Source organism: Phaseolus vulgaris, chromosome 11 (genome assembly GCF_000499845.2).
Source record: "Phaseolus vulgaris cultivar G19833 chromosome 11, P. vulgaris v2.0, whole genome shotgun sequence".
Lineage (NCBI taxonomy): Eukaryota > Viridiplantae > Streptophyta > Magnoliopsida > Fabales > Fabaceae > Phaseolus > Phaseolus vulgaris.
This window is the reverse complement of record NC_023749.2, coordinates 2,834,685-3,111,178: the sequence shown is the minus strand read 5'-3', so window position 1 is coordinate 3,111,178 and position 276,494 is coordinate 2,834,685. Positions and strand designations below refer to the sequence as shown.

General features: G+C 31.7%; 30 protein-coding genes across 60 annotated transcripts; 17 read left to right on the top strand and 13 right to left on the bottom strand.

Moving 5' to 3' along the window:
* Positions 1-3,435: 3,435 nt before the first annotated feature.
* LOC137822268 (chaperone protein dnaJ 11, chloroplastic-like) lies at positions 3,436-3,881 on the bottom strand. Its single transcript, XM_068627157.1, has 2 exons — positions 3,572-3,881; positions 3,436-3,464 (listed from the first exon to the last, which is right to left on the bottom strand). The coding sequence occupies exons 1-2, from the start codon at positions 3,879-3,881 to the stop codon at positions 3,436-3,438; spliced, it is 339 nt and encodes a 112-aa protein (XP_068483258.1).
* A 9,503-nt stretch (positions 3,882-13,384) lies between these two features.
* On the bottom strand, positions 13,385-15,497 carry LOC137825610 (uncharacterized). Its single transcript, XM_068631324.1, has 2 exons — positions 14,737-15,497; positions 13,385-14,476 (listed from the first exon to the last, which is right to left on the bottom strand). The coding sequence occupies exons 1-2, from the start codon at positions 15,160-15,162 to the stop codon at positions 13,949-13,951; spliced, it is 954 nt and encodes a 317-aa protein (XP_068487425.1). The 5' UTR covers positions 15,163-15,497; the 3' UTR covers positions 13,385-13,948.
* Positions 15,498-16,473: 976 nt separating this feature from the next.
* Positions 16,474-18,815, bottom strand: LOC137825602 (pentatricopeptide repeat-containing protein At2g21090-like). The gene is given in 2 exon segments (XM_068631314.1): positions 16,474-16,908; positions 16,911-18,815. Coding segments are annotated over 2 exon segments (1,773 nt in total). The 5' UTR covers positions 18,574-18,815; the 3' UTR covers positions 16,474-16,798.
* A 9,480-nt stretch (positions 18,816-28,295) lies between these two features.
* On the top strand, positions 28,296-32,991 carry LOC137818947 (translocase of chloroplast 120, chloroplastic-like). The gene is made up of 2 exons (XM_068622615.1): positions 28,296-28,457; positions 28,795-32,991. The coding sequence occupies exon 2, from the start codon at positions 28,823-28,825 to the stop codon at positions 32,642-32,644; it is 3,822 nt and encodes a 1,273-aa protein (XP_068478716.1). The 5' UTR covers positions 28,296-28,457; positions 28,795-28,822; the 3' UTR covers positions 32,645-32,991.
* Positions 32,992-36,004: 3,013 nt separating this feature from the next.
* On the bottom strand, positions 36,005-38,337 carry LOC137818938 (eukaryotic translation initiation factor 4B3). The gene is made up of 2 exons (XM_068622603.1): positions 37,136-38,337; positions 36,005-36,319 (listed from the first exon to the last, which is right to left on the bottom strand). The coding sequence occupies exons 1-2, from the start codon at positions 38,209-38,211 to the stop codon at positions 36,280-36,282; spliced, it is 1,116 nt and encodes a 371-aa protein (XP_068478704.1). The 5' UTR covers positions 38,212-38,337; the 3' UTR covers positions 36,005-36,279.
* A 2,619-nt stretch (positions 38,338-40,956) lies between these two features.
* Positions 40,957-44,581, bottom strand: LOC137821515 (probable magnesium transporter NIPA6). Its single transcript, XM_068626145.1, has 9 exons — positions 44,215-44,581; positions 43,984-44,040; positions 43,791-43,881; positions 43,542-43,702; positions 43,315-43,442; positions 43,081-43,218; positions 41,956-42,048; positions 41,736-41,853; positions 40,957-41,586 (listed from the first exon to the last, which is right to left on the bottom strand). Exons 1-9 carry the CDS (start codon positions 44,345-44,347, stop codon positions 41,492-41,494), a joined length of 1,014 nt encoding a protein of 337 aa, XP_068482246.1. The 5' UTR covers positions 44,348-44,581; the 3' UTR covers positions 40,957-41,491.
* A 6,018-nt stretch (positions 44,582-50,599) lies between these two features.
* LOC137825186 (endo-1,4-beta-xylanase 5-like) lies at positions 50,600-56,922 on the top strand. Its single transcript, XM_068630862.1, has 7 exons — positions 50,600-50,727; positions 52,531-52,577; positions 52,677-52,896; positions 52,978-53,141; positions 54,159-54,257; positions 54,821-55,609; positions 56,335-56,922. Exons 1-7 carry the CDS (start codon positions 50,637-50,639, stop codon positions 56,692-56,694), a joined length of 1,770 nt encoding a protein of 589 aa, XP_068486963.1. The 5' UTR covers positions 50,600-50,636; the 3' UTR covers positions 56,695-56,922.
* An 8,077-nt stretch (positions 56,923-64,999) lies between these two features.
* LOC137818497 (inactive leucine-rich repeat receptor-like serine/threonine-protein kinase At1g60630) lies at positions 65,000-70,153 on the top strand. 4 transcript variants are annotated; one of them, XM_068621978.1, is made up of 4 exons: positions 65,122-65,541; positions 65,699-65,856; positions 66,398-67,662; positions 69,314-70,153. In XM_068621978.1, exons 3-4 carry the CDS (start codon positions 67,155-67,157, stop codon positions 69,970-69,972), a joined length of 1,167 nt encoding a protein of 388 aa, XP_068478079.1. In that variant the 5' UTR covers positions 65,122-65,541; positions 65,699-65,856; positions 66,398-67,154; the 3' UTR covers positions 69,973-70,153. The 4 variants fall into 4 exon arrangements, with proteins under 4 accessions (XP_068478061.1, XP_068478069.1, XP_068478079.1 ...); XM_068621986.1 differs by having other exon boundaries at positions 65,123-65,541; positions 65,702-65,856; XM_068621960.1 differs by having other exon boundaries at positions 65,000-65,541; positions 65,699-67,662.
* A 6,138-nt stretch (positions 70,154-76,291) lies between these two features.
* On the top strand, positions 76,292-84,777 carry LOC137823206 (uncharacterized). Of its 4 annotated transcripts, none has more exons than XM_068628497.1 (9): positions 76,292-76,839; positions 77,022-77,691; positions 78,432-78,531; positions 79,242-79,298; positions 81,141-81,258; positions 82,124-82,206; positions 82,625-82,686; positions 82,795-82,891; positions 84,592-84,777. In XM_068628497.1, exons 2-8 carry the CDS (start codon positions 77,363-77,365, stop codon positions 82,889-82,891), a joined length of 846 nt encoding a protein of 281 aa, XP_068484598.1. In that variant the 5' UTR covers positions 76,292-76,839; positions 77,022-77,362; the 3' UTR covers positions 84,592-84,777. The 4 variants fall into 4 exon arrangements, with proteins under 4 accessions (XP_068484598.1, XP_068484525.1, XP_068484487.1 ...); XM_068628424.1 differs by having other exon boundaries at positions 84,581-84,777; XM_068628386.1 differs by lacking the exon at positions 84,592-84,777 and adding an exon at positions 83,051-83,313.
* Positions 84,778-88,613: 3,836 nt separating this feature from the next.
* Positions 88,614-91,915, top strand: LOC137829186 (gibberellin 2-beta-dioxygenase 6-like). The gene is made up of 3 exons (XM_068635984.1): positions 88,614-89,098; positions 90,448-90,772; positions 91,530-91,915. Exons 1-3 carry the CDS (start codon positions 88,641-88,643, stop codon positions 91,758-91,760), a joined length of 1,014 nt encoding a protein of 337 aa, XP_068492085.1. The 5' UTR covers positions 88,614-88,640; the 3' UTR covers positions 91,761-91,915.
* Positions 91,916-92,696: 781 nt separating this feature from the next.
* Positions 92,697-94,564, bottom strand: LOC137829194 (uncharacterized). The gene is made up of 3 exons (XM_068635992.1): positions 94,333-94,564; positions 93,658-94,070; positions 92,697-93,480 (listed from the first exon to the last, which is right to left on the bottom strand). Exons 2-3 carry the CDS (start codon positions 94,066-94,068, stop codon positions 93,052-93,054), a joined length of 840 nt encoding a protein of 279 aa, XP_068492093.1. The 5' UTR covers positions 94,069-94,070; positions 94,333-94,564; the 3' UTR covers positions 92,697-93,051.
* A 1,132-nt stretch (positions 94,565-95,696) lies between these two features.
* On the bottom strand, positions 95,697-106,323 carry LOC137817577 (ADP-ribosylation factor GTPase-activating protein AGD4-like). Of its 3 annotated transcripts, none has more exons than XM_068620883.1 (19): positions 106,129-106,323; positions 105,394-105,470; positions 104,605-104,705; positions 104,247-104,317; positions 103,368-103,430; positions 103,224-103,268; positions 102,456-102,521; positions 101,489-101,536; positions 101,302-101,397; positions 101,172-101,213; positions 100,059-100,277; positions 99,789-99,920; positions 99,501-99,719; positions 99,131-99,217; positions 98,763-99,038; positions 98,052-98,173; positions 97,669-97,747; positions 96,489-96,910; positions 95,697-96,045 (listed from the first exon to the last, which is right to left on the bottom strand). In XM_068620883.1, the coding sequence occupies exons 1-19, from the start codon at positions 106,177-106,179 to the stop codon at positions 95,934-95,936; spliced, it is 2,328 nt and encodes a 775-aa protein (XP_068476984.1). In that variant the 5' UTR covers positions 106,180-106,323; the 3' UTR covers positions 95,697-95,933. The 3 variants fall into 3 exon arrangements, with proteins under 3 accessions (XP_068476984.1, XP_068477024.1, XP_068477062.1); XM_068620923.1 differs by having other exon boundaries at positions 104,605-104,700; positions 106,129-106,312; XM_068620961.1 differs by lacking the exon at positions 96,489-96,910.
* An 8,219-nt stretch (positions 106,324-114,542) lies between these two features.
* Positions 114,543-117,865, top strand: LOC137830968 (BTB/POZ domain-containing protein At1g50280-like). Of its 2 annotated transcripts, XM_068638518.1 has the most exons (4): positions 114,543-114,698; positions 114,864-114,934; positions 115,028-116,194; positions 117,237-117,865. In XM_068638518.1, exons 2-4 carry the CDS (start codon positions 114,872-114,874, stop codon positions 117,621-117,623), a joined length of 1,617 nt encoding a protein of 538 aa, XP_068494619.1. In that variant the 5' UTR covers positions 114,543-114,698; positions 114,864-114,871; the 3' UTR covers positions 117,624-117,865. The 2 variants fall into 2 exon arrangements, with proteins under 2 accessions (XP_068494619.1, XP_068494551.1); XM_068638450.1 differs by having other exon boundaries at positions 114,593-114,934.
* On the bottom strand, positions 117,229-123,633 carry LOC137831077 (DNA repair protein XRCC2 homolog). 13 transcript variants are annotated; one of them, XM_068639540.1, is made up of 10 exons: positions 123,022-123,633; positions 121,999-122,069; positions 121,719-121,781; positions 121,361-121,504; positions 120,327-120,411; positions 119,606-119,685; positions 119,425-119,525; positions 119,246-119,321; positions 118,006-118,035; positions 117,284-117,675 (listed from the first exon to the last, which is right to left on the bottom strand). In XM_068639540.1, exons 1-6 carry the CDS (start codon positions 123,448-123,450, stop codon positions 119,680-119,682), a joined length of 798 nt encoding a protein of 265 aa, XP_068495641.1. In that variant the 5' UTR covers positions 123,451-123,633; the 3' UTR covers positions 117,284-117,675; positions 118,006-118,035; positions 119,246-119,321; positions 119,425-119,525; positions 119,606-119,679. The 13 variants fall into 13 exon arrangements, with proteins under 13 accessions (XP_068495408.1, XP_068495641.1, XP_068494958.1 ...); XM_068638857.1 differs by having other exon boundaries at positions 119,606-119,642; XM_068639307.1 differs by lacking the exon at positions 120,327-120,411 and having other exon boundaries at positions 117,229-117,675; positions 119,606-119,642.
* Positions 123,634-125,168: 1,535 nt separating this feature from the next.
* LOC137830892 (uncharacterized) lies at positions 125,169-128,932 on the top strand. Its single transcript, XM_068638330.1, has 6 exons — positions 125,169-125,474; positions 126,368-126,631; positions 127,026-127,160; positions 127,553-127,609; positions 128,078-128,212; positions 128,528-128,932. Exons 2-6 carry the CDS (start codon positions 126,383-126,385, stop codon positions 128,591-128,593), a joined length of 642 nt encoding a protein of 213 aa, XP_068494431.1. The 5' UTR covers positions 125,169-125,474; positions 126,368-126,382; the 3' UTR covers positions 128,594-128,932.
* Positions 128,933-129,368: 436 nt separating this feature from the next.
* Positions 129,369-139,464, bottom strand: LOC137830746 (uncharacterized). Its single transcript, XM_068638285.1, has 12 exons — positions 138,704-139,464; positions 137,913-138,029; positions 137,603-137,795; positions 137,207-137,373; positions 136,936-137,107; positions 134,296-134,360; positions 132,976-133,057; positions 131,700-131,757; positions 131,422-131,546; positions 130,650-130,733; positions 130,492-130,562; positions 129,369-129,811 (listed from the first exon to the last, which is right to left on the bottom strand). The coding sequence occupies exons 1-12, from the start codon at positions 139,210-139,212 to the stop codon at positions 129,688-129,690; spliced, it is 1,767 nt and encodes a 588-aa protein (XP_068494386.1). The 5' UTR covers positions 139,213-139,464; the 3' UTR covers positions 129,369-129,687.
* Positions 139,465-144,410: 4,946 nt separating this feature from the next.
* On the top strand, positions 144,411-149,901 carry LOC137830610 (transcription initiation factor TFIID subunit 15). Of its 2 annotated transcripts, none has more exons than XM_068638173.1 (8): positions 144,411-144,549; positions 145,046-145,216; positions 145,605-145,963; positions 146,071-146,262; positions 147,379-147,462; positions 148,631-148,709; positions 148,795-148,921; positions 149,486-149,901. In XM_068638173.1, exons 2-8 carry the CDS (start codon positions 145,097-145,099, stop codon positions 149,692-149,694), a joined length of 1,170 nt encoding a protein of 389 aa, XP_068494274.1. In that variant the 5' UTR covers positions 144,411-144,549; positions 145,046-145,096; the 3' UTR covers positions 149,695-149,901. The 2 variants fall into 2 exon arrangements, with proteins under 2 accessions (XP_068494274.1, XP_068494198.1); XM_068638097.1 differs by having other exon boundaries at positions 146,068-146,262.
* Positions 149,902-151,803: 1,902 nt separating this feature from the next.
* On the top strand, positions 151,804-155,743 carry LOC137819804 (uncharacterized). Of its 2 annotated transcripts, none has more exons than XM_068623762.1 (6): positions 151,804-152,111; positions 152,538-152,810; positions 152,914-152,968; positions 153,694-153,794; positions 154,124-154,347; positions 155,262-155,743. In XM_068623762.1, the coding sequence occupies exons 2-5, from the start codon at positions 152,568-152,570 to the stop codon at positions 154,343-154,345; spliced, it is 621 nt and encodes a 206-aa protein (XP_068479863.1). In that variant the 5' UTR covers positions 151,804-152,111; positions 152,538-152,567; the 3' UTR covers positions 154,346-154,347; positions 155,262-155,743. The 2 variants fall into 2 exon arrangements, with proteins under 2 accessions (XP_068479863.1, XP_068479864.1); XM_068623763.1 differs by having other exon boundaries at positions 151,809-152,135.
* Positions 155,744-160,410: 4,667 nt separating this feature from the next.
* Positions 160,411-162,480, top strand: LOC137830529 (large ribosomal subunit protein eL8y). Its single transcript, XM_068637979.1, has 7 exons — positions 160,411-160,539; positions 160,711-160,761; positions 160,860-161,061; positions 161,429-161,598; positions 161,706-161,834; positions 161,934-162,026; positions 162,117-162,480. Exons 1-7 carry the CDS (start codon positions 160,537-160,539, stop codon positions 162,246-162,248), a joined length of 780 nt encoding a protein of 259 aa, XP_068494080.1. The 5' UTR covers positions 160,411-160,536; the 3' UTR covers positions 162,249-162,480.
* A 1,480-nt stretch (positions 162,481-163,960) lies between these two features.
* Positions 163,961-167,632, top strand: LOC137830132 (uracil-DNA glycosylase, mitochondrial). Of its 2 annotated transcripts, none has more exons than XM_068637303.1 (7): positions 163,961-164,233; positions 164,314-164,525; positions 165,007-165,165; positions 166,069-166,099; positions 166,209-166,344; positions 166,628-166,711; positions 167,329-167,632. In XM_068637303.1, the coding sequence occupies exons 1-7, from the start codon at positions 164,032-164,034 to the stop codon at positions 167,393-167,395; spliced, it is 891 nt and encodes a 296-aa protein (XP_068493404.1). In that variant the 5' UTR covers positions 163,961-164,031; the 3' UTR covers positions 167,396-167,632. The 2 variants fall into 2 exon arrangements, with proteins under 2 accessions (XP_068493404.1, XP_068493395.1); XM_068637294.1 differs by having other exon boundaries at positions 163,962-164,233; positions 164,308-164,525.
* Positions 167,633-173,761: 6,129 nt separating this feature from the next.
* On the top strand, positions 173,762-176,814 carry LOC137810379 (delta(24)-sterol reductase). The gene is made up of 3 exons (XM_068611613.1): positions 173,762-173,915; positions 174,620-175,885; positions 176,090-176,814. Exons 2-3 carry the CDS (start codon positions 174,638-174,640, stop codon positions 176,543-176,545), a joined length of 1,704 nt encoding a protein of 567 aa, XP_068467714.1. The 5' UTR covers positions 173,762-173,915; positions 174,620-174,637; the 3' UTR covers positions 176,546-176,814.
* Positions 176,815-179,899: 3,085 nt separating this feature from the next.
* On the top strand, positions 179,900-188,611 carry LOC137834649 (synaptotagmin-3). Of its 2 annotated transcripts, none has more exons than XM_068642867.1 (9): positions 179,900-181,080; positions 181,993-182,234; positions 183,091-183,109; positions 183,554-183,756; positions 184,501-184,610; positions 184,700-184,798; positions 187,240-187,690; positions 187,813-187,943; positions 188,363-188,611. In XM_068642867.1, exons 1-8 carry the CDS (start codon positions 180,224-180,226, stop codon positions 187,899-187,901), a joined length of 2,070 nt encoding a protein of 689 aa, XP_068498968.1. In that variant the 5' UTR covers positions 179,900-180,223; the 3' UTR covers positions 187,902-187,943; positions 188,363-188,611. The 2 variants fall into 2 exon arrangements, with proteins under 2 accessions (XP_068498968.1, XP_068498890.1); XM_068642789.1 differs by having other exon boundaries at positions 179,929-181,080; positions 187,813-187,902.
* Positions 188,612-192,077: 3,466 nt separating this feature from the next.
* Positions 192,078-205,760, top strand: LOC137832000 (pre-mRNA-processing protein 40C). 2 transcript variants are annotated; one of them, XM_068639988.1, is made up of 17 exons: positions 192,078-192,273; positions 192,466-192,587; positions 192,694-192,785; positions 192,914-193,063; positions 193,883-194,513; positions 194,617-194,783; positions 195,414-195,451; positions 196,406-196,484; positions 196,703-197,173; positions 199,173-199,256; positions 199,975-200,115; positions 200,235-200,341; positions 202,582-202,705; positions 203,679-203,822; positions 204,506-204,652; positions 205,070-205,192; positions 205,287-205,760. In XM_068639988.1, the coding sequence occupies exons 2-17, from the start codon at positions 192,476-192,478 to the stop codon at positions 205,608-205,610; spliced, it is 2,934 nt and encodes a 977-aa protein (XP_068496089.1). In that variant the 5' UTR covers positions 192,078-192,273; positions 192,466-192,475; the 3' UTR covers positions 205,611-205,760. The 2 variants fall into 2 exon arrangements, with proteins under 2 accessions (XP_068496089.1, XP_068496163.1); XM_068640062.1 differs by having other exon boundaries at positions 192,165-192,273; positions 192,914-193,524.
* On the top strand, positions 205,751-208,566 carry LOC137832361 (uncharacterized). Its single transcript, XM_068640535.1, has 2 exons — positions 205,751-206,902; positions 207,864-208,566. The coding sequence occupies exons 1-2, from the start codon at positions 206,813-206,815 to the stop codon at positions 208,452-208,454; spliced, it is 681 nt and encodes a 226-aa protein (XP_068496636.1). The 5' UTR covers positions 205,751-206,812; the 3' UTR covers positions 208,455-208,566.
* Positions 208,567-209,143: 577 nt separating this feature from the next.
* On the bottom strand, positions 209,144-211,974 carry LOC137832130 (large ribosomal RNA subunit accumulation protein YCED homolog 2, chloroplastic). 4 transcript variants are annotated; one of them, XM_068640183.1, is made up of 7 exons: positions 211,699-211,964; positions 211,283-211,504; positions 211,051-211,140; positions 210,388-210,474; positions 209,678-209,758; positions 209,554-209,599; positions 209,144-209,397 (listed from the first exon to the last, which is right to left on the bottom strand). In XM_068640183.1, exons 1-7 carry the CDS (start codon positions 211,873-211,875, stop codon positions 209,321-209,323), a joined length of 780 nt encoding a protein of 259 aa, XP_068496284.1. In that variant the 5' UTR covers positions 211,876-211,964; the 3' UTR covers positions 209,144-209,320. The 4 variants fall into 4 exon arrangements, with proteins under 4 accessions (XP_068496284.1, XP_068496364.1, XP_068496440.1 ...); XM_068640263.1 differs by having other exon boundaries at positions 211,310-211,504; positions 211,699-211,958; XM_068640339.1 differs by lacking the exon at positions 210,388-210,474 and having other exon boundaries at positions 211,699-211,974.
* Positions 211,975-212,372: 398 nt separating this feature from the next.
* LOC137831870 (uncharacterized) lies at positions 212,373-220,571 on the bottom strand. Of its 2 annotated transcripts, none has more exons than XM_068639784.1 (8): positions 220,113-220,571; positions 219,590-220,000; positions 219,057-219,137; positions 218,559-218,956; positions 217,031-218,348; positions 216,479-216,573; positions 213,659-213,800; positions 212,373-213,323 (listed from the first exon to the last, which is right to left on the bottom strand). In XM_068639784.1, the coding sequence occupies exons 1-8, from the start codon at positions 220,288-220,290 to the stop codon at positions 212,647-212,649; spliced, it is 3,300 nt and encodes a 1,099-aa protein (XP_068495885.1). In that variant the 5' UTR covers positions 220,291-220,571; the 3' UTR covers positions 212,373-212,646. The 2 variants fall into 2 exon arrangements, with proteins under 2 accessions (XP_068495885.1, XP_068495966.1); XM_068639865.1 differs by having other exon boundaries at positions 217,046-218,348; positions 220,113-220,562.
* Positions 220,572-224,723: 4,152 nt separating this feature from the next.
* LOC137831800 (alanine--tRNA ligase) lies at positions 224,724-235,997 on the top strand. The gene is made up of 23 exons (XM_068639658.1): positions 224,724-225,086; positions 225,469-225,707; positions 226,329-226,469; positions 226,833-226,979; positions 227,136-227,288; positions 228,154-228,283; positions 228,549-228,645; positions 230,308-230,428; positions 230,625-230,684; positions 231,081-231,131; positions 231,226-231,321; positions 231,486-231,587; positions 231,868-231,990; positions 232,353-232,484; positions 232,647-232,718; positions 232,804-232,879; positions 232,955-233,097; positions 233,171-233,279; positions 233,362-233,549; positions 234,277-234,366; positions 234,498-234,680; positions 234,826-235,002; positions 235,662-235,997. Exons 1-23 carry the CDS (start codon positions 224,798-224,800, stop codon positions 235,731-235,733), a joined length of 2,991 nt encoding a protein of 996 aa, XP_068495759.1. The 5' UTR covers positions 224,724-224,797; the 3' UTR covers positions 235,734-235,997.
* Positions 235,998-248,524: 12,527 nt separating this feature from the next.
* Positions 248,525-260,146, top strand: LOC137822888 (uncharacterized). Its single transcript, XM_068627909.1, has 18 exons — positions 248,525-248,922; positions 249,540-249,648; positions 250,353-250,460; positions 251,144-251,325; positions 251,672-251,867; positions 252,250-252,504; positions 253,190-253,336; positions 254,483-254,561; positions 255,702-255,815; positions 255,888-256,054; positions 256,573-256,691; positions 258,136-258,259; positions 258,356-258,424; positions 258,503-258,629; positions 258,906-259,020; positions 259,145-259,335; positions 259,426-259,538; positions 259,647-260,146. The coding sequence occupies exons 1-18, from the start codon at positions 248,651-248,653 to the stop codon at positions 259,911-259,913; spliced, it is 2,754 nt and encodes a 917-aa protein (XP_068484010.1). The 5' UTR covers positions 248,525-248,650; the 3' UTR covers positions 259,914-260,146.
* Positions 260,147-262,242: 2,096 nt separating this feature from the next.
* Positions 262,243-263,046, bottom strand: LOC137822262 (alanine--tRNA ligase-like). The gene is made up of 2 exons (XM_068627152.1): positions 262,957-263,046; positions 262,243-262,542 (listed from the first exon to the last, which is right to left on the bottom strand). Exons 1-2 carry the CDS (start codon positions 263,044-263,046, stop codon positions 262,243-262,245), a joined length of 390 nt encoding a protein of 129 aa, XP_068483253.1.
* Positions 263,047-265,971: 2,925 nt separating this feature from the next.
* On the bottom strand, positions 265,972-269,072 carry LOC137825047 (alanine--tRNA ligase-like). Its single transcript, XM_068630723.1, has 5 exons — positions 268,967-269,072; positions 267,364-268,893; positions 266,850-266,939; positions 266,405-266,716; positions 265,972-266,257 (listed from the first exon to the last, which is right to left on the bottom strand). The coding sequence occupies exons 2-5, from the start codon at positions 267,457-267,459 to the stop codon at positions 266,150-266,152; spliced, it is 606 nt and encodes a 201-aa protein (XP_068486824.1). The 5' UTR covers positions 267,460-268,893; positions 268,967-269,072; the 3' UTR covers positions 265,972-266,149.
* Positions 269,073-276,494: the final 7,422 nt, after the last annotated feature.

The following is a 276,494-nucleotide window of genomic DNA, read 5'->3' as shown; positions in this document are numbered from 1 at the left end:
AATTGTGTATAAAGAAATTTATGTAAATAAATTTTTATATAAAATTGACCATTACCAATTTTAATTTTCAAAACATGAGATTTCTCTTTAATACTTATCTTAGTCATATATATATATAAAAACTTGTTGAAATAGGTATAGTTGTAAAATTTTACTTTTCTCTTTAATTATGCAAAATTTTCATAAATTAGTGATGCAATGATTTTTTGTCTTAGTATATTGATATTTTTGTTCCTATTAGGGAGATGAGACCTAGAGAACTATTGAAGTCTTCTTCTCCTTCCTTCGGTCAGTCAGGTAGCTGAGTGATGAGTTGGGGTTCTTCTCGTCCTCCGGCTTCTCCTTCAACACTCAGTCTCGGGTGAACACCGGATGGGGGTACCTACGAAGGCACTCTGACGCTCAAGTCAGTAAGGTGGGTGGTCAGCTTTCAGGTAGGTGAACAGTAATAAATGACGTACCTTACTCCTTGGAATGCGTGCTATTTATATTATTCTAATGGGCCTACCTTGTTGGGTCCGTTTATCGAGGTGGATACCGCTTAAGGTTGCATTACCTAATTTTTGATGATGGATTAACTTCACTAATATTGGTTTGAGCGTTAACTATAGTAGGGGTCGACCGTCGGCCAAGTTCCCATGGTATGGGTCGGCCATCAGTCAAATCCCAGTGGTCTCGGCCAAGTCTTCTAAGGTCTCGGCCGGGTGGGTCATCGACTTCGTCATCTCGGCCACATCTCTTAAGTTTCAGCCAGGTCCCCCTAGTTTCGGTCAAGTAGGCTCGACCTCGGGCAGTCAGGTGGACCTCGGCCTCGCCCATACCGATACAATTTCTTATAACATATAATCCAATTTCACTTAGTAAATTCATAAAAAAATGAAATGTTATTATTTACTTTTATTGTTTAAATTACTTTAATATGCATACTTCTAACTTAATCTAATAGATTTATGTATATAATTTGAATGTTTTTTCTCTAATGCTTATCAAGAATTTGAGCTTTATGATTGAATGTTGTAGATTGACTTGAATGATAATTAATTACGCGGGTCCATTCAAAATTCAGTGAATAAAGTATTATAAAAATAAGTGTCCAAATATCATTAACTTTTAAAAGTCTTACATGGATATTGCTTGGGTGCATGTAACAAATTATTCTTAACGTTGTAGAGATAAATCTTGAATAAGCTGTTAGTAATTGGGAACGTGGTCAATACGTATCTTATCTAAATTAAACTTTTATTGAAATTGAGGGTTATTCATAAAATGATTATGAGTGTATGCTTGGTTGTAAAATGAAAGATGATAAAATTGATTTTGATGTATATTTTAATACGTGAAAATTTAAATTCTTAATATGTTTTTTTATCAAATAGTAACTTATTTTCTTTATTTTTTTATTAAGCTTTTTTATATGGTACAGGACACTGAATACTGATAAGTATAATTACATGTAAGTGGGCCTAGTACATCTGGGCCCATCAAGAACCTATCCAATAAATTTCATGTGATCAACAATGACTCCAAACATGACCTATGCATAGGTTTATAAGTTTATTAAATATATCATATTTGATGAAGATAAAACTTATCAACAATTATAATTACAATAGGTTGTAAATCTCACATATATATAGATTATGAAATTTCTAATATATAAATGATTATAATTTTATTTTTAAGTTAATGTTATAAGATCGAGTTAACTTAAAGTTATTTTTTAATATATCAAAATTATTTTGAACATAAATATTTATTGAATTTATCAAATCATCTACTATAAAAATCGAACAAATTGACAATCAACGGAACGAAAAATTAAAAATTGAAATTATAAATTGAAATAAGGATTACTAGAAAACATGTAAAAACAAAGATGGAATAGAAAACTATGATGGTGATGATATAAAAAGTATGTATGAGTTACGTGAGGAAGTGTTATGTGAAATGAAGATTTGCCCCAAGAGTTGAGCTTGGCCTACCCACCTGAAACAAGAACTGTTGATGTTTTGTCTTGTTTTTGGTGGAGAGGCTAACCCTAATTTGAGTTTTTCAGAAAATAGTATATGATGAGGATGCCCCCACTCACTTCAAAAGAAAACTGTACAACTGTGTTTGTCGGTATCATTTTATAATATAATTCACAACTCTGCTTCAATTCTCACCTTTCACAAATTCCAATTCAGGTGTCTTCTTCATGTAACATACAATTTTCCAATATCTTAGATTAATTATTGTATTTGAGACAGTGTCTCTGTTTTAAATTTGATACCTTATTTCGATTTTATCCTTAAAAATGTTTTGGTAAGTTAAAAAAAAATATATAAATTGTTTTTTATCTCAACTCCAAGTAATATAAAACTATATTAACAATACCACAATACCGGAATGCATGTCAAAAATAACCATTGATTTAGTATCTAATATGATATCATACTAATATAATTAAATTTTAATTGAAATGATGTAAAAATAATATAAATTACTTATTTTTTTAAAATATTTATTTATGTACCGGTTGGGACTAAAAGATCGAATGGAAGTCTAATGTCTAACCGCCATTGTATCCTAAGAAGATTAACAACATTAATTAATAATTAAACACTAAAAAGATTAACAATATTAATTAATAATTAAATATTAGGTAATGCATTCTTAATTACGGTTCATATTCTTAATCTTGTCCAATAATAAAAGATCTATGATAATTATATAAATAGACACGAATTTCAAAAATTATCAATATCTTACTTGAACATCTTTGCGGATATCATTCGCGTTCAGAGTTTACAAAGACAAAAAATAGAGAGGGGAACGCAAAAAATTCATTCAAAGAGAAAAAGAAAAGACCAACGAAAAAAAAAAGACAATCGTTCTTTTAATTTCAATTACTATCGAAAACAATCTATTTTAATAATTAAAAAAAATATATATAAGAAAAAATCTCAGTTTTGGTTTGAAGAGAGGGAGGTCTAATAGCCTGTAGCTTGTTCATTTTTATTTTGACTTCAAAATTTGCAGGTCATACAGTATAGAACTATTGTATTTAATACTTGGCCTTTATGTATTATTAATCATTCTAATTGTTCAAAAAATTTCAGCAACTTAAAATAAAAAACTAATTCTTTAGTTTTAGCTATTTAAGTTTCTTTCTTATATATTTAAGAAAATAATCTTATTTAAAATACAAACAATAAATATAAACACTCAAAATAAAGCATATCTTTTCAGATCTCTTTCTGACCGCTGAAACAGATGCGTGAGAGAAAGGATGTTGTCGCTTCCTACCCTTTCTTAGGAACACGTTGATTAGACCGAACATTTCTTTTAACATGTCACAAAATTATATTTTCATGTTACAAAATGAATATTTTAGAATATGCTTTCAACAAGTCACAGATTTTCATAGACGAAGACAAACTATTAACAAATGGATCAACTTCCAGTGTCCAAAATCATCAACACTGCAAAAAAAGAAGAAGGAAGTGTTCCTAAATGCCACTACTTTGAAGAAGAAGAAGAAGAAAGAAGGAGAAAATGGTCAATAAAAATCTTGTACATAACTACCAACATTGATCCGTTTCCCATTTCCTCCCACTTCCTCCAGCGCAGGAAAATGTGTGATTTCTTCCTGCCATGGAAGCCATGTTTGCTGATCTTCTGTATCTGTAGATTTCTGTGTCATATTGAGCTCTCTTTTCTGGGTCAGACAACGTTGAGTAAGCTGAATGGATTATCATGAATTGGTGAGCTGAGCTTTCCTTCTGATTCATGGCCACAACATCAGGATGGTATGTTCTTGCTAGCTTTCTGTAAGCAGCCTTTATTTCCACGCAGCTTGCACCGATTGAAATTCCAAGCACATCATAGAGGGAAGCCATTTCTGTGGTACAAGAACAGTGTCCTCTGTTCTCAGTTGTTAAGTGGTACAAGAACAGGGTTCTCTGTTTTCAGTTGTTAACTGGTACAAGAACAGGGTCCTCTGTTCTCAGTTGTTAAGTGGGAACAAATTTTCTAGAAAAATTCGCACTTTCACTTTTGGAGGATTAGATATCAGTGGACAAAAACTGGGGTTGGATCAAGGGTTCAAAAGAAAAAATGTGGAAGTGTTGGGTAGGAAGGAGATTGAAGATTGTTGGGGCTTGAGTTGAGAAGACTGATATGGTTAGTCTGTTTATATAGAACACATGAAGAGCACTAGTGTTGTGTATCCAAATGAAAATTGAAAATTTATGTGATAACAAAAGTGTACGTATACATGTGAATACGGAACATGGATGAGGTTGTAGGAGTCAATGTTCTGAAAAGTTTGTTTATCCGTTGGATCATGTTCTTTGCTGAGTCATCAAACTGTTCAAAGGGATAGACTTACCATTTTGTTGTGTGGTCCTAACTTTCTTTACTCACTTACAGTATGCGTTTGATTTTACATTGTTTTTAGCTTGGTGTTGAATATTTGCAGTTGATGAGGTCACACTATGCTTCAAATCTACAAGGCTTGATACCAAAGTGAGGAAAGCTATGTGACCTATAGAGGGAAAAAAGGGTTAACAGATCAACTGTCTGGTGAATATTTGTTAAACATTCAGTGAATGGAGATAGTGTGTTCAATGACAGGTCCAATTCTATGGTGCCAAGGTACATGTGCTTATTTTCTTTTCAATAGATGCTTCATAACACCTACACTCCTATAGGGAAAGAGGTACAAGCAAAATCATCTTTTTGAGCATTACAACTAGTATACGGAGTATATATTGTTACTCAAGTGGTCCATCAAACCTCGTCACACACAGTTCGACCACACAAAGAGCATTTGGTTGATGAGATTAAAGTGCTAACAAGTATCTTCCATATAATATGTTACAAAAATGTTAACCTATTAAAGGATATAGAAGGATTTAATATTAATTGTGACTTTTATAATTATTAATTGTTTTTTTATTGAGTGAATAATTTTTTTTGTTTTTGTTTATTATGATTCTAGTATTTCTTTGATTGATTATTTCATTCTTTAGTTAGACCTAAAATGCTGGTATATATTCAGACTATTTGTTTTAATCTCAATAGAATAATATAAGAGATATTCATTCTCATATTATTTATCTTTTTTTTTACTCTTTTGTTTGTTAATCTCTGTTCTATTTTATATCATAACCTAATATTAATTTAATGTTGAGATTAGTCTATCGTTCTAATAAACATCTTCCATATATTTCATATAATATGACTAAATGTTAATATAATGTCGAGATTAATCTGGTTCAAAATTAGAAACTCACTACAATGTTATAAATATATATTCAGTCAAGTTATTAATATTTTAATCATCAAATATCGAATTCTAACTTGAACGTTACATTGTCTTTGTCTTTTGTAAGTGCTATACCTCTCATCAAGATCAAGACTGAAACTGTCAGTATTATTTTGGAGAACAACTTCTTTCTAACCTAATCCATGAAAAAAACTTCACCTCTTATCAAGATCAAGACCAAAACCACTAGTAGTTATTTTAGAGAACAATCCGATAAAAAATAATAAGTAAAAAAAAATAAAGATAATATTCTTTATTGAATAAATAAAGAAAGAGAAATTGAAACCCTAAAAAAATAATAAGTAGAAAAAAATAAAGATAATATTCTTTATTGAATAAATAAAGAAAGAGGAATTGAAACCCTAGTTTTGAATTAAATTAAAGTTTCTCAAATATACACATAAAAACATTCATAATTTTCAGCTATACTGTCTAAAGACTTTGTCCGGTTTAACTTTTTAATAGATTGTTTCGTATTCAAAGTGCCATCATATGAATTTAAACTTTATATCACTTGATTACAAAGTTTATTATTTTAATTTTATAATTCATGTCATTTATATATTATGATGAACGCCTTACTAAACCAGTGACATCACCTTCAAATTATAGTCCAAAAATTATGAAAACGTGCCTATTTTCCTTTTCATCCCATCGCGTAATAAGGATTCGTGTTCATCTATGCGTATCAGACTAGATAAAAATGATTTTAAATGTAATTTATAAATATTTTATTATGCTTAGAATTAATTAAAACTTTAAATATAGGTTTCACCAAAAACATTAAATAAGGTTTAATGGTCACACAGTATTTATAATACATAAAATTCGAATTGGATAAAAAAATTTAACAAGGATGTATTTTTCTCTCTAAATATTGATTAAATAAACTGAAAAATAAACTCATATTTCAATTGATAAATAGGACAAAAAATCATTAATTTAATTTGATGTAAAAGCTCAGAAAACATGTGTCGTAAAATAAAAATACATAGATAAAATAGCATGTGAAAATGATCATATTCTAAAAAATGAAAATTTGAATTTTTATAGAGGTAGATTAAATTATTTTTTTATGATATTTATATTTATTCATAAATTTATGGAATTTTCTTGTAAATTACTTTTTATATTTCACAAATTATAAAATATTTTTTCAAAACAAGAAACAGAAAAATAATTTATGTTGACATAAGAATTCATAAAACATATGTTAAAAGATAAAGGATATATAAATTAAACAGTCTGTGGACATTTTTCATTTTTAAAAATTAAAAATTTTGATTGCTTATAGAGGTTGATTAAATTATGTTTTAATTATTATGTATACAACTTATATTTTACTCGTATAATATCTGAGCTTTCTCATAATTTACTTCGGAAAATATTTCTTTAAAACCGGAAACAATCCAATCATAAACCTCATTATTTTGTGTATTTTAAAATAAGTTATTTTTAGTAAAATAAGTAAATTTTATATTTTAAATTATTTATATAATTTCTGTGTTTGATAATTTTGCTTAAATTTTATTAATGATTGAGATAATTTAGTGTTTGATTTTTAGTAATTGTTGGATATGTTTATTAAAAAAAATTAATATATAATTAACGTGCTAATTTAAGTTCTATCCACATATATCTTAATTTTGCACTTTTGATTGTATATTAACAAAAATTTAATTACGTATTAATGATAATTTTTTGACTAAATACAGTAACAAAAATGAAATATATATTAAATTATCTCAAATATTAATAAAATTAAAATAAATAAATTAAATTATTATTTTTTAATATAATTTTTCAATATATTAAAATTAAAATTAAATTATGTGAACATGTATTATTCTTAACAAAGTATTTATCTTCCATGAATTATTTTAGCTGCAGATGCAGTGACGTTATCCGAGTAACGACACGAAGGGAAGAGACGCAAAAGAAACAGTAACGTGTTCGTAATCCCGTGAGTGATGCACGTTTCAGTGAAATTTCACGTCAAAATGACGGAAATTGTAGAATCTCTTTGGACTCACGTTTTCTGCAGTGGTCCTCTCTGCATTTACGCTGTTCTTGAATGCCCCAATCTATGGGCCCCAATTTCTTTAATCTGCCTAATATCACCACCACTTGCATCTCATCACCACTTTTTATCAAGACACCTCATAAATTGAGAATAACACGTGTCCATCAAATAAAAAAGTGCTTTTGGAAGTTATTTCGTTTTTAAAAGTAATGTTTTGATTTCTAATATAAACACAACATTTTTATATGTGATCATTTTGGTAAAATGTGTAATTTCTTTTGTCAATTTGTTTTTATTTACATGTAGTTATTTATGAGAAGGTTTTATAAACAAGTATAATTAATAATATATTTTTAGTTACAATATTTTGTATTATGTGTTTTTCAATTTAAATAAGGAATAAATAGATGCATCTGTCTAACTATGAGATGCGCAACACTTTAGTATTATATGAGATTTAACATCATACAAATTACAAATTATATAAGTAACTTTTTTATGTTACAAAATTATGTAATTATAAATTCTTCATACATTACTTAGTTTGTTAATATAGGATTAATTGCTAGTGAATCATGAATCAAGGACAATTGTATGATCCATCGAGTAACAAAACTTATAAATACTACCCGAATGACAAAACTTATAAATATTATGCATAAAAATAATAATATTAGTTGTTTAGAAAAGTAATACATTATTTATCATGCTAAGAATTCTCATAGACATAAATATAATATATAAAAGATGGCATTTCTATGATGTATCTCAAGTAACTTTTTAAAAAAAAAATAAAATATCACTTTAAAATCATGTTTTTTTTTCTATCATTCTGATACAAAATTGAGTATTCTTTCGCTTTTGAATAGGTTATCTTTAATCCATTTACTTCATATAAATAAGGACTGACAAATCTTTCCACTCTTCAAATATAATATCTTAATATAATATTTACGTAATAATTTTTTATCTTTGCAAAACATTTGTTTACATAGAAAAAACTATGAAATAGAAATTTATGAACAAAGTTTAACTAAAAAAAATCAACATTGTATAGCTGGTAATAAGATTAAAACATTAAAACACCATTCATATTATATATTAGAAGGTAAACAAACTTACATTATGCTTGTGAGAATCACTTAACTTAACCAAAGCAGAAGCAAGCTATTTTGAATGCACTCTACAAAACAACAGATAAATAAATAATCCTCAATAATGAAATAGTTCTACAAATGAACAATCACAAGAAAAATGGTTTCATAGTCATGGATTGTCATAACATCAATTAACACCGAATTTGATTAACTATTTTTCATAAATTGAAAATTTCTGTAAAAAAATTCAAAATATTTCGCACTCTCTTAAAATATAAAAAAAAAACAAAATAATATAAGTTTTCTTACCATTCATTTAAAAATCGTCAATAATACTTAACCTGAGTTGGAATATACAAGTATACGAGTGTCTTAACATATTCTTGATAGAATTAAAAAAATTGTAGTGAAATTATGTTTGAATACTTTAACAATAAAATAAAATACTCGATAACGTTATTAATTTGTTTTAATTTGCTAGATATATTTTGAACTAAATAAAATTAAAATCCACTAAAAAAATTGTTAACTTATTGATTATTTGATGAACTGATCACAATAATTATAACTTTAGTTTGGAGGAAGTGAACCTTCAAACACATCCATGGAAGAATGGATTACGTTTAACTCTAAGTGCTTTGTTTTTTTTAACGAGTCAGCAAATCAACGTTTATCCTTATCCCTTGGCTTGCAAATCTTCATATTTTCTTTATTAATTACTCTCTTTTTTAAACCGTCCAACTTTAAAAAATATATTTATTTAATTACTACTTTAAAATTTTAAGATAATATTAATTATTTTACTATTATCTTTTTAATTTTTAATTACTTTACATGTACACATTTATTAAAACTGAAAATCTTATAAATAGTTTATTAAAAAAAAATTGTATCTCTTGGGTTCTTAAAAAAAATCTACAGGACTAACTCAATGTTCAGGTTTCAACCGCATAAATTCTATTATAGCAACTCTCTTAAGTTAATTTCCCTCAACTATTTATGATTTGTTTGGTCTGAACAATTTAAGTTTGTTTTTGTTGAAACAATATATTCTTAAAATAATTAATTTTCAACTTCTTCTTGCTTAAAAAAGACTACAGCACTCTTAAAGGGAAATAAGTGATATTTTGGAAAGTTGAGTTTCAATATATGAGGATGCATCACGGAGTTACTAATAAAATCGAGAAAAAAATTACTTGCAGAATATTTTTTTTAATGTTCAATTAGTAACAACTAGAAAAAATATATAAAGTGTGTGAGTATATATATATATGAAGTGTGTGAGTGTTAACTAAGTACTCCTCGTGAATTTTTTTGTATTTATAGGATTTAGTTCAAAGGTTTTTGTAAGTAAAAATATAATTAGTTATTTAGTAGTGATGTATTTAATTTGCACGTCATTTTGAATTGTTCGAATTTTACATGAATATTATTACGTTGTTAAATACATTTTTATATATGTTAAGGATGAAGATGTATATAAACCTCCAATGCTCAATGTTCGAAATTCATAAATAAGGTGTGAGAGGATAAATTGTTGGATGGACGAATTTGAGAGTTTGTCGTGTATCAACTCGAATAATTAGTTTTGAGATTATGTTTTTATAATCATGTTTTGATATTGATGTTTTGTGGACTTTCGTGACATCAAGTTCGTTTGACTTTTTCTAGATAGTATGACGCGTCTTCTAACAATGTGATTTTCAATATAAATTAATGTGGTGTTACCATACTTTTACAATGCTTTATATTAAAAAATCACTCTTTTTGTTACATTACTTTTTTCATCATTCTGCCTTCCCATTTTCATAGTTGTCATTTGGAGCTTTTGTGAGAGAACTTAGCATTTTTCGTCATAGTTCATTATCATGAAAATATTATTTTAGTAAGTAAATAGGTTGTTGCGATTAGAGAGGAATAGTCTTTGAGTCACATTGATTGTTTTTTGTCTAGAGGGGATGCTTTAGAGGACACTTCTTAACTTACCCCATTCGTCGTGAACAGAATGTTAACCACAGAGTCCCTAGCTAGAATGGTTATGGTTGATTCCTCTACAACGACCAAATGGGAGGCTTCCTCTCACGAGGTTTTAGATATCACTAAAGCAAATGTAGCCAAGAGGAAATGGAAAGATAAATTTCCTTTAATCCTTGACTCCAAGTACAATTGGATTCTCAGGTAAGTTGCCATTTACCATTACAATTTTACTTTTAAAAAGTCCATAAAATGGTTTTTTCGTCTTTTATTATATGCTTTGATAATATGGTCGAGTTCATTATAATCAAGGCATGTGATGTCGAGGATATGATTTGCATGAAGCCTAAACAAGCAGTGATAATTTTATTTTTTGTGTATATTTTATTATTTTAAAAACTCAACATTTTTTTTCTTTTTCTACATTTAAGTGTAGGATGTTATCCGCCATAAATGTGGCTCTCTGTCAACTCCATCATAATAGTTAGGTCTTCCTATAAGAGCTTTTCATGTCATCACCTTCAAATTTCTATGACCATAAACATTTTTATGTATTTTTATACCTTAAAACACGACTCAGCGGTCAACTAAGTATCTTATAAATTATGCTCAATATGGTTCTTTTTTTCTCAATTTATACTCTTATTTAAAAAAACTTCAATAATATTTTTTTTTTAAATTAAAGTATTTTCCTTAAGATTCTAACAAGAGAACTTGTTTACCATGAATCATACTCATTTGTAAGTATTGTGGTTCAAAAATGGTTTTATTTAGGTCTCACGTTAGATGTCAAATGTTCTTACCAAAAAACAAGTGTAACTATTCCATTGTGAAACAAGTGATATTCATAGGAAGACGAACTTGAACCTCTTATAACTCTTATGACGGATCATCTAATAAAGATTGAGTAAATATTCATTTGCCACTTGTAAAAAATTCTCTAATATACAAGTAAGTATAAATTAATTTTTTTATAAAATATATGAGTATTAAGTGAGTATGTATTTATAGATTTTTAGAATTTGAATAAATATCAATTTGAATTATTCAAATTTTACTCAATATATTATTATTATTAAATATATGTGTTTATATATCTCAAACACAAGTAGTTACACAACTAATCATTTTATTATCCGTTTATCATTTTATTTTGAGTATTCATTAGGAGAATATTTTGTATTGATGTTTCTTCTCACTAAATAAATAAATCATAGTTATTAGAGAGTCAATAAGTAATATTTATAGTGGTAATCTTTTATTGGAAACATATTTTTTATCCATAATTCGATGGTATCCTTCTAATATGTTATATTTTGATTTCTCAAGTAGTGTTATTATTTATATTATTAGCAGGATTTTTAATTAGTTGTCAAGAAAAAAAATATATTATTATTTAACAGCTAACGACTTTATTCTTAGAGTAATGATACATTAACATTATTTTTAAAAAATCATCATTTTTCTTTATTTTTCCTATCACATCATAATAGGTATAAAATTTATATTTTCTCTCGCTGTCATGTAGGCGTCATTAAAATATTTTAGGTATCTATGTATCATTTTTCTTAATATTAAAAATATTGCCAGTAATTGAGCATTAATAATTAAAGAATAAACATGCACTTTAATCAGCAAAAATAGAACTGATATTAATAATTAAAAAAATTATTTAAATTTCACAAATCTTTATATATATATATATATGTATTTGTTTATTGTTGTATACTAAACATATAAACTCCTTTTTGGCTGGAGATTTAAACTTTTGTGTAGTTTGTCGTTTTTGCTAATCTTAATCCTTAAGGCTAATAAAGGCTTACGTTTTGTAGGCCCGGCATCTTAAATTCGGCCCAAATTTTATGGAAAAGGTCCTTTTCCATTACCTTTGATATTATTATTTTGAAGAAAATAAAAAAGTAAATGAAACCCTGTACCACGTTCTATGCACTTTCATTTCATTTTATTCTGATTTTAGTAATAGAAGAAATGGAGAGAGTTAGACCCAAATTTCATTGGTAAAATTTTAGTTCAATATTATAAATTTATTTTCAATCTCATATAATGATTTGTAAAATGTTGAAGGATTAAAAAATAAAGATAAAAAATAATTTCATTTAAAAAAGTAGTCGTAAAGCGATACAATATGAGATTAAATGTAGAGGATGTACTCAGTTCCTCTTCATATTTCTCTACTATATAATTTATTAATTTATTTTTTATTTGTTCATATTTTGTAAATTTCTCTTATTTTCACCTATGATCGTACAATTAGTTTTACATTAACATTTTTTAAAATATAGGATATGGTTTGGCATTACAAATACACATAAGAATGTATATGAAAAGTTTTTTTTTTTTTAATTATATGTATAATGATGAATATGTATGTATTTATCTTCTCATTATCTCTATATATTTTAGTTTATTTAGTATTTTAATATGAGAAGGGAATTAAGACTATATATATTAAATATCAGTCAAAGTGTGTATATATTTTTATTCCCAAGATAAAAACTAGTCAAATCCACATTTTTTTTCTCATGATTCATTTTTCTCACATGCATCATTGTTACAGAGAAAAAAAAATCTAAATTCAGAAGATAAAATAAAAAATACTTAATTTTTTCGATTTGTTTTAAAAAAATAGAAGAAAATAAGTTTTTTCTTAACCACTAGAAACGTTTTCCCAGATTGGAACGAAATAATAGGGAAACAATGCTTTCTTTAAAAAAAATTATATAGTTTTAATTCCTAATATAAATTTTAAATATAAATAATTAAAACTAAATTAAAAAATATTTTTTAATTTTTTTTTAATTTCTTTTCACTTTCATATTTGCTCAATAAAAAAAAAGCAAAAATGAGGCATGTTCATTTATTCTTGATCATATCGATTTAAACAACATGTTTTGTTTATTTTATTTATCTTAATTTCAATCTTCTTTCTCCATTTCAGTGTGAATGCAAAAAAACATCTAAAAGTGAATCAGACACAATTCATATTATTTCACCCACAGAATAAACAAAAATTATTGATGATCATTCCTAAATTTGATCGAAGAACAGTTCCAAGCTGTAACTTGTGAGCCCTTGAATCCTTGATCCATCTAACAGCTTACAATGGTGGGACTAAACTAATTTGTCTTGTGGAACAAGGCATTGCATTCGTGGACCAAAACAAACCAAACAAGACACTGAGGTCGCAAAGGATTTGAGTGCACGTTTGTGAAGGACAAAATCCACTGGAACAAACTTTGCATCTTGTAATTTAACTGTAATTTCCTTCACTGTTACCTTAATTTGGGTTTCGGTTGGTACGAACCACAAAAAAATGAGGTACAGATTGAAAACAATTCCACAGCTGAAGCCATTGCTTCTTTCCATATCAGAAATTTCCACCAAACACACACTCAGTTGAAGAAAAGCAAAAAAAATCTAACTTTAAGTGACCCATCAAACCATATGATCCAGCTAAAAACCATGAACAAGGAAACAGCAAAATGAGTTATAATCACAATGGAGAGTGATAATTTCAGTTTTTCATGCTTGACCCTCTACCCTGGCACGTGTGAGTCCAACGCATGCATCAACAAAATCATGGTCAATGAAATCCGTGGAAAATACCTGCAATCTATCTGCATACCCTTTGGAAAAGCACTGGCTAATGAAGAGTCTTGCAAAGCCATGAATGCGTTCCGTGACAGGCTTCACACACACAATGGGGTTGTCCGCCACAGGAGTAACGGTGTTCTCCACTCTGTAGAAGTATTTTCTGGACGTAACAGGTTGCTGTTCGCTGAGATGCTTCATGTTGCTCTCGAACTTGGTTGATGGCAAATCAGTGTTGATCCAGTTATCCCTCAAATACCCTGCACTCCACAGAGGACTTCCTGATGGAGGCTGAGGCAATTTTCTTGGCTTCCAAACGCATATAACTCTCTTTGGTAACACCTCTGCCATGGTCTTTCCAAAAACATTGTCATCCTGGGGAACTAGGTAATCCCCGAGTTGTTCCTGAAGGTACTTGTCGAATTCGGGAGGATCCTCGTGCCCAAACTCGGTTCGAACCTATGATGGTGCAAAGATACGATATGCATGTCAGATACAACGTCTATGATGTATTCAAATGATCAAATCCAATACATGTTATACGGTTATTCTACAAATACATAGAATATGATGTATAATTTACATATCTAAATATGCTGTACATGTTTCTGTATCATTTAGTGTATTAGAGTTTTTGTAAATTTTGTTTAAGGCCTTATATACTTCGTATCCAACAATACCAATGTTGGATCAGATGCATATCAAGGATAGGTTCTAACCTCAAGAATGATGATTTCAGATTGGGTTTCTGATAAGAATTTCTTGATATCTTTGATGACAACGTCCATGCTGTACGTAAGGAGGACTCCGTGGCACACTCTGCGATCCTCTTGCACCCGAATGTCAACGAGCCTTGTCCCCATCACAAGCTGCTTGTAGATGGACAAGGATTGGCATTGAGCAAAAGGGCGAGTGATGCCTGGGATGCCAATCTTGTTGGTTGCAGAATCATGGGTTCCAGGCCAAACAATTTGTTTTATCGCAACTTTCTCTGGGTTGAGTTGGGACATCCAGTTTTTTCTGTCAGATGGATGGTAATCTGAGCCAGGGTAGTCTTCCCCAGAGTTTCTGAGATCAGACAGAGTTTTTCCCTCTCTTTCGATTGCCTTTCGTTTCTCAACCTGTTTGGAGACCTGGGAACCCATCAAAGATTAGGAGAGGAACAACAACAGCAAAAGGAGGAATTCCAAGTTCTTCCTCTTTTTTTGCTGTTGCTGGAGTCAGCTGTTGCAGGTTATGACTTTGTTTGTGGTGATTGAATTTAATATAATAAGGCATGGTGGCGTCAGAATCGATTTTTTTTAAATCAATGGGAATGGAGTTGCTGAATTGGACAAAGGTTGAGAAATATGAAATGATTCTTGTGCTTTCTTCCCTCAATTGTTTTTGGTTATCTCTAAGAATTTTGGCTTTGGATTAGGAAGGAGTCCTCCATTAGTATTATTAGCCTATTGTTGTCTTTAACGTCGTTGGAACCTTCGCTCTAATTATTGGAAAGGAGTTATAATCGAGATATATTCTGGACCTGTGGTGTGGTCCACTTGGGTGGCTATTGAAGCTTCTCTGACTAAGTATTTGCTTTTTATTCATTTAGAAGAAGTATTTTAATTCGCTTAGAATGACCAATTTTAATTCTTGATCAGCCATTAATAAACAAATGAATCAGACATTATTGTAATCAGACACATGGGTATTAGTAATAGGCTATAGGGAATGAGAATCTCTTCCACTTTTACTCGTAATTCACAACATCAAACTTCGTATCAGAACCAGAAATCAATTGTTTATGTTCTCCCTGGTTTTGCTGTGATGATGCAATTTGGCATGAAATCCATCGGTCTAGTTCACTAAGTTTTCTTTTTTGCTTATGTTAGTCCACTGTGATGTTTTGTTATATATTTAATAAGAAAATATAATTAAACATAAAGCAAATAGTCTTCAGTCGTTTAACTACATGAATCAAATTGAAAGTTTATAACAGAAAATAAAATAAAAGCAACTGTAAAAAACTCGATGCCTTTATTTGAAATCGTGCATATTATTGGCATGATACGCAGGGGCACGATCCAATCTTTCTTTTCTATAACATTGATAGTGATGCTTGTTAAGCTCTTACTCCTATGGGTGGAAAAAATAGATCTTATATATCCATATCAATTCCCTGAACGTTGCAAAATATATTAAACTGTCAAAACAACGCTATAAGTTTACTAGCGTAGATTGCTTTAACACCCCCTACGCGATTCAAAATGAAGGATTTCAGAGATTGAGCATTGAGACCGCAAATGGAAAATATTTGTGAACAAGAAGAACATGAAATTAGCCTCCATTACCTCACACAGGAATCTCTGGACTCTCGAGTGATCTGCAAATTGACATCCTACAGTATTCACCTATCAATGACTGCTGGGATTTTGATTTCACAATTAGCTTCGAAAAAAAAGAAGGAACATCAATGACGGGGGAATTTTGTTTTCTTTATTTTATTCAGTTGGGGAAAAAATACAAATAAAACAATGGGCGAAAAAAAAAACAATAAATCTTTATAAAAATTTCTTCTGTTCTTCCCATCCACCAGTGTTCTCATTCCTCCTCAGTATTTATGGAGGAAACATCTAATAAGTATAACACCGTGGAGGTTCAACTCGGCAGAATCTGGTGTTAGCAAAAATAGAAAGTGAAAAGGAAAAAGAATAGTGACTTAGTCAGTGGAATATATATTCCTGCTCTCTGGAAAAAAATGATCCACTGGCAAAAATCTCTAACTTTCACATCCCACAGTTAGGCACTGGGACATGGTCTTCCATGCTGATATTTAATTAAGTGCCACAAAGGTGAGCACATTGATTCCTTCAGAGGGTGTGACACATCTAATACAGTGAAGTGCAGCATTTTTCAATGTCGATTCAAGTAATGGCCTGCTCGTTTCCTCCCTGTCTCGCATACAAAATATGTCTTATTTTCCCAACCAATTCCCATTTCCCAAGTGCAGCATAAATACTTGAAAGTAATTCGTAGGCAGCAGAGGATTGTGGCTGCAATTTGATAAGGAGTACAGCAACTTCTCTCCCATGATCTATATTCCCACGCAATCTACATACAATATGGTCACCTGGCTTAGAATCCATCATCTGCAGATCCTTCACCGATTCATTAGAACATCCAGCTTCACCCAAAAGATTAGTTAAGCATGCGTAGTGTTCTTGGTCAGGGACGACACCATGCTCACTAGTCATGGACTTGAATAACTGAAGCCCTTCCTGTACAAGACCTGAATGACTACAAGCATTTAAAATGCTGACAAAAGTGGTCCCATTTGGCTTCACTCCTGATTTTAGCATGTTATATAGCATCATAATTGCTTCTATGCCATAGCCATAGTGAGCCAGTGCTGATAAAATCGTGTTCCACAGCACTACATCCTGCTTATTTCCAGTGAAATTAAAGACTCGCCTGGCAGTTTCCAACCTTCCACATTTCAAATACATGTCAACAATAGCACTAGTTACAACAGTATTAGGTTTGATGCTATTTCGCACCAAAAACGCATGTATTTGTTTACCATGCTTCAATGAAGCAATAGTGGCACAAGCTAATAGACAAGTACTGAACGTAAATTGATCAGGTCTAACTTGATGCTTGATCATCTCTCTAAACACTCCAAGTGCTTCATGTCCCATGCCATTTCTAGAGTAACCTCTAATCAAAGATGTCCACGAACAGGATTGGCTTTTAGGCATCTGACTAAACAACTCAGCGCCTGATTCCATGTCGCCGCAAGCGGCATAAGCCGAAACTAGTGTTGTCCACGCACGAACATCCCTCACAGCCATGTAATCAAATAATCTCCTAGCATCTTCCATCTTTCCACACTTTGCATAAGCATCAATAATTAAGCTGGATATAACCACATTGGACAAAAACCCAACAGCCAAAACCTGCCCATGGATCTGCCTACAAAGTTCAAATTCCTTCAATTTTACAGAAACAATCAAGACACTGGCAAAACTAAACTCGTTATACCCCACAGACAATCTCCTAAACTGTCGATAAAATCTCAAAGCCTCGTCAAATGTGCCATGGTGCGCATACCCAGCCACCATTGAATTCCAAGATACATAATCCTTGTGAGGCATTCGGTAGAAGAAGCTCCTAGCCTGCTTCATCATTCCCAATTTAGCATACCCAGAAAGCATATTGTTCCAAGTGTACAAATTTCTATCGTCCATTTTGTCGAACACCTGGCGTGCCTGAACGAAATCGCCGCAGCTGAAGTACATAGAGATCAAGTGGTTGGCTAGAAGCGCTGGGGGGCGTTTGAAACCGGTGAGCTTCAAGTGGAGGTGAATCAACTTGCCCTCTCGGAAAGACCTGGTTTTGGAGCAGCGGCGCAATAGGGTGGCGAAAATGTGAGATGGTAAGCGGATGCCCTTGAGGCGCAATAGGTCGAGAGAAGAAACGGCGTCGGAGAGGGAAGATTTGGAGAAAAGGGGTTTGACGATGCAGAGGTTGCGGGGGGATTTGCGGGTTGGGAACGAGGGAGATGGCATTGGCATTGCAGAGAAAGACCATGTGAATGTGAAGGGTGCAAGTTTGACTTGAACAACTTCATCATCTATGTCAGCGACGATGAATGGGAATATGAGAAGAAATTGGAGGTAGACTTCGATGGCGTATTCGTTGAACCAGCTCCGGCCACCATGGACGGCGGATCTTGTCCAAACCAATATGGCTCAGCAGCACATTGGCCTGAACCCTGCTATAACACAACCTCTTTTACTTTGATTTTCGCTTTTTCTTTCTTAATTAATTACCCAGTTATCGCTTTATTTCTTATTTTTAAATATTAGGGTATAAATTAAAAATTTGTCTATGTTTCTAGGTAAATTTTCTTAAAACAAAAAATAAATTGAAAATAAAGTGAAATGTTTATAATTATGATAAAAAGAAGAAAAAACAACATGTGCTTAAATTTTAAAACTTCATTTCACGGTAAAATCTTTATATGTCAATAATTTATTTTATAGAGAAATTAAATTACTTTGCTATAATATTTTTCTGTGAAATTATTTTTAGGTTATGTTTGGTTCATTTCTTTTTATTTAAAAACTACTTTTAAAATATAACTCAAGATAAGAACTTAATAAATGAAATACAAGTTAGTTGATAATTTTCTTTTTTTTTAGTTTTAAAAAAAAAATTAGACTTATTTGAAACCAAACTCTTCACTGAATATAATTAATATTTTGATGAAATAAAAGTTATGTCAAAACACTTTCGTTTACAATTGTGCGATAAGTAATTCAGTCAACACAATTTTATTTCAATCATAAAAATATACATAAAAGTAATAAATATTTACCTTTAAAAAATATTTTGAAATTCCAAAAATTATTTTAATTGATAAAAATCAATTACTTATAGAATTTATTGAATTGTCCAGGTTTTTCTCTTTAGCTTTTATACTTAAAAATAATCCATTTTGGTCTTTACACATACAATTTTAATCACTTATACTTATTTCACGCTGTTTATTTAGTTTTTAATACCTAAACTCATATGAACTAAAAAAAGGTAATGTTAATATTTATAAGATTTAAAATATATTATTTTAAATATATATAGTTAAGGATAGAAAAATCATGAGGAATAAATTAAATCTAAATATGACATGTAAATATTTTATTACATATAATATCAATTATAAAAGATAGAATGTTTAAAATCTTTTACATTATTTTCAATAATAATGAGACAAGAATAAACAAAATATTTAAAAATAATTCAACAATTGAATATATATGAGATAGTATCTGATAAAACTTTAAAATGTATTTAATGAATGCTATAACTTAAAGCTTAAAAATTATCTGCAAATTAAGAATGAAAATAAATAATAATAATTCAAATTAATTTTCAAAAAATTCTAAATGTGAATAAATAGTTTAATTAAAAATTAAAATAAGACTTTATTTTTTTTTTGTATATGACATTAATTAATCAAATTTAAGTAATGATTTCAGAATATAAATATTTTAAAATTTCTATCGTTGTTCAATATTATTCTTATAATATATAAATAATTTATTAAAACACAATTTAATAATATAAACATATCTAAAAACTTATTTAGCAAACAATCCAAAATGTTTTTTTTTAATAAATATGTTGTTGTAGTTGAGATTCAAGAACTAATCAGAAATAAAATATCAAAAAATAAAAATTTAAATTTAAAGAACAAAAATTATAAATACTTTAAATAAAAAAAGTCATTGTTTATTTACTCATTTTAGTATTTTTAATTTTTTAAATAAATAGAAAAATATTTAGTAAATAATCACAATTGACTTTAATAAATATATTGTTGTGATTAAGAATTAAAAAACTTAACTACAACTAAAATATTAAGAACATAACTATAGAGCATGCATGGTTTACAATTAGAAATTAGATATAGTTAATGGTCTTATAAATCTTTAGGTTTAATGATTTCTTCCATTAAATTCTTCTTATTAAAATAAATTTACTTCAATCTTTATTTTTATCACGTTGAATTATTTTAAAATAAGTTGAGAAACCATATTAAATTGTTTTAAAAAAAAATACGATAACATTGAATTTTTTTAAAAAAGGTGGGACTAATTTAAAATTTAAAAAAAAAAATCTAAGTCACATTTAACTTTTTAAAATTTGAATGAAGAAATTGTTTTTTATCCTTAATGTATAGGTAAAAGGGTAATTAAACCAAATTTTGAAAGAAGATTAGAAATATTACTTATAAGTTACGGAATATATATATATAAAGAAAGTATCGTGTATATATATAATATAAGAAACTATTTAAAATATGATATAAGAAAATGTTATATGTGAAAGTAAAATAAAACAAAGTAATGGACAAATGTGTGTATATATATATTATAAGTACATGAAAAATAGTTTTAGAGTACAAGTGATATAATTAAAATGATACTTGTATATTTTATTGTTAAAATGTAAAAAAATCATATAAATAGACAAATTAGTTATTTATGTTTATTTTCTATGTATTCCTCTCACATTTATGATCTCATCATTCATCGGATTGACGATGAAATGTCACATTTGGACTCCTCACAATTGATAAAACAAAGTTGTCCAATCATTTTTTTTTAAAGTAGGTTCAATTATGATGTTTTTCATTGAACCAAATTTGAGTTTTTTCATGTGTTGTGAGGTATTTGATCTAAGATTAGTCTTTGTTAGTTGAAGATCCCACTAACATGTTCAAATCGTTGATAAAAACTCTCTAGTGCAAGTTAGGTAATATTTGTGTCTTTAGGTGTTGAAGCTCTTTGGGAGTACCCAATCATTTAATCAAGTAATATAAGCTAGTTTTTATTTTTTTCAACATAGTATCCTAAGCTAAAGGATCTGGGTGTGTGATGTGATTCCACTAGCACAATTAGAATGATTCTTGACATTCTTAGGAATCATCTTGAGTTGGTTATGAGATAGGCACTTTATCATAGAATTGGATTAAGGTTCTATGAACAAGAACTCACCAAAACTAGTGCCAAAACACAAACTCATATGGAAGTTCCAATTATTGTCAAATTGAACCGATTAAAATGAGAGGAAAAGTAAATGAACCGATTGAAACTCTAAAGAAAGCAATTGAACCGAACAAAACATGAAAAGGAGCTACTGAACTGAAATAAAACAGTAAGAAATTGAAAAGAATCGAACAAAAGTGCAAGAAAAGGAAGATGAACCGAATAAAATAAACTACACTTGTTTTTAGAGTTCATATGGACATGGAAATGGAAGAACTAAATGGAGAAGAGAGGAAACTTATGTGGATGAAGAACTTGATTGATGAACACGCCACTTGAAGTGTGATTGCTCCAAGATAAGTGTGAATTGCCGCCACTTGAAGGAACCAAGGCTCTCAAGATGAGACTAGGAAGAGGAGAAATCAAATCTCACTCACTCAATCACCAATTTGGGAGAGTTTCTTTACTACAAATTCCAAATCTGAATTGTGAATGACCTAAGCCCTCATTTTATAGGAGCAAGGGTTGGTCATGAAGCTTACAACATAAGCTAACCAAAAGACTCTTCATATGCTACTTACTAATAGCGCCTAAATGAAGCATGAAGAGTACTCTTCTAGAAAATTCTAAACTAATGCCTAAAGATGCTTTTACAAAAGAGGTATCTAAGGTTTCCCTCTAAGCACCTTTCCTAAAAACTATGTATTTAAACATTCTATATTATTTACAAATTTATAAAAGAAACTATAAAGAGAGATATTTAAATGAAGCCTATTCTTGAAAACATGTAGACTTCTTTGGCTTTAGGCTTGATCCTCTCTTTATTTTATGTCTTCTTTTAATTTTGAAAAAACTAGAAGGAAGAACTTCAAATGTGTAGGTGAATGACCTCTCCCTTCATTAATAAAAGCCTCCTTTATTTGATTCTCATCAATGTGAATGTGACTTTGTCAGAAATTTTAAATTTCTCTTACATGGATGTTATTTGATGAAAAATGTTTTAATATATATGTTTTGGAAGTGTAGATATATTAAAGTTTGATAGTTTAGTAACTAAATATTGTTTTTGATGTTGAAGGAATCTTGAATATTCTTGAGTTGTGTTATGAATTGTTTGAAGTTTAAAGAATAATGAAAGTTCCTTGTTATACATGTGTGTGTAGTTGACATGTGATTTCAATGAGAATAGTCAAATTCTAAGCAAGGTAGTATCATATTGATATTGTAGGTTTATAATTAAAGTATTGATTTTAGATGAATATTTGAAATTAAGTTAGTTATTATATTTTCACTCCTGCGACAATTTTTTGCTTAAGTCAAAATAAAATAAAAAACACATCTTACTCTCATGTTCATTTTCACTAAAGCGAAAATGAGTATAGAATGTCTCTCTTTTTTACCTTGTTTTGCTCAAACAAAGGAATTTTGGCATAAACTAAAAAAAACTTATGATTTTTGTTTGCTTGCTTATTTTGTAATGATTTTAGCTGATTTAGAAGAATATTTATTTATACATGTAAATTGAATATTGTTTTTCAAATATGATATGATGTGTGATAAGAATTATAAGTCATGTGAAAGTGTGATTGAAACATATTATTTTTAGGAAAGAAATTTTTTTTGAAACTTTGTGAAAGAGATGAGTATGACTTTCCTAATACACTTAAATTATATAGGATTTTATACACACGAATATTATATATTTTATAGTTATAGTTTAATGTTTTTTATTTTATATTCAAGTAAACAAAAAAGTATATTCGATTAAAATTAATAAACATAGATTAAAATTGTTTTAAATTTTGGAGGAATTATCTGTATTAGTTATATTTAATTTATTTATATGATATTTTTATAATTTGAATTTACATTTATTATAGATTAATAGTTGCGTTAGTTTTTAAAATTTTGTATTATTATATATGTAATAATTATACTTGGATTGAATATAAAGTGAGCAATAATCTAAAACTAATTTTGAAACATTTTTTCATAAAAATATTCAATTATATAATTATTTTATTAATTTAAACTATAATCAATCAAGTATTATATTAAGATATGACAATTATTAATGACAGAGAAAATGATGAAAGTAATAAGAAAAGTATTGAATATAGCCTTGTTACTTAAGATTTTATATTTAAATCTTATAGATGAATTTTTTTTGTAATATAACATAAACTCTGTTGTGTGCAAAAGATACACCACACAACACTGACTAGAAAATGGAGTAATTATTTTTATAATTTTTTAAGTAATGTTAAAAGACTAAAATAGTGTGTCAAAATATAACAAAATTGAGATTCGGTGTGCACAAAAAACAATTCCATTACTAAAAGAAAACCAACATGTGACTTATTTTCATGCCAGGGATTTAATATAAAATTGTAAACAAAAATTAAAAAATGATATATCTAATAATACAAGTAATATTTTATAGTCAAATAATTAATTAGGTGTGCTATTTGGGGATGTGTAACATATAAATAAGAACACTAACGAAAAAAAATAACAACATTGGTTTTATATAACTAACTTTTACGAAATAAATTTTCAAGCTAGATAAACACATTTGCGTTTTGGGAGGATGCATTTCTACCATTTATGTAAGGGAATATGAAAACAAATGTGGATACAAAATGTATTTATGTTTTAGTTTTTTGAAAATACTATAACTATTTAATTCAATTTTTACAAAATTAAGTTGGAAGGTGAGAACTACCCCTCATTTATATGTTGTAATTCGATTTTATTGTTAACTAGTGTAAATTTCGAACATACTTATTTATGTTGATAAATGAACATATCGATAAATGAACATATCATACGTGAGATTCAATATTTGTTGATAATTTGATAAAAGTACAACAATGGTGAAACAAAATTTTAGTAGGTTGAGTTTTATATGGATCAAATATTATTTTATATGATTAGATTGTGTTTTTAATTAATTTTACAGTGTTTTTGTAGATAGTGAAGATGATTATTCAAACGATAATTTTGCATGTCAAAAAACAATTAGACATAGATTTTAGTGTTTAATAAAGTGTTTAATAAAGTGTAATAAACACAAATTTGTAAACTAATTGATTTTCTTGGTTAAATATTTTTCGAACATATTCTCACAATAGTTCTCTTTGTCGAGTTAATACAAACTGTAATAAAATAAAATGTAAGGTAGTTAAGGGAAAAGAAAAATTACACAAGATATTTCCATTATAGTTTTTGTCTGTCGTCTCTCGACTACATAAAATTCTCAATAATTTTGATGTGATTGTGATGTGGTCACACGTTTCAGATTTTCTTGCAAAATTTGTTGTTGAGTAAATTATAATGTTTTCGTTGAGATTGATTTTAAATGTATAGATACAATAGACTTTGATAATTTGGAAATATGTTAATTGTGATGTTGAAGAAGTTATTGAATGTATTTAAATTGTGTTATGAATCATGTACCGATCAGGTCATCAGGTGTGATGACGTGGACAAGAGAAAGGCGGGTGGTCGAGAAGTCAAAATAGTCGTCGTTTGTAGAAGTGGCGCTTTGCAGTATACATAATCGGTTGTCGCCGAGTTGGTGTCATCGCCGTGTTAGATAACGGAAGATCAGGTGGTCTGGCATCGCCGCAAGAGGAACATCGCCGGATATCCCAGTAAACTCAGTTGAAGCTGTTGGGGGTTCAGGCGAGGAAGTTCAAGCGTGTGAGTTCAGTAAAGACAAGAATGCCACGTGGGTAATGGGCGAGGCCTTAGTCTTTTCGCTGAAACAAGTGTCAGCTCAAGACTGGGGGGCTTGTGTACCGTCCCGTACCCGGACGTTGACCATAAGTCAAAGTCAACACATGGTGGGACCCCTCAAGGGACCCAAGGAAGGAAAGTCAATAGGTCTACCGCTCGTGATGTCGCCAAAGTAAGACGTCGCCCTAAAGTAAGACGTCGCCAAGTAAGACATCGCCCAAGTAAGACGTCGGGCCTCGACAGTCCAGAGCAGTAGCAAAGAGAAGAGAAAGGTGGCTTCAAGGCCACAAGTTCTAGGACTAGTAGGGAATACCCTGAGTCGTGAAGTATTCACGCCACCGCTGGGAGACCCTGGAACAGATACGACCCATGAGAGGGCCATAACCAGGGGAGAACCACGTGCATGGTACGAGAGAAAGGAAGATACACCCCCAGGGCAAGTGATCAGTGATTGGGGGCATGAGTTGGCACCCAAAAAGTCAACCCACGTGACAGAAGCACTTCGTAGAAAAGAGAGCTCACACGATGGAATAACCCTAAGTTGGGTGGCGGCGCTGTGGGACCCTCTGCACAGAATAACAATCAAGTCAGAGGGGCACGTGGCAATGCCCACGTGCTCATTAAAGGTTTCAGGGAAAGTTTGCCAAAGTACGCGTTAAGTAAGTTAAGATTCGTATATTCCAATGAATGCTTTTATACGCTTTCAATGCGCTTTAATGATGATAGATGTATAAAAAGGGACCTTGGGAGCATTTGAAAGGATCGAAGTTTTAACCTAATTCTCGCAAGTCTTACAGAGAACACAACCCTAGTTGCTTTTGCTGCACACCCACTGTGAGCACAAGACAATTAGGGCAACACAGTTCTAGCCCTTCAGTACAGTTATTTCTGACCACCCTCAGAGCATTCTTTACGGTGTTCCGATACTGGGGTGCGTCACCTTTTAATGTTTCTCGCTAGCTGACTTGATCGTCGAAGTGCAAACGGCCGCGAGGGCGCCCCTTTATTCACTTCTTTCAGGTACTCACAGACGGAGCAAAACGAAGGTGCCCTAGCTCGCGAGAACAAGCCACGCGCGAAGACGATCCCGATCAACCGGCGGGAACAAATCATTTTAAGTGAACACACTCATGAGTGTTGATTGTTCGAATTGAAATTTAAAGGAATGAATTTGAATATTGATTTTAGGTGAAAGCATGAAAAATAGTAAATTTTATAAATAAAACAAAATTATTTTAAAATAAAAGTTCTTAACAACATAAATTGTGATAATTGACTTTTTTTTTATAAATTTATATAATTTAAACAATAAAATATTCAGATTTTATCATATTTTAACCATTTAATAGATCGTTAAATTGATTGTTACAATTATAATAGTATCAACAATAATAAATAATTAAGAATTACATTTTAACCATTTTTAATAGACCGTTAAATTGATTGTTACAATTAATAAATAATTAAAATTTACAAAAAAAAATATCAGCAACAAAATAATTAACTTTTTTTTACTTTATCCCGTTTAATCCAACTAATCTAATTTGTCCACATATATATTTTTTCATTTGGTATCCACTACTTTTCTTTTATACCTTTCAAACAATACATTAACAAAACACGATTTACAAAGAGGTTTTCAAATGTATATGCATGTAAAATCAAATTAAGAAAACATTTTTTAAAAATGAATTATTCTATCACTTATGATGCAACAATTTCTTAAAAGTGTTAATATTGATCCATCAACTAGTTTACTTCAACTCCATATAATTAATAATTATATCATTTACTTTTGTTATATACAAATTATTTAATCTGAATCACAATATATATTAGTGAAAAAATAACAAGTAATATGATTATACATTTTTACCAATAAAAATAAGTAATGACCAGATCACTTAAAACATGTTTCTTCGACTTAGTTAATTGAGTTCAATATACTCTATTTAACCCAAATAAGAGCAGATCCAATGATCTTAAAAGAGGTAGATTTTTACTCAACATAAGTATTTAAAATATAAACTCAATCGATTAAATTTATATTTTTTCTTAACACAAACTCAACAAAAGTAAATAATTAGAGTCTGTATATCACCATCTCTAAAATGAAGGGAATATATTAACAAATTATTATTTAGTTACTATACTGAAGAAGATCTACAAGTGTTATCAAGGACTTTACAACCCAAACAAAATGTAATCATTATTGCATGTAATATACACTACATTCATATTTTTTAATGTTCTTAATGACTTTATTGTCAGAGTTTTATATTAACAAATTATTATTTAGTTACTAACCTAAAGAAGATCTACAAGTATTATGAAAGACTTTACAACCCAAACAAAATGTAATTATTATTCCCTCTAATTGACACTAGACTCATATTTTTTAATGCTCTCAATGATTTTATTGTCAGAGTTTTATCTAACTCAATGATCTTCAAACATCTTAAAACGACGAAGTTGAAAGATTGATCTGAAAGTCACCTCCAAAAAGACCTGACCAAATTTATTGACAAGAAAATAATTAAATTTAACCAAAAGTTATTTTAAATATTAATTGCAAACAATGCCTACTTTAATTACATTGGTGAGAACATATATTTAATAAGTATTAGTACATAAAATAGTTTGAAGTGAGTAATAAAAAAAGACAGCAGCAGTAGTTAAAAATAAGAGATTAATTGAAATGATTAAATAATAATAATAATAATAATAATAATGCGTTGGGATGTTGAGTGTGCATAATCAAAGTTGGGAGCGTCGACATCGAGGGATGGTAAAGGTCCGAGATCAGCCACGTGAAACGCGAGCCACATGATCAAATCAAATCTATAACAGGAAACCCCTATTCCTCTTTTCATCCACGTCACCGTGATTTGCGTATTTGACGACGATTCCTATGCGCCCTTCTCCACCCTCCGATCCATATTCCTCACTCCAATCTCCCACCGTTCATCTATCCTTATCTCTACATTTCACTCCACCTCTTTACTACTACTGCTGTTGCTATTGCAAACAACTCTCTCTCATCTCATTTTATGAAATACTCAAACACTTTCTTCTCTCCGTTTCACTCACCCCAACTCATCAAAAACTCACTCTCTCTCTTTCTCTTTCTCTCGCCCTCTCTCCAATCCACCCCTCACACGCAGGTTAGCGTTTCTCCTTCTCTGTTCCTTCTTCTTCTTTCCTCTGTTTGCTTTATTTTATGCTAAACCCTAATCCAATCCTTTCTGTGAACCTGCTTCTCATTTCCCCATTCAATCCGTTTTTCCATCACTCTCCATTCTCATCATTCTTCCTTTTTATTCTAACGTTTTACTTCCTTTAATTCGTTATTATTGTTGTGGAAACCTGTAATTTGTAACTTGAATTAGAAATGTTAACGTTTCCGTGCTTGGTTCGTTGCTTCCGCCGCCGCCTCTATATTTTCGTACCGGTTATGTCGGTTATGTGCCTTTCTGATTCCGCTATTTTTCATGAATCTAGGGTTTCTGAGTGACGTCGAGGATTTGTTATGGATTATGAGGCTGGTGGTTTTGGTGCCAATGGCGAGGGAGAGAGCAAGAGAGTTGGTGAGGGGGTTTCTGAGGAGAGTGTGGTGGGGTCTGATAGTTTGAAGAGTTTAGATGTAGAGGGGGATTTTCAGGAGGCAATGGAGCCACGGGAGCAGGCTCATGATCAAGGATCCGAACTCCTTTCGGAGGAGGCTGTGGTTGATAAACAGGATGATGCCAACACTGCTGGTGCATTGACTTCGGCTTTGGTGGATGAAAAAGGTCCAGATGTCGTTCAGGAGCATGATTCCTCTGAGGAGGCTGATTCTGAGAATGGGAAGCTGGGGGAAACCGATGCAATTGCTTATCAGGATTTGGAAAGGGATGGGCCGGGAACTCATAGTGTTCATCTGGATGGTGTTGCTTCTGGAGTGTCTGGGGATGGAGGTTTTTGTGATGGTTCTAATGGTGTGGTGGATGATAATTTGGAGCGCAGTGATGGGGGTGGTGGGAAGGAAGATTCTGGGTTAAATTCTGATGTAGAGGTGGTAGTTAAGGAGAATGGTGTTGTGGAGGATGAAAACTCTGGTTTGATGAGTGAGAAAGCTGAAGAAGTTGATGATTCTGAATTCATGACTCCTAGACAAAATGGTGTTAGAACATTGGATGATGTAAGCACAGACAAGGAGGACGATGTTGACGGTGTCGCCACTGAGGTTATTATCAAATCTGAATCCAGTGAGGTGATTCCAGCTGAAGGTACTGATGCTGGGGATTTGAAGGAGTGCGACGCAGATCCTGAACTTGGAGATGACAATATAGAGGTAAACTTAAATGCTTCAGCCGATTCCTCTGGTGAGATTCAAGATGATACATGTGAAGAAGTACATGGCAATTCAGCTCACATTACTTTAGAACAACAGGATGAAGTAACTAGGGATGTGAAGGATGTTACTCTGGGCACTGATATAAGCCATGAGGATATAATTGGTGAAGAAATGAGTACCCCTGGCATTCAGAATGCTGAAGTAACTAGTTATGAAAATGGTGATGGCGAACATGAAAACTCATCCTTTTTGGATAATCCCTCAACTAAGGAGACATTGCCTATTCAGGAGGCTAGTGCAGCTGATCCAAAGGAAGGAAGTAATAAGGATGATCAATCTCAGATTTCAGATGAAAATCAGAGAGATGATGACAACTCTTTTGTGGTTGAAGAGCCTGAAAGGACACAAGAAAAGATTATTCAAGAGACAGAAACCACACAAGAGACTGGAGAGCAACCTGTTCAACCTTCAGCAGATATTTCTTCTTCAACTGAAAATTCTTCTGCTGCTGGGCCTCGACCTCTTCTTCCTTCATCGGAAAATTCAACTGGTGCTGGGCCTCGACCTGTTTTTCCTTCATCTGAAAATTCTGCTGGGCCTCGACCTGTTCTTCCTTCATCTGAAAATTCTGCTGTTGCTGGGCCTCGACCTGTTCTTCCTTCATTTAAAAATTCTGCTGCTGCAGGGCCTCGACCTATTCTTCCTTCATCTGAAAATTCTGCTGCTGCTGGGCCCACTCCTGTTCTTCCAGCCGGCCTTGGTCGTGCAGCCCCATTGCTGGAACCTGCCTCTCGGCTCGTGCAGCAGCCTCGTGCTAATGGTACTGTGTCTAACACTCAGTCCCAGCAAATGGAAGACTCCTCGAGTGGGGAGGCTGAGGAGTATGATGAGACGCGTGAGAAACTTCAGATGATCAGGGTGAAGTTTTTACGGTTGGCTCACAGGCTTGGGCAAACTCCCCATAATGTTGTTGTAGCTCAAGTTTTATATAGATTAGGACTAGCTGAGCAACTAAGAGGAAGGAATGGGGGCCGTGTTGGTGCTTTTAGCTTTGACCGTGCAAGTGCAATGGCTGAGCAGCTTGAAGCTGCAGGTCAGGAGCCACTTGATTTCTCTTGTACAATAATGGTCCTTGGAAAGACTGGAGTTGGTAAAAGTGCTACCATCAATTCTATTTTTGATGAGGTTAAGTTTAATACTAGTGCTTTTAATATGGGAACCAAGAAGGTTCAGGATGTTGTGGGAACAGTGCAGGGTATTAAGGTACGGGTCATTGATACGCCAGGACTTCTACCTTCCTGGTCAGACCAGCGAAGCAATGAGAAGATCCTCCTCTCTGTGAAGAACTTCATTAAGAAAACTCCTCCTGATATTGTGTTATATCTTGATAGGTTAGATATGCAAAGCAGGGATTTTAGTGACATGCCACTCTTACGCACAATTACAGAAATTTTTGGGCCATCCATTTGGTTCAATGCTATTGTGGTTCTGACTCATGCAGCATCTGCTCCCCCTGAAGGCCCCAATGGCACTGCTTCCAGTTATGACATGTTTGTTACTCAGCGTTCTCATGTTGTGCAGCAAGCCATTCGCCAAGCAGCTGGTGACATGCGTCTCATGAATCCTGTATCCTTGGTAGAGAACCACTCTGCTTGCCGAATAAACAGGGCTGGCCAGAGAGTATTGCCAAATGGCCAGGTTTGGAAGCCTCATTTGTTACTTTTATCTTTTGCCTCTAAAATTCTGGCTGAAGCAAATGCTCTTCTAAAGTTACAAGATAGTCCACCTGGGAAGCCTTATATAGCTCGACGAGCACCTCCTTTACCTTTTCTTTTGTCAACCCTTCTTCAGTCAAGACCACAGTTAAAGTTGCCGCAGGAGCAGTTTGGTGATGAGGACAGTCTTGATGATGACCTTGATGAGGCATCGGAATCTGATGATGAGAATGAACATGATGACTTGCCGCCATTTAAACCTTTAACAAAGGCCCAGGTGGAAAAGCTGTCTAAAGCTCATAAGAAAGCATATTTTGACGAGTTAGAGTATAGGGAAAAGCTTTTGATGAAGAAACAATTGAAAGAAGAAAAAAAGCGACGGAAATTCATGAAGAAAATGGCAGAAGCAGCTAAAGATCTACCTAGTGATTACAGTGAAAATGTGGAAGAAGAAGGTGGTGGTGCAGCTTCTGTTCCTGTTCCGATGCCAGATTTGGCCCTGCCTGCATCTTTTGATTCTGATAACCCCACTCACCGATATCGTTATCTTGATTCATCAAACCAGTGGCTTGTTAGACCTGTTCTAGAAACTCATGGATGGGATCATGATGTGGGTTATGAAGGTCTGAATGTTGAAAGATTGTTCGTTGTCAAGGACAGGGTACCTTTGTCTTTCACGGGTCAGGTTACTAAAGATAAAAAGGATGCTAATGTTCAGATGGAAATAGCCGGCTCAGTTAAGCATGGGGAAGGGAAAGCAACTTCATTAGGTTTCGATATGCAGACTGTGGGGAAGGACTTGGCTTATACATTACGCAGTGAGACAAGATTTACTAATTTTAGAAGAAATAAGGCAACCGCTGGTCTCTCATTCACTTTACTTGGTGATGCCTTATCAGGTGGAGTTAAGATTGAAGACAAATTGGTTGCTAGTAAGCGATTCAGGGTGGTTATCAGTGGTGGTGCAATGGCAGGGCGCAATGACATTGCTTATGGTGGCAGTTTGGAGGCTCAGTTGAGAGATAAGGATTACCCTTTAGGTCGTTTCTTATCCACTCTCGGGCTCTCTGTTATGGATTGGCATGGAGATCTTGCTGTTGGGTGCAATGTGCAATCTCAAATCCCAGTTGGACGACATACAAACCTGGTTGCCCGGGCCAATTTGAACAATCGAGGGGCAGGACAAATAAGTATTCGATTAAACAGTTCAGAACAGCTTCAAATTGCGTTGGTTGCTCTCATCCCTCTCGTAAAGAAGCTAGTTGGTTATCCTCCACAATTGCAGTATGGACAATATTAACGATGATAGTGTTTGTTTTCTTCAGCTGCCACACTTTGCATGGTAATAGGGAATGACTTCAAGTTGGCATCTTTCATGAAATGAGTGATACTGAATTTCGCTATGCTTTTTTATACTGAAGTTGTCTTATTTGATCATATAGTACTTTTCTTCGTTAGCTATTCTCTTTCGGTGCTTTTGTTATATTATGCTGCTGAACTCCAAGAATTACATCATTTTTATTCTTGTCTTCTGCGGATATACTTGATGCCTTGTAAATTCTTCTCTTATTTCTTTCTTAGAATGTTAGTCACTTGTACTTTTTCGGTTTCTCCATACTCTAATAGCAGTTAGCAGTTTGTGCTCTCGATGCTATTCCTTTAAATTTTGCTTGTTGGTTTTTGCCCCATTGCAGTACCTTTTTAAGTATGTGTCTATCATCCATCCAGATCAACATAACTTCTATTTAAATTATTAGAAAGTGTCATTGGGACTCTGCCAAGTTCCAAAAGAGGTCATACCTTTTTTCCCCTTCAACATGATATAATGCTTAAGTTATGTTTTGTTTTTCTTGAATTATTGATTGTGTTGGGCCATGTTTTTTCTCGGCCTTTTGTTGCTGCAAAATAGTTGAAAACTGTGATACAAGAACTACATGACAAGTTGGACAGCAAAAAGCCCTAGACGACAAGGGCAATTCCATTGATTTCTGAACTGTTCACTTTTCCACAGTTTAAGTTAAACTATGGGCAGGTGCTTGTAGTTAATGAACGGACTATCTTATATTTCATTTGTCACCAGGGGCGGCGCCAAGTCAGGTAATGTTGCTTTTATTTTGTTTTCTAAATATTCATGTAACATGCAATTCTCCCTGAATAAAGCACATGTAGTGATATCACTTGGGGAAAAGTGTCGTGTACCCTTTTAATTTTACTCATCAGCTCCACATATGCCATGGGATTTGTGAAGCATGTCGATGTGAGATTTCAATACTCTAAAAGGACCAGTCATCGCCCCAACGAGGGTGACATTGTAGCCGATGATGAAATCTCTTGTGGTAGGAGCAAACCAAAGAGTCTTGGCGATGACATTCCATCCAATCGTTTGGTAATTTTAATGTGTTATAAGCTTTTAATTTATATGAAACCACGCATTCTTAATATAAATATTATTTTTTAAATACTTGTTTGCTTCCATTCATTGTAAAGATTCCAATTGAAATTCCAGTTGCTACCCTTAGAAACCTGAACTCACCAATGCATCCAATTCTTTATCCTTCTCAAACCCTTTCTGTGATAATTGCTCCATCACTGCAATTTCATCCTCCCCAAAGTCTCTGCCCGTTTCAATTTACTCAGTTTTTAAAAAATAAACTAAGAAAATGTAAACATGTATAATTATTTCAGAGAAATAAAAAAATATATCAAGATACGAATATTTAAATATCAATAGAATTAAAATTTAAAAGTAATGTGCCTAAATTCATTTTTAAAAGTGACTTCAATACATAGAGATAAAATACTTGAAATTTTTTTGACATTTGATACAATTAGTATGTTTAGAATCTAATTTATGTAAAAGTGATACATGAGGAGAAAAATGCATGAATATGAAACTATTTAATAAGTAGGTTATAGCTGTAAGTAATAAGGAGAACAATTAAGGTAGATGAAAGTAAGCCCGAGAATTGAATGCAAAAAGCAAATTGGAGATACACAGCAATTTTCAGGTCCCTACAAAGACAATTTTTCCCTTTTTTCGTTGACATCCTTTTTTTCAGATTCTAAAATTTCAAACTCTAAAACTCGTCCTAGAGTTCACAAGTTATTTTTAAACTAAAATATACATTTTAAACTTTAAAATTTAAAATATAATTTTGTATTTTAAATTTTAGAGTTTGAAAGTTATATTATGGTTTAATACAGAATCTAAAATTTGAAATTAATTTTTATTTTGAATTCTAAAGTTTTGAAAGTCTATGATGTATAATTCAGAAATGAAAAAAAAAATCTCCTTTTGTCCCAAGAGTAATTTTGGAATTAAGAGATTTATGGAAGGGAGGAAGAAACACCCTAATTTTCAACCAAGAAACGTGTTTGACTTAAAAAAAATCATTGAAAGAAAGAATAAAAATAGGTTAAGCAATTCATAACTTACCTCTTTTTTAATTAATAAAGTTATGTTGTGTAAATGGCCTATGTGAATAAAGTAAAGTAAATATGTGATGAAGTGGAGGTAAGGTTCATACTACTTTTAATCTAAAAGCGACAATGTAATACTTAATAATACTAAATGAGGGTGATTGATGTGAATTCTATTTTTACTTAACACATTAAGATGGGCCTTAAAGATGGAAATGGCATTGGATCCAATATAAGAATTTTAGGCAATTGCTTCCTGCACCATATCACTGCACTCGATCTTAGCGAAAAGACGAAACTGTCCTTAAATTTTTTTTTCGAAATATGTGTTCCAGATATTTTTTTCCGGAACGAAATTTTATATTATGGATTTTTTTATCCAGAATTGATTTTTTATTTTTGTTTCCAGATTTTTATTTCCGAAACACAATTATTTATTTTCTGGATTTTTTTTTCTGGAATGTATTATTTTTCAATTCTGGATTTTTTTTCCGAAATAGAATTTTAATTTTGGTTTCCGGATTTTTTTTTCCAGAATATATTATTTTCAATTCCGGATTTTTATTTCCGGAATTAAGGGTATTTTTGGAAATTAAAAAAATATGTTGGGTGCAGGTTAAAAATGAATGGGTGCAGGAGCATTTGCCAGAATTTTAAAATGGATTCCTCACAACACCCAACTTCTTTACCTTCTCTCTGAAGCCCACTACTAATATATCCATTTCCAATTTTTTAACAAATAATTCTATAACAAGACAACAGCTTCTTGTTAACTTCAACTTTTCTTTTGTTAAAAAATTCACTGCCTACATCTAAATATATTCCAAACAATGTAGTTTTGAAAAAGTGATAAAAAATGTTCTTCAACTAAAACTAAAGTTTCACTCCTATTCATAACGATAATTAAAACAACCTTTGTTATGCAAATAATTGGATATTCCAATTAGAGTTATTATCAAAAGAGAACTAAAAGTTCAATTTTTAGTAAACTTAACCTCGTTAAACTACTTTCTGGCTAAGACATACGTTGAATTTTAGGTGACGCTAGTATTTTACATTTTACACCAGCTTAGCACTACCTCATCTTCAAGTACTATATATTTGTTCATTTGCTGTGTTGAATAAAAACCTACGTAACATGCCATCTCTACTATCCAAGTCGCAACGTATACATAGATTATTGAGTTGAACAATAATATGATTCATAAAAGAATGTTTTAACGCAATGCAAAATCCGAAATTCACCAACAAGCTAATATAGATTACGAATGATATAGAGGGTTATTACGCCAACATTTTCCAACAAACATATTCATAAAAACCACTGCCTAAGCTACCAACACTTCTACCAAAAATGTCACTTGACTGTTTCAGTATTAATTTCACAATAAAACATAAAAAGATAGGACGGACAAAACTTCAATGGGAAACAAAAAATAAGTTTTTGATATCCAATGTTCATTTCCAACTCTCCTGTCTGTCAATCTGCAGAGACCATAAGTAAATGGTAGATCTTCAATTTTCTTCAACGTGTTCATCTTCAACTTTTTCAGCACTGCGTTCAACAACAAACAGCTCAACAGCAGTAGCAGTATAAATAGAACAAAATAAAAACACATGTAACAAACAGACTCCACAATTTGCATAGGAGAAAATATAAATTATGGCATGCTCTAAGCACCATACAGGATTATGCTCACTTTCCATTCAAATAATGACATTTCAAGCTTGATTTACCAGTTTATCGTCTTTTTAATTAAAATAATGCTTAGCTGACAAGTACACAAGGAAAATGACTCAGATGCCATCATAAATTAAGAACATGTAACAATTTCTGCTTGCAGATCTTCCAACAATCAAGAATCAGGCCAGCTAAATGACTCAAAAGCCTAATAAAATTCTTGAAATCCAGGAGAGACAGCACCACTATATGCTTCAAATCATATTGGCATGGAGAATACAGAAAAGTCAGTGATCAAAAGTGTTACCTAAGAGGTATGATACATGATGAGTCGTTAAGAAACTGTTTAAAAAGATCCCAAAAGACAAAACTACAAATTTACTTGAATAGACAACAAAAAAAGTACATCGCATTAGACATGTGAAGGTTATGAGCATCTCACAATTAGATAGAGTAACACAGTACACACAAATGAACTCGTGGGAACAGATTGAAATGGCTAATTAACAATTCTGAGCCCTTGGTTCATTACATTTTCCCATTTTGGCATCAGCTAGGAATACACATTGAATCAATCAGTAACCAAAGAAGCTAATACCAGCAAGAAACACCCCAATATGATAAAAGACACACAGCACAATCTTAAGCACAAAAAAAAGTAACTAAGAAGAAATAGTATCAATGACAAACCTTTTAGGACTTTCATCATCAGATTGAGGCTTCCTCCAACTCCTCTCAGTGCGACTTTCAGGCAAAGCAGGTCGTCCTCCTCCATTGGAAGACCCAAAACTCCTCTTCCCAAAGGAATCACCTCCAGCTGTCTCCTTAATCTTCATGCTATCAAGCTGTTCATCAATCTTTTTCCAATCTTGCCCTTTCTCCGCCAAAACCTGCTCCCTTGGCCTTGCTTCTCCGAACGGATTAACCCCTTTAGGCTTCCCCACATTCCCATCCGGGCCTTCATTGCTCACCGACAGAGACCGAGGTTGCAAAACAAGCCTAGGTCTCCCTCCACCAACACCCACACCAACACTCACAGTCTCAGTACCAACGTTGGACTCGCCCTTCTTCTTGTTCCAGTCCTCGGAATCAGCGCCGCCGCTGGAGCCAAACCCAACAACCCTCCTCTCTCTCTCAAACCCTCCACCGTTGGAGCCGAATCGCCGCTCCGACGGCCCAGACGACTTATTGGAAACCCAGCTCTCCGATTCGTCAGCGCGCGACTGCGAATCGAAGAACCCTCCTCTGTCCCTCTCCTTCCTCTCAAACCCTCCCGAAGGTTTCTTCGCCGCCGCCCAATTATCAGTCTCGTCAGCGCGAGAAGGGGCAAGCTCGCGATTCGAATCCCTAGCCCCAAATGAACCGTTCCGCCTCGGCTCGTCAGAAACCCTAGATGAACCCCAACGCGAATTCGACGAGTCGTCTCCCGAGGAATTCCTGTTGGGGCGGTCGCCGTAGGAGCGGAACCCGCCGCCTAGACGGGTGCGGTCGAGCTCCTCCGCCGTGCGCTGGCGCGGGCCGGTCGGGAGGACGACGGGATCTTGGTCGGCGAAGGAGGTGTCGGGCTTGGCAGTGAACTCAGCGAGGGAGATGGTCTGCGCCTTCTTCTTCTTGGGCTTGGTGGCGGCGGCGACGGCGAGGGAGGGAAAGTCGGCGAGAGGTTTGGTGTCGTGGATGGTACTCTGTTGAAGGAGTTCTGCCTCGTGCTCCTCTGAATCGATGGCCCACGCGCCGGGCTTTGACCACGCAGACACTGTAGCCGCCATTCTCTGATTCGCTTCACCACCGCAGTTTCTTTCCTTTCTTTTTTTCTCTCTCTTTTCTTTGTTCTGTGGCGACCTTGCGTTTTTCTTCAGCCAACCACTGTTACACGCTCAACACTTATATAGCCACCATCGTCTTTCGCCAAACGTTCCTCATTACCTTAATCTTTTCATAATTTCGTTATTATCTTTTAATCAAAACTAACTTTTTCAAATTAAATTCTAATATCTACCAATCAAATTTTTTTCTTTCTTCTAATTCTTCTCAATCTTTAGTTCCTCCTATTTATTTCAAACCACTGTGAAGTGTTAAAATAAGAATAATTTTTACTTGTAGGTTTAAACGTAAATCAAAATTAAATTTGATGATAGAAAATAAATAAAAAATACATGTAAGAATAAAACAGGAATAAATTCTTAATTTAGTAGATACATTATTGACTCTCTAAATGATTAATAATTATTAAATTATTTGAATAAAGTTTTTTCTTCTGCGAAATAAGTTTAATGTGGCCAATTTTGTTTTATACAAAGTAAAAATAATAATGTCTTATATTTTCTAGTTATTATGTTACATAATGATATTCTTTTTATCCTTAAACGTAAATTAGTTTTTTTTAAATCATTAAATTGTGACTAGTTTTCTTCGATTTGTATTCTTGTTAAAATACATACTTTTAAAATTTAAATATTTTCAAGAGATTTTTGATAAATTCAAAATATTACAAAATATACTATATCTTACTTTATCTTTGACATAAATAGAAAATATTACATAACAATCTAAAAAATGTTATTGAAAACATTTTAAAAGTGTTGGTGAACATCTCAATCAATATACAAATAAGAATAATGATATATAATGTTAATCATAAATTAATTAATTTAATAGATATATAAGATTAATACAAGGTTAATATACGTATTAACTAAAAACTTATCCGTGTTGAGGTTCACTACATACCTATAAATAGGTTTGCTTTATGTAAATATAATCTTACATTTTTAATAACATTTGTCACTTTCAACTAATCAAGGAGATTGACTTGAGTATCAGAACACCTCTTTTAGGTACACATCTTCACTCTACACAGAAGGAGATTATCAACATTGTGAAGAGGACATCTTAAAAGAAAATACATACTACTAGGCAAGAGTGGAGACTTTTTCTGTTCACAAAGTAATAAAAAACAAGATAATAAACTTAAGAAAAGTTATCATTGAAATCTTGTCACTTACGGTGTTTTAGTGGGTTTCCATTATCCTTATCTTGACCTACAAGTTTGACATGTTCGAGATACTCTTTTTTCTATAAAATAATTGTACCTATTAGACGATAATAATTCATTTATGGTGTTGAATGGAATGATGGTGGTGTGGTGGAAGATCTATAAGACATTTTTTATTACCTAAATTTTTTTTATAAGTGTAAGAAATTGATTGAAAAGAAAGTTTTCCAATAAATTGTTGATGATGGTTCATATTTATCAAAAGGGAAAATGATTAAAAACTTCACTAAGTAATTTTAAGTTTTTTTTAAGTGGAAAAACGCAGTAGCCGCTTTTGCTTATGGTAAATCTGTATCCGCAGCTGTCTCCCCAGATACTACTTATGGTGGGTTTCAATAGATCTATTTTCCACCTATCAAGGTGATTCAATACGAATAAGTCATAAACATTTCATATAAGAAAGTCAATATATCACTTTCAACCCAAAACCTTAAGAAAATGATTTTTTTTTTCTGAAATATTGCTCGTTCTTACTCAATGTGAGACAAACTCACGTGTTATTTATCAGTGTACTGGTTTGTTAGATTTTTTATATTAAAAAATGCTAAAATGATTTGATACCAATAAATCATGAATATTTTTTATATAAAAAAATCAAGACAACTTTCTTAAAAATAATGAGTATATGAGTTTTTTTTTCTTTTACTCATCATACAAATTCCTTAGAAGTAATATGTTGAGAGATATTTTTAAAGAGTTGAGGTGTTAATAAGTACATGGGTATAATATGGGTTGTGTTTTATGGGAGTGAACAAAAATGCACTAGTAAAAATGAACTAAAGTTTTGCATCCAATGCAGTTGCAGTGTGTTATCTGTTAGGTGAAGTCCTGTTTTCAAACACAATTTTAATATATAAAAAATTATGCAATACTATTCTATTTTTCAACTAACAAAACGGTTGATTCTATCATGAGTTTTTTTTTTTAATTTTAAAAAATATTCCGACGAAATAATATTTTTTGACATTACTTTAGCTTTTGTTTAAAAGAATAAGTCGTGCTATAAAATATGACCTTTACTTATAAAAGTCATCCAGCTTGTCCATTTATTAAAACTCACCAGTTTTCTCCAATTCGTAAATTGGTCCACAAAATTGTACTTCATAAGAAAGCTTATTTTTCTACCTTATCCATTAATTTCATGTCCCACTTTTTTTCACCAAAATTTATTGAAAAGTGGAAATTCTAATTCCGGTCTAAAGAAACTGGAGAAAAGGTGCAAGTTGATCAACATTAAGATTGACACCAAGTTCGCGTGGAATTGAAGCAACAATTTAATGAGTTATTATATGTAATCCACAATAAGTGAGGAATGGGGATAGAACAAAGTTTTCCAAGATAGATGCCAAGCAAAAGCAGGTGCTTTGATGCGAATAACTGTATTCAAAATTCTCTATATTTGATAGTGCCCTCAAGTATTGAGAAAGAAAATCAGGATAAGAAAAAGGTAAAATAAAAATGAACAAAATAATAGACTTTTGCTGGTAAAATAAAAATGGTTCAATGAACAAATAATCGACTTTTGCTGCAGAAGATCATAAGAATAAATATCTTCACCATCAACAAACCAATAGATCTGTCATTTACCTAATTCAATAATTAAATGAGAAAATACAGACAGAACTATATGAACAATTACTCACTTCCTACAACATATCAATATGTGTGTGTGCGAAGAAAAATTACACTGGCTAAGACGCAGATAGAACATGACATGATCGCTCCAAAAATTTTGTTGTAATGAGACAGCAGCAATCCCATTTCAGTTTGGAAATGGTTTCAGCATTTGAATCACGATTATAGTATGTCGCAAGTTCTGAGATGGCTCTAGTCAACAGCATGCAAAGCAATGGTTAGAGAACTATAGCACCATTGATGCTTGAATCTATTAAACTCCAGGACAAGATATCCACACTGCAGAAGCAACACATCATATGACCATGGGCAGCTCATGTCGTTGTATTGGCTCCATCAACCTAACCTCGTAGGAAAACTCAACGGTCAAGATAGTCTGACTCGTGTATAAGGATGAGGTGTTCATCCTCCACATCCTTCATCGAATCCTCACTAATGAACCATCTTGAGGGCTCTGCATCAGATAGAGAACATACCATCACTTACTTAAGTTTAATTGCAATAACGAAATCCCTACGAGTTGTAAAAGTCTATCAATGCATCCACAAACAAATGGAAACTGGCATGAATAAGACAGAAAGGAGTATGTTATTATGTATGTACTTTGCATATTAGATTCTTCCTGTTCTCTAGTCATGTGCAATATGATTGTTCCTGAAAGAACGGTGATGAATCCGCATATCTCAGAGGTTATGCTGCTAATATCCTGACCAGACCAATCCTGAAAGTAAATAATCAAGCCTATCACATCATATTGTTCAACAAAAAAGAAAAGTTGAGATATAACCAAAGGAATCAAAGAAAAATGAACCAATTATCATACCTTAAACATTATTGCACTGGCAATTATTGTAAGAGTTGTGAACATTACATAATATACAGGAGAAACAATTGTAGCATTGAATGTATCCAGAGCCTGAAATAGTTTAATAGTGAAATGAGGTCAGGATTTGATAAAAGCATTTGGGCTATACTTGTATAGATATATCATACATTGATGATAAGAAAAGTTTATATCAATGGGAACCTAAAGAACCGTATCAATTGAGAAAGGATTAGTGGAATTCTGTTGCAAGTCAGCATAAAAAAAAAATGTTCAGATCAGCATGTAGAAAGAAAACCTCCCCAGACTAAGTATAATTACTTATGTAGAGGATAAAACTGTTCACAACATCGTGTTTTACACTTCTATGTATAAATTTCAGTGGGTCGTATTTCAAGATCTGTATGCAGTTCAAACTTCAATTTTTTTCCCAGTTCATACTTAAATGTGAAATTTCAGAATGCGTGATTACCAACTAAATCAATTCTTTCCTGGACTCCTAACAATTAGAATGCATCAATTAGCAATATCAATTACTTCACATCACACTTAGCTGAAATGTATGAAAACATGAAGTAGGGGCTTGTCTTGCTATCTACATGACCAGCTGTTTATAGTATGCATGAAGGAAGGGCACGTCACTTGCAAGCCATCGCCTTATAGACAGTATGAGTTATATATTGATTTTAATTTAGGATTGTTTTGATAAACTTCTCTATAAGTACTTACGAAAATAGAAAATAAGAAAAGAAATTGATAAGTTCTTCCATGTACTAAAACTATTTTTTAGAAGTCCTTATCTGTTAGCCTCTTCAAACGAAGATTTTTAATTTGTACATAAACTAAGTTTAGCATGCAGAAAAACTTATTTCATTTTTTCTTCTAATTTTACTTTTTTTAGAAGCGTTTATTGAGAAGTTTATCTAAATATACCTTTAATCTAATTCAAAAAGCTCTCAACTTTTACTCTAATTACCAAAACTAGAAGATCGGCCTTTTGATCTGTTTTCCTCTTCCAAGTAAAAAACCATAATCATGCATCAAATGCAGGCCAAAGAAGCAAATTTTCCCTTCAATATATGTAAACAAGAGCCTATAGTCTCAGTCGTAAGTTCCATCACTCACCCTATTAAGGTAATTCAACTGTGTAATAACACAGATTGTTGCCACACTAAGAAAAAACCAAGTCTGAGGATAAGCTATTTGACTTATTCCATCAAGTGTAAGCTTTATTGCTATTCCAATGGCTTTTATGCTCACAACCTGAAAAATGTAATAAAATTCACGTATAAAGTAGCACACAGTTAGCTAAGCATTGCAATATCGCTATGAAACTCCATCACATAGAGACTTAATTACCGTAAGTGAGCCAACTAATGAACAAATTCCTAAGTAAACCAGCATATTATTCTGTCCATAGCGAGGTTCAAAGTGTATGATCAAGACCAAAACTCCTGAAACTGTTGCCATCACGTAAATCAGAAATGCTGCAGGAAAGAAAGGAGGGAGAGAGAACAACGGTTAGGATACCAGAATATAGTTATGCAATAAAGAGAAATTTAAAACGGGATAAAATAAAATCCAACCTGGTTGAGTGGCCAGATCCCATATTTCTTGGACAGAACTTGGAGTCTGCTCCAGTGGCGCATGGATGACAATAACAATTGAACCCACAATGCAGGATACACATCCCAACACCCCCATCTTAGGAAGCCGCTCCTTCAACAAGAAGTGGGACAAAACAGCGCTACCCACGGATACTTCATATGTTAGTTCCACCATACAAATACAAAATCCACCAAAACTATCAAAATTTTATTCAAAGCTAAGAGTACCTAACTATAATACTAAGTGCACCAAGGGGAGTAACCAGAACTGCCGGAGCATAGATATAGGCCACAAAATTTGCAATCTCCCCAATAATCACTGCAAGCACACAGTTCAAGATCCAATTAAGTTTAATTTCAAAACACAAGATAATCCGAGTACAAGAAAGAGTGAGAAAGGAAATAAAGTTGCCACTCTTACTCGTTACCATGCCAGCCCACCAAAGCGGCTCTAGCAGATAAGTATAACCGCCAACTCCTGAAATTTTCAAAAATCAAAACCTGGATCACAAGCTAACAAGTATACATAGGATCTGATCTAAAACACCATACACTATACAATCTGAAATGTTGATCACACACGGAAGAACATCGTAAAACGGTAATTTGGTAAACAGAGTTGAGTGATTGGCAATGAAGAAAGAGAATTGACCTGCACGAGTACCGCGTGCAGCAGCACGCTTAAGACCCTTCTTCTTCAAGATGAAGCTTGAACCGATGAATGCACTGGAACTCATCGCCAGTACTAACCCCTTGCAGTTATCCGAAACCCCCATCTCTGTCATTCCCTCAATTGCTGCAACGTAACGATTCACCGTAGAAGAACAAACGCTTCGATTTCCCCGCCAAAGAAGAAGCAATGAAATTTGATCAAACGTTGTGTTTTGTGTTTCGTGTTGTGTTGTGCTGCTTCTGTTTTCAGAGGAGTAAACTTGCTTAACGCGGTATCCTTGAAGACTAAAGATGCGAATGCGAATGCAATATCAAAATCGCGAGACCCTTTAATTTTAATTCATAATAATAAATAATAATAATAATAATATTATTATTATAGTCCTTCACTTAGCAGAAGTTTCCGCGCGGAGTAATCCCGTGCTTCGTGAGAAACTAGCCCTTACATGCACCCGCTGCTGATGGGATATTTGTGTTGATCCGTGTTGCAACGTGTAAGACAGGTATTGGTTCTACTATTTTGCTTACATCAGTGATGATGACGTGGCTGATTCCTTCACACGCTACACGGATTCAGGAAGTGGGATATTTTCGCTCTTTCTCTTTCACTCTTCTGTCATTAGTTTTCGTTTTTTTTTTTCTTTTTGGTTTTATCTGCTATTGGAATTGTGGTATTCTATTCTTGTCCTTTATCCGTTGAAGATATTGGATAATTATCTAATGAATGTAAAACAAAACCACTCACTCATACTACATATTCAAAAATATCTCTCATACCTAAATTAGGATATTATTTTGAAATTATTAATTTTCATTATTTTCAGTATTATTTTTTGTGTTCTTATGTTATGAATATTTTCCTTAAACAACGATGAAACAATAACTTTCTATGTGATCTCATTTTCTTTAATATAAAATTGTATAAGTATGAGTATGGTTGGTATTTTATTATGTTTTGGATTATATAATTTACGTCAATGAATAAGCATTTTATAATATCATGAAAAGTAATAATGAATAAACCTAAGATTAATAATGACGATATAAAACTATTAAATGATTGGTGTGAAATAATTATTATCAAGATGTTGTTAGGATTAATAAATTATAGTATTATATATCATGATCAAGTGCTGTAATCATTAGTGAGTAATTAATATTAAAATGGTGGGTTAAAATTGAATCAGGAAACTAATTAAAGTTAAACAGTTATATTTTAGAAAAACTAAAAAATTATAACAAAGTAAAATACTTAGAATAGTGTAATAAGAAAGACGAAGATTTATAAAACTATAACTGTGAAGTAATTAAAATCATATATTTTATTATTATTTTATCAAAATATTGAGTACACATGTTCTAATATAGTTGAAGTAACATCATGATTCAATTTTTACATCATTTGATTATGATACAAACTGATACTGAGTACCTGAAATTATAATCTAAAAGTAGATAGCACATGCATAAAATATTTTAACTATTTTTTTTATTGAATTTATATAAATAGTTATAAATTTAAAATATTATTATAGTTGAATGTTTATATCTGAGATATTACTCAATTTTTATTAATAGTGAACTTTGTCGACTTGCTGATTGTTATTTAAAATTAATCATGATATTAGAATCCTCCTCCAATCTATAATTTGTTAAGTAAATTTTTATAAATTATTTTATAGGATAAATTTTGAAGGACTGAATTATGAGGCTCGGATAAGACTCTTAAATGGTATGTCCGTGTCGAAGATACATATCAGATACCGATATTTTTACGACACTCGTAAGACATATATCAATGAAATGTTCAATTCAAAAAATATTTATTGGGTTTCTGATAATTCTAACACGATTCTAACACAAATTTAAAACGAAGAAGTACATTAATTTTATAAAAACTCAAATTTATTGTATAAATTTTTATTATGATTATAAAAATAAGAAACAAATCCTTTTAAACTAACCATGAAAAAACATCTTTCTGCTTAAAAGAAAAAAAATTGAAACATGCACAATGTAAATCTTTATTATCAATTTATATAATATTATAATTATATAATATATATATATCCGTATCCTAATTTTAAAAATTAAAAATTATACGTATTTTTGTAGTCATATTATATATTAGTATCCATATGTTAGTATTTATACTGTACTTGAAAAAGAAGAAAATACTCAAGTATCGTTGGTGACACATAAATTAAACTTTTAATAATTAATTAATGTAATTTAACTTAAAACAGTGCTTTTGATGATAAGTAAACACTATTTTTTTAAACTTTCAGAGTACTAGAATTCCAATAAAAATATTAATTTAAAATATCTAATCAAAGTTTATAAACTTGTCGAATAATTTAGTGAACAAAATCTTATATTACATTACAGTTTTTGGTGTCAAAGGAAGTTTCCCTGTGTTTCTTTCTCGTACGTGGCATGCACGTTTAACATCGTGTACGCTTAAACAGAAATATTATTTACTTAATGATTTTTTTTTCGGTTCCATTTTATCAGGGCTGAAATAAAGCAGAAACAAAAGGCCCAAGGCCCAACCTAGATTCAGCAATCTCCAATGGCCCACTATATAAAACCCTGACAACCTGGCTGACAATAAAATTTAATTTAATTTTTAAATAACAATATTAAAATGGTTAATTAATCTTTATTTTATTCTTTAAAATAAATCTACCGTTTTATTACTTGGTAGACTATACTTCTTAATCTGTTTAAATTTTTTAATATGTTTTAATTTTAATTTTCAATAAATAAATTTTTAACTAGGTGTAACCTTAAATCCTTTTCTCTTTTAAAAAAAACCATAAAATGATTATGATTAGGAGTGTTCAGAACTAAATCCAAAAAAACTGAAAATTAATCTAAAAATCGAAGGCGTTTGTTTCATTTTGCCGTTTAATCCAAATTGAATCAAATCAAAATTAATTATTTAAATATCATATTACATATTACTTCACTTATATACTATGCAGAGTTTTTTTTTTAATGTACCCAACTTAGTTGACACTTATAAAATTATTGTAAAAAAGTAATAAAATATAAAATATATTTCAAAATATGAATGAGGTGAAACAAAAATTATCTTGGTAGTTTGAATGTTTTATAATTAGTCTCGAGAGAGAAAACTATTAAAAAAAATACATAACGATTGATTTTCATAATTATGTTTTAATTTCAAACAATATTATATTATATGGGCACGAGATTTTGTAAAATTTATGAGAAATAGATCTTGAGTGTTATTTAATATTTATATCACAGTATATATAGATATAATTTGTTTTGTTTGATTTGAATTGTTAACATGTGTAAGTAAATTATTTCATATTATAAAAAAAATATTTAAAAATAAAAATATTTAATTATTATAAAATATACAAAATTATACATTAAAATAGCAAAATCCATCCAAATCAAATTGTAAAATTTTTGATTTTTTGTTTATGTTCGAATGTATATGAAGTAAAAACCAAATCAAATCGCTTCACGAAAATCTTAATTGTAAACATAGGTTTCAAGGAGAGACATATAATGCAATTTGCTATAAAAAAAAAGTGGAAAGCAAGACAAACATTTAAAATTTACAAATGTAGATTTTATTTTATAATTTATTTTAATATATTTCCTTATTTACTTATAATAAATAAGAAACTATTAATAATTTTTCCTTTAATGGTCATATACTTGCAGTATTTTTTTACTAAATATTCAAATTTAAAATTTTATTGATTTTTCTTAATTTATACAGATAGATCTGTAAATGGCATGTATATATAATTTTGTAGAACAAATCAGACATATTAGTCAAAAACCAACTGACATTATCTCTCACAGATTTATATATTTTTTTATATTTCTTATATATTTTACGTAATAGAGTATTTATTCTCTTTAAATATATCATATTTATGGTTTGTTTTCCATTTAAATGTATTTTTACTTCTAAACATGTTATTATTCTCATTAGTTCGGATAAATTTACCTTTGGTATTCCAAATTTAAAATATATCTTTTTTATTTTTAACATGCACTTAAAAATTACAAATAATTTACATCACATTATACTTTTATTTTATTTTTTACATTGCTAACACTAGTGCAAAATGTATAAACAAGTGCGGTTTATTTGCGGTTTTGCGTTCAAACGTTTTTGTAAAAAACGCGGTGACATTTTTGTAATTAAGTTCATTTACAAGGGCGGTTATTTATATAGTCGTCCTTGTAAATCAAAACGCGCTTGATTTACGAATGCGGCTTTACAAATAACCGCCTTCTTAAAACTTTTTTAACCCTAATTCAGAAATGCGCCACTTACGTTTTGATACTCTTATTTCTCTCGCGCTTCGTTTCTCTTATGTGCTTCCTCCATTAATATTAATTGTGCTCCCATTTTTCTTTATCTCTCTTCTTTGCATTGTCTTCATGCCATCGGTAAGCATTGTCTTTCTCTTTTCTTCTTCACCATTGATTTTTGTATGTTTTGCATTTGTGTTTTCCTTGTCGCGGTTGTTGCCTTCATTGGAGAATTTTTATTTGCGTTTTTTGGACTTCCATTGGATGAAATACGAAGATGTATAATATGGATGCACTAGAGATCAAAAGAAATGCTAAAATAATGATCATGTTCTTTGAAAAAAAGATCAAAGTGAAACCCTAAACGCCTCTCGTAAATGTGATTTATAAATGTTTTACATAACCGCATTTATAAATCGAATTTACGAATGCAGCTATATATAGTCGTCTTCTTATGTCTTCCATTTACAAATACGGTTATATATAGCTGCCTTCTTATCTTTTCCATTTATCAATGCATGCTCATCAAATGCGGTTATATAATCATCCTTATAAATGTAAAATAGTCGAACTCATTTTGCTTTTATGCACCAGTGTAAAATGAACACTTGCCTAAATTGAACACTCATGATAACTAGCAACATCAAAAAAATGTTACTAAATCAAAGAAAATGTTACTAATAGAAACTTGAGATAGGTTGAGTATGAGTGATTGAGAGAAAAGCTTATTTGTCTTTGAGAGAGAGAACGAGACACAATGAGAGTGATCAATCACGTAGAAATGAAAGAAGAAGATGGAGATGGAGCACGACAAGACGGAGACCGAGCATGGAGAATGAAACGAGATTCAGAGTGAGAAGGAGGAATGAAACTGAGATTGAGAGAGTAAGGAGAGTAAAACGAGATTGAGAAGCGAAAGAAGAAGACTGAAACAAGAATGTGAGAGAGTTACAAGAATGGGATTGAGATTCAGGAAGAGGTTGTGATAGTTTTTTAATTTTTTTTAAAAAACATTATATTTAGATTTAGGTGATATTTAAAAGATAGTTTAAATTTATTTATTGCAAAAATTATTTATAAAAATATGTTACTGTGTTATTTTGTTTATGATGACATTTATGTAAAAATTGTTACTATAATAATTAAAATTTATGTTTATTTTGTTTATAGTAACATTTGTGAAAAAAAATTGTTACTATAGTTATTAAAATTGTTTTATTGTAACATTTTAAATAAATATAACTATGAAAATGTTACTATAGATAATAAATGGTGTAGTATATATTTGTTTTTTTTTTTAAATATTTTTTACAATTTTAATATATTTGAGTCACACAAACTATATTTTGCCAATAAAAATGATGGCTTTCTTCGTTTAATAAGTTTATAATATTTAAAAATGGATTTTATCTAATCAAATAAATTATAACTTAAATTAAGTTAATAGGTTAAATCTAATTATAGTAATTGTAACCTAAATTCAATTAGATGATTTTTTGTTTAATTTATTTAGTCTATAATCTAATTGAGATTCAATGACTAATAATTTTATTGAGTATATCTATTTTAAAAAATAAGAATCATCACTATCACAAATATATTAAGATAAATAAATGATTAACTTTAAATAAAAGTTATACAGAATATTATGTATTACAATCCTTAATCCTTAATCATGATATGTATATTTTAACACTGACCCAACAGGAAAGGAAAATATCCATGAAGACTTTATAAATAGACAGAACAATCAAGACAGGGATCACCATTACAAGACCTTATAAATAGACAGAACAATCAAGACAAAGGTCACCATTACCAGAGTACGACTAAAGAGAAGAAAACAATTGTTCATCCGGTAAGAGTTCCTATCACACTCCCTTTAAAAAAAATTAAATTTATTTTAGTTTTTATCATAATTTTTTTCTAATTTTATTTTTTTTACATCCTACCAATTACCAATCACATAGGATCATGATAATGCTGAATAAGAAAATATAACCTATTTAAAGTACAAGTTAAATCATACCAACATAAGTGGATCTTTTAAGCAAATGTTCTCATTTTGTCAGCTTTAAATAAGAGCAATCCTTAATGCATCAAATGAAACAGGTTCCAAGAATTTTGCAGGTTGGAACCAAAACTATGAGTCTCATTCTTCTGCTGTGTCTCATCCTTTTGAGAGGTTTATCTTCTTCTTCTTCTTCTTCTTCTTTATGCATTTCTATGCTCACACTTTTGCTATATACCAAAAATTTATGTAACCAGAAAGTAATTTCTCAATAATATTTTAGCACCCTACAGTGATTTTGCCATGCAAGCAGGGCCAGAATTTGGCCCTACCAAATTTGTTTTTGTAAAAAGTAGTTTGATACTAATTAAGCTATTCATTTTATTTGAAGGATTTGATTGTAGAAATAATATATTTGAGTGTTATTATCACTTTTTTTATTATATATTTTAATAGCATTATGTTCCCCACTTTAAGAAAAATAATATCATGCTTTTAATAAGAGTTATTGTGAAGAAAATAAAAAATAAGTCTTTGTTTTTTTAGATTTTTTTATACTGTATGAAATATTTGTATTTCTTGTTCTTGATTTGAACAAGAAAACTATCTTGCTTTGCTGAAAGACATAGTTATATATTTGATTTTAGTCGTTTGAGTATTTTAAATGTTACAAACCTATAAAAGTGTTCGTTGTTTTTGGATTTTTGATGGCATTAATTAAGACGATATTATATTTTTAAATTTGTACTTTATATGCTATTTAATAATTCTGATTTTATTGATACATATTACATCACAATTCTAGAATCTTGAAATGCCAATCTGATTTTTAGAATATTGATATTCTTTATAATCTAATATTTTGTTATTGTATAGGTTAATTGCATTTGTAACCACGATAATTTATGGAAATTTTTATACTAATTTAATTATAATTAATTTGAGAATCACGGATTTGTTTTTGATGATTAATCTTTATCGATCGGTGATTCATAAATGTTTTTCTATCAGTATTTCAGTTTATATTTAATTTGTTTGGTTTTTCTTGTTTTTGTTGGTACACCTTTCTCGAAATAACCTGGTAACTAAAGTTATTCATTTTCATTTAACAAATTTTTATAATATAATTATGAGGCGTAATATTTGGCCACTAAAAGTCACAATGTATTTAATTGCAATAAATATAGTTGTTCATAGATTTATTTGCAATTATGAAATTAAGTCACTTCTCTTACTATATAAATTGAAAAGTTTGTTTTCTAGTAGTTAATAGGTGTGGTTATGATGTACATGTGTATCAATATTTGACAATACTCATCCTCATGAAATGATTAGGATGATATTTAATAAAGACTATGGAAAGGAATAAGTTTATATTTTTATATTAAGAGTATATTTGGAAGTGTTGAATTAAGAATTTTTTTAGTCTTTTTTTAATGCTATCTCAACCTTCTCATTTGTATGAGGTTGGTTTCTTGATATATTTTTTTCAAATATTTGTTTTTTAAGTGGTTTTTCTTTTCTATTTATAGGGATCTGGTGGAACATTTTTTTGTGGAAGAGACTTAGGATTATTATTTTGTATATGGATTGAACTACCTCTAAAATGGTTCATATTTATTCATTTTTTTATTACTGATAAAATTTTTTTTTTTCTAATTTATAATTTTTAATGAAATTAAATTAAATATATTTATAAAAAATAATAAATTATCATTTTTTAAAATTTGATTTTGTTGTTCGATATTCTAATTATAGATAAAATCACCTTATAAATTAATTTCATAAGGTTGAAGTTGACTTAAAATTTATTTTTTCACACATCTTATTTATAGAACTAATATATATTTCATTTGTTAGTACTATAAATTTTGATGTTTTTAGAAGATTTAATTAAAGTTAAAGTTTTTCATTCATGTTATTATTGAATCATGTATGATAAGATGAATTTATTTGTCTCATTTGTTTGTACCACAGGTTTTGAAGTTGATGCATTAGAATACGATTATTCTGCAAGTATTGAGGTAAATATTTATATTTTCAAGTGTGTTTGTTATTACATATATTAACATTGTTTTATTTTAAAAATTCTGATAATGAGTTAGATATGATTTGAATCTCAGTGTCTTACACATCCATTAAAGCCTCAATATAAAGGAGGAATCATTAAAAACCCAGAACTAAATAATGGAGTTGAAGGATGGACTTCATTTGGGGATGCAAAAATAGAACATAGAGAATCATCAGGCAACAAATATGTGGTGGCACATAGCAGAAAAAAAGCTTATGATAGTGTCTCTCAAAATATTCAAATAGAAAAGGACAAACATTATACTTTATCTGGTAAAATTTGTACTCAAAGTTTATAAATTATTCATTGTTTTTGTCATTTTTAAGGTTTTGATACATGAAAGATTTATACAGCTTGGATACAAGTGAGTAAGGGGAATGTCCTTGTAACTGCATTTGTGAAAACAAGAACAGGATCAAAATTTGGTGGTGCCATTTTTGCTGAGACTAATTGCTGGTCTATGCTCAAGGGTGGTTTCACAGCTGAAGAATCAGGACCAGCAGAGCTCTATTTTGAGGTACACTTTTTTTCATCAAATTTTATAACAATTTACTTAGAATTTGACTTTAAGAAGTTAACATAGATTTTTCAATAGACTCGTATTAAGATTGTCACTACAAGAAAATCATCAAATAGTTACACTATAAGAAAAATAATTAGTTGTTATAATAACTAAATTAAAGATCATTTTAGAAACTTAAAAAAAAATTGGTTTCTAAATTAGTTTCTATTATTGTTAAATGATTTCTAAATTGGTATCTAATTAACAACTAAGGTTTTAACTACCAATTATTTAGTTTCTAAATTTGGTGGCAAAAACCTTGGTTGCAATTAGATACCAATTTAGAAACCATTTAACAATAATATAAACTAATTTAGAAACCAAAAAATTTGTAGTCTCTAAAATGGTTTCTAATTTAGTCACTATAACAACTAGTTATTTTTTGTCACTAAAAATTAGTTTCTATTTCATTATTTTCTTGTAGTGTTATTAAATTTAGAGACAAAAAATAATTAATCACTATATTAGTTAAATTATATACTAATTTAGGTACTAAAAATTATTAATATATAATATGATTTCTATTATTAATAAAATATAATAAAAGAATTTATAAATTTGTATATAAATTTGCCACCAAAATTTTAACTACCAAAATTTTAGATTTAGAGTCTAATTTAAAACACAAGTAGTTAATAGCTAAAACCTTGGTAGCTACTAGTTAAATACCAATTTAGAAACTACTTTAAATTTTTTTTATTAATAATAAAACTATTTTAAATACGAATAATTTTTGTGTTTACAAAATGATTTCTAATTTAATCGATATAATGACTAATTATTATAGTGTCTAAAATTAATTTTTATTTAATGATTTTTTTAATGTATTTATTATTAATCAAATGGAACGCAGGGATATATATATATATATATATATATATATTTATTTTTATTTTTTTTATTTTTTTTATGAAACTAACTTGTTTGTAATTTATACAATTTTTGTACTTATCAATATCATGAACTATGTAGGGAAACGATACTTCCGTCGATATATGGATAGACAGCGTTTCCTTACAACCATTTACAGAGAAAGAATGGAGTTCTCATCAAGATCAAAGCATTGAGAAGGTAAACATTAATTATTAATAAAAACATCAATATTTTAATTAAAAAAAAAATAGACTTTTCTAATATTTTCTATATTAACTATAAGTAAAATAGTTATTCATGGATGAAAATGTTGCATGTCTATATTCTCTATATTAACTACATGAGACTCAGACACTTTTCTTAAATGACGTATCTGTGTCGGACACACGTATTGGTATCGATACTCGTACGACACTCGTATGATACGTATCGGTATTCTACATTTTAGATATTATACGTACGTATCTCTATATCCGTGTCGTGTCAGTGTCCGTATTCGCATATGTGCTACATATCTTGCTATTATCTCATATCACAATGGGTGTCTTTAACATTCAAACACTATGATTTGGATTATGAAGAATAGCAAATAAAATTCAACAACACACTTCTTTATATGGGAGTTTGTTAGTTGAGATATGTTTTTTTTTTATGGTTTGTATAAGAGTTGGGTCATTCCTAAAGTGATTCTATCTATCCGTTTTTTCTTGTTGATATTAGAAAAAACATGAACATGCTTATATGTGATTTGAAATTGGCAGATTCGCAAGAGGAAGGTATTGATCCAAGCACTGAATGAAGAAGGAAAACCTTTAGCAAATGCAAATGTATCTTTTGCATTGAAGAAGTTAGGTTTTCCTTTTGGGAGTTCCATGAACAAATACATCCTAAACAACAAATTATACCAAAATTGGTTCACCTCTAGATTCACAGTGACCACGTTTGAGAATGAAATGAAGTGGTACAGCACTGAAGCTGTGAAAGGTAAGGTAGACTACACAACTGCAGATGCTATGTTGCAGTTTGCTAAGCAGCACAACATAGAAGTTCGAGGCCATAACGTGTTTTGGGATGATCCTCATTACCAACCTAGTTGGGTTCCTTCACTATCCCCAACCCAACTTTCCTCTGCAGTGGAAGAAAGGGTCAAATCTGTTGTGTCAAAATACAAGGGCAAGCTTATTTCATGGGATGTTGTCAATGAGAATATGCACTTTTCATTCTACGAAAGCAAACTTGGAAAAACCTTTTCAGGCAAAATCTTCAATGAGGTTCACAAAATTGATGGACAAACCACTTTGTTCCTGAATGACTATAACACCATTGAGGAAATTAGTGATGGTGAATCAAGCCCAGCAAGGTACTTGCAGAAGATTAAACAAATTCAGAGTTATGCTGGGAATAGAGGAATCCCAATGGGAATTGGGCTTGAGTCCCACTTTTCTCATGCTATTAATTTTCCCTACATGAGATCATCTTTGGATTATCTTGGTGCCACTCGTTTGCCCATTTGGATTACAGAATTAGATGTTGCAAGTCAACCTAGGCAGGTAAAGTTCAACTCTACCAACTTGGTACTTTATTTCAATGGAATTCTTATTTTCATGCTGCAAATTGGTGTTGTTAGCATAATAGGATTTGGTTTCCAAGAAATTATTAGATGGTCTTTAATCGTCACACACATGTATATAATCTCAATTAATTTTTTAAGTAATCAATGTGCATAAAAGAATTAGTAAAACTCGTTTATAACATGCGGAAATCAATTGACGTTGGAGATCGCACATCGACAACATCGGTTAGGTTTATTGTATATAAAGACATTTTATAGTATATAAGTAAATGCAAACCTGGTCTTAGGAGTCAGTTTTATAAGGTTGAGTTAGACTTATTCACTTCTTAGTATAGTATCAAAGTCATTTAGAGTTTATTTTAGCGAAAGTTTGTTGTAACAATCAGACCACCCATTGTATAGTTCTACGAGTTGATAGCCTTGACAAGAGGATGTGTTAGAGATCTCACATCTACTAGAGATAAAAGACATTTCGTATGATATTTCATAAGATATTTTATAAGATATATAAGTGAGTACAAATCTTTCCTTACGAAGTGTTTTTGTAATGTTGAGTTAGACCTAAAATTCACATTGAAATTATAATAATTTGTTTCTTTTGTCTTACATCCATGATTATGAATATTATTTTTTTTTGTCTCCTTTATCCATTTATTTGCATAATAAATACTTATTAGAGTTTTTGACTTATGATTTGTGTAGTTACAATACTTTGAACTTGCTCTTAAAGAGGCACACAGTCACCCTATGGTGAGAGGCATTGTGATGTGGACAGCATGGTCACCACAGGGTTGCTACAAGCTTTGCTTAGTTGATAACAATTTCAAGAACTTGCCTGCAGGGAACGTTGTGGACAAATTCATTTCTCAGTGGAAATCAAACAAATTATCAGGAGTTACAGATAAAAATGGATTCCTTGAGATCACTCTTTTTCATGGTGATTATGAAATGGAGATTCTTCATCCTAATCAAAAGAACAACACTTTTACACAGATCCTAAAAGTAACTCCCTCAGATAAATCCAATCAAACACAACCACTTGTAAAACTTCAAATAAAGTAACTACTCTTACATATTAAATTTCTAGTTTAGATAATAAAATGTATAATCAAAACGTGAAAAGTTCTCTTGTTAGTTATCTAACAAATCAAAATCGTAATAACATAACATTACCATCAAGAAATAAATAAAAAATAGTATTTTAAAAATCTCTAAGATTTCATAACTTATAACACATATTTTGTTTTATTTTCTTAGTTTCAACTATTTTTCTTATAAAATTATCTTTAAGAAAACCCTTTTTTATTGTGTATTCTGAATACTAGTTTCTTTATGATGTGTATTATAGATTTACATTCCCTTGAGTTAATTCGAAATGCAAGTTATAGTTTTTAAACTATGATACAATAATTTTTTTAATTAAAATTAAATCAGTCACGATAGAAATGATATTTTTAATTGCCCAAGGCCCACTTCTAGATTGATTAGTCCGAAGTGCAGAAAACAAAAGGCCCAAGGCCCACTGATAGATTCAGCAATCAGAAATGGCCCACTACATGAAGCCTTGACAACCTGGCACGCTCAGGATCACACACAACATGACAAATTTCAATATAATTTTTTAAAGCAAACTCATAAAGTGATTGGGTAATACTGTAATAATTAATGTTATAATTAAATATAAATTAAGTGACTATTCAAATCTTAATTATTAATTAGAAATTTTATTTCATTATTCAAACAAAACCATAGTTTATCACTTATTGAAATATACTTCTTAATTTCTATAGCAGTTATTTAATGTATTCACTACTCCCTTGCTACTTTTTATTTTGTTTGGTGATAAGGTGTCAATAGTTATAGCGGTTTTTTTTATACAATTTGTGTGATTTTTATAATTTTTTTTAAAAAATTATATAATTGAATAAGTCTTACTTGTAAAGCTTTAAAATAAAGAAGCCAAGCACGATTTCAGTTTAGATAATTTTTCTTTTGTCTCATTTGAAAGTCGTGCAAGAAAATATATTTTATGAATTTTTTTTAAAGTCCAGCTACCAATCTGCTTTTCAATTTTATTTATTTTAATTATGCATGCTTGGTATTTTTGCTTTTTTTTAAATCATGCTTGTTAGCATGTTTTATGATTTTAAAAATTGTGCTAGTATTTTTTTTAAAAAAAATGTTTTTTAACTCGTGTTTCTTATGATGTTTTTGTGTTTGTTTTTATTATGTAGTGTTTTTGTTTGTTTTTATTTTGTAGTTTTTTTTTTCAAAATCTAAAGGAGTGAAGATGTGATTACGAGAAATTTCAAATTTTTTTTACTAAGTTATCCTTATATCATTGTCATTTGTTCCATTTATCACTTGTAACTATTGGTATATGTTAACAGAGATTTATTGTTTATACAATATCTACCATGTTTATAAATCTCAATTTCATTCAATCTAAAAATAAAAATTATTGTTCAATATATTCAGGTTCAAACTTCATTTAAGAAAAACAAATTATTACTTATATACATAATAAAATAAATCAACTAAATCAAATAATAAAAAAATATTTTTAATGTCAAAGTAAAAAAAATTGGACAGATAATGCCTTAAATATTTTCTTCTCCTTACATTTCAATGTTAACATATATTTTAGTGATATTATTCTAAATTTTTTGAAATTAGTAATCAACATAAGTAATCTCATTAAATAATTAAATTAACGAAATATTTAATTATTTTTAAAAATATTTTAATATATTTGATTAGATTATTGTTTTAAATTATCTAAAATACAATTAATTAACATATAAATAAATGATTAATTATACTATCTAAATTTATAAAAATTAAAAACACAAAAAAAACTACTTCTAAAAAAAAAAGCAATTACTAAATAAAAAAAAAAAAAAAAAAATCACAACGTACAAAGAGAGCACAACTTAAAAAAAAAACTAAAAAAAAAAAGTGCTACATTTTATGTTGGTGATCCATCGACTAGAAACGAGGACAATTTATGGTATATAAGTGGGTGCAAACTTCACCTCATGAGCCGGTTTTATGAGGTTGAGTTAGGCTTAAAGTCTATTTCCTAATATGGTATCAGAGTCATTTCGAGCATATACTCATAAAACATACTAAGAGAGACAACTTCCACAAAAATCAGAAAAAAAAAATCAAAAACATTTGAATGATTTCAAAATAAATAAATAAAAGTGATTGATAGCACGACTTTAAAAAAAATATAAAAAATTTACAAAACATATTTATTTGCATACTTGTCCAATTGCATCATTTCTTTTAAAATTATGTAACTTTAAGAAGAAATTGCACTAGTAATGTAAAAGAACCTAGTTAATGCAGTGATAGAAAAACTGTTTTTTATTATAATGTAAGTAACTTTGATGGTAATAATAATAATAATAATAATAATAATAATAATAATAATAATAATAATAATAATAATAATATTGGTAAAAAATGTTTTTATTTTCACTTTTAGAGGTAAGAAATTTTTATCCTCACTTTTTAATAATCTGGCCTTCCTTAACATATTATTTGATTTTCAGAATTTTATTTCATTCTCTGCAATTAATTGTAGAAAACTTCTATTTTCATGTATATTGCATCAAATGTGACCATAAGGTCCTTCAAAATTAAATGCTCTTAACTCATAAGTCATGGTTTTGTCTACTAACATATTAAATCAAAGCTTTATTTCAGTTACCATTTCCAAAAAAATAAAAAATAAAAAATGCAAATAATAATCAAGCTTTAACAACTAAAAGTATTTTTTAATTCATATCATTTTGAAAAATAAAATTATGTAATCATTTTATCCCAAATACCATTAAAGATGTTGAAAAAATGAAATATGAATCTCATATTTTTGGTTGTGCCTTCCTTTTCGCAGGTTTGTTCAACACTGATGTTAATTACAACCAATAATCTCATAATATGTATAATAACATTTTAATCAGTAATTATATTTTCACAATCCTTATTTTATAGACAACTTCAACTTTATTATAATATAAATGTTTAAATTAAAATAATATTTTAAAAAGCTTATATTAATACACTATTATAATAAATTTGTGAACTAGTTCTTTATAAAATAAGGTCATTGAAATATCATTACTCAAAAATAATATTTGTTCCTTTCTTATAATAATTTTGTGAAAAAAATAATTTAGACCTTTTTTAATACATTTTAAAACGAAATATTTGAGTTTTATATTTTTTCCATAAAAATTGGATCAGTCAATTCAATTATAAAGTCAGTAAACTAATAATGTATTCGATTACTTGTTGTTAAAATGGGAGTCACTAAAAAAAATTCAGATCATAACATATCAATCAATTTTTACAAAATATTATTTATAAAAAAACGTTATTATGTTTTTAAACTTAAACATAAGTCTTATGATATATCAATGATTAATCTTTGTAATATTCAAAACATGATTTTTTTAAAAAAATTATTCATAGTATAATAGACTTTCATCTAGTGTGTTTTTAAAATTATTATATATCATTTTTGTTAACATATGAATTTTTGTTGTAGTCTCCCTATATTTTTGTACTTTTTATTTATTTTATTTTTAATAATATTTTTTTTTATGTGATAACAAATGATTGTCAAATAATTATTATTATTTAAGATATCAGTCTAACATAAAAAAATTTATTTTAAAAAAAAAATCTATATACTTCATATCTTGAGTAACACATAATTATATAATACTCTCATGCTATTTTATTTTTAAGATTCATAGAATCAAATTTAATTTTTATAATCAGTCTCTCCTATAATTTAGGATTAACTTAGTGTCTGCATGAAGAAAAAAAAAAAAAGATACAGGGACACCACCATTTTTTTAAAAAAATTATTTTATTTTTAATTTATGAAGTTTAATTGGAGGACACAATGTAGTTAGCACGTTGTTAAGATGACATTTAAGGGGAGTAGTATAATTAAATAAGTTGTGGTCGAAATATTAATTTGCAATTTTCATATAGAAAAGTATATGTCTAATTTATTGTGTAATTTGATTCTAATATCTAAAATCCCATTATTTTTAATGTGGTGAAGGAACAAAAGAAATATAATTAAATTAATAGGTTTTTTAAAGTTGACTCATTATCATATGATTAGAGTGAGTTGTGTGTCACTTTCATATGTTTCAAAGGTGATTGTAACATATATTTTGATTATGTTCATGAGTGCTACGTGTTCTCAATTTTAGTGTGAAGCACCCAAAAAAGCCTCAGCATAACCCTGAATTGAACAATGGACTTTCATTTGAGATGCAAAAATAGAACATAGAGAATCATTAAACAACAAATACGTGGCAAATCATAGCTGTCTCATAAGGTTTATCAGGCAAATCATAGCTGTCTCACAAGGTTTATCTATAAACATTCTTATACTTTATCTCGTATACTTTATGGTGATATATTTTATTTTTAATATAATTAAAAAGTTACAATTTTAATATAAAAACTTTAATTTCATTAACACTCGTTAATAATTGAAGTAATTGAATACAAATATGGCTTTTAGTAATTTTCTACTACAAAGAGAAAATAAAAGTTAATATGTTTCTTCTGGCTGTTTTTTTGCTTTGTAAATTTAAAAGTATTAGCAATTATTTCAAGATTAATTATATATTTTATTATTTTTAATAAATATATTATTGGATATCTCACATTAACTATAAATTATAATATTTAATAATATATAAATTGATATAAATTTAATTTTATTATGTTTAGTTAGATTTAAAGTTAATTTTTTTAATATGATATTAGAGTTATTTACTGATTTTATTAGACCACCCATAAATATATTAGAGTTAGTTTGCATCCACTTATATACAATAAATTGTTTTCATCCCTCTCCAACAAACACACAAATTAACAATTTCAAGATATTGAAAATGATGTCATAAATCACCTAATAAAAATTTTAAACTTTTATAAATATATAATTTTAATTCACAATATTAAAAAATATTAAGAATATGCCTAACTAGAATTTCAAACTGTTATTAAATTAAAATAATATTTTATTTTTATTTTCATATATGAGTTAAACCATTTTTTCTAGTAGTTAGAAATCCTTCTAAAGCATTTTTAAAAACTCCCCAATCAACCAAAATTCCTCATAAATGTCAGGGGTCATATGCTTATATGCTTGAAAGGACAAACTGCGACAAACACTGGTAAAATAAACACAAAAAAGGACCTTTCTCTTTAATAATTCTTAACCAGAATAATACTAAAAATAAAATATACAAATATTTATTATATTGAATCCATTATTTACCCTATTATAAATTATGCATATTTTTTTTTTTCTAATGTGTAGCTTCAATATTATTTTATCATATTTTTAAATTAAAAGTGGTCAGCCTACAACCATTATTCTTCACTTGTGATTGTGGGTTGAAATTATGGAGCTTGGGGACAAGTGAGTGAGGATAATGTTCATGCAATAACAGTTGTCGAAACAAATACAACATTAAAATTTCGTGGTGCCAAGTTCTCTTCAATAAAAAAAATATTTCATGATTATAATATCTTATCTCACGCAGAGTCGTTACTCTCAGCAGCATGATGAGTGTGTTGAAGATCTCACATCGATTAGAAATGAAAACAATTTGTGGATGCAAATTCCATCTCATGAACCGATTTTATGGGGTTTAGTTAGATTTAAAGTCCACTTTATAATATCTACATTCATGGAATGGAAAGTGAAGAATAATTTTTATTTTGAAAAAAAAATATGTTTTGTAGTTTTTACTTTTTTTCTCAACTCTCTAAAATCCTGAATGTTGTAGGGCAATAATTATTTTGTCTAAATTTAGATTGAGTGTTTCCTTGCAACCATTCACAAAGAAGGAATGGAAGTCACATCAAGATAAAAATATTGAAAAGGTACTTAATAGTCATTGAATAAATGGAAGAAAAATATCATCAAGAAATTATATTTTTTTTATACACTTCATCCTAATAGCTGGAATTCATGTGAATCTTATAAGAAAATTAAGAAAAAAAAATCAATTTTAGACGTCTCTTGTAAAGTAAATCACTAGTAACTTATTAAAATCATTAAGTGATGTTGATTCGTATACTTACTTTAATTTTCAATCATTAAGTAAAAATTAACAAGACTCGTCAACTATATATAATATAATTGTTTCTAGAGCATAATAATTTTACACCGTCACTTAACATAGCACACTAAAAGATATACAATGTGTTTGGTTAGAAAAAAATTCATACATTTTCAAAAAATATCCTAGCCTTTTAAAAATATTTATTAAATTAAAATAATAGTTAAAGAAGTTTTATTTTTTACATTTGTATGCAAAAATAAAAAAAGAAAATCAATGTACATAAGATTAGTTATGTTATGACTTTGCATACTCACATGACGAAGGTATTAATCTGAATAGTTAATGAACAGAAAAAATATTTATCAAATATAAATATTATTAGAGATATTTTTTTGACTAGATATAAAAGTATTTTATAATATATAAATAGACATACATTTGTCTTTATAAATAGATTTTATAAAATTGAATTATACTTTATTAAAAAATATATTTTTTACAACAAATTGTCTCTGAATTATAAGAAACTTTGAAAACATTTTCTCTGACAATAAATAAACAATCTCTCTTTTATATCTTTCATACTTAAAATGGAAATAAAAGATTTATTTAAAATGGAAATAAAAGATTTATGAAATTTTTAGTTTCTTACAAATTTGATATTCTTAACCTTACGATTTTGGAGGAAGTGAAGAACCAATGCAAAATTTTATTCTTAAATTATTCTAAAGTGATGTGTTTTTATCTTTTATTTTCTTTAATCCATCTGGTTTTTATTTTTCTGTTATATTAAACGTGACCGAAAGCTTTACGGCATGTTTTGTATGATCTATTAATTTTAAATTTTTCATTGGATTCATCCTTCCAAATTCAAGGAGAATCAATTATGTTGCGTGTTGTTCTTCCTATTGTTCCTTCTTTATTGTCTCACTCTCTATGTTTTAACTTCACGTGCGAGAGTTATTGTCTCCTCTTTGTTTATACACTATTATTATTAACAATTAACGATCACAAATAAAAAAATTGATAATATAGAAGGAAGTTTTTCCAGATTCAATACTACATATCTAGGGCGACTGACTGACTTGTTCAACATCCGATCCATGTCGCCATCCAAGTAATAAAGAGACGGCCGTGTCACACGCAAGGCCGATCAATTCATAATGTTTAAGTCAAATATTGACCAGATTAGCAAGGTTAATCCATTAACACAACCTTAAACGTAAACCAATTCACTTAACTCGGTCCAACAGTGAAGATCCATTAAGGTAATATAAATAACATGCATTTCAAGAACAAAATGTATGTCATTATCTACAGTACTCTGACAACCGAGTGTTGATAACCCACTGACTTGAGCGGAGTGTCTTCTGCAGGTACCATCTCCATCTGAGGAGTAGGGTGACTGAGAAGAGAGAAACACAACAAGAAATGCAAACGCATTAAGAAGTATCAAGAGTGTTAGACCGACCAAACACAAAAGTAAAGAGTAATCGTTCTTTAGATTCCAAACCCATTCGAAAACAAGATCTAAATAAATAAAAAATCTGAATGAACACAAAGAGATTTTTGCCTCAAATAATTAAAACCTATAGGGATGAGCAAAGTTAGGTCCCACATCGTAATTGAAGATTTTGCATAATCTTATAACATGCACTTGATTAAGGATAATCTTATTTTATCTTCATACTTTCAACTTTCTTTTCTTGTAAAAATGTCAGAGAAAACAAGTTTCTCACTGTGTATTCCTATATCAAAGTGCAGTTATTTGGTAATACAAGTTAAATTTTTCAAAAGTCAAAATTGAATACTAATTAGATTAACTGTGATGTAAATTATTATTTAAAATAAAAATGAAATTAAATTAAACAAATTTTTTATTGAGTACTTTTTATGGAGGTTCTAACAAAGATGTGAAAATGAGTCCCATTTTGTTATGGTTAACTATGACCACACATAAATGGTTCCCAACCCATGGATTTTGTTACCATGATTTACGATGACCACTCATAATCAAAGAACCACCGTCTCTTAATAGGACCTAACGCAGCCACAAGATCATGGCCTAATATTTTCCATTCTCTCCATTTTTCTACCAATTTCTTAATTTTGAGACCAAACATATTAAAATGTATGTTACATGAAATGATGGAGCAGAAGAAAGGATAAGAGATTCACAACATGACAGCTGGTAAGAGTCAATGATCAGTAATACACGAGCTCAACTATGTACCAGTCTACTTTTTTGCTTTGACTCTTCCAGTGCCCATTTAATTGCAACACGTGGCAGGTGTTGGATTTTTTAATAATTTTCTGATCTGTGTTTTTTTTGTGAAATTTCATTTATTGTTCTTCTCTTTCAGCCTTCAATTCCTTCACCAATTTCCTGAGAGGAAAGAGGGGCCTTTGCCTTTGGGAGAGGAAGAAAGGGGCATGTTCTTTTCTGTCATCTCTTTCTCTCTCTGTTCAGACAGACACAGACAATCTCTCTCTCTCTCTCTCTCGAATTATTGCTCCAAACCCATTCAGAGTACAGATGGATCTTCGATCATAGCGGTTTTAGCAGCTGGAATCTGCAGTTGCACCATGTGTGTTTCTACTGCCACCACTGTTGTAAATATACTATTATTTTCCACATAAACATTCAATTCCTCTGAAGCAAAGAAAAAAATGGAGAAAGTCTTGAAACTTTCTCAGCCACCATCATTCCATTCAAATGGGTTGATTCTAAAGAGAAGAGTGTTGGATCCCACCTTTTAAAAGTGCTAAATTCCAGTATCAGCAACCCAAGAAAGTAAGTATAAAATTACATGCATGGTTGGTTTTGTTTATGCCACACCGGATCAAATAGAAATATAATACCTTAACATTACAGAGATGATAATAAAAAAAAACAGTACTTGTTTTTGTTTGCTTGCAAAGTTGTTCACTTTTGTTTAATAATGTTGCAGCAGTGTAGGAATATATAAATCATAGAGAGAAGAAAAGAATGGTTATTTGTGGTCTGCGGGTACTGGGATGATTTCACGTGAGAGTTCTGGCACTGTGTCCGTGAGTGTTGCGAGTGCGGAGGAGTTTCGAGACAGCAAAGGCAACCACTTTAACCACGGTAAGTGTCTCCATTTTGATGGATCCCTTGAGCTTCCAAACAGAGCTCTCTCTTCCATTATTGTTTCCACTCCCATGGTTACTGCTTCATTCTTCAAACTTGAACCCCATTTCTTCAAGTTTTTGGGTTAGATGAGTGGTTGAGGACTCTACTCTATTCTACTCTACTCTACTGAGTCTACCACAAGATTGTCATGACACACGAGTGGAAGATAGAGAGGGTTTTGTTTTGTGGGTGTGAAAGTGAATGGTAGATCTCAAGACTTAAAAGTGAGTGAGTGAAACAGCTAAGAAAACCAAAGATCTGTCTCAACTCAACCGTTTTTCAGCTATAATTTAAGTACGTCAGTTAACTGTTAACCCTCATATGCATTAAAGTGTTCAATGGCTCTCATAATGGGAAACCAAAACAGTTGAAATTGGAAGTCCTTGCTTCGAACTTCAACTGTGGTTGGTTGGTTGGTTCCTAACATGGAGAGATCCTATGTTTTTGTTTTTCTCTGTGTCTCCGTGCTTTGTCTCATCCTGTCCCAACCCGCCAGATCAGAAGACGATTCCCAACCCCTTCTGGCTCTCAAATCCTCCATTGACGTTCTCCACAAGCTCCCATGGCGACAAGGAACCGACGTCTGCACCTGGGCAGGGGTCAGAGACTGCTTCAACGGAAGAGTCAGAAAGCTCGTCTTAGAACACTCCAACCTGACCGGTTCTCTCGATTCCAAGATCTTGAACCGTTTGAACCAGCTAAGAGTCCTCAGCTTCAAAGGAAACTCACTCTCCGGCCAAGTCCCTGACCTCTCCGCCCTGATCAACCTCAAATCGATTTTCCTCAGCAGCAACAACTTCTCCGGCGAGTTCCCCTCCTCGCTCGCGCTACTCCACCGCGTCAAGGTCATTGTCCTGTCGCAGAACCACATCTCCGGCGACATTCCAGCGTCGCTGCTGAATCTCCGGCGGCTCTACATCCTCTACCTGGAAGACAACGCGTTCACGGGAAGCATCCCGCGTTTCAATCAAACCAGCCTCAGGTATTTAAATGTCTCCAACAACCGGCTCTCCGGCGAGATTCCGGTGACCGCCGCCCTGATCCGGTTCAATGCGTCGTCGTTTTCAGGCAACGCGGGGCTCTGCGGGGAGAGCATCCACCAGCCGTGCAAAAACGGCAGCGTTTCGTTGGCGCCGTCGATAAGCCCCAGCCATCCGCTGGTCCCGGGAGGCACCGCGCCGGCATCGAACCGCGCGAAGCTGGTAAAGATAATTGGAGGGTGCGTTGGTGGCGTTGTTTTTATTGTGGTGTGCATGGTTGTGGTGTGGGCGATTTGCAGGAAGCGGAAGACGAGGGTGGGTTCCGGAACGAGGAGCAAGGGCGGTGCTGAGGTGGGGGAGGGGGAGGGTGGTGCGGCGGGGAGTGGTGGAGGTGGCGGCGGCGACGGCGGGGATAGTAATAAAGAAGGGGGTTTTGCGTGGGAAGGTGAGGGTCTGGGGAAGCTGGTGTTCTGCGGCGGAGGTGATCGCGAGATGAGTTATAGTTTGGAGGATTTGCTGAAGGCTTCGGCGGAGACTCTGGGGAGGGGTATTATTGGAAGTACTTATAAGGCAGTTATGGAATCTGGGTTCATCGTCACTGTTAAGAGGTTGAAGGATGCTAGGTACCCTGGTTTGGAAGAGTTCAGAGCTCACATTCATGTTCTTGGGAGGCTCACCCACCCCAACTTGGTCCCACTCAGAGCTTATTTTCAGGCCAAGGAAGAACGTCTTCTGGTCTATGATTACTTTCCCAATGGCAGCCTCTTCTCCCTTATTCACGGTATCTCCCACCACCACTTTACTTCCATTACACTCATTTCTCAATAACTTGTTCATACTCTTTTTCTTACTCTTTCACTTTAATCTGTGAAGGGGTGATTTCTGTGATAAAACTATTGTTATGAGAATGCAGTTTGGTCCTGAAAAGGGGCGCTGAGAGTGACCTAAAAGATGATTATCTTTTAATAATGGGGCCTCCAATTATGTCTATGCACTAAACCTTTCCCTCTCCCTCAGATTTAGTTAAATAAGGACAAATGTTGCTGCTTTCCCTGTCAAAACTGTTTGATGTAATTTCAACTTTATAAATATGTGTGTGCTCTTAAATTGACAACTCATTTATAGTGTGACCCCCATGATGGTGTTGTCGCACTCCACCATGGAAACATTACAAAGACTGGAATTAGTGTTTTAGTGTACTGCCATGTACTTCTACAGTCATCTCATCTTAATCCATCTCAATTATTTTTTTATAGGAATTAGTCGCTGTTAAATTAAGTCATATGCATGTTTTAAATCTCACAATTCCAGAGTCTGTCATCAGTTCAACACTTTCTGCTTCCACCTAGCTATGGGATTCATAGATGGTAGAAAGTGGTTGGAAAGTTCCCCTCTGTTTATTCTTTATAAAATAGAATAACACAATTGAATTTCTTTCATCATGGTACCTGAAATATGTATTTCAACAGTAAAGATTTCGGTTACCCTGTCGATCTTGAGACTGGAAAATTCGATTTTTTTTTGGTTTTGGAATTGGCCCTTGAAGAATTTAGTAGCCAGCATTGAGCCCCTTTCTAGAATCCGTAATCCTTTTGTGGGAATTCTTTTCAAATATGCAGGAAGATGCTGGATAAACAACAGTGTTCCTCTGCAACTGTTTAAACTGTAAAAGTGGTTACATTATTCTGTGGATATCTGAAGAAAAGTGTTATATGTAAAAAGTTGAGTGTTTGTGAGAAAAGTTTAAGCATTATTATTCCTAGGGAACAGCCCCAACTTCAATTCTATTAGAATAAGATAATATGCTTTCTTGCAGAGCATTTAACAAATCAAGAAGTCAACCTTTCTTTATTGTGGAATCATAGTATCCAAGGATAGAAAGTAGTCAATCATTCCAATTGTCATTTTTCCTGGATCCTCACGCGTAGTTCAGCTGGCTTGAAACTATTGTTTTTCTCCTCACATGCACAGTGCTGCTTACAATGTTCTATCACTGACTTGTATCTTGATAATACAACATATGTACGGTGATAATACTAACATGAATGTAAAGGGTACAAATGTAGAATCCAAGTGATAATACCAAAAAAGTGAGTTTATCTTTGAGCAAGCCTCTAGTAATTGTTGCATATATTTTGCATTTAGCTATACTTCATCATTTTGTGTAAGTGATCTTTCCTAGATGTGATTGAAGCTGTTTGTATTTGTTAGTTGAGCCTTTTGGAACTGTAAGAATGTTAAACCAAGATGTGATTGAAGCTGTTTGTATTTGTTAGTTGAGCCTTTTGGAACTGTAAGAATGTTAAACCAAGAGCATTCTAAAGGCACCACATGTCACTGTGCATGGAATTAATAACTTAAAATTTCTGCATCTTAACATTACTCTCAAACTAGTAATTGACAGAAGAGCTGTTGCAATGACAATTATGCAGGATCAAAAACATCTGGCGGGGGAAAGCCTCTTCACTGGACATCCTGCCTTAAGATTGCGGAAGATCTAGCAACAGGCCTGCTCTATATCCACCAGAACCCCGGCATGACACATGGAAACCTTAAATCTTCGAATGTGTTGCTTGGTTCTGATTTTGAGTCATGTCTTACTGATTATGGTCTCAGTACGTTCCTAAATCCTGAATCAATGGATGAGCCTAGTGCCACTTCTTTGTTCTATAGAGCACCTGAATGCCGCAACTTTCAAAGGTCACTAACTCAACCAGCTGATGTATACAGCTTTGGGGTCCTTGTTCTAGAGCTTCTAACTGGCAAAACACCCTTCCAAGACCTTGTTCAGACGTATGGGTCAGACATACCTAGGTGGGTCAGGTCAGTGCGTGAAGAAGAGACAGAGTCAGGGGACGATCCTGCCTCAGGCAATGAAGCATCAGAAGAGAAGCTTCAGGCTCTTTTGAACATTGCCATGGCATGTGTTTCACTGGTGCCAGAGAACAGGCCTACAATGAGAGAGGTTTTAAAGATGATAAAAGATGCAAGAGGGGAGGCACATGTCTCATCTAACAGTAGTGATCACTCCCCTGGTAGATGGTCAGATACTGTTCAAAGCTTTCCAAGGGAAGAACACCAGAGCATATGATTGGTAACTTTTGATAGCTTCATAGTTGAAACTATGCATTCTGATTTTTCCTGAATTGGTTATTGATTCCATGCATAAACTAGGCGATACGAAAATCATGTGGTAAAGACCTGCATTTTAATCTCTTGCTTTGTCAGTAAATGCATTTTAAAGCTAATCAATGGATTCATTTGTAGAGTCACCAAAGATTCACCTTGTCTAAAATTTTCAGGACAATTCTTTTTTAGTTTAGACCAGTTCTTGCTTAAAAGTTAGTCTTGTAGAACAAACTTTCCAATAAAAACATGGGGTTCAGATTATTTCAGATAAGTTATTCAACAATTTAAAATAAATCATTTCAAAATGAATTCTGTTAACTTTTTATCTAGAGGAACATTGATGCTATGATGTAACTTTGCCTTTTTGGTGCAAGCATAAATGTGTCAGTCACGAATTGATGGTTGTGACTTGTGAGGTTGTCAATAAACGTTTATAATTATATGCATCACACAACAAATGAAAAAATATATTTTTTTTCAAATTGAGTAATTTTGAAATTCTATTCATTAATTTGTAGTTGATAAAGTAATATTTTTCTAGTATAAAACTAGTAGTCATTGAGACTTATATAAACTAATAGCACGTAATTAAAAACCTTGGTCTGTTACAATACATTTTATTTTTCCTCTTCCGGTTACAAGAAAACATATAATGCTATGAGCCTCTTTATTGAACAAAATTCAAATAAAACATAATTAGTAATACTTTTATACTTTGCTCTCCAAATATTTTATATTTCTTTATAATTTTTTTATTATTATTTGGGCAATTATACTCTTCAGACTCCTCAATTTATATGTCTAACAATTTTCGACTATCACTTTTCTACGTAAGTCGAGTATGTATTAGATCATCGTGTTGATGAAACTAAATTAACACGAATTTCATGATTAATTTCTGCATTAATTTTAGATTCTCTTAAAATTTATATTTAAATGGACATTTGCTTTTGGTTACCGATATAAGTATTTTGATTGGATATGTTATATATATATATATATATATATATATATATATATATATATATCTATATATACGACACGTCTTTAAAGATGTTTTTTTATTATGTATTCTATAAAATTACGTTTAATAAAAGTGAATTTTTAAATTTTCACAAAGTTGTAATTTAAAATAGTTTTTATATGATTTAGCACAACGCGTGTGATGATTTTTTATACCAAGCCAAAAGAAAAAGCCAGAAAAAAGCAGTGATGAGTTTGATGTGACCAGAGAAAAAAAGTGATTTAGTACGTGCGTTTAGATGATTTATGGTTTATGGCTTTGGATGAATGGAGGACATGTGTTTGAAGTGGGTCACCAATCACTAACCTCCACAATTAATCTAATCACAACTTCCTCATAATCTACTAATCACTTTATATTCTTCATGCTTCATTACTCTGAATCCAGTAATCTCATTCTAACTATTTTTATTATTATTTCTTCATTCTCCTACTATACAAACTCTCATGGGACACAATTAACAATCATCAAGGTTAATTAAATAATTAACACTTTTTTAAATCGTATTAGACTTTATTTTAAATAAATTTGTCATACCTATCAAAGATTCCCAATGACTTTAGCTTAATATGATGATACCTGGTAAAAGCTTTCGTTTAAGATTTAGTTATGTTATTTTAAAATTTCACTTTAATGGGTACATATCACTCATTTAATTACAAATTATCAATTTTTTCAACAATAATTAAAAATATTTAAATCCAGTATTAATAAATATAGTCTATCTATGTATCGTTTTTGTTAACATATGAGTTTTGGTATAGTCTTTCCATATCTTTGTATTTTTTTTTTTAATAATAATTTTTTTTATGTGATGACAAATGATTATTGTTACTTGAGTTGTCAGTCTAGCTGATATGTCAAGTAACATAATGATGTCTAACATGAAAACTTTTTATAAAAAAAAATATTTAATTTTTTTTAATTCCAGTAAATATGGTAAGTTCTATAAGTATATTTGTTAAATTTCAATTCATATATATAAAAATTAATATTCTTATTGTTTATAACATAATCTTAAAGTCAAGTAGCTGACTTAAAGCATGTGATTCCTGTTCCAAAAACAATGAACTTATTGGAGTAAGAATATTAAACTTTGAAGTTTAAATAGAGCCTCATACCACTAATGCTAGAAACAAAATAAATAAAGCGAAATAATAGAAAAAATAGAAATAGTAAAAAAAAGTATTAAAAAAGTTAGTATTTGATTGGAAATAAATCAGTAGAAAGAAGATTATTTAATTAGTAAGAAAGCAATAGAAAAAAAATATTTTATTTATTAATATAATTTTATTTGTTGTCATAATAAGAAAAAGGAAAAAGAATATTATATCATAATTGATTATATTTATTAAAAAAATAATAATTTAATTTTAACAGCATCTAAACCACCATCATTTATCTTAATTTGCATCTTCAGGTGCTTTGAATAGAAAGGAAGCAAAAACAAAGCATTGCTACAAAGTAGCCTTCTAGAATCATCTTCATGCCATCAACTTTTGCTCTTACCTAAATCAATTATTTTGTCAGCCTTGCGTTTTGCATACGAAATTTGTTATTTATTTATATATTTATCGCATGGATTAGATTCACTCACACCAAGTTTTTATTTTTTTAAAATAAAATTTTAAATTACTGATAAAATCATAATCAATATTAAAATTACTTGCATGATAAATAATAATGAAGGAACACATATTAAGACATTAAAACGCATACAAATAATTTATCTTTTTTGAAAAAAAATCCTTGGTCGAGGCTGACAACCTATGAAGCTAGAGCACATCTCTTAAATGGTATGTTTGTGTCGGACACATATATTGAATACCGACACTCGTATGATATGTATCGATGAAGTGTTTAATTCAAAAAAAATTTTGTTGGATTTCTCATAATTCTAGCATGATTCCAATATAATTTTAAAACAAAAAAATATATTAATTTTTTAAAACTTCAAATTTGTTGTATATTATATAAATTTTTATTATGATTACTAAAATAAGAAACAAATCCTTTTGAAAAAATCATAAAAAAACATCTTTTTCTAAAAAAATATAAAAATACTTATGCACATAAATCGTTATTGTTAATTTATATAATTTATAATTATATAATATATAAATTTGTGTTTCATGTCATATATTTTAAAAATTAAACGTATTTTCGTGTGAATATCTGTGTATATAACTCCCAACTCATGATTTAATCAATACATTTTTACTATGATACATTCTGATACTATATTAAAAATTAAATATACATTAAATCTAATTTAATTTTATAAAATAGATTTATAAGATAAAACTTTCATCAAATTATATATTTAAATGATTTTCTACCAACGAATTGAATGAACATGTGGGCACATGAAAAAACTCATTGTTTTCGAATGACGAAATCCTCCATTAATTTTGTACAATAAAGCAAAACCAATTTCATGACAACGAGTTAAGCAAAAGAGTAAAAAACAAAGTTGTATGAATGATGAATAAAAACAGCGACAAGCAGAAGGCTCTCTCTTCCTCTCCGCGCAGCAACGTGGTTCCAAAACGAAGTTGTCGTGAATGTGAACTGTGAAGGAAGATGGTTTATTAGGTTGGTGTGTGTGTGCACTGAACAGACGATGGTGTCACGTTGCCATAAAGAAGTTCCCAGATGTTAGGGACCCACTGCCTTTCGAATCGAGATAAAGATATATTTACAACTCATATTTTTTATACAATTATATCACAATTTTAAATACTATTATTTAATTATAAATTAATTTTTTATTATATTATTTATATCTAAATCCATCATATCAAGAATTGTACACTTATGAAATTCGGACACTCTTCTTAAATGGCGTGTCGGTGTATCAGACACCGACACTCGTATGACACTTGTAGTACACGTATCCGTGAAGTGTCCAATTCAATAAATATTTATTAGATTTTTTACAATTCTAATACGGTTCTAACACAATTTTAAAAATAAAAAATACATTAATTTTCTAAAAATCAAACTTTACTGTATAAATTATTATTATGATTATAAAAATAAGAAACAAATTCTTGTGAACCTGTCATGAAAAACATATTTTTACTCCAAAAAATCTGAAACATACTTGTGCACATAAATCTTTATTGTCAATCTCAAACATACTTGTTTAAAAAATAATCTGAAACATACTCTTGTCCTATATTTTAAAGATTTTACGTATCTTCATGTCCGTGTTCATGTCGTATCAGTGTCCCTGTGCTAATTGTACACGTTTCATGATTGTTAAAGGATTATTTCTAATCGATGAACACTTACCCAATCAACCCTCCCCTGTTCTATTACAACAACCTCACAAACCCAAAACAAACCTATGTTTTCCCACATTTCTTTGTTTCAATTCAAATCTTAGTATCATGTTAGTGTGTTTCATTACATTTCAGAACTCCCAATATCAGTGTCTTGTCATAATCTTTCAGACCCCGACACAAATCTCATTTTAATTTTTCAATCTCATAACGTCTTGTGAAATACTGTTTAGAGACGTACGTAATCCCCACAAAGCAACCAGTTTCTGAAGCAGACAACTTAAACGTGATAGTTTTAATAATGTTTTGTGCATTAATTCCCAAAGAGTTTAGTACAAACACTGTTTATAAGTAACTTTTTAACCAGTTAAGAAGTTCTTTTTATACGTAGCTACCAAATAGTCTTACTCTTCATATGATTTTGCTTTGAAGTTAACGAAGAAGGCTCATAAAACTGGCAATGATAAAGTTCAGAAAGGAGAAGATTTGATTTGGATGCATGTTTTTTGGGAAGCAATTAAAGTTGCTGACGTATTGGTTAAGCATGGGCTTCCTCTCCAAATTCATACACTATTTTATTCTTAACGCCTTAAGTATGGACACGGTTTGTATTCATTTTCATACTTGCTTTCAGTTTTTACTTCACTTTGTAACTCTTTATTTTTGGATAAACATGTTACTTGTGATGTTTAATTTTGGGATATTCTTGCAACATGTTTATGAAAACAAATGAAAATTCAACAAATAATAAAAAATCATTTCTTTTAAAATAGATCGATTTGTCCAATTTTTTTTTTTACTAAAATGAAGTTGTATAAAAAAAGTCGTGTAAATATAAAATAACTTTATTTTAAAGATGAAATCGTTTCAAAACGACACAAGTTTAATTTATAAGTTTAATATAAATTAGTTACACTAAAATTGTGTTACATTTACAATATAAATATAAAAAAGTTGTACAAACGCATACTAAAATAATCATGAAATAAAAATTAATTTTTAAAAAACTAAAATAATTAATTGTAATAGTAACTAAATTATAAACCATTTTAAAAATTAAAAAAAAAATTGATTTCTAAATTAGTTTATATTATTGTTAAATAGTTTTTAAATTAGTATTTAATTAACGACCAAGGTTTTAACTATCAATTATTTAGTTTCTAAATTTGGTAGAAAAATCTTGGTTGCTAATTAGATACCAATTTATAAACTATTTAACAATAATATAAACTAATTTAGAAACCAATTTTTTTTCTTCTAAAATGACCTCAAATTTAATTACTATCTCAAATTTAATTACACAAATTTACATTTTTTTCACAATAAATCGTGTCGTTGGTATAACTTTCTCGTATCAATAATTTTTAAAAAAGAATCCATTTACGTAAAAAAAGAGCAAACATTGAATCTCTTTGGTAAAATTTCCAAAAAGCCAATGTAAAACAATGAGAAGTTGCTCTCAAACCTAATGCAGGGTAAGTTGTGAAATTTCCAAATCAAGTGAGGTTGCTAATCACTACAGAGAATATATGATGGAGGCTTCAAAATGTGTACATTTATTTTTTTTCTGTTTTGTTTGAAATAATTAAACTGAGTTTCTCTTGAATAAAGTATTGGTTCCTTTTGTTATGAAATTCCTTGGTAGAATTTTCAAAGTATTGGTAGATGAAAGTGCACATGTGTCTAGCCCAACATGGGAAGTGGGAGGACCTCATACTGATAACGATGATTAGTGCTTTGACAATTCTCAACACAGGGATCATAGAACTTGTAGTTTGGGTAGGATATTAATATGTTTTTTTGTACTCATATTTTAAAAAATACATTTATCAGGTATGTGTGAGTAATACAGAAAATACTAAGATTAATTATGAAAAATGATTAGTATTGTCTTGGCATAAATACCCCAGTTGTTGTGCTTAATTTGATTAAGTATGTAATATTAAAATTGAATGGGAATGTGACTGGATGTTGTCTTGGCATAGGATGAATGTACTTAATGGCTGTGCTTTTGTATAAAATAACATTCATACTTTGCATAAGAAAACAAATGATAAAAGATAAATTAGCAGAAAAATTAAGCAGAAAGGAGAGGTGGAGTCCACAATGATCAGCATCAAATGCTTATTGGGATTCGCACTGTTGCTGAATTCCAAGATCCACAACCATCCGTTATTATCTTTTTTTCTTTTTTTTTTATAATTTGTGTATAGAAAAAGGGAAATAATTTGAAAATAAAACTAGATTTTGCTTTTTTCCCTTTCTCTGCTTCCCTGTTGGAGGAGCTCTAAGCCATCTCTTGTCTCTCTCGAGAGGGGAAAGAGAGAGAGTGTGTGTGTGTCACAACGCAAAGCAGCGTACCCCGCAACCCAGAAAGAAAGTAGCAAATGCCAAATGGTAGTGCAGTGATAGCATTGTAGCGTAGTGTTAGTGTGAGAGAGAGAGAGAGAGAAAAAAAAAAAGGCACTACCGTCACCACAACCAACTAGGCTTCGGTCGGAAAGTTGCTACAAAAAAGGTAACTCTCTCTCTCTCTCTCTATCCACTCCCTGTTGTTCTGTTACGACACGTCTGATTTGCTGTTATTAGGGCTTTTATCGTTTTCCTTTGCTTTGTAGCTCTATAATTGACTCTCTTCAAGATGAGTCTTTTTTCTTTTTTCTAAACACTGACTTGGGTTTGTCTGGGATTTAACTTCAGGTTTTGTCTTCTGGGTCAATCTCTGCTTTTCTGGGATCTCCATTTCTGAGCTGAAGTTTGAATCTTTGGGCGATTTTTGATCGTGGGATTTTTCTGGGGTTGTAACCAAGTCGCCTTAATCAGCTAAATATTGAACTTTTTTCTCTGGGTATCTCGCCTTTGATTCCTGTTGGGTATTTCCTTTTTTGCTTTTTGATATGTGTGGAATCTGAATGATTTTGATCTTGGAGGGTACTCTGAATCGGTGAATTGGTGATGTTGTTTTGGCTTGAAGATGGTTGTTGGTACTAGTTGTGGCTTGAGGTGATTCTGGGGAAGTTGTTTGGTAAGAAGGGATAAGGATGGCAGCAGAGTCAAACGCTGGGTTTCACTGTGAAGATATAGATTCTGTTTTGAACAGGCGTGCCATATCATTTCAGCCTGGAGGTGCTATTAACCGCCTGTCAGAGATGGTTCCAATGGGTAATTATTTTGGGCTAAGTAGTTCATCTGGGATGATATATTCTGGGAATTCAACCATCATTAACAGTAATCCTGTCATGAGTCAAGCGGGTAACCCATCAAGTTCTTCGCTTCTTCTCGATTCGGTTCCAGGACTGAAGCATGACACAGGGTTGGCTGTTGAGTGGTCTGTTGATGAACAGTACAGATTGGAGGAGGGCCTTGCCAGGTAAGTTGTTTGTTTTGACTGGGTTAGGTCTTTTCAGCTTTTCCTTTAACCCTTTATTATGGCTCCTATGTGTTGCATTGGTCCATGGTAGCTCATTTTCACTTTACTTTCTCATGATGATAATAATTTCGGATCTTAGATGCCCATGATTTTTATTTTTTTTTGTCAGATGAAGCAATTGCAGTTGGCCCCCCCTTTTTATTATCAGTGAACTAATCATGCTGTCTTTCTTTCTATCTGTGAATTAAATGCTTTATTTCTCTTATAATGATATTTTCAATTTCCAAATTTTGTTTTTATTTGGTTTCACACTTTGATTCCTAGTTATAATGATGCTATCTATTCTTTTCTTTGCTAATTGCTTACATTGGCTGGATGGAAGTAGAAATGGAGGGGAAATAAGTTCCTCTCCACTGGTTCGGGATTTAGAAGTTTGTGATTTGTGTTGTTGACTAACTTATTCCAAATTTGACTACTCGAGCTTAATGGTTTTATTTGTTCATGGAAAGGGTATAATAGTAATTTCATCCACCTACCTTCTGTCAAATCCTATCCCTTCACCATTGAACCAATACACCATTTATGTTTTTTTCTCTTTTTTCTAGAATTACATGGGTTGTGGTGACTATGCTAAATTTGTTGTTGTGCCATATATTTTATGTTAAAGAGCTGGTATTCTCATTATTATATAGTTTATTTTTCATGAATTGTTTGTGGTTCTTATTCCGTTTTGTGACTAGATATGCTGAAGAACCAAGTATCATGAGGTATATCAAAATTGCTGCCCTGTTGCCTGATAAAACTGTTCGAGATGTTGCTTTGAGGTGTAGATGGTTGACAGTAAGCACTTTTTCTTTCAACAGTTTCCTCCTATCTCCATTTTTTGTTGCTGCCAATTATGATACTTATTTATGCCAAACTATAGAAGAAAAAAGTTAAATTTGAAATCACTCGAATATGTTGTGATTAACAATTGAAAGTTGACATGCACAGTGGAACTTCCTTTTCCCGATGCATTAAAAATTTAGTAATTTACTTGTCTCCTCGGTTCCTCCTACACCTTAGTTTTTGGCATTGTTATAATGGCTCAAGTTTTCACATGGCTGTGTAGCTAAAGTGTTGTATAGCGACAATGATATCAGTGGTTTAAAAGGCAGGGTTTTAGATTTTGGGTGTTGTCATGGTAGCAGTTCAAGCAATTGCAGAAAAATGCAGGAAAATAAAGCTGATGGAACTTTCAATTGGGCCAAAATATGGTTGTTGTGGCTGCAATGGCCACTGCTGGTCACAATTTAGAACCCTATTTAAAGGTTATGTTTCATCTCATGATCAAATGGACTTTTAATAAAATAAACCAAGTTAACTTTCATTGCCCTTTACCTTTCATGTAGAAGTTGAAAAAATATTAGGGTTCTGTATTAAATTTTATACAGAAAATAGAAAGTTGTGCACTTTATGACCATAGTGTTAAGATTGGACTTGTGTACTTATGTAGCTTGCTCCTTTACACCTGTTATGGAAGCTTAAAGTATTGTTAAAATATTTTGCAGAGAAAGCGAAGGAAATCAGAAGAACACAATCTGGGAAAGAAGGTCCATAACAGAAAGGTACATGAGATCTGGAAGCTTGTCTACACATGCCATGTTTCTTGTAATTTAGTGTGTTGAAGCGTTTTGAAATTAATCATAAGTAATTTTCCCTGATTCTGTACTTGATATTTTATGTATTATGAAAATCTTGAATTCCCAATCTATTTTTTGTTAGAAAAAATTCAAAACATATTTGACCTCTAAATTTGAAGATGTATGAAAATTCATTTTAAACTCAACATTGAAAACTGAAATTTCTATTAAATTGTTAGTTGAAATAATTGTCTGGTGTATTTGAAGTCCCTGTATAAATAATGATCAGTAATATCATTTTAAACACCATCTGAGATTTTCTTTAAGGCTATTATGAATCCTCTCATTTCTCCCTACCTTTTGTATCATCCCTGGTTTTATCTATGCATAAGATCCCCAATACCAAATCCTCATTTTACGTGCAATTTGTTAATTAAAATTCACAAACACTTCCCCTTAAATATGTGGAGATTAGTCTAGATAGTAGCTACTGTGGAGATTAGATTAGCTGTTTTTTTAATTTCTTATGCGCCTTATCTGATTTGGATGGACTAGTAAACTTGTTTTTAGTTATCTCAACTCAACTCAGAATTTCAAGGATTTTGTTGTACACATATGTATCCTTATATTAAGTTAGAAGGTGAGTGAGACTCTCTATTAGTTATGCCTAAGAATATCTATTCATATATTGTAAACTTGTATTATGAGTACACAACTTTGAAGGTGAGAATCTCAATCTGTTTAGATATTTTTGAATATTCTCTCCTTTATGCACATGCATTTCACATACTACCACTGCCCTATAGCAAAAAAGTTATCTCATCTATCTCAAACTGTCCTCTTATCTTTGTTTGTATATTTGATTTCCTCAACTCTCACTCAGTCCTTTTCAATTTAGCCCATGTTATTTCTATCTCTACATTGAATCACAATAGTTTTTTAGGATTTGTCGTAAACAACCTTATATTACCATTTAAATTATCTATTGTAAATCTAAAATAAAAATTATATATGCAAAGATATTTCTAGTATATGAGTAAAAATACTTACATAAATTTTAATTATTTAAAAATAAACATTTATCATGGGCATTGCATACGCCAAAACACTAATTTCTACTATAGAATCAAAAGCTGGCAGTCGATCTCTCTAGATATAATAATTCCATCATATCATATTCAGTTCTCAAGTAACTTTTGGCATTCTCTTGGGTGGTGTAGTAGTATGTGGACTAGCTTGTTTGATTAATCCATTGCCCTGATCCAGTCAAGGGCAAGTATTGGGACATGGGGATATTTTCAAGGTAAACTGTTTTGGATTCTTGGTTAGGATTAGCCCATGTTTGTCCATCCTAAATTATTCCCTTGGTATTAAATATTTGTATTTTTTTCCACCTTTCATATGCAATCAAGGTCATGCTATCCACTACTGAAGAAGCATTTAATAACCTGCAGTAAGTAATCCTAACCTAAGCACTTAAAGAATAAAATTGTTAAATATTTTTGGATACCCAACATATTAAACATCTGACCATTTAATTTATTATTTTCTATTTTCTATTACCAATGCACTCGGGGTAATCATTGGCAAATTCCTTGTTAATGTTGTTTTTGACCAAACAGATACTGCAGTGTAAAATCAGTTGCCTTGAGTTCTCTCAACCTGCTTAACTATCTTGTCAAGGATGTTTATAACTCCGAATAATAACTAAATATGATTACGTTGCGTCCCATAAATGGGATTCCAGTTTTGATATATTGAATCAATAATGTCTTTAGGATCTAATGTTGATTGAAGAACCAGTATTCTAAAGTCCTGCTTCTTCAGGATAAGCCTGTGGAGTTAGCATCAAAGACAAATTTACATTCGGCTCTGCCCCCGAGCATGGCTACGTATTCTCTCATGTCACACCATATGGACCAAAGTCAACGGATACAATATGATGGTTAGTATATAATTTTTTATATGAAGTATCAATTAGCATTTAAGTTGCTATCATTTTCTATTTCTTGTGTGCAACCATATTATTCATTGTTTCTAAACCTTTTTGTCAGCTAAAACCAAAATTTAACTCTTGACTGTCAGCCTAAGTATCTATGTATGTAAACACATTTCCTCCCTGAGAGAAAAATATATTAACTGTTTTTAATATTTTTAGAGTGAAATTGATATTTTTAAAGGATTTTATTGTTTTGTAATCATTGAAAAAAAGTTTTTGAAAACAGTTCAAATACTGTCTTAAACTCTAATATCTCACATTGTTATCCTAAATTCCTAATAACTAATCATGAATCCAGAAATTTTGATCACTAATACAGATGCATCAATATCAAATACAATAATTGTAGAGTGTGAAGTGATCCACACGGTCTTAAGTTGTCCCACAAATTGTGGTGACACCAGTTCAATTCCCAAATCCAATTTCTGTCCCCATTATCTCTGTTGGCAAGCCAGCTTGAGACTATCTATGCTAATCTAAAGAAGAAAAAAATTGTACATATTACTCTTTCTTTATCGGTGGCATATCTTTTTGGTATGCTACTGTGTAACTCTGTTCAGTAAATGTTCTGTTATATTTAGATGAAGTTGTGGTAGGTTTTAGTTATGTCATTATGTAAGGTAAATGGAATCAAAAGATTTTTGTTTATCACTGTTCATATTTTAATATTTATGTACAAAACCCCATTGATTTATATTGTCAGCATGAAATAGACTAGTTCCCCATTGCCAGCTTTTATGGTATCTCTTTTTTTGTCACTAGAATCAGTGCCCTTATTTTTATCAAATATTTTTTCCTTATGTGCAATCAGGTATTTGTAGTCCTTTGAAGCAACTCATGCAGCAGAATGCTCAAGCTTTTAATCAAATCAGTGCTAATTTGTCTACTTACAAGGTAAAATAGCTCAATGGTCACATCACATGTTTTAGTTTCTTTATAAATACAATTGCAGCTGGTGATTTTATACATTCCACTAGTAAAGAAAATCTTCCCGTTTTTAACAAATAGTAGGCCTGAAATATTAACTCTGGCATTTCACCAGCCTCAGTTTTATAATGGATGGATAATTTATTAGTAATTGCAGAAAAATATCACATTCACATGGGCATTGAAAAGTCATCAATCATGTTACTGGAGTCTAGTTTGATACTCCATATAAGATGGCCATAGAATTGTTCTTGTCTGTCTCATTACTTTAATGCATAACATTCATTGATAATTTTATGGCTTGATTCTCACATTGTCATCATACTTATTCATTTACATATAATTACATTAACATGTGATAATGATAGTTTTCTTTGTGAAACAGTTGCAGGATAACATCGACCTCTTTTGCCACACTAGGCATAATATTAATACCATTCTTAACGAGTATGTGAAGATTTTGAATTAAGCTTGCTCACCTTGCTGTTAATGTTATGTAAATTAATTTGGTTTTGACATCTAAAAACATTATGAAGTTGACTTAATTTTGTGCAGTATGAGAGGGATGCCTGGGATTATGAGCCAAATGCCACCACTGCCTGTGGCCATTAATGAGGATCTTGCTAGTAGTATTTTGCCTAATAGAACATAGGTGAGTCCACCAACATTTCCCACAGAAATGAAATGAAAGTGTTTTGGTGGTGCATGGCATTGAGGATCTCTAGGGATATCTACACAATCTCAGGACTTTCCTCACTTTCTAATCCATCATTCATCTTATTGCTCCCTCCTTTATTCATTTCTTTTGAAGGAAACCTTGCAACTCCTGTTGTACAAACAAAACATTTTCCTTGCAAAGAAAAAGGAGAGAAAATAGGAAAGCAATTAATATAACAATGGTTTGAGGTAAATGCACCGTTATTGATTCCAGAGTGCAGGTGTTTTTCTCATGCCATACCAACTATTTGTAGATCTATATTCTAGTTTGCCATCGACTTCAAATTTAAGTAATTATCACATTCAACGCTTGATACCTCTTCTGTAATGTGTGAAACTAAATCATTATTTACATCATTTGAATCTTGTTTCTCTTTCTACTCATTCTCCTATTCTCATCATATCATTCACTGATTCATTCACATAACATTCTTACTGAGTATGTGAACTAAGTTTCTTCACTTTGCTGTTAATATTATACAAATCAACTTTCTTTTACATTTGGTTCTGATATCCGAAATCATTATGTTGTTGGCTTAGTTCAGTTTTCTGCTGCAATCATTCATTGATTGATATATAGCTAGGACTTTGTACTCTCCTACACTTTGTATGAAGTAGATAAGGGCTATATGATTGTTTTCGATGGAATTTGAAATAAGATTAATAAATAAATAAAAATTATGATTTTATTTATTTAAATTTGCAGTAGAAAATATTTTAACTTGAATGACCTAAAGATTATATGATTTTTTTTTGTTAAACTTATAAAAGCAAAAAATATCAACAAAGTAATTAGATTTCGATGAATATATTTGTATACATGCTTTTATAGAAGATGTATAAAAGTTAAAACTGAAAACCAATTTGAGTAAAGATCAGATTTAAAGATAAGACCTGAATGCAGTGAAGAACACTATCTCAAAATAAGAAATTGGTAGATAAAATGAGTTGTCATTTTCATTTTTCGACTTTTACTGTGTATGTTTCTCTAAAAATTGCATCCAATGCGTATCTTAATTATTTTCATTTTGTTAGTTCTTATCCTGTTAAACAACTGGTCTTATCCCATTAGCTGATGTTGGCTACATGAATCACATCAATTTATTCAATTCTATTAGAAATCAAAGTTTTAGAATTGTCCCAAGAGGTGTCAGCTTCCTTGTTGAGACATCACTTTTCATAAAAAAATTTATAAAAAAAAGTTTTAGAATTATTCCTCGTCATAATGATTTCCTCTAAAGTTTTTTTTTTCTTCCTCTCTTCCTTTTTACAAGACTACAAATTATACAATCTACTTCCTAATCAGTTTAACTTGTTTTTTCATTTTTTCTTCAATCAGTACTATACCAGTATTTTCACATATATGACCATTTTGTAATTTGTGTGTGATCACACACCCATCTTAGCATTTTTTTTTCAGTTTTTCTACTCACTTTCTCATGTTGTCTCTATAAAGTTCAACATTCAGTACTATATATGAATAGCCAAATGTGCAGCAGTACTATAAAATTGTCTAAGTTTGATAAGTACTTTGCACTCATTCATAAATAACTCCTTCTGTGTTCCTTCTTTTTAATCATATTACTTTTCTTGTCTCCTTCTAAAATTGTAAGTTATTTTTTAGTGTTATTGTAGGTACCTTTGCCAAAACCAAGGATCAAATATTGAAGACCAAAGATAAAGATCAAGAATCAAGACAACAGAGAACATATAGGAATATAACAGTTGTATGTGTTTATCCGGTTCTGTAAGAACACTTTAGGTTGTTTTACAACAATAATTACCTTTGTTGGAAAAGAAAGAGATGCTAAGTTAAACTAACGGGTGAATTGATTTTGAAACGTTTTACAAAAATTAACCCTTTCTTAAACTTTTTCAAAGAAATTTTTTTATTAGATGACTGAATGCAATGCAATTGAGTGTGGAATCAAACTGATAAAGATTAGCAATAATAAGATAAAAGAGATAGAGAAAGAGATATATTATACAAGAAATTATAGTGGTTCAGATAATAACATATCCTAATCTCCCTCATTCAATCTTAGAATAATTATAATCCATTGTTTTCATATATTTAATATAAACACTTTAACACATGTAAAATATGTACAAAATAGGAAATAACATAAGATTAACTCCTAAATACAATTAAGGTCTTAGATATTCAACCTAATATTTTAATATAAGCACTCAACACATGCAAAATATATGTAAAACAGAAATCAACAAAAGATCAATTCATGAATACAATAAATAAATATGTTTAACCATTGGATCACACTAAAAGAAAATCAATCAATTCAACTTCTGAATGTTAAGAGTAAATAAATGGGAATCAATTTAGCAATATAAAGAAAAGATGTTATCAAAAAAATAAAAGAAGCATACACAAAATAGCACAACACTTGATTCTTAAAGAGGGATTCACATGCAAGATTGAGCACCAATTAGATATAAGTCAAATCTACTTAAGAGATTAATATCACTTCTAACCTAAAATCTTAAAGCAATGTATTTATGATTTTTTTTTCTTATATGCTACTCAACTTTCTTTTATCTAGTCAATGTGAGATTCAAACTCATAGATTACTAACAACAACTTCAATGGTTCTCTTTTTCACAACAAAGATGTAGTTGAAAGAATATGAAGTTCATACACTTCTCTTAAATGATGTGTCGGTGTCGGATACTCATATCGGACACCGACACTCATATGACACTTATAGGAAACATATCTATGAAGTGTCTAATTCAAAAAATATTTGTTAAATTTCTAACAATTTTAGTACGGTTCTAACACAATTTTAAAAAGGAAAATACATTAATTTTCTAAAAACTCAAACTTATTGTATAATTTTTATTATGATTATAAAAATAAAAAACAAATCCTTTTGAACCAGTCATCAAAAATATTTTTCTGTTCCAAAAAATAATCTGGAAGATAACATAAATCTTTATTGTAAATTTATATAATTCATAATTATATAATATATAGATCTGTGTCCTACATTTTAGATATTATACGTATTTTCGTGTCCGTGTCAGTTTCTATGCTACATAGGAAAAAATGTTTGACAAATCTTGTTAGCACATTTGAAATAGTTCAGAAAGATCTGAATGTTGTAATATCATTTTTGAAAGTATTATATATAAAAGAGTGAATCAAAAGTTTAACTTATATAATTTTGAAATGCTTATTAAAAATTATTTTATAAGTTGATAATCTATTATTCTCAATAAAAGTTAAAAATAAGTTATAATAAATGTGTTTTGTTTTAATAATTTTTGTTGTGTTAATTGATTTTTCTATGAGATTAGTTTAGAACACATTATTCTGCTATTTATTTTAATTGATTAACAAAATAAATAACTGATTATCATGTTATCAAACATATCAAGAATAATTTAATCCATATATAAAATCTTAATCGATCAAAACAAACTTAAAACATTTTTTTCTGATGTTTTAATTTTTCAAAAACAACTTCTACTAATGACTTTTCTTATAAATCTTATTAACTTAAAATCGAATGAATTTTTTGCAATCATTGTTTCTTCATTTAATCTATTCTCAATTTCTTCTCATTTGATATTTATTTTACATCTCAAAATCTCATTGAAAAACTGAATGAGTAAAATAAAACCTTTCTCTTTTACCTTTCTAAACTTTAAATATTATATCAACCAAAAAATTTATCCTTTTCCATCCTCTTAAAGACATTTTATTTAACCTCTCTAATCCAAGTTATATGGTTATAAACTAAATGTCATTCTTGTCCTTCCATTTTAATATTCAATCCTTGACCTTCATTAAAAAAAAACTAAAAATAATTCTCTATCTTTCTTCTAATCATTCTTATAATATTTTAGGTTAGTGTAAATGATGTATGCTTACGTATAAGTCATTAATATATTTACATATTTACATTTGTCACACTGTGTCATTATAATGTTAGTTGATTATTTTTATCTTTTGCCTCGTATAAACTTTATCATTTTATTTATTTTATTTCTTAGTCATCTTTTGTAAGTCAAAATATTAAAATTTTCAAATATATTATTTAAAAAATATTAATTATATTATTAGCTATAATAATTATAATAAAAAGTAATATTAAAAATACTATTCTTATAAAAATAAAATTAGTATTAGTGATAGTTTTATATTTTTTATAATAATAATAGTCATTATAACTAATTATAATTTTATAATAATATATTATTATGACTATTATATTTATTGTAGAAAATGTATTTTTATAATAATATATTAATTATAATAACACTTATAATATTAATTTTATTATTATAATTATTGTGATTTTATTATAGTAATTTTGATATTTTTTATAAAAATTATTAAAGATATATTTCCTTTTACAATTTCGTTTTTATTATAATAATATTATTTAAAATTAATAAATATTGTTAATACTAAATAATTTTTTATTATAAGAATTATAATATTATTAATATTAATTTTTTATTCTAATACTATTTTATATTGAAATTTTTTCAAATTTTGACTTGTGCAAAAAACTAAGAAATTAATAAATGAAAAAAAGAGAAGGTAAAAATAAGAGCAGGGAGAAATTGTTTTCCAAGAATTATCATTATAACTCATTGAGCCAAATGTCAACATATTAATATATTGATAGCTTCTGTACATAGGTAGAAGAGACAAAAGATAAGAAGAGAAGAAAAATAATTGAACAAATATGATAACAAGTTAGTATGTTAAATGTAAGTATATTGATGATATGTTGAGAATCATGCACCATGTTATAATAACTTTGTAATAATATGTTGACAACTATATTAGAATTTGAGAGAAAATAATCTTTTGTTGAAATAGAACACTTAGACTCTGTAGGCATCAAAAGTACCATTTTCCTATTTCTATTCATTCACAGTATTCATGCAAGAGTTACCCTCACTTGTAATAGGTGTAGATGTTATGTTTCAAAAGGTGGGCTAATATGAGTAACTTATTCTGGCAACTTTAGTTAGAGAAAGTTGAAAAAAATGAATGTAATAATGTATAATATTATAACAGCTAATGAAGATTATTTAGCAGCAGAAGGCCGGGGAGCAAGTAACCAAAATACAGTGATGTTATCAGCCATTACAGCAGATGCCAATAGATTTCACAGAACATTGAAGAGTTTATGAATTGTAAGACTCTTAACAACTAAAGGGCATTGACAGTTTTATATTTATGCAATTTTGTTGGAACATCTTGTTTGGCATTCTTGTTCTCTGTGGATACTCCTTCACAATGGTCAAAAGTATACATAAACTGCTGAGTTTTTGTGTGTATATCATCGTCCTTCATTCTAAGTTGTGGCTAATGCTGACTAGAACCATTTATTTTGTGCGATGAACAAAGTCAAAAGGTGAAGTTAGGTTTGAACCCTTTTTCGTTGTTATATGGCAACTTCCTTGCCATGGCCTTTTCACAATATTTTAGAGTATCGGTTCAAGCCATGGCCTGTGAGAGAGAGTTCCAAATGGCTGTCCTTCTGACATTTGTCATGATCTGGACACCCATGTTTGTCCTCAGTGATTGTCCATATCAGGACTTTCTAGACCACTCTCTCATTAAACCATATAAATGCAACTATAATCTCAATCTCCACTTCACCTCCTTCACCACCCTCTCTCACACACAACTTGCTTCAACAATGATACATTCAAACCCACCACTCATGCACCATTATGGGGCACTTGTGAGAAACTCAGGGGAAACCAAACAGGCTAAAAGTTTTAATGACCAAAACTATCCTGCAGTGGATGCATGTGACCTACCTCTGATAGACCTAGGTGGTCTTAAAAGTTGTAATGAACGAGAGAGGAAGGCTTGCACTGCAGCAATATGCAAGGCTGCATCAGAATGGGGATTTTTCCAAGTGGTAAATCATGGGATAAGCCATGACTTGCTAAGAAAAATGAGGGATGAACAAGTGAAGTTGTTTGAAGTACCCTTTGAGAAGAAGATCACTTGCGGCCTTCTGAATAACCCTTATAGGTGGGGGACACCAACAGCTACTCGTTCAAATCACTTCTCTTGGTCTGAAGCTTTCCACATTCCTCTCACAATGATCTCAGAAGCTGCTTCCTGGGGTGAATTCAGTTCTTTGAGGTATCTTGGTCTTATAATATTCCAGTTTTGAAATTTTTTACTTAGTTGGAATCTTTTTTTTTCTATGATCACTGCACCCTTGATAACAATCCTACAATATTACAATATTACAGAACAATGACAAAAGACTAATGAATGCAGAATAAAGACAAAAGTTTGTCTGTTTTAGGTTGCTGACAAAGAGACTCAGCACCACACCACCCTCTTTCGAAGTGTTATTTTCACTGTTTAAAATGCATATTTATTACGTTTACTTGGTCCCCTTCCTTGGATTACTTGCTCTTGCGGTTATTAATAATGACTTTAACGATAAAACCAAGTGATTAATTTGTTTCCTTCTTCTTTTTCCTTAAAAAAAATCACACTTGGCGGCTTTCCTCAGACTTTTCTAATACAGATGACACTCTATTCCTGTATGTCATTGAAATCTCAGCTGCACACATGCTCTGCTACTCTTGTTTCATATAACTAAACATTTGAGGATGGGTACACTCGTGTAGATTCTTAAACTATGTAAATGCTACTAAGTTCTTTTTACCAGTTAATAACATTTACTGCTACAATAACATTTTTTTAACTAATATGTTTAAGATACTCATCTTTGAAACCCTTCAAATTATAAGATATGTTATTATCTGCATTATAAACTTATGATGATATGAAAAAGAAATGTGGATAATTAACTCTTTAATGCATTTTTCAACTCTTCTAGTTATTAATCAGCTGAAATTGATCAAAACTTCAATTATGTACGAGTCTGTTAAATAGAGTGGGACTCATTATTTTGTGAGTAATAATAAATTTCAACTAATAATGAGTTTGACAGTATATTATTAAGTAAGGAGTAAAAAATATAATTTTTTATGTAAAGAAGCATAAATTTTAATAATATTTAATACATAAAGAGTAAATTAGATTCAAACTCAATTTTTTGTACTATGGTATTAACTAAATAATGAATCCCTTAAAGAAGTATATCAGTCCAATTTATTTCAAAGCAGTAAAACTGTTGCAGGGGAAAGAAAGGGGAATAAGAGATGCTGGTATAAGATTAAGTACTGTAATATTTAATTTCTCAATTCTTAAATGTTACATTTTAAAAATCCTAGGAGAATAATACTAATAAGCAATAGCCAATAAAAGTAGTAGTAGTTATTTAAAGGGAAAAAACCTTGTCGGGTTATTCCATATCTTGACAGGTTGGCTTGTAAAATGTATGCTGAGACAAGCACTGATCGTTCTGAGCAACATTTGTCTGGAATGAACCTTCTGGCATGCATGATTTCACATTTTTCATCCCCCACAAACACTGCACGTTAATTTGTTTCTTACTCTGGCTGTGGCTGCAGAGAAGCAATAAATGAGTTTGCACCAGCGATGCTAGAAGTGTCTAGGTTGTTGGCCAGCATTCTAGCACAAAACTTGGGCTACCCAAAGGATGCAGTTGAAAAACTGTGTGATGCAGGCACATGCTTTCTGCGATTAAATCACTATCCATGCTGCCCAAAATCTAAAGAAGAAATTTTTGGATTAGTGCCTCATACTGATAGTGATTTCCTCACAATTCTTTATCAAGATGAGGTCGGTGGACTCCAACTCATGAAAGATTCCAAATGGGTTGCTGTAAAACCAAACCCAGATGCTCTAATTGTTAACATTGGAGACCTTTTTCAGGTAAAAACTTAACAAATATCATACAGATACAACACTTTGTACATAGTTATTATTTTTATATGTTCATCTCTCTTTCATTATGGTAACGTGCATGAAAAAATAAATACAAAAGTATTAATGTAGCATTATTTCTGAAAAGGTATTAGTTGGGAATGTAACTTAAAGAAATTAGGTATTACATACAATGAAGCAAGTTAATTATTAGGTGTCATTTGACTATGAATATGTATAATTTCTAAAGTCTAGACGACAGCCATAGTGCAGAAAATTAGTTGTAGTGCCAAAAAGGAATTTCCAAATACAAGGGTTCTTTTTTAAACTAATGACCATATGATGGAGCATGGTATGCCAACCATTTTTTCAAAGGAATATATTGTATTATAAGCAAATGAGTCAACGATGCAAGATTCCATATAGAAGAGAATAAAAAGGCTATTTGTATCATTCTTGAACTAAACTGTGGCTCTTTCGAAAGCAACAAATGACAATTGAAAGAAAACTACACAAAACAGCTCCCTTGTTTCCTCTTAAGTCTTAAACCTAGTCTCAGTGACTACTATAATAGAATCATTAGCAGAATGACGGCCAGAATGGCCATTGCAGCATCCATTATTGACACAACCGAAGATGCATGCATGAATCACAACGATTATCTACTAAAAAACCTTTGATGGCATGAAGAATTATTAAATCTTCGGTTACATGTCAATGCTTATCCACTAACAACAGGTTTTTCTTTTGGAAAACTCAAATACAGGCTTGGAGTAATGATGAGTACAAAAGCGTGGAGCACAAGGTTGTGGCCAATGAAAAAACGGGAAGATACTCTGTAGCATACTTCCTATGCCCTTCTTACAATACTGTCATAAACAGCTGCAAAGGACCTTCTGTATATAGAAAGTTCACCTTTGGAGAATACAGACACCAAATTCAAGAAGATGTCAAGAAAATAGGGCATAAAATTGGACTATCAAGATTTCAAATTTAAGATACCTACGTACTGAACTGGCACTAATACTATTTTGCATATGTAGTAGTAGAAAAAAGAGGCAGTTTCTAATATTCTTTTTTTACCTAAATAAAGTTTCTGTTCCGATGCAATATGTAAGAATAAATAGAAAACGAGATATTCCCAAAAAAAAAGGTGGTTAGAACTTGGAAGCACCAGAATAAAAAAGGGGTTTTTTGCCTTTCCTTTTTTATATCATAAACTCTTGAACAATAACACACTTTCTACCAGTTAGATGTGATCGCATAGTTGTCGACACAATAATGTTATCTAACAAGTGAACATCTTCATAAGATTCCTCAAAACACAGCTTATCCAAAATGGTGAAGCTAATTGAAAACCTAAAGATATAGAAGTAGGTCGCTAAAAATGAAGGTTAATGTACTATTCATTGTGCTGCTTAAGGATGAGGTGATCAAATATTAAGAGAATGTTCCTGACAAGAAGAAAAAGGAGAACATTGATATTCTCCTTTTACAAAGCTAGGCAGAACATGCTTAAACTTAAAATCCAACAAATGCATCAAAACAAAAGGGCTAGCTAATCAGTCCCTCTCCACGCAAGTTAATGGAATCTCTGCATAAATACAAAATACCGTAACCAGTAACCACGTATAAAGACAATTAAATCAGTCCAGTCCAAAAGCAAGTATATGTACAAAGATTTTCCATGGAAGACCAAGCATTTTTCTGCAACCAAAAGGCACAAAAGAACAATCTAGACAACAACTACCATTACACATCACCCTCATTCATTTCTCTGACCAAGCTCCGAAATTTAAAAGGGCAACCATTAAGCCTACTTGAAAAACAACAAAGCCTACATATTCTCTAATTATTTCAATTATAATAAATTATTATTATAAGCATCATTCCTTCATTCATCAATCAATATTAAAAATAAAGTCTTTTAAGCTTCATGGGAGAGTACAAGAACTAGACATTTTGCTTATTTGCTCCTCTTCTACATATGATATGATCATAATTTGCTCTGCTATATACAATAGTAGCCACTGATAACCCCTTTTTCTTCTTGTTATGTCAATGTAACAACCCAAACCACAGTGTCAAAACGAGTTTTTAAATCCCCCCCGGCATTGTGATTAGATTTATAAAGAACTATATACAATAACATCATTACAGAGGACTTTGCCCAACTAGGATAAGACCACAATTATCAAATGATTCACAGGTGTGAAACTACTGTTATAGGTCATGCAAGAACGGTAACTCTTTGCTTTGCTATGACATGCATGCTTGGTTTGATGAATCTACAAATCTTGATCAAGAAACATTGACACCTTATCTTTCAAGGTGCTTCTTTTCTTCATTAAGGGGACTCTTTCTTCTCCACCAAATTCATCTTGACTTTGCCTAGTGAACTCATGGGTAAACTTCGCACTATCTACGATATATTTGCTCTTCTCCTTCTCAAGAGTTTTACTTAGCAAGGGACCCAAGAACAGGTTCAGCATGTCTTGAGCAGGATCACCTGTTCGAGATGTGCTTGTAGCAATTACTTCACCGGTTTTTGAAGTAGAATTAGATAAATCTTCCTTCCCAGAGTCTAATGAATTTTTTATCTCACACGGGGAATCAAGAGTTGTTCCTGCTTCATTTGTAACTTGAAATTCCCATTTTGATTCACTCCGTCCACTTGATATTTCTTTTCGATCCTTGTTCTCGTATTCCTTGACATACTGAATGCACAAGACAAAGGTTCAAGTTCAAGCAGAGTCAGGATAAATATTAAATGCCCCCCACCATCAACTTTCGTCTTGGGAGGTTATATACCATACTCACTGAATTATATGAAAATATATTGATAGCAAAAAATCAAAAGTCATTCCTGTCTTCAAGTCAAATCAGAAAATTACCTGTTCTGCTATGGCCAACAAGTCTTCAACCGTCAGGTCCAGGGCATCATCACTAGAAGCTTGAACTTGATAAACATCATAACAACCACTGCTAGGATCCTCTAATTTTTTTCTTTTCTTTGTAGAACATCTCTGATCTCTATCAATAGACTTCTCACTTTTTTTCTTCTTTTGAAGAACCTTACTGCCGCTTCCATCGTCACACTTGGCTCTTACATTTGACTTCCTCCTTGAAGGTCTGCTCTTGTGATCTTTATTGGTTGCATTATCTGTGATGTTGTCCACTTTTTTCACAGAGCAATTAGCTTGATCAGCATTGTCAGAGTCACTCACATGGATGGCAGTGGCAGCAACCTTCGGCAGCATCCATGGTGGTAACTGACGTTTACTTCCCTCAACACAAGTATGCATTCCTGTAAAAAATATGTGACTATTCATTTACAATGAAAGAAAAAAAAAACACTTAAAAGTCTATGCCGTTTAACAATTGGGATAAAAAGGGCAAACAAATTCTGTCAAAAAGTCTTTACACAATAGTATATAAGAACAAGTTCAACTAGGGTAAAATTAGGGTTTCACGAAATGCATGGTGGTTTGCTAAATTTCGAAAGAGAAATATCTGTTGAAAATGCAATTAGGATAAAAACAAGAAAAGGAATAACCTTGGCTTCATACCTAGAATTGTCAGGGTTCCAATCCAACACCAAATTCAGCTTTGAATGAAAGGGATTTTCGAAACCGAAGAGAAGAGATGCAGAGCTAGAAGGTGGAGATCGTAAACTCTTTTATGATTTTTTTTTCTTTCCTTGTAAAGAATTATTTGTTTTAAACTGTAACTCGCATATACCAACAATTATTTGTTTTACAGAAGATATAGAGAATTTTAAGTTGAATGAAAATGAAAAATGTGTTTAGATTGTTTGTGTGTTTTTATTATTTATCTATCATCTATACCACTTTTTAGATAACTATTCTTAAAAATTAAAAAAAAAATATCTATAATAAAAAAGTATTTATAAATAAAAAGATTAATAACAATAAAATTATAAAATTATTTTTTATAATTTAATAATATGTTTTACTCTTCTAATTATTATAATAAAAAAAATTATTTTGTATTATTCACAGTAAAAAAAATAACACTTTCTTCTAACGATATTTGAGTATTATTAATTTAACAAAGTATCGAATACATTAATATTTCTAATTGATTGTGAAGTTGTTGGAAGATGAAAAAAATTATATGAAATAGATTTTTGAACTTAAATTAGATTTAAAATTTACTTTCTAAAATAGTATTCTCCATCTTAATATTATCATTCATGTTTGTAGTTTTGCAGTTACTCTGGAAAAAGAGATATCAAAAAATTATATATATTTCAAGTGTGCTTTAGCAAAAGTTACTCCTCACATGCACTTTCAAATTCCACAACAATTTTTATTTTCAAATTGTGAAAGGTAAATCTTTGAAAGATGTCTTGCAAGTTCACAAGTACACTACCTTTTTATACATTATTGAGAAACCAACACTAACACACTGACGTGAAATTTATGTTTTATTCTTAATAATTTAAATATTTTTTTTATATTCTATTCATAAGTTAAATTAGAAAGTTTCAGATATATAAATCCAAACTAATATTTCACTATATTTCACCATTCATAAGCTTACTTGCCTATGATTTACCTAAACAATTATTGAAAATATTATATCAACTAAAGAATTACACAATATAAGTAAAGCCAAATCTTATCTTCCAAAAATAATAAGTTTAACTTAAACTCACTTCCTAATATAATATTAAAATTTATTTTATTTTAATAAGATTTCTTCACTATATGTATTGCTTAGTACTCAGTGTCTTGATCATCTCCAAATTTATAGTTTCACATGTTCATTGGACGGATATGGAAGAAGAGAATGAGACTTTATTATATAACCATGTATCATTAGTTAATATTGTGTGACTGAAAAATACATTCAAAATTAGTCTAAATAGAAAGTGAGACGAACAAATAATGAAATTGCACAAATGAGATTGTTTTGTGGAAGTATCTTAATGAATATATATTCTTTTAAAATTTCATTAGAGATGCAGGTTAAAGTGTTTTCTACCATATAACAGCAACAAATATGGATCCAGATAAATTATAAAAAAAATATGAAATTCCTTTCAATGAATTTGGCATTCTAGAATATGTAATCAAACTTTCTTTACTTAATGAACAACAGCATATCTTCAACACTCATAATATATATTCCAGATCCATCTTCACTAGCATTCAGCAAGCATGATAAATAGCTCTTCGTCAGTTATTGCTCCCATCTCCATTGCTCTTTCAAGTATACTGAGCCCTCCGGCATCTTTAACTGACGGCCTTGCACCCCTGGGAAAATGATATGTTAGTTTATGCTTTCATTTGAAGTTTGTGTTAGAAATGCATGTGTACAAGCTTCATACAAATGTCTATCTTTCACACACATATAACATGTAAATGATGCCAAATAGAACACAAAAGCTTGGCAGATGAAAAATCTTAGCTGTTTTGTGCAGTGATGAGAAGTTGTCTAAAACATCTCGTGACACACACAAAATAGGGAACTGAGGAACAATCCAAGTAGTAAGGCTTCATAGAAGACAACGGAACGTATTTGTTGGGATAATTATGAATTACGAGATTTGAAGAAACATATATTCCCCTTCCTTCTTAATTCTTTCCAACACAACTCGTAGAAGAATAAAAATCCAGGGAGACTGAGAGGAAGACTGTATGATTGTTAACTAGTTACTAATACCCAAAGACAAATTGGCTTCAGGTAAACGTATTACCTTCTTAATAGAAACTTTGCCAATTTATTTTTCCCACTTGTAATGCAATGGTGCAAGGGAGTTCTTCCATGATAGTCACACATGTTTACATCAGCACCAAATTGGAGCAACAACTCAACCATCAGTACACTGTCAGTGAGACATGCCAAATGTAATAATGACCATCCACGGAAACACCTCTCAGTCTCAATAGTCTCTTCAACCTTCAGACAGGCTTCGGGATCATGCTGCTGCCCTTCAGCATCAGCAGCATGGTGAACCTCATCACCATATTTTGTGTTTATCAAATTTGATGTTGATGTAACAACGAGGCGATACACTTCTCGTACATTTGCAGCCTGAACTGCTTGCCAAATTTTTATGGTAACTGAAGGATTCTCAGGTATATCCTCTTCTCGGATTATTAGTGATTTCTCTACGTACTGGTTAAGAAAAACAAGAATGACAACAATATTTAGGTCACAGTAAAAGCTGTGAAGAAAGCAGAGGCTTCCTAAAAGATAATGTCATAATACAGCAATACATAATATTAAATGTCAAAAATGTAAAACTGACATGCAAAATGCAAAACTGACACAGGAACAGCAGAAACAAAATGTGTATATATAGAAAGAGAGAATAAAAAAATAAGAGAATCCCAAGATTGAAATCCGATAATAAAAGATTACCATTTAATTTATTCATTAAAGTGCAGTGATCTGGGTACACGATCTCTCCATAGAAGCAAACATCAACTATCGTATTTCAAATTCTATTAGCAATGAAAGCAAGTAATTCTTATCCAACAGAAAGGTGAAGTCAATTCCACAAAACTTTCTTCAATTCCAAAGTCGTAAGGATTATTCAGGTTTTAGTTATGAACTAACAATTTAAAAAATTATGTAGTTTGGCCTTCAATTGGAATTGAAGAATGTTTTGTGAATTTATAATTAAATGACACAATAATTTATAATTAAAGAATATGAACAAATACCTCAATGAACTCATAAATAACAGAATTCTTTTAAAAAATCTGAAGTGGATAGAATATGATTCTTTAACAGAAATAAATTTAAAATGAAAGAGTTACGTAAACTGTCTCTTGGAAAGAAATTGTCACATGTCTAAAATGTCAAGCTTCCTTTATAGCAGTAAACCATGAAACTTCCATTAAAAGTGAAATTCAACCAAAACTGCTTACCTTTGCTTGGATGTATTTCTCTTTGATTTGGAAGGCATCTGTTGAGCAAGGTTTAACGGGCACATGTAATTCACCTACCCTGCGCAAAATTGTTCCCAAAAAGAAAGGATTACAAGTATAACTACTCGTGCTTTTAACAAACTTTTAAAAGAGAAAAATAAGAAAAAATGAAATGAGTTTCTCCATAAGTTAAAATTAGTTGTGCAGAAGTTAGAAAAAAAAAATATAAAGAAGTTATATAAGAGAACTTCTACAAATTATTTATGCATAAGCTAATTTTAACTTATGAAGAAACTTGTTTCATTTTTTTTTATATTTTGTTCTCCTAAATTTTTTGTCCACACAGGCTCAATATGCATTGCTAAAGGAAATCCATAATTTACCTTTCATGATCAAGCAGAAGCAAGCCCTCCCATATAGAATTACAATAAGCATTACCTAAGTTATCAAATAACTCCAAAATGGTATTTTCCCACACCCTAACATCTAATGTTATAGATCTCACCTGCATTTCACATATAAAATATACCTTAAGAAAATGGTAATGAATTTGTAATACCAAATCAGAAATCACATAATTTAAGAAAATTGATTAAGTTCTATTATAAACACACACAAAAAATGTCAAAACTAATGAGTTCTTAAAATGAATGTCCTTGGCAATAAAGAAAGAGTTGCAAAAAAATTGCAAGCACTTTACAGGGGAAGATTTGGATAAAAATACAACATAATATGTTAAAGAAAATTCAGTAAATGGGAATGCTTTCTTATTCACTAGAATGTAAAGATAGTTTATGCAAGGAATCTGTATATATAGGCTCTTAATAGACTTAGTGGAGATTATTTCCTAAGCTAATATTAACTAAGTACAACTTTCTAGATTACATACATTCTGAATTGTCAGTAATTCTGTTAAAGAATCCTATATATAGTTGTAGTTGTAACAAGTAGACAAGTAGTTGTAACAGACTAATAATGTCAGTTATATTATAACTCACATGATAGAACAGCAATTGATACAACAGCAAAGAGAAATATCTCTAACAGCCATAGACACAAATAATTGGTTAGCATTTATATCCGAAAGAATGCACCTTTGAGATATGAACACCAAGATTTCGATGCACTCCGGAGCATTCAATACATAGCAATATGCCAAGGTTTAGAGATGCCCATTCTGGTTCAGAAGCACTGCACTCAGCACATTTATCATTCCCTGGAATTCCCCTTAAAATCTTAGAGACACTACCCCCTTCCTTGAAATATAAGTCATCTCTCAATGATTTCTGACCATCCTCCGATTGACTTGACAAAGAAGCACCAATTGGTGGTAAGTTTTTTTTCTGTGAATTCTCTCTACCATATTGAGGCTGCAGAATTTATAAATGAAACAGTGTTGATATAACATCTTATATGAACATTTTGGCATGATGGTATACTTCAAAATGTTTGAATAGATAACCTGTTGAAGAAACTGTGAATTAAAAAGTGATGTGATAGCTCCAGTAATTTTGTTAACCCAGTCCATCCTAGCAGCTTCATTTTCAGCCTGATGAAAACGATTTAGAAAATCAGCAAACTAAAAACCAATCCAGAACTAAACGAAGCATGCACACTAAATTTGATACAAGATAAAACAAAGAGGCTCAATCTAAAAGATACAAAACTACAACTTCAACCAACAAAATGTCTATTTTCTCCTGAAATAGAAAAATTGCCTCACAGATGAGGGTCCGTACAAAATAATAAATGTTTGGTTGTCACCAAGTTAACACAATGCGGCCTCTTGTTTTATTAATCATTAAAATATATGGAATAAGTCAATCAGACACCTGAAGTGTGAATGTTTTTGAGGGAGAAATTATTCGGAAGCAAAGTCGTAGATCTGTATCCTCTGCATCCATCTTTATAGTTGATGTGCATAAATCAATAGTATAACAACCTAAAATATCATCATTCAGTGATGCAGCCCTGTTGTGTTTTGAACGGAATCTACCAAACATTCCACTATTTTGTTCATAAGAACGACCATAATTATATGCCTGAGAGCCCTGGGGATGGAAGTAAACATTAGGAGATAGCTTGATAAGTCAAAACAAAAATAAGACAAAAATAATTACCGTGGGTTTGGCACCCTTCACTCTGTAATAATATAAATTCCCTTGGTTCTCAAGTACAAAGAACCTCCGTTTCCAATCTCCACGCGAGCCTGATGACCGTTTTAACAGATAACCTTGTTTAACTGTTTGAAGCTGTAAGAAAGGGTAAAATTAAAAGTAGAAGACATCAAAATAAAGAAAAAGGAAAAAAAATAAAAGCCTATTTATTTAACATAAAGTTTTAAACTGAAGAACTTTCACCAATTAACCAGTAAAAGGCCAATTACTTGCCTCCCCTTTGGGTGCAGACAGCATCCCTGAATCTAAACTTCTGTACGAGTTCAAACCTACAACATGGGTGCCTTCAGAACCTGGAATGGTTTCAGTAAAATTGCTAGAAACTTGTATATTCTCCAGCTCTGCCTGTGTTCTGTATTCCTGAATCCGTTTTGCAAGCTTATCTTGCTCAATATTAGCAAGTTCTTTAGATTGTTGTGCATATGTCAGCACCTAATTTCACGAAAGTACCAAAAAATACAATCAAGTCAGAATTTTCATGCAGCAATCTAGGTTTGAGCCATTGAAAGTCAATATTATCAAATATTAAATAGATTACTTCAAAGTTGATGATTAAAAAATAAAAGTGTCAAAGATAAAATCTTGAGGTGTCACTATGTATAATATTAACTACTCTTAGAAAATTCTTTTGTTTGGATGTGGAATATGATCATTCCTAGTCTTGAGTAGACAATTTATGAAAAGCAGTTGATAATAGAAGTGGTATTGCAATTAAGAGCTGAAGGCTCTTAATGCCATACTTGTAGAAGCAGCACTTAGGCATTGATCATGAATAGGAGCCTCGTAATAAAGGCACGAAAGTATCATATTAGATTATTTAACGCTGACTAATCATCAGAATATTAACACACTACATTCACCAAACGATATTGAAGAATGCATCAACAAACAATGTGTTCACTAAAGAGATACATGAAAAGAATCAGAAGATAGAAAGGTTAAGCACATTTTGACATTAAATGCCCTCTTACAAGGTAGTTCCCCTTTCTCAAGCACATAGATTGAGCAACATTTTAAAGAGAGTACGGATGCGTTCATAACACCCATTGTTCTTATTTACATGGGCAACACAATTGCAAATAAGAAGACCAAACTATACTATGAAATTTATTGTTGACACTCGAAAGAGGAGGAAGAGTGTAATTGATATTAATGTTCCAGAAACTTATAAAGGGCAATTCATCTAGTCCTTTCAAAACTGTCGTTTAAAATTAGTAAATAAAATGCTCTAGCTTCAACTCAATAAAGTCAGTTTGCCTACTAAAACAGACCAAAGCATGTCAATTGTCATACTTGTAAGAAACAAAAGGAAACTACACATTATACCTGGTGAATATAGGGCTCCATTTGGCTTAGTAAGTCATAACCCTAAAGCAAAAAGATAACTTGTTAGGTACAAAGTAATAATTAAAAATATAAAACACAAATTATGCAGAATTTGCACCAATTTACAGACCAGCTTAAAATATCTCAAATGAGCATCCATTATTGCACTAATGGACTCCAAGAACTCATACTTCTTTTTCGCTTCAATATTCATGAGTGAGTTTACCTGCACTCCTTAAAACCCAATGGCTAGGTTCGTAATAAAAAAACACTGTGGAGATGTCAGAAAAAAAGATTCACAATTGTAGAAGACATACTAGATTGAAACGGCTTTTTTCAAATGTTGATTTTGAATTTTGTAGATCCTGCCATGAATCAGAGTATGAGATTATTAATCAGATATTGACTCACAGCTAGTCATAAAAAATATGCCAAAAATTAAGCAACAAAAGACTTAACAATGTTTCTGTAAAATATGACTAAAATGATTTTAGTCCTCCAAAAAAAGTATTTAGTCCTGATAAAGATATTGTTATTTTAAAATTAAACTTTGTTGGTGTCAGGCATGGTCCATGGCAAGTGATGTAACATTAACATTCTATCCATCTTATTTGTTTGTTCAAGTGAGATATGGAGTGTCATCCATGAATCAAGATAAAATAAAATCAAATGTCGTGAATGTGTAAGGACTTTAAATAGGTATCTGAACAACAAGGTGCGCATATTGGCCTCACTAAATTGTCTCTTAAATCTATATTTTCCAGTTTTGATATGTCTCACAAATTCAAGCCTACCCTCTCAATTCTCACTCCCTAGCCTTATACCACCTTGCCATCTAAGAAATTAGTTACGTGGAAAAATCCTTCTCATTCTCTTTCATAATTTTTTTTAATTCCCTACAATGCCACTCTTTTTCTTTCTTAACATAAACCTAAGTTATTTTGGGTTTGGGCCTAACTAGTTCAGACTTTTGGAGTTGCTTTCAAATTCAGAGAGAATGTTAATTTCAGGGTGTGGTGGTATTAGCACAACAGCCTTTAAAGTCCATGAGTTATGAAATTCCTGTGTAAGACTGGGCATTACCCAAGACAAGTTGGCTATTGCAAGTTTCACATGATATTATATTAGTAATATTATCCTTTTAAATTTGCATCTTCTGAAGTCACGATATAAGTCTTTTATCATAATCTGAAATCATGACACAGAACAAGAAAGTTAAGAAACCTCAGATTCTACAAGAACTTTTGAGAAGCTACTAATCATATACAAATTGATATGACGAACCTCTTCTAATTCAGCTACAACGTCTTCTGGTGTATTCTTCTTCAGAGAGACAAACTTCTCTCGTGACTGAATTAAAGAGATAACAAATATGTTAGAACATAATTAACATTTGTGTATTTTGGTTTAAATATAACCCAGATATGCATAAAACATAAGATAAATGAAAAACTATGATACTGAAATCAATGGTGTAAGCAAATTGCCGCTTTGAAAAAGTGGCACACATACAAAATGAGAATGTCTTTACAAGCCAGACTTTAAATTAGCAGTGAAACCAATGTCAAATTAAGCAAACCTTACTTAAATGCTTATGTGAGCACTTAGATTGTAAAAATAGCAGTCTGAATTAACTAGGGCTCTCATCCAAGTACAATTTACCATAAACAACTGTTCAGACAATAGACAAATTAAACAAAGAGCTTAGGAAATAATAAGTCCACATAAATCATGGTCAATTACCGTAAAAGCAAGAAATTCTAATGAATCAATACAAACAAGCTTAACAATCAAAGGACTAAAATCATCCGAACAACTCTCCTATGAGGAATCCTAAAAGCTGATAAATAACTAAATGACTTAAACAACAACAACAAGGAGCAATATATAGGATGAATACCCAAAGCAGACACCACAAAAAAGATATTCAGGCATCACAAAAGGAAAAGAATTATCATTTAGACACCATTCGACAAAAGCATTGAACAGTAATAAGAATTTATAAACATCACAAGGAATGCATAGCTGATCATAAGATTGTTAAAATAATACCTGATCATAAGAATGCACAGCTTTGTCAAAACGACGACGAGAATCCTGATACAAACAGGCATGAAGTAAATCTGTAAATGTAATGTTTGTGTGTGTAAAACAGAAATTTTACAAAAGAAACACTAACCCTAGAAAAATAAATACCTTCGTATCTTGCAAATCGATGCTTATAAACTCCGTCAGCCGGTCAACCAACACATGCTCTACCTATACAAGAAATGAGTCACGTGATTACTCAAACAAAAAATCAATGCCAGAAAACATTAAGTTAGATGGCCTTGGAGATTGCCCACCATAAGTACACAAGTGTTGCACTTTAATTTTTGTTTCTCTTTATTCATTTACTATGCAACCTAGCAGATCTGATGAAACCAGCAAACATTCATGAAAAGAAAACCTAAAAAGGAAATAATTTTCAACTAAAGTTTATTTTTATTACAGACAAAGGTAAAACCTTCAAACTATTCTTCACAGGGCAAAAAGCATAACTGCGTACTTTCATAGGTTTAGTCATCATTTACAAACTGCTTCAGTTTTTCAAAATATGGAAACTGTTCTTGATGTTCCATTTGACTTTTCTAGAGTTCTAGAGAAATGGACTTCTTAATTTCTTATCCTTATTCTTTCTTCAATTAGCCCTGTTTTTGACATGACACAATTCACAGACAAAACAATGTAAAAGGAGAAACAGAGAAAAGGTCACATAATTATCATTTTACTGCTATAGGCATGATAAATGTACAATTTATACAATCATTAATAGATCTTTGAACAATGTCAGCAAATGGGCACTCAATACACTAAACAAGCTTATATCCTGTCAATTTTATTATGATTCAGTTTAAGTTGAGATAAAACAAAAGAGATATCTTTTTAATGTTTATTTTAGCAAAATTTGAGGAGGATAAGCAGAACAGAAAACCATTGCCTTCAAGATAAAACACCTAAAGTAACAAGTAGCTTCATCACTAATAACACTCCTTGAAAAATAGTGTGGTGCAGCATTCTGGTTAAAGGACTCACCTGTGAACGAAGAAGCTCTTTAAAAGAAGCTAGCTCGCGCAGTGTGGTAATAAACTTAGTTATGACGGGCCCTACAAAAAAATCAATTGGAAAGAAAAATACACCTTACACTTGGTAATGGTCAAGGCCGTCTTCACAATACAAGGCATCCCACTTATTATATTATCATCAGGCCCCAAACCAGAATATATGGAGCTCAAGCACATGTCCAACATTTCTCAATAAGTGTCTCCTTAAAAAATCATACAGTGTTGTTTTCCCAGTGCCCATGTCAAAGTTTGTGCTTCAGAAGCACTTTCACTTAATAGAATAAAGTTAAAATAAAATAAAACAATAAATGAAATTAAATCTCAACAACCTCCAATTGATACACTAACAGGGTCATCTTGGCCACCACCAAATACTTCTAATGAATCAGCAAAGGATATTTCTCCATTATATGCTTCCCCCAAAGCTGTCCTGAGGAATTACAGAATAAAGAATTAATAATGTACAGCTGATGTGGTTCCAACATATGGTTTTTTGGGCAAAATTGATAGGTGAAATTTTCTATTAAAAAGTGGTTATATGTTTAAAGACACATCTTTTAGCCACAACACCGCAATCATTAATCAATAACCATCCAGTTACAATTAGATGAAAACCATTATTTCAAAAGAACTGACTCTTGCCATTTAATTAAACTTGATGAACATTTATTGTTAGATATTCAGCATATACCAGTTGACGGCCAAGTTTGGTAGTATTAATTAACATCAATTTTGGGTTCAAAACACATTTGCATTAAATTAATAGACCAGCTTTAAAGTGCAAAAAAACATATTGAAAAAGTAAGGAAGAATACTATTAAAAACAAACTGGAGAAAGTACAACTAGGATTGGGATGAGAAATTCTCCCAAAAGAATAATTAAAACATAATGGTGAGCCAACACAGATCACAGATACAACAGAGCTACCTAATTTCTTAGCATATGTGATCAGCAATAGCAATCCCTAAGGAATAACCATGACAAGAGGAGAAAAAACATCTCTATACTTCTTTCAGCTGTCTTTAAGAAAAACATTCACAAATAAAAAACGTAGAATTGACTTGGCAAATAAAAAATAGATCCAACACTCTACATAGGAATGCCCGGGAGCACTTACATAAACTTCTTACACCCATTATATAGTTTCTGGCACCGATCCTTTAACTCATCAGTTGTTTCTTCAAGAGAAAATAACTGTCCCATGGAAGATTAATAAATAAATTACAGCAAGAAATTATATTGACAAAAATGGTAAACAACTAGGAATTTTCCAAAAGAGTTACTAATCCAAGAATCTTGATCAATATAAATAAATGGAAATGCATACTATACACTTACTTTGAGGATAAACTGAACAAGTTACATGAATTGAAGAGAGTAAAGGAGTACAAAAGTAAACAATAAGAAATCTACCCTACAAAAGTGTCAATGGAAGATATCTACCTTTCATAAAAACCTCGTATAAATTCCTATTTCCTTGCTCGAATCCAAATCAACAAAAACAAAAATTCCAAAGCAGTCCTAAACTAAAGCCTCACTACACGACTTCCAATCAAATCCCTAAAGTAACTAACCATACATAGCATAGATCATTGTGGCTCTCTCGCTACGAAACAGTATTTCAAAAAGACAAATATAAACTCTGAATCCAAGCTTATCTTAGCAGCAATTTTGAAGGTTTACGAAAGAAAGGAAAGGGAAAACAAAGCATGATGAGAAACTACGAGCAGAGCATAATGTTGCAGACGAGAGATTGTTGTGAGTAAAGCAAATCTGAAGCGAAGGTAAAATTGAAAGAAAATGGATAGCGAAAAGTGTGATTGAGATTGGGAAATGATGAGAAGGAGAAAACCTGTTTTTGGAACATAGGAGAATCATCGAGCTTGACGAAGGCCGATGCCATTGTTGCGTTGGTCGGTGTGGCGAAGGTGGCTCAAGCTCTGTTTCTGTTACAGTTGAGATCGCATGTCAATGTTGTGTTATGTTATGCACACACTTCTTCACACGGAGACGGAAATGCAGCTATTCACGTGACTATTTTGTCCCCGCCGTTAACCCACCCTGTTCTACAATATTTTACTATTTGCAAATTATTTAAATTAATTATTTCTTTACTTATTAAACCATAATTTATTATCTATATATATATATATATGTTAAATTTAATGTCTTTTATGACAATTTTTTTAAAAGAATATAATAATTATTACTTTAGGACTCATGTCTTAGTATTTTGGTAGATAATTCGGTTTCTCAAATATCTTAATTGTAAAATTTACTTTAATAATATTTATATTAGGTTATGTCTCGTCTCGTTATATAATACGAGAATGTTTTTTTTTTCTTGTTTTAAACTTTAAACTATGTAGGTATTTATATATAGTATGAAAATAATTTAATAAAATGAATATTAGTTTCTCTAAAAAAAATTATTAGTTTTTTTTAAAAAAAATATTATTATTTTAATTGCAGACTATAAATAAATACTAATAAATTGATGAAATAAAACTTTAAATGAATTTCACATAATAATATATTCGGATCAATTAATTTCGTGTTATAAAACCCTAACCCTACTTATATTTTAAGATATCTATATCCCTTTTAATTTTTACATAGATATACCTATGTTTTTAATGAATGATATTCATATCTCACAAAGTCACACTCATTTTTCTTAATTTGTTTAAAACTACTGACTAAAATTAAAATAAAAAGGATAAAAAGTATAAATAATTAAATAATTTCTATAATTCTTTTTAAAAAATTGATAATTAGCGTTGTAATCCATTTACCATTTATAATACTAATAGATGTACTGCCAAACCTTTTTTTCTCACTTTAATTTCTCTAGGCACCAACCAACGAATCAAAATTAAAAAAGAATATAATAAACTAAATATATATTAAGATTCAAAACTTTAAAACCTAAGATCCGTAAATTATTTTAACAATTTTAGTTATTAAAAGTTTAATTAAATTAAATCCGTAAATTCAATTCAGTATAATTTGTTAAGTTTGGTAATTGTTCAAGTTATTTAAGTTTACCATAACAATAGAGTTCTTGCTCACCTGCAAGAGGACCATTTTTCACAAGATTTAAAGCAATCTGGTCTTCATCAAGTGAGATGACACTGAAGTTTGCCACTGATGCTGCAATCTTTGCTCTATCAAAATTACAGGTCGCTGGATCAGAAACAAGGAGTTAAAAGTTGGGCTTCTTCTTCCTACACCCCTACATTTTACTTCCTGCACCCCACAATTTTCTAAATCCCGAAACTGACCTTAATTTTTTATTTAAAAAAGGACACCATGGTTACCGGAAATAGGAATCTGGGAGTGCTACGGATTCATCAACTGAATATTTATTTTTTCCGGATGAGAGGGTGTTCTGAAAGCAATTTTTGCATAAATTATTGATTTCTGGATTGCTGAATCCGGAAGCCTAATTATGTTATGGATTCATGGATCCATGCTTTTTTTTTAATTACGGATTTCTGAATCCGGAATGCATATTTCTATTACGGATTGGTGGATCCATAATGATTTTTTTGAATGATGGATTTTTTAATGTGAAATGCATATTGTGAATTACGGATTGGTGGATTCGAAATTTTACCAGAAGTGCCAATCTAAATTTTTCTAGATTCTATAATCCATAATGCAAAAAAATAAATTGCATTTTAGGGTTTTTAAAAAATAATTGGGACAATTTGATCTTTGCATAACATTGTGGGGTGCAGGAAGAAAAATGTAGAGGTGCAGGAAGAAACTGCCTAAAAGTTGTTAGCAAGGAGATGGCAATTGTTTCCTGCACCATATCACTGCACCCGATTTCAGCGGAAAAGACGAAACTATCCTTAAAAAAAATTTCCGAAATATGTGTTCTGGATTTTTTTTTCCAGAACGAAATTTTTATCTGGAATAAGTTTTTCATTTTTGTTTCCGGATTTTTATTTCCGAAATACAATAATCTCTTTTCCAGATTTTTTTTTCCAGAATGTATTATTTATCAATTCCGGATTTTTTTGTCTGGAATTGAATTTTAAATTTTGTTTCCGGATTTTTATTTCCGAAACTCAATAACCACTTCCGGATATATTTTTCCAAAATATATTATTTTCAATTCTAGATTTTTATTTCCGGAATAAAGGGTATTTTTGGAATTTTAAAAATTGTGTTGGGTGCAGGGAGCATTTGCCCAAGGAGATAAAGGGCCAAAGAAAGAAAGGAAACAAACCTCGTGATGAAAATCAACAACCTGCTGTTCACTAAGACTGACAAGTTCCCTATTGCCAGAAAGTCAGCCCCTTCGAGATTTTTAAGTTATTTTTTATTAAATAGTTTTATCCTTTAATAAAATAGATATTAAAACATAGCATAAACCTATTAGCCTATATATATGGATTCAATTATGGCACCACATACCATTTAAACACCGATAGAAAAATATCACTAAAAAGACATTTTGTTTAAGAAGTTGGGTTGAGTATGGTTTTGTTCAAGTAGAAGCTAAAATGCAGACTAAAAAAAAGAAACAGAATCAAGAATCAGAACATATATCTACATTATCAAGAAAAATAATCATTCTCTTTACTATATTCTATTAGGATGTTATAAAAAAAAAAACAAACCTATATTTACATTATCAAGAAAGTATCATTTCCTTTCTTGTAATTTGAAAATAAAATATTACATTATCAAGAAAATATCATTCCTTTTTTTATTTGAAAATGGAATAGGGAGTTCTTGATTATCCTTTTCATAAATGTGACGTCGTAATGCACCTGCAGTTTCAACGTGTGACGGTACAACCTCTTTTTAATCTGTTTGAATAATCTGTCATAAAAAAATATAAAAATTTAGGATAAAGTTAGTTTATCAACTAAATTTCCTAATTTTTTTTATTGACAACATCATCCAAACAAACTAAAAAGGTTTTTCCACCGTGTTGGAGGGTGCACCGTTATGGAGGTGGCGGCGCTACTAAAATTCCTTTATTTCATTTTCAAATTACAAGGGAATGATATTTTCTTGATAACTTATGTTTTTTTTTAATTTTATAAAGTAAATATAGAACTCCTCAATAACATCTTTCATTTTCAAATTACAATAATAATTTTCTGTAAAAAGATTGATATTTAGATGCAATGGCTAAGTACTTTAAATAGGTATCTGAACAACAAGGTGCGCACATATTGGTCTCGCTAAATTGTTCCTTAAATCTATATTTTCCAGTTTTATATTGCAGACAGCATACTATCTTCCAAATGAGGCTGTCCATAATATCATACTCATAATCAATGGAGAGATATTAGGATGCAAAGTGCTAATATATGCACTATCTACTCTAAAACTAGAAATGGATTGAGAGGTGCCATAATTATAACAGCACAATGCCGAATGCTAACTGTCAGTGCTAATTCAAGCCTACCCTCTCAATTCTCTTCCATAATTTCTTTTAATCCCTACATTGGATAAAACATAAGATAAATGAAAAACTTTGATACTGAAATCAGTGGTGTAAGCAAAAAACATTGAACAGTAATAAGAATTTCTGAACATCACAAGGAATGCATAGCTGATCATAAGATTGTTAAAATAATACCTGATCATAAGAATGCACGGCTTTGTCCAAAAGAAAAGGTCACATAATTATCATTTTACTACTTACTATATGCATGAATGCATGAAAAATGTATGATTTATACAATCATTAAATACGAGTGTTAAAACCCCAATCATTAAATGTATGATTTATACAATCATTTTGCATCCATTTTTTTAGTATTTCATTTTTCTAAAAATAAATAAAGATAACAAACTAAAATAATTTTAAAAAGGTAATGTGCTTAGTTTTTAAACTTTAATTAGATATATATATATATATATATGATTGCACTTGTACATTCAAATTAATTACGACTCAAATACATAAATAATATATAACAATAATCCCAAATTTATTATTTTTTATTTTGGTGTTACCTACTTATATCATAAAGCACTTATTTGGACATTTTCTATTTTGCATATCCAAAAGCACTTTTTTTTATCTTTTTTACTATTAACTATTTTATTTTTTTTTTCTTTTTAAATTTCATATCTGAAAATGTATTATGACTTACCTAATTTAAAATATATTTATGGATTCTTCGATTACATAATTCAAAGTTTATTTTTAAATTATATAATTCATAATATAAAAGTACATAATTTATAAACAACTTTAAATTTATTTTCTAATTATACAATTCAAAATTCATAAATTTATTATAAATTACGTAAATTATAATATATTTCTAAATTACAAAATTCAAAAATATATTATGAATTGCATAATTTAAAATATATATTTTAGATTATATAAATACATATTTAGAAATATATCGTTATGTAGTCTGAAATGTGTTTTTAAATGTCACAATTTAACATATACATTTTAAACATTTTAGAGGTGGAAAAAGTAATTACTTAGAGAAAAAAAAAATGAACAGATCCAACAAGATCCAAAGGTTAAGAAAAGCCGAAAAGAAACAAAACAAATTACATATTATAGCTGCGTGTGAATCAATTGATTACTGTTTTTCTATTCTTACATAAATAAGTGTACAAAATCAGCATAATATATATAAGTATATAGAGTGATAAAACTCATATTTTATATGAAGTTATTGATAATATGATAGTTGGTAAAAATGACACTAATATAATTTTGTTATTAATATATATTATTAATATATAATTTTGTGTTTAATTTATAGCTCATGTTTATTGACACAATTGTTGCGCTCTGTGTTATTTCAATTGTTACATATTTATTGTGGCCTTTTAGGTCAAACAACAATCCATGTTATTTTATTTTATTTTAGTTTAGTTTTTAGTGATTAAAATATGTTTTAATGAAGTGCTATATAAGAGTTAATTTGTTTTCATATTTTTAAATTTTTTCATTTTAAAAACGAATGGACCCATAGGCTGTTCTAACACACCACAAATCAAGCAAAAATAGAAAGATAGTTTCTTCCTGTATTCCTACATTTTTCTTCTTCCACCTCCACAATTTTATGCAAAGATTAAACTGTCCCTATTATTTTTTAAAATTTCTAAAATGCACTTGAACTGTATTTATTTTTGTACATTCGGATTATGAAATCTGAAAAAATTTCGAATTAGTAAAATTTTGGATCCACCAATTCATAATTCAAAATATGCATTTCACATTAAAAAATTCATCATTCAAAAAAATATTCCGGATCTACCAATCCATAAATATGCATACCGAATTCATAAATCTATAATTAAAAAAAACATTCCAGATCCACCAATCCATAATAGAATTAGGCTTCCGGATTCAGCAATCCAGAAATCAATAATTTATACAAAATTTGCTTCCGAAACACCTCCTCATCCAGAAAAAAATGATTTAGTTCTGGATTGATGAATCCGTAACACACTTCCAGATCCCAATTTCCAGTAACCGCGGTGCCATTTTTCAAATAAAAGGTCAGGGTCAGTTTTGAGATTTAAAAAATTGTGGGGTGCAGGAAGAGAAACATAGGGGTGTAGGAAGAAAAGGCCGAATAGAAAGAAAAAAAAAGCCAAATGGGGGCCGATAAATAAGGCCCAAATTCAACAAAATCAGACAGGAAAAAATCCATGTTACGATTTAATAATTTATTTCCAGAATTTTTTAAAATTTTAAAAGCCTTTGTATGCTTATTTTAATATTTAATAAAATTATTAATATTAGTTAATATATTCATTTTTTCTATAATTCATTTTATTTATGTGTTGTTTCAATTTGAAAACATCCAGGTAATACATTAAATAATTTATCTCTCTTTCTTTTATTATTTGTAGATTTGAGGTTTAGGGTTTTGAAAATACCGACACAAAACGGCAGTCTTTTGACCTTATTTGGTCATAGCCAATAAAAAATATAACTTTACTTATTTAAATAAAACAAAAGGGTCACTTATTTTTCCCTTTTTTTATAATTTTGTTTAAGTTTTTCTTTTAAATTAATAAATAGGAAAAGTCTCATGAATTTTATACAAATTTTACTATAAAATTTTATATTTAATTAATTTAAATTTTTTTAAGAAGTATTTATACACTTATGTATGTATATATATTAATTAGACACAATGTAATTTTTTAAATAATCAGTTAAAAAATCTGAATTAGTCCTATTAAAAAAATAATGTTAAAAGGACAGGATTAAAAATTAAAAAATATTTTTTTAATTAATATTGTTTAAATATTAATTAATCTCTCATATAATAAATATATAAAAATTAATATAACTTTTTATAATTATAGACACCCTGCAGAAAAACAACCAAAATAACCCAATTATTAATTTACGGAAAAAAGGGTTAAGCCACAACATTTTATTCCAACAAAACCCCAAGAATAATTCGAACAATGAATTTAAAAATTGTTATTAAAATTATTTTGTTTTATGATTATTATTATTAGATGTTTTGTGTGTGGGCAAGTTGACATAAAACTTAGAATATATATGTAAATCGGTGATGCAAAACATTTGAATATTCAAAGATGCGTTGCATTGGTCGGAGAGAAACCCGTGATTCATTATTCTAATTTCTTAACTTAATTAATAAATTGTGCCATATATTTTAAAATATTATAACTACCAAAACTCTGCATTTTTTTTTCTTTGCTTTCTAATAATTTCACATGAGCCACCGACACTTCTAATTCAAAAAAGTAATTAGATATGTAATTTCTAAGATAATTGTTATAAAAGTAATATAAAGTTGTAATATATGTTATTTTTAATTGAATGAAAATATGGTTTTTATAATAAATTAATCATTAGGCCGTTTTTAATGAAGTTGTTCCAAGTTAAGTAATGTTATAATTAATTAAACTAAATTAAATGCTAACATTTACTCATCTAAGTAAACCCCTCAAATTAAGTTAATTGTTGAGTTTTAAGTCCTAATTTAAATTATGTGAAAGAAGAAGGTACTTTTAAATCAATCACATCAATGAAATTTTTAACTTTCATATTTAAGTGTACTTTTAAATCACTTTAAAATTTCCACAAATTTATACTTTATAATTTAATCTCATAAAAAATAATTTTTTAGTCTCACTCAATAATATTATAGGTCAAACAAATTTTTGTTAGGATAAATTTTGATTATATATTAAAAAATTAATTTTAAATTTAACTCAATCTTATAAAATTAGTTTATAAAGTGAGATTTTACACCCACACTTTCTTTCCACACTCCTCATGCATAAAAGCTAAATATTTATAAGTAGTCTGAATAGTCTGATAGTGAATCGACAACGGTGATACGATATGTTTAACCAACTTTTTTACTAGAACAAACTTTGATATTGTATTAAGAACTGAATTTTAAGTCTAACTCAATTTTACAAAACTGATTAAGATCTTACTGTTAATATATTTAATTTTGTATTTTAAATTATTGGGTTTTGTTTGTTTGACCAAATTTTCCTTTTTCTGTTTCAGTTAGGTCTTAATTTTTTCTTATATATACACCACGTATTTTACTCTCTAATATACAAGTGAATAAAAGTTTTTTTATATTTATTTTTCTCTATAATTAGGCGTTATCAAAACCTCTATTTCTTCATTACGACGTGTGATTAGATACGCTACATTAAAACATCACATCAGACAATGAATATTCATCTTAATTTACTGTAATACTTACTTCCATTTATTTATTAAGAATTATTTTTATCTCTTAGTGGATGTACTAACCATAAGATAATTATATTTTAATCAAATATATAATTTTTTTTTATCTAGAATCTTTGTGAAAAAGTACTGTAATCGTTCCAGGGTCCATGTTCACGTGTTACGAAAGTGTATCAAGAGGCAGAGAAGCCAAATTGCATTACGTGACAAACACAAATGAGAAATACTAAAATATCAGCAAACATACTTTGGCTTACCACTTCTTCACTTCAACACACTGTTTCTGCAACAGACAAAATCTTCACATAAGCTTTTGCTATTCCTTCGACCAACACACATACACCAAAACATTTATGTGATCTTCTTCAATTATTTCACAAGGTACAACAACTTGTTGGCTGCATGGAACAATAGGGTAGTTTAGGAAAAAATATATACATAGGTGTGTAGCTTGCTAGCTCCTGTGCCTCCACGTTTACAATATTACCAAAAGTTTGTCACAGATGGGGACATGTACATGGGATCTGTCATAAAATAGCCAAAACTAAAACATTATCAGTAGCACTGTTCACTCACGGCACAAAAGAACGCATTTAATAATACACAAATCATTATATAAAGAATAAAAAAGAGAGGTGAGAAACCATTGAAGTTAATAAGAGGGGTGTGAATGATGTTGCAATGTTGTGGCTGAAGCTTGTTCATAGTTTAATTGGGTGAGTTTGGAATGATGCAACCTTGTGCAGCGTATAAAATATTAAACACCTATTTGGATTAGAATATGAATTGATAACATAAAACCAGGGCACAGTAGGATGATAAGGAGATTTATCTGCATATCCAAAAGAACCATTTATTTTATCTGTTTTCCTTCAATGCAGAAGTAGCTATGCCGAAGGCTTGTGACTTGCAAATCAACATCGATGGTCAGCAGATATTTCTTTTGAAAGAGGTATGCACTGGTGTTGTTCTTCACTGACTCTTTCTAGTTTGATATTTCATAGAAAAGTTATGGTGAGGTGACACTAGATTGTTTATTTTGCAGAAGGTTATTTCAAAATACTGTGGAGGGTTGAAAAAAATCTTGAATAACAGAAAGAGAAGATGTCATGTGAAGCAGGAGTTGGGGATTAGAATCAATGATTTCCCTGGAGGACCAGAAGGGTTTGAGCTAGTTTCAATGTTCTGCTACAATGATGGAAAAATCCAAATCACTGAAGCTAATGTGTGTCTCCTCTACTGTTGTGCTGTTTATCTTGGAATGACGGAGAAGGTACTCAACAACAATCTGCTGCAACAAACAGAAACTTTTCTGGAGGGAATCTTCAACTGGAAATGGGATGACATACTTGTGATTCTCAAGAGTTGCCAGCAGTTTTATACATATGCAGATGGCTATGGTCTCTTGGAGAAGATCATCAGTGTCTTAGCCAAGTTTGTCCAGAATTCAGATTCAAACCTCCTCATGTCCTCACCTTCAGCTTCATCATCATCTTCTTCGCCAGAAACCAATTCTGATAAAAGTTTATCTTTTTCATCCAAGAAAACTACCCCAGAAAAAATCAAGTCAACTTTGTCACGCAAGGCATGGTGGTTTGATGATTTGGCAACTTTTCCACCAAACATCATTGAGAAACTTATCCAGGCTATTGGAGCTTACAAAGCTGATAACAAAGATTTAATCCTCACAAGATTTCTGTTGCATTATCTGAAAATAGCCACTCAAACCGGAGCAGTTGATTGCAGAAACAACAATGAGTATGCTGCTCTTGCAGAAACAGCAACTTATGGGGTCATATCTGTTGGAAGAATGACCTTTTCTTGCAGAGGCCTTTTTTGGGTTTTAAGGATTGTGTCCAAATTTGGGTTGAGTAGAGATGTTAGAACTGAATTGGAGAAAGTGATTGGTGGGGTGATTGAGCAAGCTACACTGGATGATCTTCTAGTTTCTGGGCATGACATGGGAGTTTATTATGATATTGATTTGGTGATAAGATTGGTTAGGCTATTTGTTGATATCAATGGTGCTGATGATGGAATGTGTTTACAGAAAGTGAAAAGGGTTGGTAGATTAATTGACAAGTATTTGAGAGAGATATCCCCTGACCAGAACCTCAAGATCTCTAAATTTCTTGGAGTAGCAGAATGCTTGCCAGATTCAGCAAGGGATTGTTATGATGGAGTCTATAAAGCCATTGACATCTATCTGCAGGTGAATAACACATACCCTTTTTCCCTTTCTTTTCATATGCATCATCTTCCTAAATGGTCATATGAATGAAAAAGATCAAATAGTAGGACTTGTTTTACTTGAGAAAGCATTTTTTTTTTATTTCTAATTTTTATAAATAGTTACAAAAATATTACAGTACCTAGTTTTTATTTTGCTTTCTGACACTAAAATTTGTACAAAAAACAATAAAAATCCCTTTTTTATTTTATTCTCAAGTTGTTTCACTTTTTTTTTCTTTTCTTCTTCCTTTTAATTAGTTCTATTATACATACATATATACATATAGTTTTTTATTATATAAACATATTCATATGACTGTATTATGTGCCATATGCAATCAACCAAAAAAGAAAGAAAGAACAAGGAAGGGGCCAGAATACATACAATCTTATTATATGATAAAATTTAAGCATTTCCCTATACTTTCAAATTATTTCCCCCCATCTTTCTAAGAGCATTCCCAGGCATTACCAGTAGGAGATTCAGTTGTAAAAATATTATATTGGATGGTCTAGAATCAAAATTTCATGCTAAAAATATTTTAATCCGTATTTTGGCTCTTTCACCTTTCTTTTGTGGCTTTCTGTTGAAGTTTGTGTTTACCATTACATAAAAAGGGGAGTGGAAAAATGTGCATTTCTAACAATAAATCCTCAATTTCAAAAGTATTCTAGAACGGAGAAATTACTGTAAAAAATATAGTTTTAATTTCTACAATCTCACCAAAAAGATTTATATATTGCCTACCAATAAAAAATCATGGTAAATAAGATGAAGATAATCATTATAAAAATCAATAAACTTGTTATATGTAATAATTTCTAAACACTGATAATATAGAGAGAGTATTTCTGATTTAAAAAAAAAAACTGTTATTACTAAGTTCATTCATCTCAATATTCTGAATTCTTGCTTCCAACTGATCGTTACAGCATTCACCTGTTACTACAGGTAGAATTAAAATTCTTTTCTTTACTACTATATATAAGTATTACTTTCTGAACCAATGATGATTTTGCAGTCTCACCCAATTATCACATTTGAGGAAAGATCGAGACTGTGTAGATGTCTTAATTACACCAAACTCAGCTTTGAAGCAAGTAAAGATATGGCCAAGAACCCCAGAATACCTCCAAGGGTTGCAATGGAGGCTCTTATTTCTCAACAATCAAAAGTTCCAACAATCGACTATGTAGCTGAGACTCCAAGGGTTAAACCTTCCCAAATATACAAAGAAAAAACCAGAAACAGCTTCACCCAAGAGAGCAAAGACATGGAACTGAACATGGACAAGATGCAATGGGGAGTAATAGAACTGGCGAAATTACACAAGGAAATGAACGGTCATGTATCGAAGTTGTTCTTGCTTGATTCTGCTCGTACTTCATCTTCACCAAGATTTTGTTGAATATCTTCATCTTGTGTAACTCTCCACCTCTATCAAAGATATTATAGTATTTCTGGAATTGTAAAAAGCTGTAATTGTAATTTCATCTTATATTTGCTTTAGAACTTCAACGCCGTATATGGAATCAAATAGTAGAGATTTCATTGCATACATCGATATTATTGGATAGTATTCTGTGAACAAGAGAAACAATGTTCTTGTGTATTAAGTGCTAAGGGTAGTAAAGTTTTTATTTCTTTGGATTTCGTTGTTTTAATCCATCTGTAAGCTTGGGATATTTTCTAAATAATAGGAATAAAAAATAATGAAAGAGAGCAGGAAACAGTTCTGTATGATATGTTTCAAAGCAACTCCTTTTAGTTTGTAAGCAAAGGAAATTAACCTTTTAGTTTGCTAGCCTCTGGTTTATACCCTACAGGGAAAAGGAAAGGAAAGAAGACAAAGAGACAAGTAGAGGAGTTATCACTCACGTCACGATTGATATTGTCTGGTTAAACAGAAAAATTTTCCTAATTTCTTTTGGTTTTACAATGAGAAAGAATGAAAACGCAAATATAAAAATGAATGAAATGTATGTAAATATGTTGTGAGTGGAGCCACAAAACTAATTGATTTCCTTCCAAAAGGGTAGAAAAAGAAAAATGTTTCCTAATTCCATTAGGTTTTTCCAATAAGAAAGAATGAAAACGCAAATAGAATGAATGAAATGTATGTAAATATGTGGTGAGTGGAGCCCACAAAAGTAATTGCTTTTCTTCCAAAAGGGTATAAAAAGTGGTGGGGCTGATGGAAATTCTATAATCATTGCAATCATTTCCCTTCTTTTGCAAATGTGCTATCAAAGATGGATGAACTTGACCCTTCCAATTCAACCTTTATCATTTTCTGTACGTCCTAAAAGCACATAACAAACAAAACCTAAAATAATTGGTACCTACAAAGATTAAGAATAATGCAGTGATCACTTAAAAAAGTAAAGATATATTTAAGGGGTTCTCCAAAATAACAATAGAAAGATACTTTTTCTAAACAAAGAATATATTTGCGTCCGAAATACTCATGATATGAACTATGAAGCATCAGAATTTTATGGTAGCAGATATGAAAAATGTAAGCAAAATCATAAGCAGGAAAACGAGATGGAAGGCAAATAAAGTTCAACTTCAAGGATGAGTTCATGCTATATATGAGTATGAATAAGTCACCGTCAGCAGAAAGCCCGTGAAGCTTCTAGTATTTCGTGTGATTGAACTTTGCACAATAATTACGTTTTTACACAAGAAAATGCTTGATGCTTGATGGGATATTTATCCCATTGTACATGTTTGAAAAATGATCATTCTTTCTGGAACAGCTAAGTGGAATGAAATTCCTCTTTAGTTTCTCATGTGGCATATAAAATTAATCACAGGTGAACTTGACAATACTTGATTTGGATCCTATCTCTGTCAATATTTCCAGCCAAGTCACACTCTTTTCTTATAGTGAATCTGTATTACATCAACTAACAACACGTTTAATAAAAAATTTGAAAGCAAATAAGTAAGAGGACTACTAAAGTAATAATGATAGTGGCAATATACTTAGAAATTTCAGAAGGCATATGACAGTAATTTAGTTACCTGCCATTGCAAGGATAATGCGTCACATAGACATCCCTTCACAACAAGTACTTCATGATTGGACAAAGACACCAGCCTACAAGCTCAACAAATAAAAAACTAAGTCCAACAAAAAAACAAAGTTTAATAAATAACATTAGAGTTGTCCAAAAACAATGATCCACACATCACATTCTTACATCTTTCACTACAATCTTATCTGGAAAACTCAATCTTGGCAATAACCATTCCAACGAGTAGATTGAAGAGTTTTGATGATTGGTTGTACCAGGATGCTCATCTGAAAGGCAAGAATATGCTGATATCATTGCTGATGACAAAAGTAATTCTCAATTGTAATAGTGGCAATGGAGTCCAAACCTGAAGAATGGAGAAGTATTCTGTGTGTAACAAAGGACTGGGACAGTTGAAGGAGCAGTATCAAATTAGAAATCTTAAAACTGAATTTAAAAAATAAGCATGCATATGAGAAATTAACAAAAAGAAAGCATAAGGAATTAATTCTGGCCCCTTTCTTCTACCCAGGAAAATAAAATGCATTAGAGAAGCCATAACAGCAGCCAGCTCATAAATTTGTACCACTTTTTATCAATACTCAATATTTAGAAAAGATTCTTTCTGAAAACAACTGCGTTCACATTTAATGACTGTCATATTGTCATACATAATTAAATTATAATCAAAAGCAGAAACCAGTGATATTGGCTCACATCCAGGTCCTATTAGAATATATATACCTATAGTACAAATAAAGATAATTGTGGTTAGTTATCTATCAAAAACTTTTTTCCAGAAAATGTTTACAAATATCTTCATTTTATGCCAGACATAAGGCGTCAAGTTATTTACATAACTGTTAAAACAATATCTAAGATATTACTCTCACTTTCTCCTCCTTTCCCATCTCTCTCCCAGCACTACTATTATTGTCTAGTGTCCTTCCATTTTTATCATTGTTAATTAATATTTCAGATATCATACCATTTTTAGGCCATCACCAATAAAACATAAGATCTTAGGAGAGTTGGTCATGGGACACGCAAGACAAAAGTATATGATGTACTGATAGCAAAACTTCTACCTGCCACACAGATGGCATGTATTCACGATGCTGAAAATTTTTATGGTTTCTTGTCATATTTTTTGAACATCTTTCTTCCACGTTCCTGTTTTAGGTATCATCATACATAAAATCAAGAAGTAAAACTGAGATTAGAACAGATAATACAGCCTTATGTTTTATTATTGGCTAATCAATGAATAGCAAAAACAAGGATACAAAAAATATTGGGACATTGCAAATGCAAAGGACCTGACAAGTAAACTATGAAGGCAGATTGGGTTTCACTAAATTATATTGGCTGTATAATGTGTTGAAAAATATTAGACAAGGAAATCAGGCCAGAGGTGTGAGAAATATACTTATAAGAGAAAAAAGGAAGAAAACTTATGTGAGCACAAATACTTTTTTTAAAATCAAGATGAGAATTTTATTGCATAACTAAACAGGTTATAATCTTAACTAGGTTAAAATTACAACTTGTACCAATCATATGCAGCATTCTTCATATTATTAAAAAATGAAAGAGGAATACAAAAATAAGGAGACCAAACCAAACCCATTAGGAAAACCTAAAATGTAGAAGACCACGTCTATCTCTACAACAATCATAAGAGATGCAAGGAGGAGTATCCCCCGCCAAATGAAAGCTAAACCCCTAATACAATGGTTAAGTAAACTATCACCACCACACCTATCACCTTCTGAAAATACGAGAAATCCATTCATAAATTTACATTAGAGGATAAAGAATATGGCAGTGTTGTTCTCAATCAATTACCCCATGACCAGCCTCCTAATAATTAATAGCAACCAATCAATTACAATGATTCTCTGATTAATAACCCTTGCAATGGATCAACTCCTCCTTAACCCACAACTCTACCAAATAAATGTTCATGCTTTCGACACATTGAAAGGTATTATCAAAATCTCAAAAGATATATTGCTTATCATACAAGATTTTAGGTGAAATTTAGGAGTTCTTCAAGCTTCTCTATCTCTGGAAATTGAAAGGATCGTGTTTTAAATTCCGCAACCATTATAGAACTCACCCTTTGATCTCATTTGAAGCTGTAGAATGTCTACTCCCAAAAATCACTGACTTTGTAGCCATAATAAGCATAGGGTACACCTGAAGAAGTTTTCTAATATTCTGCACTACTGCTTCTGACACAGTCTGAAGGAAAAGTTTTTTTCTGCATCACATGATATCTGCAAATTAAAATCAACATATGTTTCTGCTTGCTTTGCATCTACACGTTTTCACACTTAAAAGAAAGGTAAAGAGGGACAATTTGATCATTTGAGATTGAGAATTCTGAATTAATCAATGCTATGAGAACTTTAAAACATGAGGCCAAAAAACGCAGCCGCCATCCACTACAAAATACCAACATATATATAACTTACTTGCTGTTTTCTCTTTGGGACAAGAACATTGATGCACGATCCATCCAATGAAAAGCGCCAATGCTGCCAAATACAGTTCACTCAGTCAACGTTAAACCACGGAATAGAAAAGACTTTTATGTTTTACAGTAAGATGAGCCAACCGAACTAATAATAGTATAATTATAAAGGTCACAACTAGACTCAGCAAATAGAAAAGCCACCAAAAAATAAGAGCAGTTTACAAATCATAACAAATTACAAAGTTGATCATTCAAGAAAAAAGCAAGAACAAGCCAACCTGTCAATCATGAGCAGATGGACACCTACTCCTTGAACTTCTTTCTCCTTCTCTAAGCGACAGTGCAGTGTCTGTTGCAGAACAAAAGGAATAGGATACATTAACAGAAGTAATAATAAACACTGATGTAGCAGTGTAGAAAGAGATCCTAGTTATAATAAAATGGTTTAATTACTCATTTGATTTTTATACCTCCACAGTCTTTACAGAGTAGTCTCTACCTACACATAAGGGTGACAAGAGATGGGTTCGGCTTATCATCATCCTAATTTGACCTCAATTTTTATTATATCGTCTATTTAAATTTAAACACAACTCAATCAAGACTCAAAATAAATGGAATAAATTGGGTCATCCCAACCTTTTTAATGTAATATATAAATCGTATCAGTATCTATAACTAAATCATAAAATAGAATCAATGTATGTATACTCATGGAACTTGTATTCGATTCACTCCTTTAGGGAAGTGTTAATAACAAATTAAATCATAAAATAGAAAAAAGTATAAACTTAAATTATGATATATTTTATATTATAAATAAATAAAATCCTCATAATATCTTGTTATAAAAACATTGTCTATTAAATATAAGAAAATTATTAATAATGTATAATTGTTCAAAAAATTATATATTTTCTAAGAGAATATTAACGTTAAACCAGGTTAAGACGACCTACAACACAACCTAAACCGTCTTAAAAAATGTATTCATCTATTTTCAAAACCCATACCTATCCAAATCAACCTCTGGGCTGGGTGGCTAGCCAAGTTGGGAAATGTTCATCCCTACCTAAGCATTGCTTTTGAAGTAGATTTAGTCATGTAATTCATAATCTGTTTTAGTTCTACAATTCTGGACTAAAAAGTGTACTTACATCTAAAACCTAAAGATTATGCCAAGTATCGAGTAACTAAACCTATTAGGATACAAGGAAGTACAAGCAATGCAAAAGTACATTTCCATTGTATGATTGGTATCACAAAAACATACGAAATAATAAAAATGAAAAATGGTTTACCCTGAGAGTGTGAAGAAACTCGAAGCTATCGTAACAACGGACATACAGAAAACGGGCCATGCAGAGATCGTACAAGGCTTGATCATAAGAATCCGTTCCGTGTTGCGTGATGCGATGAATGAGCAATTGGGAGAAGCGCGTGATGTCGAAGCGGCAATCGAGGTCGAGAAAGAGTACCAGGTGGTCGAGGCCTCCGTAGGGTTTGGGGAGAACGGAAGTGATGGCGGCTTGAATGAGAATTTGGGTTTTTGCGGAGGGCGAGGGTCCGACAAGCTCCAGGACGTTGCCGACGCGAAGAGGAACCCTATGCAGCGGCGGAGGAAACACGAACGGCCGAACGCTGCTCACTCTGCTCAGCATCTCCGCCCCACTCTCATCTCCTTCAATCCACTTTTCAATTTCTTCTCTCTCTTTCTCTTTCTCTTTCATTTCTCTTCTCACTTTTCAAATCTCAATTCACCTTTGCATTCTCACCATTTCCCACTTCACGCAAACCACACTTCTTCCCGCCAAATAATCCCTGCACACAACAATAACGATTTCACTCTTGGGATCTTTGCAAGACAAAAACAATATAAGAGCTTTGCTCTTTGAAAGAAAAACCTTGATAACAAATATACTAACTATTGTTTAATTCTTTTATATAACTTTGGTTTCTTAGTTTCATTCTTCTAATTAATTTCGTGATTACATGATTCAAAAGGCATATAAAATTTGATTGAGTTGGATTAACTCTTGTTTAATTTTGTTTAATTTAATTTATCAATGCTAAAATTCAATGATGATTTAGTTTATTCAATATGTTGGAGATGGGTGCATACCTCATCTTATAAGTTGGCTTTATGAGGTTGAGTTAGACTTAAAGTCCATTTTGTAATATGGTATCAGAGTCATTTAAAGTATATCCTAGTTAGAGTTTGTTAACTGTCATCTACTATCGGATCGTTATCGAACTACGTATAATATGTTGTCCCACACACGAGTTGTTATCCTCAGCGTGAGGGGTGTGTTGAAAATCCTTAGTACAAACCTCATCTCATGAGTCGATTTTATAAGATTGAGTTATGCTTAAATTTCACTTCGTAATAATATAAGAACTGAATCTTCGTAATCTTAAGATAGAATGTGAAATATTTATTAGGAAAAAACCTTAGTAATATGCTTTTCATTCACTTTTTAACATCTATTTATTCTCTTATTAAACAAACACATTTGTATTGATATTATTTAGAGATAAATTTTAAATTTTATTCACATTGAATAGAAATGGAGTGTTATCTAACCTTATTTATCATTCATTTAATATCAGACTATTTACTCATAATATTTTTAATTTGATTGATTTGTGCACACTAGAAAGTATTAACTTAATCTCTAATTTTTTAATATTTACACTAATTATTACTTCTTAAAAATCACAAATTTTCAAAATTAAATTAACCAACCAAAACCACTAAAAAAAAGACATTTAAACCACCACGTCTACTTTCTTGTATATTGTATTGTATAAATCTTCAACAAAATTTCAATAAAATAAAAGAATGAATATATCTATTAAAGTTTCAATCAAGTAAAAAGGAAAACAAACTTAATAACTAAGTTAAACAAAAATTCAACAAACAACGAATAAAACAAACCTTGAATATGCTCGAATAAACATCAAACTATAATGATATAGTTTGGATACTCATAACTGTTTTAACGGTTCCTAATGCATGATATATTATACATGTGTATATTTTAGGCATTGTCATACAATACTATTGAAAAATAAATATAATTATTATACTATTATACTTTTTTTCTACATCAGCTTGTATAATCCAAAGATATTTTCAAAACCATAATTACTACAAGGCATAATTTTAAGTAATTAGGGGTACAAATCAAGATCATGACTACAAGAACAAATATATTTTTTATCATTTTGTAACAATAACAACTTCAATAAAATATAAAAATTATAATATTCTCCTTACACCACACAATTTTATTTTAGTTCGAAAATTTATTGTGCAAATAAATTCCATTTTAAAAAACAATAATAAATTAAAATACTTTTCGTAATTAAATTTAAAAAGAAAAGAGGGTGTGACTGTGTAAGGAGACGTGGCTGGTTATTAACGAATGACATGTTTTTTGGCCGTGGCGTGTTAGGAATGCTTAAGCAACCACGAGGTTTGCACATGGCAACCTGTGGTTGGCTTTGCTTACAACCAAAACGTGAGGTTCTTGTTCTCTTAATTCCACAACAACCTTCAATATCCACATTATGCTGTTCCTCCCGTTTCTTCTTAGTTTATCTTTTTCACACTCTCACCTCATTAATATTTTCTTAAGTTTTGTTAATATAGGACCCATCAAAAAATAAAAGGTTTTAAGAAACATTAACCAAAGGGGTGGCTGTTCGTTCCAAAAGTTCCTGTTTTTCTGTCTTTCACCAACACCACCAGGTTTGCTCTCTACATGTACTTTACATGTTCAATAAAGCTATTGTTGATTTACAGCATGTATGTGTATGGTTTTGAACATAAGGAGTATGGGTATTTTATCTGTGTTATTCTGTTAGTTACTTTAGTTTGTAGTGAAGTTTTTTTATAATCTTCCTTTGGAATTCTAGTATTGGCTTATGAAAGGAAGAAACAAAACAACTTTCAATATCGAACTAGCATTTTCTGTTCATTTCTCTATTACGATGATCTCTTTGATGTACTCTCTGCATGGAGTTAAGATGGATGTTTGTTAACTAAATTCCTGCTTATAAGCTCGTCTATTTCATCAGAGTAAAAATTGTTGGAGACTAAAGATTAGAGCATTTAATAATATATGAGTGAATGCAAATTTCACCTCATAAGTCGAAGTTGATTTTACGAGGTTGAGTTAAGCTTAAAGTTCACTTCTTAATATGATATCAGAGTTATTTCGAACCTAGTGAGAGTTTGTTGGACATATCATGCCACTATCGGATCGTTATCGAACCACCCATAATATGTTGTCTCATGCACGAGTTGTCACTCTCGGCGTGAAAGCGGTATGTTGGAGATCCTACATCGACGACTAGAGATTAGAGCATTTCATAATAAATGAATGGGTGCAAACCTCACCTCATAAATCGGTTTTATGAGATTGAGTTAGGCTTAAAGTCCATCTTTAGTAATCTACTATTATTCCTGTCTTTTTGTTTCAACTGGTCTTATCAAATTTTGTATATGCTTCATGATGTTTGTGACCTTCTTTTAGCATTTTGTGATTTGTTTGTAAAAACTAAGAAAATGATATGTCTGTTTTTTCTTTTTGTGTGTGTATCTGACAGTGTTTCTCACTTTCTATGTATTTTTGAATAAAGTGAGTACAGGACACGATGAACATTATGTCCACCCACCAGTGTAGTTGGCCCCTTAGAATTCAGGATCATGGTGACAAAGCAAGCATTAATAAGGCTCCATTTTTTAGAGGATTGGACTTCCTTAATGTTGGATACCATGCTCAAAAATACGGTCATAGTCCCAGAAAATGCAGACCCATTTTTTCCAGTTCAGGAAGCAACAAGGATCCTTCTGATTCAGATGACATTGACAAGAACAAACCCCAGAACGGTGAAATGGGAGGAGTATGTTCACTTTTCATCCTGTTTACATGTAATTCATTGGATTCTACAATATTTCACCATGGAACCTTAAGCATTTACTCCTCCTTTGCCTCTATTCTCTTCTTTCCTTTTTGTTCCTCTAAAGTCTCATGAACTGGCCGGATATGAAATTGTATGTTAGAAATACCATTTTTCTATCCTTTAATTTGTCAGCCTTTCTGATTTAGTTCCTATATTTCTTACCTTATGCTCCTTTTTATAGCTTTCTTTATGTAATATAGTTGATGAATTTACCTTCATGTAAAGTTGTTTTTCAATTGTTAAATCCAGACTCAGTCCTAAGAATGATGATTAAGTATCAACTTTCCATTGTTGTGCATACATCTGAGTCTGGCTCTTTTGAAATATGCATCAGGTGAATAGTGAAATTCTTAGAGAGAATCTCGAGAAAATAGTTGGAAGAGATGATTCCACTTTTAGTGGATTTGACCTTGCTACTCTTATTAGGAACAAATATGGGAGGTCTTATGATGTTCAGTTGATAAAGAAGGTAAGTTTTTAAACAGGTGGAATTTTGTGTGAGATTTACTTGTCCTGCATGACAAATTCAACATATATAATAACTTGCTTTTTTCTTCCAAAGTACAATTATTGTGAAATGAAGATAGTTATCCAGCACACGTATGGGCCAATTTCAAAAGTTGCTAGCCTCTTGTTCTTGAATGTTGTTGCATTATCTGTTTCCTTCAAATTATATACTTGTCCTTGTTCTTGAAACTTCATATGCGTGTATGAGGTTTATTCCCTATTTTCACATTTTACTTACGAAGTCCTTGGAGCATTATATCAGCTCCTTGGTGTTTGCTTGATTCTTTGAAACTGGATAAATTGCTGAATTAAGACATGGTTTGATCTTCTACTGTTAAACATAATCCGTGACAGGAATTCATGGGAAGAAATCTCCTTGCGATGAATGTCATGTGGAAGTACATGGAGCAGGTATTAAAAATTATGTGCTACATCTTATCTTTGCATATGATACATGACTTGAGTAGATTCCTTTCAAATGAAATGTACGATTTGTTGGATATTAAGATGAAAGAAAAAGGAAAATACTAGATACAATTTTTTTTCCTATAGTTTTTGTCATAATGAGTTGATGTTGTTATTGACTCTGTTGCATAAATGAATGTCCCCTGCACTTTTCACTTGTCAGCTAATGCCTTCTATAAGTTTAGAAGGGGGCACAGAAGAAAAAGCAAAAGGCAAAAGTTTCTACCATTTCAATTTCATATATAGCATTGGTATAAAGTAGTTTGATTTTGAGTACCTAAACCATGCATTTGGTTGTGCTCTGAAGTACATGGTCATTAAAAGCTTTTTGTACTAGTATGGAATTGCTTGTATGCATTGATGTTATCCACGTAATAATATATTTCAGTATGTGCAATATCCTTTTGCTATTAGAGATCTTTCCCATTGACTGAAGAAGAGTATATTTTGAGGCTTGATGATGTTGCAAACTCCTTAAAATGTTGGGGAGCTGTCTCACATATTCGGAACAGCCTAGAAAAGTCAAAGGAACGACCTCGAATAGGGAAGGTAAAATTGTGCTCTTCTTTCGTACGTTTACCTAGATGTTGTATGGTGAGAGGATGATATGCATCCTTCTTAGAAAAGACAAAAGACACAAATAAGAAAAACAATAAAACAATGACTGCTCAATGCAAACCAGCTCATGTAAATTAGAGGTAGTACCATTTTAACCTTTCTTGGTGATGAACAAATAAGAGCTATGAAGAATGAAAAACTCTGAAAGAAGTGTAAGTTTTGGCAATAATCCTAGGCATGAGTTTTGGCTGGCAAGACCAGAAAAACTGGTCTGTGCACATTCTAATATCTGATTATTTGGTGCAGGCAGTAAGCATTTTTATAGATATGGATGAGTCAGGTGCTCGTGCCAACGAGTGGATCTACAAATAGAATGGAAAGCATTGGTGAGTTGAAATGTTATGCTAGTCACTGCGTGGGAAAAGTTCATAGCCGCAGGAGCACCACTTTTTGGTGAATTTCGTTATTTTGGAATTTTATTATACTTGGATCTTAACATCTCCAGATGCATGTTCTAACGTTTCTGATGGCAACTTGGCATCAGGCCTAGGCAACAATAATTTTGGTTCTTCCCTTCTTTTTTTCAATTGTCCATATTGATGTAAAATTAGTTAATATAAGAAAAGCATTCATATTAGTTAATGTAAGAAAAATATTCATATTAAATTTATAGCAAACTTGTCTCTGATTTAGGGGATATATTGGTATTAATGGCTGTTAATGTTGTGCGTGCCCGTTCCTTGAGAGAATTACTTGAACATGATAGAAATTTGAATCATTTACAAGTGAATATAGCCATTGACAGTGAACTGCTTGTATAGAGAAAACGCTTTTCAACACTACTTTTACCGAAGTAGACTTTTCTTTCAGTGCCAAAATAAAGTTTTCAGCAGCAAAACAGTAAGAGAAGACTACTCTCAGTAGATTCCAATTCAAATTTAAAAAAATTTAAATGAGCATTTTCCACCGTTTTTATAGCATTTACCTTATGCACGAAATATGTCCAAGCAAAAAATGAATTTGTTCTTTGGTCGCATTATTTTGTGAGCATCAACTAAGGTAAGAATTTAGGTGTTTACCGATCTACAATTAAAACACAGATATTAAAACACAGAAGAAAGAAACATCTCATTCTACAAAAACTGAATTATGGCAACAAAAAATTAAACTTATGATCCATTTCAGTAAAAGCTACAATTTACATGCTATCTAATTTATCTTTGTCTGCTTTCTTTACAATACTTATAAGCCGACCTAGCATTAGCATCTACATAAATAACCTCGTTGATACATCAAAAGTCATATAAACCTCTATCACGCGCTGTAAGGAGCCCGACCGGTCATAGTAATTCTTTACAATCAAAGATCAAGAACAGATCAATCAATTCTTTGCTTCAAAGACTACAAAAGTTTCCCTTTTTTCGGGTGGAGGAAAAAGAAAGAAGAAAACCTATAATAAATCTATTTTAAGAGCTGGTATTTTGAATTGGTAGTGAGGGACACTGGTCCACTGATGAGATTAAGAGCTTCCTAAGAGAACGGTACTGCAGACGGACATTCTCCCCAGTTTCAATAATCTTGAGCAAATACCTGCACCAAAGTTCAACACTAAATGAGAATTTTACTTTTCCACTCTTTTCCTGCTCAAATTAATATTGCAAAAAATGTTCAGGAAGTATGATAAGATACGTGATATAAATTAAGCATGAAAAGTGCAAAAAACATTATAAACGGCAAAATCCCACACACCAATAATATTCTACACGTTAAAAAATAGAACATTATAATTGTCTCAAATGTATGCATGAAATACTACAATGCTAATAAAACTAGATGGGATAGCAAGTCAACCAGGTTCGGCTATTTAAAACGACATATCGCAACAGAGTAAAAACTTTCAGAGAATTTGAGAAATAAAGAGTTGATTCACTTGATTGTGACTGTTTGTTTTCATACGGGTGTACAAAAATTTTATAAGTCAATCGAAGAGGATACCTAAGTATATTATCCATAAACAGAGGAATCTGCGACGGTAATTTTGGTAGGTGACGAAGACAGTATGAGATACAATGAAACCAAGCAAAAACCTCAATACCCTTAGACACCCAAATGGGAAAATTCGCCAAGGCATAAAAGAAGCCTGCTAATTATGTAATGTGCAAGGAAGTAAAGCTTTTATATAAATATTTCAACATTAAGGGTAACTTATATCTCAAATTATACGGAGACTACAAGCAAATTTAACAAGTTCATTCTTCTTGATAACTCACCAGCCATTGAGACACTGAGATGTAATCACAGCTTCTTTCCCAACAAATTTTTCTGGTGTTCTTCTGTTACCCTGTAGAAATTGGTTGTTAATGATTTCACTGACCCTTGAATACATTAATTGTTAAAAAATTGAAAATGTAACACTGAAAATGTTTACCTTAATAATGACTTTCTCATTTACCGAGAATGGATATTGCACTCCCCGCTGAAGTCCATCAGCAGCACTAAAATCTCCATTTTCCTGGAACATTTGAGTGTCGATATAAATAACTTTGCTCCCAAAAATACCAGAAACCATATTTAACTATTCTCTCTGACTGCAGGGAATTTAAAAATAATTGCCACTAACAGCAACATAAGATATGAAAACAAGAAATATCAGCACAAAGATTGCACTATCTAGTTGCTGGTATTAAATTTCAAATCAAATCTTAGGTAACCTTAGTGAATAAAAGTTCTACAAAAATTTGAATCTCAAATCTGGAATTTCTGCATAAAAACAGGGCATTTCTAGATATTATTTTATGAATGGAACTAACAAAAAGCTAAATAACATTTTTATAAAGTACATTTCTGGAACCGTCACATTCCAGTCAACCTCAGCCATGCTTCTCCTAGTCATTGTTCAAGTAATATATAAAACATAGCGCCACTTACAAAAGAAGCTGAATAAAACATTCCAAGATCCTTCTAGGTAAATCATACCATACACAGTCAACTTAAGATGTCATGCTATCTCCTAATCACTGTTAATTAACTTTGAATAAAAATGACCGATGTATATTTGTCAGTTGTTTCACATTTAATGTATAGCTTCACATTTTTTCTTCTAAGATATAAGAATGTTTTCTGCCACTATTTTTTCTTTGAACATTTGCTAATAATGTGATTGAAAAGGCAAAAAAATACATGATACTTAAGTTGTATACCCTGTTCACTCTTCTCATTGAATCCATTTGATCACCCATTTCTTTCCGCCGCTTTCGGAGAGCAGCATTACGAAATAACCTCCGTTCATCCTCATGCTTGACAGCAGCAGCTGCAGCTCTAAGAGCTGAAAAGGAAATCAAATTATTTTGTCACAAACTAAATAAATAAAAACATAACAGTTAGCAAAAAGCACAAAAAAGACGTAGCAAAACCAGAAATATGGCGATATATAATCTGTGTATTAATGCATATTGTGTAGATGGATAATGGAAGATACCAAGATTAGGGATCAAAGGACCAGTTTCAATTTCTGTATTGCAGAGAGTACATCTGGACTGCGACAGAAACAATCATTGTAAGTATGATTCTTGGCTCTTCCCATCTAAAAATTTAATGAAAATGAAAATGGAAAGTAATAAAAACGAGACAACACGGGTACAACCAAAATAAGAATACAAAAATGCATGGAGGTACAAATACCAAGAAAACAAGTTTAAATACACAGCAAACAAATATCTGGTAGAATTTGATACTGAATTTAATTGTAAAATTGAAGGCATTAATTAGCTTAAAGTAGTTAATATTTTGTTATAGAAATTAAATGTTAACAATTAGAAGACCAATGTAATATTTAAGCTTTTTAACTTGGGATGTTCTGCTAACTCCCATATTTTCTGTATCTGTATGTAACTGTGACTGTGCCAATAGATCTTGTCAAAGATTCTACATCTTAACAAGTATGCTCCATAATTTCAACAACTGCACAAGGTTTCAGATAATTTCAAATCTAAGTATTAACTAGTGATTCCACTCAGTACACTGAATTCATGACTATTATTCACAATATTGTAAGCAACCCACCCACCAATTCAAATTTTACACCAACTTTCATTCCTAACATCTACAGATTTATTATCCAGACAGCAGCATAGATTTAACCTTTGCACTCTGGTAAGCATACTAGTAAAGCATGTGCAATTGTGTCACTGTGGCAGCATCACATCGTGTTGCAAACACCACCCCCACCCCCTGTTGAACCCTCAAGTGCTTGACAATGTGTGGATGGCCATCATGGATTGTGGGTGGGCTAAGTTTTAATTAGAATGTTTTAAAATTTGGTATTTTTTATCTTTATTTTAAGCAACGTATGTGTGTGTACGAGAAGGGAAGTTACTTCTCATCCTCGCCCTTCATTTTCTTTTAATCTAAAGGTTAAAGATGAGTTATTCATTAGAACCAATAAATTAAAAAATAAAGTGTGGGGATGAAAATTAACTCTTAAACTTACTCTTGGTGTAATTTAATCCCCCCTCTAAATATATAAACACACATATTGTGTAATATAAAACTACTTAGGATCGAATTAGACTATAGCTTTTACGGGGATGGTCGATCATGCTGCTATTGACTGCTATTCATGTAAGTCCTACTAAGTCCATAGATGATTCAAATGCATAAGTGTAGCTTTCATCAGCAATGGGACATATTTCTTAATACAGAGATGTAACCTATATATGTTCTAGAAGACTGTGATAGGAAAGAGTCCTGCTTACTGTTTCAATGACTCTCCTCAGCATAAGACCACCAAAAGAATGTCCACATGAGACAAACATGGCATCTTCAAGGAATGTGCCACTGGTAAACAAAATTGAAAGAGGGAATTAAAATAGATATCAGAGTTAAATTAGATCTTGGTACATCCTTAAACATAACCATAATAAGTGAAAAGGATACAAAATGAGGCAATAACCCAACATACAAATTAAGAAGAAAAGCTTAACATGTGACCAGAGAGTACGAACAAAAACTCACAAATGTTGCATTAGATATTAAAAGATCCATAACTAAATTGCTGTAACAAACAAGTCAAGTGCCTTGAAAACCAACACAACATTCCAACTTCCAACTCTGCAGTTTTCTTTAACCCAATGTTATCTATAGCTTCATTATGCAGCATAGGAAGCTAAATGTTAAAGAAGATTTGCTCTTATCCATATTACATTGTGAAAATTTGATTAATGATATTGATAACATCATGTATGTGACAATTTAACTCTGGCTCCATAGGAAATGTCATAAACAATCATTTCGTACCAGTAGCATAGCCAATAGCAACAGAAAAAGGACTGTAATGAATTAGAAAACCTTGGGCATAGCACTAACTTTCTAAGGGAGAAAGTAAGAATAAGGACAGAACAAAGATAATAGTTTATTTCCATATCCTTAAATTCATTGCATGTCCTATTAAAAAATGCATACGGATCATAATAAACAAAGGAAAATGGTGCACTAAATAATTTTCAGAATGTAAGATTTAAAAATACACAAAAGAACAAAAAAAAGTGTCAACCCAAAGCTTTGGCACACAATGCTCAAACAGGATGGTGTCACTCATGTATTTCTGGAATTACATTACACACAATCCATTGCAAAAATTAGCATAATGTTTTTCTGTATTTCTCAAACAGTGTATTTATTAATTTATAAGTTTTAATAAACTCCTGTGTTATGGCAACTGTTATTTTTAAGAAACTTAAAAAGAACTATGATATGAGACTATTTCACTATGTTTGCAAGAGATAAAAGTGGGAAGAAAGAAAAAGAGAAAGAAAACATGTATAACAATGTTTTTTTCCTTTGTTTGGTTTGCGAGAAAGTGAAAGGAAAATGAGAAAACTAGCTGACTTTGAGACAAAAATTCTAACTCATCTTTCCTTTCACTTTCCCTCCAATGTAAATCTCAAACTTTTCTCTCTATTGCAACAACAGTGGTAATAACAAATCATATAGAAATATAGCATCAATAACATACTTCTCAAACAAACTGCTAAATCAGTTGGAATGTTGAAGTTAATGTGTTAAACTACACTTACGATAAAGGATCTGATAGAACACTTCTTAATGATGGCTCCTTGTTCATACTGTTTTGAGCTGCAACCTGAAAATATAAGCATTATTATAAGTGTCCACAGACATGAAAGAAAATATTTTCTTACAGAAAAATTGTGCTAGATGTTTGACATGAAGAGCCATTATTACTTATATAAGAGCTCTTAAAAATGTCAGGGACACAAGAAAAAGACCATTACGATCTTCTGAATAGCTAGCCTCAACTCAATGGTTAACCAGATCCTCATATGCCAATAAGCTTACGACAAAACTACTACACGTGTAAACATTACTTACAAATAAGTGAAACACAATAGCCATAATCAAAAAAGTTTATTAGGTGCATTAAGTATTATCCAAGCCTTTCTTGGTGAAATAGGAGGTAAAAAACAATATTACAAAAGACAATGAAACAATGTTTTAGATTAATTTGTTGTGAACTGTACTCTTCTGCTTTCTGTTAAGATATTTCATATTAGAAAGAATCTTGTTGGATCTGGTTGAAGACGAACTGTTGTGGTTTATGCAGCTGGAGAGTTACATTTGGCATGGATATGAATGCCAACATTTTGATTAGTACATAGTTTTACATATATTAGAAGTATTTGGGTTGGCTAAAGAAGAATGCAGTATTTTGAAAGGTGCCACTTTACACCTCCATATGTTATGGTTAGAGTCTCATTTTGTTTATCTAATCATTGTTAGATGTAATAGGCTTAGCCCATACTTTTTGTATGTTTCTTATCTATAAGTAAAACTATGTTTCTTATCTATACACAAAGGATTAAAATCTTAAACCTCATTTTTACTCTATTTTTACATGGTATCTAGAGTTAGGGTAAAATCCTTGACTTCCTAGTGAACCCACTATTCACCGGTGATTCTTTCCCATCGTCGCGCCTCCGTCCAGATCGTCTCGCCCAAGCGACCACCACGCCGCAAAGATTGCAGCGATTGGAGCTCCAACACGACCTCATGGGCCTCTCCATGCACGTCACAGCCACCGCTTTCCGTCGCGTGTGGCGACGTGCCTGAACCTTTTTTCGGCGGCAATTACTAGAGTCAAGATCACCTTGTCATCCACGTTTTGGATCTGCCCTTGTCATCCATTAGGAGTTTGTTTGTTTTTTTAGGGTTTTTATATTTCCTATAAGGTTTTTCTCTCTCCTTTTCATATATGGCCTCTTTTGTTGCCACTATGCATGATTCATACATTTATTGCAAGCCAGGCAAAGGACATCACAAGTGTGAACATTGTCACAAGCTAGGTCACAAAATTGACAAGTGTTATGTCTTCCATGGTCCTCCTCCTCAATCTGATGCAGCTATCCAAAGTGCTCCTTCGCAACCGTCTACTTTGGGCCCTACTTCAACTGATACCTCAGGACAGCCTGTTATTTTCAATGAATTTCTCAGATGGTATTAGGATCGTCAAAACTCATTCAAGCTCTCTTAGCCCTTGGATTCTAGACTCAGGTGCCACACATATTATTGGTAACAAATATTTTTTCTCTTCTTTGTCTACTTCGGGTTATTTACCTTTTATTACCATAAAAGGCTTTAGGGTCTCATCACATGGTGTTGGGACTATTCATATTCTTCCTTCTTTATCTATTGATTATGTTATTTATGTCCCTAACTCTACATTTAACTTATTATCCATTAGTCGTTTCATTCGTCCCTTAATTGTGTTGTTTTTTCTACCAAAAATTATGTTTGTTTACAATTATAAGACCAAAGTTCGAGACAAATGATTGGCTCAAGATGTGAATCTTATGGTCTTTATCACCTATGGACATCTACAAATGTTGGCACCATGATGGATTTTCCATCTCTCCTTCATGCTCAGTTGGATCGTCCTAGTCTTGCCAAGATGCAGCAGTTTGTCTTGTGAGTCGTGTCAATTAGGGAAACACAGTTGTAGTTCTTTTCCTAGTAGTGGCTCACAACAAGCTTCATCTCCTTTTACCTTAGTTCACTTTGACAGTTGGGGACCAAGTCATGTTAAGTCCAATTTAGAATTTTAGTATTTTGTTACTTTTATTGATGATTATTCAAGGTGTACTTGGTTGTTTTTATTGAAAAATCGTTTTGAGTTGTTTTCTATATTTCAATCTTTTTACGATGAAATTAAAGATCAATTTAGAGTTTTTGTTTGAACCTTGTGCAATGATGATGCCTATGAGTATTTTTCTCATTCTTTTAAAAATTGTATGGCGTCTCGTGGTATTCTTTATCAAACTTCATGTGCTTATACACCTTAACAAAATGAGGTGGTCGAGCACAAGAATAGACATCTTGTTGAAACAACTCACACAATTTTAATACATGGTGAGGTTCCTCAACGTTTTTGGGGTGATGTTCTTAATGTGTGTTATCTCATTAATCACATGCCACCTTCAGTTATAGACAACAAAATTTCTCATGACGGGGAGTGTTAGATGTAATGGGTTTAGCCCATACTTTTTTGTATGTTTCTTATCTATAAATACATAACCCTATGTGTTCATCATACACAAGGGATTAATTTTGTACCTCCTTTTTACTTTATTTTCACAATCATGATGAGTGTGGAGGACTTCCATGATGCATATTAAAATAAAACAGTAGGAGAGATAACTTACATCAGCATTATCACATCTGCTGCCTATCAATTCTTCAGCAGCAAGCTCATCCATAAATTGGCTTACAGAAATTCGAACATATTTTTGGGGAATAACATGGCCAGCTGCTGCTATTGGGGAACAATCTAATATAGCATTTCCCTGTGGCATGAGTCTATATGCAAGAGAAGTCCTACACAAAACTCAAGAAAGTACCTAAATAAGTTCCTTGGAAATCTTATCAACCATTACAAATACAAAACAATTTAATATATATATATATATTTGGTACCTTCCTCCCCCATTAGGACTCAGAAAATAATCAGGAGAAGCTCTATATGATGTAGCAGGACGTAGACCAGCAGTAGCATGACTAAGCGCCTTGCCTGTTATCAGTAAAAGATCTCCAGGCCCAGAACCACTGTCAGCCAGATACCAGCGACCACTGGGGTCACATATCTAGAGAAGAAAACAGAGATTGTTTATAAAACCTGGAAGATAAATCAACTCAAAAATCACCAAGCTTTAACTTGTCACCAAACAAAATTTGCCCAAAGGTTAGAAAATAAATATTGGAGGATAGCACGAGACAGTGAATTTTATGGGACCTAAAGCCAATTATTTCTTCTTTGGTGAACTAAGACACTTGAACACTCTACTTTTCATCTATACAAAATTTAATAGACACCTGAAGACCAGGAGTGTCAGAAGATATCAACGTCAACAATCCCTTTTCAACTTCACCATTCATGGTAGGCTTACCACCGCCAATGGCACCTCTTCCATTTTGCAAAGAAGAATGTGAGTATGTCGCAACAAGAACTGACGATGACACCTCATTAGCAGGCAAGGGAGCATCATCGAGCAAATGGTTAAAAACACTGCACAAAAACACACACGTTCAAAAAACTAGAAAGAAATGAACAACCAGCCAATACACAATAACAATGCAGTTAAACTAAAAAGGAAGGTCCTCCATCACAATATCCATTCCTTACTCGCTTCTAAGACGTAAATATCTTGCAATGGCACTTAGGGAAGATCGAGATGCCTTTCCCATGCATCTAAAAATATCAGCCATGCAGGGGGGAGAATAATCCCAATCCTCCAAAGCCCTGAAACCATAAAATAAAAGTAACAAAAAAGGATTAAGCCAAGTATCATTTGTCTCAAAACAATAGTTTTCCATCAAAACACTAAAGCTCCAAACCGATCAAGCAATAACTACTAGTACCCTTATCTGAATAAACTTCCCCATGAACAATCACTGAATAAAAAAATAACAATACAAGACAATTGAACACTAAATTCATGAATTGAGATTGAAAATTTATTTAAGCTTGTAAGCACTTCAAAAATAAATTAAGCTTCCCTCATATGTTAAAATCAACTTCCCTAAACTTATAGAAACTTTCACATCAAATCTAACTTATACAAAAAGCTAAAGGATCTATTTAAATAAGGTTCTTCACAAGTACTTTTAGGAGATGAAAAAACTAAATATAACTTCTCAAGTTAAAATTAACTTATGCATAAGTTAAAATCATCTTTAAGAAAAAACTAATGTAAGAGAACTTCTTCAAGTTAACTTACATATAAGTCAATCTTATAAAGAAGTTCTTACATATAGTTTATTCAAGTGCTCACATAATCTTCTCCTACAAGTACTTCTGGAGTCCACCCAAACAGAGTACAAAAGTTAATCTTAGCTTAATTGAGGAACCTCAACTCATTTTTAACTCACTTATTTCCTTCTACTGTAATTGCTAAGGGAGAAATTTATTTATACCTTCCTGCTCTGTACATGTAAACCCCACGGCTACCCTTCCCAACACCAAGTTGGGCCCTACTTCTGAAAAACAACTTTGCACCTTCCAAGCCGCATCGCATCAGAGCAGTGTCCTCGCTCCCTAATTCGATCAACGCGGCATTGTGCCGCAGCAGAGACCCGCACAGCGCCTCCATTGCTCTCAGATACGGCCCCGCCGGTGCCCCATCATAGGGGCCAATGTCCGAGAGGCGGACTCTCACCAGCGGACACGTCGGAACCGCCGTCAAAGCAGGCTCCACCGCCGTAACTGGCACCGGATGCGATGAGAGCGGGGGTTGGCGGAGGGGAGCGACGACGGAGATCGGCGACTGCGATGAGGGCGACCTAATGGAAGTGGCGGCGGGGGTTGCGGTTGCGGCGGCGACGGTGGAGGTTGAGGATTGGGAATTTTTGAGGTATGGCACCAGTGCAGAAGGGTTCTGCTGTTGCTGTTGTTGTTGCTGCTGCTGTTGCATGATCACTACCATCAATCATTCTGAACCGTCTTTGAGAATATGACTGATGAATGACTCGGTTAGGGTTTCTGAGTTTGTTGGGCTCTGTGATCCATTTTGATGGCGCGCCACTCACCCTTTCTTGTTTTGCTTTGTGTTTTTCCCTTTACCTGTGGAAGTTCAAGAACTCCTCTCTTCTACACCAGGGTTTCTTGGCTAACACCAGAGAGGAAGTTCTAACTCACTTCTTCTAAAAACAAATATTAAATTAAATTAAGCAAAATTAACAAGTAGAATTTTAAGATTATGTTAAAAGCCTCTTAGAATTATCATAATCCAATAAGTATTTTTTAAATTAAATATTTTATCGATATGTGTTTACGAGTGTCAAGTATCAAGTTTTTAAATTAAATATTTCATCGATATGTGTTTTATGAATGTCATACGAATGTCAATTTTAAATTAAACATTTTATCAATATATGTGTTCTATGAGTGTCATATGATAGTTAATATTTTAAATTGAACATTTTATTCATATGTGTTTGATGATTGTCATACAAATGTCAATACAAATGTCAATGTTATACTAATATCGTATAAATATTGATATCCTACTAATGTCGCACAATTGTCGACACCCGATACATCTTTAAAAGACGTGTCCAAACCTTGTATTAAACTATAATAGAATCAGCTAAAAAATGAAAAAAAAATAGTTTAAAATTTAAATAACCAACTCAAAAATTATGTTAAAAAAGTGTTTCATAAAGTTAAGTTACGAAGAAAGTTGTAAGAAATATAAATAAGATTTTTTTTATTTTTTATAATCTGTATCGATTAAATTTACTAATATCTATGTAAAATATAGTTTTAAATACTTATCATCTCTCAATAAAAATATTGGTGTAACATTAAATCAATTATAATTGTTCAGTAATAATCCAACAATTGTAAAAATAAACAAAAGTTTGAACAATGAAATCTATTTGTATTACTATTTAAAAAATAAGATACTTTTATTTAAATAAATTATTATAAAAGGCTGAGTAGTTTGTACTTAAAAAAAGAGTTGCATTGTCAAACACAAATTAAACTATTTTATCAATATTTTATTTATATTTTACATGACATTTTTTTGCCAAACACACACTTACTTGTGTTTTTAATAAAATAGTATTTATTTTAAATAGATATTCATTTATATATGTATATATGTAATCAATTTCATTTACTTTTGTTATGTTTTAGAAAAGTGAGATTGGTTTATCTTATTTTATTATAAAAAATAAAATCGGTTGTTTCTAACAATTTTTTAAATTTTTATATTTTCAACTTTAAATTTTAATGTATATAATTTTTTATTTAAGTTTTATTTAATGTAATGTTTTTAATTTAAAAAATAGTGTCATTTTGTTATAAATATAAGGGGGCAAATTACTGTCATTTTTTAAAAAAAATAAAAAATAGTTATCATTTAATAATTTATGTAAATAAGATACCGTTTTCCCTACAAAACTTGTATACCTTGTTTTTTATTTTCAATAATTTTTTTCATTGTGATTCGTAATAAAAAAAATAGTATTTATCATTTTTTAGCATCATCTAAGTGATTAATTGCTGATTAAATGATCATGAAAGAAGTTAAATAGCATTAACATATATATTTATTTACAACTATTTTGTTTAATGACAAGTATTTTAGCTATATAAATAATGTGATTTTGCACCTCTTGCTTAATTTATTTTGGTTTTATCCTTTGAATGATTAAATACAACAGAGGATGATGATGAATATACATAAAGTTTTTTCTCCAAATTCTTTATCTCGTTTTAGAGAAAATAAACACAAACCTATTAAAAGGAATTTAATTGTTTGCATCATATTTTTAAAAAAACAAAACAAAATAATTGTAAGAAATTACATGTCTCATTAGTTATTCATATGATCAGTTAACCAATTTATTATTTAAAAGATATTAAGGGATTTTATGTATATATAACCTTTTTATTCCTTTTAAATTTGTATATTTTAATTTTGTTTATGATTTTTTTTATTAATATTTTTTTCTGTCACCCCTTAATATTATTTAACTAATAACTTAATATTACTTAAGTAGCAAGTTATTGGTTAAATGATCACACCAATTTAAATACAACTAATATATATATATATTTTTTTAAATTGTTAATATTAAAATAAGAAGTTTAACTCAAATTTATAAAATTAGGTTTACATTCACTTATATAATATATAAAATATGAAATGTTCTCATATTTAGTTGATGTGAGATATTCAACGTACTTTCTCATATCAAAATTGACAATTTGTGCGGTGATGAATTCGTTCCCGAGCCTTGTACACACCGTCCGTCACACTATGGGAGCTGGTCATGTCCAAAGTCTGAAGTCGTTATCTTAACCGCAAGGAGGGCAGATTATATATTTATGGATTATCTGATAACGAATTAAATAACGACATCAACAATAATACTTTAATATCATATTAAAAGTAAATTTCAAACTTAAAAGTTAATATTATAAATACTATAATATGAGATTTGCTTACATGTGTTTGAAATAATATAGTTTCACTATGATTAAGGTTTGTGTTATCTATTTCATTTAGGTTTTTGTGCTTCACTATGAAAATGAAAATCAATACATATATAAGACATCTCATTGTTTTGTATCTTTTAGTTCATAATGATATAACGTATGCACCTTTTTCTTTCGTTATGAGCTGTTTTAATTAACATAAAATGGTAATGTGAGGTACCATTTATTTAATGCATGTGCTCTTATACATTTTTTATAACTCATTTAAATCAACTTTATTGGAGTGGGCACATTAATCCAAAATAAGAAGCATACTTTCTTAAAAGATTTCATTGCAAGGAGAAAAATGAAGACAAATTAAATAGACAAACTTTTATTAATGAGTTTTCAAATTTCTTATATTATAAGAATAAATTTAGTGTTTTATTTAATTAGAGATATGAAAACAAATGGAAAATTGATTTGTAATGTTTTGAAGAAAAAGTGAAGTGATTTGATATAATAAAAAGATACTAAATTTAAGTATAAAATTTGTTGATTTAATGAATTAATGTTAGAAAAATATTTTGAATGCAATGTTAAAATTATATCTAGGGGTATTTTTTAAAATATAATTTTTAAGAATATTAGAGAAAGTAAAAAATAAAAAAAATAATAAATAGTACTATTTCAAAAACTCAAATATTATTATATAAGGGTAAATACTATTTTTCTATATAATTTTCACAACAAAAATGTTTTTTTTTTATTACCAATAAATATTAATATTTTAATTATTTATAAAAAATTATAATTTTTTTAATTTGAAAAATATTTTAACATTTTACATTATGTTTATATTTTATTAAGAATTTTTTATTATTAATATTTTTTATTATAAATATTAATATTTTGTTGTGAGAGTAAAGTTGATAATATCAAAATATCATAATTCATACCCTTGATATCTCATTCAAAAATTTCTTACAAATCATTTAAATCAAACACACAAAATCCTTAATCAAACTAACCACATAAACAATATATCGTTTATACCGAATAAAATATTATTTGACAAGATATATTTAGAAAACATTACATCCAGTTTTTTTAATTTCCCAACCTTAAAAAAAATCTCTAAATTCCTCAATATGTAGCAAAGTAAACTAGGATCCTGTCATTATATAAAAAAAACATTTTCACAAGTTTCATTTTTATCAAATAAAAAAGAGAGTGAATACCCTTTTATTGAAAAATTGTAAAATTATTTACACTGTAGGGTTTAAATATGTTTAAATATTTACAAAACAATAAAAAATCAAAAAATTATTTATTATATTAATTAATTTATGTATTATTTTATAAATTAAAAAATATATAATATTTAAAATAGTTATATTATTAATAAAAAGTTATAAAATTATTTTATACTATAAATTAATTACTATAATTATTACTAATTTTTTAATTTATAAATAATATATAATTTAATTAATTATCTATATCTCTAAAATTAATTATTATTTAATAATTTTTGTACAAAGTATTATTTTTTTAGTAATTTACAATAAAATTACGTAAATAATAAACTTATATTCAGAACAATTGTTGTTAATGTTTTTTATACTTAGAAATTTTTAAAAAGGAAAACTATTAAAAATTAAATTTCAGTCTTATGGCAGCAGTACATAAAAATTACCACGTTTGTTGATAAAAATATAAAAAATAAAAATTACTACGTAAAGAGAAAATAATATTATGTTAAATGACCCTACAGTCCTTTTGACTTTAAAATAAATATATTAAACTTTTTCTTATGTTTTTAATAAAGTAATATTTATATTTCATTTTTTTTTAAATATTCACTTTTCTTTTAATTTTTAATACATTAACATGCTTTATAATTTTTAACAAAATAGGAGAGAGAGGATATATCGAAAGCTTATGCCAAAAATTATTTATATGGAGGATAAAATAAACAAATATGTATAATCACTGTAACATCGTCCAAATCAATAAAATTTTAAATGTGTTTAAAATAATAATGGAGTGCAGAAAGAAATATCTAAATAAAGTATAAATACAATAAGAAACTCTATAAATAAATAATCAACCTAAGAGGTAAGTAAGAGTAAATTTCATCTGATGAATGTAAAACTATTTCTGATTTTAGTATCGCGTCTTGCAGGTACAGACACCCATCTATGAGAGGAGAAGTCGAAAATCCAACTTAAAGAACCCAACCGAGAGGGGAGAAGCCGAAAGAACCATTAGAGAGATCAACCTATGAAGATTGTGTTATCAAGTTAAACAAGAGTTCTCGAAAAAAATTTAAAAATTATAAAAGTTAAAAACAAAAGTTTTGAATATAAAGATTAAAGATTTTTTTTTAAATATATATATATAATATTATTCAAAATATACAAAAGTACGAGACTTGGTCACTAATTAAAATACGAAAAATGTAAATATTTATTTAAAATTTATAAAAAGTGTGAATGTTGTTTATTGAAAAAGATAAATAATGATAATTAGCTATTTTGAGGAGCATTAAGTGTAGTTGATTTATTTAGAAGCAAGTGTGATTTTTCTATTTTTATTTTAAAAATTAGATAAATATTGCTTAACCCTAAATTTAATATTAACTTTCATTCATAATTAAGAAGTATTGTTATTATAAAAAAATAAAAAATTTGGAGAGAGTAAAAAAAGATATTAAGGATTGGTATTGAAGGTGAAGAAGAGGAACAGTGCGGAGAGTGTTGAAGGAGTGAGGAGAAGCGATAAATCGCAGATCTAACAACACACTGCTGTTTCTTTCCTCCGATTCCGGGTACGACCATTTCACTTCCTTATCCTTTTTCTCTATTCGTTTATTTGCCCTTAATTTCGTTTTCTGCAACCACAAAACCTTTCAATTCTCCATTTTCTATCCATTGTTACACCACTGCTTTGTTTTTCAATTCACATGATGTTACGAGTTACAAATTTTCAACCTACGCATGTGTTTCAACTCAATAATCTGTTATCATGCCTTTTCTCCAGCGATTTGCGCTCTTTCGATTGCTACGCAGGTTTTTTTTTGGGGAAAACTAGTTTTATGTTTTTCATCACAATGCTCAATTTTCCCCTTATATCCGATGTCTGTTAGTAATTTATGTATCTTATAATTTTTTTTAACTTTGTTGTCAAACTTCTGAATAACCTTGTTTAGGTTAGGGTTGTGATAGTTTTATGTTTTCCTCAGAGGTTTGTTAATTACTGGTGTAGTTTCCGTCTTTATTTGTATGCGTGTGTAAGGGAAATTAACTGTCTTGCTCCTTTTTCAGAGCTCTGGTGGTTCGGTTCTGCTTGCTTTTGTTTCATGAGATTAAGGCCCCATGGCAACCCTTCCTGGAAAACAAGCTCCTTCGAATGGGTCTGTCTATGTGTGCAACTTACCCTACGGGACTGACGAAAATATGTTGGCTGAATATTTTGGCACCATTGGATTAGTGAAGGTATGGGGTCTCTGCATCAAGCATGCCAATCATTCAAAGTAATGTTATCATGTTGTCAAAATTGCTTTCCTACTCAAAAGAAGATTAGAAATATTGCAAGGAACATAACCATGGGCACTTATTTTTACCCTGGCTAGGTTGGAATCTTGTATTTTTTTTTATGTAGAATAAGGTTTGGTTTTGATTCTTGCAAAATTAAGGTTTATTTGGGGTTGTTTATATGCTCACTAAAATGAATAGTTTAACATTTTCATTTTCATGATCGATGTGTCTTTTATTCCACTTCTATCTCGACCTAGTATTGTTCCTTTTCCTCTATTTTTTTTTCCTGTGTTGCATTCTATTTTGAACTTTTAGTCCTATTTCGTTTATAATTCATGCTATGCAGAAAGATAAACGTACAGGGAGACCAAAAATATGGTTATATCGAGACAAAGAGACTAATGAGCCAAAGGGAGATGCTACTGTAACATATGAAGATCCGCATGCTGCTTTAGCGGCTGTTGAATGGTTTAACAACAAAGATTTTCATGGCAGTTTAATTGGAGTTTTTATAGCAGAATCAAAAAACAAGGATGACCAAACTTATAATTCAGCAGCAGTAGAACCGGTAGATGCTGGTAATGTTGATGGATTAGAGGAGGCTACCAAGGATGTTAATGGTGGTAGTGGAAGAGGTAGAGGCCAAATTGATCCTTCAGGCAAAGCATGGCAACAAGATGGCGATTGGTTGTGTCCAAATACAAGGTCTGTGATATGAAATTGGTGAGCAGCTCTTTCTTGCTCTTGTACTTATTCAGTCATTTTAGATTATATAGAGCAGAAAGAATAACATTTTTTTCTTGTCACAGCAGTTGCTCCAATGTGAACTTTGCCTTTCGTGGTGCATGTAATCGCTGTGGAACTGCTCGTCCTGCTGGTGCTGCTGGAATATCAGGGGCTGGTGGCCGTGGCAAGGGACGTGCTGCTGGACAAGAATCAGGGGGTGCTGGCCGGCCAGCTGCTGGTGGGGGACTATTTGGTCCCAATGATTGGCCTTGTCCAATGTATGATTGTGTTGCATTGGCCTTTTGTGCTTTTTCTTCTGTGTCTGATTTCCTTATAATTATTTTTTGTTTTATTTTTTATTGCTTACATTCAAATTTCATTATTTTAGTGGTACCACATACACTTTTCTTATAAATTTACAAAACTTGCTGCTTAGCTACATCAATTGAATTACTTTTGTGTTATATTATTTTTTAAGAAGTGCTAGCAAACAATTTAAAAATCAGTAAATTGATTTTTGACGGTAAGATGTCTGTTTGTATGCATGGGGTACACAAACACAACCTTCATGCATGCGTTGTGAGGGCTCAAATAGAAATTACCAGTTCCTGTTTAATTGACTCCAATTCATAAAAAAAAAGTCTTTATTTTGCACTTGGTTGGCTTCAAGAGGTTTGTTAAACATTTGCAGTAAACTGCCTATTCCCTCGTTCATGTATAATCTTATTCCTGATTGTGTTAGCTTCTGCCTTAACTATATATTCTAGCACATTCCAGCCAAATTTATGATCCAGTCTACTGCTGTTCAAGTTGTCTGTGAATTTTAAAGAAATCTGGCAACCATCATTTGATGGAGTGTTACTCTGGTGGCATTTCCAAACTCAAGTCACAAGAGGTCAGATGGTTATGCTACGACCTATGGACAATTTGATTTTCAAGAGACTGTTGATACTAAAAAGATAGATTAGAACTTTGGCATGGGGTTTTATTTGGAAATAATCACTGGTAACTTCTTTGACTATTTTTGTAATCCTTTCCTGGGTTTAGGTCTACAACCCCAGCTCTTGAACCTCTCCTTCCTTGGTCCTTGTGGTGATTGGTTTGTGTTTTCATAAATTTTAGTTCCAGTTCTTACAAAAATATGTGCACATTACATACTTCTGGGATTTGGGAGTTGATTACAAGCTGGCTATGGTTTATGGAATTATTTTCTGTTCCATCACTACTAATTGTTCTGTCGACTAAGTTTTTTCATTTCTTGTGAGTCATGTTTTACTTAACACCTGTCTGAGGTATTTATACCTGACATCCAACTTGCACATCACGTGTGTACATTTTTGTGTGATTTTAAAAATAAAATTTAGTGTAATGATTCTCATGCTCTTTTTTCTTAGGTGTGGCAATATCAATTGGGCGAAGCGGACTAAATGCAATATTTGCAATACAAATAAGCCTGGGCATAATGAGGGTGGTGTTAGGTATTGTTTTTATTTTTTTATGCCTTCCATTGCTAACTAAGTACATAGTGGCTTAGGGAGAAAATGCATTTTGTTTTGTTTTCCATTGTGATAGAGATATTTGTTTGCATGATTGATTCAGCTTATTCTAGAGAAATAATAATTTTTTTTCCAGCTTTCTGCTAGAGATTTTGAAAAATAAGCAGTTATTTTTCCAGAAAAAAAAAAAAAAAAACAAACATGCATGTCATGTCATAGTGTGGTAGTTATATTTGTATGCAATTTATGATATACAAAAAATATCACGCATTGTTTATCAAATGTAATGTGATTTGTCTCTTTATATGTCATTTCTGCAGTGCCCATGTCATTTTGTGGCATTGCACTTTTTAATCCATTCTGAGTTAAAGGATTAATTTTTAGAGTTTAGTATATCCATATAAAACGTTGATTTCTAATGCCTGTATACTTGTTATATATTTCTTATCTGTTCAAATCTCATTTAGCAATTTGTACGTGTGTGGAAAATTGAATTATCATTTGATGCCACCTCTGCATGATTATACACCTATGGTTGTGTCCTAGTTGTATAGCAGTGCCTGTGGGGCAAGGAGAAAATTATGGCCTCTTGCTTTTGTCTTTATCGAATCGAAGTACACAAAGTCACCAATTTGTTTCTGAAGTAGAAATGTAGCATGAACTTCATTTATTAAAATATTAGCAAAGATGTTTACTATCGTTTCACAGCATAAAAGCACCTTACAATCAAACGTGAGCGTAGCCTTTTCATATGAGCATAGACCACAAATACATTTTCTCAGTGTGTGTTAAACGTCGTTACTGTAAAATGTGTTGCATAGTGTTGCTTTATGTGAAATATCATGAAGTATTTCATTTTTGGAGACTGAGAATTTCAAATTATGATGTCTTAGCAACCAAACTTCCACTTAGTTGTAAAATTTTCTGAAGTCTACATACATTAATCCAGTTAGTATTTTTTGGTTTAAGCATGGATTAACAACTGTTTTTCATTTTGGTTTCAATTTTTGAGAATGTTGGATTTCTTTCATAATAATTTGCCCCTTTGTTTTTTCATATGTTGAATTAAAGTTAATACTTCAACTTAGTGTATATTTTAAATACTAACTTAGAATATTCTCCTAATTAAGGTTATATGTTTAATTAACAGAGGAGGACGAGGTGGAGGTTACAAAGAGCTTGATGAAGAGGAAATAGAAGAAACCAGACGTCGTAGGAGGGAAGCTGAAGTAAGATTGATTAAGAGTAACATATACTATTACTACCTCTGTCTTAAATACTATGTTTGTCTTATAATCTGTTTTTTACTGTCAGGATGATGGGGAGTTGTATGATGAATTTGGAAACCTAAAGAAAAAATTCCGTGCCAAAACACAGCAAGCTGAAGCTGCACGTGGAATTCCTGGTTCTGGACGTGCTGGTTGGGAGGTTGAAGAACTAGGTATTACTGCATATCTCTTGAATGTTTTCCCTCCAAAATTTATTATATAGAAACCTGAATTTGCATAGATACTTTGCGAGCTAGTGAAGATCCCACTCCCACTTTTCCCCCACATCTTCCATAACACTGATGCATTTCTGGATGATCATTATAGTCGTAGGTCTGATGAAATTATCATTTTCAAATAGAGTTGCATGTTCTCTTAGATTCATAGTTGCATATAATTTATGTTTTCTCTCGTGTTATTTCTTTTGCATGATTCCTTTTCAGCCTATGCAACTAGTTAACTGTCGGACTTTTTGCTTTGTGACCCTGCATACTAAAATCATATTGAGCCGGTTATTATTAGTTTTGTAGTATTTTTATATTGAGCTGGTCATCAGTTTTGTAGTATTTTTTTATACATTTGATATTGCCTTGTTTTTTAAACTCTCCTTGTGTTAGATATGCAAATTAGTGTGGATGTACTTGTTGATATCATCGTTTGACACGTTAATATGAAATTATAAATTGGTTGGACCTGCCAGTAACCGAGTTATTGTTGTATAATAATACCTATGACAGGGATAGACCGGGATGGTAGAGAAAGTAGAGACAGAGGAAGGGAGCGTAATGATGGTGAGAGCAGGAACAGAGAGCGAAGTGACAAAGAGAGGCAAAGCAGTTGGAATAGAGACAGGGACAGGGGAAGAGATAGAGATCGAGACTGGGACTATGTTGATCGAGATAGAGATTATGGGCGTGATCGGGATCGTAGTAGACATCGATATTAAAAATCGCAGGAACAGTGCATGCACTCTCATGTGTTGGCTACCATGCTTTGTCGGACGATTTCAATTGCTTTGAATTAAATCCTTAAATTTGGTGACAACTTCATGCAGTCTGGTATTAATGCCCATTTCACTTGGCATTGACATTTTGTACAACTTATGGCATTTATGCTTTTGGCTATTTCACAAGGACAAGTTTCTTTTTGAGAATGTTCGCAAAAGTTCCAACCATTAGTTGTCATCAGCTAATTTCTTGTGTAACTTGAATGGAGTAATTTCATTTGCCATAGACCCAATGATAGTATTATCGGGAATGCTTGATTAGACTTGAAAAATTATAATTCATTTGCTTCTTCCATTACAAACAACTCTAAGCAATAAGTCTTTCTAATGAAACAACTTGTTGCTTTCAATGAGTCTCACCAAAATCTCTTGTCATAATGTTTTATTAATAAATTTTTAATTTTTTTTGGATTATATTGTATATAATTTAACTAATCTTTTAAATTAATAACTTTTTATCTGTTTTATGATACATAGTTTTGATGTTTAATGAATAAACAGTCATTATAAAAATAATTAAAACATTTATTTAAAAAGATGAGTCATGATAATTACTGCTGGTCATAGATATATACACAAAATTTATAGGGATGAGATGAGAATATGAGGTATTGAGAACTTGGCATATTTTAATTTGGATTATTTTGTTGCTTTTAGAAATCTTGCAATTTGGCTTATCGGGAACTTCAAAATTTTGGCATGAAGTTAAATCACGGATTTATATTGAAGGGATTTTGATTTGGATCCATTGAAAACAGGTTATAGTAGAAGTTGAAAATATTTTGAGAATACAATAAGACAAATTTTTAATATTTGGGTTTTGTAAAAAGAAATTGAATTGAACTATACTTATTTTATAAAAAAATATAACAATATAATTATTCACTTCAGTCTTCAAATTTGAACAATATCTATTTTATAAAAATATATATAACAGTCAGCATGCGCACATTAATCTTCAGTCTTGAAAAGATTGAAATATAACTGCTACTGCGTACTCAGATCCCAATCCCAGATTTGAAAATAAAAACATAACTGCTACAAATTTAGGAGGAAACAACGTTAGCACACAACCTTTTTTCCCAGCATTATTAATATTTGTTTCCTCTCAAAAATTGCTTTATGGACATCTGATTATCTACTTTAATTTAAATTCAGTTATTTTTTTAATTGAATGAAATTTGACTCAATTAATACTCTTTTGCTTAGTCTTTGAACAATGATATATTTAATTTTTCAAAATGTTATTTCGAAAAATCTATAGAAAATATAAGGTGTACTGTGAGGATTCGTACTACCGAGATCATGGTTCGGAGTTCGGTCATGGGATCGTCTGACACTATAAATTTAATTACGCTTATGCAGAGTTAGTAAGACTAATTAACAATTAAGAATTAGGTAATGTATTTCTAACACATGATCAAAGTTCCTTAATCTAACCTAATAAAAAAGACCCATCATAACAATATAAATAGCACATATTTCAAATCAGGTACGTCATTATACCGTATTAAGCACATTAAGTGTCGAATACTAAATCTGACTTAAGTATCGAAGTGTCTTCTACAAGTATCATCCGAGTCAGAATTACGAAAAAATCGAGAGGTGGAACAAGTGGAGGAGAGGAAGGAGTTTACAAGGAAAGGAACGGAAGTGCGATCCGACCAAAGAAGAAGAGAAACAATTCCAATTATTCTCAGGATTCAAACTCTATTCAAGAACATAAAATTTCAAACTCTAATCGAGAACATAAGGTATAAAATTTCGAAATCTAATTGAGAACATAAGGTGTAGAAATTTGTACCATGTAGTTTCAACCACACTTTTAATTTCTTATTTAAAAAAAATAAAACTCAACCTGATATTAGTTATTTTTTTTATGTTACTTATAACCTTATTATTATTAATGTATATTATTGAAATCTCGATGTAAATACTATATATTTATTATTAATCAACCCTAATGCATATATACATCGAGTAAACCAAGTAACTTTTTGTGGAAAATTCAAAAAGAAGTAAAAGATAAATTTGAAAATCGAATTGCACGTGTTAAGTGATGTTTGGTCGCGGTTAATGGAAGCGCGTGGCTGGCTGGACCCGAGTGCTTCGTTCGTGTCTCCGTTCACAACTGTGTCAATGTCCTCCTTCATTTCTTCCTTCGTGCTTTAAGTCATAACCCTTCCCTTCAAATCCTCCCCAAACCCTAACCCCCCTTCTCCCCTCTCTGCGTCGATTCGTCACCACCGCGTCTCTCTCTATTTCAATCTCCTTCTCAGATCACTCTCTCTCTCTCTCTCTTATTCTTTCCGCAACGTAACTTTCTCTTCCTCAACGGTTCACCTCCGCCTCCATCGGTTCCGTTCTTTTCCCTTTCCTGTGTATGCAATTTTTATTGTAGTTCGATTAATTAGTTTTTGTATTTGTTCCGCTGATCGATATGTGTGATATAATTGGATCCGGTCACTTCAAGAAGCTTTATCGTGCACCGGAGTAAACACGTTTTAGGTTTTTATGTTATATAGCTCTGTGCTGGCTTTTTTAGGTGCGTAGAAAGTTAGTCACGTTAGAAATACCATGGAAGATGGAAAAGGAACTCTGATTTTTTATTCAGTTATGCTGGCTATCTTTTTAATTTTTTGGATTGTTTGAGATGTTGATTTTTTTTCTGCTGTGTCAGTTTTATGATTGTCTTAACCGCAAAAGTTTGCCTAATTTTGTATGCGTGGACCTTCGTCTAAGGCGATTTTTTACGAATTGTGTTGTGGTATTGGGTTTTTCAGGTTGCGGCTAGGGAAGGGAATAGTGTGCCAATGAGTTCTCGGACAGGCAAGGGACCTGCTGTCAGAAGCTACCGTAGGAGAAAGACAACTTTGGACCTTGACCTTAATCGTGTACCGGCTGGTGACAATCGGGAACAGGAGGGACCTTCAACTCAGTCAGGGCTACAAGGTATTGTAGTTGAACAGCAGCCACCGGCTTCTCAACCGGCGATGATTGATGTGGAAGACATTGATGATGATGTTGTTGAATGTACCCCAAGGGCTTTTGCTGAGGTTTATCTCCCCTCTTACATGGTTATTTCTATTATTTTTATCATTTATTATATTTCATTGTTGCAAATTGAATTTTTTTTTTCTCGTTTGTGTTCCATCCTAGGCTAAAAACAAATCAAGAAGAAACCGTGGGAGTACTGTAGTTGATGTTGAACTAGGTAATGTTGTCCTCCACTTTCGCATGCTTTTTTCACCCGGTTGTGCTGATGTTGAACAATATGTTTTTAAAAGAATACATTAGTTGTCAGATAAGATAACCGCTTAGTCAGTACACTTGCTTTAGCTAAGGTAATTGAAGGTTATAATAGAATTCAACTGGAAGATATGAACATATTTTGTTTATTGGCAAGAGTGGGTACGGTATGGCTTTCTACTATTGAGGGAGTGTGTTATTAGCAGTCACCGAAATTAAAACCATGTTTTCCCAGCGCAAATCTCTATATAATATATTTCGGTAGTGCCTCACCTAACTTCCCTCAATGCTTTTCTATGCTGATTGGGTTACTGGGTGTTGTACACGTGTTACTGTATCCCACGGATTAACTTTTAGAAGCAAGGTTCATCAGTTGCTAAAGCAAAACAATGGTAATTTAAACTCTGGATTTCAACTTAATTAAAAAAAATTGTAATCATGTATGATATCTTTTGCATTCTGCTTTTTTGGCCTTGTTGCTTGTGAGCTTTCTGCCTGCCCCAACATTCGTTGTAATCATGTGTGATATTGTACTGCATATCTTGTTCATTATGCTTTTATGGTCTGTTGTTTAGTGCGTTTTTCTGCCTACTCCAACATCCATTGTCTGGGAATTTTTTCTTAGTCTTTAATCTTTAGATTACTTATCTTAATGGTGATTAACACATTTTTTATTCGTGATTGTTGCAGAAGATCAGACTCGGCGCAACAAGCGCAGAAGAGAATTGCGAAACCAAACAATTATTAATTGTGAGAAGTATATAAATTTAGAAGGCAGTAGCAGTTCTATGGTAAAAATATCCTTAGTGAGATGGCACGCTGTTTTATGTTTTATACTTCATCTTTTGTTTCATATGAATAAAATAGCTGTTAGATTTGTAAAAGTTGCGTATCCACATTGTAAAATATAATTTGGTATTACCACTTTGTCATTTGCTTCTGGCTGTGCTTTCAGATGCTATGTTGGTAGGGAAGTTTATTATTTCAATCATAAGTTAATTTCCTTCTTCCTTTAATTTTGTTTAAATGACGTGTTTCTATCAAACAACTAAAGAACTTGATAAACAACTGTGAAGGTTTACTGGAAATCAAACTTCTTATTTGAATATTTCTTTTGTAGAATGATAGTGTTAAAGTGCTTTCTGAAGTGCGTATTGAGCCTGTTTTCAACTGTCCAATATGTATGGGACCATTGGCAGAAGAAATGTCGACAAGGTGTGGTCATATTTTTTGCAAGAATTGCATCAAGGCTGCTATAAGCGCTCAGGGGAAATGCCCTACCTGTAGAAAAAAAATTACTGTGAAAGAGCTTATAAGGGTGTTTCTCCCATCAACTAGTTGAAGGTATGGTTAAAAATTCAATTGTGATTATTTATGTTGCTTAAAGTGCTTTCTTGTTGTCCTAGGAAAGGCTGTTATTGCTGCTATAAATAAGTTTATGGATCAGTAGTATAAAATGACGGTGATATTAAAGATTACGTGCCAGTTTACAAACTGGGTGGTTAAAATGGAGAAATACATTGAATATTATTTGTGACCAACTGACATCAAAGTACTGATCAAGTTCAAAGTAAGTTCTATTTTATGGTAATATATGTTAAGCGATAGAGATGGTGATAACAAGGTGAAAGTTGTAAATATGATTAAATGAGTGTGTTAAGATGGATATGGATGGAGCCACAAAAGGATGGGTAAGGAGAGCAAATTTAGCCATGAAGGGATAGATAAACTGAGAAAAAGAACATTTGAGAAAATTATTAAAAGGGATTTCATGGTGAGCGATAAACAAGTCCAATTAATTGTGTTGTGTGATCCACTATACTATTTATCTAGTGGGATAGGGCTATTGTTGGCGGTGCTGGGTTTTAAATAAACATACACAAATACCATTATATCTGAAACTTAGGAGGTGTGGAGAGTAAATGAGATATTTTAGATCGGAAAAAGGGTGCTCGAGACATCAATCGATATGTAGGAGATACGAGTAGAGAAATTAAATAGAATTAACTGATTAAATTAGCACATTTTTTTCCCGTTGTTTTTTATAAAAAACTTCTTCGACAAGCTTGTAAACTTTAAATAGGATGGATGACAAGTTATCATGCTTTGTTACATTGTATTTTTCTATTGCATATGCATATACTTTAATCACGGTCTAGCAATAGCTTCCAAATTTTGTTTGGCAAGAAATATTTATCAAGTCTCTTGTTTATCTTCGATGCATTCTGATGAATGATTGCTGTTTTGCTATGCAACAGGCTTTCCGTACAAGCTGTAGTTGAAAGAGTGGGGAATGTAAGAAACGTCATTGTACTTTGGACATTGCTGAATGGCTGTGTTGTTTCTAATTTGTTCCCCAAAGCGCAGATGCTTAGTCTATTGTTGAGTAGCTGTTTCTCATTAAATTATCGTATTATTAATAACATTATTAAAAGACGATTGGTATAGATATAGTTCGATGCTCAGGTTTTTTATCCTTTCGTATTATGAACTCTCGGTCTATTTCTTTTGGTGATATTACAGGGCCAGAGAGGCCTATCAAGAGTCATTATTAAGTGTGGGGATTTATGCATGTAAATCAATCCCTCACGAATGGATAGGAATCCTTTGCTTGGTTATTACTGGCTTAGAGAAGTGGGTTGCCAACATGAATAACTATGTGATTTGGGAACTGTTTATGCAATACTTGTCCACCGTGTTTAGTTTCAATTTAGATTATGATATTAGTTTGCTGATTAAATACCTTTGCTACTGTTATCTTCTACTTCACAAAAAAGTTCTATGGATTTGGTAGAATCAGTATTTTAAGATGCATTAAAAAATTATGGCCATCGTTTTTGTGAGGTTCAATTGACGAGCTTCAATTCAGTAAAGCGTAGTAAAATCAGGAGCTGTCCACTAACAAACCCCAACCTCAACCAAGAGGATTTGCATGCACTGAAGGATGAATATCAAGAACTTTTAAGATGACGAAATTTAACACACTCGAGGGCAGTCGGTCTTAAAAGTTGTAGCTGTATTTCTTTTATCTTTAATATTTAATAAATAATTATTTTTGTGCAGTAATTTTTGTTAATATTTAAAATTATGTATTTTAGGTGTTTAGATTTATCCATTAAATTAAATAATTTCATTACTTGCTATGTTTTTTAAATTAAAAAAAAATTATGTAATTAAAATCAAACTTGGTGTGGTGATATAATATGTTTTATTTTATATATTTATTTTATATAATATGTTTTTTTTATTGGGAATAAATATGGAATTTGAATAAACACAAGTCAATTTTTGTGAGATTTATTTAGTCCTTATGAGAAAAATCTAAAACTTTAAAGTAATAAAAAACAGTTATTTAAAATCTTTGTTAATTTTAAATTATAATGCTTAGATAATAAAAGATTATAATTAATATAATTAGAAGCATGTGTCAATGTGTCGAAAAGAAAGATAAATAATTTAAAATTATAAGATTTCACTTTAATAAAAAAAATGTTATAACATATTTATTTAGCTTAAAAAATAATAATTTATAATTAATATATATATATATTTTTTAATATATAACTATATTTATAAATATTTATATTTGTATAATATGTTAATATAATTATTTTTACAGAATAAATTTTGTTGAAATTTATATATTTATAATTAATTATTTTGAAAATATAATTTGTTTTTAAAATAAATATTTTCTTTTATACCACTCTTTCTATTAGTTTTATAAAAAAAACATAAAATAAAGACAAAATTAGTGTTATTGTTGGAAATTCACATATGATAAGTTTGAGTTTGACTAACAAGAATTTCTGTAAAAAAATAAATAAATAAAGAATAAATATAATTTATAATGCATGTTTATTTTTTTTATTTATTATAAATTTATATGTATTTATTGTTTAATAAAAAATTGATATAATATAAATTACAAACAAATATTATAAATATGTATGATAAATTTATTTTTATTTATTATTTAATAAATTATAAAAAATAAATAAAAATACAGTGCGTCTATATTCTTACTAGTATTGATATTATTATTGTTGCAATTATACAGTTTAAACAAATTCACTCAAATTATTGTATAAAATATTATACTTTTGCGATTAAAAATAAAAATAATGAAATTATGATAAAATACATTAATAATTTATATAAATATTTATTGTAAAATCGTTAACAAAATTGGAAATGTTTTATATAAAAACGATTTATCATGCATCTATGTTGAAATAAGAATATTAATTAAAAGTTGAGTAATAATATAAAAAAATTGCAGAGCCAGGGAAGAAGAAATCACTAGGAAGTTAATTATTGGTTGCAGTAGCACTTTGGATTAGGAAGTTCATGTGGTAATAACACTGGTAAAAGATATGACAATTGAAAATATCTCTTACATTTCAATGGATTTGCATATTACCATACCAGTTAATAACAAGGAAAATACATGTTTGTTCTTTCTTATTTTTGCACTATGTAAGTCAGAGATTCCATGCAGTAAACACAGAGAGGGCATAGATTCCTGATCATACACTTATTTTGTTGACTGGGGGTAATTGGAATTTGAGAAATTCAAATTAAATAGGTGTGTGCACATTTATTTTTCACCCTTCCTTTGTTTTCTTCTTCTCAAAGCTCTTTGAATTTTTCGTTGTGAGTTGTTGGTGTGGGATTTGTTGGTAGAAGTTAGTGTGAGCGGTAGTTGCGTTTGGATTTTGTGCAAAAACGTGGTGGTGTAATTTTTTTGGTGTTGTGGTGGGTGGTGAAGTGGTGGTTTGAGGTGAGGATACTCAAGATTTTTGTTTTTGCAAATCTAAACCTAATTGATTTTGATACTTAAAACACAATCACAAAATCGATTTTTAATATTTTTTTTGCTGCATAATCAATTATGAGTTGTTTATTCGATTTGTTGTATATAGTAATGTACATACCCCCAATTAGAGTCGGATACATTTAAACAATGACTGCTTGTTTAATATTTTATTTTAGTTACATAAATCAGACCATAAATTGGTTATAGGTTACTAACGATTATATGTTACTATTATAAAATCTATTTATATCTTATGATAAACATTCAATGTTTTTCTTAATGATCTGAGTTCAACAAATACGTAATGACTCTCTCTCTCAATAAGGAAACACACAAAGTTCTATTATATACTTTTTACACTTTTACTCATAACTTTCTGTTAATAATTTGTCATCATCTTTGTGCTCCTACTTACTTAAGCGGAGAGTCTTTTGCATGTGGATCTCCTCCTCGCATCGGAGACCAACTGAAAGCTAGTTTCCTGAGGAACACGCAATCCTTGCCAAGTGCACTCTTCGAGTTCATTTTTGGTAGGGACATTTGACGACTACCGTGGGATCCTGACAAAACTTTTCCCAAGACCGTAACAACTAGACACACCTTATCAACATGAGTTATCCACATAGTAACACAAACCAACAACTAAAAGCTCTTCTCCGAAAGAGCAATGACAACTTGCAAAAAACAATGAAGAACGTCCTGGGTCAGATGCAAGATAAAATGGAGCAGGACATGGCGTCCATGAAAGAACAACATAGGATAGAATTATTGGCACTACAGGACCAACAGGGCTCTCCCAATTATTCCACTTGTCGGGAAAAAACAACATCCCACACCTACACACGTAGATTCTCTTGGAAGGTAACCCAAACAAGCATTGTTCCAGGTTCGACAATGCATGAAAGTTGGGGGCACGAGCAACACCAGCCTTTTAAGAAGGTCCTCAATCTACTAATCAACCGAACCATAAAAGCCAACCATTAGAGGGCATGAAAGCGAGGAGGTCACAAAGCATAAAATAACCCATCGATATGTTGTTGAATATAACATTTATCTTGTAGAAGACACATTACCATGTTTTGTGCTTTGATGCTTTTAAACACTTATCAAACTTGTGTGTGGGACTTCTTCTCAACATAGTTAGTTGACTCTACAACATACATTCTTGATTTAAAAAAAATATATATTTATGTTGATAAACAACAAATAGATCTTGATGTAGACAATAATGATTTTCTTTAATAAAAACGACGGAATATTTATGAACAAAAATATTAAAAATTTAAAAGTTTGTTATGTTTAGCATAAATACTGACTAACCAAACAACAACCTATTAGAAAAATAATATAAACAACTCATTTACATTAAGATACTTGTGTCTAATGAAACCTAATATTCATAAAAATATTATTTGCATATTTTATTATTTAAGTAAAAATCAAAATCAAATGATAATTTGTTTATTTTTAGGTGGTGTTTATAGTTGTTTTATATAAGTAGAAATTAATACTTACTTGCCTAATTGGTATTTTTGTGCTTAAAAATTACTACAGAATAATAATTTATTTTTAAGTGGTGCTTATATAAGCAAAAATCAATACTTACTTGGCAATATATTTTTGAAAATTTATCTTTTGTCATAAGCAACTAAGTAGTACAAACCATAAAAAAATTGTTTAAATTTTTGCAACTTTTTAAATAGTTTTAACCAAACATTTTAAAAATAACAACAGGTGATTATTTCACTATAAAAAACACTTTTTTCTTCTGAACACAAATATAAACAAAAATACTTAATATAAATAAGAATAATTTGCTGATATAAATTCACATAATTGCATTATCAATTGGAAATGTTATGAAAAAACATACTGATCATCATAATTATGCAGTTTATTAATTAAGTAAAATCATTTATTTATTTTTGACGGAAACCAAGTTTTTTTTAGGTGACAAAAACTTATAAAAGTATTCAACGATGAATCTACTTATAGTGATATATTATTATCTAATCCACATAAAAATGCGACAAAATATCATATACTATTTAAAAAACAAATTATTATTATTAACTAAACATTTTTTAACTTGAGTTTTTAAATGAGTTTTTTTTTTTCTAAGTATAATAGTTACTATGTATTAATTTGTAGCAGTTGTTTGTCAGGCCAAAATATAACTATCAAATATAATGTTTAAGTGAATATGCGGAATCAAGGAACTGAAATTAGTGGATTAATATTGTAAAAAACCATATTTAATAAAAAATAATGTTAAATTAAAATTTAAATAAGTATTTACACTCTTATACCTGGAACTATTCATATGACATAAAACTTCAAACTTCATAGCTTTAAAAATATGATTTTTTATCACAAAAAATCAACTTTACAATTTTATTAATTAGAATGCAATTTACCTCTTTTAAAAAAAATGATAATTTTTTTTATATTAGCGTATATACATTGGTTCAATATAATAATTTTTATTTTAAGAAATTACTGTTTTTTTAAAATTTATATATTAGAATTTGTCTCATGATTAACTCAGTTAATCAATTATTAAATTATCATGAACATGAAGTATTATTTTCTCTTCTGTAATTGGGCCAAAAGGGTTTTTTCCAGGCCCATTGCTCATATATAAACACAACCCTAGTTAGGGTTTTACTCAGAGTCAGCTTCTCTCGCATAGCCACACAACAGCAGCTGCAGCAATGGTGAGTAACAAATAATTCTATGATTTAGTTCTCAACATTTTCTTCGATTCTATTTCATTTTGCATATACACTTCGAATTTAGTAGCTATGATTTAATCGTTATTTGGATTTTGATGTTAAACTCGTCTGCGTTTGTGTAATGTGTGAATCTTATTGTGTTTAATTTCGTAGGCTCCCAAGCGTGGTGGAAAAGCTCCTGCTCTTGCCGCTAAGAAGAAGCCTGTATGTATCTAATTGTTTAGAATTCAATTAGGTTTGTGATTCGTGTATTATAGGTTTTTGGTTCTGATTGTGTATGTGTTTTTGTTTTTTGATCTCAGGAGAAGGTTACGAACCCGCTTTTTGAGAAGCGTCCGAAGCAGTTCGGAATCGGAGGAGCGTTGCCGCCGAAGAGAGACTTGACTCGTTTCGTGAAATGGCCCAAGACCGTTCAGATTCAGAGGAAGAAGAGGATTTTGAAGCAGAGGTTGAAGGTTCCTCCAGCTTTGAACCAGTTTACGAAGACACTCGACAAAAACCTAGGTCAGAATAACTCGCATACCTTTGGATCTGATATTAATTTGCCTGCTGTTCTTTTATAATGATGTGTTTTTGTGTTGCTTGAGATGCGTCGTTTACTTAGGTATACAGTGTAGAGGCTAATGTTATAAATATGTATGTTGCAGTGATTGTTAGAGGTAAATTAGGTTAACATTTGATTAAACTAAATTATTATTGCCTTGAGATAGTATCTTTCCCAACCTTACGGATAATAATAATTATGATTGCTAGGTTGTTATTATCCATTATTTCTACAATAATTTTTAATTGGATGTTAGTTGCTGTTTTTTTGTTGAATTAAGTATTCCATGATCCTGATTTTTATGTTTTTTAATTACCTAATATGCAGCAACAAGTCTGTTCAAGATTCTTTTGAAGTACAGGCCCGAGGATAAAGCAGAGAAGAAGGAAAGGCTTTTGAAAAGGGCACAGGCAGAGGCTGAAGGAAAAACTATTGAAGCCAAGAAGCCTATTAATGTGAAGTATGGTCTCAACCACGTTACCTACCTCATTGAGCAGGTAATCTTCTGTTTTATTATCACTTTGTCTTTGTTGTTTACACCTGGTCCATTATTTTCTGTTATTGTTGAATTAGTGGTTAACTATGTTCTTTTCTTTTCCTGCAGAACAAGGCACAGCTTGTTGTGATTGCTCACGATGTGGACCCAATTGAATTGGTTGTATGGCTTCCAGCATTGTGCAGGAAAATGGAAATCCCATACTGCATTGTGAAGGGAAAGGCCCGCTTGGGAACGGTAGTGTTTCTTTGAATATTGTGATTATCATGCTGTATAACTGAATTTTGATGGTCGCTCTAATTTGATGTCTGTTGTAATTCTTATCCATCGAATCAGGTCGTTCACAAGAAAACCGCATCTGTTTTGTGCTTGACAACTGTGAAGAATGAAGATAAATTGGAGTTCAGCAGAGTCTTGGAGGCCATTAAGGTGTGGTATTAACTAATTTATTCTGTTTCCTTTATGCTTTTTTAATGCTCTTGTAAGATACTGATGTATTGTGTTTAATATTCCTTTCAGGCTAACTTCAATGACAAATATGATGAGTACAGAAAGAAGTGGGGTGGTGGAATCATGGGATCCAAATCCCAAGCCAAAACCCGGGCAAAGGAAAGGCTTCTTGCCAAGGAAGCTGCTCAGAGAATGTCTTAGGAAGAATTTCTTATATTTGGTTGCTCTGCGACTGCTCTCTAGTGTGTTTTTAATGTTACTCTTTTACTTGTTATCTCTTTAAAAACATTTGTTTTCACTTGAGCTAGAGCATTTCATTAAAATCTCCATTGCGACTGTCCCAGTTTTTGAACCCCATTTTACTTTCATTTTGGTAGTAGACTTTTTTACAGTACTTAATGAACGAACTGCATGAGGTTGCAGTTGCATCCAATTTTTGATATTTTATATAACTATAATTTATGATTCTGTTTATACTTTAAATGGTATGCTTGAGTGAGATATCCGAACTATCTTCCGAACTTGCATGCCTCCCCGATTCTCGCTCTATTCTCTTTTATCGTCGTTTTGTTGAATATTTTTTCCGCTGTCAAGTTATCTACTTAAGTCGACTACGTTCTAAGTTTACTTTTAGGACTGTAAAAAACCCTAAACCTTAAAGTCTCCAATTTTAGGTCTTGTAAAACTAATTCTGTTTCGTAAAAATTCTTAAATTTATTGAGTTAAGCAGTTTCCATATTATAAATTACTCGTGTTCTTGTTTTATGTTGTTTGTATTTGTTTTCGAGAATTGAGAATATTTCAAATTTTGCAATGTTTGAAAATATAAAAAAATTGTATTTGTATTCTATTCTATTTGGAACGAATAACATCTGTGAAAGACATTTCTTTATTGTCTATCTATCAGTGATTGGCTCTTAGTTATGGTGCGTTTATGTGGGACTGTGGAGGTAAAAAATGAACATGGCGTTTATTGGTTAAAATACTGTTAAACTGGCTTTTTTTTGGAAGTAATTGATTGAAAATTAATTAATGTAATTTCTTAGGTTTTCAATTTTATTCAAAAGTAAGTTTATGTAAAAGAATATATTGTATTTTCTTTCATTAGATAGTGACAACCTGGACATATTAATTTCACATGTTTTGTCAATGAAAACAACGGTAGGATCAATAAGAAATACATTATAATTTTCTTTATTGTTTGCATAATTGTTTCTTAAAGAATGGAAAATAGTATATGGATATTAAATGTAAAAAAGAATCAGTACTTTGTATACGTGATTGTTTATCAAAGAATCAAGATTGTATCAACTTATTTTGTTAAATCATTATCAATCTAAGTCAGTCTTAAAAAAATATTTGAACGTGTTTTTCATTTCTGAAATATGAAACTTCAGTTCTGATAAAAAAATAGTTAGTTTTAGATTCTTAGGGATTTAACAAAAAATAAATTGATTTTAATTCATAACCAAGGATAAACAATTTATTTTAAACTTCAGTTCTGAATGCAGAATTTAGTTATTTTATTAAATAAACAAACATTTTTTGTTAAAAACATTGAAAATGTTAATTTATACTAGTGGAAAAACGATACATATTCCGTGCTTGCATTTATATATCTTTTTGGAATAAATACAATGGCAAATGGAAGTTAAACGAAGAACATAGAGAAAATAAACAATTATAAGTAAAAAAACACATCACATTATATATATTTAATAAAATGCATATCCTAAAAATATATATTATAACTACGTTAAAGAAAGACATTAGTCAAATGGATAAAAAAATTAAAATATTAGAAAAACGGATTAGAAATTTAAAAATCTCATTTATATATTTTTCGAGTAACACATACGTAATTTTAAGGCATGCATGGCCATGTATATAAATGTCACCTAAAAAGTGAGAAAAAGAACAAAAACAAAAACAACACATTACAAGTTCCAGTGTTTACGTTCCCGCCATTGCGAAGAGGAACGAAATGGCTTCCAGAACCCTAACGGACTTTTTCCAACCCGCTTCGAAGCGCTTGAAACCCACGCTCCCCCGATCTTGCAAGTCCGACGACGCCAACGCCTCCACTCTCACCGCCGAGCAGCTTTCGCGCGTGGAATACAACAAGCTCCTCGCAAAGTCCAAGCGGAATCTCAAACTCTGCGTCGAGAGGGTCTCCAAAACCAAAGGTAACTTCTGTCGTTTTGGAAATGCAGTGCCGTTTGTGATGGTTCAAAACGCAGCGTTTTGTGACGGTTCGTAGGTTTAGATGGCGTGAAGCTGGTGGAGCTGCTGGTGGAGGAAACATGGCTGGACGCTATCCCTGGTGAACTTGAGAAGCCCTATGCACTCACTCTGTCGAAGTTCGTGGAAAGTGAAATCTCGAGCGGCGACGACGTCGTTTACCCTCCCACGCACTTGATTTTCAACGCTCTTAACTCTACCCCTTTTCATAGAGTCAAAGCTGTCATCCTTGGCCAGGTAAATCCATTTTTGTTGGGTTTTCTCTCATTATATGTCGCGTTTGATTTTGTTTCGATAAAATTGTTACTATTCACCAGAAAACAAAAAAAAATGGAACCTTTTTCATAAATTTGAAATCAACTTATATGCCGTGTTCGGAAAAGTTTTTTTCTTCAATTCCAATAATCTTTATGAAAATAAGTTTGAATTTTGGGCTGAAATTTAGTAATAAACTTTAAAAAAAGATTTATGTATTTATTATTGCGTTTGAACAAAACAAGTTCTTATTGAATATTTTTAAATGATTGTAAAATTAGTTTATATTTCGTCTCTGTTCCAAGCACTTCCTTAACTTTAGTAGAAGCTTCCTAACGAGTTTTTTGATTTTGGACTAATAGATTAGAAGTTCGATTTTTTTCTTTAGTATTTTTGGGGAAATTTATCCAAGGAGACCCAGATTATCTGTTTTAGTGATTTGTGGGTTTTGTTTAATGTTTAGGACCCTTATCATGGACCTGGTCAAGCAATGGGGCTTTCATTCTCAGTTCCTGAGGGAATCAAAGTCCCTTCCAGTTTGGTGAATATATTCAAGGAGCTTCACCAAGACCTTGGTTGCACCATTCCACCTCATGGAAATCTTCAAAAATGGGCTGTGCAGGTACGTTCTCTGACATGACATGCATCTGAGTTATGTGAGGGAAATATTGCAAATAAGGGGAATATGGATCCTAAGTAATAATTGCAGATGGGACGAACTAGCAGTTATAGTGTTCATTTTCATGTGAGAACAGTAGACCAAATTCCATGAATAGGTCGATTTCAATTTTATCCACTTATTTCAAACCATGCACTGAACCTATTGTATTTCTTCCTAGTGCCTAACTAACCCGTACTCCTGCATGCTGTATGGTTTTTTAAAAATGGTGATCGATGTATATTAATTATTTTATGGATGAATGCTTGATAAATATTATCAAATGTGAGAAGTACATAGTAAGTGTCATGCGTGATGGAGCTTTGTCTTTCTCGTGTTTTTATAGTTCTTTCTGCGTTAAGTTCATTTTCTACGATATGTTTAGTTTTGATAAGTTTTTGACAAATACATATGGGAGAAGTAAACTATGACGTATAATGGATCAAATTTCTCTTATAAGTTGAAATCAGTTTATATACCTTATGTTTTTTAAGAAATTCTGCCATCTAAATTTCTATAAGCTAAAAATCTATAACTTGATTTTAACTATGGGGGAAAATTTGTTGTTATATCTCTTTATTCATTCTCTAATAAGAACTTTTGGTAAACTTTATCTAAATTAAGGCAGTATATTTTATGGTTAAGACTTCTTAAACGTTTCCTTGAAATGTTTTGTATGATTTGAAGATAAAATCTATTTTCAATAACTAAAATTCACACCTTAAATACCCATTAAATAGAAAGATGATTTTGGTGAGATTGTGGTCTGAAAGCCAACTTAGATATTTTAACATAATGTGTGACTACGTTCTGTGAGAGTAGTTTTTGAAATGCTATATCTGATCATAAATTTGAACTTTATTTCAGGGTGTTCTCTTACTCAATGCTGTTCTAACAGGTTAGACGTTTAATTTTTGTGTACTTCGAATAAAGTATGTTGATGGCTTATTATTTTATCTTTGTATTCTAGTGGTGTTTTTTTACTAATATTAAACTTTCGAGTTCAGTCAGGAAGCATCAAGCAAATTCTCATGCCAAAAAAGGCTGGGAACAATTTACTGATGCTGTTATCAAGACAATCTCACAGAAGAGGGAGGGAGTTGTGTTTTTGTTGTGGGGAAATTCTGCTCGGGAGAAATCCAGGTACCACAACTGTGTAACACTATATTAGGAAGTCTTTGGAACCAACCAACCAATAGTAACCTGGGCTTGCAATAGCTTCCTTGATAATTTTCCAAAGCCGGCATAAAAAATAAAACATTGGAGTAAATTTATTTTTGAGATATTGATGATCAAGTTACTGCAACTATACATTTATTAACTGTAGGCTTCTCTTTGAATTGGATGGATGTTTTTCTTTCCATGCCTGGAAGATAATTTCTGTGAAACTAGTTGATGAACTTGTGTTTGAGTGTCATATTCACAGGTTAATTGATGCAACAAAGCATCACGTTCTTACAGCTGCACATCCTTCTGGTTTGTCTGCACATAGAGGCTTCTTTGGCTGCAGGTAAGGTAGTTGTGCATAATAATTTAATCTTGGAAAACGTTTTTAGTACCTGCACTTTCAAATCAATAAGTTAGTCCTCGAACTTTAGAAAACACGTGACCCCTCTTTGAACCTTGACAGTAACAAATTGTCACTACATGTTAAATTATGCATGAAAGGACTATTTTCACTTGTTTTCAGAAAGAGAACTAATTCACAAATTTCAAAAGTTAGAGGATTGAAGCCAAGTTTAACAAAAAGTCTAGGGACTAAAAACACATTTTTCCATTTAATTAAATTTTGATATAGCTTTGTAAAATCAATGCAGGATTTAAATTGTGTTTTCTTTTTTTATTGTATTTAGTGCTGTCACTAGGCCTTTTATAGTCCAACACTTCTAGGGCTTTCATTAGTCGTTCACATAGTGGTTGATGTAATACAGCTGGTGCATGTTCTGTTCCAGTGGCATATGGAGCCATATTTTGGTTAGATTTGCTAGACTCGTGAAGTGAAGTGAAATCCAGATCCTTATATGCTATTGATATTTGAAAAAACCAACTGATCAATTTCCCTTCATCGACATAAGCAATTTTTTATGATTACATTTCATTTTTGTTTATTTAAATTTATCTGAGCAGGCACTTCTCTCGCACTAACCAACTTCTGGAGCAAATGGGGATCGATCCCATTGATTGGCAACTCTAATTATTAGGGACTGTTTCAAGGGCACTTTTTGCCTTGGGTTGGGATCATTTTTGTCAATTTCCCTTAATGTACATACGATTATGTCGATTGCACATCTACCTAGAAAGATGCCTTTTGTCAATAGTTTGGCTCTGCGGTGCTTTTTCCTTGGACATTCTGCTGTAATGACCGTAGTTTAGGATTTTGTCTTAACTAGGTTTCTTTCGGATACTAAATATATTCCATGTATTATCTATATGTGGTGGCCTAAATGTTGATCACATGTTATGGTGATGGTGAATTGCAGAAGGAACAACTATATATATAGATATATAGACACACATATAAACACTAGTTTCATCGACCCACATACACACTAGGTTCATCGTAGTTTGAGGTCTTAGCAGCTAAACATGAGGAATGCCGAGACGAGATTTAAACGTTAAGTCCTAGATCGGTTTTGTTTTCTAATTATAACAATTTTGTATTGATATTTGTTATTTTGATTTCAGATTCCACACACATCACAAAACATATTAATGGACACTCTCATTTTAAAAGAATTATACTATTGATTTCATCGATTACATTAAAAATTAAGACTCTGTTTAATTGAAAATGCCTGAATCATTAAATTTCAATAACTTCAAAATAATTTGTCAATAATTAAAAGCACTATTGAATCGCATTATGAATTTTTTGTGACAAATTCAAGACAGATTACATATTGAAAATATAAATTTGAAGTATAATGCAACATACACGAAAAAAAAAGTTACTTCCATACTGCAAATTCTAATTATACACAAACAGTTAATTGTGATTTCAAAATATAAACTATACATTAAATTTTAATACATGAAGTAAAATATTGTAGATTGCTAATCTCAATTGTGTAATAGCAGAACTGTAAAAGTTATGAAAATGAATTAACTGAAATTCTATTTTATCAATACAAAATTTAAAAATTATGGCAATGGGGAAAAAAAATGAAGCAATGGTGTGTGTGGGGGTGGGGGTGGTTTGCACCAAAGTAGTGTTTTTTTTTTCAAACTGCGATTTTGGGAAAAAAATATTATTTTATGATGAAAATTAGTAAATTGTATCTAATAGGATTTCATAATGAAAGTTGTGGTAGTACCAAATGATACGACTTTATAATTCATAGATACAACTTCATAATGGAAGTCGTATCCATAGGTACGACTTCATAATGAAAGTCGTACTCATGGATATAACTTCATAATGGAAGTCGTACTTATGGATACAACTTCATAATGGAAGTTGTACCCATAGATACGATTTCATAGTAAAAGTCGTATTACATGACCTCATAATGAAAGTCGTATCTATAGATACCACGTCATAGTGGAAGTCGTATCAATGGATATGATTTCATAATGAAAGTCTCATCCATGTTTATAGTGAAAGTCATTTATGGATATGACCTCATAGTGAAAGTCGTATCTATAAATACGATCTCATGATGGAAGTCGTATCAATAGATACGATTTCATAATGAAAGTCATACCCATAAATACGTCTTTAAGATGACTTTTACTTTGAAATCGTATCCAAGGTATGACGTACTCATTTTCATAAAAAAAAATTCAAAATTATAATTTCTAAAAAATATATATAATACCGGTGGGTGGAGAGCATGGGCTAGAAAACAAAATTGTATTATTGGGCATGAAAGTGAAGTGATTGAAGTTTGGGAAAGAGTAAATGTGAAATATTTCCTCACTTTACGGAAAGTTAATAATAGGAGTCCTATAATTGGGGGTCCAGCCTGTGTTATATGTCACGTTTTTACTTCATTCACTACATTCCACGTCATTTCATCTACCCACATTCATCACACCCCTACCCTTCCTTTTTGCACCCCCTTTCATTCTACACATACCTCCCCATTTCATCAAATATCTTCATTTTCAAATACCTCCCCCACAAAATTGCTCTTTTGCTTTTATTGCAACTCTCACTTTCTTATTTATTTTCTCTTTTGACTTAATAATATAAATGCAGAGGGGTTTGTTGCAATTAGTGTTCATAAATGATTCAGGAAATCACAATCACTATATGTTTTGCTGTCTCCTATCCTTTAGCAACAATTGCTCACTGCCACATGGTCCCTTACCCTAAGATATTTGCATTATGGTCCCTACTCAATTAAATAAGATCACAACCACATCTCATTGATATTATCGCCCAAGTGCCTCAAACCTCAACACGTATCATACGCTAATATTTTTAAGAATATTCTTTCAAGCAATTTTAAAATATCATTCTTTAATGCATTATTCTTTTCAAGTAATAGTTGTATTTAACATTTTTTTTATATATTTTTAAATGAAACTAAACTAAATTATTTTACATCTCATTATTAATCCCCTGTTTCTTTTAAACAACATTATATGCTTTTATGTTTCCATTAAACTAATTAGCGTCACCAAAAGTAATTATGACACCCAAAATAATATTTCTTTTATTAATATTCCCTGTTCTACTTTTCAGTTATTAATTTTCGACCAAACTTTGTTTATTTTTATTTATTATTTTTAAATTTCAATATATAGTTTTACATAGTTTAGAGTCTAGACATAACAATTTATATAAATTTTTTTCTTAATTTTTCAACACATTTATACATTTTCTTTTTAATTTTTTAATATATCTTTTAAAGATAAAATTTCAAAGAAAAATCACAAACAATTACTATAAAATAATGAATATAGAAGGTATACATTATGATTTTTTGTGACGAAATTTGTTGTCAATTTTTTAACTCATGTGGCTTAACAGCTGTGAATAAGAAAACTTGTTTAATTATATATTTGAATAAGATTGATTAATAAAAAAAATCATCAATAAATAACACACGGTGTAGAAATTAATTTTTTTTTTTTTATACTTTTGAAATATGCTTGAAATAATGTAAAAAGGAATATACTTAAAATCTTAACCTAACCATGCACGTGTATGCAACTTTATTAACGTTGGGATGATCGTGATGTATAATTTAAATAACAATTAATGGTCTGGTTAACGGTCTCAAAGCACTATTAAAAATAAAAAATAATTTCCTGAAAATCATGACAAAGGATTAAAATTATAAAAATACACTTTAAAGTATTTCTGTATTGTCTCGGGTATCTTGTATAATATTTATATTTTTCTTAGAAACCTTAATATAACATGGTTTAAATATGAATTACTTTAGTAAAGGATTCTTGAAGCAAGAATTTAATAAAAATCTTAATCAAATATTAGATTGTTAAACACATTATGATTATTAATTAACAATAAGATTAAGTTTGGACATGATACTACCAAACACATCCAAAAGAGGTTATTTGAAGATAAATAAAAAATAGATTTAATAGTATTTATGTTAATTCAATATCATAAAACTAACTTATGAGATGAAGTTTGCACCCACTTATATGTTATGAAATATTTTAATATTTATTTGATTTGGAATCTCCAACACACTCTTCCATGTCGAGAATAACAGCTCATGCATAAGACAATGGATGATCCGATAGCGACCGAACAACAAATGATCTGATAAGCTCAATAAACATTCATTATGATAGATTTTAATGTAATTTATTAATACTTGTACTGTTATACCAAGAGTCAGCGGTAGTCGGACTTTCGGTCTTCACTAGTCAATAGGTGAGCCAATCCCTTAAGGTACCAGTGCCCATCAACAACAACCTTCTCTTGGCAGAGATCGGAAGGAGGCTGAATTCTCGATTACATGTACGAACTGCTGGTCTCTCGAGATAAAAGAAGATCCATGTCACGCCTTAGGTTAAATCCATTAATCCCAGTTAGAAGCAACAAAGTGTGATTATAAACTTATTGAACCTATCTTAATCATTATGGCAGGACAAGGCTCAATAGAACAATATAAATAAATAAAAACCCTTATGATGAAAGATAATGTAAAAAAAAAAAGAAAAAAAAATGTTACTCTAAACAATATAAGGCGTTTAGAGTATCTTGTATGTCAGTGATATTCTCATATAACTTGAACGTCAATCAGAGTATTTTTTGTAGATATTCTCTAAGATAAAAGAATAAAAACAATCGAAATTGAAGAAAAGAGAGGAGAAATTTGATGGAACCTTCGACATATAAATTGTAATAACATGTACTATTTGTACTATTTTTTTACCAATCAAAATCGAAGAGGAATAAAAAAGTGAAATCAGCAAAAACACTATGCAACAAAGCTGTGACTTACTCGAGTGTTTTTGGAGACTTGTAAGAAGAATTTGAGTAAAGAAAAACTGTGATTTCTAATTGAGTGGGCAAGTGTTAAGATTGATAAAAGATTTGAGTGGTTGAAATCTGATTGCAGTAATGGTAGAAAGACAGAAAAAGAAGGTTGTTTTCCAAGACACTGTTATTAATGGCATTTGTTTTGGAAAAGATGAAACATTTACCACTAAACAGAGGTTGTTAGGTTGTCTGTAACTCACATGGTGGGGACACTTTCCACGTGATTCAGAAGCAGAGTGCCAATGGAATCTCTTTGCTCTGTCATTCTAATCTTTTAGATCTCATTTCTCCCATTTTTTCTCCCTTTTCTATTTCATCAATACCAATACCACACACTTTGAATATACTTTACTTTCTGCAAACTTTTCTTTTCAAAAGTGCCCTTTTCTACATTTTTCACAATAAAAATATCTACCACATAAAAAAATCATATTATTCCTTTTTTTCATATCATTTGTAGGCTCAAAGAGGACTAGTAACTTTCTCATCTCGTTTTACAACTACACTCAGATGATCAAGTGATTATTCAGTTTAGAAATATCACACTACGATGTTTAAGTCATTGTTCAGTTTAAAAATGTTACACTCCGTTCAAGTCATTGTTCAGTTTAAAAATGTATTATAGTAAAATTTGAAAACATATTCGTTATTTATTATTTTTATATTGTTACTTGTTTTGGACGGTTAAACTCGTTTGATACCAACCATACAATATTATTCTTTTCTATAAAAACATTTAACTATTGTAGTGATTTTTAACATTGTAGGTTTAATCTTTTAGACAATGTAATTATATGATTTTATTGAATTATATTTAGTAGAAGTAAAATTATGGGTGCAATAGGCCATGAAACGGGATGGATTAACATTTTGAAGGTTTTTTTTTTCTAAATGATTTTATTTCATATTTTTTGAAATTGATAAAAGAAAATTATTTTGAAATTGAAGAGATCATACTTGTAAGGCAGGATTTTAATTTTTATATTAAACTGAAGTTGTAGATACTATTATATCAAATTTTAATGAAATACTATATATACGATTTATTTAATTTTGGAATAATTTCGCCTTTTCAATTTCAATAAAAATGAAATTATACTATTTTAGAAGAAAAACTCATTTTGATTTTTTTTGCTCGTTTTGAAAGTTCCCTTTATTAGTTTTTCTAATTGAAAATTTTAAATAAAATTACTTTTTAAGCTATATTATTCAAAATAAATTAATAAATATATATAAATATTATAATTTTAATTTTAATACTTATAAATTAAATTTAATTGATTAATTATAATAAAATAATTCATCATGTAAAGGTTATAATTTTTCTTAATTCATTTAATTAGAATTATTAATTAATTAAAATCTAAAATACACTTAGATAATTAAGTATATTTTTAACATTGAAAATCATATTACCTAATAATTGGGACTTATGTATTTATTTTCCACACTATACGATAAATGTGTTTTTGAAAGACGATAATAACTTTTCGTAATATTAGATTCTCACTTGGATTTTTTTATTTGTTTACTAAGCCAAAGACCATAATAATAATAATTTTTTTTTTTTTTATAAATATTTTATGACAGATCACAAAAACCAAAACAATACTAGAGCTAAATACATACAAAAATAGTGAAAATTATTCCTTATGAATAAAATTAAATTTATACTTGTTTTAAACACTTCAAAATTGAAAGTCAAATAAGAGATGATAAAAGTTAAAGTAATTTATTAAACTTAAAAAAACCATGTTAAAGTCAAAAATAAAAAAAAGGGTGTTTACAATCATGTTTACACACACTATTCTAACAGCTAGACTACCCCAATAAAGTTAAATCTGTGGAATAAAATATCATTAATTAATTTAAAGAACTTAAAAAAAATCAAATATAATCTTAAAATTTAATTATACATTTAATAAAATATTAAAAAAAAGAAGAATTTGAATAATTAATAGAGTTTTATTACAGTCCATTTTCCACATTGAATTTATCACGTTTTAAAGCAGTTAGATCCAAAAATCACGAGCAAAGTATTAGTATTTTCCAGCGAAACACACTCTCTTAACAACATTATTTATTAGAAGCAGTGATTGTGGAATAAAACATAAGGTGGAGGACTGAATGAGTAATTAGAAAAAGGACCTAATTGTAAATTACAGAAGAAGCGTGGAGTGGAATAAAAAGGCAGCACACTCTTCTTCTCTTTGAATCTCACTCTGCAGCCTCACTCTCACTCTCTCAGGTTTCTCTTTCTCTCTGTTATCTGTTTTTTCTGCTGTTTTGGATTCATGCTATGCTGATTTACTGTGTTTTTCTTCTGTTTGGATTCTTATTATGCGCTTTTCGATCTTTTCTTCTCTGTGCATTTTGCGTTTCTTCTCAACGTTTTTCTATTTCTGTTTTCTCTTTTCTTTCGCCTACGTGCTTCTTGCTTCACCCGATTTGGTTCAAGCCACGCCAACAAATCTATATCTAACAATCTCTTTCCGTTCTTCGCTTTTCTAACCTATATTTTGGCCGTTATTTCCATTTTCAGCATCTTTTCGCATTTTCGTAACGTAGGGTCTCAGATCTTCGTTATACACCGTCAGATTTTCATTATTTTTTCAAATTTTCGTCGTTTTGCGCAATGCAACTGCTGTGCTTTCTTTATGGCTTTCTCGAAGCAGTTTTCGCGAAATTCTGTTGTTTAGTTAATTAATTCTAGTTTTGTGTTGGAAACCAGAGTTATGTATAGCATAGGTCTTTGTTTTGTATTTTTAGAGAATTATGAGAAGTTCTCTCTAGTTTTGTATCCTCTAGTTTTTGAAGTTGTTGTGAGTGAGTGAGTGTGCCGTGTGTGTACTTGATATTTTTTTGTAGTACTGAATCAATGTATTCTACTTGCACGTAGTTATTTTTTTGGAGTTTGTAACTGTCGGTTTTAAATTTTTCGTGATGTTGCAGGAGTAAGTCATCTTAGCGATGTCGGATCTTGAGGCTCCTTTGCGCCCGAAGAGGAAGAAGATTTGGGTGGACTATTTTGTTCAGTTTCGATGGATCCTTGTTATTTTTGTGGTCCTTCCCATATCATTCACCATTTATTTCCTTACATACCTTGGGGATGTGAGATCTGAGTGGAAGTCCTATAAGACGCGTCAGAAGGAACATGATGAGAATGTGAAGAAGGTTATGAAGCGTCTAAGGCAGAGGAATCCGTCCAAGGATGGTCTCGTCTGCACTGCTCGTAAGCCCTGGATTGCTGTTGGGATGCGGAATGTTGACTACAAGAGAGCCCGTCATTTTGAAGTTGATTTGTCCGCTTTCAGGAATGTACTTTCGATCGACAAAGAACGGATGGTTGCAAGAGTGGAGCCTCTAGTCAACATGGGGCAGATTTCCAGGGTGACTGTGCCCCTGAATGTTTCCCTTGCTGTCGTTGCCGAGCTTGATGATCTCACTGTTGGTGGTCTCATTAACGGCTATGGAATAGAAGGAAGCTCCCACAAATATGGCCTGTTCTCTGATACTGTGGTGTCCTTCGAAATTGTGTTGGCTGATGGCAGTCTTGTTAGAGCCACCAAGGACAATGAGTTCTCTGATCTATACTATGCCATTCCCTGGTCTCAGGGAACACTCGGCCTTCTGGTTGCTGCTGAGATTAGGCTTATACCCATTAAGGAGTACATGAAGCTAACCTACATGCCTGTTGTTGGCAACCTGCAAGATATTGCACAGGCATATTGTGATTCTTTTGCTCCCAGAGATGGAGACCAGGATAACGAGGAGAAGGTTCCAGACTTTGTTGAAGGAATGATTTATTCACCGACACAAGCTGTGATGATGACGGGAAGATACGCTTCAAAGGAAGAGGCCAAGAAGAAGGGGAGTAAGATAAACAGTGTTGGATGGTGGTTTAAAACCTGGTTCTATCAGCATGCAGAGACGGCTCTGAAGAAAGGAGAGTTTGTAGAATACATTCCCACCAGACAATATTATCACAGGCACACAAGATGCTTGTACTGGGAGGGAAAGCTTATCCTTCCATTTGCTGATCAATTTTGGTTTAGGTTTCTGTTTGGCTGGTTGATGCCACCAAAGGTTTCTCTCCTCAAGGCAACTCAAGGTGAGGCTATAAGAAACTATTATCACGAAATGCACGTCATCCAGGACATGCTTGTTCCTTTGTACAAGGTGGGAGATGCTTTAGAATGGGTTCACCGTGAGATGGAGGTACATCTTCTTCTTACCCAACGTTAATAATGTTCTACATTGTTTTTTCAGACTGTTAGAACTAGAGAGTTTTTTTTTTTTTTTTAAAAAAATGTTTTAATAATATCAAGCAAAAGTTGCGGCTGAACACTCACTCATAGTTTTTTTCTACATTGGTGCAGTCGTGTATTTTTTTTCTTACACTGTTGATTTTCAATACATTAGGTATACCCCATTTGGCTCTGCCCACACAAATTGTTCAAGCTGCCTATCAAAACTATGATTTACCCAGAGCCAGGGTTCGAACTACATCGCAGGCAGGGAGACACCCAAACTGCTCAAATGTACACAGATATTGGAGTTTACTATGCACCAGGTCCGGTTCTTAGGGGTGAGGTATTTAATGGGGAAGAAGCAGTGCGTAAAATGGAGAGCTGGTTGATTGAAAACCATGGTTTTCAACCACAGTATGCTGTGTCCGAGCTGTCCGAGAAAAGCTTCTGGAGAATGTTTGATGCTAGTTTATATGAGCAGACCAGGAAGAAGTATGGAGCTGTTGGTACCTTTATGAGTGTATACTACAAATCTAAGAAGGGCAGGAAAACCGAGAAGGAGGTACAAGAAGCAGAGCAAGCGCACCTTGATACTGCATATGCAGAAATCGATCAACCAGTTGACTGATCTTGAATTTTGATTCATCTGATGGTAGAATTTTTTGCATCTCAGGCAGGAACCCGCAGAATGATTTTAGTTTTGATTCATCTGATGGTAGAATTTTATCGCATTGTGATTCCGCATTATCGTTTTGCCTTGTATTTTTTCACCTCTGGATTCGGATAGCCTTAGTTGCTGTTTTGGTGTTTCCATTGTTATTTCGTGAATTATGAATTATGTGGACTTAACATCATGTTTTCAAGTGATCTAGACTGAAATGACTGTGTTCTGGAGTAGATCTTGTGTACAAATAAAATGCTTCTGCAGAAGCGCAACGCCCAAATCCAATCCTCCTTTCAAGGGCTGTTGTATGCACTGTTCATCCCCGTGACCTGCTCCTACCCCATTTCAATCCTTCAAACAAACTCTGCTTTAAATTATGTTCTTCACTTCGTAAATTACCTTATACTGTTCTACCTGATGCAACCTCTTAAGAATGCACCTCACGATGACACCATGTGTGTTTGTTTGGGTGGTAAGAAAAGTTACACATGCTTGGTTATCACTAAGTAAAATTACATTTTTTTAATTTCTCTATAAAAGTAATGTTTGTGGATAGGAAAAATCATCATAAGTCACGTGAACAAGTTGTTCTCGAGCTGAAAACATTCTAAAACATATATTAATTTAATGTTCAAATGTATGTGCAGATTTATGCTATCTAAAGTTATTCTGAAATACTAGTCAATGATAGATATTCATGATCTATGTTTGGTAAACAAATTTAGAATATCATGTGTACTTACAAAAATTTACACAAATTATAGGGGAAAGTTTTTTGCCTTTAACTACTATTTATTCTTATTTGTCCTCTTTTTCTGTCAACTTTTTTCCTAAATTACTCATATTTCTTGAATTATTTATCGGTTTCTCAATAGGATGCAGGATTTTTCTGAAGCTTAAAATTGTCTTTCTTAATCATTCACTTAAAATTGAACTACTGAATTAAATGTGTGATCTATTTATACTACTGATTAATATTATTGACTTGTATATTTTCTTAATTAATTTTTATTTTATAATTGTATCTTTAATATTTAATTAATTTTATTTGTTGTATTTATGTGTCTTCTATTAATATTGATACACATCACATGTGTATGTTTTTTTCATATAAGATTTTCACTGTTGTATCTTTTCGTGCTTCCGACATCTCGTTCTTTCGACATGCCAATTCATCCTGTTTGTTAAAAATATTGAGTTTTATTATAAAGTTGTTTTTAGAAGTTTTTCTTTTAAATTCTCTATGATGCTTCCGTGTTTATTGTTACTGTACCAGTTGGCGTCGAAGATTTACAAATGACTTAATTAAATAAAGAATGTAGTTACACGTAGGACGAGTAGTTATAATTTCTGCTGAATAAGTCAAACACGTTCTCTGGAACACTTTCTGGATTTTAGGAAGCCATCAAGCACGATCCATAGACAATTAGGCATGTTTCTAGCCATCAGTTGCTTGATCCATATGGCCAAAATCCAAGTCAACCTACTAAAGAGACTTCAGAAATGGAAAAAATGTACTTTTTTTCATACTAAGAGAATTCTGATTGAGCACTTTCGCTGACTTGAGCGTCGGAGTGTAATCGCAGATACCCCACCGGCCGACCGGTACACGCGAAGAGAAAAGAAGATTCGAAAAACAAGACAATCAAAAGTGAAGTAGGCACTGTGTATCGACGTGAATCAATATTGCTGAGCCCCGATATCTATACAGATACACTTACCGATGCAATGAAAAATGTGTAAGGCTGATATGAAAGAGACTTCATAAACTAAATGGGTTTCGTTTTCAAAATGTTGAAGAATACAAGGTTTGAATTTATTCCGATTTCATATTTTCGTTTGAATGCACGGTCAATGGCTTAACAAATATGGAAGCAAATAACGTTTTCCACATTTATAATTTATTAATCATAAAAAATATGAAAAGTTGGATTACGAAAAGAAAATCTCGTAATCAAATAAAACACTTCTCCGACACAACCGCGTTCCCCAAATTCCCAACCTCCGACCCACGTGCTTCAACTAAAATAAATTATTTATTTATTTTCAAAATTCATAATTTGTAACTTTTTTAAAAAAATTATCATTATTTAATCACTATATAATAATACAAAAAATGGGTTTACATTGTTATCCACTCATGTAATAACATAAATAATAGGTTAACTATTTCATATAATAAATAGTTCAATATCACATCAAATATATTTTTAATTTATCAATAACCGACAAAAGTTTATGCTGAATAAGATTAAATTTATTTTATTAAAATAAAAAATAGCATCCTCTAATATTCTTTGAATCCATTTTTAAAACAATCTACTTTGTTGATTTTATGATTTGTAAGAAGTCACCCACCAAAATAAGTGGTAGTATCTTGATGGAATTATAACGTTATAAAAATTAATAAAAATATTTATTTTATGATTATTTTTTACGTATATATAACTTTTTAAAATGAATGCAACTTTTAGTAATATTTTTTTTATTTTAATAATTATTAGAGCAATTAATTATATTTTTATTTCTTATTATCCTAAAAAAATGTGTTTCCACTAATGATTTTTTTGTTTGTTTACAGTAATATAAATACTTTTCCGAAGAAAATGTATGTCTATTAAAAGCTTTAGTATTTGCTATATTTATTAATTCAAGCCATCTTCTAAATCGTCAGTAACGAAAAATTAAACAAAAAAATAGGATAACATCTTTTATCATTTTTCCGGGCTAAATATAATATATTTACAATTATTAACCTAAATAAGAAATAATTATTCTTTAAATTTACTTTTATTTTTAATTATAGAAAAATATATCAAATTGTTTTGTCTAAAACTATAGTTATATCTTCAAAGTACGAATACTATATCTACGAGACATGAAGACGCGTTAAAATGAAACATTGAAACTCATATTATATTAATGATATTTGTTGAATTTTTAACAATTTTAGCAAAATTTTAATATAATTAAAAAAATATATATTAATTTTATAAAAATTTAAATTATTGTATAAATTTTTATTATGATTAAAAAATAAAATTTTTTAACTAATCATAATAAATATTTTCTCTTAGAAAAATAAATATATTTATACACTTAAATCTTTGTTGTTAATTTATATAATATATAAATTTAGTAGCATCTGTATCTTACATCTTAGAGATAATATATATCTCCGTAGTTTGTATAGTATCTGTCCTACATACTTGAAAATGATATTGTCTAAAAAAATATTATAAGTGAAATTTGTTAATTTTAAAAATAATAAACAGAAAAATGAATTTTAATATTTGAAATTGATAGTAATATTTGTGAGAAAAAGGAAATAGGAGGAATAGTGGAGTGAGGAGTCCCTTCTTAGTCCATCACCCCTTCCACCGAGTTATTGATAATCCACGTTGTCCCATTTTGAGGCCATAAATCTACCTTCCAATTCCCACAATCATAAACATAACACACTTTCTTTCTCTTTTCTTCTCTTTTCTTCTCTTCTCTTCAATTTCTCTTTCTCTATTTTTTCATCACATTACATAAATTACATGATATGGGACTCCGTGATCCCAAGCTTTCAAGGTTACATTGATTAAACAGCTTCACTCTTCATTCATTCATGATTTTCATCGACCATGCTCCTTCTCGATGATTCTGCAACACGCTTCTTCCATCTCACACTTCTCTTCACTCTCCCCTTCTCTCTGTCCATGTAACGCCGCATTTCCTTTCTCCAGAAGAACCAGAAAGCGTTTATTCGCTAATTCCGGTTCCCGCAAATTCCGAAGAAAACGCACCGTTCGCTTCTGCGCTCTTCCCTCGGACGTTTCCAACCAAAACTGGAATTCCGAATTCGCCAGTTCCGCGCGGAGGACCGCCACCACCTTCGTTCTCAAACGAATTTCCAATCAACTCCACGCCGACGACAACAGCACTAGCAACGATGTTGCTGATATCGAGCTGCACGATTCAGCTTCACCGTCGTCGTTGTCGTCTCCGCCGTCTTCGGTTCAATTAGGTTCGAACTTCACCGGTTTCCGCGAGGATCCTATTGTGGATAAGCTGCGGACGCAGCTTGGGGTCATTCACCCGATTCCATCGCCTCCGATAAACCGCAACGTGGTCGGCCTGTTCGTGTTCTTCTTCTTTGTCGGCGTTGTGTTCGATAAACTGTGGACTTCGCGGCGGCGGAGCAAGAGCGGCGGAGAGGACGGGCTGCGTGGCGTGTGGCCGCAGGTGCCGACGAGCTTCTCGCTGTTCCTGGAGAAGGATTTGCAGAGGAAGGAGTCGGTGGAGTGGGTGAACATGGTGTTGGGGAAGTTGTGGAAGGTGTATAGAGGTGGAATTGAGAACTGGATTATAGGGTTGCTTCAGCCTGTGATTGATAATTTGAAGAAGCCTGATTACGTTGAGAGGGTTGAGATTAAGCAGTTCTCGTTAGGAGATGAGCCGTTGTCTGTTAGGAATGTTGAGCGCAGGACTTCTCGCAGAGTCAACGATTTGCAGTAAGTTTAATTTGGTTCTCGTGTGTGTGTGTAGTGGATGTGCTTGCTTTATCATGCTCATGTTTAAATAATTTCTTCGTGAGCTCTTGAAGATAAGAATTTGAGCAGGTGAAATGAATTATGCTTCCTTTCTGAATTAAAATGAACTTATAAATCTCACTTTTTAGAGAAGTTTGATGAAAATGATTTTATAAAAGCTAAGTGCATAAGTTGATTTTAACTTCCAGAACATAAGTAATTCAAATTATGTTAGAGCATTTCAACTATTTTTGGAGAAGGAACTCTTTTGTATCTTTCACTCTTGTTGTACTTTTGGAAGAGTTATAATATAACTGCATCCAAACATGCATACGCTGTTCGTTTGGAAGGAAGTCACTAAGCTTTCAATCTCAACATTTCTCATCTGGTCTTGGAAAGTGGAAAACTAAAATTATGTGGCTGGGATCCTCCCCGGCCAACATCCTATGCATCCTTAGTCGTTAATTGGTTATTGCACAGTGATTGAGGAAGAGAGAGAACATGATAGATGGCCAGGATATTCGTGGGAGAGAAAATTCTGCTATGGATGTGGGAGAGGATCCAGGTTCATCAATGTGTTAATCACAACTTAGAATTTCTTGGTAGGTGGCCCAATGCACGTTAAAAGTAGTAACTGCTCACAAATATTATGCTTAGAGAGCAAACTAGTAATAAAATTTTGAACCACGATGTCTTGGAAGTAATAGCTCAATTTTAAGGTTTAACTGAATTTGAATTGCTGTTTTGTTAATGTTTATGGGCATATCTTGTGTAGTATGGACCAGTTTGGACTTGGGAGCATTTTTATTCATTATACTTCTGGATTTATCTTCCCGGTTACCAAAGCTATAAATTGTGTTTTTGGTTAAGTAAATTTATCCTTGTTTTATCTAGGTACCAGATAGGCCTTAGGTACACAGGTGGTGCTCGCATGCTGTTGATGCTTTCTCTGAAATTTGGCATCATTCCAATTGTCGTGCCTGTTGGTGTTCGAGACTTTGACATCGATGGCGAACTTTGGGTAAAATTAAGACTAATACCAACAGAACCATGGGTGGGAGCTGTTTCATGGGCTTTTGTTTCACTTCCCAAGATCAAGTTTGAACTATCTCCATTCCGTCTGTTCAATTTAATGGGTATGTCGTACTCTTTTAGATATAAGAAATTACACTCTTCTAAATTACTTGGATCTGAATGATTTACTATTAATGATTCGTGGGTTGAAAAAAGTAGAAAGAAACTCCGGTGTTATTGTTTTAGAACTGTTTAAACCCAATTAAACTTAATCAAATTGTAAAAACTGAACTATTTAATTAAGGGGTAAAAGTTCTCCTACTTCCATTATCAGTTAGAAAAACAGTTTGGTTCAATTCGGTTCAAAACGAAGTTTGGTTCAAATTTGATGGAAGAGTTTCTGGACCATAAACCGGTCAGTTTGGACTAACTTATTTTCAGTTCATTTTGGGCAAACTCTTTTGTCATTTTGGTTTAGTTCTCACCAGTTGAGTTCAATTCACAACTTTTCTGAACACCTTCTTGAATACTTTCCTTTCAACAACAACTTACTGTGTCAAGAACTAATTCTACTCTAAACTTAAGTTGTTGGTGAAGGGTTTTCAGTATATAGTACACACACCCCATTACACAAGCCTATCTTGTCATGAAGTTCTGACTTTTTCAGAAGAACGGAAATAGATTTATGGATCATTAGGTTATCGAAGCTTTCACAACGTGTGAAGATTCAACTCTGTTATCTTAAACTAATCAGTGAATGCTTGTGAATGACTTAATATCTAATATTGTATATTTTCTAACTGTCATTTCATTTTGATAATAAATAAAGTTCGGTTTAGTTCATTATTTTTTGTAGGTTAAAGGTAACCTAGACTCTCTTTGCTTGTCAAATATATATATGTATATTTTTAAATTACCTAAAATATTAATGCTGACATCTATGTTGTTTTTCTGTTGGGCATCATTGGGCATGGTCAGCAATTCCAGTTCTCTCGATGTAAGTTCCATTTATCTTCTTTATGTTATTAGTTCATTGCATTTTATGCTTATGAAGCTATATGTGTGTGCACTTGTTTGAATGCATTTTGAAAGTGGTACTATTTATGGAGATTAGACATGTATCTGATTTTGATGTTACTAATTTTGGAGCACTTTAGAAGATTTAATTACTCCAGTTAAAATATTTATTTTAGTTAATTGTAAAGAATTACATTTTGTTATGTTGTGCTTTCCATTGTTTCTCTTTAACAATAGTTGTTCTCATAAAAATTTATGTCAATGACAATAGTTCTTTAAAACATGCTATGTCTTCTTAATTTAAACTATTCCAACCTCTCTTTTCATGTTCATGGATTTGTTATCCTTAGATTGTGAAAATTGTGTTTTATGGTGTTATCCTGTAGCTAATGGTAAGGTAATTATTCTGTTTTTTCTCTTGTAGGTTTTTAACTAAACTTCTCACTGAAGATTTACCCAAACTATTTGTACGCCCAAAGAAAATAGTTTTAGATTTTCAAAAAGGAAAAGCTGTTGGTCCAGTTGCTGGTGATGTTAAATCTGGAGAAATGCAAGGAAATAAAGATTCTGTGGGTGAACTATCTGTTACTTTGGTGGATGCTCGAAAGCTTTCTTATATTTTCTATGGTAAAACTCTATTGTGTTGCATTTGCTTTTTAAATGATTTTTTAATTATTATTTTTCATACATGATTGGTGTGTTCTTTGATATTTAATAGATTTATATTTTGCAGTCTGTCTCTTATTTATGTTTGTTCTGGACATATTTTTTGTTTTGTCCTCTTTTAGTCATGGGTTTATGTTTAATATCAGTTTCAATTAACCTATGTTGTTGACATGATCCTCGGGTGTATGAATCCTGAATTTAAGTTGTGTAAATAGCTAAATATGACGAATATTCTCTATGGACAAGGTAAAAGAAAGGGAAAAGGAGAAAGCCTAAGTAAGCTTTCTGATAAATTTTAGTTTTTCCTGGAACTTTACTTTTAATACATTGACAAGGAAATGTAGTTAATGAGCATGATGTTATTTTTCTTTTACATTGACAGTTTTTATATCACTGCAATATTGCAGAGTTTTGGCTTTTATTGTTATTCATGTTAGTAAATTTTGGTAATTGTGTTACTAGTATATACTTCTCTCTCTCTCTCTTTCTCTCTCTCTCTCTCTCTCTCTCTCTCTATATATATATATATATATATATATATTGAAGTGTGCATATATTGTATTCTGTATATTTATTTTCTCCTTCATTTTGACCTATCTGTGTTTTCTTTTCTTAACCTGTTTTAGTTTCAGCAGAAAGCTTAGTTATGAATTGTGTGCAATATATATTCTCTATTACCTATCACAATTTTTACTCTACTTCCAGGCAAGACAGATCCTTATGTTGTTCTTGGCCTTGGTAATCAAGTTATACGCAGCAAAAAGAACAGTCAAACCACTGTAATTGGACCCCCAGGAATGCCAATTTGGAATCAGGTGTCTTTTTTTATTTCCCAATTCATCTTTATTATGTCATTTCTATTTTTCTTTTATTTATAATAATAATGTGTTCTCTCGCTCAACAGGATTTTCACATGCTTGTTTCCAACCCTAGAAAACAAAAGTTATCCATCCAAGTAAAGGACGCTCTAGGATTTGCAGATTTGACTATTGGTACAGGAGAGGTTTGTATTATGCATAACATCATTTGTATTTTAATGATGATTACCTTTTCTCTATTTAATAGGTTTATACTTCTTTCACAGTTTACAACATACTAGCTTTAGCTTTTCCTTTTGGGATTTTTCTGCTTACCTTTTAGTCAACCTTTCATTTTATACTGCTTCTTGCTAGCATTCTTATATCAAGGACATGTCTTTTTCTGGTCACTCTTTTAAATATTTTCTGACTGTATGGCATACTTCATGTCTTTTGTCAAAGCCATTATTATTGCATTTGGAGTCCTTGTCTTGAGTAATGAACTGAATGACATGCTTGTTGTCCCTGTTTCCCTCTTATTATTGACCTTGAGTGTATCTTATTGATTGACTTTCCCGATTTTAATTATAATTCCAGTAGGATATTACTTCCATCCTATAACAAATGTCATCTATAGGAGAAAATAAGTTCCAAAATGAATGTCGTTTTTGTTTCTCAATGTAATATTATTTAGTCTTTCAAATTTATACCCCCAATAATATTATATTAAGACAGCAGTAACTAAAAGTGAATTAGGTTACTTTTGTAAAATTGAAACTCCCTCTCGTTCATTTATTAATATTTCTAGGTCTCTGTAACAAAACCTAGGATGACAATTACATTGGGACAAAGGGAGTAGCTTTGATTAGGGATTGCAAATAAACATGTCCTTCCGGGAATTATCCAAACCTGTCCCGTCCTAATTTTGATGGGGAATCCCCGCATTGACAATATATAGGTATAGGTAATAGGCAATTTTTTAAATTGGGTATGGGAAGGGGGATAAGTATGTACATATCTGACCTTTCCTCATCCGCATACTTGTCTCTGTTTTAAATTACAAAAACACCCTTAGTTCATTAGGTAATTTCAAAAACTTATTTTCATTTGAAGCCTTAGTTTATTAGGCAACCTGAAAAGCTTATCTTCTATTTTGGCTCTTAGTTTCGTTTCATTTGAAGAATTCTTCCTTCACTACACAATTTTTCATTCTCTCTTTCAACAATAACAATTCAACATGTATTTGGAATAATTTTTCTTAAAGTAATGGAATTTAAACCTAACACAATCTTATACTTGAGAAAAATATAAAAGAATAGATAATGGATTTTAGAGCTTAATTCCCCTATCTTAGGTTCTCATATTTATAATGATATTCGAAGTTTAAATACATTAGATGAGAGGAAAGAGAAAAAGAATAAGAAATGTTACATCTAGAAATTAGGTAGAGCACAAAGCACTAGCATAGCAGCTTTTCAATAAAGTCTATTTAAGATGATTTATTCTAACACCTACAAAACCAGCTTGTGAGGTAAAGTTTGCACCCATTTATATCCTACAATTTGACCTTATCTCTAGTTGACGTGGGCCCTTCAACACACCCCCTCACACTAAAGATTGGACATCTCAAGTGTGGGACTAGGGGGAACCCAATAACGGGTGATACGAGACCCAAAACCTTGTTAGGATAGACTCTGAATGAATTTAATACCATCTTAAGGTAGTGGAATTTAATCCTAACTCAACCTTACAAAAACAACTTGTAAGGGGTGAGGTTTGCACCTCACTTATATACTATGATTTGACCATATTCTTAGTCAATGTGAGATTTCTAACACACTTCTGACGCTGAGAAATGAAAATCTCAAGTGTGGGTTTATATTTTTATGGGTGGTCCAATAGGAACACGGTTAAGGTGGCACAGAGCCCTAATAAACTTGATTAGAATAGGCTCATAATGAATCTGGTACCATTTTAGTTAGTGGGTCTATGACTAACTCAACTCTACAAAACCGGTTTATAAAATGAGGTTTGCACCCACTTACATAATATAATTTGGTCTTATCTCTAGTCGACATGGACTCTTAAACAATTTTCATATAATCATTTGCTATTCTTTATAAGAGAGAGAAATGAAGCCTATATATTAAGAAGTCTAATGGACGGATGTAATAGAACTGAAAGAAAGAAATTAACATTTGTTTGTCATTCCCCTTCACGCTGCTGGGCTTTATGGCCAGCATTTTTTACTCTTGACTGTTGTCGGGCAGCCCTGACATGGGGATTATTGTAGTTCCCTTCTGCTGGCCACTATTCACAACACAGAAAAATATAGTATTTTTATATTTTTTCTGAAGGGGTTTGTGCATGTGTTTGTGTGTGTGTATGTGTGTATGTATGTATGTATGTATATATAGGGAAGTTATTGCAAAATAAATTTTATCTTCCCACTCCCTTGCATCAAAGTTTGATATTTGTTGTACAATTTAATTTAGTGTTTTAAAGGTAGTCTTTTAAAAAGTAATTTTTTTTTTTCACTTTGGTTATTTAATATTGTATAGAAATTTCATGTCATACTGATTTTATTTTGTATTGAAAGTTACATTAAAACATGGGTTTACGTTTTTTATTAATTGGAAATATTTAGGTTGATTTGGGATCTCTTAAAGACACTGTACCAACAGACAAAATTGTGGTTTTACAAGGAGGTTGGGGGTTTTTAGGAAAGCGCTCTTGTGGCGAGATATTGCTTCGGCTAACATATAAAGCATATGTGGAGGATGAGGAAGATGATAAAACTGAGATGGACTCTATTTATACTGATGTTTCTGATGACGAGTTGTCTGATTCAGAAGTAAATGTCACTGACGAGAGGGATGAAAGAAACTCTGTGTATGAAATAGATAAAGAGTCATTTATGGATGTTTTGGCAGCATTAATCGTTAGCGAAGAATTTCAGGGGATAGTAGCATCTGAAACAGTGTTGGGCAAAGTTTTGGATAATGGCTCAAATGCTGGATCTAAAGTGTCAAAGTCTTCGATTCCCAATGCTGAACCAATCCCTTCTAGTTCTGATAATTCTGTAGGCTCTGCTGGAGGTATCATTATCTTGTGATCTTCAATTCAACCTTCTATAATATTTATTACTTGTCATGTGAAGGTTTATCAGATTTAAAAACGTTGTGTTCATGCTGATGACAATTGAAACTTCCAATTGCAGGCTCAGCCTTAGTTTGGCTTGCTGTGATTACTAGCATATCACTACTAATTGCTCTCAATGTTGGGGGATCCAATCTCTTCAATCCTTAAGGTGGTGTTCTGCTGCTTGAAAATAATCCTTTTTCAGCTTAAGTAATTCTTATATCCCTTCTCATTGCTCCCTAACTGTCTTTAGTTATTACCAAACATTCACTATTTTTCCTTTATACTAATGATAGCTTTTTTATTTCTTGTATTATATCTATCTTGTCTGGTTATCCATTCTGACGCTTGACACCTTGGAGTACTTGTTAATGTCCAAGTTTTCCTCCATAGGAAGAACATTTTGTTAGCACATGGTTTTGCAAGTCGTCCTTAAAATATCTTTTTTGGGGGAAATAAATCAGTTTGCTCTGAAAAAGCTTCTACATGGCAGTAAACACTAACAATATTCGTAATGGGGATAATATGATTGCCTGAAAATAATGTCAGTCGGTGTTGCAATGTTGATACGTCTCATTTTGTTGGTTTGCCCTTATAGATGCTAATTACTTTCTTTCTTTTTGTGACAGGTTGAGGAGTAGATATAATTAGATTGTTTTTCTTTTATTTATAGCGTTTGTATATTGATGAGTGCTTCCGACGGAGGAAAGCATCTACCGGCGGCGCATATTCTTGGTTGGCTTCTTTTTGTGAGAGCCACAAATTTTATTATTTCTGCTTAAATTGTATTATTACTTGTCCATATGCAAACATTTTGTTTTGTTTTATTTTATACCCGACATTAATAAAATAGAATAACAGGCTTCTCATTTAGGTCAGAGACTTCTTCTTTTTAGGTTAAATCTTGTCATTCCAAAACAAGTTTGCACATTAACTTTCTTCCATTATTGTGGCCGAACAATTGGTATTTGTTAAGAAAGTTTGTTCATTTAATTAATAATATTGAATTTTTAAAATAATTAATTCATGGAGAAAGAATTACTCTTGTGAAGTTTCAATTTTTAAAATCATGTCCTTTGATCATTTAAAACAATTAACATTTCCTTGTTTTTTTTTTATCTGTGATCAAACAGAAAAATCCATGAAATTATAAATCATTGATAACAGAAGTAGTCTTTTCAGTATAAATTATGTCATTTAAGTTCAATTTAATTTAAAATCTAATCTCTTATTTTTATTTATTATGTATTAAGAATTGAATAAATTTATTATATAAATTATACATACAGTTTAAACCATCTACCGTAATATAAATTAATTAAAATAGATGTGTTTAGAACAATATGATGCATTCGGCTCAATTTCTCTTCTCTTAACAAACTCATTTCTCAAAGCACTTCAAGCAGATTATGTGTCAAATAAAAGTATATGTTAGTTCAATTTTTTGTGTTAATAATATAAATACAATGTTAATATAATCTAACACACCATAAATGAGTTTTCTTTTATTATTTATTTATTACACACACCATAAATGAGTTTTCTTTTATTATTTATTTATTACACACACCATATCATCATCATTGGTCAGTATATACATAAACATACTATTATATTAATAATAGTTTAGTGCATTTAGTGTTATGATAAGCTACAAATTTTAATACCAATTTGTAAATTTAATAAAAATATTAATATAATATCTATATTGTTTTTATATTTAATATATGTAATCTATAATCTAAATAAAAATAAAGTTAGAGAAACAATACAAATTAAATTTACATAAAAATAACTTTATTAACTAAAGTATGTATAATTATTTTTAATAAATAATTATTTTTTATAATTTCAAAATATAATTAAGTGTAACATAATTAGAGAAACATAATGATAAATAAAGAAAATAAATATGCATAATCAGAGAACATAATTTATATAAACATAATATTCCACAACATAAAATATATAATTCCACAGCATAAAATATATAATATAACAGGTATGGTTTTAGTGGTACACATATAAAATAGTATCATTTTTTAATTATTTAAAATTTATAAAAATAAATATTTTCCTTTATTTCAATTATTATAAATAATATATTTTTTTATGACAAATTATAGACTGATGATATTTATATTTGATGTGTATAATATAAATATTCATGTAATTTTAAATGAATTTATCATTTCAACATATTATAAATATTAAAATAATATAGTGTGTTGTGTAAATTCAAACAATGTGGGACCAGATCAATTATCTGAGTTTGGTATTTGCAAATATTAAACTAGGGAACTTCCTTGGTTGAATCAATGATGGAACTTCATTGTGTTGTTTAAGTTAATAGTAATATCACAAAATTATATGTATCCATATACAAGTTCACATACTTGTTGAAGTATTATTAAAAAAATTTAAGCTAATTTTTGTAGTTAGACAGGACCAATGGGTCAAGTTAATCTAATTAAAAATAATTATTCTAAATTTTAAAAAAGTTAAAAAATTAAGTGAAATTAATTTTAATTTTTAGATGTAATGATTTCATATAGAAATTTTAATATATATATATATATATATAAGATAATATTACCCTTATCTTTTAAATTATTATTATTAAATTCTAATAAAACTGGTCGTTCTAAAATTTGAGAACCAATCTAACACTATTTTATTTGTGAGTTAAAAAGAACGAGTAAAAAAGTTTTCTGATTTAATTTAGGTTAACATTTTTATAATTTATTTTTATTGAAGACTATTTATATTATTTTTGTACAACTTCATTTGTGAATGGTCACTTGTAGCTTAAATGTGAACAAACGAATTAAATCATAAATATTTATTCATTCAGAAATAATAAAAAGTATCATATAAAATAATTTTATTTTGAAAACATATGTTATTTTAAAACGATGTGATTTAGTTTACTCATAATACTAAAAAAGGAATAATTTATCAAATCATAAAACCATCTATTTCATAAAAATTTATAAGGGAGGTAGATCTTTAAAGACAACGAATAAGATTACTTAAAACAAAACTAGTCATCAAACAAAGCTTATGATAATAGTTTTTTTTTTAAAAAAAAATAACAAAAGTTGGTGATGTTCTATCCAATCAAATAATAGGTTGAAAATTTTGGCATAAATATTTTGAAGATAAAAAGCTCTAAAAAGGAAGATCACAATATGATTTTTTTCCTTACACTTTGTTTGGTTAAAAGGAAGAAAAAAAAAATGAGAAAAAAAAAGAAAGAAATAAGTGAAACAAAGTGAAAAATATACATACTTTTTCAGAGGAAAATGATATGAAAAGAAAAATAATTATATTTAAAAAAAAGAGTAAAATTAAATAGGTATATAATTATAAAATTTGTCATATATTTATTAAATAGGTATATACAATCGTTTTTATATTTATCAATTCTATAGCAAACCAATAAAAGATAACATGAGTTATTATTTGATTATTTATGTTCACTTATTCAAACCTATGTTTATCTTTTTCTAGTTATCAACAAAGGAGAACACTAATCAATAATGGGAAACTACACATTGAAGTTTGTTGTCAAATAGAATAATACTAATATAATTATCAAACATTATTATACTGAAGAAAGACACAATTTTAAAACATGTCAGTTTTTTTATGGTATCTGAATGAAAAGTAAAATATGTAGCAAAAGATATTTTTTTACTACTAAATAAGGTTTTTTGTTAGTCTATATTTTCTTCAAACAAACATCCTATTATTAGTAATTGAAGTATCAATGAATAATAATTAATCTATGCCATCTTTAAAGTGCATTTACTATAAAGTAAAATTGTTTTAAACATTAACCTGACATTATTTACAATTTTGAACTCAAATTTACCATAATCCTCAGACTCCATTCACCATAAAATAGTGAACAACACAAATAATGTCTAAAACACGATAAATGTAAAATTTAAAACATTACTACACCAACAACAAATATCTTACTAAAAATCTTCACTAATTTGTAAGTTTCTGCTAAAAATTATCAACTTAAAACTCAATTAACAGGATGTATATGTTTGTTTCACAAAATAAACTCTCAAAGGCAAAAGACAGTGCAAATTTTCTCTAAAACAAAACATAGCAACTTTAGGGTATTAATTTAGTGTTTGTGTTGTTTTAATGGAAAAACACCTTACTGATTTCTTGTTATAATTTTGTATACTTTGGTGATTAAATAAATATATTTATTATTTTTAAATTATTGTTTGTTATTAATTGGTGAGAGTTAATAAAAAAGTTATTCTATTATGAAATAAAATTGTGATATATGAATAAGACTCACCGATAGTACTGTGGTCCGAAGAAGCAAGCTAGGTAGCCCTAACCTAATTAAAAAAATATACACATATACATAAAACCAAACCCATTTCCATTTTCTTCTCTTTCAACTCAAAACAAAACGTTCCCTCACTCACTCACTGCTCTTTTCGCTTTCAACTGTTTCCATCCAAATTCTACCTCGCGCCTTCTTCTTCCCTCTCCACACTCTCCACTGGTTCGTTATCATCCTCTCTCTCTCTCTCTCTGCTTTTTCTCTTCATTCTTTATTTGCTTTGCGTCCAATTTTGTTCTCTGTTCGATTTTCGCAGCCCTATTCCTATCGCTTTTTAATTTACGATTCGCCTTTGTCAAAATTGTCGCGAGTTGCTTTGTTTCCGTCACCTAATGTCAATTGTTATGAACGCAGATCGGTTTCAATGGCTTCGCCGGCGTGGTTGTCGCACGAGGCGCCGCCACCTGTGTCCGGAGAAATGTCTCTTCCTGTGGCTTCTCCCACACCTAATTCCTCAAATGCAACTCCTTCTACCGGTAAACCTACTCCTCTTTTATGCTTTCGATTTATCTGATGTTATTTCTGCTGAGTAAATTCGAGCAACGGCTCATTCGAAATTGATTAATGCAACTGCGTTTGTAGCTCCGGCACCGGCACCGGTACCTCCATTTCCTTACGGCGTTCTTCAGAATGCCAATGCTTCGGGAAGCTCTCAGCAGTCTTCGGCACATAATGTCAGTATTATACCGAGTTATTTGCTTTTAGTGTATGGGTGTATGGTGATGTAATGCTGTATTTTAATCACAGTCGCGTGTCGTTACACATTACTCTGTTGGTTATATTTGTTATTTTTTTTATGCAGGTGATAAAATCCAATTCGATAGTGAATCCTGTAGTTTTTCAACCTCCAGTTCCTGGTGTCTCGTCGCATGCTGCTCTTTCATTTTCATATAATATTCCCCCGAGTGGTGCCGCTTTTCCTAGCAACCAGCAGAATACTCAATCTAGTAGTGTAAGTTCCTTACTCTATTCTTATTTTAAACTGTAGAGAGCAAGTTGCAAGATCAATTAGAGAGGAGTGAGTATGGGTGATTCCTTATTTTAGGGAAATTTGTGGAAACTCTTAGATATGCCTGTTTGAGTTGGTGGAAATGTTGGAATGAAGATCACTTGACACTTGATCAGTCTGACAACAATACGGGACAGTTGAAAGTGGTGGAGTGCAACTACTTTATTCCCTCTTCTACCGTGAAACTGAATTTAAAGTGAGATTTTCCTCAAACTACACCAAGCAACAAGTCATTAGTGGATATCAAAACCTTTTAATCCGTCACTTCACTTTTACCTCCCTTGCCATTTCACTTTCAAGTTTCAACCTACTCAAACAAGAATGATAATGACCTTTAAATGCTGAAGTGAACTAAGTGTCCATTGACCAAAGGTGGGCCTAGCTTGGACAGAAAATGTGCTAAGGTAAAATGAAATGCGCTTGAAGTATAGCATGCAAGTAACTTTAATATACACAAAATTTAATGTTATAATGAAGAAAATGGTTTTGTTGGTAGCATAGTGTATGGTGATGTATGTATAATAGCACAATGGGTTCTGTCTGTGCTGCTTCTGCATTAGGCTTTTATGCAATAGTAGATAACAAAGTGATGTTGTTGCTTTCAAATGTGTGTGATGTGGGTACACTCTCAACCCAAAATAAATCATGGATATCATGTGGTGTATGGTAATGAATGTCTTCATGTAATTGGTACACCAATAATCTGACAGGAAAAAATCTCAACAATGATTATTTCCTCCTACTTATACTTGCTTATTGCAGGAAATATCGGATTCTGTTGCACAGGATGTTACTAAATTGTCATCTGCGTCAAGTACCCCACATTCTGTCCCTGCTCATACTTCTACACCCATAATGCCTCCCTCTGATCCTAATTATCGTCCAACTACTTCATGGATGCCCACTGCCATGTCTCTTCCTGTGCATCCTGTAATGCCTACTCCAGGAAATCCTGGCCCTCCTGGATTAGCATCATCTTCTATGATATCTATCAATCCTGCTGTTCCATCTACAGGAACAGATTCTTCCTCAGCAGCATTACTGAGACCAAACATGCCAATTTCAGCCATTGCATCAGATCCTACTAACCCTCTGAAAGGTTTACCCTATCCATCCATGCCTTCTATGGCTGCTCCCCCTCAGGGACTTTGGTTACAGACCCCACAGATGAGTGGTGTATTTAGGCCCCCATATCTTCAATACCCCGCTCCTTTTCCTGGCCCTTTTCCATTTCCAGCACGTGGTGTTACTCTCCCTGCTGTTCCAATTCCTGATTCTCAACCTCGTGGTGTTACACCTGTGAGTGGTGGCAGTAGCACTTTTTCACCTGCTTCCAGCAATCAGCTGAGGGGAACAACTGCTTTGCAAACAGAAGTTATTTCAGGGCCAGCTGGTATGCACAATGCAATGCTACTGCTCCTCTGAAATGCATTTTCTCATTGACATGTTTGAAAAGGGAAATCTCATCCCTAAAATTTGTTGTTTTGTGGTTGTAGATGATAAGAAGAAATTAAATGCTGTCATCGCCCCAAATGAGGATACTTCTAATAATGATCAATTAGAGGCCTGGACAGCCCACAAGACTGAAGCAGGAATTATATACTATTATAATGCCATGACTGGAGAATCAACATATGATAAACCTGCTGGATTTATAGGGGAGGTACTGATACTCGGTCCTGTGTTCTTTGCTGATCCTCTACAGTATTGTGTCCTTCATCACTAAATAATATTATTTTATATACTTTTTATACTCATGTACTGTTTTTATTGTACATAATTCAGTTAGTATTGTATGTTGGTTTGCTAGTAAGTGGGCTGTTAACTAACTACTTGTTATTGTATTATAAATAGTATTGTTGTATTGTGATACATAGATGAGGTAAAATTTCAGTTTCAGTACTATATCTCTTGTTCTCTCTCTCTCCCTTTTTTCTTCTCTGTTTTTTGGAGTGTGTTCTAACATTTATCATTACAAAAATTCTTTGATGTTCTCTATTTGTCAGTATCTAATATTTAATTATTTTAGATAAGGATACTGGCTACCCTAACCAATGGGAAAAGCCTCGGAGACCTGATATTTGTAGACTAAAACTGTAACTTCTAACATTATACAATCATATTGGATGTGGTATATTTGTAGACTAAAACTGTAACTTCTAACTGAAGAAAGTCATATTCGATGCCTTATTTACTATCCAAAACCACCTGCTATTGTATGATGTAGTGTTTATGATCCTATATATTTTTCATCTTAATTCATTTTATTGATGTTTTTTGGATGTGTATGCAGTCTCACCAAGTTTCCGCTCAGCCTACTCCAGTTTCAATGTAAGTTCATTGCATATCTTCTGGTGGCACAAGCCATCTTATTGTACAAACTAACTCTGAATTTATGCTGGGTCTTTTATTTTGTATTTTTCCTGCTGACTTTGTTTTAAGAGGCCTTGAAAAGGTGTCTTTCAATTTTTTAGTTTAATTCTTAGTTCTGTAGCAGGGAAAGAGGACAGTATAAGCTGGTAAAACTATGTGGGGGGGGGGGGGATAAATGATGATCCCCTTGGTCCCCTCTCCAGATGTCAAAATGAAGGGAATGAAAGGGAGGGTTAAATAATAACTATTCTACTTTATTATTTTTTGTGTTAAAACATGTGTGCTAAACCTTAACCCTTTGTTTGGATTGGATGAGAGGAAAGATAATGAAAAAGGAGAGAATTTGCAATTTAGCATTAGGACTTGGAGAGCAAAATTTGAATTCTTTAGTATTTCTCCCCTTTTTATTTTTATTTTCTACTCGATAAAATACAAAATTTCAAATTTTGATTTTTCTCTCCTTGTTTTTCTCTCTCCATCCAAACATAGGGTAAATGTGATTATTATGACTGAACATATTTCGTGAAGAATTGAATACACTGCAACCAATATTCCTAAGAAAGTTTCATGCCTTATTTAGAGATATGGATGAATTGATTGGTGTGGAAGGGTTCTATAATATAGACAAATCAATCTGATCCAATAGAATTTTTTGTGTCAGTACTGTTGGATTGAAAAGAAATCATAATTGCTAGATGTTTAACTGCATATAGTGTCTTGCTATGGTGCTGGGGGTATTACGAGATTCGTTGTTCATGGGTTAGGTGATTTTTATGTATTCCACTTACATTTGTAATTTCTTCTGTCTTAGTTGTCACAAGGTTATTCGCATGTTGGTGCTTAAAAAAAAGTTGTGTTATTATGACCAAAGAATCTTATCTTTTCATCTTTTTTTTTTTTTTTTTGGAATAGGACGGATTTGCCTGGTACCGATTGGCTGTTGGTCTCTACAAGTGATGGAAAAAAATATTACTACAACAATCGAACCAAGGTACGGTTCCCATATTCACAAATCAATCAACTTTATTGTCTCAGTTTGTCTTGTTTACCTTTGAGTTCTTGTCTTTCTGGGTTGAACTACCAAGTTACAAGCTGACATAATGTTGCCTGTACCATTTTTTCTAAATTGTTATTAACATTACTGTGAAAATTCATCTAATAGCTGAAGCTTTCTGAATTGTTTATTTTTTTCATTTTGTTGTATTTTAGACTAGCTGCTGGCAAATTCCAAATGAGGTGGCTGAATTGAAAAAGAAACAAGATGGTGATGTTACAAAAGATCAGTTAATGTCAGTTCCAAATAATAATGTATTGTCTGATAGAGGGTCTGGAATGGTTACTCTGAATGCTCCTGCTATTAATACTGGTGGTCGTGATGCTGCAGCTCTTAAACCCTCTAATCTACAGAACTCATCGTCGGCTTTGGATTTGATCAAGAAGAAATTGCAGGACTCAGGAACACCTGTTACTTCCTCCTCTATTCCTGCACCATCAGTACAAACAGGATCTGAATCAAATGGTTCAAAAGCAGTTGAATCTACCTCTAAGGGAATGCAAGCAGATAATAGCAAAGATAAACAAAAAGATAGTAATGGTGCTGCTAATGTTTCCGATACATCTTCAGATTCTGAAGATGAAGATAGTGGGCCTTCAAAGGAGGAGTGCATCATTCAATTCAAGGTATATTTGTCTCTTTCTTTGAGTCGTTGTAGTTCTTTTCGGTTGTTTTCTGCTATGAGGAATCCTACTCCTCCTGCACTGATCTCATCATTGATTGATAGCTAAGTTAAAATTATCATGTGAAATATAGCTCTCCCCCTCACTTTGCATTTTTTTCCACTCTAGGTTTATTATTCAATGTTACTTTTGTTTTGGATGTTATTTGCATAGTTGTTGTGATTATATTGTTTTTAAGAATTTTATCATTGAAAAGTTCATGAAAGACTGTTAAATTGCTGTTTATTTGTATTTAATTAAATTCTTTATTGCACCATTTCTGTAACAAATTAAAATTAAAATTGTTGGATCAAGTATTTCAGAATTTCGCTTTGTTCCAGAGTCATGGTGCACCCTAGTCCAGTTTCTCTTGGAGCCATAATTCCTTTTTAAGTTTTGTCAGGAAAGAAGGCTTGTAGCGTGGAATGATGGTCTCTGTTTATATTTATGCTTCAGTGCAAATTTTATATTTTATTTTTCGTTCACGTGGATCTCCTTTGTTGACAAAGTGTATGGATTGTAAAGCTATTTTCTTATTTCCAACTAATAATTATTTATGTTTGGTGGCTAGCTTTCTTAGTAGTTTATGAAGGAGTGAGGAATCCTTATTCTTCCTCCTTTGGTAAGCTTGATTTTTCTTCAGTGAATAGGATTTTCTGTTATTGAATAATGATCATAAAGCATATATAATTACCTAAATAATGTATCAGTAAGAATATCTGTAAGAATTTTGATTGTTATTTTATTATTTACTTGTATAGATGGATGAAACAGTAAATGCGCCAAAAAGTAATTGCCAATATTCCTTATGCATATTCTTGTTAAATGAACTATGCTATGCTATCTATTTGTTTTAGAAAGTGTATTTGACTCTTTGGAAGTGGAGAATCCGTTCCTAGAAGTTATTGGGACTATGGTAATGTTATTAGATGGTGTTTCGAGTTTCCTATTGTGAATAACAAAAGGTATTGCTTTAACTGCAAACATAAAAATGAAATAGAAGGCATCCATGTCATCTAGAATAAAAGCTTATGGATGGGATTCTGGTGAGGGGTTTTCTAAGGCTTTGGAGTCTCCAATTACAATGGTTAGCTTTTGTGGTGGGCTTCTCCCAATTATCTTATTAATTCTTATCTAAGTCTTTCACCATGTCTCAGCTGCAAATGGGCAGCATGGGGGGTGACATTACCATTGCAATGTTTGCTTAGGTAGGACTAGTCAAAGGGTTAGTGCACAGCCAGATAGGTTTGGGTACCAGGGCTGTGGAGCATAGTGGAATGTTAGGATAGGATCCAATTGCAAGGTATGAGATCATACATTGGAAATATGGATTCTTGTGTGGGTTTGTAATGCTGGGTCTCCAACTTTGAATGCAGTTTTAGAAGGCTCTATAGAAGAAAACAGGAGTATGGCTTGGGCTTAATCTAGCCCAACTATAAATGAAGTTAGTTACTACTAAAATTATTAGAGCCCTTATTTGTCTGGTTGCACTTAGCAAAGGGGAGAAGTCAGGGGACTTCTGGAAAGAAAGAAGAAGCTGACAAACTGCCCTGGAATAGTTCACATACTTGTATTTGAATTGTTTGGGGTGTTCTGACACCGGGTCCAGGCTTGAGCATGTGTTTTGTCTTGAAAAAAATCAATCTTTCCTCTCATTTCTCTTATCAGGGTAACAACTACAAAATTTCAAATATCACCTACAAAAGGAAGTTCTTAATTTTATGATGTTGAATTGAATCCCTTCTTACTGCCTTTTTACATAACTATAAAGTCCGCTAACATTTGTATAAAATAAGATTCACTGAATAATTGTTTGTGTTTGTCTTAAATCTGTTCTGTGTAACCAGTGTGTGCACCATAAAGTTGTAAACCATGATTCACTCTCGTAAAGTTGTAAACCATAATTCATTTTCGCTTTTGTTCATATCAAATAATTTGTTTATTGTGTTGGTTAATTTTGTAGGAGATGCTCAAGGAGCGAGGAGTGGCACCATTCTCTAAGTGGGAGAAAGAATTGCCAAAGATAGTATTTGATCCTCGTTTTAAGGTATCATGAAACTAAATATTTTTTAATATTTTGATTGGGAGCCAGTGGCCTTTCCTTCAACTGGGACTGTCATAGTAGTACATAAATTGTTCACTCAGTTTTTTTCAATGCTGGAATTTCTATCAACTTTGTCTTAATTGTATCATGTGTGTTGCGGGAATGGTATCCCTGTTTAAGTTAGTAGTTTCACTTGATCAAGTTGTCAAGAAGTGAAAATGTAAAAACAAAAAACTTATGTGAAATTAAGTCTAATTTTTTGTATAACACGTGGTTTAGTGTAATTGATTCAAGAGTAAGTTCTAAATTCTGTCCATGTATGTAAATGTTTCATCTTAGGAGCCATATCAATATTATATCTTTCAATTTTAAAGAGTTTGCTGCTCCCACTGCCTAGTTTTTTGGGGGAAGAAAGGTAAATTTGTGCATCTTTGGGCTCTTGCAGGAAATTGTTCCTTGCCAAAATTATGTAGTATGGTTATCTTCTATGGCCTCCTTATGATTTTCAGCCCATGGTTTCTTTAGGGACAGTTCTCTGATGGACATGCATATGGGCTAGAAAACTTTTGGAGACAATATACCTAGCTTTAAAATTGTCTATTCTTTTTGGAACGTGTCTTATCCCCAAGATTGTATTTTCTTGTATCTTATTATATTTCCACGTTTTGGCTTGTTTATGTTGTCATGCAAACTTTTTATTATATATAATGTGTCGTTACAGGCCATCCCAAGTTATTCTGCTAGGAGATCCTTGTTCGAGCATTATGTTAAAACTCGTGCTGAAGAAGAACGCAAAGAAAAGCGGGCTGCACAGAAGGCTGCAATTGAAGGATTTAAGCAATTACTGGATGAAGCCTCAGAGGTTTATATTGCCTTATTTTGATGCTCATTCATACTAATTATTCTTGCACTGTACAGTCTAACCGTCTTCAATCTGTGGAACTTCTAAATGCTTATACAATTTGATTTTTTTTTTTTCAGGATATTAATTACAATACTGATTATCAAAGTTTCCGGAAGAAATGGGCAAATGATCCACGGTTTGAGGCATTGGACCGCAAGGAGCAAGAGCACCTATTGAATGATAGGTGCCACTTTGCATTTTAATAGGATATTCCGTTTGGTTTCTCTCATTCTTTTGCATGTGATGTTTTCACATTCACATCATCCTTTCCATTATATTACTTATTTGATTTGTTAATTTTCACACTAGTCATGCTTTTGGATCTCCTAGCCTAGGAATAGAGGTGGTCTATCATATCACATGATGCTTTTGTGCAAGTTGTGTTTGGAAGTCTATATTTCTATCTGTCATTCTTAGCATGGATATCGAATAGGTCATTTTCTTTTTCATTCCTTGGATTTTGTGAACATTCATCATGGATGTTGGGCATACAAAGTATAAAAGGTCCCTACTTAATCTTTCTTAATAAGTCTTAATAAGTGGACTTTTAAGCATAATTCAACCTTACAAAACTGGTTTGTAAGGTAAGATTTGCATTCACTTATATACTATGAATTGGCCTCATCTCTAACCGACTTGGGATTTTCAACATGAGACTATATATATATATATATATATATATATATATATATATATATAGGTGGTCTGATAGTGGCCCGATAGGCCCATAAAACTCTCAATAGGATAGACTCTAAATGTCTCTAATACCATATTAAGAAGTGAACTTTAATCATAACACAATCTTACAAAACTGGTTTGTAATTTGAGGTTTGCACCTACTTATATATTATAAATTTATCTTATTTCTATTCGATGTAGTAGGATCTCTAACAATAAGCATGTTTTCTAATCGAATTATGGTAGTATTCTTTAATGGAAAACAAGTTTCTGGGGTCTAGTATTCAACCTGGGAAGAGATTGAATTACCTACAAAGTAGCCACTGTTTGATACAGTATCATGTCTGTTGCACATTGCAAAAATTTGTTAAATGCATATCCATTGACTTAGAAATACGAAAGATAATGCTGGGAGCCACTTAGTCCGAAAATCGGATAGGGTTGATTGAAAACCTCAAAATTGTGATGATTGATGACAATATTTGATGCAGTTGAGTTTTACGAAGCCTTTCTTGGTGATTTAAGAGTCTAATTGCATGCCAAATAGTGGATTTTCACCTTGTTTTGGAATCACCCAATTCTGAGTTTTGTAACATGAGTTACATCCACACCTTAGTTAGGTCCGAAATTCATTGAGGCTAAGAAGAATCCTCATCAATATCAAAAGTTGTGCTATACATGTTAATCTCTTGATTAAATTAAGCAACATCCTGGAACTAGGATTTATCTATTGATCTGCCTTGAACTCATGGGATCAAGGTTACTGCATGGAATGGGTTTTGATTGGTGCTATTGTGCTTTTTATGGACTTCAGGTTGATAGTGTTAAAAGAAGGAAAAATGTTAAGGTTGTTCAGCTTAATTAGGTACAGATCAAAATATTGGTTGAGAATGTTAAATGTAAATAATCAATACATACTTGCTTGGCAGTAGGGCTGTTCACGAGTTTACAATATAATTATTTGATAGTTGTATCAAAATGTAATTGTAATCTGGTTGGATTAATTCAGATTTGGTAGAGCAATGAATCCAATCCAACCCAACTCAACCCAAACAATTCTAATCAGGTTGAGAAACGGGTGTAATGAAACACAACCAATGAACACCTCCTACTTGGTAGTCTTATGGTCTTATATATTTATTTATTTTTAGAATTAGGTGCATTTTTTTTTCATTTCCCACCCTCTTGCCCTACAAATTTTACCAGTTATTTGGGAACGCAAATGCAATATTTCCTTTGTTAACCATCTTTACATTCTACCTTCTGTTCCAAGGATGATTCCCAAGAGAGGGGATGATATTTTAATGTAGCTCAGTTTCTTTTACCAAGTAGGCATAAAAGACAAAGGAATCATACATCTCTTGCATGTTTGTTTCTTTTCTTCTTTCTATATGGCATTTGTCAAAAATGAATGGCATCTTTCCAGCCAATCCTTTTGATTTTTGTTATTCAAAATTTGGTGCATCCAACTCGGGGAAGTTCTTAACTCTGTGTATATGTACTGCTTTGGTTTGGATCCTCATTTGCATTAATATTGAACTTTTTCCTAGACAGAGAAATGATTTCTGTTGTAATCCTTGAAAGCAACTTGAGTCAGCAGGTAGTAGGCTAATGACAGACTCTCGCATTCACTGTGGGTGTGTCCTTATGCCCTCTGAACTCTTTGAATTTGCATGGTAGATGGCTTTTTTTATCAAATGCAGTGTTTACAGAGTGCTGGTTGACGGGTTCCTCTTTGTGTTTCAGAGTATTTCCTTTGAAGAAAGCTGCTGAAGAAAAGACTCAAGCAATGCGTGCAGCTGCTGCAGCCAGTTTTAAGTCAATGCTTAAAGATCGTGGGGATATATCTTTCAACTCACGTTGGTCCAGGGTATGTGTGTTGTAAATTAGTGTTGACATTTTATTTCTGCTTTTTAGATGCAGGATTTGAAACGCATTCTAGTGCTGAGATAATATTATGTAATTTTCTTTCAAGATGACAAACATGCGAGCTTGTGTAATTTTTTAAGTTGTCTCCTTATGAGTTAATTTCTTAACTTATACATGTTAGATCTCGGCCATTAGTTTTTACTCGAGTTGATGCCTGAAAAAATGGGAGGGATCAAGTCTTACTTCACAAGTGGCTGTGTTTTTTTTTGGATTTGAATGAAATGTTTTGGGTTATATGATAGCAGGCTGAAAAGTTTGTTTTCTATGCTACTGAGAATGATATTGGCTGTAACAAAATCAAGTGTTGATTTTCTCAATAATCATTATTTATTTAAATATCACCGTCTCACACGTACAGGGGCTCAATATATTCGTAATTGTTTTTAGGGGTATATTAGCAAGCTGAGATGCTCTTGGGTACGACTTGCTAATGTTCTTTTTCTGATTGAGCCTTTCTAATATCTTCCTTTTAAAAAACAAGGAGGATATGTTAGCAAGTGTTGGAATTAGGAATATTTTAGGAGAATAATAACTTCTTTAATGTTTATTGTTTCAAGTAGCCTATATATACTCATGGTATAGCTAGGGTCAATGAATCTTAGGTAATTGTGGTATCTTAAATTCTTCTCTCGTTAGATTCTTTGGCATTGATTATTTTTGTAGTGCTCCTGAATATAAATAAGTTCATTATGCTGGGCAAAAAAACAATCAATCACATTTAGAAAGTTTTCCTTTCTCATTTTCTCACAAGCTTCAACTTCAGATTTGTTAATATACTTTCAAAGTTTGATAATTAACTCGTTTTAGAAACAAGTTTTAGTATACATGTAAGTGTAACTTTTGAATGTGGCATATGGATTTCTCAAATTTTCTGTGACTTGTTCTTCCTAATCTATAATCTTCTGTGGATACAGGTTAAAGAAAGTTTAAGGGATGACCCAAGATATAAATCTGTGAGGCATGAGGATAGGGAAGTTTTGTTCAATGAGTATTTATCTGAACTGAAAGCTGCAGAATACGCCGCAGAAAGAGAGACCAAAGCTAAAAGGGAGGAGCAGGTATCTGCCGGTTAATATGCAATGATTGCCTTTTTAAATGAGCAAATAAGTTGCTAAATAGAAACGAGAATAGCTGTCATCTACTCTTTTTCCGTATTATCATTGTTATTGGTGCCCAGTATGTTCATGGTGGGTAGAGGCTTCTGAACTGCACATTTTTAGCTCATTGGAAGTGTACTTTTGTTGTAGTGACTTTTATTTTGGGTATTGAAGTGTCTTTTATTCATTATTTTTCTTTTTTATAATGGTCTTTTTTCCAGTTAGTTCATGAATGTCGGTAAATAAATAAGAAGTCCTTGAAAGTAGTTTCCTTTTTTAAATATTCATCCTTCGTTTCAGATAGGTCCCTACATATTGTCATTGAAATGCAATTTAGTCTATACACTAAATTGTATTTTGATGATAACACACAATGACTAAATTGCATTTTAATGGTGAAATGCACGAACCTACTTAAAATGAAAGATGAATGAGAGATGGATGTTACTTTCAGGGACTTTATTTTAATTTATTTTAACTCCAGGACTAAATTGAAACCTCTATATATACTTTCAAGGACCAAATTGACCTTCCTACCTATTTATTTTTGTATAGATGTGCTCCCATAACAACTCATTTTCATTACTTTTTGTGATGTATTGATTTTATAAAGCAAGTTACAGGAAGTTGCAACTATTTTACAGGACAAGCTCAGGGAAAGAGAACGAGAGCTGCGCAAAAGGAAGGAAAGAGAAGAACAGGAAATGGAGAGGGTGCGACTAAAAATTCGAAGAAAGGAGGCAGTTACTTCTTTTCAAGCTTTACTGGTGGAGATAATCAAAGATCCTCTGGTATAGATTTCTTTTTTGTGGAAGGGCTACGGAAATTGTTTTCAAAATCTATAATAATCAACTTAACACTATCCCCCAATCTGAAAGGATTAGAATGTGTGTAGTGCCTCTGGATTTACCTTACTTTTGTTTCGAGTAATGATATCTTCTCGGCTTTATTCTCCCATTTCTGGCTCATCGCAGTTCAGTACCATCTTGAATGTAAGATTAATGTGCATTCCGTAATTAGAAGGCTTTTATTAAAAAATAGATGAGAATTAGATTAATGCGAGTGAGTTTTTCTGACACTTGATTGCTTAAGATTGCTCACTTGTAATTTTCTTATTTACTAGGAACTTGGCTGATATTGATGATTAATTTTATCCCATTTTCTTTTATTAATGTAAAATTAATGGCATTTATGTACTTTGTTCTTAGGCATCATGGACGGAATCCAAGCCTAAATTAGAAAAGGATCCTCAAGGACGCGCAACTAATCCTGAACTTGATTCTTCTGATACGGAAAAGTTGTTTCGGGAACACGTGAAGATGCTTCAGGAGGTAAGTGAACAATATATGAGGTAGTGGTTTTGTTTGTATGCCATTCACTTATATGTCCCACTCCTAACACCGGTGACCATTGTGATTTGGCCAGCGATGTGCTCACGAGTTTAGAGTTCTGATAGCTGATGTATTGACTTCCGATGCTGCATCTCATGAAAATGACGATGGAAAAACAGTGCTTAATTCTTGGTCTACAGCGAAGCGAGTTCTAAAATCTGATCCAAGATATAACAAAGTTCCAAGAAAAGAAAGAGAAGCATTGTGGCGGCGGTATGCAGAGGACATGCTGCGGCGCCAAAAGGCATCTCATTCACACGATTCCAGGGAAGACAAACATAGTGACGGTAGAGGTAGAAATCCTCTAGAATCTTCCAAATATCCATTGCAATCTGGGAGATCGCACGACCGAAGATAATTCTTTTTGTAACTCCTCTCTTACTCTATCAATTCTCCCTTTAGTTTGACGTTAGAACATAATTATATATTATCAGTTCGTAATACTGTTTACACTTTACTTTCAACATTATTGAGAGCAGTGCCCCCATATCCTTTCTCACTTTTCAAATCACTTTCTTCCCTCATTCAAACCAGATGCATAAAGATTACTTTATCCTCTCCACGCGGTTAATCAATGATAAAGATTCTAATAACATAATTTCATTGTCAAATAATTTGAGTTGGAACATATACTTGGGTCATTTTTTTAATTTAAATGTTCAAATGTTCAAAATGATGTTCGTAATAAATATGCATTTAAATACTTGTGCATGTATTCCTCCAACTCAGGAAAATTATATTTATATATTTTTAAAATCTTAAAACTCAATTATATAATCAAATATATATTACTGATTTAATTTAATGTTATATGTTGTTTTAATGGGAAAATACCTTACTATTTTGTTTTAAAAAAATTGAATACTTTGGTGAATAAATAGAAGATATTTACTATTTTTACGTTATTCTTTGTTATTAAAAAGTTATTAAAAAATCAGTGCAAGTTATTAGAAAGAGTTATTAAAAAATATTTTTTTTATGAAATAAAATTATATATATGAATAAGACTCACTGGTCTAAGTTAGTGCAATTTTTTCATAATTTTTTCATGCACCTCCTTAAATCTTTTAATTTCAAAACTATTTTTCGACAGAAGATGGAGGGTTTATTTTTTATTTATTTTCAAATTATATAATTTGTATATTTTCCAAACTCTATAATTCTAAAGTTCGTAGATTCGAAAAACCAAATACTTATTTTAATAATTAAGGAACTTATTACACATAATATTAAGTAAATGATTGATAATATTTCAAAGTTATATCAAATATGATGGGATAGAAAGAAGATATTCGTAGGTGGGAAATATTTTTTTTTATCATTAGGAGGGGAAATGTTTACATGATATAAATTAAATTCAAAATAAAAATATGTTAGTTTCATGTTAAATAAAAATTATTTATATATGTATATATATCATTTCAATTTTAATATATTTTTGTCACAAAATAATTTTCTCCAAAAAAGTTAAGAAAAACATGGATTATTTACTCTAATTTAATTTATTAAAAAATTGACGAAATTTCCATTATACAAAATTTATATATAAAATTCAACCTAATGGAAGAGAAAGTGTTAAGAGAGTGGAAACTGCAGAAGAAGGAGCGGAAAAAAGGTCATAAATCACAGATTGAACACCTCCGATTCCGGGTACGTACTCCCATTTATTATTTGTTTACTTCTCCAACGGTGTCGTTCAAGTTTTGTGTAACGTTGCTTTTGTTTTTCTTATAACGGGGAATCGTAACCAACAAATCCCTTTTCGTTTGCGTTTACCGTCTCTGTGTGAAGAAGATTTCCCCTTCAACATAACACTCTCTGTTGATTCTTTTAATTTCATCATATGTGGATTGATTGGTTCTGTGTTCTTGGAAATTTGTATTTCTGTAATGCCACGCATATATGTTTGATTGATTTTGTGTTCCTCCACTTAATATTGTATCGCTTGGGATATATACTTGATTTGATATTTTTGCTTCTGGACTTTGTATTGTGTTATTGGGATCCTAATTATCGTCCAACTACTTCATGGATGCCCACTGCCATGTCTTTTCCTGTGCATCCTGTAATGCCTACTCCAGGAAATCCTGACCATCCTGGATTAGCATCATCTTCTATAATATCCATCAATTCTGTTCTTCCGTCTACAGGAACAGATTCTTCCTCAGCTGCATGCATTACTGAGGAAGCCATGGACAAAGAAAGCCGTGGACATATATAACTTCCAAATTGCAATATAAGATTTCTTTATTGCAGGATGGTGCGAAGATGTTGTGCAGACATGTATAACTTTTCCTGAATTGATTTTAGCTTATAGAAAAGCTCAATGCATTATTTTAATAAATTCTTCTCTTATAAGTGCATTGTAAGAAATTTGTGCAAATTAGAGCATACTATGTTTTGAGAACTGCAATGGAGTTTGAAATAGCGTTGGTTTAAAATACACTTCAAACACTGATTCAATTGGATTCCATATATTGGTTCCAAGCAAGAGAGTTTGTGATATATGTATGGTTTAAGACTTTTAAGTATTATATTTAATTAGATTTGTACGTTCTGTGATATTACTATGACTATTTGCTTGTCTCTGATGTTTATCTGTTGAACGCAGACAACCTTTCACTGTCAGTGGTTTGAGCTCAAGCAACATCAAAAAATGCTTCTGGACAACAATGCGATTCAGGAAACCCATTATGAGGTTCTCAATGTCAAAGAAGATGCAAATTATGAAGAAATTCGTGCCAGTTATCGCAGTGCTGTACTCAGCTTCCATCCTGATAAGCTATTGAAGACGTCAGAGACATCTAGCACTAATCAAATAGATGGAGAGAGATTCCTCAGAGTACAGAAGGCCTGGGAAATTCTGAGTGATTCAAGCTCCCGCTCGCTTTATAATAACGAGCTGCGAAGAACAAGGCAGGATTTCTTGGCCGCCGAAGTTGCCGAAGTTGCAGAAGATTTGAGCTTAGATGATATGATGGTTGAAGATGCTGGAGAAGCATTGGAACTGTTCTATCAATGCCGATGTGGTGATTACTTCTCTGTAGACTCATTGGAATTGAAGAAAATGGGATATTCCTTAGTGAGGGAAGGAAGTGGGATATCTATACTCAATCTTGATACTTTACCAGGTTCAGTAATTCTTCCATGTGGATCTTGTTCCTTAAAAGCTCGTCTCCTAATCAGTATGGATGACAGTTGAAATCAAATCATTACCAATTTTTTTGTATGAATACTGAGATTGAATACTGCCTTTAATTGGGTAAATTTCCTGGGGCAGAAATCTGGAATAGAACGCAGTGATATTTGTTTCAGATTAGCTATACCAAGTAAGTCACCTCATCAAACCTAAGAAGCTTAGACACGGCACGGACACGGAAATACGGTTAAACTGAAAATTATAGGACACGTGATACGGCTATATATAAATTAAAATGTAGTAATATATTTTGTTATATAAAAAAAAATCAAGAAAAACATAATGTTTAACTTTTACTTTTTGGAGATTTTAATATTTTGTTTGAGATTTTATCAGATTTTATCTGAGATTTAGTGTGGAAGAGAAGAGGTTTTTAAAACACTGAATCGCGTCTTTTTTTTTTTGGCTTTTCTGGCGTGTCCAAGGAGGGAAACGTGTGGCGTATTCAGAAAGAGGGTCGTTTCCGGCTCAATAAAAAGCGTCTGACACCGTATCGGACACGCTTTCGCCGCATCGGACATGCTTTCGCCGCGTGTCCGTGGTGTATCGGAAACACTGACGATGCTTTTTTAGCCGTATCCGCATTGTAGGTTCAATGGTGTTAAATTTTATCTTTTTTTTTTCTCATCAAAGAGATGTTAAATCCTGCATTTTAAACAACTTGAGATGGGATAGCTAAACCTATAAGAATCTCGAGTCAAACGCTTTTTTTTCATTCACTGTATTATACAATGTCTGCAGAAGTATACACATGCAGGACTAAGTAAAACAGATTTTCAAAACATTCATAATAATACAGTATACATTCAATCTATATTTGCAAACTAACGATTATTGTATACATTAAAGTTATTAGTTTATGCAATAAATCATAAATTTCTTTTCTTTAGTGCCAATAGTCTAGACCACCTTTTATCAACCGAAGCCTGAGTTTCTCCAGTTATATCTGAAAACAAATAAAGATCATTAATAAGCATATCTTAGATTCTTTTTTTTTCAAGGTTGCTTTTGGTTCTATTCCTTGTATTACAAAAGATTGGAAGAGTAATGAATAACAACCTCGGATCTCCAAGAAAATTTCAAATAATAAAAAAAAGCTTACATTGTATTGTACCCTCAGTTTTCTCGCATAATTCCGAGCAAGAGTCCTGCAAAGTTACAAATAAATATAAAAAAATCTAAAACCCAATCTGTAAAAACATTATATGCAATGCTGCTAAATATACTTTTACTGCTGAGGTTAGCCGGATGGCATCTTGTACGAGAGAACCAAGATCAACTTCGTGTCCAGGTCTAACATATATCACCTGTGTTGAATGAGTAGTTTTGTTAGACTGCCCTTAATTATTTTGGCAACAGTATTAAAGATCACGAACAAATCAATCTGAGATGTAAGTTGATACTGTTTAAACAGACTAATTCTTGTGATATGTGTAAATCTCCTAAGATTAACAGTTTTCTCCAAAATAAGGTTAAGTAAAAAAGCATTCTCTCAAATAATGGAATATATAAACCTAAAGAATGGTATAGATAAAACTGGGTAAAATAAAAGTTAAATATGCTAGGAGTCTCTTTAAGTATAAGTTACTAAGAGTTTCTCTTGAAAGTTTGAAAAACTTTAAAATAATTTAAGAATGGTTTGGATGAGCCTGTGTACAAGAACTTCTTAGAAAAGAAAAATATGAATAAAGAAATAAAATCATTTTTTTATAAATTAAAATTAACATTTTTAAAAACATGTAAATTCACTTTCTTTTTTTTATATAAATCCTTACAGAAAAACTCCTCCAAATGAGACACGAGGCTTTTGAAATAGTATAAAAAACTACAACAGAATTTGGTCGTGAGAATTGAACGGGTGAACTTTTTCAAAATTGATATTAATTTAGAGCAACTCCGAAAAAGAAAAGATAGAAAGGTTGAAGAGGGTAGTTACATTAGGGTCATCTCCAATTTCAGGTAGTGGTAGCTTGCGTTCATCTTTAGGTGCTATAAGAACCCATACGTTAAATTTTGCATCAATCTGTAACCATCGGTAAAGGCAGAATCAACCATGGAACCATACTATATGTTTAACACCATACGTCAATAAATAATCACTATTACATCAAATCTATGAGACTCGGACACTCTTCTTAAATGATGTGTCTGTGTCGGACACACGTATCGGACACTGACAATCTACTATACTCGTAGAGAACACGTATCTATGAAGTGTCAAATTCAAAAAACATTTGTTAGATTTTTGACAATTCTAGTATGGATCTAAAACAATTTAATAAAAATATATATTAGTTTTTTAAAAATTTAAATTTAATATATAAATTTTTATTATGATTATAAAAATAAGGAACAAATTTTTTGAACTAGCCGTGACAAACATTTTTCTGCTAATACTAATACACAAATCTTTATTATCAATTTATATAATTTATAATTATATAATTTATAATTTATAATATTTCTGTATTTGTATCTGTGTGATATCGGTATCAGTGTCAAGTGCTATATAGGATATGATATATCTTCAACACATCAATTGCAACTACATTCATTAATCGATTAATTAATACATAGTGGTGATGGAAGAAAGAAATACCTGTCGGCAATAGGGAGTAGAACAGTTGCTGCACTTTCTAGTGAAGGATGTGGTGACTCTTCCATCCACGGATAAACCAAAGCTAGCATGCTGCCATTGCCATGTACTAAACAACTTCAAAATCTGAGTCTATTCATTCTACTCACCAATGAAGATAGAAAATACAATTCCAGATAGAGAGGTGAAATCATGTTTCAAAATGAAATTAAAAACGAATGTGAAATCCACTGACACCTGGGAGTGAAATGTTTGGAAGCACCTTTTGGACGGTGAGATTGATGAAAACTTGTGCATTCTTTTTCTTATTTGAGTTATCATCGTCTTCAATCAAATCCTGTAAATCTAGGTCGTCCAAAGAGACCAGATAATCACTTGTCCAATCCCCACTGTATCTGCCATCACTTGGTGATATTGTGATCAAACGCCGAGCAGCCCTGCTCGTGTTCTTCCCAACCTACGTTTTGCCACATCAACTAAATAATACTGCCATTTAAGGAGTAAATGCCTCCACCATCTTGTTCCTCAGAATATACATACATATATATACATATACATACATATATATATTATTGAACTTCAGTTTTGGAACAAATTAGAGAAATAAAGGAATTAAAGAGAGGGGAATATATATCATATATAGCAAGTTACCAGAGGAGAGTTGAAGTCATCCTTTCTTTTGGAAGAAGCAGTGACAGTGACAGTGGCATTATTGTAACAGTGAATCCGAGAGAGCAACCTGAAGGTGTTGAGCTTATCTATGGAGTGGCATGGATTGAATATTGGATTGGAGCTTCTTGGCGATACCAAATTTCCTGCATTTGCCATAACTCTCTGGAGTTTAATCTAAGACATCATGGGATATTTGACGCTTGTATGATGACCCAACCTTATCTTGATGTGTGTGACTGGTGTTTATGCATCGTATGCAAAATTGCAGATGTAGTTTTCCAGGGACACAATAGACTTTTTCTCACACATCTTGCTTTTATCATTTCATTCTTGAAGGGAGTTTTCATTTGATTTTCACCTTATTGCTTTATCATTTTGAAATCATTGAAATATAGAAATTGCTTAATTTGATTTAGAAATTAATTTTGTATTTACAAATATATACTTGAAGTGTGTTTGGAAATCAATATTCGTAGTTGAAAACATTTTTATAAATTAATTGAAAGAAAATCAGTTGTTTCTTTACGGTCTTTATTCGTAAGGGGTAAAATGGATAAACTTTGAATAGAAAAATTAACAATTCATATAATCAAAACTAATTAAATCATTTACTCAGCGATAAGTGGACCATGCTATATGCTGTATAAGCCTCATGCAGATAACTCAGCGAATTTGTTCATTTTCTCCTCCAAATGGGCATCTGTAGATTAAAAGACCACTCAACACGCCATATGTGCTTTAAGTACCCATTTCTAATCAAAACTTTGGATTTCTTACCCAAGCACATATTTTCCTACCCCCAAGACTAGTTCTAATGAATCACGAATGTGGAAGTTATTTTCTACAGTATATGCATTTTACAATTCTATAATTAACAAGGGCATCAGAAATGTTATTGGTACAGTAAGGATGGTCAAAAAATGGCAATCACGGCCAATTTAAATGTCTCGTTGCATCCTCACTCAAGTTCCAAGCTCCTTCTGCCATCTCATCATGTAACTGTTTCCATCCCCAACTTGAATATCCCAAGAAAAACCAGTAATCCCCAACTGGTTGATTTGCTGACTTCAGCTCCTCAATTTTACGAATTGTCGTTACTTGATCAAGCAAGTAAATTCCAGGCAGGATTTCAGGTAAATGATTTCCGGAAACTGTTCTAGTTAAGGATAAAAGAGGCATTCCAGTTTTCATTACTGGACCCCCAAGGGAGAGAGGGGCCTCTTTCAATTTTTCCAATTCTTCTTCCAATTTAGGCAGAGAACTCCATTCTATATGTTTGTTGAGGATAAGACCTTGAAATCCAGTTACTTCATTGGCTGCAACAATGAGAATCTTTGATGCATCAAACGGATGAACCCCCAAAAGCTTTTCTGTGGCAATTAGAACTGAACCAATCACCACGTGAGGCAATGCTTCATGCAGTCCATTTGTTGCGGGTGAACTCATTGGGTTAGGTCTAACCACCTGGTCTAGCATTCGGTCATGACCTGGGGCTCCATGATATTTGCTGTGTGATTGAAGCAGTTCTGGGTTGAGATCAGTTAGCAAAGCATCATATAAGTTTTGATTTTTGCCTGCTCTTTCAGATTGCCAAAGAACTGCCACTGGAACCATGAAACAAAGTCAAGAATAAATTTGTACTACCATAGTAAATGTTAAAGTTAGAAGAAATAGAAAACAGGGAACTATTACAAGCAAAAGTTGAAAGAAGATACACTAGCTACAAGTCTATCACTCCGCTGTCAAGTTCATCTAAATCTAGATATAACCTCACAAGTCTAAGTAGATACTAGGAACCAAAATGGATAGGAAATGAGGATGCGGTGATGAGTCAATGATCATCAGTATCCAATCAAAGTTTGACGCCAAAAGTAATTGATTCATATGCTATTTGATAAATTATATATACAAAAATACCATATCACAAATGAATGTTTACCTTTGTCTCTGATTAGTTTATGAAAGTTACTTCCGTGCTCAGCCACAAATTTCATAACACCAATTACAGCCATATCTCCTTCATAAAGAAGAGGTTTCTTCTTTTCTGCTGGAAATAAAATTAGAGCAGGATAAACTTCCCTCTGCATATTAAATGTACAACAAACAACTTTAAGTCCAATACTTTCAAGAGTATAAAATTTCAAATTGGTAGGCCATACAATTAATTATTTCAATACAATGTTGTTTCAAATAAATCGTAGCTGAGATTCATCAATTTCTTCATAGTATCCACTAAAAAATAACACAATGGAACAAGCCTTTAGTATATGCAATGCAACTTAATTAATCCCATCTCAAAATTTATAATTCCAATTTGTACATGCTTCTGCTTCAAATGAGCAACACCTGTACATGAAAATTATTGCTACCTAACGAAGCGGAAAAAACTTTTCAGAAAGGCATTGATGTCTTTTAATGCTTATAGATGTCCAAGGCAACAAGGATTTTGACAGAAACTAGTTCAGGTTGAGCACCGATTCATTTCATTGCTATTCCAAATATTCCACTGAATGAAAATTAGCCTGCCGACACTGCTTACTGGATTCCTTTTTGATATTTCAAAATGCACAATATCAGTTGGACTTTCTATTTTTAGACTTTGGATACAAGTTAAAAAATAACTGTTTTCCTAATTTAAGCTTCACCATTGAGAAGTTTCTTTATTCAGTGGTTGAGGAATGGGGTGGGGGCGGCGGTCTACAACCAGCATCATCACCGTGTAAGCCCAAAATTCGAAAAGTTCATCATAAAAGTACCCATAAAATATTCATCATCTTCATTTGAGCCAACAATAATGAATTAACAATAGAGATGAGCAATACATTGCTGAACAAGTACAATCCACTAACAAGCTCAAAATGCTCACGAAAGTATGAAATAATGCATAACAAATATAAGGTTGAACATATAATTTAACACATTTTTCTGTAGCAAACTCTCAATTAGGGCCTTACACGTAAAAACTTAATAAATCAGTCCCTATATCCATAAAACATTACAGATTTGGTCCCTGCCACCTTTACTCTTTTAGCATTCTTTATTTGGTCCTCATACATATAGTGAGTTCTTAATTTAATCACGTTACATGTAGCATGTTCTTTATTTGACCCCTTACATGTAGGATCTATATTAAGAATGTGCAACACATTTAAGAATGTGTTACACATACTTGAGAAAAATACAAAGGAATTAAAATGAATTTGAGTGAATTGGGTCTCATATCTATAATAACTTTGGATACATCAAATAAAATGTATGTGAGGGGAGAGAAGAGAATATGATAAGATATATATAGGATCTAAGTACAACACAACACCTTTACAATAAATTCTATTTAAGACTATATTAGGAACTTACAAAGGGTAATGAAATGAGGTGTTTTAGAAAAAAGGAGATGAGAGAACAAAGAGATATCACCAGAGATATGATAAGATACACCTGAGTCAATTATTCATGGATTTTGACTCTCCACAAATTGTGAAATGCAAGTTGTTTACAAATTGGGAGTTGTAGATAATTGGGCTAAGTTGTTGGATTTCAACCTTAAATATTCTTGATGTTCTTCATTAGAGAAATTTGGCTTAGAACCTTCAGATTTGGAAACATTGGTTGTTTTGCCAGAAAACCCATGTAAAGAGCAATCGTTCTCTTGGGTGTGGCCCATTCTTTCACAAAATGTGCATTGAGAACATCCTCTACCACCACAAACTCCTTTTCCACAAGTAGAAATCATGACAGAAAACTCAGCATATTCTTGAATATTTTTACTCTTAAGACTTGGAACACGAAGGAGTCGTGTTGTCAAGTTTGCAATAGAAGGAACTTCTTGACCAGTTAAAATTTTATCTCTAACATGATCAAAATCCGAATTCATTGCACAGAGGATCATCACCAAATAAAACTCATCCAACTTCTTTTTTATCTCATCTAATTCCTTAACTTCCAAGAATATCTTCAATTCCTCAACTAGTGTTTGAGCTTCAGTGATAAAACACATCATGTCATCATCAGACTACTTGAGAAAAGCCAATCAATTAGCTCAATCGTAGAGGCATTGAATATCATTTGCAAAAATATTTTGGGTCTTTTTTCAAAAGGAATTACATGTTTTGAATGACATGAGTGCTCAAAATATTGGGCTCTACCCGTTGCCAAAGTAGAGCACAAAGCTGGAAATTAGTTTTCTTCCACCATTGAATTTGATCTGGTGGTACTGAACTCCTATCTTCTTCTAAGTGATCTTGGAAACCTTGGCCAAGGAATCAAAGTTCAACTAAGACAGACCAAGATAGGTCGCTTTTTCCATTTAATTTCTCAGAAGTCATGGGAGGAGTTCCGAAAAAAGAGTAGACAGTCCCTCTTGACAAGTTTAACAAGGTAGAGGTAGGGACACAATCCATTAATGCAATAGAGAAAGAACTGTCTTGATCAAAATAGTGCTCAAAAGATATATCTAGGAACTAAGTACAACACAAAGCACACAACACCTTACAATAAATTATATTTAAGACTATTTATTCTAATAAAGGACCGGATTAAAAATAAGCTTCATGTATAGAGGAGCATGTCAAGAATGTAGAAGGGACCTAAAGGAGGCAGAAACCAAATTTGTAACGTTTTGCATGTGTATGTGAACCAATTTAATAAGTTTTTGTGTGTAAGGTCCAGTGGGAATTTGCTACACACAGAGGGGATAATTTATGCAATTAATCAAATCATAAAAGCGAGACAAGGACCAAACGTATAGCTTTACACGTACCTGATCTAATGACTTCAGTATTAAATCACAGTCATTCAAAGTACAATCTAATAAGTAGAGCACTGGAAGCTTCATCATGACTTGATCAAAATTTTCTGCCATGTAATGATCAATTGTCAAACTTTTAGCTATTATGTCTGCAACTTCTCCCACAAACCAATTTAAATAACATCATCCAACATCAATCAAGTCCACGAAACAAAAAAAAGGATAAGAACCATTGGGATTCATGCTAAAGATCATAGGTGCAGAGTCACAATGGGTTACAAATTTGAAGTGAAAAGGTAAAATTCTGGGGTTGGGTAACACACAAGTCAATAGTATCAAGCAGTTGATGGCAATAATATGCACAACAGATACAAGACCAGCTAATTGCTGGCATAAAAGCTACTGACCAGTTTACTATAACTAAAACAACAAGCTTCTCACATTTTATCATAAAACCGAGACACAACAAAACTTGCTGAAAACAAACACCCTAAGCAAGCATCTTTATCTGAATGAAATATGTGGTGGTACAGTGCAGAGACAAACAGAAACACACAGTCTTACCATGATCAGAAATACCTTCCATGTTCTGAGTTCCCCTGTTTAACATATCCACATAGCCCTTTATGGCCCGATATACTTCACGAACAACCATTTCCATTCTCTGGCAGAAAGAACACCAGTTATTGCTGAACAATATCAAGACATCTTTATTCCATGCATTGGAAGTATCTTCTTTGTTAGAATGATTAAAACCAATAGCAAGTTCAGAGAAACTATGAGCGGTGATTTGAGGTATAGAATCTATCTCATGAAAATCCAAGTTAACAAATGGAGGATGGATGGGCCCCTTTTGACCTCGAAGTACATATTCTGACCGCTGATAAGGATGTAGGGTTCCATTAAGAAACTCAGAAAGAAAATCATATAGTGAAGAAAAGTTGAAACTTTTCTCACCGGGGTAAACATAATGTTGCTGCTGAATGGGATCAACTAGAACCAAAGATGGAACTCCAAAACCACCCGTGAGTCTTTCAAGTAACTGATAATTACCATCAGAATAGAAAAATGAACCTTTAAAACCAAGAACATGAGTCAGTTCTTCCTCATAATTGTTTCCACCCGAAGAATCATCTGTATCTGATCTCACAAATTTGGCAGTAGAAAGTTCATAATCTGCAACAGATTCCCCAGGCTGCACAGATAATTTCTCTTCATGTGAGATGATAGAAGGTCTATTCACTTCATCATGCCGAGAAGATAGCTCAGTCGATTTGGGATTTTCCTTAACCTCTCCAGAAGATCTATATGGATCTCCATCCAGCATCACAGTATCTGTATGGCCTTGTTCAGAGGTTTCTGTTGGAATTTGATTTGACTGAACTTCTGAATATGGTTGTTGTGTACTAGCTAACCTGATATCCATATCATCAGATAAAAGTTGGAAGCCTAAATCCTTTGCTAGGGAGCTTAGTTTTCTATCATTCTTTCGCTGGAGGAGATAGGCCAATATTTCATTCAAAGAACTCCCTTGAAGATCAGAAGGTACATTGTCTAAACTAACTTGCTTACCCTCATTTATAATCATGACAGAAGAAATCTTCTCTTTTAGTTTAATCTTCTGAGTTGGCATAGACAACTTTAACCTAGGATGTTCAGATGTACTCTTCAAACCATGATAGTATTTATCATCACTGTCATTATTCCTTTTACCTGCTTGATTCGCACTATGATGGTGTTGTGCCAATTCTCTAAAAGCTTCAAGAGCTCCCTTACTTTTACCCCTGGTTTCTGAGGATTCAGATGATCTATCAACAAATAGGAGTACATATGGCTTATTTGCTGGTAGAATGGGCTCTTGATCATATGCATTACCTTCCAGCTAAATGCAAAAAAAAAACAGGGTAAGTTCCAAAAATGGATGTATTAATTGAAAGAAGTATGGATGCTTGCGTATTGGTAGTGTGGCTTCATTAGTTAAATAAACTAGTCCACAACTATTATTAGGCATAGGATACAGGAACAATGGTGGAATATAAATTATGGCATATACTTCATGGTATGGAACAAAAGATAGAAAGGTTTTGTTCACCTCTTTAACACAATAATTATTCATCTGCAAAACATAGTTTAAGTCATCCTCTTCTTTAAGAATATTTGAACAACTTGAACATCCAGCTTGGTACTGAACCGCAAACCATGGGCCATAATCACCAACACCTAGGGACGAAAGCATTGACCTATTTGAAACCAGACCAAATCTGTTTCGCTCCGGAGGCAAGAAGAATTCTCTCACAACAGTCATGAATTTCAAGTAAAAAGAATGAAACCGCTCAAATTCTTCAGATGATGAACAAGGATGTACGACATCATGATTCCTATCCTTGGAGCCTTCCAAAAGACCATAATTTAACAAGGTAAATTCCCCTGGCCAAGGAGCTTCACAAAACCCTTTATCAACACCAAGTTCAGCCTTGCATGTGTCCTCGTCTGATGATTTGGAAAAAGAAAAAAAAAACAGAAAATAATGAAATGAAGAATTTACTTGTTAACCTCGAGGTTTTTTAATTGACGAGCACTAAAATAATACCAGCCACCTTCTTGTTAGTCTTCCCCCTTGACACAGCCATTCTACTATTCCCTCTGCTAAGACCCGTTCCATGGTGATTCCCTGCAAGGAAAACGCCCATACAGACAATGACTACCTTCTGCTGAGTGCCCCACCATCAACACATTCCAAGTAATAATCAAGGAATCCATACATTTAGACAATAAAAACCATTGGATAAGTATCACCCAACTTATAAAATATAGATAGAATATAACCATATGATTTGTGTTGTTTGACTTAAAATACGCATCTAAAAATATAGATCATTCAATCTTCAACTAACGGTGCTAGTACACAAATGTGCAAATGCAAGAAATCCATTTCCATACTAATAAGGGAAAACATATTTTTCCGCTCTCCAATTGGAATTTCATCATTCAAAAAATACTTATTGAACTGTCAACAACTTTCGCCCTGCCTAACTTCAATTATCAGTGTCACAGACATTATTTCAGAGAAAACAAATGTTAAGTAAGGTACGGATTCGTGACATCAAATTCGTTAAAACTCACCAAGCACGGTGAAACTATTTTGCGTTCCGTTATCTTTGGTACTTTTGGCGAGCAACTTGGGCGTCCAACCACAAAAATCAACGAGAACAGTGGCTTTGTCAGTGGAATCGAGGAATGCTCTTAAATCCAAAGGAGAATTGAGAGCAGTGAGAGGAACCTCCTCAGGCGCAAGGGATATATAAGGATTCAACGAGAACAGAATATTCTGAGCTCTTAATCTTCCACGATACTTATAAGACACAGAATAATGGAAATAAACGAGTGTTATCTCATCGGTAGCACCAATGGAATCCGCTAGAACCTTCTCGGTGTTCCTATGCATGAGCATGAGTTTGAGTGAGGCGAACTCTTTAGGCTTCGCGGAAACTGCAAGCGAAACGTCGTTCATGAGAGATCGAGCCTCGCCGGACCCTGCGGTTCAAAATCCAAATGAATTCATCAAACACGTTAGGAGCAGAAGAACGCGACGCAACACGTAGTGGTGTTGGTCGAATAAAGAGTGTCGATGAGTAGAGTTAAGTACATGGAAGCGCGACGAGGAGGAGGAGGTGATTATGGAGACGGATCTGTGAAGAGAAATTGTGTTTGGTGAGGATCTGCCATTGGAATTGGGATTGGGAAGATGATGAGCATGGATATTGGGGAAGAATGCATAACGACGCTATTGCTATGACAAACACGGTCAATGAGGTCAGCTTCATGGTTGTTCCTCTCTTTCTCACGGTTGAAGCTGCCGTGTGCAGGGTTCAGTGGAGTGAGTATCAGTGCAGTAGCATCCACCAGTGTCTCAGCTCACACTTTACACACCGGTGAGTACTATCGGTGGAACGGGTCGGGTTAACCCGGATTGGATCCATGTTCAGTTCAGACAAATGATAATAATATTCTGTTTGTTTTGTTTTGTTTTCTTATCCACCTTTCTCTGCCAATGGTTTGGCTTAACACTCTCGGAAATTTTTGTTTCAATTTAAGCACGTCACAATTTTAAAAATAGTAATTTTTTTATAATCTTGTGTCTTCTTGATTTTTTTGTGATTTTTTATTTATTTTAAATGGTTTTAAAAAATTGTGTTTTTTTCAATAATTTTATTTAATTTTCAAGTTTTAAAAAGTATGTTTATGTTTATCTGTGATTTTTTTTTTCTGGCTGGGTGTGATTTTTTAATTTTAATTATTTAAAAAAAATCCTGAATATAATTTTGTATTTTGTATAATTTTATATTATTTAATTAATTAAAAAAATAGAGTGAACTCAACAGAATACAGTTTAAAAATAAAATAAAACAGTACCAAATTCAAGTTTTAATTGGATTAACTAATGTTAGTAACGGTAGGTGTTATGAATATTTGAGTTTGCAACATTATTTAAAAAATAATCAAATTGCATTCTCTTAATTTTAATGTGTTTCATTAATTAGTTAAAAATATCTAAAATTATAAAAAAAAATATATATTCAATAGTTTTTTTTTAAATTTCAAATAATTAATTTTTAAAAAAAAATCACACCTACTGACAACCAAAAAATCACAAATAAATATAAAAATACTTTTAAAACTTTAAAATTAAATAAAATTATTTAAAGAAAACCAACAAAAAATATTAATATTTATTCTTATATAATATGAAAAATATAAAATGAAAAATATTTATTCTTATATGTGGGAATACATTGTCAATATAATTTATATTTTAGACAACTCAACACTGGTTATTACCTACAAGCGAAAGAATTGTATATAAAATCGATGTAAGTAGTTATTATGTACTGATTTTCAAAATTTGTAGGTAAATTCATATGTTGATATTCATGGATAATTTACATATAGATAAATTTTGTAAGAAGATACATGTAGATAGAATCCATAAGTAATTATATATGAAATTTTTGTATGTAATTATATTCACACGAAATTCATAGGTAAATAATTACATACGAAAAAAATTATACAAAATCCTTAATTTAACCCCACACACTACAACTTAATAAAATTATATTTTTTCGCACTTGGTCATTATCGCATTTGCGTTGTAATAATGCATGTGACTTCCAAAATAATCATTGTGAAAATCGATACGCCCAACCCCAAACACCCATCTCTTATACCTCTCACTTATAACTTTTAACCAACAACGATTCCTTAGTCTTTCCTTCTTAAAAGGATATAAGGGAGTGCATTGTGAGGTACCCACAAAAGCAAACCTGGATAATGTTCGAGAAAATATACTTTTGAAATATTTTTGTTCAAATTATGAATGTTTGTTATAAAATAGTAATTAATGTGCGTGTACAAAATAGTTGAAATAAATTAACATGTGTCTGTCTTGATCTATCATCAACAAAATCATTAGTGATATTTCATATATGTGTTTGTTGAAATACTTTATCGACATGAACTGAGTGACCAAACTCCTTTGTCTGTATACAAAACATTTTACAAATCAAATAGTTGGTAATACATTGTAATCGTAAAAATTAATACAAAAAGTTTACAAAAGAAGTCATACCAAATGTTCATGCACATTGACCCCATGTGTGCAAACTCTCACCTTTTTTTTCAAATAAATGATTATTTAGTTATATCACATTTTGATCGATACATGGGCATGTAGCACAGTCATGCATACAAACTATGAGTTTGCGAGAACAAAATTACCAAGTATTATGTACGATATTTAATAATGTTTACTTTTCTCTAGTTTTTAAAAATAATATACATTAATAACCATCTTTTTTTATGAACAATCATATGAAAATAATAATAATAATAAAATATTATATTGAAGTGAATTGATAGATAAAAAAAATATGATTATAAAATTTAAATGGATTATATGAGATTATGTGAAATATATGGTTGTGAAAATATTGAGTTTTTTTATGTCTTATATATAAATAGATATTTCTATGAAATTTTTCCCACATTCATATATGAAAAAACTTACTTTAGGTAAATTCTTTATAGGTTATTTATAAATGTTAAGATGTTTGATAATATGAATTGAGATTCTTCATTAAGTGATAGGTAAATTAAAATAAAGTCATTTATTAACATGATAGGTGTATTGTATAATACAAATTTGACACAGTTGCGAACTATTGAGATAATACTGGTGTAAGCATGACCACATCTCGACAATAGGAACTACATGACACAATCTTAACATGTCAAGAGTAGCGTGTCACTACAATAAAATAACCAAACATAATTTACTACACTTAACCAATCTCAAAATCACAATTTAAAGAGTACTTTAGTCTTCTCCAAATATTATGTAAGTTAGTATAAACAAGTGGATATTCCAGAGTCAAATAGTTTTTTATGATATAGAGAAGTCATATGCATAATTATTTCGTGAACTCTATTCTAACAAAAATATTAACTTGAACATCGTAGTATCATTGCGGTACTCATTTTTACTTCGGGACAAAAAACGAAAGAGATCGATATTATGATATAAAGGGGTTGAAGAAACAAGTGATTTTATAAGATGATAGTCATCTAAACCATACAAGTAGGCACGTAGAAATTAATATAAGGTGAAATAAGATTTAATCAAACCATTCACACACATATTTATATAGTCAAGATTTATTTCACATATCATCTTGTATACCTTCCATTTCCTTAAACTGAATATCAACTGATGAAAACTCATCCAACCTCTAAACATTTGGCTAAGAATATTGAAAGACGAAGAAGGAGCTCAAAAGATTCTCATCTCAAGAAGAATTGATTGTTGTTTGCTCTTTCATTTTTTGTCCAGTTTTATAAACATTATATATAGTAGTATAGACTTTATTTTGGGTCATGTTTTGGGCCAATTTTCATTGACAATGTACTGGGTCAATTAGAGTCGGGTGTAAATAGAAGAAAAAAGTTTAACTAGAGTTACAATTGAACCTCTTTATTCCCAATGCAACTCTATACATATAGGATGCACAAATACATTACTAAAGTGCAAATAGAAAACATAAAGTAACAAGGAAGACATGAAGGTCCACATGTCATCCCTTCAATGGAGAGGATTCTCACCAATGCCAAAAGACCATTTGTCTTCATGGGAACGAAGAAGATTAACTCTATTTATAGGATTGCACTTGCCAATCTATAATTTGAGAGGCTTTGCTATAATTAGAGAGTTACTTATCCTTCTGTGTGTGAAAAGTTTTTAGGACTAAAGTTTGCGCCTTAATTGTCCATAACACTATAAATAAAAGTGTTAGCCACCTTGTAAACAAGTTTTGAATAGACTATTTTCACCCTCAACTAGTCTCTTAACTCACTCATTCTTAGCCTTATTTGTAAATGTTATAACATTTAACCTTTTGGGAATTGACTTAACCTCCCTTAAATTTCATTATCATTCTCCATACACGAATACCTAAGTATTTCTTTCATTCATTTTAGCCATATGTTTCACCAAAATCCGCACACAAAAAAAATATATAAAAAAAATACAAAATCATGGAAACTAGGATTCAACCATTCATGCAAAAATACTATTTATATTGTATTACAAAAACAAGGCAATCACGTTACTTAGAGTGTGAATTATGCAAATGAGAATATTATTATTATTTTTATATTTAAGACATTGTTTTATTTATTTATTTTAGTCAATATAATATTTTTTTATATAAACAAGGGAAAATATTATTTTATTAAAACATAGAAGAGATTTATATAATTTATTAAAAAAGAGAGTAAAAAATGTTTAATGAGACATGAATGTGATTTATTAAAAATATAAATACAATACATATCTATTTAGTTTTTTAAAAATATGCAAGTATGTTACTTGGTACAATGCAAGTATGTTACTTGGTACAGTTTCTCATATTTTAAATTTTAAAGGCAACGAAGTGGACTTTAAGCCTAACTCAACCTCATAAAATCAGTTCATGAGATCAAATTTGTATTCACTTATATACAATAAAATACTCTAATATCTAGTCGATGTGAGATCCAATAAGTATAATTAGATTTGATTATACACATATCTATTTGCATCATTAAATTAATTAGTCACTAGGGATTTTTGTTGACACCAATTTGCAACTTAATTAAACTCCAAAAATCTTGAAGAAGGGCCCAATAATATTTTCATAAAAAAATAGTTATTACATAATATTTGGTGAAATGGACTTATTCGTCACTTGCAACTCGTTAGCATTAAAAAACACCAAGACACGAATGGATGAGTGAATGAATAGAGGATTCGGCGTAAGAGCTTTGCTCATTTCCTTTCGTAACTGTAACCCTCTTCCGCCGCCGCTACTCCCACTCTCCATCCCCTTTCGCGCCGCCAGATCTCTTAATTCTCCGTCGTCTTCCGTCGCAGCCATGCCCGGAGCCGAGACTAGCGATGTGGAGTGGCCGGCGAAGCGCGTGAGAGACACTTTCATGAGCTTCTTCGAAGGCAAGAATCACGTCAACTGGAAGTCCAGCCCCGTCGTCCCCTTCAATGACCCCACTCTTCTCTTCGCCAACGCTGGTACGTTTCTTGATGAGTGATTCTGTGTGTGGATTTTTTTTTTAAAATTCTTCTTCAAGTCAAAGTGTGCCGTGCTGTATTTGAAATTGGAAATGGTCGTGGTGTCGGTAGGGGTTTTGACTTGAAATATGAAGTGATGTTGAATGCATCGTGTTAATTTGTTAAAATTATTCATGGTGAGAGAGGAGAGGGAGGGAGAAATGGTAGGTGTTAACGAGGTGTTTGTAGTGGAGAGTATTCATGTTTCATTGCTCTAATTTGTTGATAAATATATATTGATACATATGTTCCGTGTTGGTGATGATAGTAAGTTAATAGCATTGCGTTGTATTTTTTCGGGAAAAAATTATGGTGTTAAGGTCTATTTGTGATGTGATGATAGGTATGAACCAGTTCAAGCCAATTTTTTTGGGTACTGCGGATCCCAACACTGGCTTGAGTAAACTCTCTCGTGCTTACAACACACAGAAGTGCATTCGAGCTGGTGGTAAACACAATGATCTTGATGATGTAGGGAAGGACACCTACCATCACACCTTCTTTGAGATGTTGGGAAATTGGTCCTTTGGGGATTACTTTAAGCCAGAAGCCATCAGCTGGGCGTGGGAGCTTTTAACCGAAGTATGTTTTATTGGTTGGAGTTTTGTATTTTGCATCTTGAATTATGAGCCCACTTTGTTGTAAACAATGATATAATATTGTTATGTTAGATCACTATGCCAAGTGCTTTGTCCATGAGAATGGTATCTAATCACTAGCAGCTAGCTGTAATTAACTACTGTGCCATATAATGTTATTGTGCTTTCATGTCTGCTTAAATTGTGCCTTTCATATGGTGGTAAGTTGGTCTTCTAGTGTCCAGTTACACTTTTCATTTAGCAATCTTCCCATCACTATCACCAATACTTCCTACTTCCACACCATCAATTGCACCATGCCCACTATTAATGCATTGAGTATTTTTTCCCGAGGAAGAATGATATCGTGACTTAAATATTATGAATGATTTTGTTAGTGTTCAATTGCCAACTGCAATCTTGACATTGGCGATCACATTGAATGGCCTCTACTACTTGCTAATTCTGGATAAATTAACGATTGCATCCTATGAAAAAAAAATTAGAATGCTTAAACTTGTGTGTATAGTATTGCGCTACATTGCTAAATTGTGAAGTTGGTAGTCATTTGACTTCTCAATTTATATAATGCATAACTTTTGCTAACTTCTTTTTTGTGCTTCAGGTTTACAAGTTACCATCAGATCGCCTATATGCCACATATTTTGGGGGTGATGATAAGGCTGGTCTTGCCCCTGATTTGGAGGCTAGAGATATATGGCTAAAGTTTTTGCCTCCTGGACGTGTGCTTCCTTTTGGCTGTAAAGTATGCCTTCACTACGTCTTAAATTAAAAAAAAACCAGAATCACAATGTTATTTCACTGACAGCTTGTTGCTCTATTTTTATCATGTGATGATAAATTATTTGCCATACTTAATGGGTAACAATGATCGCAGGTAGTTATCAGTGAGTAATAATTGAAATCATATTGTCAATAAAAAAGATTATCCGGGCTTCTCAAATAAATGCTGGGATCATTTAACCTTTCCTTTCATTTAAGAAAATACCTAAAATGCAACTTTTTTTCACAACAATCATAAGGCATGCAAAATCTAAATTTAGTATTGTACTGTAATTTCTTTCTTAACTGAGTCTGCATATCTTACTAAATCTGTATATTTGGATAGGACAATTTCTGGGAAATGGGTGACACTGGTCCTTGCGGACCTTGCACTGAAATACATTTTGACAGAATTGGTAACCGTGATGCTGCATCATTGGTTAATAACGATGATCCTACTTGCATTGAGATATGGAACCTTGTCTTTATTCAGGTACTAAAAAGATTTACAGAGTGCCTTACTACCAATACTTTTTCTCCCCTCATTTATGTACTATGATAGATTGGTACTAGAATCCATTTTAGGATGCAGTCTGATTCTCTGACCATGAATTTGTATGTATGTGACTATTTGTTTACATGGTGACAGTTCAATAGGGAGGCTGATGGCTCTCTTAAACCCCTTCCGGCAAAGCATGTCGATACGGGCCTGGGTTTTGAACGATTGGCCTCTATACTACAGAACAAAATGAGCAATTATGACACTGACGTGTTCTTGCCAATCTTTGATGGTATTCAGAGGGTATGTTGGTGAAGTCATTAGATTTTATTATAGTTCCTTTGTGTTTGATGGTATTCAGCGGGTAATTCTTGTAACATAGTATCACTAATCACTTTTATAGCAGAATGTATGTGCATGGTATCAAGTGAAGGGAGCATTGCCTAACCTATCTGGACCCATAGTTATCCGTTTGCATAAAGAAGTTCTATAGGAATGTTTAAGTATGTAACTGTCGTAAGTCTATAACTATTAACATGGAGTTAAATGTTGACTAGGATTATTGTTGATTCTGGGGCTTACACCCATTGTTCAGTGTTTTTTTAAGGCAATTTTTTAAGGTTTTACTTCTTTGCCTACAGTGAATGTAAACATATAATTCACTGTAAGTTGTATCACATTAAATTGTGTCTTTTTCTTGTTTCCTGTTCGTGCACCTTGTGTCAGCACTATCTAGGTCATTTAGATAAACAAACTTTATTCCTTAAGCTTCCTCATTATCTAATACCATCGGACAACTACTTAATTTCAAATATCTATTTCAATAAATATATTTTTTGACCTTATATAACCTACGTTTGTAAATTGTTAATTTTACTTGCTGTCTTTAAATACTTTAGTTCCTACAGAGTTATTAGCTGAGTATATATGTAGTTACACATATAAGATTTTCTGTGTGTCATAGCATGCCTTTCCATGTGCTGTTTTGAAATCCTGTGAATGCTTTTATGGATTTGCATTTAAGATTTTGCATGTGTTCTTAATTTCCTTGTGCATGATTCTTCTTGTTAATATTTTATTGTTTTCTTTTAGTACTTCGATTTAATTTAATGTTTGTGACTGGAAACTGTTTGATATCTAATTTTGCTTTTGTGTAACCCATTTACAGGCAACTGGTGCCAGAACTTATTCTGGTAAAGTTGGACCAGATGATGTAGATAAAGTTGACATGGCATATAGGGTTGTTGCAGATCACATCAGAACTCTATCTATTGCCATTGCTGATGGGTCTCGTCCTGGTATGACATTTTAGAACTGGTATTTTCATTGACATCGTGAGTCACAAAATGGAAGCTTTGAGTAACATCAAGTTTTTTGCCTTTCCCCTCTCGTACCTTAAGGGTGGCCTGTTCGTCATTGACAGGGTTGAACACTGTTGGTAGCTCCACTAAGAAAAATAAATTCCCTTAACCAATCTATTTTGGCTTTGGACATTTTGATTATTATATATCTGTAATACTAGCTGTAAAACATTTAGTCAGTGACTGGTTTCCATTTTTTAAGGTAACGATGGCCGTGAGTATGTTCTGAGACGTATACTCCGTCGAGCTGTGCGGTATGGACGGGAAGTGCTAAAGGCTAAAGAGGGATTTTTCAATGGGTATGTATAATGGTTAACAACTTTAATCTGTTGTCTGACTCCTGATGTAAAGCTTTGTTGCCAGCTATGATGCACGGAAATATATGTGTATTGGATACAACACATCCGATACAGCAATTTTCTCATGTTAAAAAATGTAGGATACAATACATTAAATTAAAATACATTTAAAGTATGTATCCATGCATATATAATTCACAAAACAAAACAAATTATTAAAGTAGTGAGTTTAAGCCCAACAGAATCTGACAAAATCGACTTAGTGAGAGGTGAGGTTTGTCTCTATTTATATACTATAATTTGACTTTATTTCTAGTTAATATGAAATCTCCAACATGAATTTTATTGTAATTTAAAAAAAAATTAAAATTGAAAATCATTATTAAATATTATCCAAATGTATACACAAATAGTTAGAGTGCAATGCTTCTATAAACATTTGCTGTCACTTAATTCTGTGGTACTCAAATATCAAATCCTGAAAATGATTTCATGGAATAAATCACAAAAATTATAGATTTTAATGTATGTTAATGTTTGGAGTAATATAAAAATAAAACTGATGCTGGTTAAATATAAGACTACAAAGAAAAAATGACTATAAGAAAAAAATATGATTGTTATATACGTGTATGTGTGTTAGTAGAATGTTATATATGAGACAATTTTAAGAAAAAGGGGTTAGAGTGTGGGATCCTATTGCTATCTTATTCAGCATGGGGTAATAAATAAGTTGCGGACCCTCACCAATAAAGTCTTATATTGGAATAAGGTTCAACCCAAAGGACAATGAGAATTCATAAAACTTTGTTTTACCAATAAGCAGCATTTGTTTTGCATCCTGGTATCATATGGATTATAAAACATTTATGTGTATTTGAGTAGTTATGCTAGGATACAATTGCAAGGTTATGGACTTGATCGAGTTCCACATTGGAAGTATGAGATTCTAGTGTGGGGTTTACTGGGCCTTGGATTCTTCAACTACAACAGCTAGCTTTTATGTTGGCATTGTAGTGTTAGTCTGAGACTACTCCAAGTGCCAGTGCTTAGCAAACCTACTGTGGTTGTGGAGCATGGTAAGATGCTTGGTTTCTATTGCAATGTATGGGGCCTGAGTCCCACATTGGAAGTATTAGATTCTAGAGTGAGTTTATATTGCTTTGGTTTCTGCAACTACAGCCGCTAGTTTTTATGGTGTGTTTCTCCCTAGGTTCTTATCAAGTTAGGTTGGCTAATAATTCAGTTGTACTGCATGTTTAACCTTCAGCGACATCCTGACAGGTTGTCATAACCACCAGCTCATTTGATTTTTGTCTTACATAGTGATCAGATTCTGTAAGATTGTTTGGGAATGTACTATGTGTATATATGTAAATAGTTTAGCTGTAAATTGATTTTTTTTGTAATCAATTTAGTTCGTCGTAAACTTGTATATTCTCTCTTAGCTCTCTGTTGTCTACTGTGTTTTTCTTTCATTTTCCATGACATTCTTTCTTAAATGAATTCTTTTACCTATTTTCTTTTTATAAAAAAATTGTTTACATTTCTTTAAGGAATTGTTGCTATATGATTTCGTCCTCCAGTGATTCCATGTTTTTATAAATATGTGTACATTCTGTGTGTAATGTCTTTTTCTGTCCTCATTTTTACTGAATTCAGGCTTGTAAGCGTGGTGGTGAATGTGATGGGCGATGTTTTCCCTGAGCTAAAACAACAGGAAGCGCACATTCGGAATGTAATTGCAGAGGAGGAGGAAAGTTTTGGAAGAACCTTAATTAAGGTGACTGTAGTCATATGCTCATTTATATTTACGGGTTATCACTTATCAATTTTAATGACATTATGACAGCCATTTCTCACATCAGTTTTGTTTCTTGTGGACTTTATTCATTGCTCTAGATGGCTTTTGTCATTTTCTTTTTCATGTTATATGTATAAAGAGCAGAAGACAACCTCACTGTTTTTCCTTCTTCTAGGGTATTGAGAAATTTGAGACAGCTGTTCGACATGTTCAGGGAAAGATACTGAGTGGGGAGGCAAGTAGAACCTGCTATTTTCTGTTACCTTGTAGTCATATATATTTGCAAGTTTATGCAGTCTATTTAAAATTCAAACAAACAAATATGTTTTTGAAATTTCACTTGGCTCTGGAATTTTTTTGTTGTGTCGTATTTTTTTTAACTGTTTTTGGGGATTTAATGAGATTTTCTTCATTTCAACTTTAAACTTCTGATGTTTTTATCCAAACTCATTAGTTCCTATGATTTTATCACTATTGTATGTTGTTCACAATGTTGTATTAAAATCACATTCGTAGTAAAGCACAAATACTCAAGTGTTGAACTGTTGATTTTATAATTCAATATGTTATTCCGAGTTGTTTTTCAACATACCTATGGGATATTTCTCATGCAGTTGTCTCTTGATTATAGGAAGCATTTGTCTTGTGGGATACATTTGGATTCCCATTAGATCTCACTCAGGTAGGTGGCTTGCTTCGCTTTAATGCTGCATGGAACTGTAAGTTTATATTATGCCTTTTTTATTTATTTCCTAACATTTTTCGTGTTTTATCAGCTGATGGCTGAAGAAAAAGGATTAGTTGTTGATGTTAAAGGTTTTGATACGGCTATGGAGGCTGCAAGAGAGAGATCTAGAAGTGCTCAAACAAAGGTATCTTATCTTATTTCCTCGAATGTCTCTTTTATGTGCACGTGTTTCTTATTTGTTTTAAAAACGCCTGATATATTCAAAGGATAAACTAATCCTTGACTAATATTAACACTTTTTTATTTATTTTTTCTGCTTCTCCCACAACTTTCTTTTGTTATTGTCAGCAAGTTGGTGGTGCCATTGTCATGGATGCTGATGCTACCTCAGCATTGCACAAAAGGGGCATATCCCCAACAGATGATAGCTTCAAATATGGTTGGTTCAAGGTAACTTTGTTATGAAGAACTACTGGAAAGAGGGGTTTCTACTATTGGTTCTCTTGCCCCCAACCTTTCTTCTTTGATTAAACTTGATATTTTTTATGGCTTTCATATTTTCAACATACAAACTGGAAGGAGACATGATGAAAAATATATTATATTTTGGTTATTAGTTGAGCAGTTGTATTAGACTTTTGAAGGCTCTTTATTTATACACTTGGTATTCTATTGGAATCAGCTTCTATTCCTTCCATTGATTTCTATTCTCCACCATTTCTTATCACAGGACCATGAGAGTGTGGTGCAAGCAATATATACTGGTTCTGAGTTTGTTGATACTATTAATACTGGTGATGATATTGGTTTAGTTCTGGAATCTACAAGCTTCTATGCTGAGCAAGGTGGTCAGGTAATCTAGCCTTTTAAATAAATTATGTCATATTTCATTATAGTTTTGTTTGATTCAAAAAAAGGAATCATCATCATTATTATTATTATAAAACTCATGTTAGATATCACTATGAAATCTGACCTCTCAACTAGACTGACACCAATTCTATGCCATCACATGAAACATAATGAACAAAGGTCAGACGATCCAAAAATACAAAATTAAAGCAAATGTGTACAATGAACCAAATTTATTACTATTAAAAGGAAATGAGTTAAAAATTGAAAATAAAGCAATGGAAAGTGCTTTCACTGTACACTAAAGCTATAAATATGTGTACAAGATGTGTCATCAATGTACTCCTTTTTTTACATATGCAGATTTTTGATACTGGATCACTCGAGGGTATACTTGGTTCATTTCAAGTGCATAACACTCAAGTTTATGGAGGCTTTGTTCTTCACATTGGTAATGGGAGTGGTATATCTGTTGGTGACAAAGTAGTATGCAAGGTATTTTTTTATTAGTGTTATTAATTACTTTTCGAGTCGAACTTCTCCTTGATTATTTGTTCACTTTCCCTGCAAATACACCTCGACGTTTTTTGGTTATCTTTCAGTACATTTTTTTTCTCTGTTTCCTCATTTATTTTGTATATTTGGTAACTTTTGTAGGTTGACTATGGAAGACGTGCCATCATAGCCCCTAACCATACCTGCACGCACATGTTAAACTTTGCTCTCAGGGTATGTTGATAATGGCACTGAATGAAGACTTGTCATTCCCCTTACTGATCTGTGTGTTTGTTGGAATTTCCTATGATGAATGCAGGAAGTACTTGGGGATCATGTTGACCAGAAAGGATCCATTGTTCTACCTGAAAAATTGAGATTTGACTTTTCTCATGGTAAAGTTTGTTCAATTGGACTGCTAGTATATTGTTAGTGTCAAGAGCTGTTGTTTACTTCGCTGCTATGAATAGGCAAGCCCGTTGACGCGGACAATTTAAGGAGGATTGAGTCAATTGTTAATGAACAAATTAAGGCTGAATTGGATGTAAGTGCAAAGGAGGTAACTCTTGCTGAAGCCAAGCGTATCAATGGTTTACGAGCTGTTTTTGGAGAAGTAAGTAATGTCATTTCACAATTTTTGCTTGTCTATCCTGGATAATGTTCCTCAACATTCCGCCTTGGTGTAGGTCTATCCTGATCCTGTTAGAGTTGTGTCAATTGGACAAAAAGTTGAGGATCTTCTTGCTGACCCTGAGAATGAAAAATGGTTATCCATTTCATCAGAATTATGTGGAGGTGAATATTGTAGCTAATGTTTCCTTTGAAGATCTTTTTTTCTTTATTATTCGAGGCTCTTCATATTTAGTTGATGATCTAGGCACCCATATTTCAAACACACGAGAGGCAAAAGCTTTTGCACTTTTATCTGAGGAGGGCATTGCAAAAGGCATACGTAGAATAACAGCTGTCACAACTGATCGTGCTTATGATGCAATGAAAGTGGCAGATGAATTTGAGCAACAAGTAGATGACGCATCTAAGTTAGATGGAAGTTTGCTGGAAGAGGTTGGTATTTGGGTTTCTGTTCATATAAGATTTTCTAGAAAATTAGGCTTGTGCTTTTTTCCTTTCTATTCTAGTTAGTTGGCCAATTCAACAGGTCAAAATGTTTGGCTCCATAACATCTAATGACTGAAGATGGATAAAACAGAGGTAGCATAACTAGCTGAACCAGCTGCCAAATTGGGCCTTAGAATTGCTTGTTTTAAGGATAGTTATCAAACTAGACATTGGGCTTATAAAAATTCCCAGTTTTGAACCCAATATCAAGGCCTAATGGAGCCTGTTCAGTATATTGGAAAGTTTGAAATACTTGTGACCGCAAACATAAACTCTTGATTGAATTGCTAAACTAACAGAACAACTGATAAATACATTATACATTTATTATGCATTGAAAGTTCCTATCTTTTTAGGCATTGGGGAAGATGGTAGTTTGTGCTGCTATAGTGGTATGGATACTAGACTGGGTTTTAATGTATTCTAATAAGTTTGCTTTATTTTTTTCTCCTTTTAGGCAGCGAGAATTTGTAGTTGTATACTGATTTGTTTGTCTTCATCCACCATCATGCACTTAGTATTATCTGAATATATAAACACCGATCCTAATTGCTGACGTTAGTGCATGCCCTCTCTCACATGATTGTCTCTTGATCTCATTTTCTCTTCATTATCAACAATGATCGTACTCTTCCAGAATTGTAGTCACTTGATTTTCACTTTCCCTTAACAGAAAGTTTCATCATTCAAAAGCAATGTTGAAACTTTATCAATTCCGGCTGCCAAGAAAGCTGACATCAAGAACAAGATAGCTCGACTTCAGGTATAGTAAATATGTAGAATAATTTTGCAGGCATTTTACTTTTTCCCGTTTTACTAGTGTTTTTTATTTGTTGTCCTTCAATTTGCTCATGCATTTAGTCATATATTGTAATAATATCATATTTCTTGTAGGATCAAGTGAGAAAAGCACAAAAGCAGGTTGCTGAGGAAAACAAGCGTAAAGCTGTAATTATTACAGCCGAGAAGGCTGAGCTTGCTGCTTCTAATGGGAAAGCTTTTTGCATATCCCGTGTTGATGTTGGTCTGGATGTAGCTGCAGTTCGTGAGGCTGTTACTAAAGCCATGGACCAGAAGGTAATTGCTGATTTTAATTCTGGCGCCAATTTAGTGTTGTTGTCATCATATGGATGAATATGCTTTTTGAGATTTCATATTCCTGTTATTTAAAATTTCTGTTAGCCTCAAACACTAACTTTTAATGGTGCTGGCTGGTAAACAGGGCTTATCTGTGATGGTTTTTAGCACGGATGAATCTACTAACAAGGCTGTAATTTGTGCTGGGGTGCCAGAGAAAGGAGATAAAGGTAAGCTGGATGTGTCAGAGTGGCTGAGTAATGCGTTGGGGCCTCTAAAAGGGAGATGTGGTAAAGGAAAAGGTGGTCTTGCAACGGGTCAGGTTAGTTATTGACTAATTTCTTTAATCTTTGCACAGAAGTAGCTAATGTTTAATCTCCGGGGTCTAGGAGAATGTTCGAGATGCCATGGGTTTTAATCTTTTATTGTTTAATCATGACCAGTGTGGTCATGTAATTGTTTTTATTAGTTATATCGCAACTTGTTTCAACAATCTTACGAGCAATTGAAATTTGTTAGTTTACAATGTAGGTTCAGAAAGTTTGATCATGTAATCTATACGCAAATTTGTATTGGTTTAATATTATTCTTAATTGGTTCAGTTTTTTTTTGTATTGATTTGATGTAATATCAGTTATAGTTTTCTTGAGATTGATTACTCTTTTCTAAAACTTTCTTATTTGGAGAAGAGGGGGAGAAAATAATAATGGAACTTTCTGTTGGATTTGATTTGGACTTAAACGCTGGTCAAAATAAAACTAGTTTTTTTAACATTCAAGTGCCAGCCAAAACACTATTTTAAAACTAGGCTATCGTTACGGAACTACTGATTTATTTATGTAGACATCTCATTCTTTTATCTAAGCACTGGGAATAATTTTCAGAATTGAAGAAGAATGTGCTTCAATTAGGAGAATTTATGGTATGCATTGTGCGTTTTATTTGATATTGTACTGATATGTGTACGCTTATCTTTTTCAGGGTACGGATGCAGCACGTGTTAAGGAGGCTATGGATCTTGCAGAAAAATTTGCATCAGTGAAATTGAGTTAATGTTGTACTGCAGTTTAACCGTCGTGTGGTGTTAGCATGATTCAGTGGATCTTTAGTTTCGTATAGTTATACAGAAGGGAAGGGCACTTGAAGTTATTAGATCCAGATGAGTTGAACAAATTTCTAGTCGAGTGCCAGAACATTCTTTTGATACAAACATTAGTTTTGGTTTCATAGACCACTAATTGTTCCACAATACAGTAGCAATTGCTCTGATAGATTATCAAGATATTATGAAGTTTTAAAATGTGATAATTTTATGTACTTGTAAGTTTTGATTTCAGCATATCATTTCACATAAAAACGGTCTAATAGATGTCTAATGGGGCATTTTAGGTCCAATGGGGGATTTTAGTTTCATTTTTTAGACGAATAAAAGGTAAATGCTTATTTTCCAAATTGGCACATGCAATTTAAATCAATTTAAATCTCAAGTATAAAAGGTAACTACTTTGTGTGAATAAATCAAATTTAAATCTGAATAGGAGGAAGGCCTCGTGGTTCTCAAATAATTGGGTATATCTATTTAGTATTTCCTCAATTTCCGATCTCGGTGAAGGTTTAGGGAACTCTTAGGAAGCAACTGTAACTTGGAATATTTTGCTATGTCATTGGTAGCGATCATCCTCTTGATCTGATGTATCGTGGCTTCTTGAGGTATTGTTCGGCATTGGCCTTGAGTTCAACTAATTTCCCTTCTTTAATGAACTTCATTGTCAATTGTTCATAGTCAATCGACACCAGTCCTAACGTTGTCAACCATTGTACTCCCAATGTGTGAGGGTCCGACTATAGGCTTGCAAACAAATGAACACGAGAGCTCCTCTCCATTACCCACCAAGACATGAAAACTTTTAGTTGAGGAAACTTGAAGATCCAAGAATTTGGCCATGTGATCTTCGATGAAATTATAGGTGCTCCCACTATCTACTAGTGTCGCAATTGGAGAATTGTTGAGATGGCCCAAAACTTTAAGGGTCTGTGGAATTAATTAGCCCATCAATGCATGTAAATTGATTTGGGTCAGATTTGTATTTGGCAGGTCGGTCGATCAAGTTCATTAGGCGTTGAGTCCTCTATATGAAGGAGGTTGTTCAAATCAATCTCGTTCGTTTCAAGGTCACTGGGTTCCGCTATCAACAACATGAACACCCGCTTGCACTTGTGACCAGGCCAATAACATTCATCACAATAATAACACAAGTTCTTTTCACGGTGGCTTTGGAGCTCAGGTGGGGACAATCGTTTGATGGCAAGCGAATTAGGGTCCAATAGGGTTTTTTGAGAAGAAGGGCTCGTTGTTTGTGTGTTGGAGAAAAGGTATTAACGAACATCAGGGTTTTAGTAATGGAGGGAGAAGGACGAATAGAACGATTGGACGTGGAAGCTTCTACAAATTTTTCTTCTTGTAGTTTTGCTAAGCTTACAACTTGAAAAAATGAGATCGGTTGAAAGGCCTGCACCTCTATTCGAATTTACGACTTAAGGCCTTAAATGAAGCAATTGAGGAAGAAGGGAGGAGGTAGTCCCACGATACGATTTGCTAGCGATTCAAACTGATTTTGATATTCACGCACGGTTGAGGTTTGACATAGTTTGAAGATGGTTCATTTTGGATCTTCATAATGTGATGATGCGAAACGAACCTCTAAGACATGTAGGAAATTTTGCTAAGTTGAGATTAGGTTGTTGTCATACATCCACTGGAACCAAGCGAGAGCTGCTCCTTCCATGGAAAAAGAAGCCAATTAAAGCCTTTTGTCCTCTAGAGTACGGTGGTAGTTAAAGAACTGTTTGATTTTGAAAATCCATGTTAATGGTTTAGACCCATCAAAATGGGGCATATCCAGTTTCAAGGAAGTTCGAGTAAAAGATTGAAGGTGGAATCGTTCGTCGCGGTTTCTCGAGCTCCAATCTGCAGTGCCATCTGATTTTCAAATTGGTCATGCGAATATTCATTGCTTCTTGGAAGGTTTTTTTACTCTTTAATAATTGCATAATAGAATCTGTTTTTTCATCACTTTTTGACACATGACGTCTCTCTGTGTATAACTCTCAGTGAAAGCACCAAATTGGTATGTCTATTTTATAGGTTAGGCTTCCTCCAAAATATGATAAAAGACGGAATAATTCTCTGCTTGTATTTACTTTCAATTTTTTTTTACATATAGCCAAAACAGCAAATACCAAAACAGGAAAACAAAAAACAGCGAGAGAGAGTAGAGAGTAAATATGTGGCTCAAGTGAAAAACAAATCTATGAGATCCTAACAACTTGAGAAAATACAATTCTACCCTTTATTCTAATTGAGATTCTCAACCATTACTTCATTTTACCTTTAACAGTGCAGTAATAATCATCAAAATACTTAGGCTTTATGCTCTGTCTTTTGGGCGTGCTTCTTCTTACTATTGGGGTGCTCATTGGTGTTTCATCATGATTTGGCTCCTTTTCGGCCATAACAACATGACAATGACGTTTTGATGAACATATCGGATTTACTACAAAAAAAAGCATTTGAAGTACCACTTTCTTTGGTGTAGTTGGTGTACTGGGCTTCAACAAATCCCACATATAACATCACACAAATGGCTTTCAAATGTAAAAAAAAGAGAAAGAAAAGAGAAGATCAAGAGTAAATACAGTTTTCTTTACAGATGAAGCAGCATCAACCATCTCAACATCCCTAGCCTGCAACAGGAAATCAAAAGATTAAACAAATTGCGTTGATTAAAGAGAAGAGTCATGAAAGGCACAGAGAAAAGAGAAACCGACCTTAGCCAGAGTCAAGCCCTGGAAGCATCCATTCTTGTAAAATTCAAAATTAACATTCACGTGTTGTTGAGATCCACTCCCATTCTGAAAACAGTCTCTCATAACCAGATTGATAGGGTTTGTCTCATTCCTTGGATAGATTAGTATAGAAATTAAGGAATAAATTAAACTTTTCAGTGGTGAAAGACTAAATAAACTCGTTAAGAATGTATATAATGCAAAACAGAGAGCAAGTGATTATTACAATGGCAATAAACTCATACATACCTATAACCGATTTGAAGAATCAATACCATGAGCAGAGAAATTAGCAAGATCGTGAGAACCATTGTGAATGAGTTCACAATGGTTGTGAATTGTTCATGTTCTGCAGTAGACATGGTTCTCACGTGTAACACTCTGTTTTCCATGAAGAAGGTGATGAGGAAGAAGAAGGCTATTTTATAATTAAACCGGGAGAGTTTAGAAAAGTTATTTAAAAATTCAGAAAATAACTTCTAAATATAGAATGTGTTATACTTTAAAAGAGTTATAGAGATAGAAAACCACTACTGGTGTGAACACTGAAGAAAACTCCCAACAATATTTTTCTTGCCAAGTCAGTCAAAATAGTTTTTATTTTTTTAAAGATTAATCCCTCTAATAAAAAGTAAATATTTTCAACATAATATTTATAATATTACTTCTCATTATTAAATTTTTTTATAAAATAAATTTTCAGTTAATCTAAATGTATTAAAAAAATATATAAAAAATAAGAAAAATATGTTGGGTATAAAACTATGACCCATTAGGTTGGGCTGACTAGACACATATTTAGTGAGTGGACTTATTAACTGTACACAGTTAAAGAAGCGCATGTGAACACATTGTTTCGTGGCTTCAAGTGAGAGATGGTTGGGTATGAAGCCAAAACCAATTGAGTTGGGTTGGGTTGACTAAACACCATGTTTAGTGAGTGAGTTTAATCATTGTATCCTTTTATAATATCTATTTAAAAAAATAATTGTATTGGATGCAACAGTATAAAAAATGAAAACTTAAAAATGTTTTTATGATATTCATTAATATTTAAAAAACATAAATATTAAAAGAGTCAAAATTGGGAAACACATACTCGTTTTGTTTGTTGTTAGTATTAATGTCCTATCCATTGTACTATTAAAGTAGAGTTAAGACACTCGTTTTGACCTGTGGGGACGTATTCGGAGATTATAGAGTGACCACATTCATTGTTATGGCTATTGGTCACCCCTTTTGGAACGGTTCTTCAATTTTTATGGAACCTATGCCACATTAGGCTATTCTTGTCTATTTAATATAAACAAGTTGTCATTATATTCTAACTATAGACATTCTTTACTATTTGTATTTCAGAAACTAAAACTATTTGATAAAAGATACTTTAAGACGTCATAAGATAGAATTTGTTTGATGTTTACAATTTTAAGTGATTGTAAACATTTGATAATATTGAATATTGTTTAAAAAATGTATTTAAGATCAAGACTTTTTTATTTATTGGAATTAAGAGATTTATAATTACTAGCAGGTAGGACGTCTATGTATTTGCATTTTTTTATAATTATTTATATAGATATATGTAGGGGTGGCAAAGCGGGTCAGCCCGTCCCGCATTGGCCGGCCCCGCAAAGTTATTGCGGGTTAGAATTCTCGACCTGTCCCGCATAGGAACTGGTCCGCGGGTTTGCGTGTCAGCCCGTTTTTTTTTTATAATTAAATATTTTTTTTTTTTTACATTTTGTTCTTAAAAAATTGTCAAATTAAACCTATATATTTGTTACTATCAAATCCAAATTTTTTTTTCTTCCTTTTCAAACATAGTCAAACATAAAAAAATTAAACATTAAGATAAATATCAAATATCACTATTCTTCCACTTCCGAAACATTAAACCTACCTAATTCTAAAACATTAAACATTAATTAAAAAACATTAAACATAAATATTATTGACATTCTTCAATTTCAATAACATTGGATGTCGCCTTAGAAGAACTTTCATATATTTTTTCATAATTATAATCTTCCCCGTCATCTGCACACATTAAAAAAAAATGACACTTTTTTTTTTCTTGGGGGTTAGCGGGTCAGCCTGCCCCGCCCCGCTGCTGGCCCGCGCGGGCTGCGGGCTAATGCGGGGCGAGCTAGTGCGGGTTAGCGGGTTGAAAAGGTTAGCCCGCCCCACATGGCCCGCCCCGCGGGCCAGCCCGCATGGCCCGCCCCGCTTTGCCATCCCTAGATATATGTATTTATTAGAATTAATTATAAATTTAATGATAAAATAATTCAATAAATTAAATTGTTTTACTTGGAAATATATTTTAAATTCAAAACTTCTAAATTTTTTTTGATAATATAACTGTTTTAATATTTACAAAATAACTAAAATACTTCTAATAATTGTTTTAATATAAATATAAAATTAAAAAAAATAAATAGATATATCAAAAAACTGTTATTTAAAGGAATCCTTTTATATATAGGTATAGATTATGGGTGACAAAGTGGGTCGGGCTGTGTAGGCGGATCCGTCGCCCGCTGAAAAAAACGTGGGGCGGGTTGTTTATTTCAACCCGCTGGCCCACTTAGGGCTGTCTCACATAATTCACAACCCGCGCGGGCCAGGTGCGGGGCGGGACGGGTTAGCCCCCATAACTCGGATAACTTTAAAATGTAGATTTTTTTTTTCATCCCATATTTTCTTCATGTAGCCTCATTTTTACATTTTGAAAATTTTAATAACATCTTATTATGCATGTATCATGAAATAATATTATGAGACCACTTACCTAATGCATCTAAATAAAAAAAATTCAAATTTTTTATTTAATAAGTTATTTTTTTAAAAAAATATTCTTATAAGGACTGACCCGCATGCCCACCGATCAATCCTTATGCGGGACGGACTTGAAAAATCAGCCCGCACATTCTATGCGGGGTAGGGCAGCCCGATTGTGGACCAAGTGGAAGTGGGCCTATGTGGGTGGGTCACCCTGTATTGCCACCCCTAATATAAACGAACACAAAAAAATGGTTAAATTGAAAAAAAGAGATACGGGACACGATATATATATATATATATTAATCTTGAATAAAAATTAATTTATTATTTAAAATTCAGATTATAAAAAATAATTTTATTTGTAATTTAAAAATAAAGTAAAAAATATATATAATATTTAAATTATAAAAACATACAGAATATTATATACTAAATCATATTTAAATTAAAAATAAAAATAAAATATTAAATTTAGAATGAAAAGGCAAAATCATTCATTGTCAGTAAAAAGTAATAATGAATGTGCATTTCCCAATTTTTCAATTTAAAATGTACTGTTTTCACTTTTTTTTTCCTAATTTTTTTTTTCACTTAACCCTTCTTCTTCGTCTTCATTCCACCTTCATTTTCTTCGTTTTCCTTTTTCCTTCTGCGTTCTTCGTTTTCTTTTTCAGCAATTACTTAAAAGTGTCCTCAAACTGGGCCGTGTTCGGTTCAACTAAAAGCATCCGACACTGTGTCGCCCTTATGTCCGGCGGCTGTTAGTGTCCGGTACGCGGCGAAGCGCGGAAGCGTGTCGAGCTTCGTATTATAACTATTCAAATAACATGTGAAACAACTGATATATTTTTTTACTCAAATATAATATAAATTAATACAACTAGTAATAGTGATATCAATAACTAATTTAGGAGGTACTAAGAATTCACTTAATCACTTTTAGATCATATGAAAAACCTCTGTAAATTTTGGCAATAGCCGATTTTGGTTAAAAACTAAACTGGTTTGTTGAACTGTTTCTGGGACCAAAACACAAATATCAGTTACAAAAACTAGGCTTACAAAAACTACACGTGAAAGTTTTTGTAACTAATGTTTCCTTTGAATGTCTTTTTTTTCTCAAAAACATTTTATTAACATCCTCTATCACTAATACAGACTTGACACCGCTTACGTGACATTAGTTGCAGACGTGACATTTTGTGAGGATGTGACAGTGGCTCTATAATATATGACCCGCAACACACGCAAAATTGGTTATCCGTGTGTCTGTAAGTGGTTACTTATGTGACACACAAAACTGGTTACCCGTGTGTGTAAGTGGTTACTTATGTGACGCCACCCACTCTTCGTGAAAAAAAATCAATTTTTTTTAATAAGAACCGTATATTACATCGGTTAGATGGTTTAACCGGTGTAATAACCCTACCAAAACTACCCAGCCACATGTTTCTCCACATTTACCAGCACACGCAAAACTGGTTACTCGTGTGTCTGTAAGTGGTTACTTATGTGACGTTCATGACCACCCACTCTTCATGAAAAAAAATCAATTTTTTTAATAAAAACCATATATTACATCGGTTAGATGGCTTAACCAATGTAAAAATCATATATTATATCGGTTAGTTGACTTAACTGATTTAATAATCTTACTAGAACTGGTTACCCAACCACATGTTCCTCCACATATACTGGCACACGCAAAACTGTTACTCGTGTGTCTGTAAGTGGTTACCTATGTGACGTTTATGACCCACCTACTCTTTATGGAAAAAAAAATTATTTTTTTTAATATGGGTCATATATTACATCTGTTATATGGCTTAACCGATGTAATATGGGTCATTCTGAGTAAAAATATATATTACACTGGTTATTTCTAAGAACTGATGTAATATATATTTTTTACCCTATTTTGAAACTCGCACTGCTTATTCGCATGCAATCTCACTCTATCACGTCATTGTCACGTCTGCCGCGTCAAATATGTGTTACTCAGAGGTTGTCAATATATCAAAACTCGAGGCTCTTCATATTTAGTTGATGATCTAGGCACCCATATTTCAAACACACGAGAGTCAGAAGCTTTTGCACTTTTATCTGAGGAGAGCATTGCAAAGGGCATACGTAGAATAACACTTTTAGGCCGCGAGAATTTGTAGTTGTATACTGATTTCTTTGTCTTCGTCTACCATCATGCACTTAGTATTATCTGAGTATATATATAAAAGGTGAATGGTTATTTTTCAAAGTGGCACATGCAAGCTTCCACAAAGAAAATAACTAAAACATAAAACCAGAGGGTTTTAAGAGTTATTTTCGTACGGAAGATTAAGGTTGTGTTCCAAGTAAAACTAAATTCATTTTAGACGCTGTGAAACTTTTTGAATTTGATTTTTATTTCCTTTTTAATTACTTTGTGTGAATAAATCAATTTACATCTCAAGTATATATTAGTTTGGATAAGGAAATATTTTTATTGCGTTATGTATTTGAAAATTTATTATATTTTTATATTAATATTGATGGATAAAAGAGAAAGAAGAAAGAGAAGGGAGAGAAATTATAAATTTCAGTTTCTTAAGTTTTTGTCCAAAATATACTTTATAAAATATTTTAATTATTTTAAAAATAATTCTCCCAATTAAAATTTCTAATTCAAACACAGGTTTAGAAGAGCTTTTAGACGTTTTTCTTAATTACAAAACAAGTATAAAGAAACCATACATAAGGCTCCCTCATAAGTACTTATTCTTTCTCATTATAGTGTTTTGCATTCAGGAGTCATACCTGTTGGGTATAAAGTCAAGACCAATTGGGTTGAGTTGACTAGACACCATGTTTAGGGAGTGAGCTCAATCATTGTACACCGTTGAAACGCATGTGAATATTGTTCCGTGGCTTCATGTGGGAAATTGTTGGGTATAACGCACGCGGAAGCAGCACACACAATCACGAATCAACTGCAGAAAAATAAACGACACAAGATTTAACGTGGTTCGGTCGCCAACTGCAACCTACATCCACACGGGCAACTATTAGGTTTTCATTCTATCCGGTTGCACACCAATTACAAATACAATGATCTCTTTAAATATAAATTATAAAAGGATACAATGATTAAGCTCACCCACTAAACATGATGTCTAGTTAGCCCAATCCAATTGGTCATGACTTTATACCCAACAATACCATCATAATACAATTTAAGATTATGATAAAAAGAAAAATTATTTTTATGCAACTTTTTAATTAGAAAACTATTTTAAAAGAAAAAATAAAAAATATAATATAATAATTAATAAAAAAATAGATTGAATTATGAATAATATATTTATAAACCTGTTTAAATGGATCAAAATTAATTATGAAATCTTAGAAATGGCATAATGAGATTAATAAAAAATAAATTAAGACTCTATATTATAACTTTAATGAAGATGCACACAGTGAAACGATGAAATATCACAAATTTTACATTTTCTGAAAATACTGATATAACTTATTAAAAAACTTTGAAATTATACATCCAAAAAAGTAATTCTGATAAATATTGCATAACTTAAATTGATTTTTATCTATTATGCCTAATATCTGTTAATAAAATTTACTTAATGAAATATATTTCTAGAAGGGCTTATAACTTTTTTTCAAATTATTCATTTCATACTTATTTTAAAAATGTAAAGTGTACAAATTTGGAGAGAGGTTCAGAGGATAATCAATTGGAAGACTATATGCAAATATCATTTCAAATTGAGACCCAGTGTATTAATGTGAATTAACTGTCTTATCCTTATCCTTAATTTACAAATTAAGTTAATTTTAAGATGTACTCAATATTGTCGTAGTAAAATCATTCTTTTGGATCATTGAGTTTAGGGCAGAACTCAATATATCTGAAAAGTTCATACACACACCAGCGTTCCTTGAGGCACGGCGGTGGCGGCATAGCGAGAAGGAGGTTTCTTCGACGGAGGAGGATACGTAGTGCAGAACAATAAATGCAATGCATAACAGTAAAGTTTTGTAAATTCTTTGATGTATATCTAAAAGTGTTTTTTTTGTGTGTTCTAGAAGTGTATATCTGGAGGAGTTCCGGATGGTTATGTACGAAATTTTTTTTGTGATTTATTGTTTTCGGATATCGATATTCGTATAGGTTTTGATGAGAAAATCCAAAAGGTAATGTTTTCAAGTGGTTCTCGGTGTGGAAATCTGAAAGTCCGTGTATGTGTGTTTTTTTGTTTGATTTTATGGTATTTTATGATTGGGAACATGGTGAACACTAGAGGAGGAGGATCTTTTATTGTGGACCGTGTGCGATCAACTACACTTTTGAGAAGAAAACATGGTGGTCATAGTATTTCAATTCCAAATGAAGACTTTAAAAATAACACATTCCCAATAATTCGTTAACAAACCTGGTAGACTTTCTAGGAACTCTACCAAAGCTGTTAAAAAAAACTTAAGTCAGTTCAATACAGAAGAAATCCTGATATGACTCTTGAAGGTTTAATTTGGAATGTTAGAGGCATTGCTAACAAAAAAAACTTGAATATGCTGCAACATATTATTCAGTATCACAAAATTCGTTTTGTTTTTATTGTTGAACTTAAAATTAGTTACACAAATGCGTATGTTGCTTTTTTTATTATTTGAATTTTCATCTCTGTCTAAACCTTATATAAATAATAAAATAGTTGATTTGGAATGTAGGTCTTCAATCTTCAATTCAAAATATTTTTGAATTGATGAATTGAGATATGTAAGGTTTGATTATGGTAAAAAAATTTTGTATAAGATTTCACAAAATTACGAGTATAATTGTAAGTAAAGCAACTTCACCAATATTTGATTGACAAATTTTCTTCTACCATAGCTGCACCCTATCATTTCTTAAATTTTCTAAAATTACTCACTATTTTAGATTTAAAAATCTATAATTTAAAAATACAATTCAAAAATCAAAATCTCACTCAAAAAATAAATCTAAAATGTTAAAAACATATTTCGGAAAAGAAAATATGAAATACAAAATCTGAAATGCATTCTCGAAAGGATTTACACAATTCAAAAATATGTTACAGAAATCCGGAAATATATTCCAGACAAGGAAGTACTTTTTTTTATCTACATTCTATTTTATTTACCTATTTTATTTAAGGTTATTTTCCTTAGTTTATAACAAATTGGATGCAGTTTCAATATATTTTATAAATTTTTATTAATAATAAAAACTACTTAAATAATTTTATGGTTTTAAAATTAATATTTAATTTAATTAATATAGTGATTAATTATTTTTTATCTGTTTTGTTATTATTTAATGATTTTCGATGGTCACTCCAACCAACTTTAAAACTCACTTATGTTTAGAAAAAGTTTCCCTAAGTCTGTGGAGAAAGTAAGTGTAGACAATGTAGGCCGGCTTTGTAGCGGATCGCTATTCTGCAATTCTCTCTCGCTTGATACCGGACATAGAACCCTATCTCGATCAACCCAACTGCTTTTATTTTTTTGAAAGTCAATCTTTTTTCGACGCTGGGCTTTAGTCATCCTAGTTCTACACAGGAAAGGAAGATAATTACCAACTTCCATTCTCAATCCCCAAACGGCCCCCAATTTTTTAATCTGGTTTCACAATATAACCTAAGTACCAAAATTTTAAATATTTTTTAAAAAATTTCGTGAGTTCCACAATAGAAATAAAATATTATCTGTTTTACCACGTGGGCGGTTGTATCCGGAAACAACTTATTTAGGGTGTATTTGGATTAGGGAGTGGATGTATGAGGATTTGAGGGAGTGGATGTGTTAGGATGTGAGAATAAAATGTGAAGAAAGTGAGGTTGTTTTGATTGAGGTATGTTAGAGTGGATGTGTGAAAAAAAGTTTATTGAAACTTGTGAGTGATGAGATAGGAAATTTTGATTTTTTTTAAATATGTAAAATGTAAGTTTACAAATTTACCTTTATCTTTAAAAATATTTGAATAATAAATAATGAAGTATTTTAGTGTAAATTTGAGTTAATTAAAATTTGTAATTATTTCCAATACTATTGAATAATTATTTTAATAAAAACACGAATTTCTTATCATTTAACACATGAATTTTTTTTATAAAAATAATAAATCTGTAAGTGAAGTATGATTGAAATTTTAATTAATGAAAACTTAAAATTACAACTTTTTTTATATTTAAAAAAACTAATTTATTTATTTATATAAATAACTATATTTAATTTTATTTATTATTAATAATAAATAATAATTATTAAATATTTGAAATAAAAATAATAATTATTAATATTACTATTATTTAATAATTTTATTTAATTTATATTTATTATCACCATTTTAAAAATATATTTTATTAGTAATATTATTAAATATTTGTGTTGGTTAAATTTATTGTAATAATTAATATTTATATTTAGATAATTTTAATATTATTTTATTTGTATTATATTATGTTATATATTAAGTAATCTTCTACTTTTACTTTTATGCAAAGACAAAAAACTGAGGCTAAAATGGGAAAAACACACTTGCTTATGTGGCTTTCTTCAAGCTTCTTTGCAATATGAGGAGAAGTAAGGGAAGTACTGTTCAAAGTGATCCTCTCTTCCTCTTCCACGCACATCAGCAGATCCAAACAAGGGATATCACTGCACTTCCATCCTCGTGAAGAGTACATCCCTTGAAGCAAACAGACCCTTAAAGTTGTTCAAATATTGTGAACCTTTTATTTATATATATATATATTCCCTTAAATATCTTTTGAAAATAAACCGTGATAAAATTACAAGTTAACAATATTTCAGATGTGATGATAACTCGTCAAAAAATATCATCTTAACATACTTGAGTATATACATATAATATAATATAAATAAATATGTTATAAAAAATAAAAATAAAACGAAGCACAAAAATAATAAAACAAATATATTAGATGAAATATTAACGTATTTAAACCTTCATTTCAAATATTTAATTTGATTCAACGTTTAGTAAAATAACTGTCATACTTTCTATATTCTTAACCACTTTTTTTTTCAATTTTTCAAAGCTAAATTTTAAAAGTATTTGTATGATAGATTTTTGTGAAAACAAGTTATCTTTGTGTTGTAAAAGTTTAAATAGTAATTAGTAGGAATAAACTTCATCTTTTTACAAAAAGATTGATGGGGTCACGCGCAGAACACGTGTTCAATGTCCAACCTTAAAGATACCAAAAAATCAGAAGCTATAAATTGGACTAAAACGTGATTTCAAATTTTGAGAAAATCGAAAGAAGGAAGCAAGACTGAAAGAGCTTCTGAATCAGATGGCAAAAGAGGGAAACGACATTGATGAAGTAAACGACGCCGTCCATGGCACGGGGGAACAAGAAGAAGAGGAAGAACACGCTCCGCAGGAGGAAGATGACAATGACATGGAAGAAGAGGATGAGTATACTTTCAGGTTCCAAAACGGGATGGATCCTTTGGACTTCATCGATAACAATGACGATTCTGGTCTTCAACCCTACGAGCGATTCGAACGTCTCGAACAGGAAGCTCTTGCCGATAAAAAGCGAAAAGCAACTGAATGCCACAGGTTCGTTGCCTTCTTCAGCCCTAATTAATCGCGACGCGTTATTTATTTCCAGATAATTGCTCCATTTGTTGTATTAGCTGCATTTATGATCGGACTTTTGAAATTCGTGGTTTCTGTTTCTGTTGTTGTTGCTGTGAATTGTACTGTTTTTACTTTAATCTGTGCTTCTTGGAGTGGAAGCAACTTCTTGAAGTGGATGTAATTCTTAAAGTGGATGCAACCTCTTGAGGTGGATGCCACTTTGTATTGTTAATATATTGATTCAGTGATGTGAATGTGCATCCGAGAGTGCCGCAATTATGTACATGTTGAATATTAATTTAATTGGAATAAGTAAGGTTGTTAGTTGAGAAACTTTTTATTGATAGCAAAGGAAAATGTTGTAGATACACAAATTAGAGCAAAAGTAATTGGAGGTTAAAAATTAAAATAAAAACAGAAATTTTTTGAATCCCTTGTTTTATGAGATGACCTACTGAAGATTCTTGATTATGAGTTCAGGTGCTAAAAGGGTTGAACAAATTTTAAATGTATCACAGGGGATAAAATAACTCACTGCGCTTACTTACTTTTCAGATGTTTGTTTGATCCTTGCTAATTTATGTCACTAAATGCAGTGAAGAGCCACCTTCTAAGATGATTAGGGAAAGTGATATTTCCGGGTCAAAGATAGCTGAGATAATGGAAGCAATGAATTATCATGGTGTGCGCAAGAGATCAAGAAAGGTATGCTATGCAATGTATATGCCAGTTTAGTCCATGTAATAAATTATGTTTGCAGTTTGTCTGTGATAAGTAAGATTTGAAAGATAAATTGATTGCTATTTCTTTTCTTTTATTTATTTTTTCTACACTAGAAAAGGCTATCATGAAAGAAGTTGATAGCCTTCCTTTATTTTTTGTTAGTCTCCTAATGCATTTTTAGCAGTTTGCAAGTTCATAAGCAAAGGCTACACCTGAAAGAAGTTGATTACTTTCCTTTAATTCTTTTTATATTAAAAGGTAGATTACAAGTTTTGGTCTCCAGCAATGGATTGGATATTAGAGGAATACATTTGGTGTTATGGTTTTGGAAGGAAATTTAACATTTGTGTTCATACCTGTTACATTTTTTTGCTCACTGCTGTTTCCAAGCTGTTTGCATTTTTTGTATGCAGGTTAGCTTAGTTTCATTCTGATAGTTTCCCCCTTTTTTTCCATGAATTTTCTGTTCTACATGATAGCTTCTCACTAGTTTAATTGTATGCCATTTTCTCCATATGCTTATTGTTCCTTATTACTTATACATAAAATGCCCATAACCTAGAACGGATGTAGATGAAAATGTAAAAAAGTAAGCACTCAGGTGCAAGTTATGTGACTACCTTCTGTTTTAAATTTTAATGTAACCTGCATGACCCTTTTAAATATTCTCTATCTGCGTAATGCAGCCCAAAAAGAGAGGCAGGCGAAAAGGATCAAAGAATAAAATGGACCCTAGGCTAACACGGATGCTGGGTGATGCCACACTTCACTATGCATGTGGCCATTATGACAAGGTATATTATTCTGTCACATAACAGTCCTTAGCTTCTGTCACTGGAGTTTTCTATTAGTTAGTGTCACAGTTATCCAGTATGTTGACGGAAAAAAAAGTGGATAAGTCGCTATACTCTATTAGTTTATTTGTTGAGGATTGTTTTCTGTATTAAGTACCTAAGGAGATAGAATAAATGATACTATTTCTCTCTGTCTAGGCTCTTTTTGTCTTTAGCATATAATCATCTGATGCAACCTGGGGTATTATATGCATCTTTGTTTGTTTGACATACCATTTTTGGATCCCTTTTTCCTAATCAACCTTTTTTTTGCTTGAATTTTTCCTGTTTTTTTATTTTTAAAAGACTTAGCAAATGCAAGTTCATCAAATTAATGACGTCTTCAGCCTCACTTATTTGTTATCTGGCTAATACTTTATGTCTTGCTTTTCAGAGAGATATGGTTGCCACCAGCTGAAACTCATTAGCTGAAAGTTATATTCATGTTTATTGAAATGCTCTAACACTTTCCATTTATATTTCTCTCAACTATGCTAGATGGCATAAGATATGGGTGTTTAGTTTATATATTCTTAATGCTTTTTGCATCTGTCGAAGCTTGATTTATATTATAAATTTTATCACTGCTTTAGGCTTTTGCAGATTATTTATGCATTCCTGTGCTCTGTTTTTTTTTTTTGCAGGCTAAAGCTGTGTTGCTTGAAGTTATTAAGTTGGCACCGAATTTGCCTGATTCTTATCACACCCTTGGACTTGTCTGCAGCTCACTCCAGGATTATAAAAGAGCTATGAGTTTTTACCTAATAGCCGCTCATTTGACTCCAAAAGATTCATCTCTTTGGAAAAGGATTTTTACCTGGTCCATGTGAGATGGCTTCTCAGTTTTGTCTCCACTTTTAGTTTTGTGAAGTTTTTCTTCTGGAATAATATGGCTACATGAATTTATACTCCTACCTTAATTGTGAAGGTGGTTAAAATTTCATATAGTAATGTATCCTTAAAATATATGACCTGTGTATTCAATTTATTGATGGACAATATGGTTCATAACTGACTTCATACTCTCTTCCAACATACCTCCTTGGTTTTCTTTTCATGTCCTTGGAATTTGTTACTGTTTGTAATACTACTAAGTTTATGCATGTATTACTTTCAAACAGTGCTGAAAGAAATAGTATAATTATTGAGTTGTGAACCTTTTTCAAATGCAGAGAACAAGGTTATATTGATCAAGCCCGGCATTGTCTTTTAAGAGCAATAACAGCAGATCCCCAAGATGTTACTCTTAGAGGTCTTCTTGCAAGGCTTTATGTTGAACTTGGAGACTATCAAAAGGCTGCTGTTACATATGAGCAAGTACATCAACTCTGTTATGAGAATGTTGATCCACTGAAAGCTGCAGCTAAGGTTTGTCTTTGCTTTGAGACAACATGGACTAGCATTCAATTTTTTTGTCAGTAATCCTTTGCCATTAGTTTTTTTGTTAATGATTATTTCTTATGAAAATCACGGTTTGCCTTGTGATGCTTTAGAATGCATTTATCTGCATCTGTTTGTATGTCACATAACATGGACTGTATCTGTATATTGCGACTAACATCTTTGAAATGGTGAGGGGATGCATATAAAATATAATGTTTGAGAGGGGTAAGCCTTAAATTATTTTATTTTTTCAATATGATATACATGCAAAAGTACAAGGGTTGAGGAACTGATAATATTTTTATTCAATTAAACATTAATTGGTTGACTTTTAATGTTGAACTGAATTTATATTGCTTTCTATCAGTTGTACAAAAAATGTGGTCAAGTTGAACACGCTGTTCGTATTCTTGAAGACTATCTTAAGAGTCAACCTGACGGAGCAAATGCGAGTGTAGTTGATCTGCTGTGTACCATATTGATGGAAACTAAGGCGCATGACAGAGCTCTGCAGTATATTGAACATGCTCAAGCTGTAAATGCATGGAAAGAATTGCCATTGAATTTGAAAATTAAGGCTGGAATTTGCCATGCTCATCTTGGAAAAATGGATATGGCTCAGGTTTGATGCATGCATGCTTATAATTGAATTAACTCTGTTTTGCTTGATCATGGCCACTTTTAGTCTTGCTTGAACCTCAGATATTAGGTTAGGTTAGTTGTTATTCCTTGGTGTCTTTGAATGAGTATTTAGTTGGGACTTTCTTAGTTATCTTTAATTTTTGTCTCTTTCATTTTGTATGTTCTTTCTTTCTTTCTTGTGTCCTAACCAATTTATGTGTAACACAAATTGTTACCTATCCATCATAATATCTCCATCCATGTAATATATCTGTTGTGAAGTTTGGTTTTGAATGAGATTTGCACGTAACATTCTGCTGATTTCCTACTTTATGTAGATTTTTGTTCTCTCTCTCTTTTTTATTCTAAATAAAAAAACTTAAACTTGTGGTCCTCATGTTATAATCTTTTTTCCTTAAAAAATGGCTTCTTTTCTTAAGAAAAAAAGAGATCAATCTCATAGTCTTTGTAATTATACAGAACTCTCTCTCTTCCCCCGCCCCATTTCTGAAGCACAGTATATCATTATTTTTTAGTTGCATTTTCCATGTTTCTCATTAGCTTAATTTCATTCAATGGTGGGGTGCAAGCAGATTTATCTAAGACATTCAATGACAATGTATAAATTTTTCTTTCGACTTTGCTTTCATTTGTATGTATTACTTGACATTTTATTTGGTTATTAGGTTCTCTTTAATGATTTGAAACCAGAGAATGCAAGCAAGCACGTTGACTTGGTCATTGAGGTTGCTGACTCATTAATGGGTCTCGAACATTATAACCATGCATTGAATTATTATTTGATGTTGCAAGGAAATATTGGAAAGGAAGATGTACGGTAACTCTTTCCCATGGATGCCATTTATCTGTTGTATATTTTACCAGTAATTTGCTTGAGTAGGAGACTTTTTTTGTCTCGTAATCTGATGGGCTTTATATATTGGAATCTTAAAAAATATTGTCCATATTTCTGTTAGAAATATAATATAAAACAAATCTTGTGTCTTTACACAACAACTCAAGCTTTTAGGATTGTTGTTTGTTCCATGATATGGTATTGGAGCTTCTATGACTGAGTGGTCTAGAGTTTGATCCTTATTGACCTATCTAGTAGGCACAATTACATTATATGGGTATGATACAACATGGACATGAACACAATGCAACAAATCCTAAAAATATAGGACAACACCGCTATAATATAATATATAAATTTAATCTAAAGTTAACATATAAAATAAAAGTTTGAAATTATAAAAGAGAATCTATGTTTCAAAAATGAGCACAAGTTATTATGAACACAATAAAATACAAAAAATTATCTGATTATTGTGCTATCTAATCAGTAGTGGTATTGACTACTTGAGTTTTTCTAATATTGGGTTTGTTGTTTGGATAATAATAGTGTCTCTTCCTGTACCAATTAGATTTCTTGAGCCACCTCCCATTCATTTTGGAATGTATTCTGAAATAAAAATATACATTCAGGAAAACCCATTGTATTCTGTTATAGAAACCATTCCAGAAGGAATGGGATGCCTTAAAAAAATTATTGTGTGCAGGAAGAAACCCTTTTATGATAGGTGACAACTTAATAGATCTAGGATAGAATATGATACCTTCATATGATTTATGTTTGTACCTAATTAAACCCCATGAATTAGCTTGAAAGGACAAACTGGCTTGTTAGGTGAGAGTTGTCTCACACTTATGTACTCTTTTCAGGTTCTATCTTTAGTCAATGTGAGACTACTTGGGTTTTTTCCTGTAGGTAGTTGGAAGGAAATAATATAGGGACTGTATTGTCTGTCTGTATCAATTATTAAATGTAATTGTGTACTGTTTTCACTTATTTTATTTGGCTCTTTTCGGTTGCCTGATACTATTTATCTAGTTTTGAAATATAATTTCAGTGTATGCCTTTCGTCATCATCACTTATCAGGACATTCTATATTCTCATTGAACTTCTTTCTTGCAGGGTCCTCTATATCTGAAACTTGCTAAATGTTACATGTCCTTGAAAGAAAGTTCTCAAGCAATTATTTTTTTTTACAAAGGCAAGGTTTATTTTTAATGAGAATGGTATTTAGTTAAATTATACTCTGTGAAAACCACTTCCCCTTTGTTTTTCAGTATATATAGAATATTCTATCAATCATTCCTTTTGGTGATGAAGCTTCTGAAATTATTTCTTATCATCAAAATCTTTAAGTTTAGCTCTATCCTTTTTTTTCTTGTGGGAGTAGGATTTCACTTACGCATTATAGAATCAAAAGGCAGTTCTCAAATGTATTCTTGGATTGCTTTACTTTTGAGTAAACGTTTTATGCATCATAGCATACCTGAAGATCTTATAGTATGCATTCTTCACGTAAATCAGTTGACAGATTTTTTTTTTTTTCAAGTAATCTGATATGTAGGCTTTGCCATTAACTTCTTCATTGAAAGAAAGCTAAATTTTTTGGGATGAACTTTTTGTAGTTTTTTCATATTTTGTTTGCTTCTTTACCATGGAGAAACATTTAATTTTTGGTTTTCAACTTTATTGGTTTGGAACAAACAAATGACTAAAATTTTGTGGCATTAATTTATGTAATTGTCTGGTGAGATTGGTGCATAGGTTGGAAATGATTACATCTTTAAGAGTGTCTTTCACCCTATATTTGATTTGGAATAGGATTTTTTTTGTAGTTTCTCTCTACTGGTTTGCTCATGGATGTCACAATGAGTTTCTGTTTCAGGTTTTGCAAAGAAATTGAACATGCTTCATTCTTGATTTTATCATTTCGTTGTTTCGTGTTTTTTTTTCCTTTTGAGGTTATCTTATCTCCTTCCCTTTATTTCCCTTTTTTTATTTTAATCTTCTTTTTTTCTATTTAAATGCTAGAATTAGAACTCATTAATTATTGCTTGAAGTTTCAAAACCCCGTGTATGTTTTTATATTGTTAAGATAAGGAGAGAAAAAGGGAAGCGTGTCAAAATTCAAAATGCTTCTCATTGTATCACATCTTGTTCTGACTTAGTGTTGAGACTTCAGAATTGACTTCAGTTATAAGCCATATTTTAGGCGTGTATTGTTATGTAGTGCATGTAGATCCAGTGATGATGAATCAATACTCTCTGTCATTGCTTCCTGATGATTGTTCTGCTATGAAATATTCATACTGCTTGGTTGCTAAACAAGATTTTGTTTCAGCCCTTGAAATACTACAAGATGAGGTTGATGCACGCATAGCTCTAGCTTCCCTTCTGCTTGAAGAGGGAAAAGAAGATGAAGCAATTTCCTTGTTGTCTCCTCCAAATGATTCTGGTATTTCCAACATGTTTTCTTTCTCTATGATTGAAGTTCTTAGATTGAGATTTTAATGTGAAAAACTTACAGACTCTGGTGAAGTACATTCTGAAAAGGCAAATAGATGGTGGGTTGATATAAGAATAAAACTGAAGCTCTGCAACATTTATTGGAATAGAGGGACACTTGGTGATTTTGTGGATACAATTTTCCCTTTGATTCGTGAATCATTATATGTTGCAACTCTTCGACAGAAGGTAATATTTGAGAAGATAAAATTTGACCTCTTCACAGTCAATTACAGATTGGTAGATGCTCTTGGACAGTGTGGGCATGTCTATTACTTGTTTCACAATGTTAACATGTTGATAAACTACATTATTTCAATTAGATCTTAAGATTGATTTGAATGTTCAAAAGGTGTAATTGGAGACATTTCAATTATGTCTGTCTTGCAAAAGAATATTAAGATACAATATTTGCTAGCAAACGACTTGGTTTCTTAACAAAAAATTCCAAAATTATTTGTTAATATTTTATATTTTGACTTTTTTAAAGATTAAAAAATGAATATTTTTAATTATACAAGTAGATCGTCAGGTCTGATATTTTAATATTACTCTTTTAACTTGTTTTTTTTTAAAATTGTTTGTAAATATTGTGGAATTTATGGTCCTAGGCCAACTGGTTGTCTTTTCCTCTTCTTTTTCATATAATTATTATTGTTTTGCTATAAAAGCAAGTCAATACAAGTCATGGTTGACTCTTGCTGTAGGGTAAATCAAAAAAGCGACTCACCAAAAGAGATCTGGTCGAAAGGGTTAGGATACTAGATGGTCCAGAAAAGGATAATGTATTTCGAGGATTCAGGCCAGTAGCTGCAGCATCTGATCGGTAAGTGTTCGTGTTGTTTAGTATAAACGTTAATCATATTTCTAACTTGACTCTGACTTGTTCAATCAGATGCATTAACATTATGGATGATCTGTCATATATTTTTGTTGAGTATGAAATTTATTAAAGAAAGTTGTTAGTTCTGACGTTTGAAGGAGATTGAGGGATAGATTCTTTGGATGGATTGTTGTTGATCAAATTGGTGGTTAATTGATTGATAACCATTTTTCTGTATATCTCCTTCTGCCAATTTCCTCTAATTTTTATCAAATGCTCCAAGTTAATTTTTAGCACTGATATCTTTATTTTCGAAGAGTTTGGTGTTGTGCAATGTTGGGTAGCCATCTTTGTTGTGGTCACCTTAACCATTGTTTGATCCCCTGTCAGTGTCACGTGTCAAGGACTTCAAAATTGAAATTACTGATTTTCTCGCTATATGCAGCACCATGAAAAAGAATAAAAGGCTTGTTTTAAGAGGGTGACAAAGATTTCATTGTAGGTATTTGCTTGAGAGAGTATTCCCCAATCAGGATATCTATTTATAATAATAATGATTACAAGGATAATAAATAACTACTAAAATACAATGAACTCTGCTAAACACAAAATTATGTTACTACTTGGAAGAGTAATAATTATTAAATGTTCCTATTTCGAACAGTTTGTATGCCTCATGGATTTGGGTATTGGATTTGTGTTTCAACAGATGACTCCATAGATTTTAGGTTATGTGAAAGAGTTAGTGAATTCACTTGTCCTTCTAGTTGTGGGCAATGAGATTAAAATATTTAGTATTTGTTTAGCTTAATCAATTCAAGGCACCAACACAAAATGAGTTTTACATTGCGTGTTAGAAAAACTGAACAAAAGAAAAATGTTTAACAAATTAAATGTTATTCATTCTATTAACTTGTTGAAAAGAGAAGTTTATATAAGTATTTATAGCTAACTACTTAAAACACAAGACATAGCTAACGTCTTTACTGAAAATGTTACATGAGATAGCTGTTAGCAATAGCTAATAGCTCTGACTACGTACTATAATTGTACATATACAAAATAGCCAAGTATATACTCTAATATTGCGATATTGAAAGAGTATTGTTAGTATTATTATGCCTAAATTGTCATTTTTCAAATATTATAGTTTTATGATTTCTTAAACAATTTACTTCGGTGTATCCTCTCCCGTTATTATTCTATATTTGGAAAACCATAGCATAGCATCCCCTTGGCAATATCTGTGTGGTGCACATATAATACATGTATCTGTGCATTAGATTTACTACGTACGGTCAGTCACTATTCTCTTGAAATGCTTTGCTCATATTACAAAATATTTTGGGTGAATAATTTTTCCTAGTGTCTGTGCTTTTGCATGTTGTTGTTCATTGCTAGATTTGGATACTAAGTGAAAAGAATATCTCTTGTTTTCTGTAATCAGGTTGAAAGCTTCCAGGGCAAAAAAGTTGCTGCAGAAGATGGCAATTGAAAAGGAGAAAAGAAAAGCTGAGGCACTGGCCTCCGGAATTGATTGGCTAAGTGATGATTCAGATGATGAGCCTCAGGTGATCGGTTTGGTGTTGTCTACTCACTTCTAGAACAAATGTTTTGACGATTATGTCTTAACTCCCTTTTGGGTTTATTGCATGAGATATTTTTAGGAAGAAAACAGAGAACCTCCCTTGTGCAATCTTCTCAAGAATGAAGAACATCACCAGCTAATAATCGATGTTAGTGCTTCAATTATTTTTTTTTGCCGCACCCCCTTTCCTCTGTTATATGTCTGACCCGTTAATATTATTGTGCAGTTGTGCAAGGCCTTAGCATCCTTACAAAGGTATTGGGAAGCACTGGAGATTATTAATCTCTCTCTAAGATTGGCTGGTACATCTCTGTCTACTGACAAGAAAGAGGAACTTCGATCTCTTGGAGCTCGTAAGTCCTAAACCCTCCCCGACAGGCTTCTGCTCATAGATTTATTCTTTGCTTTTGAGTTCCAACTTTTCTCATTCGAAGAAATCAAAATAAAAATTGAAGAATTCCTCTGCTTGTTAAATGTTTATATTTGTTTCTTTCCCTTGTTTAGCTTTACATATTTCTGTTATTACAACTCATAATATAAATGTTCTTTTTAGAGAGAAAAGAAAATTAATGTTTTAGGGAGGGAAAAAAACATATCTTGCTGATAAAACAAATTTATGCTCCCCACAGAAATGGCATACAGCACAACGGATCCTAAACATGGGTTTGATTGTGTAAAATACATTGTTCAGCAACATCCACACAGTGTTGCAGCTTGGAATTGCTACTACAAGGTTATCTCAAGGTAGTTTTGTGAATGCGAGGAACCATGGGTTCTTGGCAAAAATTGGTTATGCTTTCTAATTTGCTGTGATAGATTTTGACCTAAAGATAAAAAATTGGTTTACTCTCTTTCTCCTGGTTTATAGATTGGAAAACCGAGATACAAGACATTATAAATTTGTACGTGTTATGCAAGGAAAGTTTGTGGACTGTGTGCCTCCTATTCTAATTTCTGGGCATCAATTTACCATATTTAGCCATCATCAAGATGCAGCAAGGAAATACCTTGAAGCTTACAAATTATTGCCAGAGAATCCCTTGGTTAATCTCTGCGTTGGTATGTTTTTCATTTCATGCTGTGCATGTTCCACTTTCCTAACCAAGAAGTAGCAGTAATTGATTTGTTAGTTTCATCAATGTTTCTCAGGAACAGCCTTGATCAACTTAGCATTGGGTTTCAGACTTCAAAACAAGCATCAATGTCTTGTACAAGGTTTAGCATTCCTCTACAATAACCTGAGAATCTGCGAGAACAGTCAGGTTTGTTTGCTGAGCATTTCATAAGCCTATTAAGAAGAAAATGTTTTATTAAATATTAAGAATAAATACGATAATAAGAAAAATATATTACCTTGAAAATGTTTGCAGGAATCCTTGTACAACATAGCTCGGGCCTATCATCATGTTGGGCTTGTAACTCTGGCGGCAGTCTATTATGAGAAAGTGATTGGTATTGGCGAGAAAGACTATCCAATTCCAAAACTTCCCAATGAGAATCCAGATGTCATAGAAAATCATAAACCTGGTTACTGCGATCTTCGCAGGGAGGCAGCTTACAATTTGCATTTAATCTACAAAAAAAGTGGTGCTATTGATCTTGCTAGGCAACTTCTTAGAGATCATTGTACCTTGTGACTTCACATACACCGTCTTGCATCTTTACTACTTACTATCTATCTGCAATTAATTATCTAAACAAGTTTAGAAACACAATTATTAGGTTTAGTGTATATATTTAACGGAGGGCATTACTGCAACTTATACTTACTTTTTTTAACTTCGATTATATAATGTATATTTTTACAATTTTACCGTTATATTGTAATTACATATTACCTTAATTGAATAAATCACATTTTAAAAAAAAATTATCAATAGTGAGAGATACTGATTAAATAATTCATATTTGTATATTTTGAGAATTATATATTATCTCAATTTCAATAAATATAATTGGATTATCATATAATTTTATAATGATATAATTCTTGTATACAGGATTTTAGTGATAAGAAATTTCAATTCATCAGTCAAATTGCAAAAGGTATATTTTATGAATTGTTATTGAAGTTGACATACTAGTTGTAATTTACATTATTGTCATAATAGGTATATATGTGTGTATATATGATTGTGATGGGGGGAGATTACTACATGTTTAATTTTTATACAGAGTCAAACACATTGGCATGTTTAATAGTTATGTTTGTTGATTAGGGTTTAAGGTATGAAAGTGGTATGATACTATCAAGTTTGCTTTATTTTTTTCTCTTTTTTAGGCAGCGACAATTTGTAGTTGCATACTGACTTTAGTGCATGCCCTCTCTCACATGATTGTCTTTTTATTTCCTTTTCTCTTCATTATCAACACTGATCTTACTCTTAACAGAAAGTTTCATGATTCAAAAGCAATGTTGAAACTTTATCAATTCCTGCTGCCAAGAAAGCTGACATCAAGAACAAGATAGCTCCAATATTGGGAATGAGTTGTTATAATAATTCTATAAACATTGACACTGTGAGATACGCCTACGTAAATAAATTCCCTTGAATACATACAAGTTACGGAGAGTATCACAAAAGAGTAAAATAGATTATATAAGAATTTTGTAAATGTAAATTATTAGTAGCACTCCTACCTATGTGAGATTGTTTATTGGGAAACACATGTTTAATTCTTTGTTAATTTGTTGTTATGGTAATGAAAGATTTTTTGGAGAATATGATATTCACCTAACCTAATCACAACTTTAATAAAAAATTATGTTGTCGTGTATGTATTTGTGAGAGTCAATCATGTTAATGATTGTAGTGCATATATACTACTAACATGTATTTTGCATCTTGAATAATGAACCCCCACTTTGTTGTAATGATATAATATTTCACCATGCCCACTACCAATGCATTGAGTATTCTTTCCCCTGATTTGGATATGATATTTTAATTTTTACTACATAAATGTAAATAAAAAATACAAATAATTTTAAATATTTAATGATTAAACATGTAAATATTGAGATTTTTTTATATTAAAATTAATGGAGAGGAAAAATATAGAAAAGAGAGGATGGAGAATGTAAAGAGAGAGGTCATAGAGAAAAAAAAAGGAAGAAAAGAGGCAACAGAGAACCAAAAGAGATGAAAGAAGATTAGAGTAAAGAAGGTGGAGAGGGAAACAACGGAAAAAAAAGACAAGAAATATAGAGCGGAGAGAAGAGAAAGGTTGAAAATTTGTTAATTATTACTTTTTTGAGTAATTTAATAGTTTAATAATTAAGTATTCAAAATATTTTTATAAATTTTTAGATTCTTAATTTTTTTTTTAAAATCTTATGCTAACATGTTTCATTACATAATATTTAAAATTATTTAAAAATAAACCACTGAAAATAATATTAATATTTTTATATTCCCTCCTATTTTGCAAGAGGAACAATACATATTATTTATACTAACAAAAACATATGTACATAAGTATTATTATATTAAAATATATCATTTTTATAAGTAAATAATATATATATAATAAAAATAATAATATTAAAAACTTATATAATCATTATTTTAAAAAACAGAAGTACTTCTTTATTTCAAAATAAAGAAAATATTTAATTATTTATTTCATTAAATAAATAATTAAATATTATTTTTATTTATTAAAGGATAAATTATATATATTAAAAAGTACATTATTACATATATGTATATTATTTTTAAAAGAAAAGTCATTTAGTTATTTTAAAATAAAGAAAAGTTATTTAATTATTTATTTTATTAAATAAATACATAAAGTGTTGTAAAAATTCAGAATTCATAATTTGCCTACGAATATTTAGATCCAGAATTAAAGTGGTTGCTTACGGACATGGAAAACTAGAATTGAAGTCCTTGCTTCTGGATGGATATGGAAGTTCTGAAGTCAAATCCTTACTTCTAGATTAAGAAGTCCGAAAGTCAAACCCTAACCTGAGCCGTTGCAAGACCACCATTTCAACGCATTACTCAGCCACTCTGCCAAATCCACCTTACCTTTATCTCCTTTCTCTGCCACCCCACCACAAATTACACCACAAATTACCTTGTGCTCCATGGCTTTTCTAACAGTCTCTCCAACTGCAGCTACATCCACACCAACATCAACACCGGATATGCAAAGAGCTTTCTCATTAGAAGCACCAAGCTCAGCCTTCTCCACTGTAATAATTACAGCTTTAGGCTTGTTTTCCTCAGCAACCTGCTTTTGTGCTTTTCTGACTTCATCCTACAACAAATATGATATTAGTACTATATATGACTAAATGCATGACCAAATTGATTTTAGTGCTTTCATTATATTAGTGTTATGCAATGTAGCAGAGAGATACTGACTCACTTATACGGAGACTGAAAATACGTATAATCTCTAAAATGTATGACATGGAGACAAATCTATATATTGTATAATTACGAATTATATAAATTGATAATAAAGATTTATGTGCACAAGTATCTTTGAGATTATTTTTTGGAGCAGAAAGATGTTTTTCATGATTGGTTCAAATAAATTTGTTTTTTTATTTTCATAATCATAATAAAAATTTATACAATAAGTTTGAGTTTTTAAAAAATTAATGTATTTTTCCTTTTTAAAATTGTGGTAGAACCGTACTAAAATTGTTAGAAATCCAACGAATACTTTTTGAATTGGACACTTCACAGATATGTGTCCTACAAGTGTCATACGAGTATCGATGTCCGATACAAATATCTGACACCAACTCGCCATTTAAGAGGAGTGTCTGAACTTCATAGGTATTATAAGGGGGTTTTGACCATCATGAGGTTTTTTTTTTTTGCTTTTTACCAAAATGGGGTTTGTTTAAAAAAAATTACAAATTTAGGCAAGTCATGTCAATTCGGCACGACTTCATATCACAAATCGTCTCAATTAGACCAACTCTGTCATGTCATATTGAAGTCGTGCCAACTTGACACCACTTCTGCCATGTCATACTGAAGTCGTGCCAACTTGACATGACTTCTGCCATGTCATACTGGCACAACTTATGCCACATCATAATTTTTTTTTAAAATTTATTGTTTATATTGGGTAGTAAGTTATGTAATGTTAAAAATTAATTTGCTATGAAAGAATGAAGCACAATCTGCTATGTGTCATATGCAAAGATATGATCGAGAAAATTCAGTCTTTGACGTAGAAGATATGATGACTGTCGAACATCGACGATACCCAATGACATACACAGTTAAATTAAATGAATGGTGGTGTAATTGTGGGGAATTTCAAGCTTTACATCTGCCTTGTTCACATGTAATTGTTGTTTGCTCATTTTGTCATTTCTAGGTAACGACATTTGTGGCCCTAGTATACAGTTTGCACAATATTTTAAAGGCTTATGAGATCCAATTTAATCTAGTTCGAAATCAACATTATTGGTCTACTTACACGGGACCAATTTTCTTACCTGACCCCATCATGCGTCGACATCAATCAGGAAGACCTAGCACTCAACACATTCGTAACGAAATGGATGATTCAATTCCAAATAAGCCAAAAAAATGTTCATATTGTAGAACGGAAGGTCACAATAGAAGCAATTGTCCGCACATACAAACTTAATAATAAAATTCAATACAAGTTTGATTATTAATTTTCTCATTTTCTTTATCTATGTATTTATTCATTCATAACACTCTTAGAACGTTCATTTTCTTTATCTATGTATTTATTCATTCAATTCAAACATATCCATACATGATTATCCAATTTTTTGTTCCTTAAAACTAACACTCTTAGAAAATTATGTATCAAATTAATTTTTAATATTACATAACTTACTACCCAATATATAAATAATAATAAAAAAATTAAAAAATATGACGTGGCAGAAGTCGTGTTAAGTTGGCACAACTTCAGTATGACATGGCAGAAGTCGTGTCAAGTTGGCACAACTTCAGTATGACAGGACAGAAGTCGTGCCAAGTTGGCACGACTTCAGTATGACATGGCAGAGTCGTGTCAAATTGGAACGATTTGTGCATATGAAGTCGTTCCGAATTGACACGACTTGCCTAAATTTGTAATTTTTTTAAACGGATCCCATTTTGGTTAAAAACAAAAAAAATAACCCATCATAGTCAAAAAAATCCTATTATAAGTGTTATAGGTGTTATGAGTCCAACTTCTCCTTGATTATTTGTTCACCTGCAAATACCTCGACGTTTTTTGGTTATCTTTCAGTACATTTTTAATGCTAAACATAAATTTTAAGAGTCCATTCAATTGGTTGTTGACTTGTTCCTTAATAGAATTACATCAAGTGAAGATACGTTTGTTTATCATAAGGATGCTCATATCAATATGATGAACATATTAGAATCTTTAATAATTCTAAAGAATATCTTCCCAGGAATGTTGTATTTTATCACACTTTATTAAATATTGTTCATCATATTTATAAAAATGTTATTAAAAAATTTAATTAAAAAGTAACATTATAAAAATATTACTAATTTTTTAAATAAAAAAATTCATGAATATAGCTATTTTGTAACAATTAAATAAATATCTCTAAATTATTTAATAAAAAATTGTTTTATTATTATCAATAATTGAAGTTTGAAGAAATATGATCACAAGTGTTATTTGCTGGAGAGATTGACGCTAGAGTGACCACGTGCAAAACTGTTTTTCCGGTTTTCCGGTTCAATCATATCATATCTGTTGTAGAAGTGAGAAAAGCAGGTTAAGCCTTAAAAAAGTAATTTTTTGCTGCTTCTAATGGGAAAGCCTTTGATTAGTGGAAAGTAACTTAATATTTTAATGGCTCGTTAGAGTTGAACAAAAAGTTTGAGAATGAAAAAAGGTTATCTATTTCATTAGAATTATGTGGAAGTTAATTAATGCTTCCTTTGAAGGTTTTTTTATAGTCATGTGGGATCTCTAACCCATTTAATTCATACTTGTAATAGTAACACTAATGATATTTTAAGAAAGTAATAAGCATGAAACGAAAATATAAATTAATACAACTAATAGTGATATCAAAAACTAATTGTGTTCCTTAATATGAAATTTGTAAAAGCAAAGGAAAAAGAAAGAAGAGTTGAGAAACGTTGCAGCTCCTCATTGCAAGCTAGGTAATGTAACGAGAGAGAGAAGAAAGGGTAGGAATTTGAACATTCCATTCCAAGACCACTTTTCAGAACAAAATCTTACTTTTCTCTCTTTTTCACATTAGCACTTTTTTTATTTTTTATTTTTTATCTCACTATTGGTACTCTTGCCCCCCAACCTTTCTTCTTTGATTAAACTTTATATTTTAATGGCTTGTTAAAGTTGGACAAAAAGTTGAGGTGAATATTGTAGCTAATGTTTTTGTCTTTTTTTTCTTTATTATTCGAGGCTCTTCATATTTAGTTGATGATCTAGGCACCCATATTTCAAACACACGAGTTTATCTGGGCAATGAAAGTGGCAGATGAATTTGAGATGGAAGTTTGCTGGAAGAGGTTGGTATTTGGGTTTCTGTTCATATAAGATTTTCTACAAAATATTTTTATGCAACTTTGCATTAGAAAATTATTTTTTAAAAAATAGACTATAGTAAAAAACATTAGACTGAAGTATAAATAAAATATTTATAAACCTATTTAATTGGAGCAAAAAATGTAACAAAATGTTGTTCCAAAACCATAACACCAAATGTATTCCTCTAATATCCACTCCATTGGTGGAGACCAAAACTTGTAATCTACCTTTAAATATAAAAAGAATTAAAGGAAAGAAATCAACTTCTTTCAGGTGTAGCCTTTGCCTATGAGTTTCCAAACTGCTAAAAATGCATTAGGAACACTATCAACTTCTTTCATGGTAGCCTTTTCTTGTGTAGAAAAAACAAATAAAAGAAAAGAATAGTGTTTTCAAATTTTTCTGCAAGATCCATAGCCTCATTAACACGTGCTGCATCTGTACCCTGAAAAAGATAAGCGTACACATATCAGTACAATATCAAATAAAACGCACATTGCATACCAGAAATTCTCCTAATTGATGCACATTTTTCTTCAATTCTGAAAATTATTCCCAGTGCTTAGATAAAAGAAATTAGTGAATAACTAACCTGAGCCGTTGCAAGACCACTTTTTCCTTGACCACATCTCCCTTTTAGAGGCCCCAACGCATTACTCAGCCACTCTGCCACATCCACCTTACCTTTATCTCCTTTCTCTGCCACCCCACCACAAATTACCTTGTGCTCCATGGCTTTTCTAACAGTCTCTCCAACTGCAGCTACATCCACACCAACATCAACACCGGATATGCAAAGAGCTTTCTCATTAGAAGCACCAAGCTCAGCCTTCTCCACTGTAATAGTTACAGCTTTAGGCTTGTTTTTCTCAGCAACATGCTTTTGTGCTTTTCTGACTTCATCCTACAACAAATATGATATCAGTACAGTATATGACTAAATGCATGACCAAATTGAAGGACAAGAAATAAAAAACAATAGTAAAACGGGAAAAAGTAAAATGCCTGCAAAATTATTCTACATATTTACTGTATACCTGAAGTGGAGCTATCTTGATCTTGATGTCAGGTTTCTTGGCAGCAGGAATTGATGAAGTTTCAACATTGCTTTTGATTGATGAATCTTTCTGTTAAGGGAAGGTGAAAAAAATCAAGTGACTACAAATGATGAGTAAGATCATTGTTGAAGACAAACAAATCAGTATAAAAGGAGAAAAAAATAAAGCAAACTTGTTAGAATACATTAAAACCCAGTTTAGTAGCATACATACCACTAATATTGGGTTCAAAACTGGGAATTTTTATAAGCGCAAAACCTAGTTTGATAATTATCCTTAGAACAAGCAACTCTAAGGCCCAATTTGGCAGTTATATGCTACCTCTGTTTTATCCATCTACAGTCGTTGGATCTTGTGCAACTGTTGAATGGCCAACTAACTAGAATAGAAAGGGAAAAAGCACAAGCCTAATTTTCGAGTAAAGGCACAGAGAGAGAGTAAAGAGAAACTGGTAAAGCATATCATTATGTATACAGGTACCCAGAGCATTGACCTTAGCTGGGCACTGGAAGCATTCATTGTAAAATATAAAATTAACGTTCTTCAAGTGCTGTTGAGATCCACTCTCATTGATAAAGCAACCGCTCATAACCAGATTGATAGTTGTTTTCCCACTCCTGGTAATTGAATGTAATGAAAATCTTTAAGATAAGGCAAAACACAGAATAAGTAATGGCATAAGAAGCTCCTACATACCTGTAAGCGAATAAAAGAGTTAATAGAATCAGCAGAGAAGTGACCAACATTAAAAAGAGATTCTGGACAGAGTAGTGTGGAAATTCACGAATCAAATTTTCACTCGAAAAAATACGTTGTTGAATATTTAATGACAATCCAAGAATAGAAGGAAATTGTATGTTACAAACGACATGAAACCTAAGACCGACGAGGGGCAAGCAAAGGGGGGAAAGTGGAACACCGCAATCGTTGTCGCGAAGTTTAGTTTTGCACTCACACAACTCTCACAAACATCTTCTCTGCTCTCTTATTCTATCTCTTCTTCACGCTCTTCTCGCACATTCTTTCGCTTTTCTCTCTTTTTTCATCTCTGCACTTTACTCTCTCATGACCAAACTTTGACCTCTTTCCAACCCAACAAAACACACATCCAATAAGGTTTGATTCTTCTGCTTCCCTCCCAATTCATACATGCCAGAAGTGGCACTTGGTGCCAGAAGTGTCACATGGTCCCAGAAGTACCAAATGGTGCCAGAAGTGCAGGAAGCATACACAGGAACAGGAAGACGCGTGCACCAAGACAACGTTGAAAACACATTAATAGTTGCGTTTGAGATGATAACTACCAACCTTAACAACACATTTTCACTCAAAATATGGTGCCCGAAGTGCCACATGCCAGAAGTACCACATTTTCACTCGTAATAAACTAGGCTGATAAAAAAAAACAGAGACTGTGGATAGAACTGACAAAAATATGAAATTCACGTTCACGTGTTGTTGAGATCCACTCTCATTGATAAAGCAACCGTTCATAATCAGATTGACAGTTTTCCCACTCCTTGTAATTAAAAGTATTAAAAAATCTTCAAGATAAGGCCAAACAAACACAGAATAAGTAATTGCAGAAGCTCCTACATACCTGTAAGCGAAAAGAAGAGTTAATTGAATCAGCAGAGAAGTTACCAACACTAAAAGGAGATTGTGGACAGAGTAGTGTATAAATTCACGAATCAAATTCAGGAATAAATTAAACTTTTCACTCGTGAAGACAACGTTGAAAACACATTTTCACTCAAAATATGGTGCCGGAAGTGCCCACATGCCGGAAGTGCCACATGGTGCCAGAATTGCAGGAAGCATACACAGTAACAGGAAGAGTACTCGTGCACCAAGACAACGTTTGATAGTTGCGTTTGAGATGATAACCACCAACCTTAACAGGGGTGAGAGCCAAGCACTGGAACCATTGCAAAATACAAAATTAGTATTCTTGAGGTGTTGATCTCCATTGCTGTTCACAAAGCAGCCGTTCATTTCTACATCGATACTTGTTTTCCCATACCTAAATTAAGAATGTTAATAAAAGGCAAAACAGAGAGCAAGTGATTATTACAATGCCAAGAACTCATACATACCAATAACCGATTAGAAAACTTAATAGCATGAGCAGAGGAATTAGCAAGATCATGAGAAGCATTGTGAGTGGATTAGTGCTCTTAAAAACAGTTGTGAATAGATTACTGTACAACATGAACAAGAACACTCTGTTTTGTTTGCTATGAAGAAGACGAGGAAGAAGGTGGTGGTCCCCACCGTTCACCGCTTCAATAATTTTCTTAATCTCAAAAAAGTAGTTTTGGACTTTTAATGGCTTATTATTCCTTAATTCTATAATTTTGAAATATAATTTTATAATTCAAATGCTAGAACTTATTTAAATATTCAGAAAATAACTTCTAAATATAATTTGTTATACTTTAAAAGAGTTATAGAGATGTAGAAAAACACTGCAGATGAACTCCCAAACAATATTTTTCTTGCCAAGTTAAATCAGCAGTTAAAATAGTTTTTATTTTTTTAAAGATTAATCCCTGCAATAAAAACTTCATAAGTAAATATTTTGTAAGCATGAACATTATACAGTCAGAGGTTATAAAAAGTAAATGTTTTCAACATAATATTTATAACATTAATTTTCATTATTAAATTTTTTTATAAAATAAAATTTCAGCCAATCTAAATGTATTAAAAAAGATATTAAAAATAAACATAAATTTTAAAAGAGTCAAAATTGGGAAACACATATTCAATTGGTTGTTGAATTGTTCCTTAATAGTATTAAGGTACTTTTGGAATGTATATTCAATTGAGTCCTCGTATATTGACACCCGCTGACAGTAATATTTGACGTTGTAGATGTGACAATGAAGTGATAGAGTGAAATTGCACGTGAATCAGCAGTGCGAGCTTCAAGATAGGATAAAAAAATATATATTACATTGGTTCTTAGAATCAACCGGTGTAATATATATATATATTTTACTCAAAATGACCCATATTACACCTGTTAAGTCATCTAACCGATGTAATATATGATCCATATTAAAAAAGTTGAATTTTTTTTCATAAAGAGTGGGTGGGTCATAAACGTCACATATGTAACTACTTACAGACACACGAGTAACCAATTTTGCGTGTGCTAGTATATGTGGAGGAACCTGTGGCTGGGTAACCCGTTCTGGTAGGGTACACTGGTTAAGCCATTTAACCGATGTAATATATGTTTTTTATTAAAAAAATTGATTTTTTTTTCATGAAGAGTTGATGGCCATAAACGTCACATAAGTAACCACTTACAGACACACGGGTAACCAGTTTTGCGTGTGCCAGTATATGTGGAGGAACATGTGGTTGGGTAGTTCTGGTAGGGTTATTACACCGGTTAAGCCATCTAACCGATGTAATATATGTTTTTTATTAAAAAAATTAATTTTTTTTTCATGAAGAGTGGGTGGTCATAAACGTCACATAAGTAACCACTTACACACAGGTAACCAGTTTTGCGTGTGCTATGAGTCATATATTATAATATAGAACCAGTGTCACATCCTATCAAATATCACGTCTGCAACATCAATTAATGTTACGCAAGCGGTGTTAAATTTGTGTTTGTGTTAGGTAGAGGCTGTGTTAATAAAACATATTTCTATTCACTTTTATGGAGCTTCAGATATTAGAGAGGGACCACGTCCATAACTTCCACAGCATCAATTGCACCATGTCCACTATTTGGCTAAAGTTTTTGCCTTCCTTTTGGCTCTAAAGTATGCCTTCACTACGTCTTAAATTAAAAAAATAATAATAATCACAAAATATATTTAATATTGTAGTTAACAGTATGCATTATTTTATACTAGTATTGGAGCAAAATACATGGATGGATCATAAGTTTATGCTAATTTGCATTATGGTGTGCTATGTTTATGTCACAGTGTGGCCTTCTCCTTATCTTCCACTGCAACTCATTCTGCTTATGATGCAATCAAAGTGGCACATGAATTTCAGCAACGCAGCTAAGTTACATGGAAGTTGGTAGTTGGGTTTTGGATTTAGGGTTTTGTGTTCAATCATATATATCATGTTTTATAATTCAAATGCTAGAAATATTTTGTAAGAATGAACATTATGAGTCAGAGTTTATAAAAAAGTAAATATTTTCAACATAATATTTATAACATTACTTTTCATCATTAATTTTTTTTGTATAAAATAAAATTTCAGCTAATCTAAATGTATGAAAAAATATATTAAAAATTAGAAAAATATTTAGAAATGCTCTCATAAAAGAAATGCAGTTAAAAATGTTTTTATTATAACTAAAAATATTTCATGTATACACACATATAATTTTTTATCAAAAATAAAATAATTTTACATACATAAAAAGATAAATTTTAAAAGAGTAAAAATTGGGAAACACATTCATTCATTGGTTCCTATCCTTGATATTACACTATTAAAAGTAAAGTCAAGATACTCTTTTGACTTTTGACTGATGGGGCATTATAGAGTGACCACATGAATAACTCATCATACAAAACTATGTTTTACTGATTACCACAATGCATCTTCACTGATTTTAATTTTGATAAAAAAAACAGAGATTACTTGGTGTGAACACACAGTTGAAAACACATTAACAGTTGTATTTCTTCTTTGTTATGATTAGGGTTTGATAGTTTGTCCTGCTAGTGGTATGCATGCATAGAATAGTGGTGGGTTTTAATGTATTCTAATAAGTTTGCTTTATCTTTTTCTCCTTTTAGGCAGCGAGAATCTGTTTCTTTGTCTTCAACAGTATCTTACTCATCATTCACTTGATTTTCACTTTCCCTAAACAGAAAGTTTCATCATTCAAAAGCAATGTTCAAACTCTATCAATTCCTGCTGACAACAAGAACAAGATAGCTCCACTTCTGGTATATAGTAAATATGTTCATAATAATATCATATTTAATATGAGTAAATATGTTCATGATAATGTTGAATTATGAGCCGACTTTGTAACATCCCATAATTTACCTATAACTATTAGAATAAAAGTTCTACCAATTTTTATACAAACTTGGAGTTTTTCAAAACATTTTTAATACATGATTAGGATTTATAGAAATACAAATATTTACATATCCATATCTCAAAATAAAACTCTGAAATCTCTAAGGCTCTCCTGCACCCTGTATGGTCATCTGCTCGTATACACAGTACAGTCATTGCAGTTCAAACACAATACGAAAAAGCAAGGGTAAGCTAATGAAAAGAAATTTCATATCTTATCTAATTTTTGCAAAAAGAACCAATCAAACAAATCATTTATAAACATTTCTTTAAATGTTGTCATATAAAATTTCAATATCAATTTCATCATTCATATAGACCATACATGGATCTATTTTCAATCACAATCATTGGATTTCATCTCAATCCCACTTCATCTTCCGGAAGACTCATTAAGTATGTCCCTACCAGAGCCTGACCCAAAGATTACTAGTGAATCCAATAAAAAGGATCAGGGTAAGTTCAAACATCCAATACTGAGTGTCTACAGTGAGACCCGGTGTGTGTGAACTCCGTCTCAGCTTCCCACCACCTTATATCTTAATCTACATGACTTAGATCATTAGTGAAGGCAGAGATCTCCGTTAAACATAGACTTTTCATACTTAACTTAAGGTACCATCAAACAACAACTCATACATTATTTCAAATGTATGACATCAATTTCATACTATTTACATCATTCGTATATAATACATATCATTCAATCACATAACATTTAAAAATTCATATCATTCCAGAACTTTTCCAACGTTAAAAACAATATTTAACTCTCAAACTATCAAAATATAATATTTATAAAGTTTAAATAATATATAAACAAACACACAATATATAAACAAATAACACCCCTGCAAGAGAAATTCAATATTGGGACCACGTCCCTTCCGCATTTAGATCTTCTATGCTAGGGTGCTATTAAAAAATTAAATTTAGCTTCCCTTACCTTAATGGCTTGTTTTCCAAGCAACTTCTAGAATTTTATTTCTCATAGTCTGGATAAGCTTCAAGATTTACGGGCCTAATGCAAGTTATCCAAACATAACAAAAATTCAGTATGAGGTTAATCAAGTTGAGAGAAACACTTTTCTCAACTGCCCCACTAATATTGATAACTAAATCAGAGAGAAAAACAGAGAATAAGAGAACTTTAGAGTAAAAATTAACTTACTCTGTTTGAAAATCTGATCGGGTAGAAATATAGCTTGACTCCTAATCTACAATATGATGTTATCAGATTTTGAAATAGATGATGTATGAGAAAAAAAAATAAAGAAAGAAAGGAGAGGAGAGAAGTTGACAGAGAGAGAAAGAATGAAAAAAGGAAAAGAGGAAAATGATGGGGGCAGGGGCTGCTTTGTTATTGGGGTTTTATGTTTGCTTAAATTACGCGTTTCATGTGCCCAGTTACAGTTTTCATGAACCAATTTTTCCATGACTATAACCAATACTTCCTACTTCCACGCCATCAATTGCACCATACCTTTTGAGTACAGGTATGGTGCTGTGAGTGTTTGTGTCTTTAAACACATCTTCTGCTTTCACACTCACTAATTGGACCTAAGCATTATCTCCCTTTGTTACACATTATGCGTTACTAATGGGTAATGGTAAAACAAATAGCAAAGTGCATGTCAGAATACACAAACCAAATAGCATTCTTATAGGGAACGTTTAGTGGTCTGCTCTTGGAGGTGACACTATTATTTTAGTTTGGATTTTATGCAGGATTTAGGGTTGCTTTATTGAGTAAGAGGGGATTTTTGGAAGTACTGTTTTTTATATGTTATTATAACCTATCTTGCATTCTAGTACCTCTTTTGGTGTTGAGGAACTGCTTTAAAAATAGAAGACAGTTGCCTAATCTTATCTTGTATACTGTACAATTAGTGGTGTGGGTTTGTCGAGTTTGGCTATTGGTTACGGCGTTTCTGCTTGTTGGTAAAGATATTATTTAGGTGATGGATGTACGTCTTATTTTGAGGATGTATTCTTTTTGGTGAGTTGTTGTAAACAGTATTTGTTGGATCTCTATATCTTGTACTGGTATATTATGTTGGTTTGTAGTGTAATGATTTGTTGGGTCCTTAGTCGGTAGGATGCTAAGAAACCTGGTATGAATGTTTTGTATAAGAGTTGAGACATCCTGAAATGTCTCATTTTATTTTATTTATTCTTTGCTGATATAAAAAACAATTAGTGGTGTGGGAATATTCAGTATATTTTTTATAATCAGTGAGTAGATAATCTAATTCTCATTGATGTGTATTAAATGTTTTTGGTCATACATGTATTATACTCGTATAAATAAATTACCTCTTCAGTTTTGCTAGACAACAAAAAGATTGATTCTCTCTTGGATCATTTCTCTTTATGTGTGACTTTTGCTTGGACACTTGAGTTGCCAACATATGTTCACAACAGTTAGATAACTATAAACTCAATATTATTAGTTAATGAGAGAAAGAGAGAAGAAAGGGTAGGAATTTGAACATTCCATTCCATTCCAATTTGACCACTTTTTTCACACCAAAATCTTTTTCTCTAACCCAAAGCTCCTTTTCTTTCTTTTTCACATTCACACTCTTTTTATTTTTTATTTTTTATATGTTTTCTTTGAAGCTCTTTTTTTCTTTATTATTAGAGCCTCTTATCTAGGCACCCATATTTGTTATACTTAAAAGAGTTATAGATATGTAAAAAAATACTACAGACAGATGTGAACACCAACAAAACTCTCAAACAATATTTTTCTTGCCAAGTTAAATTAGCACTTAAAATAGTTTTTACTTTTTTAAAGATTAATCTCTGTAATAAAAACTTCATAATAAACATTCTGTAACCATGAACATTATACAGTCAGAGTTTATAAAAAGTAAATATTTTCAACACAATATTTATAACATTACTTTTCATTATTAAATTCTTTTATAAAATAAAATTTCAGCTAATCTAAATGTATTGAAAAAGATATTAAAAATTAGTTAAAATGTTTTTACTATAACTAAAAATATTTCATGTACACATATATCACTACTACAAGAAAATCATGAAATAGAAACTAATTTGTAGAGACCAAAATAATTAGTTGCAATAGTAACTAAATTATAGACCATCTTATAAACTAAAACAAATTTTTGGTTTCTAAATTAATTTCTATTATTAAATAGTTTTTAAATTGGTATCTAATTAGCAACCAAGATTTTAACTACTAATTAATTAGTTTCTAAATTTGGTCTCTAAAACCTTGGTTGCTAATTAGATACCAATTTAGAGATTATTTAACAATAATATAAATTAATTTAGATACCAAAATTTGTTTTAGTTTCTAAAATGATTTATAATTTAGTTACTAGTGCAACTAATTATTTTGGTCTCTAAAAATTGATTTCTATTTCATGATTTTATGATTTTTGTGTAGTATATAAATATGTATAATTTTTCACATGAAACACATATTGATTGGTTGTTGATTTGTTACTATTAATAGTATTACGCTATTAAAGGTGAAGTCAAGATACTCTTTTGACTTTGATGATTATAGAGTTTCTTTTTTTTATGCAGAATTCATCTACCAAACAAGACAATGTTTTCCTGATTACCATAATGGAGCAGTTTTGACAATCTCGATGAAGTCACAAAGAAACAGTGATACGTGCGCTTCGCAGATCCTTCAAAACGCATTAATAATTAATAATTATGTTTGTTGTTTAAAATTTAGGGTTTAGAGTTTGAAATAGTGAAATTTAAGCTATCAAGTTTGCTTCTTCTTTTTATTGTTTATAAGCAGCGACAATTTGTAGTTGCATACTGACTTTAGTGCATGCCCTCTCTCACATCATTCTCTTTTTATTTCCTTTTCTCTTAACATAAAGATTCATGATTCAAAAGCAATGTTGCAGCCATTATGGTAATTTTGCAGCCATTTTACTTTTACCCTTTTACTATTATTTTTTATTTCTTGTCCTTCAATTTGCTTCTGCATTTAGTGTATGTGGGGGGCAATAACTTACTTGTCCCATAGGCATGTCTCGCATTTGGTATATAAAAAGTGTTCTATATAAAATTTGTGGACTAATTTTTTTAGTCCGTCCGTATAAGAGTTAGTTTGCATAAGAAATAATTTGAAAAAAAAAATATTATTTTTAAATAAAAGTTTTAAATTATTTTTTTAAATATATTAGATAATATTATTTTCATAAGATGTTGTCAACATTTTTGAAATGTAAAATATGAAATCACACAAAGAAAATATGAAACAAAAAAAATTATATTTTAAAGTTATGCGGATCAACCCGTCCAACCCACACTTCACTCGAATTATATAAGATAAGTCTATGCAGACTAACGGATTAAAATAAGTAACCTACCCGCATTTTTTTTCACAGATCACGGATCGATGTGGACAACCCACCCTTTGACACCCCTAATTTAGTGTGAGAATGAGTTGTTATAATAATTCTATAGACATACACACTGTGAGATACGCGTACGTAAATAAATTCTCTTTGAATACAAGTTGTTAATGATTGTAGCGCATACTAC

Bases quoted from the DNA above. Each gene is read 5' to 3' on its own strand.
- LOC137822268 (XM_068627157.1), bottom strand. From the start codon at position 3,881: ATGGCTTCCCTCTATGATGTGCTTGGAATTTCAATCGGTGCAAGCTGC. The intron at 3,465-3,571 runs GTTGGTAGTTAT...CTTTTTTTGCAG, and splicing joins GAAATGGGAAACGGATCAAT to TGTTGATGATTTTGGACACT.
- LOC137825610 (XM_068631324.1), bottom strand. From the start codon at position 15,162: ATGGGTTCCCAGGTCTCCAAACAGGTTGAGAAACGAAAGGCAATCGAA. The intron at 14,477-14,736 runs GTTAGAACCTAT...GCACCATCATAG, and splicing joins CTGAAATCATCATTCTTGAG to GTTCGAACCGAGTTTGGGCA.
- LOC137818947 (XM_068622615.1), top strand. From the start codon at position 28,823: ATGGATTATGAGGCTGGTGGTTTTGGTGCCAATGGCGAGGGAGAGAGC.
- LOC137818938 (XM_068622603.1), bottom strand. From the start codon at position 38,211: ATGGCGGCTACAGTGTCTGCGTGGTCAAAGCCCGGCGCGTGGGCCATC. The intron at 36,320-37,135 runs GTTTGTCATTGA...TGTTGAACGCAG, and splicing joins GATGATGAAAGTCCTAAAAG to TGCTGAAAAAGTTGAAGATG.
- LOC137821515 (XM_068626145.1), bottom strand. From the start codon at position 44,347: ATGACAGAGATGGGGGTTTCGGATAACTGCAAGGGGTTAGTACTGGCG. The intron at 43,443-43,541 runs GTTGGATTTTAT...TCTTTCCTGCAG, and splicing joins GGATCTGGCCACTCAACCAG to CATTTCTGATTTACGTGATG. The intron at 41,854-41,955 runs GTATGATAATTG...ATTTACTTTCAG, and splicing joins CCAGTGCAATAATGTTTAAG to GATTGGTCTGGTCAGGATAT.
- LOC137825186 (XM_068630862.1), top strand. From the start codon at position 50,637: ATGCATCAAATGAAACAGGTTCCAAGAATTTTGCAGGTTGGAACCAAA. The intron at 52,897-52,977 runs GTAAAATTTGTA...AGATTTATACAG, and splicing joins CAAACATTATACTTTATCTG to CTTGGATACAAGTGAGTAAG. The intron at 53,142-54,158 runs GTACACTTTTTT...TGAACTATGTAG, and splicing joins CAGCAGAGCTCTATTTTGAG to GGAAACGATACTTCCGTCGA.
- LOC137818497 (XM_068621960.1), top strand. From the start codon at position 66,327: ATGGAGAGATCCTATGTTTTTGTTTTTCTCTGTGTCTCCGTGCTTTGT. The intron at 67,663-69,313 runs GTATCTCCCACC...ACAATTATGCAG, and splicing joins CCTCTTCTCCCTTATTCACG to GATCAAAAACATCTGGCGGG.
- LOC137823206 (XM_068628497.1), top strand. From the start codon at position 77,363: ATGGCAGCAGAGTCAAACGCTGGGTTTCACTGTGAAGATATAGATTCT. The intron at 79,299-81,140 runs GTACATGAGATC...CTGCTTCTTCAG, and splicing joins AGAAGGTCCATAACAGAAAG to GATAAGCCTGTGGAGTTAGC. The intron at 82,207-82,624 runs GTAAAATAGCTC...TTTGTGAAACAG, and splicing joins CTAATTTGTCTACTTACAAG to TTGCAGGATAACATCGACCT.
- LOC137829186 (XM_068635984.1), top strand. From the start codon at position 88,641: ATGATACATTCAAACCCACCACTCATGCACCATTATGGGGCACTTGTG. The intron at 89,099-90,447 runs GTATCTTGGTCT...CTGTGGCTGCAG, and splicing joins GGTGAATTCAGTTCTTTGAG to AGAAGCAATAAATGAGTTTG. The intron at 90,773-91,529 runs GTAAAAACTTAA...ACTCAAATACAG, and splicing joins ACATTGGAGACCTTTTTCAG to GCTTGGAGTAATGATGAGTA.
- LOC137829194 (XM_068635992.1), bottom strand. From the start codon at position 94,068: ATGCATACTTGTGTTGAGGGAAGTAAACGTCAGTTACCACCATGGATG. The intron at 93,481-93,657 runs GTAATTTTCTGA...TTGTGCATTCAG, and splicing joins TGTTGGCCATAGCAGAACAG to TATGTCAAGGAATACGAGAA.
- LOC137817577 (XM_068620883.1), bottom strand. From the start codon at position 106,179: ATGGCATCGGCCTTCGTCAAGCTCGATGATTCTCCTATGTTCCAAAAA. The intron at 101,214-101,301 runs GTCTGTAAATTG...TTTTTGCTTTAG, and splicing joins ATTTGAGATATTTTAAGCTG to GGTTATGACTTACTAAGCCA. The intron at 96,046-96,488 runs GTAATACGTTTA...TCATTTTCCCAG, and splicing joins GCAAAGTTTCTATTAAGAAG to GGGTGCAAGGCCGTCAGTTA.
- LOC137830968 (XM_068638518.1), top strand. From the start codon at position 114,872: ATGCCGAAGGCTTGTGACTTGCAAATCAACATCGATGGTCAGCAGATA. The intron at 114,935-115,027 runs GTATGCACTGGT...TTTATTTTGCAG, and splicing joins AGATATTTCTTTTGAAAGAG to AAGGTTATTTCAAAATACTG. The intron at 116,195-117,236 runs GTGAATAACACA...ATGATTTTGCAG, and splicing joins CCATTGACATCTATCTGCAG to TCTCACCCAATTATCACATT.
- LOC137831077 (XM_068638857.1), bottom strand. From the start codon at position 123,450: ATGAAAGAGAAAGAGAAAGAGAGAGAAGAAATTGAAAAGTGGATTGAA. The intron at 121,782-121,998 runs GTTGGCTTGTTC...TGTATTTGGCAG, and splicing joins CATCTGCTCATGATTGACAG to CATTGGCGCTTTTCATTGGA. The intron at 119,322-119,424 runs GTAAGAATGTGA...TTGAGCTTGTAG, and splicing joins ATAAGATTGTAGTGAAAGAT to GCTGGTGTCTTTGTCCAATC.
- LOC137830892 (XM_068638330.1), top strand. From the start codon at position 126,383: ATGAACATTATGTCCACCCACCAGTGTAGTTGGCCCCTTAGAATTCAG. The intron at 126,632-127,025 runs GTATGTTCACTT...AATATGCATCAG, and splicing joins AGAACGGTGAAATGGGAGGA to GTGAATAGTGAAATTCTTAG. The intron at 128,213-128,527 runs GTAAAATTGTGC...TATTTGGTGCAG, and splicing joins AACGACCTCGAATAGGGAAG to GCAGTAAGCATTTTTATAGA.
- LOC137830746 (XM_068638285.1), bottom strand. From the start codon at position 139,212: ATGGTAGTGATCATGCAACAGCAGCAGCAACAACAACAGCAACAGCAG. The intron at 137,796-137,912 runs GTAAGGAATGGA...GTTTTTGTGCAG, and splicing joins TATTTACGTCTTAGAAGCGA to TGTTTTTAACCATTTGCTCG. The intron at 133,058-134,295 runs GTAAGTGTAGTT...TTTGTTTACCAG, and splicing joins GTTCTATCAGATCCTTTATC to TGGCACATTCCTTGAAGATG.
- LOC137830610 (XM_068638097.1), top strand. From the start codon at position 145,097: ATGGCAACCCTTCCTGGAAAACAAGCTCCTTCGAATGGGTCTGTCTAT. The intron at 146,263-147,378 runs GTATGATTGTGT...CTTTTTTCTTAG, and splicing joins AATGATTGGCCTTGTCCAAT to GTGTGGCAATATCAATTGGG. The intron at 147,463-148,630 runs GTATTGTTTTTA...TTTAATTAACAG, and splicing joins CATAATGAGGGTGGTGTTAG to AGGAGGACGAGGTGGAGGTT.
- LOC137819804 (XM_068623762.1), top strand. From the start codon at position 152,568: ATGAGTTCTCGGACAGGCAAGGGACCTGCTGTCAGAAGCTACCGTAGG. The intron at 152,969-153,693 runs GTAATGTTGTCC...TGATTGTTGCAG, and splicing joins TGTAGTTGATGTTGAACTAG to AAGATCAGACTCGGCGCAAC. The intron at 153,795-154,123 runs GTAAAAATATCC...TTTCTTTTGTAG, and splicing joins AAGGCAGTAGCAGTTCTATG to AATGATAGTGTTAAAGTGCT.
- LOC137830529 (XM_068637979.1), top strand. The intron at 160,762-160,859 runs GTATGTATCTAA...TTTTGATCTCAG, and splicing joins TTGCCGCTAAGAAGAAGCCT to GAGAAGGTTACGAACCCGCT. The intron at 161,062-161,428 runs GTCAGAATAACT...CCTAATATGCAG, and splicing joins GACACTCGACAAAAACCTAG to CAACAAGTCTGTTCAAGATT.
- LOC137830132 (XM_068637294.1), top strand. From the start codon at position 164,032: ATGGCTTCCAGAACCCTAACGGACTTTTTCCAACCCGCTTCGAAGCGC. The intron at 166,100-166,208 runs GTTAGACGTTTA...TTTCGAGTTCAG, and splicing joins ACTCAATGCTGTTCTAACAG to TCAGGAAGCATCAAGCAAAT. The intron at 166,345-166,627 runs GTACCACAACTG...TCATATTCACAG, and splicing joins TCTGCTCGGGAGAAATCCAG to GTTAATTGATGCAACAAAGC.
- LOC137810379 (XM_068611613.1), top strand. From the start codon at position 174,638: ATGTCGGATCTTGAGGCTCCTTTGCGCCCGAAGAGGAAGAAGATTTGG. The intron at 175,886-176,089 runs GTACATCTTCTT...TCAATACATTAG, and splicing joins GGGTTCACCGTGAGATGGAG to GTATACCCCATTTGGCTCTG.
- LOC137834649 (XM_068642867.1), top strand. From the start codon at position 180,224: ATGATTCTGCAACACGCTTCTTCCATCTCACACTTCTCTTCACTCTCC. The intron at 184,611-184,699 runs GTGTCTTTTTTT...CTCGCTCAACAG, and splicing joins GAATGCCAATTTGGAATCAG to GATTTTCACATGCTTGTTTC. The intron at 184,799-187,239 runs GTTTGTATTATG...GGAAATATTTAG, and splicing joins TGACTATTGGTACAGGAGAG to GTTGATTTGGGATCTCTTAA.
- LOC137832000 (XM_068639988.1), top strand. From the start codon at position 192,476: ATGGCTTCGCCGGCGTGGTTGTCGCACGAGGCGCCGCCACCTGTGTCC. The intron at 197,174-199,172 runs GTATATTTGTCT...TTAATTTTGTAG, and splicing joins AGTGCATCATTCAATTCAAG to GAGATGCTCAAGGAGCGAGG. The intron at 199,257-199,974 runs GTATCATGAAAC...GTGTCGTTACAG, and splicing joins TATTTGATCCTCGTTTTAAG to GCCATCCCAAGTTATTCTGC.
- LOC137832361 (XM_068640535.1), top strand. From the start codon at position 206,813: ATGGAAGAGAAAGTGTTAAGAGAGTGGAAACTGCAGAAGAAGGAGCGG. The intron at 206,903-207,863 runs GTACGTACTCCC...TGTTGAACGCAG, and splicing joins TTGAACACCTCCGATTCCGG to ACAACCTTTCACTGTCAGTG.
- LOC137832130 (XM_068640183.1), bottom strand. From the start codon at position 211,875: ATGGCAAATGCAGGAAATTTGGTATCGCCAAGAAGCTCCAATCCAATA. The intron at 211,141-211,282 runs GTCAGTGGATTT...TGGCAATGGCAG, and splicing joins CAAACATTTCACTCCCAGGT to CATGCTAGCTTTGGTTTATC. The intron at 210,475-211,050 runs GTATTTCTTTCT...CGATGGTTACAG, and splicing joins CTACTCCCTATTGCCGACAG to ATTGATGCAAAATTTAACGT.
- LOC137831870 (XM_068639784.1), bottom strand. From the start codon at position 220,290: ATGAAGCTGACCTCATTGACCGTGTTTGTCATAGCAATAGCGTCGTTA. The intron at 219,138-219,589 runs GTGAGTTTTAAC...TTTTCCTTGCAG, and splicing joins AAATAGTTTCACCGTGCTTG to GGAATCACCATGGAACGGGT. The intron at 213,324-213,658 runs GTAAACATTCAT...TCATGGTTCCAG, and splicing joins TAAACTAATCAGAGACAAAG to TGGCAGTTCTTTGGCAATCT.
- LOC137831800 (XM_068639658.1), top strand. From the start codon at position 224,798: ATGAATAGAGGATTCGGCGTAAGAGCTTTGCTCATTTCCTTTCGTAAC. The intron at 226,470-226,832 runs GTATGCCTTCAC...ATATTTGGATAG, and splicing joins TGCTTCCTTTTGGCTGTAAA to GACAATTTCTGGGAAATGGG. The intron at 231,588-231,867 runs GTAACTTTGTTA...TTCTTATCACAG, and splicing joins TCAAATATGGTTGGTTCAAG to GACCATGAGAGTGTGGTGCA.
- LOC137822888 (XM_068627909.1), top strand. From the start codon at position 248,651: ATGGCAAAAGAGGGAAACGACATTGATGAAGTAAACGACGCCGTCCAT. The intron at 251,326-251,671 runs GTGAGATGGCTT...TTTCAAATGCAG, and splicing joins AGGATTTTTACCTGGTCCAT to AGAACAAGGTTATATTGATC. The intron at 256,055-256,572 runs GTAATATTTGAG...CTCTTGCTGTAG, and splicing joins TTGCAACTCTTCGACAGAAG to GGTAAATCAAAAAAGCGACT.
- LOC137822262 (XM_068627152.1), bottom strand. From the start codon at position 263,046: ATGGCGAGTTGGTGTCAGATATTTGTATCGGACATCGATACTCGTATG. The intron at 262,543-262,956 runs GTATTCGTTGGA...TATTTGTTGTAG, and splicing joins TGAAGTGTCCAATTCAAAAA to GATGAAGTCAGAAAAGCACA.
- LOC137825047 (XM_068630723.1), bottom strand. From the start codon at position 267,459: ATGAGCGGTTGCTTTATCAATGAGAGTGGATCTCAACAGCACTTGAAG. The intron at 266,717-266,849 runs GTATACAGTAAA...TATTTGTTGTAG, and splicing joins TCAAGATAGCTCCACTTCAG to GATGAAGTCAGAAAAGCACA. The intron at 266,258-266,404 runs GTTAGTTATTCA...TATCTTTTTCAG, and splicing joins GTGGTCTTGCAACGGCTCAG to GGTACAGATGCAGCACGTGT.